This window comes from Camelus ferus, chromosome 3 (assembly GCF_009834535.1).
Source record: "Camelus ferus isolate YT-003-E chromosome 3, BCGSAC_Cfer_1.0, whole genome shotgun sequence".
In the NCBI taxonomy this organism is placed as follows: domain Eukaryota; kingdom Metazoa; phylum Chordata; class Mammalia; order Artiodactyla; family Camelidae; genus Camelus; species Camelus ferus.
This window is the reverse complement of record NC_045698.1, coordinates 113,998,191-114,284,079: the sequence shown is the minus strand read 5'-3', so window position 1 is coordinate 114,284,079 and position 285,889 is coordinate 113,998,191. Positions and strand designations below refer to the sequence as shown.

Here is a 285,889-nt window from a genome sequence, read left to right as displayed (position 1 = left end):
AATCGAAAAAATCACATGAACCCCAGTGTACATACCAGCACTATTTAGAATAGCCAAGACATGGAAACAACCCAAGTGCTCAACAACAGACAGATGGATAAAATTGTTGTATATAAATACAATGGAATATTACTCAGACATAAAAAGGAGTGAAATTCTACCACATTAATATTCACTAATATTATGCTTAGTGAAATAAGTCAGACAGAGAAGGACAAATACTGCATGGGACCACTTACATGTGGAATCTAAAAATAATACAAATGAATGTACATGTAAAACAGGAACAAACTCACAGATATAGAAAAGAAAGTAGTAGTTACCAAAAGAAAGAGGGAAGGAGGGAGGGGCAAGATAAGGATACAGGATTAAGAGAGACAAACTACTATATATAAAATAGATATGAAACAAGAATATGTTATATAGCATTGATAACCATTATCTTGTAATAACTTACAATAGAGTGTAATCTGAAAAAATTCAGAATCACTGTGCTGTACACCTGAAACTAATATAATATTGTAAATCAACTGTACTTCAATAAAAATAAATAAAATAAGTAAAAATATAAGTCAAATGCGTAGAAACAAAAATTAGCATGGTGATTACCAGAGGCTGGGGTCATGGTGGGGATTGGAGAATGGGGAAATGTTGGTAAGAAAGTGCAAACTTCCAGCTAGAAGATGAGTAAGTTTTGGGGATCTGATGCATAGCACCATGATTATACTTTAAAATAACTGTATTATATATTTGAATGTTGCTAAGAGAGAGCAGATGTTAAAAGTTCTCACCACAAAAGGAAAAGCTAATTAAAATATAAATAAATAAAATCTAGGACTTGGAGAATGAAGAAATTAATATAGAAAAATATGTAGGCACTATTAATAGCTTTAATGTCCTTCACTGATATTGCAGATTCAACCTTGGGCAGAAGATTCTTATTTAAATACTGAGCCTACAACTGCAATTAAAAGAAGATTAATTCAGGCTGTAACTAAGACAATCACCCTGACTTTAGACTTCTAGAAAAGGAATCTATCCACCTTTCTCAGGGTCTCTTCCCCTCCCCAGTCAATTTTTTATTTATTCTATTTCCAAAAAATTCTGTATCTTTCCCCACCCCCCAAAAAATTAGTCTAATCAATATCTGTGGTTGGAAATTGTTACATGGCAACTCTGTATCACGGCCCATCCTAGTAAGATTTTGCAATATAAAATAAAAATGAGATAGTATTAGAAAAACAGATTAGGGAGAGAAACATATCCAAGCAATGTGTACACGGAGCTTTTAAACTACACCACACTGTAACTGCCTCTTGGCCAATTTGGAGGATAACTTCATATTGTTGGAGGGTGGAGCAATGGTGATTGCATTGCGCATGATAAAAAAATTGAAGGGAAATCTCATCTCACAATTGAGTGATGGTGAACTGAGTTTGGGAAGTACTAAGTTTGAGATACTGGTGGGGCACTCCAGAAGAAATCTTCTATAAGAAGGAGGGATTTGAGATGAGAATGAAATTATACATTTTGAAAATTCATAATTAAGTAAGCCAGAAAGAGAAAGAAAATACCTTATGAGATTGCTCATATGTGGAATCTGAAAAAAAAAAAGAAAGGAAAAAGACAAATGAACACAAATACAAAACAGAAACAGACTCACAGACATAGAATACAAACTTGTAGTTGCAGGGCGGGTGGGGAGACAGACTAGGAGTTTGAAATTTGTAGATACTGACAGGTATATATAGAACAGATGAAAAAGATTATACTGTACAGCACAGGGTAATATATACAAGATCTTGTGGTAGCTCACAGTGACAAAGAATGAGACAATGAATATATATATGTTCATGTATAACTGAAAAATTGTGGTCTACACTGGAAATTAACATGACATTGTAAACTGACTATAACTCAATAAAATAAAATTAAAAAAGAAAAAGAAAATTCATAGTCTACATATAAATGGCACTATTTTGGAAAGAATGTGGGGAAACACAGAGGAAAATAGGAAAGATGAGATGAAAAGGAAGGAAAGGTGAAAAAAAGGAGAAAGACGTAAAAGAATAAGAAGAAAATGAAATCAGTGAAAACCACAAAGACAAGCGTTAGATGGAAAAGAAAGAGAAAGGGGATTGTGTAAAATAAACCACCAGTTGATAGCCTCTTCCCCAAAGAGAGAGTCTGTACTGTTACATAACTATAATCGCACCCGCAACCTCTATCCTGGCTGAGCACGCAAGTATTCTTCACCTAACTGAACTGAAAGGAAACATTGGATAGTGCCTCCTTTGAAAACTTTAATGAAAAAGTCGAAGGATTGCATGCCCCTTCCTTTATGACATGAAAGCAGTACGCCGTTAAAAGTTGGGTTGATTGGGCTCCATGTAGACTTTCTCATCATATCTAGGATATTCTAGTTCTAGCCCTACTTCAGGAGCAACCATCAGGGCCACATTTATACAGGAGGAGCCCCATCTTTTAAGAGCGTCTCATAACAATTATGGAGATTACCCCATCAACATAGTTTGTGGTTTCATGATGTTGCCGTGGACTGACTGGAGCATAAAAGCTGCTTATCCTCTAGACCTTGTCTGTCTCCTTCCAGCCAAGCATGAGGTACTTGTCCTGGAAGGAGAAAATGTGAGTTTCCCCAGCACAAATTTGTTGTTGGACTTCTCAGATCATCTGCGGCTGGAAATGTCCCTCTTTGGAGTGATCCTGGTCTCCTACATCCTCACTCAGTAAAAAGAGTGAGTTCACACATTTGTAGGAGGGTAAACAACACCATCTTTTCAAATTATTTTCTATAACAGCTTCCCTTTGCCGGATAGCCTCCAAGAAACTTTGCTGAAAAACTTTCATACGGACCCTAACAAGATTTTTAAATAAGACTTCATTGGGTTCATCACACCTCCTCCCCAAACTCTTTTAACCTCTCCTGTCTCTGAGCATCCCAGGAGCTCTCTCTTTCTCAAACATTTTATCACCCTATAATTGATCATATTCTTATTTCATTAATGCCCTTACCATCTGTCTTAGATTTTTTTATCAAGATAATAATTGAAATCTCTGCATAACAAATTTCCTTCACTTCTCTCAACTAATTTATGACAGGCATGATTCAATATACCTTTATATTTCTTACAAATGTATGACCCAACATCTAAATTTATCAATTTTCACAATTTTCTAAATGACTTTAAAGGTTAGTGGCAGCCCTTTTCCATTGTAGAGTGACCAATAACTATTAGGCTCTAAATGCCTAAGACATACGTAACATAGAGCAGTCATTGAATTTAGATTTGAACTGAGTTCATTAAGTAAAAAGTGGTCTCCATTTATTAAGGATCAAGAAGCACATAACGTCCCCTTTGAGTTTATCTTAGCCACCTGCCAAAGCCACAGACAACTCCCTTTGCTGGGTGACGCTTACTTTTAATCTCTTGTAACAAAGAAGGAGGTGAAGATTTTGGTTCACTGAGAGACTTGAAACAGTTTTATACTGCCACTCTGTTCTCTTCCCAGGATATTATTTGAAAGCAGATACAACCTAAACTAGATTCAAGCCTCTCCTTTCTGAGCTGCCTTCTCTGTCCTGTGCATCTGGGCAGACATTGACTCCCCAGCCCAACATTTTGGTGATGGAGACAAACACTTTGCTCACAATGAGGCTTCTGTTTCAAGGTGGTGATGGCTTTGAAACTCTGACCCTCTCTGACCTTCCCTAAGGAGAGAAGACAGTCCTGTATGGTATCCAATCAAAGTCCATTAGCTCATCTGAAGCAGGTTTGATGGACAGTTTGTCTCTTATCTATATAACTTCGAAGGGCAGCAGGCATACTTTTTTTTTTTTGCAGAAATTCTGAAAATGTGGCATGTTCCATTTGTTGTAACTTTTGAAATGCATCTTTCTGAGGGAAAAATACACAGAAAAACCTTGCTGCAAATTACTTCATGTCACATCTTGAGCATAAACCAAAAACTTATCTCATACTCAGGGTCTCGGCAACACTTTTTGTAAAACCCACAAGAAACTAGCCTATATAGAAAAGAAGTGATTGGGCAAGGTAATCCTTACATCCACAATACATTCTCTGCCCTAACAAAGTCTCCCTGGAATGTCAAACATCCTTGGCCCACAAGGAATCAAAAGCCAAAACAGCAGAACCTCAATGGGTACTGTCGCCATCTCTAAGAGTTTTATTCATTCATCTGCATCCATCTCTGCTGTAGGAGTATTTCTGTTGTGTGATGAGCGTTCAGAGCTCTGCGCTTTGACTCCTTGGATGCATTCCTTTGGCTGTTACTCTGCTGTTAAAAGCCTGTGACTCTTTTCTTAGCTTTCCTTGGTTATAGTCTAGGTACAAAGATTTCCACAGGCTACTTTGCTTGGTCTTGCTAACAGAAACATGTTTATAGTTAAAGTCAATCACATCTGCTCATGACTCATCGCAACTGTTGGGTTGACTTTTCTAGAATGATTCTCAGAGGATAGGTTTGTCTTCACTTTATCTGCAAAGTCTCTGGGTGGCTTACCATGACTCCCTGCTACAGACTGAATGTGTCCTCTAAAAATTTATATGTTAAAATGCTAAACTCCCCATGTGATGGTATTTGGAGGTGTGGCCTTTAGGACGTAATTAGGTCATGAAGGTGGAGCCCTCACGATAGGATTAGAATTCTTGTAAGAAGTCACACAAGAGAGATGATTCTCTCTCTCTCTCTCTCTCTCTCTCTCTCTCTCTCTCTCTCTCTTCGTACACAGTGAGAAAGTGGCCATCTGTAACTCAGGCTATCCTGGCCAGAACCTTGATCTTGGACTTGGCCAGTCTCCAGACCATGAGAAATAAATCATTGTTGTTCAGACTACCAGGTCTGTGGTGTTTGTTATCATAGCCTGAGCAGACTGAGACACTCTCTACACGTGTGCTATAAATGTCCCTCTCCCTTATGGTTGAAACACAAAGCCTGGGATATTCTGAGATTCAGGGCACATTTGAAAGGGCTTCCTGCCCACAGCAGCAGTCTAACGCCAGAGGAAGAGTTGCACTGCTTCCATCGTGGGATAAAAGAAAGTTTCAAGAGGTAATGCACGAAGTCTTATAATAAACATCGGGAAGTGAACAGTACATCAGAGGATACTGAGACATGAGACATGAGAAATAAATGAGAGGACAGGCGTCTGTACCTGAGTGATAGATCAGTGTCCCAATGACCAACGGACACTAAGGTGATCTACTATGATCTAAATTTTGATGTTCCCTTTGATAGCTCAGCTGGTAGAGCGGAGGATTTTAAATTTTGATATGCTCATAAGCTTGTATGTTTTAATTACCTTATTTGAGTATGAAAAATCTTTTCATAGTTTGCCCGCTATCTGAAAAACTACCACCTCATACTCCACACACTCTTAGTCCTTACATAACCCACAAAATAATACTAATGAAGTCAGACCCCACAGCAATCCCACAATATTAATAATGCATTAATTTTGGTCATTTCTATTACCAGTGACCTGCAGTCTTGACCAACTACCACAAAAGCAAAGGTTTAACAGAGGTCAGTTGAGAGAATTACTGTAGAATTTCCCATTCCAAACACTATGGCCACTAAACCAATTATGCACAAAAGTCATTTGGACTCCAGCAGAATCAGTGGGAATGAAGACAGGCCAACCTACTAAGAAGAGGTTCAGAATCAGAAAGTTCAGGAAGCCTCTCAGCTTCTTCTAGACCCTAATGTCTAATGGTACTTAGGATGGGGTAGACAAAATGGGACTTGGTAAAGCAGATCCTTCCACACACACGTATTTAGATGCTTATAATGGTGTGAAAAGATAATGCTGAGCTGAGTTGAATTTTCAAGATGAGGAAGGAGGTGGGAAGGATGTTCCAAGAGAATAAAGAGCACCTAAAAGTGCATGGAATTGAAAGGGGAAAAAAAAACTGGCTTGTCCCAAGAATTATGAGAATTTTATTCCATCAGCATGTCAAGTATTTTAGGAATAATGGGAGGAAATAAGACTTATAACACTGGAGCCACCAATGTTAATAGTAGCATTATTTACAATTGCCAAGGTATGGAAGTAGCCTACGTGTCCATCAACAGGCTTAAGAAAATGCTATATACAATGGAATACTACTCAGCCATACAAAAGAGTAAAATTTTGCCATTTGCAGCAACATGGATGGACTTGGAGGGCATTATGCTAAGTGAGATGAGTCAGACAGGGAAAGGCAAATACCATATGACATCACTTATATGTGGGATCTAAAAAATATAACAAACTAGTGAATATAACAAAAAAGAAGCAGATACAGAGAATAAACAAGTGGTTACCAGCAGGGGCTGAGACGCAATATGGGAGGGGGTTAATGGGAAATACAAACTGTTGGGTGTAAGATAGGCTCGCGGATGTATTGTACAACATGGGGGATGTAGTCAGTTATTACAATTATTTTGTAATAATTGTAAATGGAAAGTAACTTTTAAAATTGTATTTAAATTTTTTAAAAATTTAAGTCACAGATAACACAACAGATTTTTGAAATAAACAATAATATTTTAAATATCAATTTTAAAAAAGAACACTGGGGCCATAGGGTGATAGTGAAAAGTTTTTTGGATTTGTGTGTGTGTGTGTGTGTGTGTGTGTGTGTGTGTGAATGTAACAGGTAAATGGAGATTCAGCTTATTTTTAGTAGGCTTAACTATGTCCCTGGCACAGAAGCCATTGCAGGAGCCAAAAACCAGCAATTTTCTTCCCCAAATCATGATTCTCTAGGAGTAAATAAGAGGCAAGTAAAGTAAGACAATGATCTTTGAACAGTTTTGCTCATATGTTCCCTAGAGTTAACATCTGGGAAAGCAGATGCTTGTGCATTTTTAAGTTGGCTTAAGCCAACCTTTTTTCCAACATTTTAGACTGTTGCAAAAGAGTATGTTAATGGTGTATATTATTTACCACATATTTGCCTTAAATATGTTCATCAAAGTTTGGATTTGTAGGTTTAGTTTATTCAATTTTTTGAAAGCATCTCCTGTCTAACTCCATGACTTAGTCCTCAATTTCAAACAAGCCAGGCTGTTAGATTTACATTTCATCTGAAAAATCTGCCTTACTTATTTTTTTTAATTAAGTAAGTGGGTTAAAAATGCATCCCTGTGGCACTGTTGCCAAGTCTGGATTCTAATCTTGAAATAGATAGTGTCAGAAAGATGAGAAATAGAGAAAACGTAAACTGATGTAGATTGATAGGTGTGGTTGGATGAGAGGGAGGAAGCATGGGGATTCAGCTTGTTTCGTCACTGTAAGAAAATCAGGCCACGCTGCCTTCAGTATTTCCCATCTGAGCTCTCTTGGGACTCTCTGCCGTAAATAATACTTTTTAAAAATTATCCCTTTTTTTTTAATTAGCCCTTTGTTTGCAATAAAAAGCAATTTTTCTTAGAACTATTCAGGATGGGTGTGAACTCTAACTTCTGTCTCCTCGGCTCAGCAGGACCACGAGGGTGCAGTCGGCAGGGACAGAGGATGACTTGACATGTGTCTTGAGATCACAGTCCTGCACATCCATGTTGTCTGGCTGTAGTTGCTTCATAGCTTTTCACTTGGACTGTTCATGTCTTTGAGGAGGAAGTTAATACTGAGCGCTCAGATTACTGACCACCCCTCCACCTTCGTGTAGTCCCCAGAGTCCTGGTGTGATGGGACCTGGAAGACTCTTTCTGGGATGTGGAAGACAAGCTCTGGCTCTGTCTGTGTTTTCTTGTCTGGAGTTTGACTTCTTTTTTCAAGAATGGCTTTAAAAACTATGTAAGAAATAAAGAATTCATTGTGAAAAAAATGAAAAGAATAAAAGGAAATTAAGTCCCCTGTCCAAAAAAAAAAAAAAAATCAAGATGGGTGAAAGGAAAACCTGTTCAGCTGGTAAATGGAAAAAGATTGATTGTGAAAAGGGAGGTGGGGAAGGAGAACTGACAACTTCCGAGCTTTCAGACAAATGCATTTTAGGAAAAAGAGCACATGATATTTGAAGCACCCCTCTCATAGTATCTACCAAACATGATCTTTCCATTTCTTCATAATACCTCTCATGCAGCCTTTGGGAATTTCGGACATTACTTAACTTCAGAATGAAAGGTGATGCAGGACAGAAGTTGTCAGACTCTTGATCCTAGAACTTGTGAAAACAATGTTATCAGGAAGATAAACCGGTACTCGGGGAGAAAATCTTCCCAGCGCTATGCCCTGACTGTCTGAAATATTCCCCAGACGGATGAGAAGCTGCAGAGGCTACAATACACAGGGGACCCCAACGGACAGACTCAGAGTTGAAATTGTAACCAGAGAGCCTTAACTAAAACCGGAAATAGCATCATAAAAGTGTACTAGTAGCTCATTTTGCACTGGGATCACGGCTATGGAAAGGATGCTCACCAGGACTTCAGTGTCCACAGACAGCTTGGAGGGGAGCAAGCGTCCTGCCGTAAAGAATGAGTGAGCTCTGGTCATTATGTGAGGTGATGGAGGCGATCAAGCTTACTGTGTGGTTGACCATTTCCCAATATGTACATGTATCAAATCATCACACGGTACACCTTAAACATGCACTGTGTTATATGTCAACTATATCTCAACAAAGATAAAATTAAAAAAAAAAAAAGAAGAATTGAGATTTTTGATCAGCTCATGTGAAGGAATTTTCATGAGTTTAGCAATAAAACAAAGTGCATAGAAACTGTGTAACATTGCCCACCCTGGCTGTCTACCAAAAGATTTTTTTTTTTTTGTCTATCTTTTCCATGTGACAAATAAAACAGGCAGTGGATACCATGTGTAGTAGTCAGAAAAAAAATTTCAAAAGTTACTACTCTGTGCCAATCACTGTTCTGAGTGCTTTACAAAAACCAACTCATTTTGCACTTGTAATAGACTGTAGAGGTAATCCTGTGTTTCCGGTACTTTTTGGATCACAAGTGAGACACGTAGAGGTTGGTTAGGTAACCTGCTCAAATACACACAGAAAATGTGTAGCTGAGCTTGGTGCTTAAGCCTGTTCAGTACGCTCACTCTAACTGAATTATGTGCTGCACAAGTTACTCTTCCTTTCTGATTTTACAACAGCCCTCACCTACCCTAAAGAGTTGAAAATAGAGAGACCTGATTTCCTGTTGTTGGACCATTTCCTCTAGTCTCCTGGTCTTTCAGGATTTATGGTTAATTGCAAGCATCCCAAGCTCACGCTCTACATCAATTACCAGCTAACCCTTCAGATGCTAATTAAACATCAGGGATAACTTCCCAGCCAGAGGAGAGCAAGGCTGTCCTCCCAGTGTCTGGGGAGAAGGCACAGAGCCCACATAGAAACAGATGGAGATAAGGTCGTCAAATTTCGTCTGCAGGATGATTTTGAAATGAATATGCTCCCATGTCGGGAGCATGACATGGGATGATTTGTCACCTAAGAGCCTTATTCTCAGAAGTAGCCTTCACTACATAAGCACATAAGCTTGCTGCACCGAATCAGAATGTCTGCAGCTACCTTAGGGATCAAGGATAGCACATCTGGAAACCACAGGGGTCTCCCCAGCGAGTGTGTTGTGATGGAAGGCAGACAGACCTTTCTTCTAGACTGAGAATAATCTCTCCACACCTACTCAGAGGGCACAGCTCAGGAAGGGGTAAAGTCCCAGCAACTTCATCAGAGCAAGCAGGTTGCTTCTTCCTAGACATGGAGAACATTTCTAATGACTCCATCCCTAAATGTCTCTACCCAACAAAAAAAAACACCACATGCTGCTAATAAAGCTTCCATTCCTAACCAAGCCCTCTGTAGAAGCCAGGGAAACATGGAGGTAAGTGGTTGGTCCTCAACTCTTCAAATTGTGTACTTCAAGCTAGAAAAGACAGCCAGCAACAGAGAATAGGTTGCCCCTGCCTCTAGGTAGACCAGTGTTCGATACTCACTGGCAGTGTGGATGTTGCCCAGAGTAAATGAGACCCTGAGTCCCATTTCTGCTGCCTCTCAATATTTTGGACAATGCTGGGGTCAACAGTTACAAGAGCAATATTAAGCCCTGCATGGCCATGGAAAGAGGAATTGAGCAAATAAAGCCAAATAGTACCCATTCCCAGAGAAAGCAAGCTGCTAGTGGCATTTTAGCAGCAAATTGAAATATTCAGAGAACATAAAGAAGCAGTGGGGTATGGGTGAGGGACCAGGTTTATGCAAGAGGCCATCCCTGTCTCAGGGACATGTGTCTGCTTGCAGAAGCTGGTGCCCTCCCTGTGTGGGCTTGTGTCCTCTGTAGTCCCAGAGCCCCATCACTGCTGCGTTCCAGCTCCTTCTCCTGCCCTTTTCCGGTCCCCGATACCACTGAAAGGGTAACTGATGGGGTTCAGGACTCTAAGTACCATCTGGAATAAGGAGCTCTTTGAAGGAAGAGGCCTTTATATTTGTTGACATAATCAGTAATGATTTCATGAATTAAGTGCATGAATCTTGCTGTCCAAATGCTGTGAATGACACAATGTGCGAGATTCTTGTTTTTAGAGAAAGCACAATCTTGGCAAAAAGTAAAAGTTACCATATTGGGAATGAACAGCAAACAGTATAGCACATTATTAAGTTTTCCATTAGGCTAGGTCTTTGGTATTTTTCAGCATGTTTAACGAAGAGTTGTCCTGGGTCAGGGGTTATGACATCTGGGGGCCTGTGAGGAGGTGTCCTCCCTTCTGGATAAACCAGTATCAGGGCGCTTAAATATCTCATCCCGTGGAGTCATGTTGCAGCTCTGAGCTGAGTGAGGAAGATGATAACCTTTATGAACTGTTCCGTTTTCCCAGAGTTACCGAAATAGGACACAAGACAGCGAACATATAGTGCCTGGTACCCGGACTGAGAGGTAGCGTGCTCATTCAGTGCTGGTGTGTTTCCTTCCCCCCTCACTGTTTGCTAGGGGAAAAAATCTCTAAAAATAAAATATCTTGACAAATTATACTTCAGGCCCCTTGTGGGAATATGGTTATTAATTCTCCTCAAACCTTTGTGTTTAGGAGCTTATAAGGGATGACGCACAGTGAGGCATCAGTGAGAATGGCTTATGAAAAAAGCAGAAACTGAGCTCTGATGAAATAGCACTTCCTGGCTGGTGGATACATGATGGCAAAGGTCTGGCGCAGGGTGAGTGAGGCCTGTGGGTGCACCTGGGTGTTAACTATGCTGAAGGGGCTGATGGCTTAAGAGTTAGCAGAACAAAGCCAAAGGGGGCAGAATGAGAGGGGAAGAGGCTAAAAGTATTCTTCCTTATTGTGCCAGGTTAACGCCTTCATTTTACTCTAATCAGAACGTCCACCCAAGAAGCAGCAGGTCACCAGAACAGAACTGGAAATACAAATAAATCATAAGAAAAGTCCTTTTTTTTTTTTCTTTTTTGAGGAAAACATACCTATTAATATCAGTGAAGGAAGATAGTGTCATTCTTAAGCTTCGTCCCCGAGACTCAATCTGCAGTATAATTTTAGTTACAATCTTGGCAGTGAAACAGGGCTCTCAGCTGGTTAACTCAGTGGTGGGAATTTTAGACTGGATTTTAGATTGAAGAAGGAGATCTTCGGAGCTAATAGGCAATAAGACCCTGTGGCCTAGTCCTTGTTTGCCTACCTCGTAAGTTTGTTTTCAAATTTTTCTGTCTTGTTCGTTGGAGGAAGTAAAATGTTTGTCGACCCTCAAGGGGAACTCCAGCAGCCAGTACCTGGCAGATAGATAGATAGACAGATAGACAGGTGATAGATAGATAGAAAGACAGACAGACAGATAGAGAGCAGAGAGAGAGATCAGAAGGTTTATATATCATACAAGGAATGACATGGAGTTATGATTCCTGTAATTATATATCTCACAAGGTATATTAATATGTTCACATCTAGCCTGCCAGTAGGTATGGTGTAAATACTGTCATTAATATTCCCCATGGCAGCTGCTAAGAGTGAGAGAGAGGTGACATGGTCAGAAGAAACTGCAGGGAGTTTGATGTGAGAAGGGTACGACCCCTGCTGTTGCCTGGTAACTAGTTAAGGGGATGGGCTTTTATTTTTTTAGGTAACTAATTGGAAGATTTAAAGACATCTTTGCTCTTAACGCCTGACTCTTAGAAAGATGACTCTAATGTGAATGTGAGTGGTGAGTTGGACAAGGAAGGGCCTGCCTGCACAGAGATAGTTGACAGGCTCTGAGAGGGGTCCAGACGACAGATCTGGCCCAGGATGGCAGTGGCGAGAATACAGACCACCCCCCATGACCACACCATTGTGCTGGAAGAATGAATAGAACAAAGCCACTAACGAAATGTAGTCAATGAGAAACAAAATATGATTAGAAATAACCTGAATTCTTTGAGTCAGGATGACTAATGCAGAGACAGCAAAAATTAGCAAGGAGGTGCTGGTTGGAGGTTGGAGGAATGGCTGGCAGGTTAAATTGGGGCTGCTTCAGTGAGTAATGTCAAAAGGGAAGATGGACGTCAGTGAATAAGGGACAGCTAGAGACAACAGGTCTGGAAGGATTCTGCCTGAGGGTGATTGTATCTAATGTGGAAATTACTGGGTTTACCCAGGGAGGTGACGCAGCACCTTGGGAAACACATCTCTTGGGGTAGAAGAAAGACAGAAGGATGTCAAGGGAGAGCAGAGGTCAGATCTGAAGCAGAGCTGTAAACGTAAAGGGCTGGAGAGCAAGGTGTCTGATGCAGGGTGAGAAGGGTCAGCCTGGGATGGCGTCCAGCTTCGCAGCCAAGGGGCTGTGTGTGTGTGTGTGCGCGCATGCACATGCATCTGTGCCTGAACACGGAACTGAAAATTACACTGCAGCCTCTTCTCTGTCCCCTTACCACTTTCCTTCCTGTGACATGACTCTTCTCTTTCTGGCCTTCTCTTCTATCTTGGTCATTTGCCCAAATGCTGTAGCTGCTCCCCAAGTCACCAACTGCTTTTTCAAAAACAAAATACTAGAAGCAAAAGCAAGCTAGTGGGATCACATCAAGCTAAAAAGTTTCTGCACAGCAAAGGAAATCATCAACAAAACAAAAAGCTAACTGAATGGGAGAAAATATTTCCTAATAGTGTAATGATTGGTAATACTGTAATAATTGTAATAATTGATTTGTAATATTATAGTTTATGTGTAATAATTTATTGTAATATAATAATGCATAGTTGATATTATAATTGATAACTGATATATATATATATATATATATGTAAAACTCATACAACTCAATAGCAGAGAAACCCAATCAAATTTAAAAATGGGAAGAAGATCTGAACAGATATTTTTCCAAAGAAGTTCTACAGATAGGCAACAGGTACATAAAAAAGGTACTCAGCATCGCTAATGACCAAGGAAAGGCAAATCCAAACCACTATGAGATATCACCTTACACCCATCAGAATGGTTATTATCAAAACACCAAAAATCACTGTTGGTAAGGATGTGGATAAAAAGGCACCCTTCTTCACCATTTGTGGCATGTAAGTTGGTGTAGCCACTATTGTAAACAGTATGGAAGTCCTCAAAAAATTAAAAATAGAATTTGTATATGTAATTAGCAATTCCACTTTTAGGTATTTATCTGGTAAAAACAAAAACACTGGCATACCTCAGAGATATTGTGGGTTCTATTCCAGACCACCACAACAAAGCAAATATTGCAATAAGACAAGTCACATAATTGTTTGGTTTCCCAACGCATATAAAAGTTATGTTTATACTGTACTGTAGTCTGTGAAGTGTGTAGTAGCATTATGTCTAAAAAATGCACATATCAATTGTATATTACAGCATCTAGGCTGAACAGATCTTCATAATTTTATAGTTAATGTATAAAGCAACAAATAAAGAACTAAAAAAGAATTCTTCATAAATTAGCAGCACACAGGACTTCATTTCTTTTCTTGTCTTTTTCTGTTTTTTAATTTTTTTAGTTGAAGTATAGTCAATTTACGATGCTGTGTTAATTTCTGGTGTACAGCATAGTGATTTTATATATATATATATATACACACACACACACACACATATTCCTTTTCATATTTTTTAAAATTACAGCTCATTACAGGGTACCGAATATGTTTCCTGTGCTATACAGTAGGACCTTGTTGTTTTACCTGTTTTATATATAGTAGTTAGTGTCTGCAAATCCCAAATTCCCAATCTATCCCTCCCTATCCACCCCCCCTTGGTAACCATAAGTCTGTTTTCTACGTCTGTAAGTATTTTGTAAAGAAGTTCATTTGTGTCCTGTTATTTAGATTCTACATATAAACGATATCAGATGGCTTTTTTCTTTCTCCTTCTGGCTGACTTCACTTAGTGTGATGATCTCCAGGTCCATCCATGTTGCTGCAAATGGCATTATTTTATACTTTTTTATGGCTGAGTAGTATTCATGTGTGTGTGTGTGTGTGTGTGTGTGTGTGTGTGTGTGTGTGTGTATCACCTTTATCCAGTCGTCTGTCACTGGACACTTAGGTTGGTTCCATGTCTTGCCTATTGTAAGCAGTGTTGCTGTGGACAATGGAGTGCATGTATCCTTTTGTTCATTTCTTTTCTCTCATGGACTGTATCATTCCCATTATGAACTTGAGCGGGTACAGTCCTGTGGGGTGTATAGGAGGCTGAAGGCTAATGGAGTAGGAAGGCCCCATGAATCAGCAGAGGGCAACCCAGCCACTTTCGGACAGCAATGGAATCCAGAAACCAAATCCACTGTGTTTTCTGACTCTGAGAGAAAACAGCTGCTTGGCAAAAAAGTTGTACAGGGAATGTCATTCAAACTGCCTGATAAATGTTATCTCTAAAGGCAATCTGATCCTTCAGTGGAAGGACTGGGGGCTATGTTTCTTAACACTGATTAACACCTTTCTCCCTTTGCTCAAAATTCTACGTTCTGGGGCCTCATTGGGTACCATTAGGCACCAAGTCAAGAGTGGAAGTGACTTAACTCCTCCACTCCAGGGACTGAGAGGACATTGGGCTGTGCTTTTTTTCTAACAGCCGGAGTGAATTAGTGCCGCCCATATGTGAGCAGTCACAGGGCGAGAGACCGGCATGGTACAGGGAGCCGGGGAGGCACATGTAAGCCTTCGGTGGTGAGTAGGATGCGTTTATATCAATAAACCCCTTAGCTGTTCACAAAGCCCTTACTCTTGTTTTATGCCACCTTTCGCTTCCCATCCACCACCACCTCCAAAAGGCAAAACGAGAAAGCCTAAGAAAGTGGTCAATTCCCTGTTGATGAGTTCGTAGAGAGAAGTCAGACGTTCTAATAGCAACAGGAGCTGTGTCAGACTTTGACTAAATTGGAAGAAAGTTGTTCTTAATGATATGCTTTCACAAACCCAATGTCCCCCTATCCTCCCCAGGGCTCTGTATTTGGAGCAGGTGTTTTCTCCCCACATTACAGATGCAGAAATTGAAGTTCAGAGAAATTGAATGGCCAAGGAGTAGGAAGGAAGAGCAAGATATACACGCAACTGTTCTGACTCCTGATTCTGATTTCCCCCACATTTCAGTGTCACTGCGGAACGTAAGGAAGACCATACAGAGTGGAACCTGTACAGGAAAGCACAGGCACAGACATGAGAAAGACGATTAATTTCTCTTCTTAGACTTTATTCATCCCAACTTGCTCGATTGATCACAAGTGCCAGAAAATGCCTCAGCATGAGAAGTGACAACCAGAGCTTTTGGGGGGACCCTCCTGAGGACTTTGTCCTTCTGGGTGTTTCTGACAAGCCATGGCTGCAACTCCCTCTCTTTGTAGTCCTCCTGGTGTCCTATGTTCTGGCCATGTTGGGGAACATTTCCATCGTCCTGGTGTCCCGGCTGGATCCCCAGCTCCACAGCCCCATGTACATCTTCCTCAGCCACCTCTCCTTCCTGGACCTCTGCTACACCACCACCACCGTCCCTCAGATGCTGGTCAACATGGGAAGCTCCATGAAGACCATCAGCTACAATGGCTGCACAGTACAGTACACAGTTTTCCACTGGTTGGGGTGCACTGAGTGCATTGTCTTGGCAGCCATGGCCCTGGACCGCTACGTGGCCATCTGTGAGCCCCTCCGGTATGCCATTATCATGCACCGCCCTCTCTGCCAGCAGCTCGTGGCTGTGGCCTGGCTCAGTGGCTTTGGCAACTCCCTCGTTCAGGTAGTCCTGACAGTGCAGTTGCCTTTCTGTGGGCGGCAGGTGCTGAACAACTTCTTCTGTGAGGTGCCAGCCATGATCAAGCTATCCTGTGCTGACACAGCTGTGAATGACACCACACTGGCCGTGCTGGTGGCCTTCTTTGTGCTGGTCCCCCTGGCTCTCATCCTTCTCTCCTACAGCTTCATTGCCCGTGCAGTGCTCAGGATCAAGTCCTCCAGGGGACGCCGCAAGGCCTTTGGGACCTGTTCCTCCCACCTGGTGGTGGTCTCTCTCTTCTACCTACCTGCCATCTACATGTACCTGCAGCCCCCTTCCAGCTACTCCCAAGAGCAGGGCAAGTTTATCTCTCTCTTCTATTCCATAATCACTCCCACCCTCAATCCTTTCATCTATACCCTGAGGAATAAGGATGTGAAGGGTGCTCTGAGAAGACTCCTGGCGAGGATCTGGAGGCTCTGCACAAGATGAAGACCTGAGATGTGGCAGTATCCATCGGTTAGAGAGCACTGGGCCAGTGTATTGTATGCTCAGATCACCTTTCATTAAGGAGTCAATAACCAAACAGTGTGTTTTTGAGAGATCTGAGAGACCCAAAAATCCCTTATCCAAAACATCTCACTTCCTGCATGCTCACAGTATCTAAAATCCCACTTTTCCCAATAGTCTTTAATTCTAAGAGGCCATATGCTTTTAGAAATTGTTTAAACAGAATTGATACTCAATAAGGATTCGTCAAAGTATTTAATTTCTAATTTTCTGATTCCTTCCCCTTCTCATCTTCCTACTTTTCTTCTATTTCTCCCCCATTTGTCTCTTTCTAAATTTCTTTCTTCCTTTTCACAAATATCCTAAGTATAAATAATGTAAACTGAAACATAATCTTATATTACTTATAATAAATTCATGTTCTTCTCCATATATTTATATATCCATAAATTGTATGACTTTGAAAAAAATTCTAAAACTGAAGTATATTACTTTCTTCTTCCTGTGATCTTAGATTATGCTTCTTTTTTTCTGAAGTTCAGGTTTTTGTCTATAGAAAGTTTTTCCACCATTGACTGAAAACAATACAAGCATATGTACTGTGACTCTATATTGGTTCTATGAGTACGAATAAAAATAGTATAATCTCTTATCTAAAAAAAAGAATACATTCCAGTTAAGAATACAGGATAAATACAATCGTAGTTAATGACAATAAAACTTTATTTTAAATAACAAGTTCAAGGTAATTGTAATAGCTAACATTTATAGAAAAGGTTTCCAAGATGCAGGTACTAGATTAAGTGTATTTATATATACCCTCCTGTTTAATCCTCAGATAAGCTTATAATATAATCACTTTTATGATTCCTTATTGTCATAAAATAATTTGATGATTAGAGAGATTGCAATAACTTGGCCATCTGGTAAGAGTTCAGAGAAATTGAGACCAGCTCAGAAATTAAGGGCCACCTCCCTTAGTAGAACAGAACCATGATGTTAGGACTTTATATTTGCATTTTGTTTTCTCTTGTTCTAGATTTATTTAAACTTAATTTATTCATTTTTATCCCCCTACCATGTACATGCCAAATATTAACATAACCAAGCAGAGAAAATTAAATAATAATAATAATAATAAATGAAAACTAGGACAAAAGGAAAATTAAAGAAGTCTTTATTACATAGTTAAGACAAAAAGGGAATATGAATCACAAAGCTGTAGCATTTGATTTAAGACAAGTGAAAAGACCATGACTTCTGTTACCAAGATCACAAAGGATTTTTCTCCTGGGCCATACAGCAGCCACTGGATAACAGCTCAAAGCCCCTTTAGAACGACCTTAGTGAATATACATAATGATGCACAAGAGCTTTCTCTCCTGATTTTTCCTAATGGCACAGATTCAAGGCACAATTCAATGAAAAGAATGTAATGTGAAAGAAAGTCAGTCCACACGTATTAACTATGTAATGAACTGACCTAATTCTAGGATGCATTTGAGAGTATTGAGTGTCTCAAAATAGACATGCTAGATTAAACATGGTCTCAAGGTCTTTTCCACTCCTTGCAGTGAGAAATGGAGATAAATTTTCTTCTCCTTAAAGACTGACATTAGTGACATTTGACCATTTGAATAAAGTAAAAGTAATAGTCTAGATCTTTTTCAAGGCAAGGTCATATGAAAATTCTGGCAGCTTCCAGCTAGTAACACTCTTTCTGGGTCCCTGAGGGGCCAGGTAAGATGTCCAGCTACCCTAAGACCACCACGCTAGGGAAACTGCAGGCGAATGTTATCCATAGTCTCCCCCAAACCAGGCTTCCATCCAGCTCTCCCACACCTGGGTGGAGCTACCCTAGACCTGCCCACCAGTTGAACATCATCCAGTGACCTCAGTAGACACCACATGGAGCAGATGAATCTCCCAGCTGAGCTCTGCCCAAATTCCCAACCCACAAAATTGTAAGATAACAATAAAATAGTTGCGATTCTAAGCCAGTAAGTTTCACGGGGGGTTGGCAGGCAGCAATAGGTAAGTGGAACACCAGGGACCTCTAAAATATTCAATGTCAGAGTTACATAAAACTACAAGATAAACATGGTGAATTTTCCAGAAGCATCGATATTATGCAACATTTTAGGGAAAAATATTAAAATAATTCAGCTAATAAACAAACTGAAACGTTTACATTTTAATAAACTACATAGATATAAACATATAGATAAAATTTTTATAATGAGACCCAATATTTTGCATGCTCTTGGTGCTTCACTCTGTTTTGCAGTAAGTTTCCTGACATTCACTTTCTTCTGCTTTTAAAGTACTTTGTGGAAAAGTGAGAAACACTCATGAAAAGGAAAGGATAGAATGTGTGTCTGCACTCCACTAGCATTTGTCTCGCTTTTCTTTACACAGATCCTGTGCATCTTCTGCCCTCTTTTACTTTCTGGAGATGCATTTCCTTTTGTCCATCGTGACATCTTTCTCTGTTCTTCCTTTGGCCCGATCTGCTGGGCCTCATCTTTCCAGGATGCTTGGGGGCGCCTTGAGTGAGTCAGTCCCTCTGCAAGGAGCCTCAGCGCTCTCCACGTTCAGGGAGTCTGTTTACTGAGTAGAGTCCCATGCATCTCCAGAAAGTAAAAGAGGGCAGAGGATGCACAGGATCTGTGCAAAGAAAAGTGAGACAAATGCTAGTGGAGTGTAGACTTCAAAATATGTCAAGGTTGGACGTAGAGACAAGTCAGAAGAGTTAACTAAAACCATGTCTTTGTTAATGCACTTTAGATCATTGCCTGACTATCCATGAAGGTAATTCATTGTCATCCGCTTCCATACTCGATGTCAGCTGCCCCGCCAGGGAATGTCATCCACCCATCATGTCTGGGAAAGGCCGTAGCATGAAGTAATCTTTCTACTTGGAAGAATATCACAGTTGATAGCTTTACTCTATAACATCCATTAAAATAAAAGATAAAAATCTAAGTTAAAAAAATCCTCTATAGAAAGAAAAAATGTCAGGGACTAAAAATTGAGGGAAAAAAGATGTGAAATAACTCTCTAATATTTATTTCCTTTATGTTTAAAGCCAACAGTTTTATTGAGATATAATTTTTAGAAAGCAAACTTATGGTTGCCAGGGCTGGGGGTGGCAAGGGGAGGAAGTGAGTGGCAAGGGATAAACTGGGAGTTCGAGATTTGCAGATACTGACTGGTATATGTAAAACAGATAAACAAGTTTATACCATATAGCACAGGGAACTATATTCAATATCTTGTAGTAGCTCATGATGAAAAAGAATGTGAAAACGAATATATGTATGTTCCTGTGTGACTGAAGCACTGTGCTGTACACCAGAAATTGACACAACATTGTAAACTGACTATACTTCAATTTAAAAAAAAAAACCATAGAAAAAGCAACCAGACTTGTGTCTTGGGTACACAACAGGGGGAAGGTGGAGAGAGGGGGAATTGGAGAAAAGTGATCAAAGGTACAAACTTCCACTTAAAAGATAAAGAAGTAATAGGAATATAAGGTACAACGTGAGGGCTACAGCTAACACAGCTGTATGATATATAGTAAAGTTGCTAAGAGTAGATCCTGAGAGTTTTATCCCAAGTGTATTTTTTCCTCTTTCCTTCTTTATTTTTAAAAAATTATATCTATATGAGAAGATGGTTGTTATTAAACCTTTTGTGGTAAACATTTCACAAAATATGTAAATCAAACCATCAGGCTGTATGCCTAAACTTGTACGGTGATGTGTGTCTACTATTTGTCAATAAAACTGGAGAAATGTATAATTCACTGGGTTCTGGTATGCTCACAGGTTTGTAAATTCATCACAATTTTGTAATTTTTTACCTCAAAAAAACCCCATTCTTGTTAGCCATCACCCCAAAACTTTCATTCCACCACACCCCTGGCCCTAGGCAGCCATCTACTTTCTGCCTCTGTAGATTTATCTGTTTAGGATGTTCCTCTAAAATATTTGAGGTGCATTTTTTTCTTCCCAGTGATTTCTAATGCCCGTAGAGCTTCTCTATTGAGGTTGAAGCATCTGCTGCTTCAATGGGGTAAAGAAACCGTTCTTAATCTTGCCGGTTATGTTTAAACACCTAAATGGAGACTATGGTCATGATTATTTGACTGTCAGGGATTTTGGCAGGAAGCTACTGAGTGGTTCTTCACTGACATCTGTGCAGTCCTGTAGAATCAGAATCGGGAGCCCTGACTTGGTGCGGTGTTCCATAAGAGCTCATGGAAAAAGGATCCACGTTCAAACTTTTCAAACCTAAGACAACAGAAGCAGAAAACAAAACTCAACAGGAAATGACCATTTTCCATCAATTTTCCTCCCATGTGTCAGGGGCCCTCATATACAGTCATACACTCCTCCGTTCTCTTTATTACCTTCAAGGTAGTTGTTTTTGTCCGTCTTACCTTCTTAGGCCCTCCAAACAGAGTTTTCCAGCTGAACAACTTCAACCTGGGATGAGAAAGCATCGTAGCCAGGCACCTTAGTGGTTGTGCCTGGAATGTTGGTCTCTGTGCTGGCCAAGGTGAAGCTTGCCCCCCGGCTGCCTCTCTGCTTCCTACTCTCCTGGCCCTATGGCTGGTGTTTATTTAGGTGCCTGACAATTTTGTGCATGGAAATGTTTTTCCTAGTGCCCCACACCTTCATATTTTTACAGAACCAAGTGAAGACAAAGGTGAGTAGGAAGCAGCTGGAAACAACCGTGCAGATGACTTCTGAGTCCTTCCTGCAGAGACTGAAATCCTAGTTACACAGTGGTACCAGCATATGCGTTCTCTATCCTCATGTGTTTTCATCTCAGACCTTAAGCATCTTTGTAATCAAGGCCATTGTTATTAGTAATCCACTTGGTAGTGTAGCCATAATAAAATCTAAGTGGCAAAGGGCAGGTGCAGGTAATCCACTTGTCCAAGGCCACAGTATTAAGGGAGAGGAAGCAGAGTGTCTAAAAAGTAAGGTGATGTTCTCAGGCTTCTAACTGGTAACTGAGTGATTGCTGCCATGAGGTGAAAACTTAGCAAATATTTTTATGCTGTTTAAAAACACTATGTTACCTCTCTAGCCTGATGTGGCTTTTTGCTTTTGTATTTTTTTTTTTTTTGTACTTTGTGCTATTAAGTAGAAGAAAGGGAAAACTTAAGGATAAATCTGTCCCCTCCGTGATGTTTTTCAGCCTATCATTTTATCTCCACCTTTAGAAAAAATATGTATATAGTTGACTTTGTATTTGTCCTTATGCACACACATACTTAAAACCATGTCAGCGACTATTGCAGGGACACAGAATAGAGTCAGAATGAGAAAGTTATATATTATATATATACACACGCACACACATATATATATACATATATATATTATAAATGAATTTTCTTCTATAAGGACACATAAAATTTAGAATTTAAAAAAATACACTTCATTTGGTTCTATAAGGAAAGAAAAAAGAAATCCTTTTCCCTGAATCGCCTCTAAAGTCTTTTCTGAGTATCTTTTGCACTTTATGCATGAGGAAGAAATCACTACATTCTGAATCCAAACACATGACCAGAGGAAAGCATGAGAATGGGAGCCAGACTGAGGAGAAGTCGCCAAAGACCGATAGGGTTTATTGATTCTTAAATTTGTTGAATTGGTTTATGAACGGAAAAGTCTAATTTAAGATGGGATGGAAGACAGAAGGGAAGTCCCTCATGGTTGATACTATCCCGTCTCTAATAGCACAGAGCAGACATGGTTAGGTCCCAAGGGGATGGAGAACTCACCACAGGAGACATTCAGACCCAAGGCTGATTTTCATCTGGGAAGGGGTCCCAGTGGCCTATCAGTCTCAGCAAGCTGAGGCTTCCTGAAATAGGCAGGAAATTTCCAGAGCACCACTGTCATCTCTTCATGGTTCTGTGCCCCAGGATGCTAATAAAAACAGGTCTCTGATTCCAGTCCCTCTTCAGTGACCATGGTGTCCTGGAGGTAAGTTGTTTGTACACTTGCTCAGGCTGTGACCAAACCTGAGCTAAAATAGTATAAAATGTACCTGAGAAGGAAACAGGAACCTGGATATCTTTGGCAATGGCTATGATTGGGTAAGTTGAGGGGGAAAGTAGCCATATTCCAGGCACAGAGGACAATAGACCAAAACTACACTGCTTAATAATAGTAATAATAGTAATAATAATAATAATAGTAATAATCAGAAGTGTTTTATGCAGTTTGAGGACATGAGGATCAAACATGATAGAATATTATTGAGCCATGAGGAAGAAGAAAATCCTGCCATTTGCAACAACACAGGTGGAATTTGAAAGCATTATGTTAAAGGAAATATCAAAATAGAGAAAGGCAATACACGATCTTGTGGCAGCTCATGGTGAAAAAGAATGCAACAATGAATATATGTATGTTCATGTATGACTAAAAAAATTGTGCTCTACACTGGTAATTGACAACACTAAACTGACTATAACTCAATAAAATAAAATTCAAAAAAAAGAAAGGCAAATACTGGATGACGTCACAAATAGTGTATAGTGATGGACAAAATTAACTGTTCATGGAGACATTAAGTGGTACCTGAGTACCTCCTTAGAAGCCAACGTAGGACCACCAGTCAAATCTCATGGCATCTACCATTACAGGCTGCTCCTGTCAGAAGTGCAGAGCACTTATCAATATCATGTTCGGTGGAAACTCAGAAACCGGTAGCCACGTGGGAACACAGATCATTTAGACCAAATCAAATACTGCTAAGGAGTCAAGGAATATGGAAAAGGGAGGGAGGAGCTCACCAGAAAGAAATTTAACCCCTCCTGGAGCATGGCCCAGAAACCACCTCTTCCCTCCTTGCATTTCCATGGTTCCATGTTGTGCTAGCCCTTTCCAGATTCATCTTGTAGCTCCAAGTAGGGGACTCCTGCCAGAATTGTTCACAGACTGAAGGGTGATAAGAAAATGATTAACACAGGAATTTCTCCTCGAAGGATAATAAGATCAATACAGAGATGCATCATAAGGATTGTTTTGGGGATCAATGATAATCAGCTGGAAAGCAAATTGATGCAGTCCCAAATGTTGAGCAATAACTTATATTGGCATTATTACGAGAAGTATGAGAAACAGGTGGTGCTTTGAGACCTGCTTTGCAGAGAGGAAACCGGTGGTTCAGAAACGGCGCTGGTCTGACTGAAGCTGGAAATCAGTGAATATATAGTGAGTACTTTACCCTGCAAGTCGCTTTACAGGAAGCTGAAATGAATCAAGTGTCTCACCTGTCTTCCGAGGAATTAGAAATCTCATGTTCATGTATCAGAACTTTCTTATTCAGAGGGATAGAGATCATTGTGTGTGTTTCCCCTAGTGAAAGTTTCTCTGCAGTTTTAGGGGCAATGTTTATTTTATCAGTGTGGTTTTGGTTTACTTAGAGATATTAGTGTCTGCAGTTAATGAGCAGAGCAAGCTGGTATTTACTTGGAGTTTCCAATGTGAGGGATTTTTCAGGGTGTCAACATTTAGGATAGCCATTTGTAAGAGACTAATATAGAAAATCAACTCATAAGAATGAAAATGAGATCATGTATAAAATTAGATGAATAAAAGTATAAAAAGATAGGATGCATTCATTTTTAAGTTATTGAATATTAATAACAGAACAAGAATAGGAATGCTTGGATGATTCAAACTGAAAATTGTTGGCAATCCAAGTATTTGAGCTGTAGACAGGGGAAAGAAATGTAATAAATATATTAAATTGTTAGGTACCAACTGAGATAACATTTTTCTAAATTCCAAGTAACTGATGTAAAACTAATTTCTGTACAGCCTCAGAGGTGGCAGACACCATGATGACGTTATCATCAGAGTGGCCAAAGGGCATTGGAAGAAGTGGGTGCCTTTGCACACGGACAGGTTCAGAGTGATGTCAGCGAACTGCGTGGCCGGGGGCAGATAGCAGAAGTTGGCGAGTGACCAGGGATTACTGGACAGGGTGAAGTAGGGGCCCTAGTTATGGTTGCTCAACTAATTATTTAAATTTACATTATGGGGAGAGAATCTATAAAAGCAGATCCTGAGCCAGGAGGAGGATGATAGAAGAGATGTTCCCTATAGGAACGTGTGTGAACCGCAGGGCTTTCTGCAGAACCCCAGCATGAAGGAATCTGGTCCGGCAAGATCAGTCGTAAGCAACAGAGAGCAAAAAACCAGAGAGCACTGCCAGTAACACAGGGGAAACTCTGAGCATGTATTTAGCACGTGTGTTTAGCAGGGAATGGAGAGGAGGGTGTTCTCAGCTTCATTATCTCCCTTATGCCATGCCTCATATCATTAAGTCCAGAATATCCAACACAGAAACACTTCTTGATTCCCCAGCATATGCACAAAGTCTAGGTGAGACCTTGCCCTTCTGTCCGTGAACACCCCTTAATGTTGTACCTCTTCTCTTGTTCCCCTGTGCCTGGATTGAACAAGAATACAACTGGACCCTCGAGTCTCCTCCACCACCTATAAGTATGACTCCCTTTGAGCTCTAAATGGGGTTTTCCATGAATTATCAAGACTGGACAAATACAAAGACAGGGAAGGAAAGGCAAGTGTAGGGACCGACTTCTTGCGGAGGAAGCCAGCACCTCAGAGTTTTGGCAGAGTTTAGGTCCAGAATGCAGCCCAGTGCTGGTTACAGAGGAAGAACTTGGCAATGAACAGAGTAGGGTCCTCAGCTTTTTTCTAACCCAGCTCCCACTAACAGGGCCATCAGTAGAACAATTTTACAGTAGTAATAATGCCTCATGATATTCTATCATGTTTAATTCTCATGTCTCAAACTGCATGAAACACTTATGATGATGATGATGATGATGATGATGATGATGATGATGATGATGATGATGATTATTAACCAGTATGATTTTGGTCTGTTGTCCTCGGTGCCTGGAATATGGTTACCTGCAGACATTCTCACACAGGGTCATTGGACATCAAAGGAAGCACCAAAGTCAGCAGGGTCACACAGGCAGTTTGGAAATGTCCCTGTGGCAATTTTTGTATTCATCGCATAAAAAGCATTGAGCCTCATAGACCCGTGTTATTAGGAAAACCACAGCCAACTCCATGGACCAGAGGGCAAAATGGGACAAGCATATCTAGTACATTAAAATGTTCTGGAAGGAAGATCCATTGGCTGAGGCTTTTCCAGATGTGGGAAGAAAGCCGCTAAGTGGCTGCTAGTGGCCAGCCTCTGTCACAACATGAAATAGATGAGCACTGAGCGTGCACTGACGTAAACTACACCATCAGTTCACAAAGCCATGATGGCTTCATTGCTGCTTGATGGAAGTGGCACTCAGCGGCACAACGTTAGATGTCATATTCTGCTCAGTAGAAAAGAGGTTGACATGCTTCAGGATGAGTACAGAAATGGACTGGTCTTTTTGATTTTTGTTTTGGAAGAAAGGGTTCCTATTAGAACACACAAATTTTATTTTTTTTTAAATTTAATTAACATATAGTGAATATACAATGTTGTTTTAGTTTCTGGTGTACAGCATAGCAATTTATTGATACATATATATATTCCTTCTCATATTCTCTTCCATTATAGACCATTACAAAGTTATTGAATATAGTTCCCTGTGTTATACAGTAGGACCTTATTGTTTATCTATTTTATATATAGTGGTGTGTATCTGCAAGTCCCAAACTCCCAATTTATCCCTGCCCACCTCCTCTCCCCTCTGGTAACTGTAAGTTTGTTCTCTATGTCTGTGAGTCTGTCTATGTTTCATAAAGAAGTTCATTTGTGTCATGTTTTTTAGATTCCACGTATAAGTGATATCATATGCTATTTTTCTTTCTCTGTCTGAATTACTTCACTTAGTATGATAAACTCTAGATCCATCCATGTTGCTGCAAATAGCATTATTTCATTCTTTTTTATGGCTGAGTAGTATTCCATTTTATATATGTACCACATCTTCTTTATCCATTCACCTGCTGTAGACATTTAGGTTGTTTCCATGTCTTGGCTATTGTAAATAGTGCTGCTATGAATGTGTATTGGGGTCCTTTTGAATTAGAGTTCCCTCTGCAAATATACCCAGGAGTGGGATTGCTGGATCATATGGTAAATCTGTGTTTAGTTTTTTAAGGAACCTCCATACTGTCCTCCATAGTGGCTGCACTCCCATCAACAGTGTAGGAGGGTTCTCTTTTCTCCACAACCTCACCAACATTTGTCTTTTTTGTGATGGCCATTCTAACATACATGAGGAGATATTGTAGTTTTGATTTGCATTTCCCTAATAATTAGTGACTTTGAACATCCTTTCATGTACCTGTTGTCCTTTCATATATCTTCTTTGAAAATGTTCAGATTATTTGCCCTTTTTGATTGGATTATTTGAAGTTTTTTTGCTTGGTTGTTTGGGTTTTATTTTTTGGCTATTGAGTTGTATGGGTTCTTTATAGACTTTGGGTATTAATTTTTATCAGATACAGGATTTGCAAATATTTTCTCCCATTCCGTGGACTGCCCTTTCATTTTGTCAATCATTTCTTTTGCTATGCAGAAGTTTTTTGGTTTTATGTGGTCCCACTTGTTTATTTTTTATTTTGTTGTTTATGCTTTGGGGGTCATATTCAGAAAATCACTGACAAGACCTATGCCAAAGATTTTTTCCCCTATGTTTTCTTCTAGAGGTTTTATGGTTTCAGGTCTTACACTTAAGTCTTTAATCCATTTTGAGTTAACTTTTGTGAGTTGTGTAAGGAAGGGGCCTGGTGTCATTCTTTTACATGTGAGTATTGAGTTTTCCCAGCACCATTGATTGAGAGACTGCCTTTTCTCCATTGAGTATTCTTGGCTCTCCTGTCAAATATTAGTGGAACGTATATACTAGGTTTATTTCTGAGCTCTCCGTTCTGTTCCATTGATCCATTTGTCTGGTTAGATGCCAGTGCCACACTGTTTGACACATCTAGGTTTATAGTATAGTTTGAAATGGGAGTGTGATGCCTCTGACTTTGTCTTTCTCAGAGTGGCTTTGGCTATTTGGGAATCATTTGTGTCTCCATATAAATGCTTTTTCTACTTCTATAAAAATGCCATTGAACTATTAATAGGAATTGCATCGAATCTATAGATGGCTTCTGGTAGTATTGACATTTTAACAATATTAATTTTTAAAATCCGTTAACACCAAATACCCATTTATTTGTGTAGTCTATGATTTCTTTCATCAAAGTCTTATAGTTTTTAGAGTAGAAATCTTTCACTTCTTGGTTAAGTTTATTCCTAAGTATTTTATTGCTTCGAATGCTATTGTAAATGGTATCCTTTTCTTTATTACTCTTCCAGATAATTCAATCTAATTTCATCTAATAGTTTTATGGTGGAGTTTTTAGGATTTTCTAGACATAAAATTATGTCATCTGCAAATAAAGATAATTTTACTTCTTCCTTTCCAATTCTGATGCCTTTTACATATTTTTCTTGTCTGATTTCTCTGGCTATGACTTTCAGTATTATGAGTAGTAGGAGTGCACCCTTGTCATATGCCTGATCTTACAGGAAAAGCTATCAACCTTTCACCATTGAGTATGATGTTAGCTGTGGGCTTGTCATATATGGCCATCATTATGTTGAGGTACTTCCTTCTATACCTAATTTGTTAAGATTTTTTGGTCATGAATGATGTTGAATTTTGCCAAATGCTTTTCTGTGTCTATTGAGATGGTCATATGATTTTTATTATATCATTTTATTAATGTGATACATCACATCGATTGATTTGCACATGTGGGGCTACCACCCCAGGGATAAATTCCACTTGTTCATGGTGCATGGTCCTTTTAATGTGCTGGGGAATTTGTTTTACTAGCGTTTTATTGAGAATTTTTACACCTATGTATATCAAGAATATCGATCTGCAGCTTTCATTTCTGGAAGTGACCTTATCTGGCTTTGGTATCAGGATATCACTAGCCTCATAAAATTAGTATGAGAGTGTTCCTTCTTTTTAGATTTTTTGGAAGAGTTTGAGAAGGTTTGGCATTATTTCTTACTTAAATGTTTGGTAAAATTCACCAGTGAAGCCATCTGGTCCTGGGCTTCTCTTCACTGGCAGATTTAATTACTGATTCAATATCCTTACCAGTAATTGGTCTATTTTGGTTTTCTGTTTCTTCCTGATTCAGTCTCGATAGCTTGTATATTTCTAAGAATATTTTAATTTCTTATAGGTTGTCCAGCTTGTAGCATGTAGTTGATTATAGTGGCAAGGGCTAGTTTTAAGCATTCACTTTCTATATTCTTGCCTTCTAAGAGTTTACTAGAATTATCCAAGTCTGAAGAAATTAAGATGAAAATGTCCAAAAAGGGATGAGATTAAAGAAAGGCCAGTAAAATGTTAGAAAAATTATTAATACAGGATAAGATAAGCAGTTTTCTAAAATCAAAAATGACTTTTCATGTTAAGAAAAGGAAACTGTCCTACACTGTTGATGGGAATGTAAATTGGTGCAGCCACTATGGAGAACAGTGTGGAGGTTCCTTAAAAAACTAAAATTAGGCTTACCCTGTGATCCAGCAATCCCACTCATGAGCATATATCTGGAAAAAATAAAAATCCTAATTTGAAAAGATACATGCATCCCAATATTCATAGCAGCATTATTTATAATAGCCATGACATGGAAGCAACCTAAAAGCCCATTGACGGATGACTGGATAAAGAAGTGGTGGTATATTCATATAATGGAATACTACTCAGCCGTAAAAAAAAAGGAATGAAGTATTGCCATTTGCAGCAATATGGATGGACCTAGAGATTATCAGTACTAAATGAAGTAAGTCAGACAAAGATAAATATCATATGTATCACTTACATGTGGAATCTAAAAAATGATACAAATAAACTCCTTTACAAAACAGAAATGGACTCAGGCATAGAAAACAAGCTTATGGTTACCAAAGGGAAAGGAGGGGGAGGGATAAATTAGGAATTTGGAATTAGCACATATACACTACTATATATAAAATAAACAGCAAGGACCTATTATATAACACAAGGAACTATATTCAATATCTTGTAATAAGCTATAATGGAAAAGAATCTGAAAAAGAATATCTATATTCTATTTTATATATAAAATATGTGTATTTTATATATAAATATATATAAGTTTTTCAGTTATCTATGTATAATTGAATCACTCTGCTGTGTACCTGAAACTAACGCAACACTGTAAATCAACTATAGTTCAAAAAAAATTTTTTAATAAATTAAAATTAAAATTTTTTTAAAATCACTTTTCTCTGCCTCCTCTAGGTGACATTCTTTTTGATGTGTTGCTCCTTGCATTTCCAGGTGGGTGCTGGATGGACATGACAATGACACTATCCCAGATGGCTTCATTCTTTTGGGCTTTTCAGACAACCCCAGGCTGGAAATGGTCCTTTTTGTGGTTGTGTCTGTCTTTTACATGGTCACCCTAGTGGGCAATACCACCATCATACTCCTGTTCCACCTAGACCCCCACCTCCACACCCCCATGTACTTCTTCCTCACCAACCTCTCCATCTTGGACCTCTGCTTCACCACCAGCAGCATCCCCCAGATGCTGGTCAACCTCTGGGGCCCAGACAAGACCATCAGCTACCTGGGATGTGCGGTCCAGCTCTACATCTTCCTGGGACTGGCTGCTGCTGAGTGCGTGCTGCTCCTGGTCATGGCCTTCGACCGGTATGTGGCGGTGTGCCAACCCCTACACTATGCAGCCATCATGCACCCACACCTGTGTCACAAACTAGCATTCCTGGTCTGGGCAACTGGCATTTTTGGAACCTTGGTGCAGTCACCCACCACCATGAAGCTACCCTTCTGCCATCATCACCAGGTGGATGGCTTTGTCTGTGAGGTCCCTGCACTGATCCGCCTGGCCTGTGGGGACACGCACGTCAATGAGCTCCAGATCTCAGTGATTGGTGCTGTCTTCCTAATGGGGCCAATCCTGCTCATCCTCATCTCCTATGGCCACATTGCCAAGGCAGTGCTGGCCATCCAGTCCCGCGAGGGGAGGAGCAAGGCGTTCCGGACTTGTTCTTCCCACCTGGCCGTCGTCTTCCTCTACTACTGCAGTGCCACTGCTGTCTACATCCAGCCCCGAAGCCATTTTTCCCAGAAGCGAGGGAAGTTTCTGACTCTTTTCTACACTGTGGTGACCCCCACTCTCAATCCCCTCATCTACACCTTGAGGAACAAGGACATGAAGGAGGCTCTCCAGAAGCTATTTGGGAGAGACAGAAACAGAACATCCAGTGTGGAGTAACGGAATCAGCTCAGACTCAAGGAGAGGTCAGGCTTTTGCCCAGTTCAGTTGCTCGCCGCATTAAAAATGTGATATTTCATGCATGGGGAGCTCTCAATTATCAACATTAATGCTAAAGGCCAGTAGCCTGGTTTGCCCAGACAGTACGTAGAGCAATCAAAAGTAAAACTGGATGCACCTTGTGGTGTTATTCTTAAATTTAAATGTAAGCGCAACATTGCTCTCATCAGGTTACCGGCAGGAAACAGACACCATTCCAGTTATTTTCGAAGAAAGGATTTATTACAAAGAATTATTAACTAGCTGTTGAAGGAGAGGAAAGCAAAAGGAAGTAACTGCAACCCCTAGCACAGAGGGAACAGAAGCAAAGGACTGGAATTGTTAAAACTGATGGACTGGAATTGTTTAAACCGATATTCAAAGAAACAGCCCCAAGAGCACAAACTCTTAAACCTCCTACTTCGGAGATGGGGCATTGCTGGACGTGCTGATGTCATCACGGAGACACGGGTTCTGCTCGCTGCCTGTTGCAGAATCTTGATTCAGTTTGCTTCAGCTGCTGCTCACCTAATCAGCTGACCCTGGCAGTGTGCAAAACAAAACAAAACAAAACAAAACAAAACAAAAAACAAAAAACACTGATAGGGTCAAATGAACAAGAACAGAAAACAAACAGGAAGAGCAAAGATTTCCTCTCCCAGCCCTAGCCTGCAGCCTATCTGCCCGTCTCACCCAATATGACTGGAGCCTAATAAGGAACCAGCAAGCAAAGCAGAAATACGGCATGCACGCTCCCAGGCCCAGCCTCACAGCAGAGCTGACTGATACAGCTGTGAGTTTGGAGCTGGAAGACACTGGCCTCATGACTGGCACATCTAACTCTTGACGCTACAAAAGGAATCCAAACTACAAAGCGCTAATTAAGAGAGAGGCACAACAGTGATCAGCTTATGGATTCTGATCAGTATAATCCCCTCATGTCATTTTCTGTTGCGAATGAACTCTGTGTCTGATCAGGACAATGACGAGCAGCAGATACATGAGTTCTGTACATGAAATACCCCCAAAGAAAACAATAATCTCGGACGGTTACAACCTGGTGACCAAAGGCATTATGTGTCTGCTCTACCAGATTTATTTCAGATTAAACATTGTATGTTGAAATAAGTGTAGATACATACGAAACTATAAGAATAAAAAGCTCCATGAGTGCCTGCCCAGTGCCTGCCTTGGACTCCAGCTCAGTGTTCCACTGTTTGCAAAGCCTGAACTGCCCATTCAGGAATTAGGAAGGAGAATTTGAACCAAGGCTGGCCCTGTGGCCACAGCATCCCTGAGTCCGGCAGCCTGGTTTTCCTTGGCCATCTCCTGGGACCACTGTGGGAATGAAGGATAAGCAACAAAACCTGGAGGCCAAAGGGCTTAGGGCCTGCTCTTCTGCAACCTCTAGGTCTTGGGGGTCCGGGGAGGGTGTAAGCTCACAGCCCCCTCACCCAACACATCTAAAAGACTCAGAGGTGCAGGACTGGCAGGAGCTCTCCCGTCTTCCCACAGCTCAGCAGGGCTCCCTCCTAACCCCATGCCTGGTGGAGAAGGAGCAAGACTGGCTTGGAGTGGAAATGCTCCTCACCAAAGCACCCTCCCTGGAGGGTCACTGGAGAGCCCCCTGGGGAGAGACTCTTGAACACATGCCCACCACCACCACCACCACCCAGGAATCTGGGACACAGCCTCGGCTTGCTGCGTAAGCCCATCTCTTTGACCATCATGGTCGGGTAGAGAGACCTTCAGAGTCCTGTGGACATGAGGATGCAGAGGGTGTGGCTGCTGCCTCCTGGGCTGAGCCCGCCTCACAGGCAAGACCCTGGGAAGCACTGTCCTTCCTTGGGTCATGTGTGGCCACAGACTGCCCAGCCCTGACCTGCCAGGGTGAGGGGGACATGCTTGTCTTGGGTGACTGAGGGTCACATGGCAGCAAGGACCTCGGCCCTTGGAGCCTTCAAGCCTGGGACGTCCTCAGCTTTGCCTCAGCCCCTCTGAGCCTCGGCTGAGGGTCCTGTTGCTGCTCTCGACCCGAGCGATTCTCCCCACCCCTCAGAGCACAGGGTGCCCTTGGCCTTGGCCCTGCACAGCTCCCAGACATCCTAGGCTCCTTGATTCCACATGTGCCCCAGAGATGGTCCAGTGACTTGGTGCTGGGCTGAGGGGCAACAGCTTGATAGGGGCACACAGAACGGGACTCCCACTCAGGCTTGGCCACCAAGGGAGTAATGAACTAGCCATGTCCTGATTCTGGACAAGGTCCAGTCCATGGTTGGTTCTACACACAGAGGCCCTGTGGCTGCCAGGAACAAACTGCATAGAGATTACACATATGGGTAGGGGTCTGGGAGCCGGGATGGCTGTCTGGGGCCTGAGCGTCCCAGGCAGGCAGGTGCCACCCTCCACGCCCGCCTGGCAGGGGTCTACCTCTAGTCTGTGCCTGTCCTCCCTGCCCCCCGCAGAAAAAAGAAAAAGATCCCATGAACCCATTACTCAGTGCCCCCAACAGTAACATCTTGCGAAACTGTAGTGTAATATCACAACCAGTGTATTGACATTGACACACACAAGAGTATTTCCATCCCGAAAAGGATCCTAGAGTCAGCCTTTTAAAGCCGCACCTTGTCCCCTCCCAGCACCATCACCCCTCTTAAATCCTGACATCAACCAATCTGTTGTGTTCCTGTAGTTTTATTAATTCAATAATTTTATACAAATGGAATTATATAGTAGATCACCTTTTGGGATTGGCTTTTTTCATTCAGTATAATTCTCTGACCAGTCATCTAGGATGTTGTATGTATCAATCTTTTATTCCTTTTTATTGCCAGTGCCCCGTGGTATTGATGTACCAGTTCATCTAGTTATTCACCCACTGAAGGACATCTAGGTTGTTTCCAGTGTGGGGTTATTGTGAAAAAAAAGCTGCTGTGAACATTCCTGAAAAAGCATCTGGGTGACTATTAGATTTGTGTTTCTCTGGGATAAATGCCCAAGGTGCAATTACTGAGTCCTATAGTAAACACACGTCTAATTTTGTAAGGAATTGCCGTATCCTCTCTAGAGTGGCTGTACCATTTATCATTCACACGAGCAACGGATGAGTGATCCAGTTTCTCTGCATCCTTGCAAACATTTGCTGTTGTTACCATTTTTGTTTTTAATATTACCCTTTCTGACAGATGTGCAATGATACCTCACTGATTTTTTTAATTGAAGTATAGTCAGTTTACAATGTTGTGTTAATTTCTGGTGTACAGCACAATGCTTCAGTCATACATGAATATACATATATTTGTTTTCATACTCTTTTTCACTGTAAGCTACTACATCCCTGTGCTATACAGTATAAACTTGTTTATCTATTTTATCTATACCAGTCAGTATCTGCAAATCTCGAACTCCCAGTTTATCCCTTCCCACCCCCCTCTCACTGTGATTTTAATTTGAATTTCCCTAATGGCTATTGATGATGACACATTTTCATCTTTCACCAGCGTATGTTCTTCAGTGTCGCTTGCCTTCTGCCTATTTTCTGATTGTTTTTGTTGTTGTTATTTTTGTTGCTGCTGTTGAGTTGGAGAATTCCTTATATGTTCTAGATAGAAGTCTTTTGTCAGACACGTGGTTTGGAAATATTTCCTCCCAGTCCGTAGCTTTTGTTTTGCCTCTTAATAGAGGTTTACACCCAGCAAACATTTAAAATTTTTACGAAGTGCAACTTACCACAGTTTTTCCTTTTATGGTTTATGAATTTGGTGTCGTATCTAAAATCTATACATCTAAAATCAAGCTGTAATCCAAGCTGTAGAAAACTTCTCCCATGTTGTTTTTCAAGTTTTATGGCTTTACATTTTAGATTAAAGTCTATGATCCATTTTGAGTTCGTTTTTACACAAAATGTAAGGTTAGGGCAAAGTAAATTTTTCATTTATTTATTTAGCTTATGGCTGTCCAATTGCTCCCACACCATTTGTGGAAAAGAGCTCCAGCTCTAAGAATGGGATTTAGGAGTCAAAACCAAAAACAAAACAAACAAGGAAGAAACCAAACGCCCTCACCACTGTGTTGTTCCTTGAGTCCTGAGGTCCCCCAGCTAATCTGTCTGCTTCTCTCTACTGTCAGAGTCTTCTTATTTTTTTTATATACAGTGTGCAAGGGTTTTCTTTGGAAAATTAGATCCATCCAGAGAGAGGTGGTGTTCCCCAGGAATTTTTTACAGTTATATTGATAAATAACTACTTTTCTCCCCTAAGTGCAAAGCTTACCTTATTTCATGAACAAATGCACGTCTCTCTGGACCATGAAGCTTTGCTGCTCAAGCGGGCGATAAACAGTGTCACTTTTATCTGGAGCATGTTAAAAAATGCAGAATCTCAGGTCCCACCCCAGACACACTGAACCTGAATTTTAAGCCAGATCCCAGGTGATATGTATTTGCGAAGCCGCTTAGTAAGCACTGCTCTACCACACAATAAAATCAGCCTGACAGTGACTACAACTTCATCTCACTGGAGCGTGTCCTTCTGCAAACTCACAGAATCACCTCGGGTCCAATGGAATCATTCTCTCCTTCCGGTCTCTATGACCAGCCTGCTCCAGTCCTATGATCTGTTTATTTTTCTCCAAAGCTTGAGGAGCTGCAAATCACTTTGCTAATATAATGCATAGTGTTGCCGATGACCGATGACCGACAACCATTCATAGGTAGAACTCTTTGGTGCCCTTCCTTTTGTATTCTTCATCTTACTTTTCCCTCAGTTCACGTTCTTTTCTTTTTCTTCTTACATAGCACATCAGTTTCTTTTATAATGTCCTTATTTCTGCTACTTATATTTTTATGTCTTGCTCCTGGAAAGGCAGTCTCTGGAATTCATACAGTGAAGTTGAAAACATACGACTTAGCAAAGATTCTTCCTATTTTTGTTTAGTAACTAACAACTTAGTGACGTCTTGGCATCTTTCAAATGTTAAATTGCAAGTGCTAATGAAGACTGTTAATTGTTTTGATTATTTAACTTTTTATTTGGAAATAATGTCATGTGTCCATAAAAGATGCAAGAATAAGAATAGTATATATAGAACAATTCCATAACTCCCCCACCTCAAGATTTACCCGTTGTCAACACTGACATTGACATTCTTGAAGAATACAGTCCCCTGCCCTTTTTAATACAACTTCCTCATTTGAAGTTTGTTTCCTGATGATTAAATTCCGGGTTCTCAACCAGAAATACTCAATGGTGATATTGGTTCCTTCTCAAGTCAGCTTACCTGAAAGCAGACATCCATTCTGCCCTCACTGATATTTTTCATTGGGGTTCTGTCCAATTTCTTCTCTTTATGTAGTTACTATTTTTCTTTTATAATTGATTAGCAAACTGTGAAGAGATCATTTCAGACTGCACAAGAATCTTGCTCATCATTTAAATTTCCTATTAGGTTTTAGCATCCATTACTGCTCTAAGCCTGACCCAATTTTTACTCTCTATACATAGTCTCAGATATAGTTGGCATTGGAAGGTTAGCCTTTATTTGAATGTGTACTGTAGATTTTTAACAAAACAAGTTCTATATTTACTATGTTTAGTATGATTTGAAATTCCCTCTTTCATGTGTATTTAATAAAGTGAAATTTATGTAAAAAAAAAGATTTCTTTCCAACTACTATGCTGATGTTGGTATATTGATTTTCTATCCAGCAACTTTACCTATTTTTTAGTTCTGCGAGTGTGGAAAACCTTATGGATTTTTTCAAAATTAACAGTTATATTGTGGGATCTTTATCTATTCAGATATTCCCCTTAGCCAGTGAGAAATAAACTCTTAATCCAATTTTAAGATCCTAGTGCCCAGAAGTTTTTCTTTCTGACTTTCTAGTTTAGCTGTGTGTTTTATATTAGTTTCTCCCTGCGTGTCAAGGCATTTGTAGCAGAGATGCAGTCTGCAATAGCTCAAATCACTAAGATGCAAAAGAACAAATAAAAAGTCAGCCTATCTAAAAAGCATGTTTAGTACTGTGACTGATTTGCATTTTTGCATAAACTCCTTATATCAACAGTCCACGGGCCACACTTTGACAAGCAGAGGTCTGGATGGCTCGTTTGACGAAGGAAGTAAATTTCCTTCCTGAACAATTTCAGGTGGTCCAAGAGTTGCTCCATGTGTAGAGAAGCAATTAATCCATATTTATGAATGAGTTAATGCTATGTGAAGTGTGGTAGATGAACCACTCCTGAAATGAGTTAAATCCAAGACAAGCTCTTATAACTGAAGGCAAAATGCATTTTCTACATAATATTTCTACTTATGAATGTAGGTTCCACCTACTCTAAAACTTTCCTTTGCATAATTTTCAACCTCCTGTCCTACCAGAGCAGAAATCTCAACCATCAGAGTTAGGCAGAGGCTTTTTTTTTTTCTTCTATTCATTGCAATTGAATCATTTGGCAAAGAGATTTTTTTTAATGCATAAACATAAAGCAATTTAATTTATCTTTAGTAGTTTAGATAAATAAGTAAAAATATTGCTCGGTACCTTTTTTTAATTAAGGAAAGGAAACAATTTAACTTAATAAATACAAAAAGGTTTTATATTTTGTGAATTTTCAATCAGCTATAATACAATAAACATGAATTAATTTATTAGAAAATACAACTGTTCAAAAATTAAAAATAAATAAGTTGGCTGCCACAAAATTGCAACATAATATACAGTTAACCCATTCTGTTATGGTCAGTTAAGAGAAAGATGGCAGAAGGGATGATATGGTTAAAAGTAAACAGAAAACAAAGAAGAGGTGGAAAGATACAAGGGAAAGGAGAGTTAGAGTAAAAGGAAAGAAAGAAAGAAAAGTGTTTTATTGAATGAGTGCGTTATATGAGGTCACCAGGAGGAACCCGTCCTCTGACTGACGCACTGTGATAAGAACTGTTATCATTTAGATGATTTTCTTCCCCTGGTGTCTTCAACCCAGAGGTACCTCGTGTTCTCTATACAAAGGCACCGTCAGCAAGCTTTCACTCTCCCACCCTGGAGCCAAAGAATTGCAGAGAGGTGGTCTTAACTCTGATAGAGGAGCACTGACTACCACCCGCTCATAGCTCGATGGCGGGGGGTGGGGGGGCGCAAAGAGCACTGGCATCTGGTATCCCTGCTTCCGCCACTACCGAGAAGGCTCAAAGACAATGGTCAACCCGGGCTTTTCTTCTCGAAGTGTTTCTAACGCACATTTTGTATCATAATTGAAATACATTTTACACAGCCTGTAAAAGCAAACAGAGAGCCTAGGGTTATACTCCTGAAATGAACACTCAAGAGTTTTGAGCTTTAAAAATCTTATCTCCTCCCTTCACTTAACATTCTAAGATTTCCAATGGTGCACTTCATGCCGAATGCGATTTCTGGTATATTTGTAAGCTTCAAGTTTGGAAATGTTTAAACATGTAACTGTAAAGAGAATAGTATAATGAATCTCCATATGCCCACTACCGGAGTTTGACAGTTAACAGCTCTTGGTTTCACCGATTGACTCCCTACTGCTTACATCAGTGGATTATCTTAAACACAGCATTTCATGCGTCTATAAATATTTCTAGCTGTGACACTAAATAAAGAAGACTTTTACAAAATAATCACAATGTCATTTTCATACCTTAAAAAGTTAATAGATTTTAGTATCAATATTTGCCTAATCAGTGTTTAAATCCTCAACTTCTGATAACATTTTTATATTTCATTCATTTCATCAGGAGCCATAGAAAGTCCACACAGTGTAATTGCTTGGGATGCCTCTCAAGTCTTCTTTGATATCAGTTCATCCTTTTTTTTTTTTAATTTCCCTCGCAACTGAACTAAGAAATCGTACCATTTATCTTGCATCATTTCTAGCAGTATTGATTTGGTTGTGTTATGGATTGTTTGTGTTCCTTCAAAATTCAAATGTTGAAGCCCTAACCCTCAATGTGAGGGCATTTGGAGATGGAGCCTTTGGGGTGTAATTAAGGTTAGACTAGATCATGGGGGTGGGTCCTCATGATGGGATTAATGTCCTTAAATGAAAAGATACTGGAGCATGCACTCTCTGTCTCTCTGTGCCACATAAGGACACAGCAAGCCCAGAAGAAAGCTCTCACCGGAAACCAAATTAGCCAGCACCATAATCTTGGATGTTCCATCACCAAGATCTGTGAGAAACTAATGTCTGTTGTTTGTTTAAGACACCTAGTCTGTGCTGTTTTGTTATGGCAGCCTGAGCTCACAAGACAGGTTGATTACAGCCATGGATTCCCCAGTCTGTTTTGAGTCTTTCCTTCATCTGCAAAGTGTCCATCAGGTCTGGGTCAATGAGCATACATTCAGCGATGTCCCCAGCTCATCTTGACCAATAATTCCCTTTGTTCCTTTATTTCTCTTAGTTCTGGGGATGGCTTTCCCTTGAACAAACATGCTCCACTATGTCCACACAAGGATACAATGCTGACCTGAACTTCTGTTTATATTAAAACCTGGTTCTTATTATTCTGACTGGTTCTCAGCCTTGAAGTCATGGACAAGGACAGAAATTTCTGGGCTAGTAGAGTTTATAATCTTGGGGTAAAATATAGATAATAAATTAACAGGAAAGTGACATGGCATGTATGATGGTGGTCAACACTACGGGGGGAAGTAAGCAGAGAAGAGGAAAGACATGCTGCTATTTTCAGTAGGATGGATGCAGTCAAACTCAAAAAGAAGGCCTCTAAGCAGAGAATTCAAGGATGCACAGGAGTAAGTCAGGGATACCAAAGGAAGAAAAGTTCCAGGCAGAGGGAACAGCAAGTATAAAGGCTCAGACTTGACAGTGTTTTTTTGAAACAGCAAGGAGACCAGTGTGGGTGAGCAGAAGGAACGCAGGTTAGAAGAATTTGCAGAAATAGCAGGGGCCAGATAATGTGGGGCTGTAGACACTGCCGTGAGTTTTTTGGCTTTTACTTCGAATGTGATAGGAGCATGTTGGTAAGAGTGGTATGATCTGACTCATATTTTAGCTGCGACCTCCATCTGCTATGGTAAGATGAATAGATGCAGAGTAGCCTGGCAGAATGCTGCCAGAACAGCCCAGACAAGAGGTGACAGTGGCTTGAAACCAGGGTGGGAGCCATGAAGCTGCCAAGAAGTAGTCAATGAGTAGGGATGCTGTGAAAGCAGACTTAACAGGACATGCCAGCGGGCTGGATATGTGCATAAGGAAAAAGAGGTGTCAGAGAGGACACCAGGATTCTTTTGACCTTGAACAGTTCAGATTGAGCTACCATTGACCGAGATGGGGAAGACGCAGGTTTCAGGCAGAGGGAAACAGCACAGGTTTGGATTTGGACATGTGAAGTTTGGGAGGCTTATTGGACATCCAAGTAGGAAAGTGAGGCAAACATTTGCACATGGAATCCATGACAATACGAACTGGCGGGGAGGGGCACAGCACATGTATGAGAAAGCCAGTGGACTAGATGATATGAACAAGGGAGAAAGCATGGAGAAGAAGAATTAACCCAGCGATTGAGTCCTGGGGATTCAGCATGTAAAGGTCAGAATGATGAAGAAAGGCCTGAGAAGACTGAGCAGAAGTAACTAATGGAGTAGGAACAAATCCAGAGGCGAGTGTGTTGTCCCTAAAGCCAAGTGAAGGAAATGTCTTCAGTGGAGAGTGTGATCATCAGAACTGACAAGAAGTTATGAAACTGACTCAGAAACTCTAACTAGAGAGGTAATGAATACCTCCGTGGTGTCACTGATGGTGGAAAGAAGCCAGTCATCCCAGCACACTGCAGATAGACCAAAGTTTATAAAATCTTGGTGTTTCTGGAGCACTTTACATTTAGAAATCCCCAGAAACCAGACTAACAACACCCCCGCTATGCAAGGATATTTACAACTACGATGACCCATAGACTGGTCTAGTTCTACAAAGTGCAACACCTTGCATAGAAATATAACTCTACTCGGCTACTTTCAATGCGACTTGTGTTTCTTTCTGGAATCTGGGATGGAAAATCTCTTCCCACCCAACTGAACCTTGGTTATTCTCAATGTCTGGATGAGGTCGAATATGTAGTTCATGACACATACCGTATATCCATATAAAATCTGCAACTGGCCCAGACCCAATCTCACCCGGAACACAAAATGGAGCCACACTGGAATTTGGAAATGGGCCACCTTTTCCTTAGAACTGTGAGCCCTGCCAGACAAATCGCAGGGCACACTTACTTCAGGTTTTTCAGGAGGCAGCCCTGCTGTTTCAGCACTTCACAGAGTAGCATCACCCCCAGGTCACCCAGGTCGTTGCTGCCTAGACTCAGCTCTCGCAGGCTCCGGTTAGAGGTCAGCAGTGTGGAAAGATCCCAGCAGCAGTGTGAGGTGAGGGTGCAGTTATCTAACCTGCAAGAAAGGAGGTGATTTGAAGAAAATATCCCCTTAATTATCTCGCCAGGTCTCCCAGATCTTAGCCTGGAATGTTTCAAATGCAAAAAAAAAAAAAAAAAAAAAAGGGTTATTCTTCCCTCCTTTTCAGATGAGAGTATTTTTTTTTTCCAGGCTACTGGGTTGTGCAGATTAAATTAGCAATAGCGGTTTATGAATTAATTTTTCCCAAACTCTGTGTCTCCCCCCAAGTTTTCCTAAAACACAAGCGCTATTCCCACTCTTTTGTGGGAGAGAGATTTATGGTGGAAGGAACTCCAGTATTTGCCTTTACACCATCTAAAAGTACAACTCCTCGCTGTCCCATGGTCCTGTAATAAGCCACACCCTAGAAGGACGCCATCACTCCTCAGATACAGGTTAGTTTGTCATCATTTCCCCCAAACTACCCCCTTCCCCTCAGCCACCATGCGTTGCCATCACCATAACAAGCTAGGATACTTACTGCAACATCTGAAGCTTGCAGTTGGGGTGCAGGAGTCCCTCACAGAGGAGCTTGACCCCCATGTCTCCAAGAGCGTTGCCCCGGAGGTAAAGGTGCGTGAAATTCTGGTTAGCGCTGAGCACTGAGGACAGAGCCTGACAGCAACCTGATGTGAGGCCAGAATTCACCAACCTGTAGAGTGAGCAGAGAGAAGAATCCTTAGGGTCCCAGCCTTCTTTGGACACTGCACAGCTGTCTCAGCACGGGAATTTCATCTTATCTGAATAGCTTTATCCTTCAACTTAAAGATCAGGAGCCAGCTTCTTGGATATAAGCATGACTCCCTATCTCTGGCCCCATACGAGAAGCCAAAGATGGTCTCAGAAGATGCTTTCCTGGGATCAGTAGACGAGACAGAGCAAAAGCATACTGATCCACATTCCCTCCACATTCCTCCTTCTTTTTATACATATTCCCTCTGGCCATGCATGTTCCTCACTCCCACTTCTTCCGGAAAGACACTCCAGATTGTCTTTGACTAATAATTCCCACAACATTGCAGAGGCTTTCCTTATTTGGTTGTTATCCCAACCAGGCAGGGTGGCAGCGCAGCTACGTAACTCTTACATATTTTTTTACAGACTGGAAATCTGAAGCTCATTAGATCATATGCTTCCCTTAAGGTCAAAGAGAAAGTATATGGTAGAGGGGGACCCAGACTTAAGCCTTCTAACGCCATCCCCCACTCTGTTGCCCCTTGTGTCCACTTCACGCCACCTTCTGCACTGTAAAGGGCCTCTCAGAGCATAAAGCCCTAGGTCTGCATTTTACTCAGTGGAATTAAGATTTTTGATGTCCTACTCTTGGGTCAAGTTGAACATATTCTGTTACCTAACAAGAGCATGAGGGCTCTGAAATAGACAGCTGTGTCATTGCTGCATAGACACTCAGAGGGTCGTATACAGTGTACAGAGAGTCACATATGCTAGGCTTTCAGCAAAGCCTTGATTTAAGAACATCTCAGGCAGTCACAGCCCTTTCTGCCAGGATCCTTAATAGTGACATGCTTTTAAATTCTAAGTGTCTTAGAATCAAGAAAAATAGAAAAACAAAAGGAGTCATTGAGATAAGTATAGCATTGACCAGATGACCAAAAGGAAACAGAAGTACTTGTTTATCTGCTGGTCTCCACCTTCCCAGTCAAGGACGAATCGCAGCAAAAAAGACTGAGCAAGCAAGACAGAGAGGGAAGTGAAGCCCAAGAGGAATGAGCAAAAACAACCGAGCGGTTTGCAGCGCTCTTACCTCCGGCTAAGAAGACTTTTATCAGAGGGTCTTTAGTGAGCCTCAGAAGGGATTTTCAGGATTCCTGGCTGTCACAGACTGAATGTAGCATCCCCCAAACTTCCTACGTTGAAATTTTAACTCCCAAGGCGATGGTATTAAAATGTGAGTATTTTGCAATGTGACTAGCTCTTGGGAGCAAAGTCCTCCCGATAGGATTAATGCCCTCATAGAAGAGTTCCCAGAGAGCTGTCTCCCCAACGTCACCATATGAAAACACAGCTAGGGCGGCTGTACACAAGCCAGGAAAAGAGTCCTCACCAGGAACCAGGTGCTCTACAGGCACCTTGATCTTGGATTTCCAGCCACCAGAACTGTGAGAAATAAATATTTGTTGTATGAGCCACCCAGTTTATGGCATTTTTATTATAGCAGTGTTTTTAAAAAATACAGATTAGTCTTTTCTTAATGTTATTTTATTTATTTGAGATTTGGGGGGGTAATTAGGTTTATTTATTTACTTGTTTTTAGAGGCAGTACTGGGGATCGAACCCAGGACCTCCTGCATGCTAAGCACATACTCTACCACTTGAGCTATACACTGCCCCCTGTTATAGCAGTCTTAATGGATAAAGACACTGGCAAAGACGAAGAACATTCCAGCAGACTAGAGATGGTCATCAAAAAGGAGAAGAAAGAATATTTTCAAAGTTACAGAATTGTAAGCTTTACCACTATTTCCAGAAAAGGGCCAGAAGTTATTATGCAACAGATGTTTGAGGAGAAGTACGCAGAGAAGCGTCAGCAATTACATGCCGATAAAGTCGTTTTCTCAAGAATAAGTCACAGTGGAATTATCAAAATGTTGGTAACCACTGAGACTGAGTGATGGATACACAGAGTGCGTAAAGAAATATTCAGAAAATCAAACCACCAACCAATCCACTAGATTAGAGGACTGTAACCGACATCACGTATCTTGGTTTCCACCAATCTATTCAACTCAGTTCTACATTTACTGAATACAGATATCTTGCCAGGTACTATATTAACTTAAATCATTGCTTTAAAAAAAATGCACTAATGATATGCCTTATGTTACAAATACGTCTCACAAAGAACATTGAGGAAGAAGATTTAACATTTATTGAGTAAGTGATGATGACTTTAAGATTATCTCATTGAGTTATTATGAAACCAAGATATAGGTGTTGTTGTTATCTCTGTTTTTAAATAGAAAAACTGAAGATCAAAGAAATTAATTGAAGAAACAGAAGGAGCTTTCTAGATGGACAGTGGGAGAGTAAGGGTGACCCTCCAGGCAGAAGGAAAGGGATATGCAAGGGTGAGGAGGGGTGAAAGAGTGGGCCTTTTTGAAACTAAGAAGCTAATTCAGCATGACTCAAAATGGATTAAAGGGTATGGTAGATGAGAAGGAAGAAGCAGTGATCTAGGGCTGGTCAGGGAGAGCCTTATGTGCCAAGCTAAGCTGTATCAAATTCACTCTGACTTCAAAAAAAGAACTTCTGAAAGTTTTTTGAACAAAGGCACAATATTATCACACTTGCATTTTAGAAAGTTCCCTCTGGTGTTATGTAGGGGGAAGAAGAAAGGTAAAGGGAATTGAAAGTAAAAAGAAAAAATTAGAATTACTCTTTGTTTACTTGTCACAGGAAAGTCCCAGGGAAGTCCCACTATTCCATGAGACGGAATGTAGAGGGCATTGATAAGTTACAAGGAAAAGGAAAATACATTACAAGAAATAAAGAATTTTGCAAATACTTAGCATGTAGTGTTTGTGTAATACTGTGGAGGGGGCAGAGGCAATATGCAGCCGGAAAGAAAGGCCTAAAGTTCGAGAAAAAGAAAATTCAGCCATACTTAACAAAACATAAAATGCCTAAAAGTTTTGCCTCCTTAATTCCACTTACTGGTATCAGTCTCAAAAGAAATATACATACACAAAGCTGCATGTATAAACATGCTTTTTTCAGAGTTGTTTGTAATAGTAAAAAAAGTAGAAACTCATCCAAAGGCTCATCACTCAATGAGTAGCTAAATAAATTACCATAATGCACAACATGGAGCATTATGCCCAAATCTGTAAATTTGTATATACCATCATGGCAATGTATCCACAATAAATGAAAGAAGCAAATCATAGAAGAGTATTTACACAATGATTCCAGTTTGGACAGAGTGTTATGGATGAATTGTATACCCCAAAATTTCATATGTTGAAGTCTTACCCCCAAGACTTCAGAATGTGGCCTTATTTAGAAACAGAGTCATTGAAATACATGCACATTCATGTATGACTGAACTATTGTGCTGTACACCAAAATTGACACAACATTGTAAACTGACTATAACTCAATTAAAAAAAAATAAATAGTCATTGATATGTAATTAGTTAAGATGAGGCCATTAAGATAAGCTCTAATCCAATAAGACTGATGTCCTTATAAAAAGGGGGAATTTAAGCACAAAGACAGACACACACCAACAAGATGAGAGCACCAGGTACAGATGAAGACTGAGATTGAGGTGACACACCTATAAGCCAAGGAATGTCAAAGATTGCCATCAAACCAACAGAAGCTAGAAGAGAAGTATAGAACACAGTCTTCCTCATAGCTGTCAGAAGGAACCAAACCTACACCTTAATCTTTTAGCCCCCACTGCTAAGACAGTAAATTTTGGTTGGAACATTGTAACAATAGCAGAATACACATTCTTCTCGAGTGCACACGAAGCATTTTCTAGGATAAATCATATGTTAGGCCACAAAACAAGTCTTGGAAAATTCAGAAAGATTGAAACCATGCCAAGTATTTTCTCTGACCACGATGGCATGAAACTAGAAATCATAACAGGAGGAAAACTGAAAAACTCAAGAACATGTGAAAATTAAACAGTGCTCTTCTGAACAACCAGTGGGTCAAAGAAATCATAGAGGAAATAAAAAAGTATCCTGAGTCAAACAAAAACACAAGACACCAGAACTTACAGGATGCAGCAACATCAGTTCTAATGGGAGAGTTTCTAGCTATCCATCTATGAATAAAATTGAGAGGCCTTTTTAAATTTTTTTAAATAAAAAATTTTTTTAATTAAAAAATTAAAAGAATTTTTTTAATTGAGAGGTCTTAAACAGCTAACTTTACAACTCAAGAAACCAGAAGAGGAATAAACTAAGCTCAAAGGTAACAAAAGGAAGGGAACTAAAAAGATTAGAGCAGAAATAGCTAAAATAAAGAACAGAAAAATAACTGAAAAAATAGAAAACCAAGAGTTAGTCCTTTGAAAAGATAACCAAAATTTACAAACCTTCAGCAGGACAAACTAATAAAAAAGAGAACCAAAATCAACAAAATTATAAAGTAAAGAGGAGGCATTAAAACTGTTACTACAGACAAAATAAACGTATTTTCAAATACAAAACCACTGATACCACAGAAAGACAAAAGATCGTAAGAACTGCTGTGAAACCAACAAATTGGGCAATCTAGAAAAATGGAAGAATTCTTAGAAACATACGAACTATCAAGACTGAATCAGGAAGAAACAGAAAATAAAAATCGGCCAATTACTAGTGTAAAGATGGAGTCAGAAGTCAAAAAACTACTAACAAAAAAACGTCCAGGACGAGATGACTTCATTGGTGAATTTTATTAAACATTTAAAGAATTAACACCAATTCTTCTCAAACTCTTCCAAAAATCAAGGAGGAAGGAACACTTCTAAACTCATTTTATGAGGCCAACATTACCCTGATACCAGATAAGACTCTACAAGAAAAAAAAAAAAACCACAGGCCAATTCCTTTGATGAATACAGATGTAAAAATTCTCAACAAAATGTTAGTAACCCAAATTCAGCAGCACATAAGAATCACACACCATGATCAAGTGGAATTTATCCCTGGGATGCAAGAATAGTTCAACATAGAATAAAACAAACAAACAAACAAATTTCTTCTGTATAGCACAGGGAACTATATTCAGTACCTTATAATAACCTTTAATGAAAAAGAATATGAAAATTAATATATGATGTATATGCATGACTGGGACATTGTGCTGTACACCAGAAATTGACATGCTGTAACTGACTATACTTCAGTTAAAAAAATAAACAATAGTTAACAAATGCAAATCAGTGTGATACACCACATTAATAAAATAAAAAAAAATCATGACCATCTCAATAGCTGCAGAAAAAGCATTTGACAAAATTCAACATCTGTCCGTGATAAAAAGTCTTAACAAATTAGGTATAGAAGGAATGTACATCATCATAACATAGGACATATATGACAAGCCCACCGTTAACATCATACTCAGTGGTGAAAGACTGGAAGATTTTCATGTATGATCAGGAACATGAAAAGGGTGTCCACTCTCACTATTCCTATTCAACATAGTACTAGAAGTCCAAACCAGAGCAACCAGGCAAGAAAAAGCATAAAAAGCATCAGAACTGCAAAAGAAGAAGTAAAATTGACTCTATTTACAGATGACAGGACTTAATATAGAAAATCGTAAAGATTCAACTAAAAAACTGCTAGATCCAATCAGTGAATTCAGTAAAGTTGTAAGATACAAAATCAACATATAAATGTCAGTAGCATTTTGTGCAGTATTGGTGGTGTGGTGGGGAGCATAGCTGCCTTCCAAAAGTCAGCAGCATTTCTATACACTAATAACAAATTATCTAAAAAAGAAATTACACAGATTTGTTGTTACTAGAGGGGAGGTGGGTGGGAAGGGATAAACTGGGAGTTTGAGACTTGCAGCTACTGACTGGTATATATAAAACAGATAAACAAGTTTATACTATATAGCACTGGGAAATACATTCAATATCTTGTAGTAGCTTACAGTGAAAAAGAATATGAAAATGAATATGTGTATATTCATATATGACTGAAGCATTGTGCTGTACACCAGAAAAGGACACAACATTGTAAACTGACTATAATTCAATTAAAAAAAAAAAAGCTTCACCAAGAAGAAAAAAAAAGAAATTAAAAAAAAATCCTATCCATTTACAGTAGCATGAAAAACCATCAAATACTTAGGAATAAACTTAACCAGGAGATGAAAGATCTCTACACTGAAAACTAAGATCCTGATGAAATAAATTTAGAAAGACAAAAATAAATGAAAAGACATCCCTTGTCCATGCATTGGAAAAATTAATATTATCAAAATGTCTATAGTACTTAAATGCATCTATAGATTAAATGCTTTCCTTAGCAAGTCTTCAATGGAATGTTTTGCAGAAGCAGAAAAAACACTCCTAAAATTTATATGGAACCACAAATGACTCAGAATAGCCAAAGCAGTCATGAGAGAGGAGAATAAAGCTTCCTGATTTCAAAGTATATTATAAAGGAGAATGGCCAAGATGCAGAGTAGAAAGACACTGAGTTCAGCTCCTCCCATGAGCACACCAAAATCACAACTATCTGCAGAACAACCATTGATGGGAAAAAAAAAAAAAAAAAAAACCTACCAGAAAAGATCTTCTACAACTAGAGACATAAAGAAGGAACCACAGCAGGATGGTACGAAGGCCAGACTCTCAATATAATCAAGTCCCATACTCCCCAGTTGAGCAACCCACAAACTGAAGAATATTATATTGCTGAGTTTCTCCCACAGGAGAGAGAGTTCTGAGCCCCATGTCAGGCTCCCCAGCCCAGGAGTCTGGCATCAGGAAGACAAGACCCCAAAGCATTTGGCTTTGAAGGCCAGTGGGGCTTCATTGCAGGAATCCCAGAGAACTAAGAGAAACAGAGACTTCACTCCTAAAGGGCACACCAAATCTCACGTGCACTGGGACCCAGGGCAAAAGCAGTAATTTGATAGGAGCCTGGGTCAAACCTACCTGCTGGTCTTGGAGAGTCTCCTAGAGAGGCGAGGGGCAGCTGCAGCTCACCCTGGGGATATAAACACTGGTGGCAGACATATTGGGGAACATTCAAATGTGTGAACACTGCTGCTGATGGCAGCTGATATCTTGGCTCATTAGCTCCAAGACCTCGCCCCACCCAATAGCCTGCAGGCAGCAGTGCTGGGACCCCTCAGACCAAACAACTAACTGGGCGGGACACAGCCCCAGCCATCAGCAGAGAGGCTGCCTGAAGACTAAAGAGCACACAGCCACCTCTGGACTAGCCCCTACACATGGCCCAGCCCACTGGAGGGCAGAGAGCTAGCTCCACTCGCCAGTTGACAGGCACTGGGGCCCTCCCTCACCAGGAAGCCTGTACAAGCCTCTAGATCAGCCTCACCCACCAGAGGGCAGACACCAGAAAACTACGATCCTGCAAGACAGGGCAGATCCTATCTTGGGACCAGCTGGGCCCTGGCCCTGACCACTAACAGGCCAACACAACCATTGGCACATCCCAGACCCCATGCCCTACTGTGTCAGGAACCAACCCCTGCCCCCAACCTCAGTGATGGGAAGTGAGCTCTGGGATTCCCGGGCCCTGCAGCTGGCCAGACTCCAGGATCCAGCTCTGTCTGCCAGTGGACCAGCACTAGCCCCAGGATCTGGCTTCACCTGCCAGTGGGTGAGCAACAGCCCCAGAGTCTTTTGGACACTGACTCCGCCCACCATGGGGCCAGCACTAGTCCTGGGGCCCCCAGGATTCTGCAGCCAGCCACTTCATGACCAGGCCCCGCTACACAGCAGCCAGCAACATCCTCACAAGACAGGGCCTGGCAACCAAGCAGACTAGGGGCCAACCAAACCTACCAGACTGTCCACATTGTCAGCTCACCGCAACAGAAGGACCCATGCAGCCCTCTTAGAGGGAACTCCTAGAGCACATATCTTGCGTGATGAGAGGGGAGTGCACTGCTGAGATGCATAGGATGCTTCCTACAGAGGGCCACCTCTCCAAGGTTGAGAAACATAACTAACCTAAATAAAAATACAAATAGCAACTTAGACAAAATGAGGTGACAGAGGAATAAGCTCCAGACAAAAGAACAAGATAAAACCTCAGAAGAGCTAAGTAAAGTGGAGACAGGCAATCTATCCAAGAAAGAGTTCAGAGTCGTGATTGTAAATAAAGGTGATCAAAGACCTCGGGAGGAGAATGGAAGCACAGAGCAAGAAGTTAGACGTTTTTTAACAAAGAGTTAGAAAATATAAAGAACAACTGAACACAGGTGAAGACTACAATAACTGAAATTAAAAATACACTAGAAGGAATCAACAGTAGACTGATTTAGAAGAAGGGGTAAGCGAGCTGGAAGACAAAGTGGAAATCAGTGCCACTGAATACAAAAAAAGAAAAAACAATGAAAAGAAATGATTACAGTTTAAGAGACTTCTGGGATAACATCAAACACACTACTAGTTGCATCACAGAGGTCTCAGAAGAAGAAGAAAGAGAGAAAGGGCCTGAGAAAATATTTGAAGAGATAATAGCTGAAAACCTCCCTAACCTGGGAAAGGAAATATTCACCCAGTTTCAGGAAGCACAGAGAGTCCCATACAGGATTAACCCCAAGAGGAACACATCAAGACACACTGTAATCAAAATGACAAAAATTAAAGATAAAGAGAGAATACTAAAAGCAGCAAGGGAAAAGCAACCCATAACATACAAGAGGACTCCTCTGAGGCTGTCAGCTGATTTTTCAGCAGAAATTGCAGGCCACAAGGGAGCGGCGTGATATATTTAAAGTAATGAAAGAGAAAATCCTATAATCAAGAATTCTCTACCCAGCAAGGCTCTCATTCAGATTTGATGAAGAAATCAAAAGCATTACCCACGAGAAAAAGCTAAAAGAAATGACCACCACCAAACCAGCTTTACAACAACTGTTAAAGGAACTTCTCTAAGTGAAAAAGAAAAGGCCACAAAGTATAACATAAAGCTATAGTAATCAAAACAGTATGACAGTGACATAAAAAGAGACAATACGCCAATGGAACAGGATTGAGAGTCCAGAAATAAACACATGAATATTCCGTCAACAAATATTTGACAAAGGAGCCAAGAATACTCAGTGGAGAAGGCAGTCTCTTTAATAAAGGGAAATTAGATATTCACATAAAAAGGAGTGAAACTAGACCCCTATCATACCCCACTCAAAAAAAATCAACTCAAAATAGATTATAGACTTAAATATAAGTCCTGAAGCCATAAAACTCCTGGAAGAAAATATAGGAAACAAAGCTCCCTGACATAGGTCTTAGGAACAATTTTTTAAATTTCACACCTAAAGCATTAGCACTAAAATTAAAGATCAACAAATGGGACTACATAAAATGAAAAAGCAAAAGAAATAACCAACAAAATGAAAAGGCAACCTACAGAATGGGAGAAAATATTTGCAAATCATGTATCTGATCAGAGGTTAATATCTAAAACGTATAAGCATACGACTCAATAGCCGAAACAAAACAAAACAAAACAAAACAAACAAAAACCAAATAATACTATGTTAAAAAGGGCAAAGGACCTAAATAGATATTTTTCCAAAGAAGAAATTCAAATAGCCAACAGGTACACGAAAAGATGCTCAACTTGACTAATCATCAGGGACATGCAAATTAAAAGCACAATGAGATACTACCTCATGCCTGTTAGAATGGCCATCATGAAAAAAATGAATGCTAACAAATGCTGGGGCAAATGCAGAGAAAGGGAGCCCTGGTGCACTGTTGGTGGGATTGTAAATTGGTGCAGCTACTACAGAAAACAGTATGGAGGATCCTTAAAAACTTAAAAATAAAACGACCATAGGATCCATCCACCCTATTTCTGGGTATATCGCCAAAGGAAATGAAATCACTATCTCAAAGAGATAACTGTGCTTCCATGTTTATTGCAGCATTATTTACAAAACATGGAAACAACCTAAGTGTCCATCAACAAGTGAACAGGTAACACAACATTGTAAAATGGCTATAACTCAATTTAAAAAAGTGTTAAAAAAAAAAAAAAAGATTATACTATGACAGTGACACAGCAAAAAAAAAAAAAAACAAATGAACAGATAACGAAGATGAAGATGTGAGATAGACAGGTAGATAGAGATACAGAGCTTTCATATATATATATGTAATATATATATTTAAAAAATACACACACACACACACACACACACACACAATGGAATACTATTCAGCCATAAAGAAGAAAATCCTGCAATTTGCAACAACATGGAATACTATTCAGCCATAAAGAAGAAAATCCTGCAATTTGCAACAACATGGATGGACCTTCAGGGGGTTATGCTAAGTGAAATAAGTCAGACAGAGAAAGACAAACACTGTACAATCTCACAAATCTAAAGCAGAAGCTAAAGCCAAAACACTCAAACCAAATTCATAGAAAAAGAAATCAGATTTGTGATTGCCAGAGGTCAGGAGGTGGTGGTGGGAACTGAATAAAGGTGGTCAAGGGCACAAACGTCCAGGCATAAGATAAGTAAGTCGTGGGGATGTAATGTACACCATGATGACTATAGTGAACAGTGCTGTATGGTATATTTGAAAGTTGCTAAAAGAGCAAATTCTGAAACATTTCTGTAACTATATGAAGTGATGGATATTAACTGTGGTTCTCATTTTGCAGTACATGTATGTCAAGTCATTCTGCTGTGCACTTTAAATGTGTACAGTGCTGTATGTTGATTATATTTCAAAAACATTCAAAGAATGTGCGTCGAACTGCAATAATTCTACCTAATAAAACTGAAAAAGGAGAAAAAAATTGAAAGAAAAAAATAAAAAGAAAGGTCTGCTGCTTAAGCCACTCCTTTGGTGGTACTTTGTTACAATAGCCCTGCAAAACCAGTACACAGAGTGTGTCAAGATGGATGGGTAGATGGATAGATAAATGGATGGATGCTCAATATAACAAAATGTCTGGATATTTGCTCGTCAGCCTGTTGTAATTGGCTCTCTCAAAAGTGAGCTGAGGAGGAGCTTTCATTTCCTGCTTCATGTATCTATGTTATTTGCTATTTTCACACTAAGCATGTATTACTTTCATAATAAAAAGCTCACACAAGCAGGACTTCCAGTTTCTAGGCCAGCAAGTGAGGAGCTTAGAAGTCACCATTCCGTCCTAACAGCAAGTAGTTAAAAGCTGAACTGACAAATCAACAACTCTTCTTAAGTTCACAAGAGAAGTGTGGTCACAGCGCAGTCTACTCTCCCTAAAATCGAGGAGACACAGAGGCAAACACAAAGCATCACAACTTCCTGGATCAGAATTAAGCCTCCATGGGAACCAGTGCCCGGGAAGGAAAACCTGAATTATAATTTACAAATAGCTAAAGGCTAGTTGTGGACAAGTCTGACAGATAAAAACACCAGGAGGACCCAGTCACAAGGGGAGGCACCATACTTTTGTGAGGTTTACCCCCAGGAGCTCAACCAGGTTATTACCCTAAATATCAGAGAAAAAAATCCCCCTGTGCTTCCAACAGAGGGAGGAGTAAAGGAACCATTTTAAAATACAAGCAAACTTCAGAGATATTGTGAGTTCAGTTCCAGACTACCATAATAAAGCAAATACCACAGCGAAGTGAGTCACACCCATTCTGTAGCTTCCAAGTGCATATAAAAGTTATGTTTACACTATAGTATAGCCAATTAAATGTGCAGTAGTGTTTTGTCTAAAAAAATGTGTACACTTTAAAAATATTGCTAAAAATGCTGACAGTCATTCAAGCCTTCAGTGAGTCATAATCTCGGCTGGTGGAGGGTCTTGACTCAGTGTCGATGGCTGCTGACTGATCAGGGTGGTGGTTTCTGAGGGTTAGAGGTGGCTGTGGCCACAAGACGACAATGACGTTTGGCACATTGACTGACTGTTCCTTTCACTTGAATTGTACGGTTATTAATTGGCCTAACTTCAATCTTGTTGTGTCTCTGGGAATAAAGAAACCCACTGAGAAGGAGAGAGACATGAGAACAGCCTGTCTGTGGAGCAGTCAGAACACACACAGCATTTATCAGTTAAGTTCACCATACTTTTAAGGGTGTGATCTGTGGTGTTCCAAAACAATTACAACAGAAACATCAAAAATTGCTGATCCGGGATCACAACAAATATAATAATATATGTTATAACAAATATAATAATCATTTAAAAGTCTGAAATGTTGTGAGAATTATCCAGATGTGACCCAGGGACTCACTGAAGTGAGCAAATGCTATTGGAAAATGGTGGGAACAGATTGTTCAACACAGGGTTGCCACAAACCTTTAATTTAAAAAAAAGAAATGCAATATCTGTGAAGCACAATAAAGCAAAGATCAGTAAACTGACATATGCCTGTATACCAGAAGTACTTTGTTTGTTTTAATAATATTTGTCTTCAGGAGACGGTAGTTACCCAAAGCCTAACCTGCTGGGATATTATTAGAGCCTAAATGATATTAGGGCAGGCAAATACTCAACTTCAGCCCACACTAGCCATCCTGTTCTACTAATAAGGGAGGAAAAAACTAAGAAGCAGTTGAAAAGTGCTGAGAAGTTACAGTCCAGAGGTATAAACTCACTAAAAGGCAGACCTAATCATAGGATTATAGACTGCTTCCCCTTTCCCTACACTTCATTAACACATTACTGAAGTCTTATTTATAGCAGTTCCCTTTATCCAGTACATCACGTCCAGCTATCAGGAATAAATTACAAGACATTTTGAAAGGCAAAAAATAGTTTGAAGAGACAGAGAAAACACCAGAAACAGATTCAGATATGAGAAGAAAGTGAAATTACCAGACCAGGAATTTAAAACAATTATGATTAATACCCTAAGGGTTCTTTTTTTTTTAATTTCATTTTATTGAGTTCTAGTCAGTTTACAACGTTGTGTCAATTTCCAGTGTAAGCACAATTTTTCAGTTATACATGAACATACATATATTCATTGTCACATTCTTTTTCACCGTGAGCTACCACAACATCTTGTATATATTTCCCTGTGCTGTACAGTATAATCTTGTTTATCTATTCTATAGATAGATACCTGTAGGTATCTACAAATTTCAGTTCTAATGGATTAAATAGATAGAAGAACAGATGGGCAATGTAAGCAGAGAAAGGGAAATTTCAAGAAACAAACAAACAAACAAACAAACAAACAAACAAAACCTCTAAAGATAAAAACAAAACAGAACGAAACACTGTAACAGAAGAGAAGACTGCCTTTGATGGGATTATTGGTAGACTAGACACTGCTGAGTAAAGAATCTCTGAGCTTGACGATATCTCAATAGAAACATCCAAAACCAAAAAGTAAACAAACAAACAAAAAGACTGAAAAAAAAACCCATCAGAATATCCAAGAACTGTGGAATAACTATAAAAGTTGTTGTACACACAACACACACGTAATGGAACACCTGAAGGAGAAGTGAGAAGAGAAGGATTATGGGAAACAAATACCACCAGGAATTTCCCCCAAATTAATTTCACACATGAAACCACAGATCCAGGAGGCTGAGAGAATACCAAGCAAAGTAAATTCTAAAAAAAAAAAAAAAAAGTAGCTCGAGAGCTAAGCATATAATTTTCAGAATGCAGAAAATCAAAGATAAAGGAGAAATCCTGAAAGAAGCCAGAGGAGGGAAAATATTTTGTTAAGGAGCAAAGATAGAAATTACAACTGATTTATCCTCAGAAAATATGCAAAGAAGGAGAGAATGGAGTAAAATATTTAGTGTTGAGAGAAAAAAAAAACAAACCTAGAATTCTGTACCCTGTGAAATTAGTCATCAAAAATGAAAGACAAATAAAGACTTTCTCAAACAAAAACTGAGGGAATTTGTTTCCAATAAACTGCCTTGCAAGAAGTGTTTTTTAAAAACATTCTTTAGAGAGAAGGAAAATAATATACATCAAATGTACATAAAGAAAGGAAGAGCAGAGAAGGAACAAGTGAACATAAAATTCTTATTCTTAAATGATCAAACAGATGACATCCTGTTCAAAATAATAGAAACAATGTATTCAATTATTTATGTTTATATGTGTTATATGCTTATCTATAAATGAATGACAGCAATTATACAAGGGACAGAAAAGAGAAATTAAGGTTACTTTGTTTTAAGGTATTCACACTGTGAAGTGGTTTATTGGAAAGTAGATTTGGATTAGTTGTAAATACATATTGCAAACTCTGGAGCAACCACTAAGAAAAGGTTTTTTTTTTAAAGTATAATGTGTATGCTAAGAAAAGACAAAATGGAATTATATAAAAGGTCCAGTTAAAGTCACAAAAGGCAGCAAAGAGATGAAGACAAAAATAGAATCAAAGAACAAGTATAACAAATGAACACAGGAGCAAATATGAGATATTAATCCAACTATGTCAATAACTAGTTTGAACATCAGTGGTCTAAATGAACCAATTAAAAGGCAGATATTGTAGAATGAACAAAAAATAAGAGCCAACTGTATGTTGTTTATAAGAAACTCACTTCAAATATAAAATACAGATTAAAAGTACAGGGGTAGAAAAAATTAAAAATAAAAAAATAAAAGTAAAGGGATAGAGAAAGATACACCATCCCAACACTAATCAATTGGAAGCAGAGAATATGTGGCATAAAAAAAATACACACACACACACACACACACGCACGCACGCACGCACGCATGCACAATGGAATATTATTCAGCCTTAAAAAAAGAAAACCTTGCCATTTGTGACAACATGAATAAACCCAGAGGATATTATGTTAAGTGATATAAGCCAGACAAAGAAAGACAAATATCATATAATCTCACTTATATGGGGAATTTTTTTAAAAAGCTGAATTCTTAGAAACAGAGTAGAATGTTGGTTACCAGAGGATGGGGTGGTGGGGATGGGGGAAAAGAGGACAGCGTAACTAAATAGGTGAAGGTGCTAAGCCATGTTCCAGTTAAGGATTTAGAGACATCCAGGCAAAAGATGAGAAGACCTGGAGTATGAGTGTTGTCTCTGAAGAAACTGAGATCAGCATCTCTCAGCAGACCCTGGAGCGAGAACGAGGACCAGTGCCCCGAAATCAAAGAAGGTGCCGCATGGAAATAAGAACTGTGGGTGGTGCAGCGATGACCAGCATGCTTAGAAGTTTTCACACGTAAAACAGGTGACTCTCCTTGTGAATGTCATAGAAGCAAGTGTTTTGCTCAATGGTGAACAGGACTGCACAATTCCTAAGGTGTCTTTCCGCTCTGAGAATCTCCAGTCCCGTAGACGTAACTACCTTACTAGCAGTACCTAGTATCTACTGCTCCGAGCTACACATATTGCCTCTTCCATTCTCTTCCCTCGACTCCATCTGATTAACTTTTTCTAGAAGTAACCCCCATTCACCTTTTCCAAATAACGCATCCCTGAAGGTAAGCTGCTTTATTGCTGACACACTTATGAAGACTTACCCCAGTTTCTGCAGGTTACACTGTGGATTCTTTGCTTTTTCACATAATATTCCAACTCCTGAGTCTCCCAGGGCATTTTCTCCCAAGTAGAGTCTGGTCAGGGAGTGTTTGGTGCTCAGGACGGACGCGAGATCCTCACAGCAGGCTGATGTGAGATGGCAACTGACCAACCTTTCGCAGACAGAGATGGCAGAATGTCACAAGACCTCTCTCACCCCACTCTCCACTCTGCTGTGAGTCAAGGAAGCCACTTGTCCTGCCCCTGCTTCTAGCCTAGTCTGCACATGGGAGGAGGACATCCAAGCTCTATATTAATGTTTTGTTTCCTTTTCTGTTTGCTGTAATAGCAAATAAACACCTTCCAAGCATGTGTGATGTTACAGCATCTTCCTAGACCCCTACACTTATTATGATTGTGGTGAAATTTGCGTAACATAACATTTACCGTTGTGAGCATTTGTAAGTGTACAATTCAGTGGTACTTAAGTACATTCACATTATTGTGCAACTGTCACCACCACCCCTCTCCAGAACTCTTATCATCTTCCCAAATTGACTCTGTACCCAGTAAACGATAACTCCCAATTCCCCTCCCCTGAACCCCTGGAAACCATCATTCTATCTCCTATCTCTTTGAATTCGCCCATTCTAAGTACTGCATGTAAGTGGAATCATATACAATATTTGCATTGTTTTTTTTTTTTTTACTGAGTATAAAGTCCTGTCTTGCTTTGCTTTTTTTTAATAATAGGCACCCTAATGGGTGTGAATCAGCCCCACTATTTTCAAGGGCTTTCTTTTCTTCTTCAAAATTCAAATCTCCCAGAAGCATTCAGTAAAGAACTACATAGAATGTGAAGTGTCTGCATTGTCTTAGCACTTTTCCTATTCAGTGTGGACGAAGGCCTTGCCATGAAGTCCCAAAACTCTTCTAAAGCAATGCAATACATTGGTTTCATTTTCTCAGCTAAATACCTTAAAGGCAAGCATGGTTTGTTTATCATCATCATCATCATCATCATCATCATCATTATCATTATTAAAGTTTCTCCAGGGCTCAGAAGTGGCTTTTCCCACAACAAACACTAACTGAATTAATTATTGACAAACACCCAGAGATAAACACAGGGAATCCTCTGAGCAGCCAAGGCCATTCTCACACTAAAATTCTAACCCATCGGGGACTCACTGAAGCCACAGCTCATGCTTCTGAAGGGAAATTAGTTCCGACTCACCAGAGCTTCTTCAAATTGCAGAAGAGATGCCTGAGTCCCACACACAAAAGCCTGATCCCGAAGTCTCCCAGGGCATTGTGGCTCAGATCCAGCTCCACCAGCTTCTGGTTGTTGCTGAGCACTGAGGAGATGTTGAAGCAGCACTGGTGGGAAAGGCAGCACTGCCCCAGCCTTCACGCCAAGCACAGAAACGGAAAACGTCAGAACGTGGGCTCTGCTTTTCTGTCCCTGCCTTCTGGTCCGTGCTCGTTTTCAGCACAGACAGGGGCGCTTGCTTTCCCAGGTTGCAAAGAGAAAGTTATAGCTAAGTCTTCATGAAGCCATCATCTTTCAAGACTACAGTTCAAGACGTATCAGGAAGTTAGTTCTCAGGCTCGCTGGCTCACAGTCTGAGGTCAGTTGGGGAGATCCCTCTGTAAATAAAGGTCAGCTCTCAAATGTCCTCTCTAGGGTTGTTTCTATCTACCTCTTCCCTTGGCCAACCTTGTCCTGCTGTTCTGTTTGATGATTAAAAAAAAAAAAAAAAAAAGCACCGTGGGTTTTTTAAGGGGGAGGGGGAGGTAATTCGGTTTATTTTTTTAATGGAGGTACTGGGGATTGAACCCAGGACCTTGTGCACGCTAAGCATGTGCTCTACCACTGAGCTATACCCTCCCCACTCTGTTTGATGGTTGAACCCCAGCCCTCTATCCAGACTGAAGGAGCAAACAAGGTCTGGTCCTTGATTTGTTTTACACACACACACACACACACACACACACACACACACACACTCGCTGTCACTACCACCAACAATTAGTCCCTATCAGAGGAGCAAGACTAATATTCCAGCTCATTTCCAGGCTAATAGTTCAAATGTCTTAGCACTTGTTGGATCACCTTTTCTGCCCCCATTTCCACACCAACCAGAAGGAAATGGATAACTGGATCTTTATCTGCAAAACACCTCATTCTCATCCGTGTCTCCCTGTTTGTGTCTCACTTTCTGGAATCACACAGGGGCGCACCCACAAGGGAGATGGGTAGAGTGGCATGGGATGAAGGTGGAGAGGCAGATTGGGTGTCAAAACTAGCCAGACCCCTGAAGACAAGAAGAAGATTTTACAGTTTATCAAAAGAGCAAATAGGGGGAGGGTATAGCTCAAGTGGTAGCGCGCATGCTTAGCACGCATGAGGTCGTGGGTTCAATCCCCAGTGCCTCCATTAAAAACAAACCTAATAATAAATAAATAGACGTAATGACCTTCCCCCACAGAATAAGTAAATAAATAAAATGGGGCCATTAAATAAAAAGCACTTAAGTAATGAAATGGCATATTTGAAGTATAATTTTCTAAATAACCCTCTGTCTTCTGTCCAGAGAATGACTGATGGGTGGCAAAGTGGATGCAGGGAGACCAAACAGCCCAGATGCATTCAATATGTATTTCTGAGCACTAACGCATGGTAAGAAGATTGTCCAGACATTATAGTGACAACTGCAAGACAAACAGGAATCCTGTCATGAGAAATTGATAGTCTTGGAGGTCACTGCAGAATCCAGGCAAATAATGGTGGTCAGTTGGACCTGGGCTGGTGGAGTGAGGATGAGGAAAAGTGGGCAATGGCTTGTACAGTAAGTAAAATTTGTAAGATCTGTGATGGGGTGGTTATGACGAGCAAGAGAGGAAGGTATGAAAACATCCTGGAGTGGTGGGCTTCAACGCTGGCTACGGAGCTCATCAAAAGTGCAGGTTCATGATGCAAGAGGGCTGAAGGGATGGCTCATGCAACTATGTGCTCAACTCAAGGCATGTGAGTCTGATCCACAGTGTGGGCTCAGAGCAAGCATTTTATTAGTAAAGCGACAGGAGACTCCCTGTGACAAGTTAACCTACACAAAATATTTTGATGGGTTCCAGCTCAGGTGGCGCTTCTATGATGAAGCGCTTCAATCTCAGCTATGAGCGTGGCTGATGAAGAAATAAAAGCTCCTAAAAGTCATGCCCTTTCATACCACCAGCAAGTGACTTCTTTTCAGTTCCCCTTTATCCTTCCCTATCTGAAACTTCCCAAACTCCTGGCTTCCAATCTATTTTTGCCTTCTCACTTGTTATGGACTGAATTGTATCCCCCAGAAAATTTCATGTTGAAGTCTCAACCCCTAGGACCTCAAATGTGGACTATATTTGGAGATAGGGCGTTAAAGAGGTAATCAAGTTAAAGTCGGGTCATTGAGGCAGACCCTAATCCGATGTAACTGGTATCCTTGAGAGATGAGGGAATCAGACACTCACACAAAGACCATGTGAAGACACAGGGAGAGGACAAGTCACCTACAAGCCAAGCAGAGAGGCCTCAGGAGAAACCAACCCTGCTGGCAACTTCATCTCGGACTTCCAGTCTCCAGGACTATGAGAAGATTAATTTCTGTTGTTTAAGGCTCCCAGTGTCTGGTACTTTGTTATGGCAGCATCAGACAACTAATAAACCACTAATCTGGTTCTGCTCCCTCTCTGTCTCTTTCTCTCTCTCTCACACACACACACACACATACACGTGGTTTCTTACCACAGTCTGCGAATGTTGCAGGTAGGTTGCTGGAGTGTTTCACATAACACCTTCATCCCTGGGTCTCCCAGATTATTGCCACTGAGGTTTAATTCAGTGAGGTTCCAGTTATTGCTTAGAACTGAGAAGATGCCCCTGCAAAAGCTGGAAGTGAGATAGTTCACCAACCTAGAAATCAGAAGGAAGGAAGAAGGAGAGAAGACAAAGTCAATCTCTAAGAATAGCAAACTGAAGCCAGGGGCCAGGAGTGGCTGACACCAGTTCAGAGGCCTCCCAGGATTTAAGAAATGAGTCACAGAATCAAAGATTGTCCGTTGAGGAATGAAAAAGTTCAGAGGAGCCTTGGCAAGACCGTTCTGCGCACCTTGGGAAAGAAAGAGCCTGTGGTGAATAGATTAAGATGCAATAAACGCACACACAATGGAATATTACTCAGCCATACAAAATAATACAATTTTATCATTTGCAACAACATAGATGGACTTGGAGGGTGTTACACTGAGTGAAATAAGTGAAAGAAATACTGTATGATATCACTTATATGCAGAATCTAAAACATACAACTAGTGAATATAACAAAAAAGAAACAGACAGATATAGAGAACTGGCAGTTACCAGTGAGAAGCAAGAAGGTGGGCAGGGCAAGAGAAAGGTAGGGGTTTAAGAGGTACAGACTACTATGTGTAAAATAAATAAGCTACAAGAATATATGGTACACAGAGAAAGACAAATATCATATGATATCACCTATGTATGGAATCTAAAAGATGATACAAATGAACTTACATACAGAACAGAAACAGACTCACAGACATAGGAAACAAACTTATGGTTATCAAAGGGGAAATGGCAGGGGGAGGGATAAATTAGGAGTTTGGGATCAGTATATACAAACTGACTATATACAAAATAGATAAACAACAAGGTCCTACTGTTAGCACAGTGAACTGTAGTCAATATCTTGTAATAAACTATAATGAAAAAGTATATATATATATGTATAACTGAATCACTATGCTGTACACCAGAAACTACCACATTATAAATCAACTGTACATCAATTAAAAAAAAAAAAAAGAAAGCTCACAGAGATAAGCTAGTCAAAATTCTTCTGGTTGCACTGAAGAAAAATTGGGGGGAAAAAAGAATATATGGTACAGCACAGAAAATATAACCAACTATTTTATAATAACTATAAACGGAATATAACCTTTAAAAATTGTGGCTCACTATGTTGTACACCTGAAACTTAAATAATATTGTACATAAACTATACCTCGATAAACAAATAAAATTTAAAATAAAAAAGTTAAGAAAGAGCCAAGGACTTTAGTGAGCACCCTCTGGCCCCTCCCTCTGGCATCCTTCTCCTCCCTCCCTCATCCGTCAGCTGCCCTGCCCATGGCCCTGCACACTCTGCCAAGTGGCCCAGAGGCTAGTGCTCATACTGGCACATAATGTGAGCAGTGCTCTCAAAAATCCCTAGGCCAGGCCACACCATAGGAATAAAGTCAGTATCTCTGAGGTGGGACCAAGTACACTGATATTTTTAAGACTTCCAGGTGGTTCCAACATGCAGCTCTTATTAAAATGCAGATTCTGACTTAATAGATCCTAGGATCAGGCCTGCAATCCTGCACTTCTAACAGGCACAGGGTAGAAGCCCACGCTGCTGGTCCTTAGACGGTTCTAAAACACACAAAGCAAGCTCCTGCCCTCAGAAGAAGGGAGCTGTCATCTAGCAAGACAGGTGTCAGGCTTCCCATCAGGAGTTTGAGTCTGAGTCTCTGCCGGCCTTCCTCACAGCTGTGTGGTCTTGGTTAAGTGTCTTGCTTTCTCAGCCTTAATTTTAGAGCTCTGGTAAGCCGGTCTTCTTCTCTCACTCCGTCTCTCTCTCTCTCTCTTTCTCCCCCTCTCCCATCTTCTTTACAGCTATTTTGAACTATCTGTCATTGTCAATGGCACCTGCTTTCCCAGCTCCCACCCTTTGAACCCACTGTTCCCTCCGTCTGGGCTGCCAACACTTGGCCCTCTGGTGCCCCATCCTTCAAGGATCCGACTGGTCAAAGTCTCCCCCTGCGTCTCAGATGCACCCCACAAGTGTTCTCACCAAAGCCCATCCCCTCTACCACCTGCCCTTGTCTCCTGACTGTCCCCACAACCCAGCTGTTAAGTCACTGTGAGCAGGACCTGGGTCTTAGCTACCAGTGAAGCCCCAGCAGGCCGTCCTTGATGAACCAACAATAAATAGAAAGGCCATCCTGTTAATGGTGCCAAGGCAAAGAGAGAGCTGTGACTTACTGCTGCCAGTAGAAAGGTGAGCCGCCTTTCTCCTTAATTTTGTCCCATGGTGAGTGTCTTCTATAGAGGTTAAACCCAAGCATTCCAAATCAAAACTACAATGAGGTGTCACCTCACATCAGTCAGACTGGTCATCACTAAAAAGGTCTACAAACAATAAATGCTGGAGAGGCTGTGGAGAAAAGGGAGCCCTCCTACACTGCTGGTGGGAATGTAAATTGGTGCAGCCACTTTGGAGGACAGTATGGAGATTACTTTAAAAACCAAAAATAGGTTTGCCATGATCCAGCAATCCCCCTCCTGGGCTTATATCTGGAAGTAACTCTAATTCGAAAAGATACATGCACCCCAATGTTCATAGCAGCACTATTTACAATAGCTAATACGTGGAGGCAACCTAAATGTCCATCAACAGAGGACTGGATAAAGAAGTTGTGGTATATTTATACAACGGAATGCTACTCAGCCATAAAAAAAGAATGAAATAATGTCATTTGCAGCAACATAGATGGACCTGAAGATCGTCATTCTAAATGAAGTAAGCCAGAAAGAGAAAGAACAATACCATATGATATCACTTACATATAGACTCTAAAAAGGAAAAAAAAGACACAAATGATCTTATTTACAAAACAGAAACAGACTCACAGACATAGAAAACAAATTTATAGTTACCAGAGGGAGAAAGGGGGTGGGAAGGGATAAATTGGGAGTTTGAAATTTGCAGATACTAACTACCATATATAAAATAGATAAACAACAAGTTCATACTGGATAGCACAGGGAGCTATATTCAATATCTCATAATAACCTTTAATGAAAAAGAATATGAAAATGAATATATGTATGTATATGTATGACTGAACCTTTTTGCTGTACACCAGAGACTGACACAACATTGTAAACTGACTATACTTCAATTAAAAAAAAAAAAACAAAAAACCCCAAGCATTCACAGGGCCGCCACCTCCCCGTAGCCACTGTAGCTATGACAGTTTCCGTGCAGGGACTTAGAAGTCAGGGAACTCAGCCACTTCACTGTACAGCCACAGCAAATTGGCTTCCAACTCCCTAGCAGGTGGATGAACAGAGCCTGAAGGGGGTGGCTGTTGGTGAATGCCTGGTTGCAAACACAAGGTGGGGGCCTCGGAGCACTCTCTCCTTTCCAGCCCCATGTCCCTCGACTTCCCCTCATTGGTTGTTCCAGTGAAGCCACATTCCCTCCCCATCTTCCCCAACATGAATACTCTTTCTCAGACCACACTGATGACTTCATACCAGATTGCACTGCCAAAATCCCTTTACCTTCTCCTCCACTCACCCACATCCTATCAATTCTTCAAGGCAGGCTCAAATTTCACTCCTCCGAGACCCTCCCCCACCGCCAGCATCCAACGCTAAGAGCCCTCTGTCCTCTGTGTTCCTGGGCAGAGTCACTGGGGCTGTTTTGCCCCTTAGGTACTGAAAGGCAATTATGCACGAAAGCCCCAAGTAAATTGCAAGCGATCTGAGTTGGCATTTTTACGCAGTTCTTTTCCCCACATAATACCTGGTGCTAAATTCACATCCACCAAACATTTGCTCATTGGTTCCTTGAGTTTTTTCTCAAGCCATTTGTCCACCTACCCTTCCCCTACTAGTCCCCTATCTGCCAATGAAGGTGTCTGGTAGAAATGGGAGGGGGTGGCATTATTATGTAGCTGTGGCAACTGCATTTACAAGACAGCTGAGAAGAGGGGAGAGGGAGCAGGTGCCAAGGGAAGGTGGCTAGAAAGAAGACATCTCCTGTCACCTTACCGCTGAGAATACGCAACAGGGGGCTCGGAGGGGACACAGTGGTCCACTTCAGAGTATTGAACCCCTTCCTCCTCCCCTTTCTCCTCCTCCTCTTCCTCCTCCTCCTCCTTGGGTGAGTTATGGAGCAACCTCAGGGAAAGTGATTCCACATGGCGACAGTTCTCAATGCAAAAAGAAGAAACCACGTGGTCCATTCTGGTGGAGAGGTTGATCTCAATTTGGGGGAAATGGACCATGGCCCTTTGCAGAAAGTCCTCCTCCTGCATCTCATACAAACAGTAGAACAGTTCCAGCTGGCTGGGCTCAGCTTGTAGCTTCTTGGCCGTGGCTTTCGCCTCGATCCATTTCAGCAGCTCCAGCCTGATTTTCTGAGAGATCTTGCAACTCAGTTTTTTCTCCAGGTAGGACGTTCTCTCCTGGTTTACAAGACCAAAGAGGAAACGGACAACGAAAATCAGATACCCCTTTTCAAATTTGCCATAGTTTTCAAGAAGGACGGTCACGTCCCGGGTGGGAAGCTTGGAACAGCTCCGCGGTGTGTTCCTCCTCTCCCCCTGAACCTCCTCCTCGAGCAGGTAGTACATGGCAGCAAAGAACTCCTGGAAAGTCATGTGGTTGAAGCTGTAGAATTTCTCACAGTCCACTTCCTTTTGGAATAGGTTCATCCTCAGGAAAGCAGACATATCTGCCTTCTGCAGGCCGTGATTCCTGAGATCGCACTCCTCAAATAGGATTTTCTGGTTCCAGATGCCATCTGCAGCCAACGAGCAGAGACCCCGGAGGTTGGCGGAGACCTGGTGCTCCCGGCTCCCTCCTTGAGATTGCAACAGACTGGAGAGGAAGAATATATAGACGGCAGTGGTGGTCTTGGACGTCCGAGCAAGACTCTTGCCACTGTCCATCTGCTGTTTCAGCCCAGTGCACACAATCCAGCAGACCAGGGGAATAAAGCACATGGTGAAGAGGATCTCATTCTCCTGAATCAGCCGGAAGGCTTCCCTGGCTTGCTGCTCATCTGAGAAATACTTAAAGAAGTATTCTTTCCTCTTGGCCTCTGAGAAACCCAGGATCTCCACATGGCGAGCCCGGCCCAGCAAGTGCTGAAGTTTCTCCAGGGCCACCGGTCTCGTGGTGATGAGCAGGGAGGCTTCGGGGAGCAGTCTTTTTCTAATGAGGCTGCTCAGGAGAATGTCTCCCCGCTCCACCTTCTTCCAGTTTGTGCAGAGGGCCTCCGTGTGCTCGTCAAAGGCACCTTGCAGCTCATCGAAGCCGTCCATGAGGAAGAGGATCCGGGAAGGCTTGCTCACGATCTTGCCTATGGGTGGGTATGGGTCAGGGCAGCAGCTGGCAATCAGGTCCCCCAGGCTCCTCTGGGTCCCGAGGCTCACCTCCCGGCAGTGGATGTAAAACAAGTAGTCAAATCTGTCCTGGTAAAGCTTCCCTGAGGCCCAGTCCAGCATGATCTTCCTGGCCAGGATTGTCTTCCCGATGCCCGCTGCTCCCTGGAATACCACCGTGTGCACAGGATCAGAGTGTTGGTCCTCGGGATCAAACAGCGTCTCCAAGTTCATGGAGCTCACGGGTCCATCCCGCATCTTGGCCGAGGTCCTCCCAATGGCCAGGAGTTCGTGCTCCCTCTCCTGCTGGCTCCGATGCTCCTTGATGAGACGCAGCCGGGTGAAACGCTTGTTGAGGTTCACGCTCTCACCCAGACGGGCGTTCCTGTCTTTGATGCACTGAAATCTGCTTCGCACGTGATTCCTGTACTTCTTACAGTAATCTGCAGCAGAGACAGAAAGTTAGACTTTGGAATAAGCCTGAGCACATCCACCCAGCGATGAGCTATCAGCAGGGACCCGTGGGTCGGTAAGGAGCGGTCACTGGAATTGAGAAACGGGAGATGAGATGCCATTTCTCTCCACTAGCTTGGGTATGGACGGACCCAGAAAATCCAGGATGTCAAAATCCTCCTATGCACGGTTCAGCAGAAGAACAGCAAAGAGCTATATGCACTGCGCCTGGCCAGAAAATCCTTTTCTATTCAGTCTTACTCCGTTAGTCTGCAGCTCATGTCTTTCAAAACCAGAAACGCTCGATTGCCTCTCCTTGGTTCTGGGACTGCCAGGAGCCGTGCAAACATTCATCTATATCCCTTCAGCTAAAGTGGATTTCCTGAGACAGGACTTTGCACCCCAGGGAGCAGGAACATGTTAGGATCACCAAGCTATCCAGCTTTCCAGCTTCGAGTACCTACCGAACCAGGTCTCCAAACCCAATTGGAAGTGCTACCTGCCCCACCCTCACCCCTCCCACCGGCTTACCTTTCTTTTTTTTACAAACAGAGATTCTGGAAAGGAATCCGAGTAAACCCATCCACTCCTCTTCAAGGCTTTCTTCCCGGCATATCACAGAAACATTGGCATTGTCTGAGAATAAAAGGAAGGAAAACACAGTGTCAAAAACCAGGACTCCTGATTAAGGTGATGTAATTGAGAGCTAGTATCTGACACCTGGCACCAGTCAAAGGCACCTGCCCTGAACATCTCCCAAACCAAAGCACAGCTCAGTCGATGTCCCTTTGGGGGCATTCCTGTACTCCTGACGTCAGAGCAATAGCATTGTGTCCGCACTGTACCCAGCCACAGAATCAGCCTCCCAGGCCTGGAAATTAAATGGCAAATATGTGAGGCAGGCAAGTATTCTTTTAGCCTTACTTGACTTTGGCAGACTCCCTCCCTGGTACTCTGGTTTTGAGGCCAGCGCCCCACTCTCCAATATCCCCAGGATGGCCAAAGGCCAGCAGGATCATCCTTCTTTGACCCCAAAGGCCTGGAATTCATCTTCCCCACATTCTGAGTCTTCAAGAGTAAGAATAACCAACCTGGCTTATGTCTAACTCAGTATTCAGAATCCCAGCTGACTTTAGATTCACCTAGAAAGCTTTAAAAATGTGTAGAATAGATACACAAGATTATACTGTACAGCACAGGGAAATACATACAAGATCTTGTGGCAGCTCACGGTGAAAAAGAATGCTACAATGAATATATGTATGTTCACGTATAACTGAAAAATTGTGCTCTACACTGGAATTTGACACAACCTTGTAAAATGACTATAACTCAATAAAATAAAATTAAAAAAAAAACTGATTCCAGGACTCCACCCACGGTGATCCTTTTTCAGTTCTCTGAGGTGGAGCCCAGGCACCATTATATTTTGGGGAGGGGGTGAGGGAGGTAATTAGCTTTATTTTCTTATTTATTTATTATTTATTTTTAATGGAGTTACTGGGGATTGAACCCAGGGCCTCATGCGTCAAAGCAGGCACTCTACCACTGAGCTATACCCTCTCCGTTCAGGCACCATTATATCCTAAAAGCTCCAACGTGCATCCACAGTTGACAATCACAATCTAAACAATCGCTAAATAACACATCCCAAAGAGGTGTCCTACGGGAGAAACTAGACACAGCAGAACAAGAGCCAGGTACCAGGGGAAATAGATGGGACAGACGCCTTTCGGTGGGCAGGAACCCAAGCGCTACATAAAGGATTCCTGATCGGTGTCTTGTCTGCCTATTCTGAGTGCAAATGCTATTAACCCAACACACACAAAACCACAAAACAAAATCTAAACATTAACTCACACCAAGATCAAACCTTAATTCTTACCTAAAACCTAACCTTAGCCACTGACCCCCTACACACACACACAAAACACAAAATACTTCTACCCCTAGTTAGAATTCTTCCCTCCCAAAATGCAGACGTGGAAGCCAAACGGCATAGTGGTTAAGAGCCAGGCTTCCGCCAAAGACACACTTGGCACTGAATCCCAGCCTGGGCTCTGACTAGAACAGAGCCACAGACAACCCAGCACCTCTTCCAGGCTCACTTCACATGGTCGTGCAACCATCTCTGGAATTCTTTTTCATCCTGTAAAACTGAAACTCTATACCCAGTAAACAACAACTCCCTGTTCCCTGCTCCCTAGGGCCCCTGGCAACCCCCACTTTCTGTCTCTATGACTTTGACTCTTCTAGGTGCCTCTTATAAATGGAAGCATAAAGTATTTGTCCTTTTGTGTCGGGCTAATTTCCCTCAGTGTAATGAAATTGATAGTGCATTCGGAAAAGTGCAGGCCTCCTGGGGTTCTGGTGAGGAATAAACAAAACCCACAAAAACTGCTCAGCAAACTACTTCTGCAACTGTGATGATTACAGTTTAATTTGGTTATTTACGTATGTAAGCACTGACACAGTTATAATTGTGTTATTACACACGGCTTGTTGAAAACATCCCACTGGTGTACACACCCCTGCCTCCTGCCCCCATATTATTTTTCTCTCCCTTGTTACACTCATGTTGCATCTCCTGACCTGACTTGCTGATTCTTTTTTTTTTTTTTTTGGCACTATAGATACATTTAAAGTGACTTTAGATATGCCAGTGTAGACAATACAAAGTTGGAAATAAAAACGGTAAACATAACAATTCGTTAGAAAACAGAAGAAGACTTATGTCTATAAAACCGACTTCACGTGGCTTGGGGGCACCGTGTACACACATTGTACATTTCTGTGTGTTTCAGTGTCCATGTAAGTTTTTTAGGGCTTTCACTGGCTTTACGAGTGAAAAGCTTGTGCCTTCCTGGAGGTGCCTTTGTTTTAATTGCAAGCATTTTATAATTTTGTATGGATGTCTATTTTCTCTAAATATTTTGCTTTCAGTAGAATGTTTTCCAACTCTGTCTAGCATGTTACCAGTGGATTGGCAGAATGGCTTTTTATTGATTGGTAAAGTTTGTTGCCTACGCTTTTTACCTTAGGCTTCCACAATTGAATAAAAATTATTGGCAAAAAAAAAAAAAAAAAGGTGGCAACACGGATGAAGCTTAAGGATGTTTATGCTAGGTGAAATAACAGACACAAAAAGACAAATGCTGTATGATTCCACTCATAAAAGGTACCGAAATAATGGGGAGGGTATAGCTCAGTAGTAGAGCACATGCTTAGCATGTACAAGGTCCTGGGTTCAATCCCCAGCACCTCCGTTAAAAAAATAAATAAATAAGTTAAAAATAAATAAATAAACCTAATTACCCCCCCAATATTTTTTTAAAAAATACTGGAATAGTCAAATTCATAGTAACATAAAGTGGTGGTTGCCAGGGGCTGAGGGGAGGGCAGAATGAGTAATTCTTGTTTAATGGGTACAGAGTTTTGCAATATCAAAAAGAGTTCTGGAGATTGCACAACAATGTGAATGTGCTTAATACTACTGAATCATATACTTAAAAACAGTCAATAGCAAATTTTATATTACTTGTATTTTATTACAATTAAAAAAAAAATACTTGTCTTCCTTCCACTCACCCCATTCTGGCTCCTCCCTCTTAGCCTTCTCGTAAAGGTCTCTCCTGTTGATTGCAGCAAAAATCCATGTGGCCATGGCCCACGCCTTTTCTTCCCCGTTGAAGTCGATCATCAGAGTGGCTAGATCCACATGGTCTGCTTTCTCTGTGTGACCCCGAGGAAGTGAGACGTAGCCCTTCTGAGGAGGATAGTCTTCTAAGTACATCTTGAATTTCTTAAAGTCTACATCTTCCAGGTCCTCCAGGTAACGAGCCAGCTTGCAGCGGATGCTTGCCATGCTTGGATGCAGCCCTGGTCAGAGTCCCTGAGCATAGGTCCACGCTGGGAAGTCAGGTGGTGAAAACAGCATATGCGTAAGAAGTCTTTTTAAAAGTGCACCCTGTATGGCACAGGGAATTGTACGCAATATCTTGTAAGAACCTATAATGAAAAAGAATATGAAAACGAATAGATGTATATGTATGTGTGACTGAAACATTAATGCTGTGCACCAGAAACTGACACATTGTAACTGACTATACTTCAATAAAAAGTCAAGAACAAAAAATAAAAACAAAAATGACATCTGAACAGAGATCTGAATAAATTTAAAAGTGAGCAGAAAAAAAAAGTGTGCACACCAAAAAGGAAATTTCTCATACAAGTATATTTTACTATTAATGACCTCTCTACACATATTTTTTTAGAAGTCCACTCTCAGAGAGAACTAAACTATCAAAAACCCAGAAAAGTATCACCAGGCTATATAACAAGTTGCCCTCTTTAGTTTTGAAAAGTGAACCATATACTTACCAGAAGGTTTTCCTATTGGCTCGACCCAAGAGTGCGTCCTGAGCCATGGAAGAAAGCTGTCTCTTTGGAGAGAAATAATAATTAAACCCCCAAAACAATCACGTTAACGCAATGGGCGCCTTCAACCACCTCATGATGCCAGCTTGACCAATTGCCAAGAGAACTTTGGTCCCAGTGATTACTGGCTATGTATACACGACCTTGGACAAGCTCCTCACTATCCCTCAACTTCAGTTTCCTCATCTATAAAATGCCAGAGTGGCAAAGATGTTTTTCGCATTCCTTCCAACTGAAAGACTCTGGTTTCTCGTTTCTGTTTTGACCCGAGGACAGATGAATGAGGGACAAAAGAAGAAATGGGCCAGGAAATGAGTAATTATGGTGATAACAAGAGCAACTAGAGACAGACAAGGAGAGAGAAACATGCCGAGGAGGGGATGGTCTGCAACAGCCCTTTATCAGTCCATGGACTGATGAAAACTGAAATGAGATGGTGTTGAGATGCTTAAGGGAGAATGACAGACACATTTCTTTAATGTCTCTTTGCAAAATTCACAATCAAAATTGATATTAGCACTCACATTTATTGTGGGCTTCTCATGGGCAAGGTGCCACACTGATACCTTTTCTCATCTAGCCCACACCAAGCCGGATGAGGTGCTTTGTATTTTTAGCACCGTTTTGTGGAGGTAGAGACTGAGTCTCAGGCTGAGTGACACAGGAAGGAGCAAAGCCAGGATTTAGACCAGGGTCACTGATTCCTGAGCCATGCCCCTAATATTGCACTTTTCTCCGCCTGAAAATGTGTGAGACCATTTCTTCTGCCATATAAGTAGGTATCTCAGACAGACAGGAGGAGAAATAAAGACAATAAAATAGGTGGTTAAAAAGCAGCCCTTTCCCAGGATCCAACATGGGCAGTCTGCTGTTACAGTGTTCACCCACTCAGGTTTCCTCACTAGACTTCGAGTTCCGCAAAGACTATAAATCTGACGCTATACGTCTTTTGATCATACACATCTCCTAGATTTTGGATGGAGGAATGCGCTGGCTTTGTTTGGGATTGATCCCTTCATATCACTGAATTTGTAAAGCAAGACATCAGCCCAAAGCCGTAAGTGATGCTAAAGGAAGCGGGAAGGCCCCTGAAGCTGCAGGAATCTCCAAGCTGGAATTTATAAAGACCGCAGTTTCATGTTCATGACATCTCAGTCATGCTCTTCTCTCCTTCCATCTCCATTCTTGCCTCTTCACTCCTGGCCTCATGCACCCCGCCCCCCCCCCAAAATCCATCCCCTTTTGTATTTAGCAGGTGATGGGAGGGGAGGGGGAACTCCAGGGACTCCCCAGCTCTGCAGACCCTCCCAGGTCCTACTCCATCAACCTTCCCATCCATACCAGGACTCTGCCTCTCCTCTGTGCTCCCCTATCTCTTACCTCAGCGCACTTCGCTCTGACCTTTACCTCCTCTGTTCCTTGGTTTCTAAAGATGCTCACTTTCTAGTATGCATCCCATTTAAACACTCCCTGGGGGAATGCTTGGCCAATTGTTGAGCCGTGGGCGTAAGCTGCGATTGCGGTTCCCGTCCTCACCCACCCCCCCTACCCCCACATACACACACATGCATTTGCACACATAGCACCCAAATACTGGTAAACATAAAAGAACATTCGAGAAACATTGTTGAAGAACAGACTTGAAGGCTGGCAGAAGAAGTCCCCAGTCAAGTCCTGGCCCTTGGCACACTCTCCCCGTTCTTCCCCTGGCCTTTCAGCCACCCCACTCCACAGAGCTGGACTCACCCAGATGCCAGCCTCAGGAACAGCCAGAAAGGAAACTAGATGCATTTATAGCAGTCACAGCCCAGCAGGGGCAGGAAGGATGTGGCCTCAGTCTGGAGTGAGCACGCTTGCATCACAGGCAAAGGCAGAGACTAACGGTTACTCACATCGCTGGATTTTCCAAACAAGTTCTCAGTGCTGAGCCTGGCTGTAGCCACAGAGATCTGGCCTCTCCTCAGTGGCCACTGGGGTGAAGAATGAGAGGAAATTGCTGCTCGGTGGATGTTCCCTCTGACTCTGACAGCAGCCACGTGAGAGCTGTGACAACAAGGAGAGGTGAGGGATGGAGGAGCCCTTTGGAGGTGGTAGGTAGAGAATCAAGGGCATGGCCTGGCGTCAAACTGCAGATCCTATGCACTTTTAAGCCATCACAGGAAGGCAGTCAGCAGATAGCACAACAATCGCTTGTTATTTTTTTAACCATTTTATTGGGGTAAGTCTATACCTGTGAAGCCATCACCACCATCTAGACCTTAAGCGCACTTATCACCTCACGAAGTGTCTCCCCACCTATTAAGATTATGATTATTATTTTGTGTGTGTGATGAGAACACATAACATAAGATCCACCCTTTTATTAAGTACATGGTACAGTATTATTAACCGTAGGTTCTATGCTGTAAGCAGGTCTCTGGGACTTAGTCATCTCGCATGACAGAAACTGTACCCTCTGACTAGCACCCCCCTTCTGCCTCTCCCTGGCTCCTGACAACTTCCATTCTACTCTCTGTTTCTACAGATCTGATTTTTTGATACTACGTATGAGTGACTCCATTCCGTATGTCTTTCCTGTCTGATTTATTTCACTTTGCATAATGTCATCAAAGTCCAGCCATGCTGTTGCAAATGGCAGGATTTCCATCTTTCTGGTGGCTGAATAACATTCCACTGTGCATATATACCACATCTTCTTTATCCATTCATCTGTGGAGGGACACTTTGGTTGTCTTTTTCCATTCCTCTATTTATGGACACGTCGTTTCCACATCTTGGCTGCTGTGAATAATGCCACAATGAACATGGGAGCAGGTATCTCTTCAAGGTCTTAATTTCAAAAAAAAAAAAAAAAATCCTGATTTTGACTCCTTTAGACAGGCACAAACTCTACTCCCTGACTCACTTGTTCAACTAATACTTTTGGAGTAGCTGGTGTGTGCCAGGCATGAACACAAAGCGGAAAGTTACCTTGCCTTGCCCAGAAGGAGCTGCAGGAAGAAGAAACACTTAGACTTCCTTTCCTAGCTCTCACCATGGCTGCAGGACTGCAATCCAACAAGACCATGAGTTCAATAGAGCACGAAGAGTGAGAGGCACTCAGCACCCTCAGGAGAGTGCAGGAATCCTGCAGCAAGAAGGAAAATCATCCAAGTCTAGCAGAAGGGCGCTGGCAAATGACTTTGTCTCTTTGTGCCTCAGTTTCCTCATCTGTATAATGGGACAACCATGGCACCAAAAGAAGATGGTTGAGCAAATGGGTGAATGTGAGGTCTTTGGAACAGAGCCTGAATCAGAGAAACTGGACTCAGTGGCTAGCTCCTTTATTACTGTTGTTGTGGAATTCCGTGCAGAATGCTCTGAGAGACGAGAGAGGGGCAGCTCCTCCTACTGAAGCCAGGGCGGGAAAGCAGACCCAAGTCTCAAGCCCTGCATGTTGTTAAGGGCCACGGTGCACACAGGAGCAGTGAGGACTCCAGAGGTGGAGGCTAGAGACAGAGAGACAGCAGATCAATTATGCTGAAAAAGGTGGGGGCAGGGTATAGCTCAAGGGCAGGGTTCATGCTTAGCATGCAAGAGGTGCTGGGTTCGAGCCCCAGTACCTCCATTAAAAAAACACCACCACCACGTTTCTACCATATGACACAGGAAACTATATCCATTATCTTGTAGGAACTTATAATGAAAAAGAAATATATGTATGTATATGTATGACTGAAACATTATGCTGTACACCAGAAATTGACACAACATTGTAAACTGACTATATTTCAATAATAAAACAAATCTTCAATGAATAAATAAACCTAATTACCTCCCCCCTCAAACAAACAAACAAACAAACAAAAAATTATCCTCGAAAGGAAAGGAGCTTATTGGCTAAAACAGGAGCCAGAGTTTGTTATGCTTGTTTGAGAATGAGGGAATTTTGCCTTTTCCTTTTATCTTTTTCGGTGCTGTCTGAATTTTTATTTTGTGGCCATGAACATGAATTACCTCATGCACTTTGTGTTTTATTCATTTAAGCCCTTCTAATGGGTTTGGCATGAACTAGGAAACTGAAGAAATATTCCAGAGGAGGATATAGCTCAGTGGTAGAGCACATCGTTAGCATGCACAAGGTCTTAGGTTCGATCCCCAGCACCTCCCGTTAAAATAAATAAATAACCTAATTACCTCCTCCCCAAAAATTAAAATAAATTTTAAAAATGTATACACTTCTCAACATAGAATCATGTGCATGTCTATATTAAGAGACAAACGAGAACTGAGATGCTGGGGTTACAAAGGTAAATAAAACATGGACCCTGCCTCTCCTTGAGGGGGGAAATGTTAAACCAGAAAATATAACACAATGTGACGAAATTTCATAGAGGAAATTGCATAAACGTCCATGGGAAGAAGAAAGGAGATCTGACTTGGACTGATTGTCATTGGCAATAAATTATCCATCCATTATCCATTCATTTACCCCTTCCTCTCTCCCTCCCCCTATCCCTCTCAAAAAAATTTTTTTTTCTTTTTTTCCAAAAAACCCATGCAGTCGAGGGAAGGGTCTTGCTCAAGCGGTACAGCGCATGCTCAGCACCCATGAGGTCCCGGGGATTGAACCCGGAACCTCCTCCGAGCGGAAATCAAAAAACCCATGCAGCTGAACTGGTTGCAATTATTTAAATACATTAGTCACTGGGAAACTCAAGAAGAGCAGACAAGATTTTCCGATTTCACCACCCCAATGCCCAGCTCATGTTGCACCTCTCAGCTGGCTCATCCTCTTTTCTGCAAGGCTCAAATCAAACAATACCTGAGAGGGAAATGCAAAGTAGAAAGCAGTGTTTACATTACTAATAAAAGAGATAAACAACAAGGACCTGCTGTATAGCACAGGGAACCATGTTCAATTTCTTGTAATGGAAAAGAGTCTGAAAAGAAAATGTATGTGTATGTATATGTATAACTGAATCGCTTTGCTGTACACCTGAAACTAACTATAAATCAACTACACTTCAATAAAAAATAAAACTAAAAAAAGCAATGCTCAAATGTCATTCCAGAACTTTGAAAAGATACTCTAATCACGTATAAAACATAACCCCCCCCCAAAATCACCATGTTTTGCCTGTTACTCTGCATTCAGAAAACATGCTGTTTCAGATATAAGAATATCAGAATCAACACAAATAATACACAAGAAAGGTCACAAAAATAGAACACAACGATTCTCCATTTTATCTATTCATGACCGCCTCCTAAAAACGTGGGGAATAACAATTTAATACTGTGCACCCAAGAAAGACAATTACACCCATGAAACTCCTGCAGCTCACTTCTGTAAAGCGGAGTAGACTGGAGCTCAGGGGACGGAGCTCAAATTTGCCACAAATTGCCAAACCCGAATTTGCCACAAATTCTTTCTAACTGAATAAACTATGGGAAACTGAAACCAAACCAAAGGAAAATAAATCTACTGGGAAATCAACAGCTGGTGTAAGCTACAAAGAAACAGCCTGCCAAAGACTAAAGGGAAAGAAAGAAAGCAAGGTCAGACATGCTTCTCCCACCCACCTCCAAGGACACGTGAACCAGCCCTGGTTCTGTGTGTGGGAGCAGAGGAAATGCCATGGGGGTGTTCTGAACCCAAAATCCAGACGCAAGACAGGAAAGTACAGGCATGGTGACAAAGATCCCAAACTTTTAAAGTCAAGAGTCTATTGAAAAGTCCAGAAGGGAGGGTACAGCTCAGTGGTAGAGAGCACACATGCAAGAAGTCCTGGGGTCCATCACCAGTACCTCCACTAAAAAATAAATAAATATAAATAAATAAATCTAATTACTTCCCCCCAAATACAAACAAGATTCCATTGAGAAGTCCAAAGCAAAACTCAGTCCCCACAACTTGTGTATCTTATAACTTAATAAAAGTCTTATCTGTAAACAAAGAAAACAAAGATTTCAAATTTCTTTATCAAAAAGAAGGGCTGTTTGGTAAAGTTCAGTTATATGTATTAAAAAAAAAAGTTATTTTAGTACACCTGTGTCTTATAGCAGTGTTATTTGCAATAGCCAAAATGTGGAAGTAACCCAAGTATCACTGACCAATGAATGGATAGACAGAATGTGTCATATACATACTATGGAATATTATTCAGCCTTGAAAAAGAAGGAAGTTCTGACATATACCACAACATGAACCCTGATGGCATCACGCTAAGTGAAAGAAGGCAGTCACCAAAAAACAAATACTGTTCCATTTATGTAAGATTCTGAGATTAGTTACATTCACAGAAACAAAAAGACTAGGGGTTGGCTGGGACCCAGAGGAGGGGAAAATGGGGAGTTGTTGTTTAATGAGTTTGTTTTGCAAGATGAAGCATTCTGGAGACAGATGGTAATAATGGCTGCGTGATAATGTGAATGTATGTGATGTGGCTGGACTATCTACTTAAAAATTATTAAAATGGTAAATTATATGCTATATTTTTTCATAGTAATAAAAGAGAAGAAAATCAGTTATTTTATATATTTCCACTCCTGATTTTTTCTCATTTAACCCAGAAGAGAGTAAAGAAGAGCTGTAGCATAAATCCTGCCCATAGCACTCAAACAGTTAAACTAAGCAATTATGTTTCACTTTACCAGCTACATCTACATAAATTGCAGGTAGATTGAACACTTAAAATGTTTATCTAAATATAGAGAAAAGTTGGGGGGGTATAGCTCAAAGTGGTGGAGCATGTGCTTAGTGTGTACAAGGTCCTGGGTTCAATTCTCAGCACCTCCTTTAAAAAAAAAATGAATAAATAAATAAACCTAATTATATCCCTCCTGCCACTAAATAAATAAATAAATAGACATATACCATAGTTTTGCCTTGAGATCAGCCCTAAAAGTGGTTACTGTGCAGGACAAAAGAGGAGACTTCTTGTATTGGCTCTGTTCTCAAGAACTTCAGCAACTTTTTAAAAGTTATTAAAAAAAAAAAAAAAGCTAAAAAGATTTCCTATTAAAGAGAGCAGAAGAGAAACCTCTAACTCTTCCTGAAACCAACCCAGAACAACAAACAGAAACAAAGAATTTCCATTTCTGTGAAGCCACCAATCATGAAAGTTCCCCTCGGCTCCTGGAACCTGGCACTGCAGTGAGAAGGGGCACAGTGGGGGGAATCCCACCGCAGGAAAATGAAGAGAATCCAGGATTTTCCCAAGTAGGGAACACACACCAGTGGGGAAACAGCAACCCCAGCCCCACTCTCCTTGGTATTGCAAGATCTGGGTAGGTAGGCGAATATCAAACATCTTGAACCCTGCGGACCACAGCAGCGGCAGGATGTTGGGATGAAACAGGAACATGGGTTTTCCAAGAGTGGGTGGTACTCTATCACCAGTGTGGGGAAAACTGTTGAGTCTCTAGAAGCCCAATCCCCTGCTGACGCTGGTCAGCCAAGAAATCCAAACTAAATCCCCCCAAATCTGTGACATGCAGGGTTTTGACATGAATCAAGGTGACTTCCTGTTTTTCACAAGAGGATCACACCCAGCAGAGAGGAGCAGTGAGGATGGGACAGAAGGGAGGAAGCCTGGACCCAGGCTGCAGCCTGCTGAGATGAATGGTTCTCTGCTCAGAAGAGTATTTTCAAATGTATAGAATAAACCACAGAAGATTACAAAGGGAGACGTATATTGAAATGCAGGTACCAAAATATTTTTAATTAATTTATTATTTTTAATAAGTAATATAAATATTATTTATTTTGTGGTATGCATCAATTAATGAGATCTAGCAGTAGGTCTAATAACTGGTATAATTTGGAAGTAACGCTGAGGATAACTGATATTTCAGTATATCGGTAACAACTGTAAAGTGTTATAAAAATGTATGTAATTTCTACTGGTGACGAAAGTAGATGTTCCGTGAATACTCCTGGGCGGTGTTGCCTGCATTCATTAGAGGAAATCAAGATGAAAAATTTTCCCATCCAAGTTCACAGACATCTCCCCCACAGAACTATATCCACCGAAGCCTTGGGGATACAATGCTAGCTCTTCCCCACCACTACTTTCAAAAAGAGCTGTCCGAGAGAAACTCCATTATTTCAAAGAAAAGTAATAGTTTTCTAACGGAACCATCATGGAAACTATGTAAAGATAATGCAGAAGGGAAACAAAAGAAGAGGCATCTGGCAAACAAAAGAAAATGAAGAACTCTTAAATACAGTAGCATGATGTAAAGCAGGTGGCAACTAGTGACAGGGACAGTGATGCCTCCTCGAGCACGTCTGCTTGCTAATTCCCATACAGTCACCTTGCATGGCAAAGGGGTTTAAGGCAGCAAATGCATCAAGTTTGCTAATAAGTTGCCCTTAAATTGGGGAGTGTATCCTGTGCACTTTTCTCATGTTAATCTGTCTTTAGTTACAAGGTTTCCAATCAAGTATTCAAAAGGGTAAAGGAAAAAGAATTTGACCTCCCCTACGTCTCCAACCCAGATCCACCAACAGCACAAACAAAAAATGCTGCAAGAAAAGAAGACTACTCTAGGCAAAGAGGGGCTTTACATAATGATAAAAGGCTCAGTCCATGGAGACATAGCAATCTGAAATGTGCACACATCAAATAAGAAAATGCCAAAACAGACAGGACTGAAAGAAGAGATAGATGAACCTACAGTTGCAGCTGGGGATGTCAGCTCTCAGTAATCACTTGAACCAACAGAAAATCAGCAAGATGATAAAAGAACTGAACACCAAAATCAACCAATTGAATTGAATAGACGTATATAGAACACTCTACCCCAAAAAGCAGGAAACACGTTTTTTTCCAAAGGCTCACGGAACATTGGAACATTTATCAAAGTATACCATGGCCCTGGACCATTAAAAAAATTAATAAATTTAAAAGAATTTAAATCATACAGAACATGTTCTCTTACAGTAATGGTTAAAACCAGAAATGAACAGTAAGGTGACTGGAAAATCTCCAAGCCCCTTTCACTATCATGGGCCCAAATGTAGACAAGTGTCCCTAGGTGAGAAAAAACAGGGCCTTGTGCAGGCCACCTCCCACAGGACCACACAAGTCCATGAAAGTAGGCAAAGCAGGGGTATTGTAAATATCCATTTGAAAAGAACAAAATCCAAGGAGGAGGGTCGAATAGGATGTAGTGAGGCACACATTAAGCACTGGAATTGCATTTCTTATTAGTACCTGAGAGTAAAGCCTGTTGGGTATTATATAGGCTTGAAATCTTGGAAATAATAAATTGCAGACAAATAGGAAAGTCCATCTAAGACACAAAATCACAGAGGAGGCTGAAGTTATCCTAAAATATGTGAAAGTTAAGTCTCAACTGTACAATTTGGGGGCAAATGTGATTGACCATTGGGCAAACGAGTGTAAGGTGACTTTTAGGCAACTGGCCTGCTTCCAAAAGCGTGGGCATTAGGGAGAGACCCCAAGCTTCTCAGATCAAGTCCAGAATCGGCTTTTCAGAGAACAAACCTTTTCATGCCTTGTGAAAAATGCCGAGGCTCAAATTCACATAACTTAGGTGGTCCACCAGCACCACCTCTGGGGATGGATGTTGGTGAAACGAAGGGCGGAGTTTTGTATTTGGAAGAAGAATCATGGTGGATGGAGAGAGAGCCTAGAAAGAAATGTGAACTAAGAGGACCTCCTCAGCGCCTGTCGTCACGTTGCCCGTGGTTGTTAGCCTTGATGGGAGGTGGAGAGAGGTCTCAGGGCTGGAGGAGGGTGTGTGGGGAATAAACATGGAAAAGAGAGGGAGGGAAAGGATGATGCTTGTCTATTCCCTGGACTGAACGCAAGCATCCTCCCCTCCATGACGCAGAGAATAAGAAACCTCAGACTAAATCAAAGCCCACTCACTCTCCCTTAACAGACACTTAGGTGGTTTCCGTATCTTGGCTACTGTGAATAATGCTGCAGCAGATTCATGGGACTGCAGACATCTCTTCAAACTCCTGCTTTTATTTGCATATATACCCAGAAGTGGGATAGCTGCATGATACGGATGTTCTATTTTTAATTTTTTGAGGAACCTCCATACTGCTTCCCATAGTAGCTAAACCAGTTTACACTCCTACCCAAAGTGCGCAAGAGTGATAGTCAACAGTACTGCATTACATACTTGAAAGTTCTAAGAGAGTAGATTTTAAATAGTCTCACCACAAAGAAAAAAAAAGATAATTATGTGACATGATGGAGGTGTTAACACTACGGTGGTAATCATTTAGCAATATATAAATGTATCAAATCAGTCTGCTGTATAGCTTAAACATGCACAATGTTGTATGTCAGTTACATCTCAATAAAGCTGGGAAAATAAATAAAAATTTTAAATGTTCAATGTTTTATATGTATTATAATATTAAATACATATATTATGTATTTTATATTATAATATATTAACACATATGTTAATATACTGTGTATATTAAATATATAAATATAATATGTAATATAAATGTAATTATGTAATTACATATTATATAATAGATAATATGATATATTATACATAATAAATAATGTAATGTACTATGTATTATATTATTACTATATTAATATATTCAGTTTTATATATAAATATGTTATATATTTTATATAGCATGTATTATATATAAATATAATATATATCTCTCACTCATTCTCAAAAGAACTCTCATCTCCTCCTATACCCTCAGAAGGCCTTCACATTCAGACAGTTCTTTCTATTACATAACAGCAAGCATGTGTCCATTTTCAGCCCACACTGCCTGCAGAGCAGTAAATCTAATATTCTTTCCCATATTTCTGTAACTGTTCTGTTCAAAGCACATATTATTACAAGCTACTTCTAAATGTGACAGGATGCATTAAAAAAAAAATCCAGCCTTTCAGGTAATGGTGAACAGTGACCAAAACCCCTCTTCTTGCCAAAATTTACTCAAGCTCCTTTGAGCCATCTTCTCCTCCACTAGGCCCTGAAATTGGCCGTCATCCCACCTTCTGTCTGCTAAGACATCCCCCTGATCCTTGATATCTGATCACCCTGGATATCAGATCAAGTTACTCATCCCCTACCCTTGATGTCCAGGCCCTTTGGCAGGCCTTTGGCAAGAATCTTGTTAGGTCGGTTCAGTGAGAATCCCTTTGCCCTTGATGCCTCCTCCTAGGAATTGTCCATCTACTGACCCCCTCACTCTTCACAGCTATAAATCCCCAGCTATCTTTACTGTATATGGAGTTAAGATCAATCTCTCTCCCTTATTGCAATACCTCTATTTTGTCCTTTATAAAATCTCCCTTACCATTTTAACAAGTGTCAGAATAATTACTTTCTTTAACAACAGCTGTCGCTCAAGTTCCTAATGATATAATATAATTCAGTTCATCTAGAGTCCCAGAGTGAGACCATTGTGCTGAAAAAAAAAATAAACTTCAACATTTTGCAACAGGGCAGAAATTTCCATCACTCTTTTTGTGCACAAAATACACCTATCATAAGGTATTTGCAAACAATATATCCAATAAGGGGTTGATATCCAAAACATAAAAAGAATTCACACAACTCAGTATCAAAAATAACAAAAAAAATTTAAAAATGGGTAGAGGACCTGAACAGACATTTTTCCAAAGAAGACATACAGATGGCCAGCAGGAACATGAACAACGCTCAACATCACTAATCATCAGGGAAATGCAAATTGAAACCAGAACGAAATACCACCTCATATCTGTCAGAATGGCTATTATCAAAAAGACAGAAACAGCAATTGTTGGTGAGGGTGTGGAGAAAAGGGAACCCTCATGCACTGTCGGTGGGAATGTAAACTGGTGCAGCCACTGTGGAGGACAGTATGGAGAGTCCTCAAAAAACTAAAAGTAGAGACACCATGCAATCCAGCAATTTCTCTTCTGGGTACCCACTCAAAGAAAACTGAAGACACTAATTTGAAAAGATATATGCACTCCTATGTTCATAGCAGCACTATTTACAACAGCCAAGATACAGAAGCCACCTAAACATCCATCAGCAGATGACTGGATAAAGAAGTTGTGGTATATGTCTAGACCATGGAATACTACTCAGCCATAAAAAAGAATGAAATCTTGCCATTTGTGACAACATGGATGGACCTGGAGGGATTATGCTAAGTGAAATAAGTCAAACAGAGCAAGACAAATGCCATATTTCACTTCTGTGTGGAATCTGAAAAACAAAACAAGAATAGATTCATAGACACAGAGAAAAAAAATGGTGGTTACAGGGCTAGTAAAATAGGTGAGAGTGACTGAGGCACAAACTTCCAGTTATAAAATAAATAAATCATGGAATGTAATATTCAGAATAGAGAATGTAGTCGATAACAGTGTAATAACTAAATGGTGACAGATGGTCACTGAATTTACTGTGGTGATTATTTCATAATGTATAAAAATATTAAATCACTATGTTGTACACCTGAAACTAGCATGATACTGTATGTCAAGCATAAGTTAATTTTAAAAATAAAAATTTTTTAAAGTTTAAAAAAGAAAAGTAAATAAACTATCATTGCACTGAACCTTGAGTTTTCTGTAAATAAGAGGGTTATTCAAGGTAAATGTTTAAAACACACCACAGTTTCATAATCCTGCTTTGTCACTTCTTCTTTTTATAAATGTACTGGAATTCTCAAACCGAAAAAAAAAAAAAAAAAAAAGAAAGTAAGAAAGAAAAAAAAAATGGAAGTGGCCTGGAACTGTTGTCACAACACTTTTCCTGCCCACATTCTGGGCACTTCTCCTTTCCAGAACCTACTTCCAGCTGCATCTTATGCTGGGTGGGAGGGGTGGGGTCTCAACACTTCTTAGGCCTGACCCCTCCTCTCCGCTTCAGGACTCTAAGGAAAAGTGGCTGCCCGGCCTGGCCTGGCCTGGCCTGGTCTGCATCCCCCGAGAGCTGGCCTCATTGCTTAACTAGGGTAGGACCAAGCGCCCCCTAAACTTTGCTTCTGCTACTCTCTGCTGCCCTCTGCTGGTGGTGAGTGTTAGCAGCAATCAACCTTCCACCCTCGTCCCCAGATTAAGGCAAGACTGAAAAAGAAAAGCAAGGACCAGTGGAAAGTGCCAGTAAAGGACCAGAGAAAGGAGGAAGTTAGTCCCTGAAGGAGAGAGCGTGTGAGGTGCTGAAATTTCCAGGGGAGAGACGAATGATGGGGATGTTGGGGAAAGATGTTGTTTTTCTAGATAAACAATATAGTTACTCGCAGGGTGTGAGGGAGGAATGGTTGGCTGAGACCCATGCAAGACCAGGAAGCAGGAACCTCCCATCTTTGTAATCCAGAGCCCTACACTGTGGAGCACTTCCCTTCATGGGGCTCCTCCTCTCCCTCCTCCCCATCCTCACTTAGGGTGACCCCAATGCCCTTCTGTTCACCTCTCCTCAAAACCCTTTCCCAAGAAGGGCTCTTGTAAACCTGCAAGTCAAGTCTCTTTTAATTGTTTAGAGATAAAAAGATAGTAGAAAGTATCCAGTGTATTACCCTTCCTTTATAAAAGGACACACAGAGAGTTAGAAAGATCACCTTGCTCAAGGTTTAACACACTCTCAAGTCTACAGCAACAGTTCTCAGAAGAGACCACTCAAGGCCATTTTACACTCTCAAAATAAGAACCCCAGAGAGCTTTTATGGGAGGGTCGTATCTATCGATATTTACTGTATCAGAAATCAAAACAGAACATATGTTAAATAATCATGAATTTATTGAAAATAGCAATAATAAACATGTGAACCTACAGAACACATTTTTTATAAAATCATTAGAGCAGGCAGATAGCTAGGTGTGAGCAAAGAAAGGGGGACACAGGCCAAACGGCAGGAACTGGGCAGAAAGGAGGGGCACAGGCCAAATGCAGGAAACCCTACATCATGTAAGCACCAGGGGCCCTGGGCAGAGAAGGAAAAGCAGGAACTTTGGGGCTGATAAGCGATCACACCTTTTGGAGTGATGAGTGGCCTGCAGACCAACAAAGAAAGGTGGAAAGAGGCAGGAATCTCCAGTGTCTGAATGTAACCTTTTGCTCATTATGACTTCATTTCAATAAAACTAGCCTTGCAGATTAGAAGTAGCCATCATGCACCGACGTCATGACACTTCTGATCCAGACTAAATAAGGACAAAAATCCCTCCTCCCTTCGGGAAGGTGGAATTGGGATTGTAAATCAGGGAATACGACCCCAAACCCTTCCCTCCCCAATGAATATTCCGCCCATTCGTTTTTACTCTCTATGTAACCAACTTGCCAAAGAAACAGGGCAGCTGCTCCCCTAAGCCTGCCCGCTCTCCCCTGAGAGTGTGCTATCCATCCCTTAATAAACCTTTTTACTTTCTTAACCTCTGTATCTCCTCTCTCAATTCTTTCTGGGACGGGACAAGAACCTGGATACCTGGTTACATCTACCGGCAACACAATGACTGTTTCTCAAAACAACAAAAAAAGAAATTCTAGTGAGAGAAGTAACATTGTTTTGCACTTTGCACGTCTCATTAATGTCTAATTTAGCAGAAATATGGATTCTCATACCTACATCTGCTTTCATTTGGTTACAATATCATACATCGTGTAGCCTGCTGAAAATTCCACTGTGCCCTTGTGAGAGTGAAAAAAAATGGTGTCTCGATATTATTATGAACATAGTTGTGACCTGACAGATCCTCTTGAAAGGATGCCAGGGTTCCACCAGGTTTTCCTGACCACGTTTTGAGAGCTGTAGGGGTCCATCTGGAGTCCAGATCTTCCAAATCTCCATCTGCTGCCTGGACATCCTATGACACTATTATACACTGTTATCTCTTATCTACTAGAAAACCAAAATTTCTGTTAGAGCTCTGTAGAAAAATCTGGAGACTACATTAGGGATGTTGGAACTGTAAAAAGAGGTTGCGTGGGTCACTTCGAAAGGACGGTCAGTTTTCTCTTCACAGAAACTGAACCAAAATATTGAAAGATACATACAGATGTTGCTGTGGGTCGTGAAAACAAATAGTGGTTTCCAGCATATTCACGTTGCTTGGCACTCCAGATGGGAGCTGTTCTTAGGCATCGAATTGTTTTTCATATGGAAATTATATATGATACATTCTAGGGTGAAACACAGTCCTGCTGCCTTTAATTGAATGGTAGTCAGAGTGGTTTAGGTCATGCAGTTTAGACCAACCAGTGAGTTAAGGACTTTTTATTTCTTTTCTTTTCTTATTTTTAATGGAGGTAATAGGGATTGAACCCAGGACCTCATGCATGCTAAGCACCTGCTCACCACTGAGCTGTACCCTCCACCTATTTTCTTTCTTTCTTTCTTTCTTTCTTTTTGAGTTAAGGATTTTTTAAGTCTTTATCCCATTATTAGGAATCTGACAAAGGTTACTACAGGGAGGAACTCTTCAGTCCTGGGACCTACAGAAGGAAGAGAGGGCTCTGTAAAGTCAGGTATCCACCTGTTTCCCTCTGCCTCTCCATAGCTCTCAGCTCTGCTCAGTTCTGCTTGGCTCCACATTCTTCAACCTATACCCTCTGCTCCGTGATCCCAAAGAAGATCCCCCTTTCTCCACGTTTAATCCAGACGTGCTGATTATGGTTGCAAAACTGCTAAACACACACAAACGCCTAGATCCTGTAGCACAACAAAAGATGAAGGGGCGGGGTGATGTGTGGTGGACGAGGTGCCCAGCTAATTCCGGGACTCTGGACATGTTCCAATATTAAGAAATTGTGCACTGTTTATTTGCTACACTGAAGTGATTGTATAGAGATTTTGAATTTAACTACATGTAGTTTTTTAAATAAAATTGTTATTAATTAAAAAAAATAAATTTTGTGCCGTTGGTGGTAAATTTGTGCAGCCACTGTAGAAAACAATGTGAAGGTTCCTCCAAAAATTACAAGTAGAACTGCCATATGATCCAGCAAATTGCACCTCTGGGTATATATCTGAAGGAAATGAAATCACCATGTCAAAGAGACATCTGTCCCCCTCCCCTAGTTCTTTGCAGCATTATTTACAATAGCCAAGACATGGAAGCAACCTAAGTGTCTATCAACAGATGACTGGATAAAGAAGTTGTGAGATTTATATATATAGACACACACACACACACACACACACACACACACACACACACACACACACGTGTATATTTCAGCCATAAAATATAAGATATCCTGCCATTTGTGACACATGGTTGAATATCACTCAGTGAATAAGCCAGAAAGAAAAAGACAAAATTGTATGATATCACTTGTATGTGGAATTAAAAAAAAACCAAAAAAACACACAAGGTCCTGGATTCAAGCCCCAGTACCTCCATTAAAAATAAATAAACCTAATTAACTGACCCAAAAGTCAAAACAAAAAAAAATAAAGTAAAAAAAAAAGTTTTTTATTTAAAGGCAAAGTCATAGAAAAAGAGATCAGATTTGTGGTTACCAGAGGTGGAGTCTGGGAGAACTGAAGGAAGGTGGTCAAAGGTGCAGATTTCCAGTTATAAGATAGGTAAGTGTGTAATATACAACATGATGACTGTAGTTAACCCTGCCGTATGGCATGTTTGAAAGTTGCTAAGAGGGTAAATCCTAATTTTTTTTCTTTTTTGTAACCGTATGAGATGAATATTAAATAAACTTATTGTAATAATTTCCCAGTATATCTAAGTCAAGTCTTTATGCCGTATGCCTTAAACATACACAGTGCTGTGTGTCAGTTTTATCTCAATAAAACAGAAAGAAAAGAAGTAAGTTGGTTAATATCATTCACCATATTAAAAAGACAAAAAAAATCACGTGATCATTTCCATAAAGGCTGATGATATATTTAATAAAATTCAACATCTTTATTAATTTTTAAAACATTTATCTATTATTGATTTTAAATACTCTTTAAAATAATAAAATAAATGTGTACTTGAGCTCAGATTTGAACATACGCACGCCTTTATTAATTGTTCTGTTCTATCTCATTATTTTGGGCCCTTGTTGAATAAGCCGTTAATGATTAGCGATCCCTTGACCTTCCAGTAACATGAACATTTTAACAGGCACTCACCAATTTTCTCTAATTTCCTTTATTTCTAAATAGCAAGAGCACATTTAAAGTCCATCTTAATGCATGGTTGCTTCCTCATCTGCCTCTTCCACGGGTCAGAACCAAGCTTTGCAAATAGTAAACACACAATCAATGTTGATTGGATTATACGCATTAATTAAAAAGCACTAAGTTTCTTTTTTTCTCAGTGATTTCAAGGTGATCATCAGGAAATCTTGTGCCAGGACCATGCAAAACATTTTGCTAACATCACCCTATTTAACCCTCAGAACCATTTTTGTTTTGGATCGTGTATCTGATATCAAATGTAGGGGGTTTCCTCCACCCAACAACTGATTCTCCAATTCTCTGGACACTAACTGGGTGTCCTACAATTCAGTTTTGACACCATCTACCTGGAATTATTGTCAGACTCACAAGTTAAAGGCTCAGTCTCACAAGACTGACCCCACTGTAAATGCCAATCGCTAGTCCAGGTTGTCCCAGGAACTTCGGGCCAACTGGCTACAAATTCAGGCATTACCATTGCCCATTCCCCAACTCAGTTTCAATAATTTGCTGGTATTTACTAGTTTATTACAAAGGATACAACACGGTAACAGCTGAAGAGAGAGCTAGGACAAGATATGGGGGAGGCAGGGACAGCTTCCATGCCCGCTCCAAGCACATCACCCTCCTAATACCCCACCACGTTCACCAACCTGTAAGCCTTCTGAATCCTGCCACTTCGGGGTTTTTACTTAGGATCCATCATATAGGCATGGATGATTATGATATTGGCTGTTGATGATTAGATTCAATCTCCAGTCCCTCTCCGTTCCTGGGAGATAGGGAGGTGGAGCTGAAATTTCCCACCCTCATGGTTGGTTCCTGTGCCAACCAGTCCCCAGCCTCAAGCTACTTCTTGAGTCACCTCATTAGCATAAACTCAGGTATGGGTTCTGACTAAACAGAGATACTCAGCTGTATCACTCAGGAAATACTAAGGGTTTCAGAAGGTCTGTGTCAGGAATGGGGGACAAAGATCAAATATATATTCTTATAGGGAATATATATATATATATATAAAACTGAATCACTGTGGTATACACCAGAAATTAACACATCGTAAACCGACTCTAAGAAATAATAAAAATATATATATTTCTTATTGTCAATATCCTCATTCTATTGATGAGACAATTAAAATTCAGATAATAATCAGAGCTTGCTTTATAGTGTCTGTTATGTGTAAGCAAGGGTCCTGTGTATATTGTAGATGGTATTCTAAATTACACTTTAGTACACATCTAATCACACATACTCTGTGTATAAGGTGCTATTCTATAATCTAGAAGTATTATATATTAGTACATGTTATTACATTATGTAGCACATCTATTAAATGTTTTATTCCTACAAAATCCCTACGTGGTGAGAACTAACTATTATTACTATTATTTGGCAAGTGAGGAGGTACAGTGAAAGGAAGACAGGAGGGAAGGAGGCAGGGCACAACCATTAAAAGAATGACACAGAAATTAGCACCAAAATGGCAGAAGTTTCAACTCCCAGTAGACCTCAAGCCTCATTATACGCTCATTATAATATAACTGCATGCTCAATGGCCCTCCTGCAGGCACCATGACAGTTTCAAGGTCGACTATAAAAGGTTAAAAAGTGGGTGGTGGCGCAGTTCCTGGGAGTCCCAGCCCCTTCCCCAAAGTAGTTGGAATAATCCTCCCATTTGTTAGCATATGAAGCTACTGAGCCCATAAAAACTACCACCCCATACCTGGTAGCAGATCCCATTTCGTTAGCCAACCCTTTGCTCTGAGTCCGCTGCTCTCCCTTCTAAGTAAGATGGTCCTCATTCTGCCCGTGGAATGTTTATCTCCTACACCCCTCAGTCGCTCTCTTTGGCCTTCTGAGATGGCCCACACTCTGTCTTTGGAGTATGTATCTCTCTGAAAGATAACGTCTACTCTGCTATGGCTGGCTCTTGAATTCTTTCCTGTGTGTAGCTAAGGACCCTCACTTGGCAGGGTGCGTCCCAGGGACACGCCCAAGACCTGGGACACGGCCATTCTCTGACACCCCATTTTTCCTGTATCAAAAGTACGTTAGTGCAGGAGATCCCACCATGGGAAGTGGCAGCTGAGATGCTAAATAAAGCCTTGCAGCCCCAAATCCTTTGCTGTCAACACTCCCTTAAACCGCCCTTCTCTGTGAGTCCCAGGCCTGAGTGTGGATCTGTCTCAAGGCTCTTGGTCACTAAGCTTCCCAGTCCATCAAAGAATCGTCTTCAATTTTATAATAGTCTCTCCATTCTTCAATTTAAAATGTTTATCCCCCAATCACTTATCAAAACATCAGCTTCAATTTCCTAGATTCTGTCTTGCATTTGACAAAAGATGCTATACATCACGTTAAAAGACAAATGATGAAGGATATATTTGTGAAAAGATTTTCATTTTGTATAATAAATTCTTAACATCCAAAGTGTGTAAAGGGCTCTTAAAAATAAAGATGCAAATAAGACATTTTTTAGTTATCTGTTGCCATATATATAAGAATTTGCTTAAAGCAATAAATGAATTTTGTGTGTGTCTGTGGCTCAGGGTTGTAGGAGTGGCTTAGTGAGTGCTTCTGGCTCAGGGTCTCTCAGGAAGCTGCATTTGAGACTCAGACAGGAGCTTCAGAAGCTGAGGCTTGCCTGGGGTTAGAGGATCCACTTCCAAGGTGGCACTCAGCCGCTGGCAAGAGTCTTCAGTTCTTGGCCACAAGGCCCTCCCCAAAGAAGTGCTCACGATATAGATGTGGCTTCCCCAGAGCAAGTGCTGGGATAGAGGACAAGCACAAGCGGGTATCAACCGAAATAAAATGCACAGCCGAAAAGTTAAGACTTGTGTTTTATTTGGCAGACATTTCTGAAGACTGAAGCCCAGGGTGACAGCCTTTCAGACGGCTCAGAGGGGCTGCTCCAGAGTGGCAAGGTAGAAGCCAGGATATATGAGTTTTCGCAGTAAAAAACCAGGTAGTCAGAACATCAAAAGATTACTGTTAATTAAAGAAAACCAGATATCTCAAGTTAAGGAATTTAGCACTTTTCTATGCTTGGGAAGGTGCAAAGATCTGGGCTCATTTGAAATAATTCCTTTGATATGTACCTAGCTCTCTAGGGCCAGAATCCTGTTCCCATCTTGAGTTCCTTCAGGGGCCACCATTGGGGGTGGCAGCAGAGGCCAGGCTGCCTGCTGGTCTGCATCCTGAGTTCCCTCTACTCACTGAGGGGGGTGAGGATGGAGGGTGGCCGTGGCGGTAGCAGCTGATGACTTGATGGACACAGCGATCTTTGTTTACTAATATGGCTGGCAGTATTTTTCATTCACATGAGCAAGGGAGCTACCAGAATGAAAGCCACAGCCTTCAGGAGATTAATCCTGGAAGGGATATACCATCCCTTCTGCCTTATACCGTTGCTGTCACAAACCACCTCTGGTACCATGTGGGAAGAGGCCACACAGGATATGAGGAGCAGAGAATGAAATAGGGGTCATCTTGGATGCTGGCTTTCATGAACAGAGAAATGGTTATCCATACAGAAAGATGTTTGTCTCCCCAGTGATTGGGTAATGCAAATTATAACAATAAGAACCCATTTCTCAGCCATTAGAGTAGCAGAAACTTTAAAAGCTTGATATTATGGATCATTGACCATAATGTAGGCAAGTGGGTGTGCTTACATCTGGTCCTGGAAGTGTGCATTGAAAGGGCAATTTGCAATAACCTCTACTTCTAGGTACCCCTCTTAAAGCATACTGACTAATGTTCATACAATTTATGTTCAAGGATGCTCAGGGAAGAATTATTTGCTGTACAAAGAGAATAAAAGCATAATGGTCATGAATAAAGAATCATTATTTCATATTGTATCCACAGAGTACATAATAACGTGGTACTAAATGAAGAATGCTCCATGACAAATATATGTATCTTATGACCCAATTTAAGAAAAATAATTTTTAAAAAAATCTTCTGTGCAGGTAATACACACACACGTATACAAGTCAGTTGCAAAAGTACAGGAAACCCGCATGCCTTTATCACAGCTCAACCCTCAGGACTGTGAACAGAAACAGTCTGGATAAAAAGTATGCCCGAAAAACCCCTGAATATAGATAAGGGCAAATCTAGAAAGTTCCATACTCAATTATACAGAAGAATGATATGATGAGGGTACATTCACATTTGGGTGTGTATTATATATAAAACAGCAAATACGTACTACAGTTTTGTGGTTTATTTCTTTCTAACAACATTGCCACAACCAACTGTAGACAAAAACCATGAAACTGGCCAAAGTCAGAAAGACTGAGACCATCCTGGCCTTCAGAACCTCCTTTCTCTCCGCAGGCTTTTCAATCCCAAATTTAATGCGAAGTTCGGAGAGGAGGAGGATGAGGAGGCAGGGGAGGAGGAGAAAAAGTAGGAGGAGGAAGAAAGAGGAACGGGAGCAGGGGGAGGAGCATGGGAGAGGAGAAGGGAGAAAGAAGAAAAAGAAAAGAGGGGAAAGGTCCTTTTCAATCCTTGGCTCCTGCAAAGCAAAGGCTCACGTGAGGACAGTCAGGGTGAATCCCTTTGACATGGATGTGCAGAGGAGCCAACATGTTTCCAAGAGGAGGTAGGAAAGATGCCCTGGATTTGCTCAGCTGAAGTCAATCCTGTAGCTCTAAGTCAAAGACCAGAGGGAAAAAAGAGGCCCCTTCTAGGCGCTGCAATGAGCCTGGTCTAGGGGTCTGTGTGTGAGCGCGCCGCATCCAAGTGGACCCGTGCGGGCGTAGCAGGGAGTTCACGGTCCTGGCCGGTGCACAGGGACAAGGATGCCCCGGCGCCAGCCACGCACCTCCCTGTGAGTTGCTTCCCCATTTCCAGCAATACATATTTAAGGAGCCGGGTCAGCTCTGCGAAGGGAGTTTTGTGGTGATAACACTCCCCCAGTAATTTTCTAGCCCAGGGTCTGGACTCAGATGATTTTGAACGCGGTTGCCTCCAAGCGCCCGAAGCATCTTCTCTGCCCTCTAGTGGTTACAGCAAAGTGAAATTGATAGAAAAATTCACCTTCTAAACTGGGAGTTGCAAGGAATAGATTTACGACTCCTGTGGGAGGAAAATGCATGACCTTCCAGTTTGTATTTTAAAACGTCCAGAGCTTGTGGCTCTCCATGAATCACCATTTCACTGCATGTGCATGTTCCAGCTGATCCGGTGTGGATGTGATGTCCCCGTACCACCGCGCAGCGCGAGACCTCGGTGGCCTGGAACCCTCACGGCACAGTGGATCGCGCCTTTGTCATTCTGTATTTCCTGCCCACTCCTAGGACCTCTGGGTGCGCGTTCCCGGCAGGCTCTGGGCCACATGCCCTGCACCCTTCAGGACAACCTTTGACCATGACTGCAAGGACGTAACTCCTCCGCCCAGGGGGGCGGCTCTCCGATATCTCTCCCCCCAGAGAGGCGGCGCGCGGCAGTACACTTAAGAAAAATGTTTTTCTGCCTTTGAGCCAGCAGTCAACTTTAATTTTGTAACAGTGCACGGCTGCTAATAAGCAATAGGAGCTGACTGTGCAGGAAGTTCATAACTTCAAACGCCCCGCTCCACTACGGGGGATGCCCAGCTGCATCGTTTGCCTTCCCATTTTTGGAGAGGGTGGAGAGGCGCGCCACCTCGCCAGTTTGAGCCGGTAGTGATGCTTCAGGCTTTATAGCCCCTCCTCGCCCGGGGAACTTGCCTTTTGTTCCAAATTAAAATACAATGGTTGCGGGTGAGGGGAGCGAAATGGATGAAGGCGGCCATAAGGTTCAGACTTCCAGTTTACTTCCAGGGATGTAAAGTACATCATGGTGACTGTAGTTAACAATACTCTATTGTATATCTGAAAGGTGCTTAGAAAGAAGATCTTAAAAGTTCACACCCAACTTTAACTTTGTGTGGTGATGGATGTAACTAAGATTAATTAAACTTACTTCACGATGTATACATACATCAAATCATTATGTTTTACACCTAAAACTAATGCAATGTTATATGTCAATTATATCTCAATTGAAAAAAAAAAGAGTCCATGGGGTAATAACCAAAAAACTTTTAGTATGTATTCACATCAGCTAAAGCAGTGGTCCTCAAACTTTTGCTGTGTTTCAGAAACTCAGCTGGGGAACTTAGGGAAAAAGAAGACTTCTTGGCTCTGCTTCCAGCAATTTTAGGACTAAGGAAGCCTTGGCTTTAAAGGAAAACCCAGATGGTTTTGCTGTAGGCTGGTTTCCACCTGCTCTCAGAAATACTGACTGACCGGCGGTACTAAAATGCAGATTGGAAAGGCTCCTGCCTAGTACTTCCCATCTGGAATTTTTGGAGGCAGCCAGGAATCAGGATTTTCATTATACTGTGAGAACTCACAATCTACAATTATAGTTACTGTTTTTCAGGCTTTTAAAAATTGAAAGCCAAAGGATTACATTTGACTTTGTATCTAGTCCATGGGTACTTATGTGTATGTAAATATGCATGCATGTATAAAATGAGAACAAAATTCAGGGAACGATGCCTATTACCCCGACACAGCCTAATAAGAAAAAGCAGCCCCCTCTAGAATCAGACGTTTGTCACGTGTCCTAAAAGATAATGTAGCAAAATATTCCTTTCATTTTCCTCCCTCAAGGTCCCGCTTATCTTTGTTGTTCCCAACAAAGCCGGACTCCCGGTCTCCTCTTTTAAATGCATATTTGGATCTCTTTTAAAATGCAAATCCCACCTTATCTATGGTTCTTTAGGGTGGATTTCAAAACGTGTGCTTGAATAGCTTTTCAAACATAGCTTGTGTGTTTACTTTTGAGGACTTCCCCAACAGATTGTAGATCCCCAAACCAAAAGTACTTGGGGGGGGGTCTCCTTTTGCTTTCTCAAAGAACCCATAAAATTATGGAGATGGTAACTGTAGTGAAGTAACCAGTGGTTTCTTGTGGTGGATGCTCCCCTCCTTGCAGACCTTGAGAAAACAAAAGCCCTATTTCATAAATACCAGTCTATGGGCTTATTTCCAAAAATTGGAGCAACATGCTCTGACATCTAGTCTCCACGAGTCTCTTTAAAAAAATACTAGCACTGGTGTTGGCCACATTGATTAAGCCACGCACAACTCACAGGGTGAAACACACCAGCCTAAGTCCTGTTAGAAAAGGAGGATGTGTTGCGAGGTTCCAGGTTTAAAGGGTTCCCTGTTTTTGTTCTGCGTGGCATTCATTCAGCGGGACCCCAGGAACTGGACAAGCAGCAGTCCAGAGAAACTGAACTCGCAGATCTTAAAAAAAAAAGAAAGAAAGAAAAGAAAGAAAGGAAGGAAGGAAGGAAGAGAGAAAGAAAGAAGAAAGGGAAAGAAAGAGAGAGAGGAAGGAAGGAAGGAAGGAGGGAGGGAGGGAAGGAAGGCAGGCCCCCAGTAGGAAAGATGAGCGCAAAACGCACTGTGTATCAGCGGTGTCTCTGGAAGGGGAAGGCGAGGGAAGGCTGCACTGCCCCGCAGTTCACAAAACTCGGTGAGGAACAGTAGTTAAAAGGAGTAGAAGGAAGCTCAAGAGTCAGAGGCGATTCGCCCTCCGGCAGTGGTTCTCAGCTCTGGGAGACCAGCTTTTCTTTAACGAACGACAGGAATCCACGCAGGCGCGCGCCAGCAGCGGCGCACGGAGCCGGCGCGCTTCCACGCCTTTTGTTCCTGCTTTTTCCTTCAATTTCTGTCATCGGCAAAGCATCTGAACAATAGAGAGGGGTAAACATGCCAGCTTCCTTTTTAAAGAAGACGCTCCAGGAAAACAATTTGTCTTTTAAATTTCTTTAAACAGCTTTTCTCTCTAGAAATGGGAAGACTGAAATTCTGGTTAATTCGGATTTTAAATTTCTGCATGGCAATTTGGAAATAAACATTCATCCCCTAAGGCCTCTCCCATTCACCTATGGGGGGGGGGGGCACCGAGACCCCGCAATTTTATCCCCCCGAGGGTGCGAGGTTCTGCGTGAGCCCTTCTGGCCACGGAATCCCAGAAAGAAGGTTGGTGACCGGTGGTTACCTCCAGTGGCAGGCGGCTCAGGGGGTCTGGCCGTCTGCCCAAGTGGGATGCCCTGGGTAGCCTGTTTGAGATTCAGTGCCCACCCTCAGAAATTCCCGCGTGGGCGCCCACATCCTTGGCCTGACATACCCACCACCAAGACACTTGCCTTCCCACCCAATGAGCGACGGCAGAGCGAGGACATAGATCCTCTTTCTGCTTCAAGGGCTTTGTAAGATCTGTGGGCCAGCGCTGGAGGAACTGACCCTCAGAAACTCCTGGAGCCCGGGCTGAGGCCATAGGCGGAGATCGGGTGGGAGTAGGAGGTGGGAGGGTCCAGCTGAGACAGCAGGAGACAATGCCAAGGGCATGGCGTGTCCGGCCCCCGGCAAGAAGGCTCAATAAGAACTGAATGACGAGGCAGCGGTCCCTGTAGAGGCCCAGAAACCAAGGGTCAGATGCACTTGTGTCCCCAAACATTTCTCAGACGCCCTGTGGGTTCTTAACTTTTCCAAACTTTGTTTTCAACTCAGTAAAGGAGATTGATACTGGCTAACTTCTGAGGATTTTTCGGGATGTTAAGTCTGGGCTAGTAGAATAAGTACATTAAAAAACAACAACAACAACAAAACAAAACAGAGGGGGTGGGGGGAATAGCCCAGTGGTGGAGAGCATACATGAGGACCTGGGCTCAATCCCCAGGACCTCCATTAAAAAAAATAATAAATTTAAAGAAAACCAGAAAACAAACAAGCAAACAAAAACAACTTTTTAAAGAAATGATACCAAATAGTTGTTGGGGGGGGGGTAAAGGCAGATTTTTTTTTTTTTAAGTGAGGCTTAAGGATACAAGTAGATGCTAACCTTCCACACCAGAATAAATAAGGTAAAGAAAGAAATGGGAATACAAAGAAGCATTTAGATGGTCTATTCCTAGGGTGGGGAACCTGGATCATCCAAGCCACCGGAGGGCAGCTGTGTTCACATCAAGTTAGTTATAGTTGGTGCATCTGTCTCATTTTTTCAGTCCCCTTAGCCTCACGCCTGGCACAGCTGGGGTGTCCCCAGGAAGGTCATTAGCATGAGTCAGTCCCCGGGGCCCACCTTACAGTTCAGGACTCTAGTTCTTACCATTCAGATTAGGAGCCAGACCTTTCTTATTTCCCAAGCCCACGACACAGGCTTTAGGACGCGCTTTCTTGGCAAGCTACCACAAGCCAAGAGTTTTTGGTTCCCGGACATTCCACAGGTCTGGGAGAAAACGTTTTCGTGACCGTGTCTTTTCACAGCATTAACGGTGGCTGAGACATTAAAGGGACACCCCTTCAGTGACTGGACTCAGTAGCAGTTATGGGGCAGCTGACTTTCCAGCCTTCAACTCCTGTACCCACCAACAATTGTCTATTTTCTTGTTGAGTCAGTGAGCCCGCAGCCCACGCCTCTCTCTCCTGGACTTCCAAAAATACTACCTGAATTTGGTACCTGTCAGGATCCCCTTGGCTTGATGAGAACCCTTTCATCAACAGTCCATTGTATTAAAGGACCCATAACAGCTTGTGATAGTGTTAAAGAAAGAAAGCATCCATGACACTCAATAAAGCACAATAAGGCAATCTTTGTTCAGGGGAGATAGGTGTATGGACCACTGCAGTGGGCTTTTGCAATGGGGGAAAGATTGGGCTCAACTCTGAATATAAGAAGGAAAAGTGGGAGTTAATAGCCAAGGAGCAGGGTGGGAGTCAGTAGACAGAATATTACAAAGAGGAAATATTAGGAGTTAAGAGGCATTCTGGCTCAACTGACCTGACCTAAGGGGATTCTTGCTGAAGGCGGGCCATGGTGATCAGATACCAGCTAAGGGATGGTGGGGGATGAGTGACCTGATTAGAGATCTCAAGGGTGATCAGAAATCTTGAGGGTGGGGTGTTCTGGTTAAACTGACTTAGCAGGATTCTTGCTAAAATTGGACGATGCAGAGCAAGAATGAAAGTCCAAAAGTCAAGTCTAGATGAAAAAATGCTCAGAGAGTGTTTAGGCATATGGTGAGCTAACCATACTTGGGACAAACTGCGTATTTGTCCATTTGACAAAGCTGGTTAGAATGATGGGGAAAATATTTTAAAATTTAGTTGTATATTATGAGAAGTATGAGTTTGAGGGTTCCCCCCCAATTTCTGGTTTTGACTTTTTCTTTCACATATGCGTGTTCCAGCAATAATTACAGAAGAGACTATTCTTTCTCTATTCAGATAACTTAGAAGTTTTGTTGCAAACCGATTAACATATATATTTATATTTATATTTCTGGACTTTTCCATTGACCTATGTGCCTATGCTTGTTCCGATACCACGTTGTCTTGATTACTGTGGCTTTTTATTAAATCATGAAATCAAATAATGTTACTCCATTTTTTTCTTCTTTTGAAAATTGAATTAGACATTCTTAGGTCCTTTGCTTTTCAATGTTAATTTTCAAATAAACTTATCAATATCTGCAAAAAAAAAAAAAAAAGAAGAAGAAGAAAAGAAAAGAAAGAAAGAAAGAAAGCTCAGAGAAACCTGAGTAGAGTTTGGCTGAGGAGAGAATCTGCCAACAACAGGCCAGTCTTTATCTAGCAGAATAGAATAGAGCAGAAATGATCAGGGTGAATCACGATTTCTCTGGGTTCCAGGCAAAAAAGCATGAGAAACACTAGTTTACAGAGTGAAATCCAAATTCTTTAGCCTGGTATATGAGGACCTCTTACCTCACCTTCAGATTTGTCACAGAGTTCCCCCCAAATAGCAAATGTTTTGCATAATGGTCACTCATTTCATCTTTGTGTTGTACCAATGAGGATTTCACATCTTCCGGAACAAGCCCCACTGGCTTACCCCTTGAGCCGGGCTGCTCTGAGTTGACACCCTGTAAAAGCTAAACTGAATTAACTCAAAGAGGAGAGAGATTAGGGACAGCACATCTGCTGGCAATTATTTCAATATTTTCAAGGAGATGACTTCAACAAAGACAACCAGAACGCAGAGGAGAAGATGGATGGGGGACTATGAATTTTAACCAGTTAGGTCTGGGAGATAAAAAGCAAGGGATAGCTGAAGGTGATAACATCCAAGTTTCATGGAAGGGTCTCAAATTTATTTACAAGGGCCTAGAAATAATCATAAAACAAGCAGAAAAGTAAGGCTACAACAAGTTTGCTAATATCACAGGCCAAGTTAGCAGGTGGGAATGGGTGTCCCGGCCTGTGTGAGTTTCTTAGGGCTGCCATAAGAGATTGCACAAACCTGAAACAACAGCACTTTATTCTCTCACGGTTCTGGAGGCCAAGTGTGAAATCAGGGCATAGGTAGGACCATGGTTTGGGTTTGACAGCTCTAGGGAGGAATCCTCCCTTGCTTTCTCCTAATTTCTGGTGATTACCAGCAATCCATGGGATCCCTGGCCTCGTAGACACATCACTCCCCTCTCTGGCCTCCCTGTCACATGGCCTTCACCCTGTCCTCACATGCCTGTGTATAAGCACACCCATCACTGGGTTTCGGGCTCACTCTAATGCAGTGTGATCATAACCTGTTCACAACTACAGAGACCCTGTTTCCAAATGTAGTCACTTTCACAGGAATAAGAGATTAGGACTGAAGTACATTGTGTTGTGGGACATATTTCTATCCATTACAGGACCCTCACTGCCATCCCCATCTGCACATGGAGTCAACTGAGCTTGAGGGGATGGGGGTGAAGGGAGACTGGCAAATCAAGGACCAGTAATTACAGAGTGTCAGGAAACTTCTGGAATAGGTCATGCTATGTTTAACAGATTAAGTGAATGTACTTGGAGCATTTGAGGAATGGGGAGTAATTCAGAATTCTTTGTGTCTGGAGCAAAAATAGGTGGTGCCATCTGGGGGCTCAAATACAGAAAAGTAAATGGAGATACACTAAAATAACAGATATGGGGTGGGGGGGCAGTGATAGCTCAGTGGTAGAGCACATGCTTAGCATGCACAAGGTCCTGGGTTCAATCCCTAGGACCTCGGCTAAAAAAATTAAAATAAGAGGTATGGAACACTGAAAAGTTTAAAAGTTCACATACAGTTAATTGAGGAAAAGGTATTTATGATGAATAAATACCTGTTAAGTATCTCTGGCTCTCTGCTGGGGTGTACTTAGGTAAGAAATTTTGTTCGATCCATGTGAACCAGGTATTCTATTATCATATCATGAACAGAGAAACTTTTCCACTGCCTCCCAGCATCTAAGTAACTTACACAGCAAGGGAACAGAAATAAGAGTTCCCCTTTCCTGGGACAGACTGAGAGAAAACACCCAAGGTAGCGACACCATGGTTATGTGACTTAAACTGCACCTGAGTGGGCAGGAGGCAAGATGGAGATGAAGGGGCCAGGATAGGGTCTGTACGCTGAGAAGGGACCAGGACACGCATCAGAGTGTGGGATCCAGCAAGCAATGAGCACCTCTTCCTACAGGACAGACTCCAAACTCTTCATGTGGTCCTTAAGGCTCCAGCTTCCTGGGGTTCTGGGGTGCATCACGTGATATAGCACGGGTGGTAAGCCTAGCGAATACTGAACATGTTGTGCATGGTGTCTCCCGTCCCCACCCCCACACATCTGTAGCACTGGGCCCTTGACCACTTCTCCCTCCCAGAGCCTTAGTTGCCGTTCTGAGATTCCAGGATCCTGGGATTCACCTCACTTGAGGAACAGACAGAAAAGAAGGTCAGAAAAGATGAAACTTACATGAGTGGAAACATCCAAAGAACCGCAGTGACCAGAGTTGGTTTCCTCCTAAAAGAGTCACAGCCTGTCGAGGAGCCAAAGCTTGGAAATCAGTGAAGACAGAGAAGAGGGGAGGCAGGAAGGACAGAAACGGTGAAGCAGCTGTGTGTTCACAGGAAACAGGGTTTCCCTCAGGTCTTGCAGCAGCTGTGAAATGCCACAGTGCACTCATCTTGGACTGACTCTTACGTTCTTTACCAGGGACACCTCAGATCTGCTTGCTACACTCACCCATGACTCCGCAGTTAAGTTATCGTCACCTCTTGACAACCCATGACCCTCAGTTAACCCCACCTCCGAACGGCGCCCAAAGCAGAAGTGACCCCCACTTCCCTGATACCCTCTTCCTCCTCCTCCATCCTTCAGCTGCAACCAAACCTTACAAAAGACGCTTATCTTCTCGCTTTATCATACCTCACTCCAGCCTCCTCTGGGCTCCCTCCCTCATGGCACCAGCACAATAAATCTGGTTGCTTCAGTTAACTGAACTCGCCAAAATACAGACTGGTCCCTGGTAGTTCGGCTGAGTCAGCATTAACACCCCAATGCTCATGAACAGTTCCCCTCAAACTGATGTCTGGGGTCTTGGTTTGGTTTCCTTGACAACAGCACCCAACATGTGACTTCAAGGAAAAGGAATGACACTTTTTTCCAGTGACCAACTGGGACATTTTAGAGGTACTTTCACTGGAACCTTTTTTGAGTTGTTGGTTATGTTGGTCTTTGTGTAGTTCTGCAAGTCTTTTTGACTTCAGCAAAAGGGAAAAAAAAAAAAAACATAAAAATAAATGAGCAGCCTTCATATGGCAGCTGGGAGGCCTGTATTGTGAGAAAACGGATCAAGCCAAGTTCCTTCACTCAGTGGATTCTCACTGAACTCTTTTCATGGGCCAGAGCCTCTGCTGGATGTTGGGTACCAGGTCAACGCCCTGCTGTCCTTGTTTGCTGGAAGCCTGCGAATAAGTCGCAGTAATATCCAGCACTATTATTCCTAGGACTGCTCGTCAAGCTACAGTTTCTCAAGCATCTACTGTGCCCAGAACCATGCTGACCCCTTTATAACAGAGCTTCTCAAACCGCAAAGAGCTAGAGAGGCCCCTGGCATCTGGTTAACCTTGCAGGCTGTGCTTGGGGCCTGAGAGTTCTATTTCTAGTGAGCTCCCAGGAAGGCAGATGTGGCTGGTCTGGGAACCACAGTGACATGATGCATCTTTACACACCTGCCTCTGTGGTCGGTCCACAAGCATATTCTGTGGAGTGATGACCTGGTCCCAAGCAGGAGTTGTAATTGCTGCCCTTCTGTATCTAAATACTGGGTTTGGGGAAAGCCTCACATGGTACTTCACAGTGCACAGTTTACTTTCCATGTTTGACATAATTTATGGTTTCCTTTGCTACAGCCCATTCACCTTCTGACTCTGCAAGATAAGCCTTCTCCTCCCTCCTCTCTCGCCTCTGTTCTCTCCTGCTCATCCCTCTCAGCCAAGGGCTAAGATTGATTGATTGATTGATTTTAAGGGCTGGATTCATGCAATTGTGGGGGCTGGAAAGCCCAAAATCTGCAGGGCAGGCCAGCAATCAAGGGACAAGACCAAGGGAACAGGTAATGTTGCAGCTCAAGACAGAAAGCAGTTTGCCAGCAGAATTCCTTCTTGGGGCTGGGGTTGGGAGGAGGAAGCATGTGTGTGTGTGTGTGTGTGAGAAACATCAGTCTTTACTCTTAAGGCCTTCGACTGATTAGATGAGGCCCACCCACCTTATGGAGCATAATCTGCTTTTACTCAAAGTCTACTAATTTAAATGTTAATCTCGTCTGAAAAATACCTTCACAGCAAATCTAGACTAGTGTCTGATCAAAAATCTGGGCACCCTGACCTTGCCAAGTTGACACTGTCGACTGAAAAAATATGCACCACCTAAAAGTTGAGAGGTTTTAATTTGGCGGATTTTCTGAGGACTTGAGCCTGGGAGGCAGCCTTTCAGATCACTCTAAGAGACTGCTCTGAAGAGGCATGGGAGCAGTCAGGATATATATGAGTTTTTTGCAACAAAGACCAGGTAGCCAGAATATCAAAAGATTACCATTAATTAAAGAAAACCAGATATCCCAAGTTAAGGAATTTAGTGCTCTTCTGTATATGAGAAGGTGCAAAAGTCTGGGTTCATTGAAATCATTCCTTTGACAAGCGCCTAGCTATCAAGGGCCAGTGTCCTGTCCTTTTATATCCTGAGGGGTCAGGGGGCACTGTTGGGGGTGGCAGCAGAGGCTGGGCAGCCTGCTTGTCTGCATCCTGAGTTCCCTCTGCTCACTGTCAGGGGTGGTAGTAGTGGCTGATGACTTGATGGCTGTAGCATCCTCTGTTTACTGATATGGCTGACAATACTTGTCATTCATTAACGCATAAAATGAACCACCCATCCTGCTATTTATTTTGCAGGAGTGTCTGAGCATTTGAACTTTCACACCCCTGCTCCCTGTCAGCCTCAGGGCCCAGAGACCACCTTGCCTGCTCTTCCCCTCGGCTCCAGCCTGACCCCTCCCTCCTTTAAGGCACACACTGTAATTCTCCCATCTTTAAGGTGGGACCCAGGTTCCCTCAGCCACTGCCACTTTTTCCTGCATTTACCCCACACTGAAGGGGAGGTAATTAGGTTTCTTCATTGATTTCTGCTTGGAGGAGGTACCAGGAATTGAACCCGGGACCTCTTGGGTGCTGGGTGTGCACTTTACCACTTGAGCTATACCCTGCCCCCAACTGTCTCTCTTTCTTGAAACACATTTGCCTGTCTGGGTTTCCAAGGCTCAGCACTGCCCAGATTTCTCTCCACCTCACAGTGGCTGCTCCTTCTCTTCCTGCCTCCTCTCCTTCCTGCCTCCTGCCTCTCTCCTCCATCCCCACTTTCTCCTTCCCCTTCTCCTCCAGATTTCCCTCCTCTCTTCCCAGTCTCCAAAGTTGGCATGGCAGGGCCACCCTCTCCAAGGCAGCTTCTCCACCTGCACTTATCCACCCCACGGTTTCAACTTCTGCTCTGTGCTGTGACAACAGATTTCCTCCACTAGCCTTGGCTTTCTCCCAGGAGGGTCATAATTATTTGTCTTTTGGGCATTTCAGACCCAGCAAGTCCAAAACCCATCTTTGTCTCCCAAACCCTTCCCAGAAACCTGCTTTGCAGTCTCCCAGGCAGACCCTCCCATCACTCAGTTGGAACCAAAACAACAGCTGTTCCTCACTTCTTTAACACCCAGCAGCACACCCTGGGGGTAATCACCATTGCTCACCAGCCTTAGACCTCCAGACTCTGGAATGGACCATGTCCTGCCTCTATTTCTGTGGCTGCTTCCAACATGGCCTCTACCTCTGCCATCCAGCTCTAGTCTGTTCTGCACAGTGATCATGGTGAAAGTGTCATCTGGACATGTCCTCATTTGAAACCCTCCAAGTGTAAAATCCAGTCTCTCCATTCCAGAGTCCCTCTTTCTCTAGGGGGTCAAGCTCCTGCTTCATGGCCTTTGCATGAGCTGTTCCCTCTGCTGGAATGTTCTTCATGCCCACTTCTGTTCAGTTCACCCTCCACCTGCTCTCTGCTCAAATGTTACCTTCTCATAAAGGACCTACCTGACCACCCTACCAGGCTCCTTCTTACCCTGTTTTATTTTTTATGCCATCTATCACCAATAGCATCATACTGCAAAGCCATTTATTTATTATCTGATTCCCCTTCCAACTTCTAGAAGCCAGGATCTTCTGTCCACTACTGGTCTCCCCAAAGTTGAAGTGATTGGTGGCACAGCAAACATTTCATATCCGCAATATACTATAAACCAAATGAAATGTACACATCAGTGTGAGATGGCTTGATGGTACTTGAGCAGGGTTTACCTTCAGGGTTCTCTTTCTGTTGCTTCACTTGTGGGATTTGTCACAATCCCATCTGGAGTCAAGGAAAGCACCTTCCCATGGCCTCCAGTTGTCCCCCACCCCAAGCTCCATCCTAAACTAACACCCCACTGCCCTCACTCACTGGCTGCCTCGCTGAACTTCCGTAACTTTGTTGCCTTTGTTGTCACTGTGTCCTCCACCTGGGACCCTGTTCTCACCTAGGCTTCAGCTTGATCAACTCCCTCATCTCAGATGTCACCATCACAATGGAACCTGCCCTGACCTCTTCTTTAATACTGTGACCATCACTAGCGCGTCCCCAGCACCGCTGATACCTGATGCCGCTCCACCTCCTTTTCCCTCTGCAGCGTGGATCAAACATAGCAGGTCATGTAGATTTTGCTGTTTGCCCCACCCCTCCTCCTATCCCCCCAGCCAACTGTGTTCACAGATGTACTCTGAGGACCTGGGGTGGCACCTAGCACCATGAGTGCCTAGCGGGTACTCAGAACCCATTCGTTGAGTGACTGCATGGTCCTGCACATTCAGCGAGGTAGACAGCATCATCCATTTCCTGGATGAGGAAACTGAGGCACGGATGGGTTAAGCAGACCTGAGATCACCCAGTTAGGAATTAATGAGGCAGGTTTTAACCGAGGCACTCTGACACTAACTCCTGTGCTGAGCAAAATGCACAATAAACACAAAGCTTCAAAGAGACAACAGTGCGCAGGGAGGTGTCAGCTCAGGGGAAAGAACTGGTTAGGGCAGTGAGGACTGAACTGATGCTGTGTGCTGGAGGTTTCTGGGCCCTGCATTTTATCTGTTTTAGAACTGCAGGGGACAGAACTATAAGCACAAATCACTAACACTTCACAGGTTGTTCCCTGCCTGGTCACAGGGCTGGGAACTCAGGCAGAGGATCTGGACTTCTAGAGCTGTCTGGGCTGTTTGCTAAAGCACCTTAGCCTGACCTGCTTTGGCTGATTCTTGGTTCCTCCCCAGGTCTCTTCTCCAGGCCATGATGCCTGGCTGCTGCTCCTGAGAAGGGAGTGCACATGAACCCTGTTAACACTGAATCCAGTTAAGTCTGAAGGGGGTGGTTCTCACTGGTATCTGCAGCTTCTAAGTAAGATCTCTGGGTGGCCCTGACTGCATCTGGCTGTCATCTGGAAGAAACAATCACTGTTTCACAAAATTAAGCTTCACTCCTTTGCTTTGGTCCGTTTCCTGCAAAAGTCACAGAATCCAAGCATATGACAAATGGTGATTCCCAGTAATTCCGCTAGTCAGGAGTAATTATGCATAATTTATAGGAAGAAACAAAAGGCGCTCAAGTCCATGGAATGAGGAAGCAACAGCGCTAAGAAATGTGTTTCCTTAGTTCTTCCACCTCCTTTTCACCTGCTCAGCCAGGTCACTTCCTCTAGGGGAACTGGTATAGTCTGCTTGCCCTTGAAATGATCTGAGGGAAATCAGTTATCTTTGGTAGTATGTTCCCTCAGGTAATGGAGGGGTTTTTTGTTTTTGTTTTTTTGTTGTTTTTTGGCTTCTTCCCTGGGAGAGTCCAACTTCAGTGCCAGGCAGATGAAAAAAAAAGAAGGGTTGGTGGGAATCAGGCTTGCTCAGGACGCTTTCTCGTAAGCTCCAGAACCTGAAAGATTAAGGATGACCCCAGGAAGACCCCTCTGAGCCTCTGGACTATGTTCAGCATAGATGGTGGCAAATAGCCCTATCTGAGGGTCCGGAGGCCCCAGTTCTTCTTGCCCCTCACTGCCACTTGACTTCAGGTCAAACGTCCCTTAACCTGTCCCTCTGCCTCAACGTGAACAGTTAGGTACACCCTACACTTAAGTGGGCAATGAGCACCCCGACCACGCTCTGGGGGCCGGGGCTGACCGAAGCCCCTCTGCACACTCCTCAGGGTTGTCCGGATGCTCAGAAGGGAAGTGTAACGGGCAGCTGTGAAACTCCGCAAATACGCTTCACCCTAAAAAAGCGAAAGCTGACACCTTTGATGTCCCATAGAGGACGAAGCGGGGAATGGAGTCTTCCTTTCTCCAGCCCTCCTCGCCTCTCCGGCGGCCGCGGGACCGGCGCAGAGGAGGGGTTTGGCTGGAAGGAGGGTGGGCCTGCCGGGGCGTGGGATGCGGGCGGTCACACGGGGATCCGGCAACGGAGCGGCTCACGGTGCGCGGCAGTCTTCTTCCTCCACTCCCTCCTCCCAATTCCAGCCTTCAGCCTCGGCTCCAGGATCGGCCCTTCCAGGCGTCCAGATGCCCTTGCGGGAATCTGCAGGGGAGAGCGGCGAAGACAGGAGCCCCCAGACCGACCTTCCCACGGCAGGGCGCACCAGCGCGAGCCCTCCCGCCGGACGCGGTCCTCGGCCCCCGCCGCTCGGCCCCCCGCCCGCGGGCGCGGTCTCCGCCGTGCCTCCGACGCCCCTGCCTCCGTCCCCGCCTCGGCGCGCGTCCCCCGCGCAAGCCCGTGGGGAGGCCGGGCGGCCGTGGCGCGGCGGCCCCACGAAGCCCCCCGGCCGGGCGCCGAGGCCCGAGCGCGCGCGGAGCGGGGCGTGGCAGGGCGGGGCGCGCGGGCCCGGCCGGGCCGGGGGTGTCGGATGTCACCCCCTGCGCACACCTCGGCTGGGGGGCGGGGGAGCGAACCACTGAGATGCGGAGACCTCCTCGGTCCTAGAGCGGAGCAGGAAGTGTCCCAGGGGAGGGAGCCGGAGGGCTTCGGCCTTTCCTTTCCTCCGCGTCCGGCGGGCTCCCGAGGCGGCCAGGCCTGCGCGGCCCGCCAACTGGGACGCGGCGCGGCGGTGAGTGCGGCCCGAGCGGCCCGGGCTTCTGCGGCCCGCGTGCCCGCTCGGCGCCTTCCCGCGCGCCCGGCTCCGCGCTCCCCCGGCCCCGGGCTCCCGGCCCCGCGCGCTCCGGCCTCCCTCCCAGGAGCCTAGCGCTGAATCTTCGCGCAGAGGGAATAAGACAACGCAAATGCTGTTTTTCAGGTGCCTCCATTTGCTCTCACTTCTTCCCTCCCGAGCGGAGCCGAGGTTTTCTGCAGAAGCAGGAGACGGGGACTCGGCTAGCCAGGGAGCCTGGCCGCTGCAGAGAACCCGCCTCGGGAAGGACCCCCGGGAGACCGGGCTGGAAGGATGAGGAGCTGCTGCCGTAGACTTCCGCCACAGCAGGAGGGATTTGAGTTAGACGCCGGGAAGGAGTTCCAGACTGTGAGGTGAGGAGCCGGAAGCTGCTTAAACTGGAGGCGTGTGTGGGTGTGGATGTGTGTTAGGGAGGGAAGAGGGAGAGAGGACTGGAGCAAGGAAAAGCTTGCCCCTTTTCCCTAGCATGAAATGCCCATCCCCTTTCCTTTCTGCGGATCCAGCTCTGGTCCTCCTCCTAGAGCTGCTTTAAGCACGCCCCGCCCCCTGTGGGATACTCCTGGGACTAACGTTAGTTCATTCATCACAAATCAGTCTTGAGCCTCTTATGTGCCAGTTACCAGGATGACAAAGAGGAACACGGCTGTGGCAGTCTGGTTAGGGATAAGCGGCAGAGCCCAGAGCGAGATACCTTACAGCGACCACTGAGTACTGAGGGTGGGGCACTGGTTCCCCCTAGCTTGGGGGCAGACCTGAGGAACTTAGAAGTCCAGCAGATGTATGATGGCTGCGTTAAGGGAACGTGGTGTGGGTAGGGCTGAGATTGGGTTTCAGATGCAGTGGTAGACACTGGAGGAAATCTGGTGGGGTGGGGCAAGCTGTAATGTGTCCAGCCAGATACCCTCAGAGTCCCTTTATGCCAGTCTGTATTTGTTTTTGTGTTGGAAAGCAAAGAGTTCCAGAGATTTGGGCTTTTCTGACTGCTATTCAGTGGCTTTGTTGCTCTTCTGGCCTCATTTGTCTTCCTGTGAAATGGGAATGAGGCCTGCGCTTTGCATGGAACGCAAGGCGAATGGAGGGGGCACTGAGCAGGTTAAGATGCTGGCGTGCTGGGAAGCCTCTTCAGCTTGGGTGTGGAGAGTGAATGACCTTGTCCAAGGATCTCCGAGGCCTGATGCTGGGAGAGGGGACTGTGTTCAACCCCATTTGCCTTTTATTTTCTTTGGGTCCTGTAGTCTGGAGTAGTGGTAGCTACTCTGATGTCACCCTGTACCGAGTTCACTGGGGAGGTGGAGTGGCCCCTGAGCCCCACCCTGCAGATAAGGAGGCTGTCTCTCATCTCTGTACCTGAGGAAGGGCTGTGAGGTGTGTGTGGTTTTATTCATTATGATTTTGAAGATGGCAAGAAGAGAAGGCAAGACAGATGGGGGCAAGGTGGAAGGTCCAGACATCTTTAAATATATGCTAGAATTGACTGTTCAGACTTTAGTGAGTTGGATGGAGGCTCATCTGAAATCACCGATGTTTTTAAATACCTAGCATTATTTTTCTTTAGTAAACTCAGGATATGGCTGCCTCTCCCCGTTGACTCTCCCCATTCCTTGGCTGGGTATCTTCTGGACTATCCACTTCATTCCCTGCGTCCCAGTATGTATTCCACTGAGCAAGGCTGATTCTTGCTCTGTATTGGTCTAGCACCAGTAGTCAGCCCTAGCCACCAGCAGGGGTGGATTTCTCACCTTGGATCAGCTTTGAAGGCTTTTCCTGTGCATGTCTGTCTTTGTCTTCGCAGCTCTTTTTGTAAAGGTCTCAAGGGCAGGGACAGTGACTTCTGCTGCAAAGCCTCAAGATAGCGGCCTTCTCAGCTCATCCATTTCAAGCCCTTTCCAGGAGGACCTGGCCACCGAAGGTACCACACAGTGTTAATTACATCTCACTCCTGCATGCGGCCCCATTGGTCTCCTGGGATGCTTGGAACGCCAATGCCACGTTGAAATGCCACTGCTTTCTCCTGGACTCCATGCCTTGTTTGTCCAGTCACCCAGTTAAAGGAATCATATAATGATGTTTTGGGGAATGGGGTCGTTCCTTCTCTCCGTTTGTGTAAGGATCATTCACACTGACACTTTTCACCTGTCCCAGGGCTTCTAATAAGGGCTGGTCTCTGTGGGCTTTGTCACTTTCCCCATCACCACCCCCAAAAAAACTACCGCAGGAGACCAGAACATTGAAGCCAGTGATTTCTGTTTGGAAATAGGGTCGTCTTTTGCTGCTGACCCCCATCAAATCCCATCATGCCCACAGCCCTGTGCCCCCGAGTCTTGGCTCCAAAGGAAAGTGAGGAGCCCAGGAAAATGAGGAGCCCACCGGGAGAGAACCCTAGCCCCCAGGGTGAGCCTCCCAGCCCTGAGTCTTCCCGCCGCCTCTTCCGACGTTTCTGCTACCAGGAGGCGGCGGGCCCCCGGGAGGCCCTGCACCGCCTCTGGGACTTGTGCCGGGGCTGGCTGCGGCCTGAGAGGCACACCAAGGAACAGATCCTGGAGCTGCTGGTGCTGGAGCAGTTCCTGGCCATCCTGCCCCGGGAGATCCAGGGCTGGGTGAGGGCCCAGGAGCCCGAGAGTGGCGATCAGGCTGTGGCCGCTGTGGAGGCACTGGAACGAGAGCCGGGGAGACCCTGGCAGTGGGTGAGCAGAGGGGGCTGGGCTGGGCTGGGCTGGGCTGGCTGGGCTGGCCGGGAGGATGGGAGGGGAGAGGGAGAGAGTGGGGCCGGGCGCCAGGTATGGAGAGAGGGCGGCCACCCTGTGCTTTGATGCTTTGGTGGGGTCACACATCCCCTGGCCAGGGATGAGGAATCCGTCTGAGCTGCGTGCATCACTTGAGGCCCACAGTGAAGTTTGGTTTCCCAGGAAAGCAGATTCCGTTCCCTAAAGGCCCTAATTTGTGGCCATTACCCTTTATAACGCTGTCCAAGGCTGGGGCTGAGCTACTGGTGGCCGAGTCAGTGGTTAGCAGGCCCAGGGAGGGAGGGGTTTGCTTAGTCCCTGGTGTAGCCGCTGGGCCTCACCTGGCCGGGGACCCTCTCCACCGAGCTCTGAAAAGCCCTTTCTGGGATTGCAGCTCAAGCACTGTGAAGACCCTGTGGTGATTGACGATGGGGACAGCCCTCCAGACCAGGAGCAGGAGCGGCTGCCAGCAGAGCCCCAGAGTGACCTTGCAAAGAGCCAGGACGCCCAGCCCTTGGCCCTGGCTCAGGGTCCCGGGCTTCCAAGCAGACTATCGGGCCAGCTCAGCGGGGACCCAGGTAGGGTGTCCAAGGAAGTGGGGGAGGGGCATTTATATGTCACCCTGTGCACTTGGCTAGCTCTTGACATTTTTAGTTCTTTCCTGCCCCCTGAGTAGCCTTGAACCATTTTTAGGGTCTGGTCCTTCCCTAGAGCAATTCAATCGGAATCTCACCTGAGCATCCTCTTCATGGTGCCAGGTCTGCCCAGAGGGACCTCTCCTATAGGTGGGACCTTTTGAGGCTGTATCATCTCACCTCTTTGAGGGCACATCTCTAGGCTTTGTTTGGGTGCGGCCAGGCGCTGTCACTGTCCCAGTAGGGCCTGTGTGGGGAGATGAGTATGACATGTCCTCTTGTCTCTCTGAACCTCTCTTTCTCCATCTAAACAGCTCCTCTCAGTATTGTTATAATGTTACAAGGAAATATAAAACTGCTTCCGGAAGCACAGAGTGATATTTTCATAGCTTGGGGCATGAGTGTTGCCTAGAATATCTAAGTATCTGTGCCAAGTACACTGATGGCTACAGGCAAGTGGTTTTGGCAGCAGATACGCTTGACTTTGACTCTTCTAGCCATGACCTGGGACATGCTTCTAAACTCTGCAAGCCTCAGTTTCCTGATCTGTCCTATGAAGATAATCATCACCTTTATTGGGTTTTGTGTTTCTTTTGACGATTAAAGGATTATAAGCGTATGTTGGAGATACTGTAGGTTCAGTTACAGACCACCACAATAAAGCAAATATTGTAATAAAGTGAGTCACATGAGTTTTTTATTTCCCTAGTATGTAGAAAATTTATGTTTACACCGTAGTCAGTTATTAAGTGTGCAATGGTATTAGGTCTGAAAAAAAAAAACCAATATACCTACTTTAATTAAAAAATACTTTATTGCTGAAAAAATACTTTATTGCTAACTATCATGTGAGCCTTCAGTGAGTCGAAATCTTTTTGCTGGTTAGAGGTCTTGCCTCCGTGTTGATGGCTGCAGACTGATCAGGATGGTGGTTGCTGAAGGTTGGGGAGACTGGTAATTTCTTCAGATGAGACAACAATGAAGTTTTGCCTCATTAATTGACTCTTCCGTTGAGGAATGATTTCTCTGTAACATGTGATGCTGTTTTATAACATTTTACCCATAGGACTTCTTGCCTTTCAAAATTGGAGTCTCTCAAACCCTGCCATTGCTTTATCAGCTAAGTTCACGGAATATCTAAATCCTTTGTTGTTATTGCAACAGTCTTCACAGCATCTTCCCAGGAGTGGATTCCATCTCAAGAAACTGCTCTCTTTGCTCATCCATGAGAAGCAACTCCTCATCCGTTCAAGTTTTATCAGGAGGTTGTAGCAATTCAGTCACATCTTCAGGCTTGGCTTCTAATTCTAGTTCTCTTTGCTGTTTCCACCACATCTGCATTTACTTCCAGCACTGAGGTCTTGATCCCCTCAAAGCCATCCATGAGGGCTGGAATCAACCTCTACTTCCAAATTCCTGTTAATGTTGATATCTTGATCTCTTCCAGTGAATCACGGTTGCCCTTAATGGTATCTAGAATGGTGAATCCTTTCTAGGAGGTTTAAAATGTGTTTTGTCCAGATCCATCAGAGGAATCACTGTCTAGGGCCGCTATATCCTTATCAAATGTATTTATTAAATAATAAGACTTGAAAGTTGAAACTACTCTTTGATCTGTGGGCTGTAGAATGGATATTATGTTAGCAGGCATGAAAACATTAATTCCCTTGTCCATCTCCATCAGAGCTCTTGGGTGACCATAGTCAATAAGCAGTAATATTTTGAAAGGATTCTTTTTTCTGAGTGGTAGGTCTCAACAGTGGGCTTAAAATATTCAGTAAACCATGTTGCAACCAGATGTGTTGTCATCTAGGCTTTGTTGTCACATTTATAGAGCTCAGGCAGAGTAGATACAGCATCATTTTTAAGGGTTCTAGGATTCTGGGAATGGTAAATGAGCACTGGCTTCAAGGTAAAGTCACCAGCTGCTTTAGCTGCTGACGAGAGTCAGCCTGCCTTTGAAGCTCTGAAGCGAGGCATTGACTTCTCTCTAGCTATGAAAGCCCTAGGCAGCATCTTCTAATATAAGGCTATCTTGTCTACACTGAAAATCTGTTGTGTGGTGTAGACACCTTCATGAGTGATCTGAGCTGGATCTTCCGGATACCTTGCTGCAGCTTCCCCATCAGCACTAGCTGCCTCACCTTGCACTTACTTGCTAAGGGGACATCTTTCCTTAAACCTTGTGAACCAACCTCTGCTAACTTCAGACTTTTCTTTTGCAGCTTCCTCACCTCTCTGAGCCTTCATAGGATTGAAGAGAGTTAGGGCCTTGTTCTGGGTTAAACTTTAGCTTCAGAGAATGTCGTGGCTGCTTGATCTGTTCGGAGCACTAAAACTTAACACCATACCAGCAGTACAGCTGTTTTGCTTTCTTTGTGTCATTTGTGTGTTCGTTGGAGTAGCACTTTTAGTTTCCTTCAAGAACTTTTCATTTGCCTTCACAACTTGGCTGACTGGTGCAAAAGGCCTAGCTTTCAGCCTGTCTCATCTTTTGACATGCCTTTCTCGCTGAGCTTTATCATTTCCATCTTTTGATTTAAAGTGAGAGATGTGTGGTTCTTCCTTTCACTTGAACACTTACAGGCCGTTGAAGGGTTATTAATTGGCCTAATTTCAGTATTGTTGTGTCTCAGAGTAGAGAGGCCCGAGGAGAGGAAGAGAAATGGGGGAACAGCTGGTCTGTGGAGCAGTCAGAACACACAACATTTATCAATTAGGTTCTCCATCTTATATGGACACGGTTCATGGTGCCCTGAAATAATTACCACAGTAACCTTAAAGATCACTGTTCACAGATCACCGTAACAGATAGAATCATAATGAAAATGTTTGAAATATCGCGAGAGTTACCAAAATGCGGCACGGAGACACGAAATAAGCAAATGCTGCTGGGAAAATGGCACCAATTCACTAGCCTGATGCAGCGTTGCCACAAACCTTGTTTTTAAAAAATGTTACCATCTACGAAGTTCAGTGAAACAAGGTATGCCTGAGCAGGGGGCCTGAGCCGCCCTTGATGTTCCAGTTGATCGTTATGGGAAAAAATGGTGCTCTCTGGTTGAAGGAGGTGGCCTCTAGGGTGTGAGGGTTGGTTCAGGAGGACTGGTCATGTTGTGCTGTAGTTCTAGATGGAAAAAGAAAGCGTCCTTGGCATTATACTGAGCTTTTCAGTTTAGAGAAAGTTGCATATTAAATTTCTTTATCTGTGAAACTATCCTGGTTTCTGTACAAATCAAAGTACCTCTCTGACCTCTCTTTGGTTACAAGTCAAGACAGACGTGCTAGTTTGCTTGGGCCGCCATCACAAGATCGCACAGATCTTGTGGGCAGCTTAGACAACAGAAATGTATTGTCTCGTAGTTCTGAAGGCTGGAAGTCCTAGATCACGGTCTCTGCAGAGATGGTTTCTCCTGAGGCCTTTCTCCTTGGCTTCTAGACAGCTGCCCTCTCTCTGTGTCCTCCCATGGTCTTCCTTCTGTGTATCTTGTGTCCTAATCTCCTGTGATTAGAGGAGCATCAGTCATGTGGGGTTAGGCTCCGCCCCCTTTACCTCATTTGAACTTAATTAACCTCTTGAAAGACCCTATGCCCAAATATAGTCCCATTCTGAGGTGCTAGGGGTTGGGACTTCAGAGTATGAATTTGGCAGAGATGCAGTTCAGCTCATAGCCACAGCCGTGAGAAACCACTATTTGCCGAAGTAAACAATGCTCGTGCGAGCAGCCTGGGTTCTGTAGGTGGTTGGTGGCCATGAGTGGGCCCTCGGGATGAGGGGTAAGAGCTTCAAGAATGGTAACAGCCTTCTCGGGTCCTGGTGAAGTTCTGAGACAAGCCAGCTACCATGGATGGGCTTTGGGTCAAAAGGCACAGCTCTTCCATTTCCCTGAGGGATAATAAATGGACAAAGTAGGCATGATGAGAGTTAGCTGTTAGGAAGACCTTAAACATTCAGGTGATTTATCATTGCGAAACACTTCCAATAAAAGCCATATAGTTCGTAATCTTGAAGATTTTCCCCCAAATACAGATTTTGTATAGTCTAAAAGCTTTCCAAAGTAATCTTCAAAATGTTGATGTATTTTATCTCCCGAAAGATGGCAGATGTGAGAGGAGAATTAAACTCTGTTTATCCCTTCCCACCCTTTTTCCCTGCTGGTAACCGTAAGTTTATTTTCAGTGTCTGTGAGTCAGTTTCTGTTTCGAGATTTGCAGATTCTAACTGCTACATATAAAATAGATAACAGGAAACTATATTCAATATCTTGTAGTAATCTCTAATGAAAAGGAATTTGAAAAGGAATATATGTAATGTGTGTGTATGACTGAAACATGCTGTACACCAGAAATCGACAAACATTGTAAACTGACTTTACTTCAATTTTTAAAAAGTGGGAAAAAAGAAACATCTCTTACTAAAATCCACGCCCACCTAGCCTGTGCTTCCAGCAGCAGAGTGATGAGGGGAACCCCCCTACCTCATCCCACGCCCACAAATGTCGCTGCTGGCTGGGCTGGCTCCTGTCTCAGACTCTTGTTACAAGTAGCCGCACCTGCCCCTGCTGCTGACCGAAAGCTCTGTGCCCCCGGTGTGAAAGCTGAGGAATGCTGGCTTCTAGTGTTAGCTTTGACACTGGTTTTGCACGATGGCCTGGGGTTAACTTCCTAGATTTTCTCTAAGCTGAGAGATGACAGTGCAGCTTTCCAAGTCTTACTCAGCGGGAGGAGCACCTTTTGAAACAAAGCTCACTTTGACACGGCTGCACCATGGGCTGGGTATATGGCTCACTTCTTGCACAAGCCTGAGCAAGTGCTAGTCAGGGGAGAGATCATATCAGAATATAGCTGAGACCCGGCTCGCCCAGGATAAGGGAGCGTGAGATGACCCCAGTACCACGCTCTGCGCTTCTGTGTGATGGTGGTTAGGGCACTGCGCCAGGTGCTTTTGCAGGAGAATCTAACAGTGATAACGGTCTTTCTTACGGAGCTTTGCAATTTATAAACCTATAAATGTATAAATTTATATGACAGTAATCTTCACTGCCAACAGGTCTTACTGACCTCTCCACTCTGGAGCTTTAACCTTTTTGTGGGTGTGTGGGGAGTGGTAATTAGGTTTATTTATGGGGCTTTCACCTTTTTTTTTTTTTTTTTTTTTGTAGGGTCGGGGAGATAATTAAGTTGGTTGGTTTGTTGGTTTTAATGGAGGTACTGGGGATCGAACCCAAGACCTTGTGCATGCTAAGCATGAGTTCTACCACTGGGTTATACCCCTCCTCCCCAACATTTATTTCATATTGTGGGTGGTAAAGCTGAGGTCCCTGGACCTACTAGGAGGCACGTAGCTAATTGGTGACAGCCACCTTGAACCCAAGCTTTCCGCGTTGAAGTCCCCGTTGACATGTCTGAAAGCAGAGTGACAGAAATGCTTACGGTTTGCAAGTACTTTTTGTATGCATGATCTGGTAATCTTCTTGCTACAGGTGAGGAAAGAGACCCAGGATTTTATGAGATACCCTTTTCTGATCTCTTTCAGTTCCGCAAGACACTTCCCTTCTTCAGGAAGTGAGTTTGAGGGACGCACAGCAGGTGACTGCCCTCCAGCTGCCCCCGGTGAGTGATTTCTGCAAGAGTCTTTAAGAACCTCTCCATGTTTGCCTCTCTGTAAGCTGCAGGGCAACTTTTCCAGGACCCCAGGCCAGCTTGCTGTCTGCCACACAGGCTGTTCAGCCCTGGCCCAGACAGACTAGTACAGGAAGGACATGGGTTTATAAGGTGCCCTCCTGCATCCCTCCCGCCCACATGGTCCTGGCTCTCCCTTGTGCTGGCTGTTTGTCATCTCCTGGAGCCTTTGTGCAGACAGTGATGGTGGAAGACAGATGCCCTTGAGTCCTCATCTGTCGTCTTCCTGGCATCTCAGAGTTTCTTTCCTGTGAAAAAAGAGACTCCACTCATTTCCTAGTGTATTTTTTATTTAGTAATAATCACAGTGGTAACTATTTCAGCAATGTTAGGAAACAGAGGGGAAAAACACAGATCATTTCAACACCCTCCCACAACCGATGCAGTGGGTTTTCAGGGAGTTTCCTCTGCGTTTTCCCCTTCCACGTTTCCACACAAGGCTGACTTTCTCAGGGTGTCCTCGCAGGATAGGGGCTGGTCTTAGTCTGGCAGGTCCTCTCAGTCTCCTCTTTCCTGCCCAGTTTCTGCCTTCAGCCGTGGTTTCCAACCATACCCCTTCATTTTTCCTTTAACACTTTGCGTTGGCTGGTATGAAATTTAGTTTTTACAGCATCTCCTTCTGCAAAAGTAGATTATATGAAGGTGTGGACCTCATTTCATTACTTGGTCCCTGGCAGATGGAGGACTGTCTGATGGACATCTGTACAGTAAACAGCTCACGCTAGCTCTCAGGACGGTGCATTCGATAAGACCTTAAACTTGGGGAGTGCAGAGGGCTCAGGAGGGGAAGGAATTAGCCAGGGTACACGGGATGGGGCGTCTCCACTCCCTCAGCACTGTTCCCAGGGGCCCAGGTGCTCTGCACGTGTGTTTCAGCGTCTGCTATGTACTGTGATGTCTGATGACATATGACCCAAAGGAGGTGAAATGCACATGACCAGTATGACACACAAAGACATACTGAGAATTTAATATCTAATGAGCTTCGGTACTCGTCTTTGAGTTTCCCCAGGTTCCTGTAAATGCCATAGTGAACAGAAGATGTGGATTTTGATAAGTCATTGCTATTTCATCACTCTATTGAAGATAGTTTCTGCATAGTGCGCTAGGAGTCCCGTAACCATCATGAAATTCTTTTTGTTTTGTTTTGTTTTGTTTTGTTTTTTGGTCCAAAGTAGACTTTAATGGTTTTGAGCTATTACAAACCAAGATTCAGTATAATCATATGTCCATGTATGGGAGGTGCATTGTATAACGGGGTTTTTTTGAATTAAATCCTTTGGAGAATACAAGCAATGTTTATTAAAGGATAAACTTAAGATTAAAATACATTCTAATTTGAATATATGTATATTCAAAAATGTATTTAATACACACAATTGAAGTCCAAAGGTAACTGCCACAATTACGTAGAACTAGACCCACAAAAGATTTTTTTTCGGGAAGGGGTATTTTAATACTGACATTGTTTAGAATTGCCAACAGATACTGTTAGTAAAAAGAACACCTTTAATGATGTTAATGTTGGTTTTAGATTTTAATATTTATTTTAAATTTTAGAAAATACAACACTTAACTGTTAACACTCAGAGCAGACCATTTCCATCTTATCAACCTTGATATCCCACACCCCCTGACCAAACTATCCATTAGCAGGAACTTTTAATGTTTCGTAACTTCTTTTTTCACCCAGCATTAATTTATTAGCTAACCACCTAATACTTATCTTTTGAGAGAATTAAGTGATTTTTAATTTAGTTTTAATAATATAAGACAAATCTAGTGAAATAACACTAAGTGTAAAATACACATTTCATTCAAAGAATAGTAAGAATGTAGTATTGTTTTGCAGTTAAGTTTTAAGGTTGACATTAGTCGATTTCTCTGCAAAGGAACTTTATGTAAGGGATTCTTTATGTCAATGAAAGAAAAAAATTAAATTAGTTAAAAGTATATAATAAGTTATTGAAAGGAATGTATATGGTTGAAATAACACGAACTAGAACTTCAGACTGTTTGGGGTGAAGGTCTGTTTACTGTTGTCATTTCAAGAAAGTTATATAAACTGCTTTGTATAGCATGTAACGTTTGGGAACTGACTGTCAGGCAGTATGATTCTGTGGAGCTTCAGCTAGGGTTTTGCATGTATCAGTGGTCCAGTGTCACTGCTGAGTAGAATTCCTTAATATGGCTCTACCGCAGTTTGCTTAACCATTCACCTGTTGAAGGACATCTAGGTTTGTTTCCAGTTTGGGGCCATTTTGTGTAAGGCTGCTATAAACAGTTACATCATTACAGGTTTCATTTCTTCGGGGTAAATGCCCAGGCGTGCAATTGTCGGGTTGAGTGGCAACTACATATTTAGTCCTGCAGGACCACTAGTCTCCTTTTCCAGAGCAGTGATACCATTTACATTCTTACGAGCAGTGTATGACCAACCGACATTCTCTACATCCTCCACTGTTTGTTGTTGTCACTTTTTTTATTTTGGCCATTCTGATAAGCGGTATCTCATGATGGTTTAAATTTGCATTTTCCCTAGTGGCTAATGATACTGGACATCTTTTCATGTGCTTATCTGCCATCCCAATATCCTCTTCTGTGAAATGTTTTTTCATGACTTTCATGTTCTTATTGAACCATTTACTTTTTTTTTTTTTTTAACTGTTGTTTCAAGAGCTCCCTATATATTCTAGATAATTGTCCTTCGTTGGATATGTGTTTTGCAAATATTTCCTCTTGCTCTGGAACTTGGCTTCCCATCCTTTTAACGGTTTTTTTTTTTTTTTAGCAGAGCAAAAGTGTTACATTGTCATTCAGTCCAGATTGTCAGTTTTTCCTTTTAAGAATCATGTTTTTGGTGTAAAGTCTAAGAACTCTTTGCTTAGCCTTAGACCCCAAAGAGTTTTCTCCTGTTTTTTAGTTATATAATTACACATTTTACATTTAAGTTAATGATCTATTTAATCCATAATCTGTGATCCGTTTGCATATAGGTCCATGATCTGTAATTTTTGTGTAAGGTGTGAGACTTAGGTCGAGCTTTGTATTTTTTTGCCAGTGGATATCCAGTTGCTCCAGCACCATTTGTTGAAGAGGTTATCTTTCCTCCATTGAATTGCTTTTGTTCCTTTGTCAAAAAATCAGTTATGCATATTTGTACAGGGCGATTCCTGGGTTCTCTGTTCTGTTTCATTGGTCTATTTGTCTCTTTCTACTTAGTACTGCAGGATTTTGATTACTGTAACTACACACTATGTATTGAAATTGGGTAGATTGATTCCTCCCATTTTACTCTTTTTTTAAAAAATTATTTTAGCTATTTCACTTGGTTTGCCTTTCTCTGAATTTTAGAATAATCTTGTCCGTATCTACAAAAGGTCTTACTGAGACTTTGATAGGAGTTTTGTTAAACCTGTATATCAATTTGGGGAGCATTGACATTTCTGGCATCTGAGTCTTTCAGTCTGTGAATGCAGTCTGCCTCTCCGTTTATCCATTTCTTTGATCTCTTTTGTCTCTGTAATTCTCAGCATATAAATTCTTCATGTGTTTTGTTCGATTTATACCTAGATTGTTCATTTTTTGAGCAATTGTAAGTGATAACATATTTTTTATTTTGATGACAACATACCTGTTTAGAGTATAAGAAATTGATTTTTATATGTTTACGTTATATTCTGTGATCTTGCTGGTTTGATGCACCCAGTTTAGGGAGGGTTTTGTTTGTTTGTTTAGAGTCCTGAATTTTCTATGTAGACAATCATGTCTTCTGCAAATAAGGGCAGTTTTACTTCTTTTTTTCCAGTTTGTATGCCTTTATTTCCTTTTCTTGCCTCATTGCATTGGCTAGAACTTCTAGCACAGTGTCAGACAGCAGTGATGAGAGCAGACATCCATCCTGGCCTTTTTCCTGCTTAGGGTGAAAGCATTCAGTCTTTCACAATTAAGTATAATGTTCGCTGTGAATTTTCTGTAAATTCTCTTTAACAGGTTGAGGAAGTTTCTCACTTTCTGTTTTCCTGGAATTTTTTTATATGTGATTATTGAATTTTATCAAAGCCTTTTCTACTTCAGTTGATATGACCATGTGAATTTTCTTTGGGCTGTTAATATTGTGGGTTATAGTGGTTGCTTTTTGAATATTGAACCAATCTTGCATCCCTGGAATAAACCCTTTCTTGTCATGGTACAAAGTTCTATTTATATATTGCTGAACTTTATTTGCTATTATTTTGTTAAGGATTTGTATATCTATATTCATGAGAAATATTGGTCAGTGGTTTTGTTTGTTTGTTTTCTTTGCTGTTTTTGTCTAGTTTTGGTCAAGGTAATACTAGCTTCAGAAGATGAATTGGAAAGTGTCTCCTCTTCTTATTTCCTAAAAGAGAGTGTGTAGAATTGTTGTTAATTCTTTGAACATTTGATAGGATTCTCCAGTAAAACCAGATGAACCTGGGGGGGTGGGGGGGGTGGGGGGTGGTATTTTAATTATAGATTCAACTTCCTGAATGGTTATAGGGCTATTTATACTGTTTCGTGGTGGATGAGTTGTGATAGTGTGTCTTTTTTAAAGAATTGTTTCATTTAATCAAAGTAGTCAAATTTATGCATGAAGAGTTATTTGTAGTTTTTCTTTATCATCTTTTTGTTAGGTCTGCAATATCCTTCATTCATTCGTGATATTGAAAATTTATACTTTTTTTTTTTTGTCAGTCTTGTTTTCAATTTTATTGATGTTTTCAAAGAACTAGCTCATTGTCCCATTGATTTTTCTCTGTTGCTTCTCTATTTTCAATTTCATCGATTTCTGTTCTCATCTTCATTACTTGCTCCATGCAGCGTGTTTCGGTTGGCTTTACTATTCCCTTTCTAGGTTCTTGAGGTGGGAGCTTACATTATTGGTTTGAGACTTTACCTCAAATGTAAGCATTTCTGATACAAGCATTTTAGTGCTATAGGCTTCCCTGCTTTAGCTACATACTGCTGTAGTAACAGCCCACAAATTGTAATACAATGTATTTTTGTCTACATTCACTTCAGTGTATTTTTAAATTTCCCTTGAGCCTTCTTCTTTGAACCAAGGATTCTTTAGAAGTGTGGTGTTCTGTTTCCCAGGACTTGGGAATTTTTCTATTATTGATTTCTAGTTTGATTCCATTGCTTTCAGAGAACACACTCTATGATTTCGACTCTTTCAAATTTGTTTGGAGTTTCTCCTCTCCTTCCAGGATTTTGATGATCCAGCGTATGGTCCGTCTGGGTATCTATTATGTGAGCATTTCAATAAGAAGACATACTGTGCTGTTGATAAGTGACGTGTTCTCTGAGTATTGATTGGATCCTGTTGGTTGATGGCGCTATTGAGCTCTCCTGTATCCTTGCTTATTCTCTAATTGATTGTTTTATCCGTTTTTGAGAAGAGGGATGTTAAAATCTCCAACTATAGTAGTTGGTTTGTCTATGTCTCCCTTTAGTTCTGTCAGTTTTTGCTTCCTGCATTCTGCAGCTCGCTTGTTTGGGGCATATGCATTTAGGATTGCTGTGCCTTCTTGTTGGGTTGACCCTTTTATTATTATGTAATGTTCCTCTCTCTCATGATTTTCTTCACTCTGATGTCTACTTATCTGGTAAATAGAGCTACTCTTTCTTTTGATTAATAGTTGCATAAGTATTTTCCATTCTTTCACTTCCACTTAGCCTGTATCATTAGCTTTGAAGTTTCTTTTAAACAGCATATAGTTGGGTCATATTTTTTAATCCATTCTGTCAATCACTGCATTTTAACTGATGTACATAGACCATTTGTATTTAATGTAATTATTGACATGTTAGGACTTAAGTCTTTTTTTTTCTGTTTGTTCTGTTTTTTGTTTCTTTTCTTTTCCTTGCCTTCCTGTGAGTTACTCAAACATTTTGAAGAATTCAGTTTTGATTTACCTAGTGTGTTGTCAAGTGTATATCTTTATATTGTTAAAAAAAAATGCTCAGTGATGCTTGTTAAAGATGGTAAGGCAGACTTCATTCAGGACCACTGCCGTAGATGTAGGGACCACTGCAGTGGGATTTTACAGTAGAGGAGAGAGATGGGGCTTAACTCCAAACACAGCATGAGCAAGTGGGAATTTATAGCTTATAGCCAAGGAGCAGGTTGGGGGGAGGTAGGTGGATGGAAAATTACTAAGAGGAAGTATAAAGATAAAAGGGATTCGTGCTAGACCAACCTACCAGGATTCTTGCTGAAGACAGGCCAAGGTGATGAACCATCACCTAGGGGGTGATGAGTGATGAGGAACCCAATCAGACATGGAAAACAGGAGGTTCTACTAAAACTGACTCATGCTAAAATTGGGTTTTACACGGAAGTGCACAGATGGGCCCAGGGGAAGGTTCAGGAACCTGACTAAGGTTTGGTCAAGCAAAGAATCTTTGTCAATATACCTTTTCAGTGACTGCTCTAAGTATTATATATACATAACTTAACACAATGCTTTACATCCCTTCCCCCTCCCCCTTTTATACTTCAGTTGAGTTAAATAGTTTCTCTACATTTAGAACCACGTCAGACAGTGTTACAACCTTTGCTTCAACTATCATACCTGACTTAGGAAACTTAAAAGGGGGATGGAAAGCCTGTATTTACTCATATTTCGGCTTAACATTTTCTTTCTTCCTTTCTTATGTTCCACGGTTCCTTCTTTTGTTGTTTCCTTTATGTTTAGAGAATTTTCTTTAGCCACTCTTTTAGGATAAGTCTGCTGGCGATAAATAAGCTGTACTTATTTTTGACTCATCTGAGGGTGTCTCAATTCCTACTTCATCCCTGAAGGGTATTGTCATCAGATGTAGGATCCACAGTTGACAGTTGTCTCTCAGCAGTTGAAGAACACGGTGTCCCTTCCTTCTGGCCTCCATGACTTCTGACCAGAAACCTGCCATCATTCAAATTTCCTTTTCTCTTGTAGGGAAGGTTTCATTTTTCTCTGGCTACTTTTAAGATTTTTGTTTTTCTGATTTTGTCTTTAGGTTTCAGAACTTTATCATGATATGTCTTGGCATGGATTTCTTTGCATTTATCTGTTTGGAGTTTACTTCACTTTTTGATTCTGTGGGCTTATGTCTCTTTTCAAATCTGGGAAGTCTTGCGTCATTTTTCTCTTCGAGTACTTTTTCAGTCCCACTGACTTGAGAGTTCTGGGACTCTGATGACACAGATGTCATCTTTTGTTGCCATTCCAGAGTTAACCTGAGACTCTGTTCATGTTTTCTTGGTCTGTTTTCTCTGTTTTTCAGATTGGGACAATTTCTCTTTTTTTTCCTTCAAGTTGGCTGACTTTTTTCTGCCCCTCTGTTCTGCTATTGAGCCCATCTACTGAGCTCTTTATTTCAGTATTGTGGTTTTCAGTTCTAATGTTTCCATATATTGTTGATGTATCCAGTTATTGTTTAAATCTTCTGTGTTTTGTTTTTGTTTTGCCAAGACCTTCTATTTCTTTGCTCTTTATTTTTTCAGTTGTTTTAAGCATTCTTGTAATTGCTCATTACAGCATTTTTATCACAGCTTCTTCCTTTGTCATTAGTTCTCACATCTCTGCCATCTCATTATTGGCACCTAGACGACAGTCCTTTTTTAAATTCAGTTTGACATTTTCCTGGTTCTTGATATAGTGAGTGATCTTCTATTGAAACCTAGATGTCTTTATGTTGCATTATGAGTCTCTGGATCTTATTTAAATCTTTTACTTAAATTTTTTTCTTTTTTGTCTTAATCTTTATGGAAGTATAGTTGATTTACAGTGTTGTGTTCAGTGTTCAGGTGTACAGCAAAGTAATTCAGTTATATGTATACATTTTTTTTTTCATTTCAGATTCTTTTCCATTATATATTACAAGAAGTTGAATATAGTACTCTGTGCTATACAGCAGGTCTTTGTTGTTTATTTATTTTATGTATAATAATGTGTGTCTGTTAATCCTCAACTCCTAATTTATCCCTCCCCCCTATTCCCCTTTGGTAACCATAGTTTGTTTTCTATGTCCGTGAGTCTGTTTTTGGTTTGGTTTGTAAATAGAATTTGTATCTTTTTTTTTAAGATTCCACATGTAAGTGATATCATATGATATTTGTCTTTCTCTATCTGACTTACTTAACTCAGTATGATCTCTAGGTCCATCCATGTTGTGGCAAATGGCATTATGTTATTTTTATGGCTGAGTAATATTCCATTGTACCACATCTTCTTTATCTAGTCATCTGTTGATGGACATTTAGTTTGTTTCCATGCCTTGGCTATTGTAAATAATGCTGCTGTGGACATTGGAGTTCATGTATCTTTTCAAATTATAGTTTTCTCCAGATATATGCCCAGAAGTGGGATTGCTGGATCATATGGTAACTCTGTTTTTAGTTTTTTTAAGGAAACTCCATACTGTCCTCCACAGTGGCTGTACCAGTTTACACTCCCACCAACATTCCCACCAACAGTACAGGAGGGTTCCTTGTCTCTACATCCTCTCTAGCATTTAGGTTCTGTTTTTTCTTATAGGTTAAATTTTTTTGTGTACCACATTCTGTTTCTGAACTTTTCCTCCTCTTCTGTGTTGGCCTTTTTTTTGTTCCAAACCACATTTCTGATTTTGTACTCTTTTATAAAATAGTCACCTTACCAATTTGTTAAACATTTTCTTGCAGTTCTTTCTATATTGCTAATATTACTGATTATTTATACCACCATAAGGTGATTGAAACATGTTTCAATTTTTTTAGTTGAAATAGTGTCATCTTTTCTTTTATGATAGTAAAGAATTTCAGTTTATAAGAAATTGGTTAAAAAAACAGGAAGAGCAACTGATTAGAAAATAGAAACATAGGCAAAGAAAATAAATGAGCATCTCAAAGAAGACAAAATTCAATTGGCCAGTAAACCCCAAAGAGAGTTATTCTTCAAGGAAAGAGGAGTTACACTTTTATGAGTGCTTCATACCCACAGTGTTGCTAGAAGCTTAGACATTTGACAGTACCCAGTGTTGTTGGCAAATGTGTATAGAAACAGACATGCCAGTGCATTGCCAGTGGGAGTGTACCTTACGTCCCCCACTTGAAGAACGATGTGGAAATCCTTAATATCCATCAAGATGTGTATTCCCAATGCTCCCTCTGCATCTCTGCTCTGGAGAGATGCCCATGGATGGGGTGACAGATAAGAGAGTTCATCGAGCTGTTGGCTTGTAATAGCAAAGTACTGGGGAAAACATGAACATTGTCAACAGTAGAATAATTCTATGAAACTAAATACATGAAAGTCAGTGAACTACACCTACATGTATCAACATGAATAAATCTTAAACAGAATGGTGAGTGTAAGGTAAGTTAACATTAAAAACATACAAAACAGGGCTGTTACTTCAAACTATATTCAGATGTAGTGGGAGTCTAAAAAGCACACATAGAATATTAAACACCAAATCCAGGCTGCAGCCGACCTCTAGGAAGGTCTAGAGATGAGACTGGGACCAGGAGCTCAGAGGAAACCATAATGCCACCTGTGATGCACCACACCCTTTCAAAGAAAACCTGAAGCAAAGACTATTACCTGTTAATAATTTTTACACCTTAGTGGGGGTACTTGGGTATTTTGTTTCAATTTTTAATAATAAAATATAAATGATACATGCTTAGAGTGAGCCTTCAGATACTAGAGAAAAGCGTAAAGAAGAAAAGAAACCTCACGTACGATTCTGCCAAGCAGTGTGTTCTCCGTCCTTTACACACATCTCTGCACACATCCCTAATGATTTCCTTAGGAAAAGTCTCCTACAAATAGAATTACTGGATCGCAGGGTATGCACTGGGTATGCTTCTGCTGTGTTCTCCCAGATATTGCCCAGAAATGTGCATCTTCCCAATCGAGTTTGAAGGCCTATTTTCCTACGTCCTGAAGTGCCCAGGGGAGCACCACACTTTGAATCTTCTCTAATCAAATGGACTTGGGCGAAAAAAAAAAAAATCCTCATAAATAATTGTAAACGTATGCCCGCGGTAATGTAAATATAAGACTGTTGAATTTCACTTGTATTCTGATGGTTGACATTTTAAGACACAATGTGTGGTTGGCAAGATTTCTAGGGGCCCACGAGACAGCTTTAACCCTAACAGCTCCCAATCTTGACTTCTTGTCAGTCACTTGTGGAACTCTTCATAATTTTTTTTTTCCTTGAAAGGGTAATGCTGTTTCATAATTCAGGAGACACTAGATGATATTACTGAACTGATATTAAATTTGGGGAGTATTAGAGTGGCACTAGTGACATTTTGGCCAGATGGTTCTTGGTCGCGTTGGGCTGTCTTAGGTGCAGCCCCAGGGGTGTGGAGCAGCATCCTTGGCCACCACCCACTCAGTGTCAGTAATGCCCACCCCTTAGTGGTGAAAAACATATCTCTAAACATTGCCAGATATCCTCTGGGTGTAGAATCAATCCCCCTTGGTTGAGAACCACTGTGCTACAAGAATTGTGCTGATGTAGGGGAGTAACTTTTTTCTCAGGAGATTCATGCTGAGGCACATGGGGGTACCATGTCGTGGTGCCTGCATGTCCCCAGGGATCCAGGAGAATGAGTAAACATACCCACCGTACCACTTACCACGTATGTGAGAGGGGGAAAATGACCGAAGGGCACGATGTTAATTTACTGAATCTAGTCGAAGAGTTGTATGCTCCTCCTATTCCTTGTATTGCTCTGTTTTCTCTAGGTTTAATTTTAAAAATTAAAGGGTGTATGTGAAGAAGGAAGAGTCCAAAGGTATCAGAGCAGAGTCATTGAAAACTCTCCTTTCCCATGCCTGCACCACACCCCCCACACCCGGCCCCTAGGGCAACTAACCGGATGGCAGGGACTGGTAATTCCAGAGATTTAGATACAAGGATATGTGTCTATTATGAATTCTTAAAAAAAAAAAAAAAGATGTTAGTATATTATACAGAAGTACTATGGGTTGCATTTTTTCCCTTCAAAATTTTATTTTGAAGTCCTTTCCAATTAACTTTATAAAGGACTTGTTTTGTTTTGTTTTCTTTTAACCCAAAATGGAATTTTATTTTAAATGCTTTGTGACTGAAACACTCTACAGAAACTGTGTGGCTGTGAAGCCAGTAAATAGTGACATGCTTAGTAGAAACAATACATTTATGTATTTCTGTTCTTCTGGGATTAGAAGGTACAAACAAGTGTCAACTAGACCAATAGTTGTTCATCTTTCACATTTTACTTCTCCCAGATGTTCTATTAAATGACCAAGGCTCCAGATTATTACAAACAAAATGAAGAATTTTTCAATGACATTTACATTACTGTCAATCTGTTGTCTCATTAGTATTTGCAGGAAACTTGAGAACCTAGCTTCCTGCTCTAACTGGCAAGAATGTATATCTCTATTTTGTAAATGATGTTTTTATTTTTATGGTCTCCTGGTATTATGTGGCTATGCCATTATTTCAAAAATTAAAGTTAATTTTTGACACATTCCCACGGTTCGTAACACGAAGTGCAAGAAAAGCCTCCCTGCTGCACCTGACCCTGGGGGTCCCAGCTACCCCCACAGAAGCAGCCAGCAGTCAGGATATCTAGGCATGGTGCACACGGGGGCCATCTAGACAGCCTTCTGCACAGCTGCTTTTTCATGTAACAGAACACCTTGGAGAGCTTCCTACTCAGTGCAGAGAGTCCCTTATTACTTCTGGTAGGGCTGTGATCATGCTTTGTGGGATGTCCTGTTGCTCACTTACACAGTTCTCTGTTGACGAGCACAGATGTTTTCCATCTTTATTGCATCAATGTTGCAGTGAAAGTGCTCATATAGACCTCACACTGCCCATGTGCAAAAAATAAACTCTACAAGTGGAATCTGCATTGAAGGATGAGCACATTGTTAATTTGGTGGGTGTTCCCCATTTGGCCGCCTGGGAGTTGTGGCTGTGCGGCCTCCCCAGCACTGCGTAGGAGGGCCGTTCTCTGTATACATCCTTGGCCACCCTGGGAGACATCCACTGTTTGGATCCAGCCAAACTAGATACATACGAGGTAGATCTCAGGCTAGAACTGGGGAAGCAGTGTGAGCTCCGGAGCAGCCTGCCTGCTTTCTCTTTCTCCTGTTTGCACACGTTGCTGGGAGCTCTGCCTCAGCCCCATCTTGCTTCCCACTTGTTTGTAGCATCCCTCCGCTAGCTTGTCCCTGGATTGAGGTGTACCTGTTCTCCTGTGGTTTCAGAACCGGGTTTCTCCTTTCAAGGACATGATCTTCTGCTTCTCGGAAGAGGACTGGTCCCTTCTAGACCCTGCCCAGACTGGCTTCTACGGAGAGTTCATCATTGGGGAGGACTGCGGGGTCTCACTGCCTCCAAGTAAGACTTAACTCCCCTCTCTTCCTGAGACCAAGGAACAGGGCGAGGGGGCCCATTTCAGACCTCATTGTACCCCTCCCCCCAGCCCCATGGGCGGTCACTATCATAGTGGCCCCAAGGCCACTTTGCAGAGTGAGCATCCCTGCTGCAGTCCCATGTAAATTGGGCTTATTGCCTGGCTGTTTTACTGCTTTTCTTCTGTCATTCCTATCCGAAGGCTCTCTTTATAGCTGGTTTTTAAACTAATAAGCCTAAAAGATGCCTCAGGCCACACCTGGCCCTTCAGCGTCCTCCCTCCCCTGCCCTCTTCCTGCTCGCTCTGTCTGGACTTTCCACTTCTCTGTGGCTCTGCCTGGCCCCTGTTGATGTCATGGCCTATTGTGCGCCCCTCTGGCTTCTCCCTCTGGACCTGTCCCAGAGTCACCACCCTCCTCCTACCCTGGCTTCCCGGGGGAGCAGAGCACGGATGAATGTGTGTCCTCCCCTTTCCTGTGAACAGATGACGCGGCTGCCCAGCTGGGTCTCTCCCAGGGAGAGGAGAATGAGCCACGTGTTCCAGAGCTGCAGGACCTCCAGGGGAAGGACATGTCCCAGGTGTCCTACTCGGGTGAGTAATGACATCAGAACTGGGCGGCTAGAGCAGGGTGGAGGGCTGCCGCCGGCCAGAGGCAGGCCTGCTCCCTGTGCCATCTCTCTGCAGCCCTCTGTCACCTCTGGACCACGTCTTGGTAGAATGTGTCTTGCCTCCTCCCTGATCCCTCACAGAAAGAACGTGGGGTTTTAATTTTGCCAGGTGTGCGGATTGCACTCCACCAACCACAGACTAGGATGTGATGGGAAAATCTCCTCTGTTATAAGTGGTACCTGGCTTGTGCCGACAGCCCAGTGGCCCCCTCCACGAGTGAGGTCAGGGACTCTCCAAAGTCAGGAAGGAGAGGTGGAGGGCATGCCACCTCTTAGCTGGACACTGGGCACAGTGCCTCTGGACGCCTCACCTGTCTACTCCTTCCAGCCACGTACTGCAAGTCGTGTGGGGAAAGCGGACAGGTGCTGGGGCTAAGTTGAAATACACAGATGCACATGTAGGCACCCTCCACACCCCCAGCTTTCTGTGTCACCAGAGCTTGTGTTCAGAACTACCATGCTGAATGCCTCAAGACGCCTGCGCCTTCAGGGGAAAAGCCTTTGTATGGTAGAGGCAGCAGCCCCACTCCCCTCCTCCTTTGGGACCTAAAGCTGGCACAGAGCAGATCAGGACTTCGCTCACCATCCCCACCTGGAACAAGCATCCAGGGCCTCTGGTGTGGCCAGCCTCCCATCCCATCTCTGCCCCAGCAAGCTGTGTCCAGGCTGCACTTAGGCAGCGTCTGCACAGAGAAAGTGGAAATGACAACAGGGTTGGCAGTCACTTGTCCACCGTCAAGTAGACGGGGCTGAACCTGGATCTAGCTTCAAAACCCACATTCGTAGCGTTGGCCCATTTTGCCTGCAGAATTCACATGCTCAACAAACATTTACTGAGTGGCCTCCCTCCCTCTCGGGAGCCCAGGCCTGCTCTCGGATCACAGCCTGGCGTCTGTTCAGGTGCCTTCCCCAGTAGTGCTGCGGCTGCAGGAAAAATCAATTCTTTCATTTTCTTCTCGGGAAAGACTTCCCAGGCCTCCAGCCATTCCAGGTAGAAGAAAGAAGAAAACGGGATGAGCTGCAGGTTCCCGACTTCCAGACCTGCCAGCAGACAGCGCTTGCTCAGAGCACCTGCTCAGGTAAAGGAGGGCCGGGCGGGTGTGGGTGTGTGTGTGATGTGTGTGATGTGTGGCTTGCGCGTGTGTATGTACATGGTGTGTATGTGAGCTCATATTTGCATGTAGTTTGGGGAGTGATGTGGTGCCTAAGTGTGCATCTGTGTATGTGTGTGCATGCATGTGGTAACAGCATGTGTGGTGTGGTGTGTATGTGCATAGTGTGTCTGGTGTGTTGTGTGTGTACATGTGTGTGTCTGTGAAAGTGTGCGTGCCTGGTGTGTGTGTGCACAAGTACGTGTTGTGTTGATGCATACATGTGTGTGGTGTGTGTATATCCATTTGTGCTACTGGGGGGCGGTGGTGGTAGGTTCGGGAATTGAACTCTAAAATCCCTGCTGGCAGCGCCTGGAGGGTTACCAGCTGCCTGCCCTGGTTCTGTTTGCTAGGAATCTCCCCGCTAACCCCCAGTCTGAGCCCTCCCCTCCTTGCCGTACCTGGTGGGTTGTGGCAGGGTGTGGGGTTTGCGTATTTCCTCCCTGAGCGTGGAAGAGCCGAGTCCCTGGACAAAGTGGAACTAAGGAGCAAGCTGCAGGGTGCCGAAAGGGGCAGGGCGCCTCTGCAGAGTGCGCTCCAGCTGCTCTCAGGTGTAGCCGCCATTCAGAGTCTGAGTCATGTTGTTAAAAATCACCACCTCCGGAGGCAAAGACAAAAATCCCGCCATATTTAATGTCCTCTGGGTTCAGGAGTTCTTCCAAACCTCATGCGCAAGTCTCTGATCGTCACTTAAACCCACTGTATCATAGAGGTTTTTGCAACTATGAAGACTGACTCATGCACAGTCCGTTTTACCTGTGATGCCCTTTTGAGGCAAGATTTACACAATATTCTGGAATTTCCACCTACATCCATGCAGGGTCACAGCCATTTGCGTCCCCCGCCCCGTACTATGTAGACAAGAGGGGTTGTACGTTTATGTAAGTGACCGCAGGTCTGGATGGACAGTAAGTGCTTCCTCCCTAAAAGCTTAGGTGCTCGCCCCTGGTTTTCTCGGGAGCCTGCTTCTGCACGCTCGGGGTGATCGCTCACGTGTGGCCCACTCTCAGTTAGGCTTGATGAGTGCTCCATTCTCAAGACGCGTTTTGAATCCTCTCTGGCTTCTGCCCCGCCCACAGCATGTCTCTCCGCCATGGCAGCATACTTTTAGAATGTGGATGTTCATTACCCCAGAGGAATTTTCAGCTCCAGTCTCCCTTTGCTGGGCTCTGACACCGAATCTCCTTTGAAATGGCAAGAAGCTAAAGGTTGCTATCTGAGAACAGGGAGAGACGATGGGTTGCCAAGAATAGGCACCAGTTTTATTTGGTAGCCCTTCCCACACCTTCTGACAGCAGGTGACGGGTCCACACCCCACACCCACACTCAGGAAGGATGCTTCCAGCCAGTTCCATTTGTGTCTGTCCAGACGGCCAGCACACTGTAATGCTGCCACTAAGATAGAATATCTTTTCGTGTTTTCTCTGTGAATTGCGTAGTTAGTAGTCTTTTGCCCCTTTTTTCTTGTTTGCCTTTCTTCCCTTCACATTTGGTTAACTCTAAAATGTCGAAGCACTGCACTGGTGTAAGGTCTTCACGTGGTTTTACACATCGCATCCTCTCGGCACCTTCTGAGACAGACGCTGTCTTAGCCAGCACGGGCTACCATAGCAGAATACCATGGAGGTATTTTCTATTCAACAACAGATTCAGTTCCTACAGTTCTGGAGGTTGGGAAGCCTAAGATCAAGTCAGCTGCAGACCCGGTGTGTGGTGAGGCCTCTCTTCCTGGCTTGTAGATGGCTGCCTTTCCCCATGTGTTCACCTGATCTTTCCTTGGATGCTTCCTCAGGGAGACAGAGAGCTCTTGTCTGTTCCTCTTGTTATGAGGGTACTGATCCCATCACAAGGGTCTCACCTTCAAGACCTCATAGAAACCTGATTACCTCCTAAAAGGCTCACCTCCTCATACCATCACACTGGGAGTTAGGGCTTCAACATACAAATTTTGGGGAGACACAGACAGCCCATAATGGGTACGATGATGTCTCCATTCTGCAGCCTGGGCACCCGAGCTGAAGTCACCAGCCCAGGGTATCAGACTGAGGAGCTGAACCCATGTGGTTGGGCTCCAGACTGTTCTTTACTCCCCATTAGCTTGCCTTTTCTATGAATTCGTAGAAACTCAAAATTACAGGTTTGAATCTGTTGTCCCTTGTGTATTTGCACATAATTCCTCCTGTTTTTTAAACTTTGTTTATATGCCTTTTTGGCACATAGTTTTTAGAGTAATTTTAATCTGTAAATATAATTCATCTCTTTTTTGATTTTATGTCTTGCTTAGGAAAGTCTCCCCATCCTAATATTTAAGAATATATTTTTAATAACCTATCTATCTATCTATCTATCTATCTATCTATCTATCTATCTATCTATCTATCTCCACGTCTAGCTTCCTATTCTCCCTGCTTCTCTCCTTAGCCCCTCCAGCTGACAGGGGACCTTTTATTCCCAGGTCACAGTGCCCTTCTTGAGGAGTTGGCCATCACCTGGGCATGGGCCTTTGCCTGCCCCGCAAACCTCTTTGAACACACCCAGCAGACTGGTCCTTCCTTGGCCATGGTCCAGCATGGCCACAGGCTTTCGCACTCATCACCACCCCCTTCCAGTTGAGCTCAATTCTCCTGAAACCTTGGGCAACTCTCTCTCTCTCTCTTAAATTTTCCCCTGTAAGTCAGAGATGGGAGCCATAGCCACCTTGTGGAGTTATTGTTGGGGATTAAATGATTTAATACATATAAAAGCACTTAGACCAGTAACTCTTCCCTGTTCTCCCTTCTGTTAGCCTAACAGCCAGTTCTGCTCCCTCCCCCCAATCTCCCTCCTCACACCCTTTTGTACTTATCAGTGCTGAGCTGAGAGGCATCCCTGATGTTACTCCATTCTGTATATGGTAGTTTGTGTCTGTGAATCCCAAACTCCTAATTTCTCTCTCCCTCTTTGGTAACCATAAGTATGTTTTCTAGGTCTATGAGTTTGTTTCTGTTTTGTAAAAAACTTAATTGGTATCATTTTTTTTTTAGATTTCCACATATAAGTGATATCCTTGATATCTGTCTTTCTCTGACTTACTTCACTTAGTATGATAATCTCTAGGTCCATCCATCCTGCTGCAAATGGCATTATTTCATTCTTTTTAATGGCTGTATAGTATTCCATTGTGTAAATATATCACAACTTCTTTATCCAGTCCTCTGTTGATGAACATTTAGGTTACTTCCATGTCTTAGCTATTGTAAATAGTGCGGCTATGAACTTTGGGGTGCATGTATCTTTTCAAATCCCAGGAGTGGGATTGCTGGGTCATATGGTAACTCTATTCTAAGTTTTTTAAGGCACTGTTTTCCATAGTGACTGCACCAAATTACATTCCCACCATGTAGGAGGTTCCCTCTTCTCCATACCCTCTCCAGCATTTATCATTTGTGGACTTTTTAATGATGGCTGTTCTGACCAGTGTGAGGTGATACCTCATTGTAGTTTTGATTTGCATTTCTCTGATAATTAGCGATATTGAGCATCTTTTTACTTACCTGTTGGCCATCTGTATGTCTTCCTTGAATAAGTATGTGTTTAGGTCTTCTGCCCATTTTTGATTGGGTTGCTTGTTTTCTTTTATTGAGCTGTATGAACTGTTTGTATATTCTGGAAATTAAACCCTTGTCAATAGCATTGTTTGCAAATATTTTCTCCCAACCTGTAGGTTGTCTTTTTGTTTTGTTTATGGTTTTGTTTGCTGTGCAAAAACCTATGTAAGTTTGACTAGGTCCCATTTGTTTATTTTTGTTTTTATTTCTATTGCCCTGGGAGATGGACCTGGGAAAACATTGCTACGATTTATGTCAGAGGATGTACTGCCTATGTTCTCTTCTAGGAGATTTATGGTGTCCTGTCTTATGTTTAAGTCTTTAAGCCATTTTGAGTTTATTTTTGTGTATGGTGTGAGGGAATGTTTTAATTTCATTGATTTATATGTAGCTGACCAGCTTTCCCAGCACCACTTATTGAAGAGACTGTCTTTTCTCCATTGTATATTTTTGCCTCCTTTGTCAAAGATTGATTGACTGTAGTTGTGTGGGTTTATTTCTGGGCTCTCCGTTCTATTCCATTGATCCATATAACATGACTTTTTAAGGGGATACAGTTCAGTATGTAACAGTTCACCCTCTGTTCCCCCATAATTCATGCTTCTCAAGTGCAAAATACATTCACCCTATCCCAACATCCCCTAATCTATTCCAGCATCAACTCTGAGTCCATAATTTAATCTAAATATCATCTAAATCAGATTTGGGTGAGATTCAAGGTACATTCACTTACATCTGTGAACCTGTGAAACCAGACATCAAGTTATGTGCTTCCAAAATGCAACAGTGAGGCAGTCACAGAGCAGACATTTTCATTCTAAAAGGGAGAAATGGGAAAGAAGGCTGACGGCTCCCAAGCGAGTCTGAACCCTAGCAGGGCAGATTCCGTTAGATTTTAGGGCTTGGGAGTCATCTTTGCTCAGTGCTCTGCCCGCCCTCTGGGCCTGTGGATGCAGCAACAGCTCTGTCAACCTCTTAACTGCCCGTGGGGCTCATCTTCCTTTTTCTTCAAGAATAATGCATGTTTGCAGCCAATTAGCTCTACTAGTTCTTTCTAGAAGTCCGATAGCCTTCCTTCAGGTCATCCTGTCTCTGTCCTTTGAAGTCCAGGATGTCAGTGTGTCTGTTCATATGACGTTCTCAGAAACATTGTTGGCCCCTCACGCAGTTTATAGGGGTCCAGGCTGTCAGGCAAGAGGGTCCCAAGAGGGTCCTCTACAGATCTTTCCTGAATTTTCTCATCTCCATTCCTAGCTTCTGAGATGGTTGAATCCATGGTTGTCCAGCCACCCTTGGTGTTCTCTCCAGAACATACTTTCTCATTTTTCGCAATATAAATAGACCGAAATTTTTCTAAATCTTCAAGTCTTGCTTTCCCACTCCGCAGTCTCACGTTCTACCCAGCGCCCCTCACACTCGTCTTCTGATGTATGGACAAATCGCCCACAGCCTAGTGTCTTTCCTGCGTTCTGTGGCTTTGGGTCTTCCTGCCGTGCTCTGTCCAGTTCCACTTGCCCTTAGTTTCCCTAACTTGCCAGAACTCTCCTCCCTCCAGCAATGAAGCCCAGAATAACCATATTCCTGCTGGTCTCTTGAAGAACCTGGTAGCATTGCCCCCTGCCCCTTAGACGTGAGCCCCACATTTCACAAAAGGAAGGAAACAGTCCTGAGGAGAGCTGTGCAGTGGGCTTCTGGGTCGTAGGCCAGGCCCTCATACCTGGTTCCCCAGTGCTCACCCACCTTCTCCCCACGGACTGCTCTCCATCATCACAGACTCAGGATCCATTGAGCCAGCTTCAGTGTAATTTATAAAGTGCCAAATACCTCTACCCATCACCACTGGTGGCTGCTGGTGGGCCTCAGATGCGACACTGAGAGGGAGAGATGACCTTGGGTGGTCCTGGACCGTTGAACAGCCCTGACGTCACAGCAGGGCTCAGCCCTGCTTCAACCCTGAGCCCTTGGGCACATCACCTGAGTTTGCCTATGTTTATAATGTGGCAAATAATGTATTAGGTTGTGTGCAGGAGCAAATGGGGCTGTGCATGTTGTCAGTTTCGCACAGCCCCTGGGACATTTCAGTTCCCAAAGTATGGTAGCTGGCAGCTTCCTGGTACTCTTTTTATAGAATGTAGGGTCGTCTTCTATCTCAGAGCCCTTAACATGCCCTGACAGAATTTTTTCCCATGCCTAGTTAAGCCAGGCAGTTGCGAAGTGATGTGTCGATGGCCAAGACTTAATTTAACACAAATAGAAATTCTTAGAGCTTGGAGGAGTTTCAGTGGCTAGGAAAGAAAAGAAAAAAAAAAAAGGACTGGGTCTGGGAGCTTAGGATAAAAGGGAGGGAAGAGGCAGAGACAAGAAAGTGGTACCCAGAATGGGCTAGCACAGTGTGGCCCGTGCTGAGGGTTCCCTTCCCACAGGCTATACCAGAGGTAATACGCAGGGGGAGGATCGCTTGCAAAAATGTGGGTTTCTGGACCCAAGCTGGACCTCCCTGGGCGGGGTTCCCAGGGGCTAGGACGTGGCCGGGGCAGCACTACTGACCTCCACTTTGCTTTCTGGTAGCCGGAGGTGGTGCGCCGTTCCCCGAGAACAGCCTGGATGAGGAGGTGACCATCGAGATTGTCCTGTCTAGCTCTGGGGAGGAGGACTCCCAGCTTGGCTCGTACTGCGCAGACGAGCCCCGGAGCCCCATGGAGAAGCAGCGCAGCCTCCCCTCCTCCCCCCGGAGCGGCCTCGAGGCAGCAGGCGAGGTGCAGGCCTCCTCCAAAAAGTCCTACGTGTGCCCGAACTGCGGCAAAATCTTCCGCTGGAGGGTCAACTTCATCCGGCACCTGCGGAGTCGCAGGAAGCTGGAGAAGCCGCACGAGTGCTCGGTGTGCGGGGAGCTGTTCAGCGACAGCGAGGACCTAGACGGGCACCTGGAGTCCCATGAGGCCCAGAAACCTTTCAGGTGCGGCGCCTGCGGGAAGAGCTTCCGCCTCAACTCCCACCTGCTCTCCCACCGGCGGATCCACCTGCAGCCGGACAAACTGGAGGTGGTGAAGAAGAAAGAGCAGGAGGCACCAGGGGCCCTGGGCGGGGAGCCCGACGCCCTGCTGGCCAAGGGCAAGGCCAAGCTGCATTTCCAGTGCTGTGACTGCGGGAAGGTGTTCCAGCGACACGACCACCTGGCCCGGCACCGCAGCAACATTCACATGGACAAGCCCCGGCGTTTTCAGTGCCGGTACTGCGTCAAAAGCTTCTTCCAGAACTCTGACCTCCTCCGCCACCAGCGCCTGCACATGAAACGCCGGTCCAAGCAGGCGCTGAACTCCTATTGAGTCAGCTGCGGCCCCAGCCTGGGCAGAGCGCGCCCTGCGCACGCCTGGGACGGACTGGCTCCAGCCTCCTCCCCAGGACAGAGACCACAGCCTCCTGCTCTTTCCTCTCAGGTAGAAGTGAGATAGTGGCCAACTGAGCATTTGTTCTGTCTCTGCTGTGCCCAAAGCCGGGAGGGCGTGTCACCAGCAGCTTGGACTTGCCTGGGGTTTGGGGGCTTGGAGAACCCAGTCCAGTGGTCCCCAAGCGGGCGGAGGGACCAGGGCGCCTCCTGCCGCGGTGGCCCCTGTGCAGGTCCGTCGCTCGCCAACTCACTTTCAGTACACTCCCGCCCCACCCTGTCCGAAGGCCCGCCAGCGTCCCGAGGCCTGGGGGTGACCGCACTTTCTCTCTGACAGCAGGAGGCTGCGGGTGGGCTGATGGGCGTGGAGGAAGGTAGTGAGGCAGGGTGCTTCCCGTGGGCACAAGGGCAGCAGGGCCAAGCACAACAAGCCATGTCATCAAGTCCCTGTCACCATCTGGTCCACTGGAACGCGTCGCAATTTTCAGATAGCCCTTTCCCGCTCAGAAGCTTTGGTGCGGGCTTGACAGTTTCTTCTTGCCGAAGGGCAACTGTGTCGTACCTTTCATTTGTGATGGCGGGTAGTTTAATTAGGGATTGTGAGCTCATCCAAGGCAAAGCCCACACTTCCAATTTTATGTTTCAACACGCTCTCTACACTGTCCTCTGTAACCCGAAGGTCACTGGTGTATGGCTGTGGGGTAGAAGCGAAGTCACCGCCATTTGGAAGGCACTTAAGCTCCCCCTTCCGCTTCTGTCCTGTCTAGGAAAGGGGAGCCCAGGCCCCAGTGAACGAGGGGCTCCTTGGGTGAGCTGAGCGGGTGAAGTCAGGTTCTATGTATGCATTATTAGTGTGCCTGTTGTTGGTTCATTAGGGCTGCTGTGACAAAGGACCAAAACCTGGGGGGCTTAGAACCACAGAAATTCATCGTCTCTGTTCTGGAAGCCAGAAGTCTAAGATCAAGGTGTCAGCCAGGTTGGTTCCCTGTGAAGGAAGGATCTGTTCCATGCCTCTCCTTTAGCTTCTGGTGGTTGCCAGCAATCATCGATCCTCTTTGGCGTCTTGAAGCATCACCCCGTCTCTGCCTTCCTGTGTATGTTCCTGTGTACGTGTCTGTCTCCAGATTTGCCCTTTTTATGAAAACAGCAGTCACACTGGATTAGGGTCTTCGCTCTGGTATCTTCCTGTTTTAACTAGTTGTATCCGCAATGATCCCATTTCCAAATAAGGTCACATTCTGAGATCCTGGGGTTAGGACTTCAGTGTGACTTTGGGGAAGGGGGAGACACAATCCAGCCCACACCACCAGATAATTCTGAGGTGCTGCTATATCATTCCTGATTCACAGATGAGTCAATACAAACTCGAGTTAGCTTGTTCCCAATTCATTGGAAGCAGGATTCAGACCCAAGCTTCTCCCAGGGTGGGTGTCCTCTGCATGACAGCCTGTAAAGTTCATAGCCTGGGATTCTGAACTGGGAGTGACCATTGGTAGTGAAACCTCAAGCAATGAAAACCATGGTCTTGTTCCCAGAAGACTGGCAACGTTGGCTCGGCTCAGTGGAGAGAAACCAGGGGGGCTGTGGAATCAACAGTGGCTGAATCAGAAAGCCAGTCACCAGGCATGTGTTTTCTGTTGGTCTGTCAGGTCCCATCAGCAGGCAGGAAGACTGGGTGCATGAATGCAAGGCCCTTTGCTCTTTGTCACCCACTTCATTGTCACTGTAAGAGGCACTGCTACCACAAACCCAATGAAAGAGTTGCAGGGTCTTACGATTGCTCTGCAGGGGTAGATGCGTCTGTATACCCAGGAACAGGAAATGCAATAAAATCATTTAATCATACCTTACACGAGAAAAAACTGTTGGGACTCTTTGTTTCTAAACAGTTTGCCTTTTGGATTGATCTGCCAAAAGAAAAGAGAAAAATACGAATCCTGAAGGCCAAGGAAGTGGAAAATTCCAAATAAGCCAGATTCTTTGTACATTTACCCCCACCCACCTGTGCACTCTTGCCCAAGGATTCCACTAAGGGGAAGGCTGTGAACCCACTCACTTCAAACATTTGTCTAAAAGAGAAACACTGCTCTACTTGGTATATTTTATATATAAAATCGTATCATAAATAAGACAAAGGGAAGTAATGGAATTGAGACCTATGGGGAGGCTGTACGTCTGTTCAGTACTCACCAAATATTTTGAGGGAGCCCCCCACTCATTGACCCACACCTGACCAAGGCACCTCACTAATCAGAAGGTCACCTTGCCCCTGGGTTCAGAAACCTTCCTGGGTGATGTAGCTCAGATCCCAGGCTCTTCCCACGCAGAAGCGGCCAGTGAGGTTACCGGCGCTGGAGAGGGCTCCTCCAGAAGACAGGAGAGCCGACCCGCTTGGTCCTTTCTCACCCTCCCTGGCTGGCTGGGCAGACAGGTGGGCTACGTCTCTACCTCGTCACGGATGTTCAGAGACCCCACATCTGAAAATCATCTGTCCCCCCTGTTCCTCTGATCCCTTGTCATTGTTCCCATAAACTCACAGGTGCATAATAAAAACTTGACTCGATGAATCAATATTCGTGTCAGACTCTTCATTTTAGTTAAAAAATGTGCAGCACAGCTGAGAGAGAGAGTTAACTTGACAAGGAGAACCTGAGGTGGGAGGGTGCTGAAAACGGCCCCTCTGGATGTCAGGCATCATCTGGTGAAATTTTTAGGCCTCAGATAGCTCTGGCCACCTGAAATGATTTCTCACCAGAGGAGAGAGGAAGCAGCTGCTTCTTTACACCAGGGGTTGGACGCATTCCTGGTCGCACCGCAGCCACCAACCTCTGCCGTTTTAATGAATCCTCTGTCTCCCAACCTCTTGCCCCAGCTAGGAAGAACAAAGATGAGGCCAGTAGTGAGAAGGTACCTTGTCATTCCTAAGTGACATCATTGCACAAGTGGAAGACAAGGCACGAGGTCTGCCTTGGACTTGGAGGTTGGTCCTGGTTGCTTTTCTTCCATGAGATGGTTTCCCTCTGTCGAAAGTGGAGTTTTGATCAGGCACAAACGCTTCTGCTTGCAGCAAAATGTAGAGAATTAGATGACATTTACGTCACCTCCTCAGTTCCCTCAAACAAGCTCAGGTGCATTTCTTATTAGCAACAAAATTTGATAACTGTCTTGTCCTAAAAGTAACGGTCAGTGCCCTTCTGTGCTCCAACACAAACAAGTCTACAGGTTAGGTAACATGCATGAGAAGGCAGTGTAGCCAGGAAGGGAGCACTGGGGGGAAGACTGGATGACCAGGCTCTCCTGCAGTCCTGTCCCACGGCTAAGGCATCCCGCGTCTGCAGGCTGGTTATTAGGGATCGTAAGTTCAAGGGCAAAGCCTGGGGTTCCATTTATACCTACTTTGACCATCCCATACCGACTGGGAAATTCATCTTCTCTCTCAGCCATAGCCTATAACCAAGGTACCGGGATTAACGTGCATATAATCACCAAGGTCCACTGCAGGGTTATCAATTCTCCATAAGAAGATGCAGAACTCTTTTAAGAAGAAATGGAAGAGCAGATTCCTCAGAAATACAGAGAAGTGGGAAAGGCCAGGCTTACCTTGCATAACTTGGCTATGGCCAAGGCTGTCACAGGCAGGCTGGTAACCCCCGCAAGACAAAGCAGTGTCTCCTCACACACAACTACATGGCAGGGGATTACCCTTTTCCCTTTATCTGCTAAAAAAAAACAATTTGGTACAGTTGTGTCTATGCTAGCCTACTGTATACAGGTCTTTTTACATCTCGTCAGAAGAGGATCTGAGGTAGGAAAGAGTATAAATTCAGGTGGCAATCATACCAACACTTTGTATCTTCAGCAAACATTAACTTGTTGAGTTACAGGCAAGGGGAGTTGGGGACGGAGTTGCGGATGGAGTTGCTAAGAGGAGCTGGACCAATTTTATCTTGGTCTCCTCTTTGGCCACTCATATTTTCCTAAAATGTCTCGACTGATGTTAAGATGATATTCTATGGTCATGATCTGAAAACCTAACTAGCAACTTCCTCTAACCATCTGCTCAGGAAGCAGAGTCTGACCAGATGTGCACTCACCAAATTTATAGAAGCCGAACCGGGTGCTCCAGCAAAGATGGCCACTGAGGTGGGAGAGCCCAGGGACCCCACAACCTTAAGGTAGTCTCTGGTCCCTGTGGAGGTTTTCATGTGGCTGCTTTTGGTGACAGCAGAGAACTTCGGCTTGGGCACACTCTGTCCTATGAGAAAGTGTTAAGCAGGTGGGCAGTCTTGGGGTTCAGAGAGGCTGAGCATGAACACAGGTCGTAGTCGGAAGGAAGAGGGTGGGCACATACCTGGTTCATTCTCTCAGTGCTTTCTCCATGGCTTACCACCACAGGCAAAGACCTCCTTGCGTTAACCTGTTTACATCATCAGCTCAGGACTGGGTACAAAATGAGATCTTGTAAAAGGTGCACTTCATCACTTCTGCCCTCCCAAGAGAGACTGGACTCCTAGTGGAACAGGGGCTTGGAAACCAGCTTGTTCAGGTGCTGAGAAGAGCCTGCTGCCATCCTGACACCGATTCTCTGACACCAACCGGGTGTCCGCTGTGGACCAGGAGTGTTGCCCACCATTCCAGTAAACAAAGCATCTTGCCCGTTATTCTGCAAAACAAGGGTCAAGCCGCCAGCTACTGCAGCTCCACCCTCCTACTGTGCACCCTGAAGGGAATTCAGGATAGAGAAAAACAGGAAGAACTATGTGCTTTGGACACTGGCCCTGTATGTTAAGATGCATATCTAAGGCATAATTTCACTGAGCCCAGATTCTTGCATCTTCCCATACTTAGAAAAGTGCTAAAATCATTAGCTTGAGATGCCTGTGTTCACTGCCCCATTAGGAGGGATAATCTGAGATCATGGAACACATGAGTTTTATTTTTTGTCACTCTTTTGGGTGGAGGTGAGGTTTTTTTTTTTTAGAGTTGGGTTTTAAGAGGCAGAGGAAAACAAGTTACTTTTTTTTGCTGGCCACTTGGGAAGAAGCCGAAGACAAAAGCTTGTCTGAAGCCAGACAGCCTCCTCGTCCCTGAACCAGAGCTCATCTCCTTTGGGGAAGGCCCTTCCCTCCTGAGGAGGTCAGTGCAACAGCCCAGGTGCTTCCTCCCGGCTCCGTTGTAGAGAGCTCTCTTAGCAACAGTGACCCCATTTCCCCCCCACATTTCTCCCTTTTCACTGAGACCTTTCTTTGGAAAGCATTGGCGATAAACCATTTAGTTATTTTGTATTGGCGTCCACTTCCTTGATGCTGGGAAGGCTCATTATCAGAGAGTCATGTCCCACGGAGGAAGAAAGAGGTATGCTTTTAGAGAGCTTTTGGCCACATTTGGGCAGCAAGGAGCCATCTAGGAAGTGAGTCTTAGGTGGTGTTCGAAATAGGAGGAATTAATGATCTTCATAAGGAGGAAGCTTACAGGAGTGGTCAGTTCTCTCTAGACACCAACCCATCATTATTCCTGTGGAGGATGTCACAGCACAGCAGTGAGAGACACAAAGAATAAACAGTTTAAAGACAGCAAAGAGGGAACAAATTCAAACAATAATCAATGTAGCTAGTTGCAATCTGGATCACAATAGGGTACCAAGTCCAGAGGGAAGCCAACTGAAGAAGCTTTCTAGGGTCAAAGCATCTCTTGCCATTTGAAATGTCTCCGATAATGTCACTGGGTGTTTAGGAAAAATTTCTGAGTGACTCATACAGCATGAAGACTGTCTCTATATATGAGCTGTTTGTTACAGTGATTTCTCTGATTTTTATGTCATGTCCTATTTTTGGCATGAATGGCTTTGGGAAAAGGGCAGTTTTACTTCTTAATAATTCCAAGTCAAAAGGATGGGAGAAAAAATTGGAAATATTAGTTTGGATTGTCCTAGACAGGTATTGGAGGAAACTAGAATTCAGGACCTATTCCAGTTTTCAGGTAAATACCAAAACCTCAGAGATAATTATGAGCACAGAATCTCATATCCACAAAGTTATATTACTGAAAAATATTTTTTCTCTCTAAAATCACCATCATTTGTACCAAATATACCCAAATTAAGACTAATATGATTCAAAAATTAGTCTAGTTTCAATAAACTTGGCCTGATAATTTACATAAGTGTAACAAGAATAGGAATTAATCATATAGGCTCTTTTAAATTTACTTCATTAGAACTTTTCCCAAGGAATCTCAGATTGAACTTTTAAAGGCCTCTCGAGGCCAGGAAAGCCAAGCCAACAATTGCCATCAGACTTTACCTGCAATAACTATAGATTTGGGAGAATTCCTGTCTTCTTTAGGTTCCCACAATATCTTGGGAGTTCCTGCACCTGCCATAAAGTGACTTTCCTTACTCACCTGGTTTAGCTGCTGGGAACCCTGTAAGCAAGATACCAGGATGACTTTTCAAGGGTCTTTATTGACTCCATAAAGTCAATCTTTGTTCCTTAAAGCTGACTGATCGTATGTGAGTTAATGCATGTCTCAGTGAAATATGACGCACCAGCCAAAGCCTTGGTATTATAACCATTGTTTCCAACTGTGTCCTGTTATAAAGAGAACAGATTCTTAAAGAGCTTATGCAAATAACTCTATTGCCATGAAAATAAGAACACTTATTAAGAGTTTCCAAATTCTAGAGGAATAGGCAGGAAGAAAAAGATAGATGTTTTATCTTTGTTTACAAAGGTCTGCTTTATCAAATTACTGCATGTCATAGATAGCTTGAGAGAAAAGGTTTCCTTAAATCTGGAAGAGCAAAACACAAAAGAACCAGCAATGCTTAAAACAAAACGTCATACAAATTATTCTGTCCTCATCAGTTTATTCAGTTCCATGCAATTTGTTCTTGATCTTGATCTTCTGTTAGCAGTTTTATGAAGCCATCAGTTTCTCTGTTAGAGTTCTATAAATTCTTAACCAGTTCAATGGTATGATCCAAAAGTTTATCAGAAACCTGTACTCTAGAGTAAGTGTCCTTTTCATGAATCTTACTGAATTTAAAACATATTTGTAAAAGCATCGGAGCAAAACAATGACTCTCTGTAAATGACAGAAGACAAAATTTTTCATTATTGAAGATCCGAGAGTTCATTGTAACGGAATTGACAAGGCAGTTTGGTTATTTCTGGGACAAACTACTTTAAAATAATAAGTAGAATTATAAATAATAACATTATACCAGGACATACCGGATTCCTGATCGCACACACTTTCTGAAATACTGTAACATATACCTGTATACAGACACAACATGAAGAAGGCTTGTTTGCTTTTATTTGACAATGCTTCCCATGTAACTTAACAGATCAAGTCTAGTTACTTTAACATCTTTCTTTCTGTAAGGAGAGAGAACAGATCTTGAGATATATCAGGGGCCCTGTGAAATAGCTCATATCTCAAAGTTACTTGTAAGTCAAAAATTCTTCATTTAGCATTAAGATTCTTGGAAATTTGTTAAAATACCTAAAAGTTTTAAAAACACTTAGATAGAATCACAGGTCACTGTGAAACAACCAAAATGGCAAAGACTTCACAAACATAGAAGGTTATATGGTTCTAAGAAAAACTTAACTCTTTTAATATCAAGAGGACTAGGTTTACTTAAGTAATCAAAGACCTGATAAAACAATACAGAACACAAGTATTCTGACAAGACAGAAGATTTTTTTTCTACCTAGGCATATTACCTAAAGGTAAAGAAAACCTTTGATTACAGTTTCTCATTAAGACCAGAACAATAATCTAAGAAAACTTCTTCCTTTGAACAGAGAGAAAAAGCTAATTTTAATTTTACACCAGGTTACTTTTGATGTTAAAACTCATTTACTTAATTTAATGTATTCCAGGTTTAGCTAGTCCTGACAACACATAAAATTCCTTTATAAAGATTCTCTTTTTCACAAACCTTGTACAACTTTATATATCCATTTTATTTGTACTTTGTTTTCCTTCCCATTTAGAAATAACCAGCTTTAGGAAGAAAATTCTTTTCCCTTAACAAATGCATTTCCTTTCCTTATACTTTTAAAAAATTCCTTACACACAAAGATATTATCCTTATTAATATTAGCAGCTTTAATTACATATATTAATTAGGATTTTTAACTCTTAGAAACCTTAATTTATAGTAAAAACTAAGAAGCAAGCAATTGTGAACTGTTCGTTATATATATTTTTTTGGATTGGCAAACTTATGAATACATTTTATTATTTCTAGACATAGACATTTCCTCAAAGCATAATTTTTTCTTACAATGTGGTACAAGATAGGTTTCTAATAGACCCAAATATCTTTAGTTTTTCTGTAATAAGACAAAAGTAGGTCAATTTAGACCTGCTTAGCAATTATTATTTCAGTATTTTATCTTATTTGGAAATGATCTAGCCACTCAATGAATTCCCAATATTTAACTTAGCAAAATATTAAAGTTTCAAGTCACCAAAAGACTATGGAAGTTATTTTTAAGTAGTCATAGCATAAAACATAATTATTCTTAAAGAGTTCACCTAAAAACTTGTATACCAATTACATTTAATTTACTTATAAAATCTCATTATACAGTTATTTTTCTTGGAGGCAAATTTTATTAACACATAACATAAACTTACTTGACTTTTAGTAAACCTAGGTATAATCAAAGTATTATACTTTGTGTTGATAACTCTAATGTCCATATTAATTAAAACAACAATCTCAAACTCTCTTTAGTACCAAATATTTTCTCAGATCACGTGAACCTGACATTTATTTGAGTTAATTTCTATTATATTTCTGAGAGTATACTCAATTTATATGGCACTTGTTTGCTTTAAAACAATTAAATAGAAATCATTTTCAAATTAACTTTGATAATACTTGATAATTTCCCAGAGGTGGGAAAATGCCGTATCTAAAATGTGCATGTTCCTCGGTTCAATCCCCAGTACTTCCATTTAAAAAAAAAAAAAAAGCTGACAATTTTATGAAACACAACTATTTGTAATACACATGGAGAAAAATAAAATTATTAAAAACATCAACAAAATTATAAAAAATAATAATAAAATGTGCATGCATACCCATACAGACAGACAGACAGACACAGACAGAGATCTAAGTTTTCATTTTAAAACTTTGCTTATGAATCTGGTGTGATACAGAACTCTCTAGTTTATAAATAACAGTAGAATAAATCATCTACTTGCTCAGGCATTTGTGAAGACTTTTAACATATGTATATAACCTTGACAAGCAATTTTAAGAAGGCTGCTTGGGAAAGAGGGTTCTTTTAGTAGTTTGTGTTTTAAAAGGCCTCTTTTCTTTTTCTTCCCCCCTTGTAAGTATTAGGTCTTGGAGATGGTCTAGGTAAGGGTTCCTATAGAGGTGACAAGACTTTTGAGATAAACAGAGGATGTTTTGGGTGAAAGTTGAATTTCCTCTACAGCTGCATTTCCAGTCTTGCAAAAATTTGTGATTTGTAACTTAAATTACATCATTGGTAGATCCACCCATCCAACTGCGTTATGCCTGGTTTTAAAAGGAGTTGTTACAGGAGGGGTAGTACGGCTAACCTTCCGTGGAGGATCGACCTCAGCATTATAAAAAGGAAGTTCAGAGAGAGATGAGTAGCAAAGAGAAGAGCATCGTGGTGGACATTCAGAGGAAGAGGAAGGACCAGAGGAAGCTAGAGAGAGATTCTGCTCAGAAGCCTCAGAGGATTTTTCCAATTTAGAAATCCTTTGAGAAAATTGTGAATTATTGCTTTCTCTGAGGGAAGCAATAGTGGATTCATTATTACATTTGGAGGCCTCAGAACACCAACTGAAATGTGTTTCTCATGGTAATCATTGTGTTATGTATAGAAATATCAAGTCAATATGATGTGCACCTGGAACTAACATAGTGTTGTAGACCAATTATACTTCAATTAAAAAAGTGTTCCCCATTCTTGTTGTTTTGTTCCAGAGCTTTTCTCTGAGTGCACAAATAAACTAATTTAGGATTCCCAAATGAGCCTCAAGTTGGCCAATTTAATTGTAAGTCATCTCAGGTAGTTATAGTCTGGTGAGATTAATACTTGCAGAATGAGGGCCCAAAGTCTTGTATATAAAGCAAGTTCCAGAAGAAGCTGCTTTGCAGACTTCCCCTTATACAGTGAACTTCCCATCGTTCCAAAAATAATTACTCACAAAGACAAAACAGGAAATATAGTCCTGAGAACAGAAGCCACCATAGAGGACATCTAAACAAGCTAGAACCTCTACCAAGGCAGGGCATTCAGGTGTAGGAGGAGTTACCACTACAATCCAGGATCACTGAGGAGGCTCTCTATGCTATCTTATCAATGAATTCTTGTAGGTCCCTTACTCAAATCAGTGGTGGTGCTGGAGGAGGGGACAGGTTGCTCTGTATCTCACTTCTGACACCATAATGTTGACCACAAAAAAAAAAAAAAAAAAAAAAAAAACCACACACACACACACAGAAGGGTACAAATTATTTTATTTGGGAATCTTAGAAATTGCAATTTAGGAGACATATTGGGTAAAACGAAGTATTCTGGGGAAGAGAAAGAGTAAGGGGTTTATAAAGGCAAAAGTCTCAAGGCTGTTAGAGGGTCGTCTTGAAATACAGCATCAGCTTTTCTATTTCTGCAAAAAAGACCATTGAAATTTTAATAACAATTGCACTGAATGCATTTATAAATTTATGTATTACTGCCATTCTAACAATAATAACTCTTCTAATTCATGAACATGGGTTGTCTTTTGATTTATTTACATCTTTTCAAATTTCTTTCAGCAATGTTTTGTAGACTGCAGCGTACAACTCTTTCATTTCTTTGGTGAATCTTATTTTTAGGTATTTTTTTTAATACACTTAAAATGGAATGGTTTTATTAATTTCCTTTTTGGATTGCTGACTGCTAGTCTACAGGCATGCAACTGATTTCTGTATGGTAAAAAGAAACTTGTCTGCAACTTTACTGAATTTCTTCATTAGGTCTAACGGTTTTTGTGGATTCTTTAGGATTTTCTATGTATAAGATTATGCCAACTTTGAATTGGGTTAAGTTACTTCTTCTTTTCCTTTTGAATGATTGTTATTTCCTTTTCCTGCCTACTTGCTCTGGTTATGGCTTCAGTATATGTTAAATAGAAATGGTGAAACTAGCATCCTCTTGCTGATCTCAGAGGGAAGATTTCAGTTTCCAATACTGAGTAGGATGTTAGCTGCGGGCTTTTTACAAATGCCCACATCATGTTGGGGAATTTCCTTTCTATTCTTAGTTTAACTTTTTAAATTATGAAAATGTTTTGGATTTTGTAAAATACTTTTACTACATTAATTGAGACAATCATGTGGGTTTTTTCCTCCTTTATTCTGTTAATCTGGTGTATTACATTGATTGATTTTTGTATGTTCATCCAGATTTGAATTCCTGGGATAAGTCCCATTGGTCATGTTTCATAATCTTTTAAAAATGTTGCCAGATTCAGTCTGCTAGTATTTCGTTAAGGCATCTGCATTTATATTTATAAGGGATTTGGTCTACAGATTTCTTTTCTTTTAATGTCTTTGTCTGGCTTCCATATTAGGCCGGATACTTCTGGCTTTACAGAATGAATTAGGAAGTCTTTTCTCCTCTTCTATTTTTGGGAAGAGTTTTAGAAAACTGATGTTAATTTTTCTTTACATGATGGACAGAATTCACCAGTGACACTATCTGGTACGGGGCTTTTCTTTCTTGGGAGGTTTTGACAACTGATTCAGTCTCCTAACTTGTTGTAAGTGTATTCAGGTTGCCTATTTCTTCGTGAGACTATTTGGATAATTTGCATCATTCTTGGGTTTTGTTCATTTCATCTAAGTTATCTAGTCTGTTGTTGTATAATTCATCATTACTATTCTCTTATCATTATTTTTACTTATTTTAGGTGGATAGTAATGTCCCCTCTTAAATTTATGATTTAGTAATTTGAGTCATCTCTTTTCTTAATCAGTCTAGTTAAAGTTCTGTCCATTTTGTTGATCTTTTAAAGAAACAACATGAGATTCTGTTGATTTTCTCTCTTCAAGATTTATCTCTGCTCTAATCTCTATTATTTTCTTCCTTATTCTATCTTTGTTTAGTTTGATCTTCTTTTTCTAGTTCCTTAAAGTGAAATATTATGCTATTGATTTTAGGTCTGTTTTTCTTTCTAATACAGAGTTTTACAATGACAAAATTTTCTCCAAGCATGGCTTGTGCTGCATTTATAAGTATCGTTCTATTTCATTTTCATTCCTATGAAATTATTTTCCTGATTTTTCTTGTTCTTCCTTTTTTGACACACGGTTAAGAGCATGTTGTTTAATTCCACATATTTGTGCATTTTCTAGGTTTTATACATAAATGGTTTTTCATTTTATTTTATTGTGGTGGGACAAGATACTTTAGATAATTGGCCCGTTTCTAAAGAAAGTACACAGTTTTCCTGGGGGAGTGCCATTCAAACAGAAATCAGCCTATCCAGAGCTCATTGAATGCCTTTTACTTTACCCCATCTCCCTCCTTTTTGGGCTCTTGCGTTCTGATACACAATCCACCTGCTTGAATCATCCTAGGGCCAGATACCAGACAAGTAGAATAGCTCCTACATCCCACAACCTGTGAAATTATCCCAGCTTGCCAAATCTAAGCTCGCTCATCCTGGTTTATCCTTTTCTTCTCACAGAAACCACAATAAACGTCTTGCCTACATTTTCCCCTTGCTCATTGTACCTCCTGACTGACACCAGTGCTTTCCTGCTTTCCTGAGTGGTCCCCCTGTGACATGGCTTGGCCACTTCTCATGGTATCTCTGTGTATGACATACTGTTTTTTCAATGACAACTGTCTCCTAATCTGTTGATCTTCCTATAGCTAAATAATAATAATAAAAGCTATACTTTAAAGCACGCTTCAGTTTTGACAATATTAAATTATTCTGCTCTTTTATAGCTCTAGTCTTCCCCCTTTATTTGTTGTTTTCACAGATTATACTGTTGTATGCATTTACGTCTTAAATCTGGTAGGAAAGCATTTCTTGACAAGTGGGGTTTTTTGTTTCTATTAATGTACCTAATTTGTTGATTTTAATGTGAAGCAAAAGGGAGAGCGTCCTGGGTGGCTTGTTATTGTTAGGAACATCCTTCAAAGAGGAAAACGGCAGCACCAGAGGTCCTTCTGCTAGCCCTCAGACAGCTAGCTACCATGTTATGCAGGAACCAAATGCTAAGGAACCAAGAGCAAATCCTTAGAACTGAGAGCAAGAAGACAAAATAATGCCTCCAAATATATCAGGGATCCTGAGTACCTAGCTAGACAACACCGTGATTTCAGATTTTGTAGGACCCAACTAAAACGTTCTTGACTCCTGACCACAAACTATTAATCAATTGGAGTAATTTTAAACTGCTAAGTTCATGCTAATTTGCTAAACGGCAATGTAAAAGTAACACAGCTGACTGTTCCCGTATCTTGGCCATTGTGAATAACGTTACAATAAACGTGGAGTGGAGATGTCTCTTCAATAGAATGACTTCATCTTCTTTGGATATATAACCAGAAGTAGGACTGCTGGATCATATGGTAATTCTAATTTTATGCTTTCGGGAGTCACCATACTGTTTTCCATAGTGCTGTACCAGTTTACATTCCACCAACAGTCTACTTTTCTTCACACCCTTGACAGCATTTGTTCTCTCTTGTCCTTTTGATAATAGCCATCTTGGCAGGTGTAAGATAAGACCTCATTGTGGTTTTGATTTGCATTTTCCTAATGATTAGTGATACAGATCACCTTTTTGTATGTTTGTGGACAACATGCATGTCTTCTTTTGGAAAAACATCTAATCAGTTCCTCTGCCCATTTTTTAATCAGACTGTTTGTTTTCTTGCTATCGAGTTGTTAAAGTTCCTTATACATGAGTAGAGTAATGGTTTTTTCCATAAAAGTGAAAATCCTTTTTGTATTTCTTTCAGTTAGTGAAAACGTATACTAACGCTGGTCTTTTGTACAAGAAACGTGGCATAACACAAACTTTCAGAAAGTGAGGGCTACTTTTCCCTTTATGCCATTTTGGCTTGCCAAAGGTTTCACAGGAATGCTCTATTTTCACACATCAAAGGAAACTTGTATATTTGGGGTATTAAACCCTTTGCAAGTATTTTTCTCCTCATCTGTAGCTTGTCTTTGAATTTTGTTGATTGTTTCTTTTGCTGTGTACAGCTTTTTAAGTTTGATGGAGTCACTTTAAATTTTGCTTTTGTTGCTTGTGCTTTTGGTGTCACATCCAAAAATTGTTGCCAAGACTGATGGCAAGTATCAATCCTGTCCCTTTTTCTATGCTTTTCTCTAGGAATTTCAGGGTTTCAGGTTTAACTTTAGGTTTAAGTTCTGAAACCATTTTGAGTTAAGTTTTGTGAGTGGTATAAAATTGGAATCAGTTCTTTTTTAGCTTTATTGACATATAATATTATGTAAGTTAAGGTGTACAATGTGTTAATTTGATACACATATATATTTGTGAAATTATTACCACCATTAGCTAACACTTCCATCAAGTCATATAATTACCTTTATTTTTTTTATGGTAAGAACATTTAAGATCTACTTTTTTAACAACTTTCAAGTGTGTAATACATTATGGTAAACTAAATAGGGTCTTATTTTATTTTATTTTTGCATGTAGAGATCTAGTTTTTCCAACATGATTTGTTAAAGATACTATTCTTCCCCCACTGAATATTTCTGGCTCCTTTGTCAAATGTTAGTTGACAAGATATGCATGGATTTATTCTTGGGATCTTGATTCTGTTTCTTTGGTCTATGTGTCTGATTTTATGCCAGACATATGCCATACTGTTTTGATTACTATAGTATTGTAATATAGTTTGAAACCAGAAAGTACAATGTCTCCATATTGTTCTGTATTTCTATATCAAGACTTTTTTGTCTACTCGGGGTCTTTTGAGATTTCCTACAAATTTTAGGATTGTGTTCTCTATTTCTTTGAAGAATGCCATTAGAATTTTGATAGGGATTTCTTTGAATATATAGATGGCTTGAGTAGTATGCTATTTTAACAGTATCAACTCAATGTTAAATCTATGAATAAAGGATGTAGTTCCATTTATTTTTGTCCTCTTCAATTTCTTTTGTCAATGTCTTATACTTTTTAATGCATAGAGCTTTCAAATCCTTGGTTAAATTTACTCCTAAGTATCTTACTGTTTTTGATGCTATTATGAATGAGAATGTTTCTTTAATTCTTTTTCAGATAGTTCATTGCTAGTGTATAGAAATGCAAATGAGTTTTGCATGTTAATTTTGTATCCTGAAGCTTTACTGAATTTATTTAGTAGTCAAAGTCTTTTTAATTTGGAGTCTTTAGAATTCCCTTTACACAAGATTATGTCATCATCAAACAGAGACAATGTTTTCCTTTGTGATTTGAATGCCTTTTACTTCTTTTTCTTGTCTGATTGTCTTGGCTAGGACTTCCAGTATATATTGAATAGGAATGGTGAACGTGGGCACCCTTGTCTTGTTCCTGATCCTAGAGGAAAAACTTTCACCCTTTACCACTGAGTATGCTATTAGCTGTGGGTTTGTCACATATGGCCTGTATTATGTTGAGTCATGTTTGTTCTATATCTAATTTGCTGAGAGATTTTATTATGAAAGCAAAACCCAACGCAACAGAGGAAAACAAATCTTTTAATGGATGTCTAGGGACTCACTTCCTCTGTGGTTTCCTATTTGCCTCAAGGATTCTCCTGGGGTCACCTGCTGTTGTCATGTGTGCTTTTAATTGTCTGTATGACCTCAAAAATACTGCCTGCAGGTGGAAACCAAAATGCTCACATCTCCTGACACCAAGCCTTCCTCAAAAAGTAACCAGGAGCACCACTACGTGGGGCAAGCGTGATGTGTTGAAAATCCAGTGTGTGTAGGTTTTAAGTGAGCACAGGTAAAATGAAGAACAGACTGGCTGGGCTTCCAATAATCATATCTACTGGTTTGCCTTGCTTCAGGATAATATTTCCCCTTTAATAGAGTTCTTTGTAGCAACTTGAGAAGCCAGGGGTGAATATTTAGTATTGAACAAACATTAAGAATGATGTTACTAAATTAAATCACCTCTTGGATCTGGTTCTTTCTTCAATTTCTGCCCCCCTTGTCCGTAGGAGCTTTCCATAATCTCTACCTGGAAATTTAGTAGCCAGCAGGTGGGAAAACATAAGCATTGGGTCTCAGAGGTAAGTAAACCTAGTAAACATCAAAGCAGCAGCATTAACAGTAAATCCTCAGTGTTATCTTCATCTTCAGTAGGAATTTACACATCACCACTGGTGCCACCAGGAGGTACCACTTGGTAGGGAGGAAAAGTGGGAAATTTTAATGGGCTTTTCTTGTTCCAATCAGAGTTTTCCTTTCAAAAATTGACCCTCACCCCATCCCTTAACTGCACTTTCCTACCCTATAGATTTGCTGTGGATTGATTTTTGGTTTTTGATGCCTAAATACAATCTGAGTAACTAGTGATTAGGGTAGAAAATTCTCCTTTTCGATTTCCATAAACTTGTAGGGAGGAGTATATTCTTCCTCTTGAATGCAGGCACAGTCTTATTTCTGACTTAGAGCTTCTGGAATCTGATTTGATTATTATTTCTGAATTTATCCTGATGTGGTTCATATAAGTGTCTGTGAATAAATCTAAAAGAAAATGCAACAGTGTATATTGCTTCGTTTCTCGGTTGATGTGTACTATTTTAGAAAATGACCTCCCAAATTCTATTCAAGCAGAAGGACAGATTCATTTCACGGCACTCTATTTTGCACCCATCTATAGTTTCCAGATCCACAGGCAGAGCACTGCAAAGAAATAAAGTTTATGTGTTTACCTGTTGCATGTCTTGGCGTGGATATCGAAATGGCTACATACTGACCTCAAGGCATTTGCCATAGTGAAAATAGTTTATGATTATAGGAAACCCATATTTATTTTGGGGGCTTAACAGAAGACTAAGAATTAAATTATGAAATATCTGAAAACCCAGCATCAAGACCATGAAATTGAGGATGGTGGTGGAAGGAACTCTGGGAAACATAATAGACCATATTAATTGGTTCCAGTTCCTTCTTCATTCATCCTTTCATGGTTCACTGTGAGTGGAGTTAACTTCTTGGCCACATTGATATTGGACTTCTCAGTGTGACTTGCTCTAGTCAGTGGAATGTGATTGAAAGTAATAGATTTCAGTTCTAAGTTTAGGCCTTAGGGGCAAATCTTGTGATTTTTGCTTGCCCATTTTGGCTTCTGCTGTCTTCCTTGAGAAGAGCAAGCCCCAGAACAAGAGACATATATATATGGTGGAGTATATATATACGTACTTTGCTGGCAGCCTCAAGCAAAATGCCCCACCTGCCTCAAAGATAGGGGAGCAAGAAAATACATGTTTGTTGTCAAAAGCCACAGAAATTTGTGGAGTTATTTTTCACCTCACATCACTAGAGCAATAACTGACCAATAAAAATATTTTTAAAGGCTTTAAAGCATTTCATTTGACTTGTATTTTCCTTTTCTTCCTCTTTTGGTTCAACCAGAACAGTCATAGCCATGGAGGAAGAAAACAAGACATTGACAACAGATTTTACTCTCTTAGGACTGTTCCCCAATATGAAGTATGTCAGTATCCTTATCTACATCATCATCTTGATTTACCTTGTCGCAGTAATTGGGAACTTCATCTTGCTTCTTCTGATATGGATGGACTTGAGGCTCCACACTCCAATGTACTTTCTGCTCAGCCAGCTTTCTCTCATAGACCTGGCCCTCATCAGCAGCACTGTCCCAAAGATGATGGTAAACTTTTTCTCTGGAAGGAAGGATATCACAATTGTTGCCTGTGGAACCCAGATGTTTTTCTTTTTCACTCTTGGGGGTGCTGAATGTATCCTCTTGACCCTCATGGCCTATGACCGATATGTAGCTGTCTGTAACCCCTTGAGATATGCAGTCATCATAAACCACGAGATCTGTCTGCAAATGGTCATAGTGTCTTGGACTGGGGGCATTTTAGTTTCCACAGTCCACACATCCTATACCATGAATCTGCCTATCTGCGGCTCCAGAGAAATCCACCATTTCTTTTGTGAGATGCCAGCAATCATGAAGATCTCATGCAAAGACACTTCCACTTATGAGGTGGTGGTCTTTGTGATGGGCATTGCATTTATCATCATCCCTTTTGGATTCATTATGTCTTCCTATACTTTCATCTTTCTCACTGTCCTTCATATGAAATCTCCCCAAGGCAGGAACAAAGCCTTGGCCACCTGCTCCTCCCATCTTACAGTGGTAAGTTTTTATCTAGGACCATGTGTTTATATGTACATGACACCTGGTTCCTCCCATTCCCCTGATCAGGAGCAGGCTGTGTCTGTATTTTGCACTGTCCTCACACCCATGCTCAATCCACTCATCTACAGCCTGAGAAATAAAGATGTGGTTGGAGCTTTTCAGAAAGTCCTGAGGAAACATCCAGTCTCTAAATGGAAAACATAAATGTCAAGGTGGAGAATAATAATCTAGAAGATCAAGAACAAAGATTCCAGGAGCATCCACAGTTGCATTTTCCAGTGTGAGGAACTTTGCTGTAGCTCTGTAGGCACCCCATATTGTGGAATTCAACTGATAATATTAATTCGATCATAAATACTTTGTGAGGAGCATTTTTGCAATCAGTTTCTAATCATTTGTTTCCAAAATGGATCAATTTAACTGCTGTTCTTGAAACCAGTTCATAAGCATAGAAAAAGTTCCAATCTTCTTTTTATACCTGAAATATTTAGACATCTTTCAGTGTCCTTGAGGCTCAGCCTTATTTGGTATTATTAGTGCTTTAGATCTTGTTCATTCCCATTGTTAGAAACACCAACATCCTAGGAAAGACACATGTGACTGATATGTGAAAAAGAATTGGTTTTTATCAGGGGCAATGATAACATCACATTTTTTTTTCCTTTCAAATGCCCTAGAAAACTCAATATGTTGACCCCATTCTCCCTGCTTGACTTGGGTAGAAGTTTTTTGGCAAGAGTCCTAAGTTCATGGGTAGTGCAGTAAGAGTCTCAGTAATAAGGCCTAAGGTTTGATGCAGAGTTTTTTCTTTCGTTTTCTGTAAATATGTAAATAGTCCTGATATCAGCCCATATGAGTCATAATAAAACTTTATGGGTGAAATATATTGCAAAAGTTGTGCCCCACAGGAAAAAATTTAAATTATAGTATATGTAGTTTACCACCCCTCAGCTCATCAAAAAGCACACTAAAATCTATTGGTCGATAAGATGTGTGGAAAATGGCATTTATGAGCGTTGCTGGTAATAATGTTCCTATTATGGCTTTTTTGGAATCCAATTTATTAAAATTAAATTGTGTTTTACATTCTTTTCAGGAATTCTCCTTCTGGGAATTTTCCAAAATAAATGAAATAAAAGTATCAATAGTTAACATATGTACTTGCATGTATTTTTGTGGAATTTTTTTCTCAAAGACTGGCAACAACCAATGTGACAATGGCTGAATAAATTGTGGTTCATCCATATGACGGAAAGAGCTATTACAAAGCTATTGTAAAGAATGAGTTAAAAATACACAATATAATTAGAAAGATATCCAGAAGGAGTTTTGCGGGGAAGAAGACAAGGTTTGTGGGGGAAACATTATAATGAATGTCTGTATTTTGGTAAAATAAACAATGACCCTAAAGTTGCTATATATGTGTACATTTGTGTGTCAGTCTATTCAATTATCTTTTTTTCTAGTATTATTGAGATATAATTGACATATAACATTGTGTAAATTTAAGGTGTACGATATGATAATTTGATACACATATATATTGCAAAATGTTTATCATAATAAGGTAAGTCAACACATTATTCACTTAAAGTAATTAGAATTTGTTGTGTTTTGATGAGAACATTAAACTTCTACTCTTTGTGTGTGTGTGTGTGTGCTAGACTTTCTTTTTATTGAAGTATAGTTGATTTACAATATTATGTTAGTTTCAGGTGTACAGCCAAGTGATTCAGTTACATATACATATAAAATATATATATATTTAGATTATTTTCCATTAGAGATTATTACAAGATATTGAATATAGATTCCTGTGCTATACAATAAGTTCTTGTTGTTTGTATGGTTGTGGTTAGTGTATAGAAATACACACCTGCTTTGCCATCCAAGGACCAGGGTCCAGCCAGTACCAGGGCAGTGTCTGGCCTGTGTTTATGGATTCCTTCCTCAGGCTTTGGGATTGTTTGTTTTCTTATTTTTGGTATCTGCCCCCTGGTGGATGAGGCTGGACAAGAGACTTATGCAGATTTTCTGGCTGAAGGAAAAAATGTCTGCCCACTGCTGGGTGAAGCTTGGTGCTGGTCCTCTGGTGGGTAGGGCCCAGCCTAGAGGCATTTGTGGCTCAGGAAGTCGGCTGATGGGTGAGGCTGTGTTCCCACCCAGTATGTTGTCCGGCCTGAGGCGTCCCAGTCTTTAAGCCTACAGGCTGTTGGGTGGGGCTGAGTCTTGGTATTAATCCAGTCAAGATGTCAGCCTCCAGGAAAGCTGATGTAGATGAACACTCCCAGAAGGTCTGCCACCAGCTTTTATGTCCCCAGGGTGAGCCGCAGCCACCCCTACCTCCCCAGGAGACCTTCCAAACCCAGCAGGCAGGTCTGGTCCAGGTTCCTATGAAATCACTGCCTCTGCCCTTGGACCTGGTGCACATGAGATTCTGTGTGCACTTCTCAAGAGAAGAAAGTCTGTTTCCCCCAGCCCCATGGGGCTCCTGGAGTAAAGCCACACTGGCCTTCAAAATCAGATGTCCTGGGGTCTCGTCCTCCCAAAGCCAGAACCCCAGGCTGGGGAGACTGATGTGGGGCCCAGAACTCTCACTCCTGTGGGAGGGGCTCTGCGACTTAATTATTCTTCAGCTTGTAGGTTGCCCACCCAGGAGGTACAGGGTCTGATTTTATTGCGAGCACACCCCTCCTACCGTCCTCCTGTGGTTCCCTCTTTTTTTTTTAGGGTTGAAGAAAATCTTTTTGCTAGGTTCCAGTCTTTTTATCTTTGATGGTTGTCAACGGTCAGTTGTGGTTTTGCTGTAGTTGCAAGGAGAGGCGAGCTCGTGGTCCTACTTCTCTGCTATCTTGACCAGAACTCCCTATTATTTGCGAACTTTCTGATGACATCAATTCTGACCAGTGTTAAGTGATACTTCAGTGTGGTTTTGATTTGCACTTCTCTAATAATTAGCAATGTTGAACATCTTTTCATGTGCCTGTTCAGCATCCATATGTCTTCACTGGAGAGATGTCTTTGTGTTTTCTGCCCATATTTTAATTGGGTTGTTTCCTGATATTGACTTGTATGACCTGTTCGTATATTTTGGATATTGAACCCCTGGTCAATTGCATCATTTACAACTATTTTCTCCCATTTTTTAGGTTGTCCTTTTGTTAATTTGATGGTTTCCCTTGCTGTAAACAAGCTTTTAGGTTTAATTGGATACCATTTGTTTACTTTTGCTTTTATTTATTTCACCTTGGGAGGCTTACCTAAGAAAATACTGCTACAATTTTTGTCCAAGAATGTTTTGCCTATGTTCTCTTCTAGGATTTTATAGTGCCATGTGTTATACGTAGGTGCCTGCACCATTCTGAGTTTATGTTTGTGTATGGTGTGAAAGAGTGTTCTAACTTCACTGATTTACATATGGCTGTCCAACTTTCCCAACACCATTTGTCAAAGAGACTGTCTTAAAAAAACAAACAAACAATAAAAAGGAGACTGTCTTTTCTCCATTGTATATTCTTGCCTCCTTTGTCAAAGATTAATTGACCAAAAGTTTGTGGGTTTATTTCTGGGCTCTCTATTCTGTCCCATTGATCTGTATTTCTGTTTTGTGCCAATATGATGCTGTTTTGATTCCTGTACTTTTGTAGTATTGTCTGAAGTCTGTGAGGGTTATGCCTTCAGATTCGTTCTTTTTCTTCAGGATTGCTTTGGCAATTCTGGCTATTTTGTGATTCCATATAAATTTTAGGATCATTTTTTTCTAGTCCTGTGAACAACATCATGTATGTTTTGATTGGGATTGCATTAAATCTGCAGATTGCTTTGTGCAGTATGGCCATTTTAACAATATCAATTCTTTTAATTCAAGAGTAGGGGATATATTTCCATTTCTTTATATCATGTTCAAATTCCTTCATCACACAAAGTCAGGTAGGAAGGGAAAGATCCACATAAATCAGGTAGGAAGCAAAAAGTAATAAATTTAGAGACCTGTGCCCCAAGAAGGGGACCCAGAAAATGAAGGATGTCAATGGCTCAAAGATTCTCCCTGGGGAGTGAGAGGATCAAATCACATATCTGGCACCCCAACCCTGAGGTCTAACACCTGGAAGATAAATTTCCTTAACTGGTTTGAAAACCAGTGGGACTTTCAGGAGGGCTGTAAAAAACTGAAGCACCACGCATGAGGAATGCACACACATGATTGCATACTCCTAGAAACAAGACGGAGGAAGCAGATTGAAAATACCTGGGGCTTGGCCTGTGTCCCACGACTGCCCCAGCATATGTCCTGGCTTCTGACAAATGCCCACTCCGGTCCCTCCAGCTCTGGTGCAGCGCTCACTAGGGTGACGCTGTGATTACCGGGGAGAGTGCACACCAGGGGGAACAGAGCTGGCTCAGACATGACACTGCATCTGAACAAGGGTAGCCATAGCTTTTGCAGGTGGAGACAGTAAATTGGGAACTATCTGGAGCTCTGACTGGTGTGCCAGGACCATCCCATTGTGCACCTCAACCTATACTGGATACCAGCTCTGGGCACTGTTGCTCTAGTGCTGCTCACCTCTGGCAAATGTGCTGTTTCCAGGAGGATGGCATACTAGAGGGAGCAGAACCAAATCAGATACAATCCTCAGGGATTCTTCTCCAACACCTTGGCACCTGACCCCACCCCTGATAAGACAGTGACAGCCACTGAGCAGAGGAGACACTCCTAGTCACACTTGGCCTGGATCTAGCCACTCCTTCTCCAACCTCACCAACCCCAAGGTGACAGTTGCCAGAAAACCCAGGGGGAAGACTCAACTCATACTCACTTCAGATCCAGCTCTCCCACCACAGTCACTGGCCACAAGCACACTGCACAGGAACACTCCCACACAAAGACACTCCTTCAAGACCAGGATAGGTAGCTGTTTACAAAGAGAGAAAGAAAATTAAACAAAATGAGAAGACAGAGGAAATTGTTTTAAATGAAAGAACAAGAAAAAACCCTGAAAGAACAATTAATAAAAGAGAGATAATTTACCAGATAGAGTTCAAAGCATTAGTAATAAGAATGTTAGTTGAACTTGGGAAAAGAAAAGAAGAACACAGTAAGAATCTTAACCAGGAGCTAAAATATATTTTAAAAGAGCTACTCAGAGCTGATGAATACAAAAACTGAAATGAAAAACACATTAGAAGGAATTAACAACAAACTGGGCGATATAGAAGAATGCAAAAGTGGTTTGTAAGATTGAGTAATGAAAATCACCCAAACAAAACAGGAAAGAGAAAAACAAATTTTTAATAAACGAGGACAATTTAAGGGACTTCTGGCACAAAATCAGGCATACTATCATTTGTATTAAAAGGATCTCAGAAGGAGAAGAAAGAGATAAAGCAGTAGAAATTGTATTTGATAAAATTATGGCTGAAAAATTCCCAAACCTGAAGAAAGAAACAGATATCCAGGTACGGGATTCACAGAAGAGTTCCAAACAAGATGAACTCAAACAGACTCACACCAAGACATATCATAATTAAAATGGCAAAAGTTTAAGATAGAATTCTAAAGGCAGCAAGAGAAAAACAAAGAGTCACATATTGTACCCCAGTGTTCATAGCAGCATTATTTTCTATAGCTAAGATATGGAAACATCTTAAGTGTCCATCAACAGATGACTGGAGAAAGAAGATGTGATGATAGATAGATCATATATAGAGAGATATATTTATATCTACATACATTAGAATATCACTTAGCTCTAAAAAATAAAAAATTTTGCCATTTGCAACAACATAAATGAAGCTGAGGGTATTAAACTTAGTGAAATAAGCCAGACAAAGAAAGACATGGACTATTTGTTATCACTTATATGTGGAATCTAGAAAATAAAATAAATGAATAAATATAACAAAACAGAAACAGATTCACAGATATGGTTACCAGTGGGGAGGGGGAGAAGGGGGAGCAAACAGAGGTACGGAATCAAGTAGTTCAAACTACTCTGTATAAAATAAGTAAACTACAAGGATATATTTTATAGCATAGGGAGCATGGTTAACAATTTATAATACCTTTACGTGGAATATTATAAAAATATTGAATCACTATAGTATACATCTGACATTAACAATATTGTAAATTAACTGTACATCAATTTTAAAAAGATGAGGAAGAGACACCAGAAATAAAGAGAAAAAGCCATCTGCAAGGCAAGCAGAGAGGGCTCAGAAGAAACCAGATCTTCCAAAACCTTAATCTTAGGCGTCCCGCTTCCAGAAATAAGAGAAAGTTAATTTCTGGTTTTTTTTTAAGCCTCCCAATATGTGGTATTTTGTTACAGTAGTCCAATCAAATTAACACGTTTGAGTGCTGAGAAGTGGAGTGTTGCTGTAATGAATACATAAACATGTGGAAGTAGTTTTGGATATAGGCAATGAGCAGAATCTGGAAAAGTTCTGAGATGCATGTTAGAAAAAATCAAGTTTGCCTTGAACAGACTGTGTTTTGGAATTTGGATATTAAAGGCAATTCTGGTGAGGCCTTATTGAAATAAGGTACAAGTCACTGGATTAAAGAAGTCCTTACTATAAAAAGGCAAACAATTTAGCTGAGTTTTGTTTTAGTTGTTTTGTGGTGTTAGAAAAGAGACAACGGGACCAAAATGGAGTCACTTGTGCTGAACCCATGGTACCAAACCAAGACTTAATACCTAATCTAACTGCAGATTCAATGTCTCCTAGGAATGTAATCTTTAATCAGTCAATCTAGAATTACCTGGTGAGCACTAGTGAGGTAATCCTTGATAGGTAACCAGTGACCTAAACCTTAAACAATTCTTTTCCTTCCTGCTTCTGCCTATAAATTCTTTACATTTTGTGCAGCTCCTTAGAGCTGTTTTCCACTGGCTATGAGACGTTGCTCAATTCATGAATTGTTCAAGAAAGCCAATAAGATTTTAAACTTTTACTCAGTTGAATTTTGTTTTCTAACAGATTTGGCGGCAGTATAGAGATCCAAAGTGAACTTCTGATGGCTTCAGGGGCAATGAAAAACAGGCACAGAGAAAACTATGAGTTCTCTTTCTCGCTGTTTCTGAGGGCCATCAGTAAGTTCCTCTTGGTTCTGAGCTCTGCTCTCTTTGAGTCAAACTCCTGGCCTAACTGACCTTCCACAGGTCCCCATCTGACTGCAATTTCTCCCAAAATTCTCTCCCCACTCTCCTCAGATTCCACACTGGGAATTGCTGTTGCTTAAGGGCTGGAGTTGGACTGGGTCTAACTTAAAACCAGACTGGGCCCAGAATGGGACTGACTTAAGCTGGACTGGATGTAGTAACGGCTATTGCTAATTAGAATGTTGGCACATTGTAAGCCAACAGCTGAAAAATTGGCAGGCACACAGATTGAGCATTTAAAAATTGTTAGGGCGCTTGCCACCCAACTCAAAGACTCCCATGTTAGGATAAGCTGGTCATGGACTGGGTTAGATTGATACTAGGTCACCAACTCCAGGCCCTTCTCTCCTGTGAGAGAAAAATTATGTAGATTCTAGTCCTGTACATTGTCTCTGAGGTTTTGTTATACACCTGTAAGCTAGACTGGATCCTGAATTCTTCTAGTTTCCTCAAAAGTATGGCTACCGATCTCCAAAATAACATTTTCAGAAATTTGTGCAAAACATAAAATAAATTTTCACTGTTAGAATTATTATAAAAAAATCTGCCAATTATTATTATATTGGGGATAGATGTTCTAAATGAAGAAAGTTGGGACTTCTCTTGAGATAACGTTGTTTGCCACAAAATGTCTGTATGAAATATTTTGCTCATACATACACTGGATATGTGTGCTTTTACAAAAAGTACTATATATTCTTTTTTTTTATAAAGAAATCAGTTGGTTTTACTTTTTTTAATTATAAAAATAAAAAAGAATGTGAACACATACTAAAGTAGAGAGAATAGAATAAAGAATTCCCATTTACCTGAACCAACTTCAACAATTAGGAACTCATGGACAACCTGTGGTCTCTAGACCCCTATCCTTTCCCCACATCCTGTCATCAGTACACAGCTATCAAAGACAAGGGCTCTTGTACAAAATACTAGTCACAATACCTTTATCATGCCTAAATAGCAATAGTTTTCAATGTCATCAAATAATCAGTACCCTTACATTTATAAGTACCCCTCATCACCGCAAGCAACACTCAGATGGAAGCCACGAATCACATGTGGGGGTAGGACATGCTATAAAGCAAGCTGAGTTCTGGAGGCCACTGCCCTGGAATTGCCCGCATGCCAGCCCTGCCCCCTGCAAACAAGAGAAAAATACTATATTGTCTAAAAATTCCTCAAGAACTTACAAGTTTTCTTATAATGCCAAATAGAGTTGAAAGGAAGAGTTCTCAGATACAGGTGTAAATCAAGAAAATGATCTCAAGGAGTAATCAATATAGGACAAAATACTTCCTTCAGATACTGGCTGATTGCAAGGGCATCAAACGCCTATGGATTGTTCAACTTGCTCCCAGAGGAATTGTAATAAACGAAGAAATAAACAGACTGGAGACAGCTCAAATGAGATATCTTTTCCAAATATGAGAACCAAATTATACATTATGTGTTACACAAGGAAATAAGCTACCAGGATGAAGGGTCAGAAGAAATTTAATGTCACATAAACTTCAGGTATTGGAATTATGATTAAAATGATAAAATTGGAATTATGATTAAAATGATAAAATAAATGGGAAAAATAAGAAATCAAACTATTATGGAAAGAGAAAGACATTATAGTCTTGCCAAGGTGTATCTGGAAGATATACAAATAGAAAGTAGGCAGTTAAAATATAATAAATTGACTCAGCATACCACATATGGGCTAAATATTAAATAAGGCTGAGCTGAAGAAATGATTAGTGAGCTAAAATATTTAGCAGAAAGAATATAGGTAAATACAGTAAAAGAGGTAAAATGATAGAAAACACTAATATATGTATATATATTTTAATACTAGGATATAAAGACATATAGAACACCTAATTGTTTCAAAAGAATATATTAAAAGAATAAAGGAAAATTATCAAAGTAAATGGAGTTTCAATATTTATAGAAAATACTCAGACTGGAATCCTTGCATTCATAATTGAACTGTGTCAAAAAAGAGACAAAGAAAAACACTAAAAATAAATAATCGTCAAACCACATAATATCAAAAAAAGGAGAAAACATAAAGGCAATGAGAGAGAAAGAGACAACCCACAAAGTTGAGAGAAAAATGCCCACAGCCTATATACAGCCAGATCACAGGGAAAAAGATACTGAGTGCTAGGATAAATTATTATTTAAGCTAGAAATGAATGCTTAGATAAAGCACTTTTAATAAATAAGAGTAAAATGAAATACTTCCTAAAGTAAAAACAGTGAGATATTTATTTACATATAAGACATCTTCAGAATTTAATTCAAGAAGGAAGAAAATTTTTCTTTAGTGAAGTTCTGAAAATCAAAATGGGGGGAGGTATAGTTCAAGGGTAGAGTGTGTTCCTCGCATGCACAAGGTCCCAGGTTCAATCCCCAGTACCTCCATTAAAAAAGAAAAAAAAAAAAAAGAAATGAAAATGGAAGGTAAGTTACTTTTATTTGGGGATATCAAATAATGGTGAATATTGAACCAAAGGAACAAAATAATCTTTGTCAACACTGGTTTCAAAACTATTTAAATATATGAAAAGTGTAATTCCACACATTTTACATAATTAAATAGCAAATTGTGTGTTGATTTATTTAAACCAGTGGGCAAAACAATTTATTTTGCAGAAAATTTTTCTATAAATCGGTGGCACTTCCTTGCATGTTTAGTAGAATATTGGTTACCCTTTTATCAGAACTGGGTAGCACCAAAGGACTGACCACAGCATAAGCATTGATCACAAGTCTCAGGATACCCAGAAATACTGGGTCATATGCCCACAACAGGACTGAGGAGAATGAGGTGATAAAGGTCACGCAGTACATGACCACAAAGAAAATTACCAGCAGTAGAATGGTCCGGGTGGCCTTCTTCTCTGGGGAGGCTCTTGGGGAAAGGTGGGTGCTGTGAAGATGCTGGGATCTCCTGTGATGTCTGAACAACAGAATCACCATGTATACACTTGCAAGCAGCATGATTCCTACAAAGGAGGCATCTCTGAATATTGTCAGAATGAAGAACAGTCTCCTGATGATGGAGTCTTTGGCAGAAAGTGAGCAGTATTTACTGACATTCAGTAGATTGGCCTGGGTCAGATTGTAAGATGCAACAGTGGAGAAGATCAAGTTACTACTGAGAGACAAATTAAGGGGCCATAGGAAGAAGAAAACGTGGATGATGCAACTTGTGGATTTCTGTTTAAATCTCACAAACCAGGAAGTGTTGGGGCTGATGGTGATGGCCTGGAACACACTCAGGAGGCAGGTGGTACCAATGGAAAGGCCCCTCGTAACTCTGTTCACAAAGAAAAATACCTTACATTTCAAGTCATTCTGAAAATGCAGTGACTCAAACAGGCGTGGAGACAACCAAACAGTACAGTGAGGAGCATCACTATATGGATGAAGGCCAAATGACAGGTGATCAGGTCACAGGGCTTGGGCCTGCAATCCAGGCTGAGGCTGAACACGTGAAAGAAAAGGAGAAAAGCATTGGCGTCTCAGCCAATTTGCCAGATTGGAAAAAAGAGATATTTTTAATAATAACGTACGTGGAAGCTGATGTTAATGGCATGGAGGAAATGTATTTTGTATGCCTGCCAAAAAAAGAAAAATAGACCTCATACCATCAATGTTCTTTCTTCAATTGTCTAAATTACTGCCTCCATCGTATTTTTATTTTTCCTAATTATTCATGGTTAATCCTATCTCATATAATTTTGTAAAAGCCTCAGCCTAATTCTTTACACCACAACACACATACACACACACACACACACACACACATGTAAAACCCAACTTATCCACAATTATGTCTTTAGTGTGTGTCATTGGCTATTCTCCTCTTATACCAGAACTTTACTTTTTACAAAACATTTTTTGTCCCACATTTCCTAGTTTAATAATTAACATTCCAAACTATGATGAAATATAAAATTACTCAGTTGTGTTTTGTAAAGCTAAACTGAGCAAAATTTTATAAATTTGGGAAGAATTATCAAAATTAAAAATTGGAAAAAATACCCTACTAAGTCTGTCTCATATCATATCACCTTCCCTGGATGTAAACATTATTATTATTTTTATCAAATTACTTTAATCCAGTAATCAGCTGTATGACACTGACAAAATGGAAAACCACCATATTCACTCAGTTTCTTTTGATATGTAATAGGGCTCAGTTATATATTCAAGGTCACATAACTTGGTGACCAATATATATAAATATGTAAGACAAATTGAAAATCTTGACAGATGGGGTTTTTGGCTCATGCCCAAAAATTCATTGCTTTAAAATGACCTAAATGCATAAATTAATAAAGGAAAAATGGTACAGTTGATTATGACTGTTACTCTATCTCCAAAAGCTTAATCTAGTGAAGGGATCCATATATCTTAAACACCAAGATCAAATATCTGATAATTTCCAGCAATATACATCTGAAAGCTCCCAACTATTTAATTCTGCTCATACGCTGGACTTGGGAGAAGCACCAGAGTAATATTGACTTAAAGGCTTAACATTCTTAATACTTTCAGGATCATAGTTCACCAGTAGTAAGGGAATATTAAGGCATGAAATAAGTACTAATATATACATGATAACTACATATCTGAATAACTTTATTAATATACAAAATAAACTAAATAGAGAAATAAACTAAAAAGTGAAAATAAAAATAATTAGAAAAATAACATACAGAAGAATTTTAGAACTTTCTATTCTTGCCCCGTGAGATTTCCAGGTCACCTCCTCTAACTGATGTCCCTTACTCAATAAATGACTACCACCTCCTGAAAAGGAGTTGATTTTCTTGATCATCAAATGGTATCCTTCTTCAATGAGGCCCTTGAGGAGAAAGGTGGTCAGCCTGAACAGAAAAATGACATGGTTCCCATGGATTTCAGTTGACCACTAAAAACATAATTAATTTTAATTCATATTTTGGAAGTTTATCTCACCTGCAAGAACCAAACAACTAATAGCACAAACTTCTGTACCTAAAAAATATATATATATTTGATATTTGTCTGAATTTTAAATTTAATCATGTGTTTTTGTCTATTTATTTGATGAACCTGGAAACCCAAACATGCAAGAATTGGAGAATTTGCAAAAATGTCACTAAATGGACAAGAAAAAAAAGACTGACCATAAATTTGGTCTTAGATCAAATGCCTGTATCAAAAAGAAAGAGTATAATGAAAAGAAAAAGACTTTTATAAGAACCCAAATGCTGTTTTCCACAAGATGACTATGTTCTTTTGAAGAAAGTGAAGTTTAATAAAACATTTTCTTTAGCTTAACAAAAACATGGAATTGCCAGAGTGTGTTAGTTAATAACTATTATATAGAGATTTTTGTACTCAGGCTGGTGTGTATTTATTTAGGTATGTATTCTAAGTGATAAAATAATATTCTGCATATTGTTTTACTATTAATGAAAATGTCATTTTTCTCATTAGATTTGCCATATTCTATGAGTATCTTTAGAAGATCTATGATTGGACGTTGACAGCATAAAGTGATTATGAGAACTGCAGGAGACAAGAGGAGAGAGGTTTTGTTCAGTGACAATCGTCAGTAACAGGAAAAACAAAGCTGGCAATGTCATTAAAAGAAAATACCTTTCCATTATGATTAGTTTATAAAAAGGCCTTGATGAAATGCAAAAATGCCAAGTAATAAATAGGATAAATGTCAGAAACCACTGAATAAGTAAACTACATCTGTTGTTGCATGGCAGTTGAATTTAACATATGGTGTGGCTGGAAGCACAATGCTTGCCAACAAGGATATTTACAACTTCAAGATATGAATTCTCAGCCACTCCCACCAAGGGAAAAAATCATAGGAAGAGAAGGTGTCGCTGCATAAGAAAAAGACAGAAGAACACTGGCAGGTCTTGATCACAAATCTTGTGCTACAAATTTGATAAACCCTAAAAGTCCTGTCAGACAGTGTTTTCTCCTCACCGCCATGTCTCGTGCTTTATAACATTATAATTCCAAATAGTCTTCAACATTATAAACATACTAAGATATCTATAAACTTAAAAGGAAAAAGACATATGATGAAATCATTTTGGATTAGTTCAGATAACTTGTAAAGATAAAACCACCTAAGTACATACAGTAAGTAAAACTGAGAAAAGTAAGAAAAAAATTAAGTGCAATTCCAATTCAAACACCTCACAAAGTTCTAAAGATGCTTTCAAAAATCTATAAATGCATGGCCTCATAAGATTCATGAAATTGAGTTTTTTTTCATTTGGAAATATCTACTGCATTTAGTTCTGATTCACTAACTATTAGACTGAAATTATGAGAAAGAATTCTCCTAACACTTTAATGAGAAGTATCTGCCTCATCTCACCAATCTCACAGACTCCTGAGCATTCACAGTTTATGAAGCTGAGGAATAGACACTCACCCAGCAGTGTCTTTGGAGTAAGTCCATGTATGTGAGTTAAGAGCCTCAACACATGGTTATAAGGCAGGGATGTCATGAGCTCATCTTCCTCCAGGCCCATAATTGTCATGCCACCTGCAGAAGCAGGACAGCCCTGCTCTTGGGACCATTAGACATGGGAGCCTCCAAGGAAAAACTAAACTTACCTCATTCTTGGGAAACATTCGACCAGGAACAGCTGGGTTCCAATCTTCCCCATGCGTGAGCTCATTTTTCTGGATGACCTTGCCCGGGTGGGTTGTATCATCTCAGTTCCTGTCCACAAAAAAAAACCAATTTGAACAATCACCCTAATTTCAAAATGAGTAGAACACCATGAACCCTCCCCAAAGTATCCCCACTGGTTTGAGGGCTCTGAGTCCTTCACATGCGTTATCCATTGGTTTCTATTTTTAAGGCCAAAACTAAACTAGAAGCCCCTCTGTGGGAATTAGGAAAATATACTCTCAGCCTGAAATACATAGGCAAGGAGCTTGTCCTACAGAGACACAGCTTTGTGCAAGGGCACCTGGCATGGGGAGCAGGATGCTGGCTGCTTTTTACTCCTCCATCTGATTTTCCAGGTGCATTCATAGAGTGTGGGAAGAACACATCCATTCCAAAACGTGCTGAGGTCTGAGATATGAAAGGTCTGTCCTAAATGTTTTATTCTGAAATGAAGCGTCAGATTCCTTTGTATTCTCTGTCTCTCACATCGCCCGACCTCCTCTTTTGCTAATATTCATAGGGTTATTTTATTTCACACACAATATTAAAGCACTCACTCTTTAACCATTGCAATAATTTTCTGTGACATCCATAACTGTATCTTTGTTATAACTACCCTAAACTTAACCCTCACCTGAAGTATGACTGCCACATTTTTTGTCCTCTTTCTTAATAAAATATCATTTTATAACAAATTGGTAACTTGTATTCCTCTAGAGTTTTGACTAGTAGCACAGGGCCCAGCCCTTAGCCTGTGTGAATTCACCCTGTTGTACAACTCACAAGTTATTTTTGCTTCTCTGACAAATAAGAAATCTGTTTGGCCTTAGTCAGGACCACCTACCACACAGACTTCTAAAGTCTGAAATTAAACTAATCCTGCCATCACCAACTGAGCCCAGTTTATCATCAGCCACCTTTACTATGACATTGTTGCTTAATCCAGGTGGATTTCTTAGGTCTGGGGTTGTCTGCCATCTTGGAAGATTTTTAACTCCTTTTAAAATTTTTGTATAGTACTCCAGGAAAAGACTTTTAACCAAGAGTTATGTACCGAGAAATTATCTATGAAAAATAAAGGCAAAAGGAAGATACTCCAGGTGAACAAAAATTGAGCCAATTTATCGCTAGCCATCTTACGTACTAAGGAACTTCAGTCTGAGAGTGATCCTAACAGAATGCACAAAAAAGACAAAGTATTAGTAAAAGTAATTTTGTAATTATAAAAGACGGCATGAAAGACTATTCCTTGTTTATTGATTTTAAAAAGCCATTGCATAAAATATGTATATAATTGTACTGTTGGCCATATAAATATAGAAACGTAATATATTTTTCAATAAATGCACAAAAAGGAAAATGGAAACGAAGCTGTTTGAGGCTCAGGAAATAGCTCCAGATAATAACTTGAATTCATAGGATCAAATAAAGAGAACAGGAAATGGTAAAGTTAATATTAAAAATATAAATATATAATTGCTCCCATTTCTTCTCTCACCTTCTTTAATAGGAATGATATTACATACAGTGATAATTACAACAGTGTAATTTTGATAAACAGATGTAGTAACCATAGCATTACCATCACAAAAAGGAGAGAAAAGAAACTAGAGCCATATAAAAGTAATGCTTCTGTAGCTCACCAGAGTTTTGTTAGTATAACATGAAGGAGATTCTGATGAATTAAAATGTATACAGTAAGCACTAGAGCAACTAGCAAGGCCATTCTAAAATCAGATAAAATACTTTAAAACAAGAACAACAATAGAAAGCCAGTTACTGGAGAAATAAAAGGGACATCTTATAATAAAAAGGGTCAATTCATCAGGAAGATATAAAAAAAAAATTATATGTACCTAACAAAAATCACAAAAATAGAGTAAATTTTTTTAAGTAAGGTGAAAAATGTAAAAAACAATATTGGGAGACTAATAAATCACTTTCAGTAATAGATAAAACAACAAAAAATCAACAAGTAAATGGATTTGAACAACATGAGAAACTAACAAGAATTAACAGACATACAGCGAATATATCACCCAATAACAGTGGAATATATATTCCTCTCAAGTGCTTGGAGAACATTCTCCTGGATAGACCATAAGTAAGGCCATAAAAAAACTCAATAAAATCAAAATGATTGAAATAATGCAAAGTATATTCTCTGACCATTTGGAAGGAAATTAGAACCAGTGACCAAATTCAAGATATCACCAAATTCAAGAAATTTGATGAAACTTAGGAATAGGTTGAAATTAAACAATATACTCCTAAATGAGAAATAGATCAAAGAACAAACCATAAAAAAAAAACTGGAAAATGTTTGAGACTGGGAAAAGGATATCAGTTGGGGCAATCAATAAACATGTTTAAAAACCTTGGCGGAAGGAACAGAGAATGGGATGCCTTGGAGATTAGGGCTTTGAAAAATAACCATAAATTCCAGGGATCAAGAATACCATGTGAATGGTTAGAGTGGAACATATCATCAGAAACAGCCTAGAAGGTCCTAACCACTCACCTATATTTGAACATCAAACTAAGCAAGGATGAAGAAATGGTAAAGGCAAAAAGGCGTATGTGAAACACAGAGAGCTCAGCTGGAAGATGTGGGATTTATTTTGAGAGGCCTGGCATTAAAGGATATCTGTCAAATCACTTACGGATCACTAAGCTAATGGAACATAAATTTTAAAGACAATACATGACAAAGAATGCAGTCTTCACAAAAAAAATTTTAGAATTCTCCCCTCGCCCCCATACACAGCTAAAATACAGTACAAGCAGCATCAAAATTTCAGGTAAAGAGACAGAATCTGATTTCCAGAGTTACCACATTATAATGTTAAAATTATAAGCTATACAAAAAATAAATTATGGCCCGTTCACAATTTGAACAAACGAATGGAAACCGTTCCTGAGAAGGTCCAATATTAAACATACTAGTAAAAGACTTTAAATCAAGTGTCTTAAATATGCTCAGGAACCTAAAGAAAAATTAAACAAAGAACTAAAGGAAACCAGGAAAACAATCTCTCATCAAATAAACAATATCCATAGAGACAGTGTTTATAGACAGAAACCAAAGGGGGCAGGGTATAGCTCAAGGGGTAGAGCACATGCTTAGCGTGTACAGCATGCAGAAGGTCCTGCGTTCAACCCCCCAGTCCCTCCTCTAAAAATAAATAAATGAATAAACCCAATTACCTCCCACTGCCCCCCCATAAAATAAAATAGACAGAAACCAAAAATAAATTCTGAAGCCGAAAAGTACAACCAATAAAAAAAATTATGAGAGGGGATCCACAGCAGACTTCAACAGTCATTTAAAAATCACCAAATTTGAACATATGTCAATTGAAATCTTCAATTGAAATCTTCCATTCTGAATATCAAAGAGTAAAACAGTAACCAAAAATGTACAATAATCTCACTAGCATCTTAAGAGAATTCTGGGACACCATCAAGCACATCAGCACAAGCATTATTTAAGTTCCAGGAGGAGAGAAGAAAAAGAAGGGAAAGAAAGAATACTTGAAGAAAAATGAGGTCAGGAAAAGAAAGTTCATTGAAGGAGTAAGTTTATATATATACACACATACTAATATTAAATATATATTATATATTATACAAAACACTAATATTATATATATATAAAAAACCTTAAATTAATGACAGCAATGATCCCAGGAGGGATGGGAGAAAGAAAGGAAGAACTCAGGATTATTTTGTTATTATACAGTATTCACATTATCCACGAAGTGGTATAGTGTTATTTAAAAGTGAACTTGGATTAGTCATGAATATATGTTGTAAACTATAGAGCAACTACCAAAAAAGTTTTAAAAAGAAGTACAATTGATATTCTAAAAATGGAGATAAAGAGGAATTGTATAAAATGCTGAATTAAAACCAAAAAAGTCAGAAAAAGAGTGGAAGACAAAATAGGAAAAAAGAACAAGGGCAACAAAAAGAAAACAGTAACAAATATGGCAGATGTTATATCAATAATCTCTTTCCATGTGTGTGGTCTAAATGCACCAATTAAAAGAAACAGACTGCATCAAAATATGACCCAACACTATACTTATTCGAAATTTGTAGATACTAACAGGTATATATAGAATAGATAAACCAGATTATACTGTATAGCATAGGGAAATGTATACAAGATCTTGTGGTAGGTCACGGTCAAAAAGTATGCCACAATGAATATATGTATGTTCGTGTATAACTGAAAAATTGTGCTCTACACTGGAATCTGACACAACATTGTAAACTGACTACAACTCATTAAAATAAAATTTAAAAAAAAGAACCCTACTTAAACTATAAAGACACATATGGATTGAAAGTAAAAGGAGGAGGAAAAACACTTCAAAATAAAGCAAGAATATCTATGTTAATGGCAGGCAGAGCAGACTCAAAGTAAGAAAAGTTTTCAGGAATACAGAAGAACATTATGTAATGATAAAGAGTTAGTTCCCCAAGAGGACATAATAATTCTTAATGTGTGTGCACTTAACAACAGATAATCAAACTAAGTGAGGCAAAAATTGAAGACGCCAATAGCCATCTCTCATAAATGGACTGATTTATCACGCAAAAAAATAAGTAAAAATAGTTGAACTCAAGAAGTCCATTAATCAACTGGATATTATTTAAATCTATAGATTACTTTATTTAACATCAGCAGAGTACCCATTTTTCTCAAGCTCATATGAAACATTAGCCAAGATACACCACACTATAAGCAATGGACATTTTAATATATGTCTTAACAAATTTAGAAGTACAGAAATCATATGCTGCCCACAAGCACAACCAACATTAAACCAGAAATCCCAATAATAGAAAGATAACTGAAAAATACCAAGACATGGAGATTAAACAACACACTTCTAAATAACTCACGGGTCAAAAAATAAATTTCAAGATAAATTTTTAAAATATATTTTGTTCTCAGTGAAAATAAAACACACCGTATCAAATTGGGGACGAATCAGCAAGAGTGGTACTTAGAGGGGATTTTATAGCATTAAAAGCATATATTAGAAAATGAGATAGATCTAAAGTCTATCCTCTAAGTTTCCACCTTAGGACACTAGAAAAAGAACGGCAAATTGAAATCAATAGGTAAACAACAAGATCCCACTGTATAGCCTAGGGAACTATATTTAACACCTTGTAATGGCCTATAATGAAAAAGAATATGAAAAGGAATATATATATCTATGGATGAATCACTATGCTGCACACTATAAATTAGCACAACATTGTAAACCCACTATACTTCAATTAAAAAAGAAAGCAAAATAAGCAAAATAAAAGAAATTATAAGAATTTTAACATAAATTAGTGAAATTGAAAACAGATTATTAATACAAAAAAAAAAAAACCCAAAAGCAGGCTTATTGAAAAGATCAATAAAATTGAAAGTATTCTAGCCATATTTACAAAATGTTGGGGGAGAGGATACTAATTACTAGTATCAGAAATGAAATAGGGGCCATCACTACAGATTTGATGGAAATTAAAAGGAAAATAATGAAATACTAAGAATATCTCTGTGCTCCCAAATTAATAACCCAGATGAAATGAAGCAGTCCCTTGAAATACACAATCCAATAATTTAATTCATAATTAAAACTCTCAGTAAACTAGGAATAGGGGAGACCTTTCTCAATTTTATAAAGACTATCTATAAAAAATCTACAGTTGTGGAGTGTGGGGTGTAGCTCAGTGGTAGAGCATGTGCTTAGCATGCATGAGGTCCTGGGTTCAATCCTCAGTACCTTCATTAGAAGAAAACTCTACAGTTAACATTAGACTTACTGATGAGACACTTAAAACTTTCCACTAAGATCGAGAATAAGGCAAGGAGGTCCCCTCTGAACATTGCTTTTAAACACTGTGCTGAAAGTCCTTGTTCTTCATTCAGTAAGTCAATAAGAAAAGCTAAAATATTTTTCCTACAGTATTTGTTAACTGTTTATTTATCAAGAGAAATTATTCCTTAGCCCAGATGTTCATAGTTCATAGTTTCATAGTTCAGGAATACAGATAAGTGATAAACTTGAAAGAATCAACAAGAACCAAGAACCCTCTGAAATAATGTGAGTATAACGAGGTTTCAAAATATATGGTTAATACACACACACACACACACACAAAAATTGATTTTCAATATTCTAACAAATGAACAAGTGGAATTTCAAATTAAAAACACAATACCATTTACATTAGCACACCAAAATTAAATACTTTAACATAAATCTAATAAAACATGTATAAGATCTATATGAGAAAAACTACAAAATCTTAATGAGTAAAATCAAAGAACTAAACAAATGGAAAGATGTCTATGATGGGTACAAACTCTTAATATTTTCAGGATATCAGTTCCTCTCAAATTGATCTATAGATTTAATGCAACCCCAATCAAAATTCCAGCAAATTATTTTATGAACATTGACATAAAGATTCTAAAGTACATAGGGAGCAGGAAAAGACTTAGTTTAGTCCACACCCAGTTGAGACCAGAGCCTTAATTTTTTAAATTGATGGGCAAGAACAATATTGGAAGACTGATGCTACCTCACTTCAAGATTTGCTATAAAGCTGCAGTAATCAAGATGGTGTGGTTTTGTCCAAAGAACAAATAGATTAATGAAAACAGAATAGAAAACCCATAAAGAAACTCACATAAATATTATTAACCGATCTATAACAAAGGAGCAAAGGTGATACAAGGGAGCAAGGATAGTCTCTTAAACAAATGGTGTTGGAAGAGCTGGACATCCACATGCCCCCCCTCCCAAATGAAACTAGGCACTGACATTACACACACACACATACACACACACAATCCTAAATGTATCAAAGACCTAAATGTAAAATGCAGAACTGTAAAACTCATTGAAGATAACAGGAGAAACCCTAGATTGACCATGGGTATAGTGCTGTTTTATTAAAGTACCAAAAACACAATCCATGAAATAAATAATTTATAATATGGACTTCATATCATCAAAGAGACAAGAGATACAAGTCTTGCTGAAAGATGTGGAGAATAGAGGATTCTTGTGCACTGTTGTTGGTGGGATGGTAAACTAGTTCATCCACTATGGAGAACAGAACGGAAATTCCACAAAAACTAAAAACAGATCTTCCAAATAATCGAGCAATCACACTTCTGGGTATATATCCAAAGGAAATGAAGACAGGTTATTGAAGAAATATATACACTCCCATGTTTATTGCAGCACTATTTACAATAGCCAAGACATGTAAATAGTCAGAGAATTTGTCCATTAACAGATGAATGGATAAAGATGTTGCATATACATATAATGGAATATTCCTCAGTTATGAGAAAAAGGGAAATTTGGCCCTTGGCAACAACATGGATGAAACCTGAGGATATTATGCTAAGTGAAAAAGAGAAGACAAAGAGAAATAATGTACGGTATCTCATGTATATTAACTCTAAAAACACCAAACTCAAAAAAAAAAAAAAAAAAAAAGAGAGAGACTGGAATAGTGGTGACCAGAGGCTGGAGGAAGGGGAGAGAAGTTGTTTAAGGGTACACATTTGCAACTAGTAGATAAATAAGTTGGAGGCATAATGCGCGGTAAAGTTGATTATAGACACAGAGCTGTACTGTAAACATTAAACTCTAAGACATAGATCTTAACTCTTCTCACCAAAAGAAGAAATGACAATTATATCAAGTGTGTTAATTAATGTTATAATGTCAATCATATTGTGAAATAAATGTATCAAATCAATATGTTGTACCCTTAAAAATATGAGTAAGAAAGAGTAAATTTTTTTTAAATAAACTTGCTTCTTAATTTTTTAAATAGTCTTGTTCTGCTGTCTTCTCCAGGGCTCTTTTATAACACAAGTTAAAAATCAACTCCTAGGTTTCTCCAGGGCCCCCAGCCGACCTCTCCCAGCTTGCTTTTAACAAGAGAAGGGAACACGGGTTCAAGAGCTGGAGGGAGAGCCCAGGAAAGCCTGCAGGGGGAAGGAAGGTCTTAGTGGGGGGCTAATGCCTGGAGATGGGGGCAAGGGGGTGGCTGGGCTCCTTATGGGAAGGGGCTGGGATGGCCCCGCTGTGGAGCAGGGAGTGGCTGAGGACTTACGCGTCTTGCTGCTCAAGTCTCCTGGAAGTCCTGGCTCTTCATAAGCCATGACGGCGGGTGGGCTGAGGCCCCAAGTAGGAGATAATCGCCTGTTCTTCGGGAGGGGCTGAGGCAGCCCTCAGCACCCAGTTGAGACCAGAGCCTGGTGAGCAGGCTGAGTGGGCAGGCTGGAGGGGCTGGCTCTCCCATCACCCCCCCACTCCAGAGGAGGAGAGGGCTTCTGCCACAGGATGAGGACTGGCACCTGCAGAACCACAGGTGGGTCAGCCACGCCCTCAGCAGCACTGGATACAGATGTGGACAAAGCGTGGCTGATGACAGTGAGGCCCCGTCCTTGGCAAGGCAGGCGGATGTGGCGGAACCCTGGCTTCAGGCTGTTGAGAGGCAGCGTAAACTGGCCCACAAAGCCACTGGGGGAGGTGGAGTCATAATCTTCTACCACGAACAGCACCAGCACCAGCTCCGGAGCCGGCAACTGGAAGTGCAGGGTCTGCCCCCAGCGGGGTGAAGCCATTGTTGAGTACACAGTTGGTATCTCTGAGAGCACAGTATGCCGGCACCCCATTGATCTCAATGCACACCAGCAGGTCCCCGATGGAGTTTGGCTTCTTGGCGTTCAGCTTAGGCAGCTGCTGCAAAGTCAGCATCTGGCTGGTGAGAGTGGTTCTGCGCGGTCCAGGACACTCAGGGTCAAAGGTTGTGTCGGGCTGCTGCAAACAGGCGGGTTTCAGGACTTAGCCACACTGCACGTTGATGAGGAAGCGCCCGGCATTGAGGTCCATCACATAACCTGGAAGTTCAGGGCCACAAGCTGACAGCCCAAGTCCTACGTCTCCTGGGGGCTGTACTTGGCCGAGTTCATCCGCAGCTCCAGCGGGTAGACTCGGGTCAGTTGGGGGGCACTGTGCCTGGCGAAGCTGTTCCTGCCTCTCGGATGAGCTTCTTGACCTTGCAGCTTCCCTGAGGAAGCTGATCTAGCAGGGCTGGGGCGGCGGAGGGGCCAGGCACAGGGTCCACAAGCGGGGGGCCAGAGCCGACAGCTCTGGGGAGATCTGCTTGGCCCTCCGCCTCTGCTCTGTGGCCCCCCACCTCCTCTTTTTCCTCCTCCTCCTCCAGGTCTGATGGAATTCGACCGTCCTCACTCCGAGCAGCTGGCAGCTTCTTCCCCTTCACTGGCACCCAGCCTTTCAGCTGCTCTGGGGATGGCAGCTCTTCAGGGTTCTGGGAGTCCACCATCTGTGTCACCAGCATGTCCCCCAGGATGGTGTAGAGGTGGCAGGCCATGGCAGCCTGCTGCTCCAGCCCACAGTGGTTCTCGAGGGACAGGATGACCAGGTATGGGGACAGCGTGAAGGCGTGGTCACGCACTGCCTGGATCGCATCTCGGAAGAGGATCTTGGGGTTGAGGGTGTGGCCATGGTGGATGACCGGCTTCCCTCCTGGCCACTCTCAGCAGCCCAGCTCCACACAGCGACATCCGTGGGCAAAGGCCCTAACGGAGGCCTCGGTGCTGCTGGGCCCCCGATCTGAGAGTCAATCAGATAGGTATTGTGGGAGGAGGAGATGAAGGAAAGGCGAGGGGCTGGTCCATGTCCTTGAACACGCACGTGTGGGCCAGGTCCACGGCAGCCCCCTCAGGTGACAACAGATACAGCATGAAGCCCCCCAGTGTCATCCACTCGTGCTACTTGGCTGTCTCGTTGAACTCACAGGTATGGATGAGCTGCTGGGCGCGGGCCAGCGTAGTGCTGTCCTTGCCCTGGTCCTCCAGGAACTCCAGCAGCTCAAGGGCGCTCAGCGCACGGTCCCCGCTCAAGTACCGATGGAAGATCTCCCTCAACTCCGGGCCTTTCAGCAGCCGCCACAGAAATTCCTCAATCTCAGTCCCCTCGAGCTGCTCACTGCCGGAGCGGTCACACTCCTTGAAGAGGCAGTAGGCGTACATATTCGTGCCCCACGTTGAGCACTGGGAGCAGGCTCTTGACCTCGTTGGAATCACCTTACTGTCCTGGTTGGAGTCCGCCAGGTGCAGATAGGACCGCTCGCCGGTAGGTCGAGGCGCTCGCGCTGGTTTATGGCGTCAAGGCGCACGCGCAGCTTGGCCAGCCCGCGCACCCAGCGCTGAGCCTCCTCCGCCACGCGCGTCGCCAGGTTCAAGTTCATGTGGCGCCCTTAGAAGGCGGGGGTGAGGCAGCGCGCCGGCTCGAAGGCGGCTCCGAAGCGCCGCAGGCCCTCGGGCTGGTGGCCCTCGCGGACGGCCTCGATGTGCTGCTCGAAGATGTGCTGCGACGGCGCGCGCGGGATGCGCCCCTGGAACCACACGCTCAGGCCGTCTTCCTGCAGCAGGTACAGCGGCTCCTTGTGCCACATCCGCGAGCGGGTCTTGCAGAGCCGGGAGCCGCGCAGCATGGCCTGCACGTCCGCATCCTCCATCAGGCCCGTCTTCTTCAGCGCCTGTAGCCCGGGCCTCTCGGTGCTGCCGTCCTGGGGTGCGGGCGGCGACGGGAGCGCGACGAGCCTGCGCCGGGGGCTCCTCGGGCGGCCGCACAATATGGTCAAGGGGCCGGGTTCGGGCCCGGAGCTGCGGCCAGAGCCGAGCCAAGAAACTTCAGAGTAAGTTTAAATGAAACCAAGAAGAGGAAGGAAATAAGATTACAGCAGAAATCAAAGGAATTAAAAAACAGAGGAAAACAACGGAACAAAAAGTCAGTTGTTTAAAAAGATAAATAAAATTGATAAACTTCTAGTCAGACCGACCAAAAACAAATATAAAAGACAAAAATTACCAAAAATGAATGAAACAAGGGCCATCAATACTGATCCTATGGACATTAAAAGGACAATAAGAGAATACTAAGAACTGTACACTCGTAAGTTAGACAACGTAGGTGAAATGGACTTACTCCTTGAAAGACACAGACGACCAAAGCTCACAAGAAAATTAGAGTATGTGAGAATCCTGTGTCTATTAAAAAAAATTAAATTTGTCATTAAAATTCATCAAAAAATAGAAAGAAAACGCCAGGTCCAAATAGTTCCACTGGTGAATCCTACCAAACTTGTAAGGAAGATGTACTTCTAATTCTACAAAGCTCTTCCAGAAGAGGAAGACACACTTTCCAACTCATTTCCTGAGGCCACTACACTCTAATACCAAAATCTGACAAAGAAATGAAAATACAATGACAACAATAGAAAACCATAAAGAAGTAGCCCCTATGTACATAAGCATAAAAATACTCAACTAAAGGTTATCTATGCAATTACAGCACTATATGAAAAAGATGCTACATCATGACCTCGTGAGACTCACTCCACGAAAGCAAAGCCATTCAAACACTGGAAAAATCAATCGTAATTCACTAGATTAGCAGACTAAATAAGAAAAGCCATATGATCATATTAATAGATGCAGAAAAAAACTTTCAATAATATTTACCATTCATTCACAATACAAACTTACAGCAAACTAAGAAAACAACTTCCTTAGCTTAATAAAAACCAATTTATATTAAAAAAAAAAAACAAACCCTAGCTAACATCATTCTTATCAATGAAAGATTGAATGCTTTCCCATAAGATAAGGGACAAGGATATTCTCTCTCACCACTCTATATAATACATAGTATTGAAATTCTAGCTAGTGTAATAAGACAAGAAAAATAAAGATATACTTGTTGGAAAGGGAAAAAAAAGAAAAGTCTCTGTTCAGAGGACTTAATATCTGCATTAAAAAATCTGAACAAATCCACAAAAAGCTCCTAGAACTAATAAGTAAGTGGAAATGTCACGAAATACAAGTCCAGTATACAAAAGTATTCATATAATCCAGCAAAGAAAAAATGAAATTAAAAAAAATTGTTTATAATAGCACTAAGTAAATAACATACTTAGGTATAAACAGAAAAATATGAAGCGAGGCTATACACTAAAAACTACACAGCACTGATAAGAGAAAAAAAAGATTCAAATACAGGTAGAGACATATCGTGTTCATGAATTGAAGACCTCAATAAGGTGATGGTATCATTTTCCCCAGTTTGTTCTATAGAGTCAAATAAATCCCAGTCAATCACAGCACTCAGAATGCCCTGCAGCCCCTTATGGGCTCAAAAGTGGAGGTTAAGAGCATGATATCAGGAGCCAGACTGCCTGGGCTCAAGTCCTAGCTCAGCTTCTTACCAGCTGCCTGAATAATCTCAATCTGCCTCACTTTCCCCATCTGTAAAATGGACATAATGATGGTCCTGCTTCAGAGGCGTATTGAGTAGATTTACTGGCAGCTGTAAGTAAAGGGTTTAGACCAAGGCCTGCCTGGCCCATCCTCGGTTATTTAAGTGTTGGTGTTGGCTGTTTACTAGGATAAGTAATGTAACTCTACTTCCTTGCAGACTGTAGGCTTTCTACTGGCAGTGACCCTACCTGGTTTCTGCCTGTGCCAAGTGTCTGATGGGGTGCCTAGTGCAGAGCAGACATCCCCACCCAGTTAAATGTATGGGTGGACCTGACTGCTTACAACTTTCAGTGACCCTACAGTGCTTTGAGGTTAGTATCCAGATTCCTTAGCTCGACACTCAAGACCCTCTGTGGTTAGGACACAGTAAACTGCCCAGCTACGTGGATTTCCCTTCCCCCATCAGCTTCCTCTGTTTCCCCACATGCCTCTCTACCTGCCTTAAGGTATACTTGCATTTCCCTGCCCAGAACTGCTTTTCATCCTGTACCTTCACCTTCCTTGCCCTCTTTGTCAAGACTCAGGTCAACCTTTGTGAATATAACAATCATATCATAATGCAGACTTTGTAGGGTTTTTTCCCTTTACTTTTTATTTGACCAGACTTTCTGATGCTTACATCTTCCTCCGTTCTTTCCACCTGATGTGTTCTTTTGACAAAAGTAAAACTCAACAAACGTTGTCTTCTAGACCCAGATCATTACAATCAGGCTTCTCCCCTCTGTGTTGGCCTGGCAGGACACCATGTGCATGGTGGCCAGGAGACAGCGGAGGGCTGCACCTCTGGCCCTCCGGGCCCCGCCTTCTGATGTGTAAATTCCTCCTCCTACCCACCCCAATCAGGATCACTTCATTATGAATTTTTTTTTGTTATGAATTTTTGAATATCAGAAAATGCCCAACTGAGAACTGTTATCCTGAACATGGGGGTCGTCGGTCAGAATTCAGGGGTTTGTGAACTTCTAGTTGAAATCTAGCCATTCTCCCTGTGATGAAGGGAAGTTGCAAAACTCAGTTAACAGGACCTGTGCCTCGGTCCCCAACGGGAACCACAGGTGTTTCCGAATCATGACAGCTGTTGCAGACATTAGCTCCACCTCCTGGCTTCACAAGGTAGTTCTTTATTTTGTAGCGTAAACGGTGTATTTCACAATCATCAACGTGATTGGCTTTCCCCGCCCCCGACCCCCCATATTTTTCTTCCGAGGCCCAGCAGAGGGGGCCACTGAGGAGCGGCGTGAGAGCCCCGGGGGCGCCGCAGAGCCGCGGCCAGAGCCGGGCCAGAGCCTGAGCCTCAAGCCAGCGCTGGGTCGCAGCTGCGGCGCCTCTGGGGGCGCTGAGCGCTCGCTCGACAGGGCCAGGAAAGGGACGCGTCCTGCAGTCGGCCGGCGGTCGGCGTTGGCATCAGGCCACTGGCCCCACAGCTGAAGAAGGACTGCATGGGGACGGACGCCCCGGGGCAGCGCGAGAGGCTGGGGACCCGGGGCCCGCGGAGCCCTGGGAGCGCATCACCACTGCTGCGGCGGCGGCTGCTGCTGCTGCTGCTGCTGCTGGGGCTGGTGCCGGAGGGCGCAGCAGGTAACAGGGCGGAGAGGCAGGGCGCCCGAAGTGGGCCCCCAATCGTCCCTTAATCGTCCCCCAGCCGAGCCGAGCGCGGGTGGGGATGCGAGGGAGAGATCGGCCAAGAATGCGGAGGCCACTTCCGGATTTGGGGGAGGATGGTGAATTGGGGTCGCTGACCCAGGATTGAGGGGGTCGCTGAACCCCGGCCTAGGCAGGGGCCAAGTTTGTCCCCTCCCGTTGCACCCCCGTGATCAGAGTGAGCGGCCCTGCCGGTGGGAATCCCGGGGACTCAAGGGGCTGTGACCCTCCCCCCCACCCTCCTCCGCCCGGGCGCCAGCTTACGCCACAGTCCCCTGGGCCCCTCTGGAGGACGCCGCTCGCGCTCGGCTCCCAGGGCTGGGCGGGGTCCTCCAGGAAGGCCCTGGGGAAGCTCCGTGGGCGCAGGAATCTGCGCGCGGCCTGCACGGCCCCTGCCTGGGACACCTGCGCACCGCTACAGGTCTCCCTGGCCCCTTGGCGGGGTTCTCTCGGGTTGCCCGGGCGGTCCCTTGTTGGGTTAGAGGGTGAGGAGGGGCAACGGGGATTTCTTTGACCTGGCCCGGAATTTCCATTCTTTCTCAGTTTCTGTTCCGTGCACCTGATTTCCGGTCCGCTCCCTCAGGGCACCGCCCATCCTGACCGCAAAGATGCCTGAATATTTATTAGCACAAGCGGGGAGGTGCCCACCATCATGGCAGTAATAATAGCTGATGTCCTTTATTCCAGGCTCTTTTCTAAGGGCCTCACGTACCAGAACCATCTCGGCTCTCAGAACATCCACAATTTACAATTTACAGATTTAAAATAGGGCGCAGAGAGGACGCTAGGTGGCAGCACTGGGACCTAGAGTCGGAATTCTTTACCTATTTGGACTTAGCCTTGGACTCGGTCTCAATATTTTTAATATATAAAATGATATATGTAGGTTTCCAAAGGAACCCAATTATGTTTCTATAAATCTATTAAAAATTTAACTAGAAATATAAATTTGTGATATGTAGTATTGTGCTTCTAAGTTAACACATTAAATAATGCATCAAATAACAATTCCCAGAATTTGAAAGCAGTGAGGGTAAAGCATATTTCCAGGTGTCTGCAGCAACTATCGTGTGATTCGAAAACACCTATGGCTTCCAGCAGGGACCAAAACACAAGTTCTGCTAATCCTGCTGAGTTTTGTTGCCTCCATTCATCATGGGAGAACGGCCAAACTTCAGCTAGACGTCAGTGAAAATAAAAAGGTTATTTTTTCCCTCCAAGTTGAGGCTCCTGAACTCAACAGGATGCATCTACGGGAGGATTCAGCCCTCAGCTCCCCATGGGAAATACTTAAAGGAGAATCACCCAGGATGTCTGGGCAGGAGGTTGGGGAGAGAGTGAAACAGGGATGGGGAAGAATTTGGCCAACGTCCCTGGAACAGAGACCCCAGGGGAGTGGGCCACTGTGTCTCTGGGCCAAGACTGTTCCCACAGTCCCTGGGGAGGCTTCTTACAGCTCCTCCCTCAGGTGATACAGGGGCACACAGGTCATTCCAGTTCTGCATGGCAGGTGTGGTCGTGGGTATGTGTGCAAAGCCCCTGTCTCCTTATAAGGGGAATGGTCAGGGCTGGCCCAGGGGGACAGGTCCCCAAACCAAGGAGGAGGGAAGGAGTGGAGATAGTCCTGGATGTGTACCAAACTGGTGACTAGGTTCTTGTCTCGCTGCAGAAAGAATTCAGAGGTGAGACAGGGAGGTCAAGAAAGTAAAGTGAGGATTTATTAAGGGATGGATAGTACACGCACAACGGGAGAGCGGGCAGGCTCAGGTGAGAAGCTGCCCTGAGATTTTTTGGCAAGTTGGTTACATAGAGTGTAAAAATAAATGTGCAGAATATTCATTGGGGAGGGAAGGGTTTGGGGTCATATTCCCTGATTTTCATCCAAACTTCAGTTTCCTGAAGGGAGGAGGGATTTTTGTCCTTATTTTGTCTGGATCGGAAGTGTCATGATGTCAGTGCATGATGGGTTCTTCAAATCTGCAAGGCTAATTTTATTGTAATGAAGGCATAATGTGCAAAAGGTTACATTCAGATGCTGGAGATTCCTGCCTTTTCCCACCTTTCTCTGGTGGCCTCCAGCCACTTGTCACCCCCAAAATGTGTGACCACTTAGCCCAGAGGTTCCTGTTTTTCTTTCTCTGCCCAGGGACCCCTGGTGCTTAGATGATGTATGTTTCCCTGCATTTAGCCTGTGCCCCTCCTTTCTGCCCAATTCCTGCTGTTTGGCCTCTGTCCCCTCTTGCTCTGCTCATTTCTATCTATCTGCCTGCTCTAACAAGAGGAGAAGGCAGAACTAATTAGTGGCCTTTGGGATCTGTTAGAGACAGAGTAAGTAGAGACAGATGATTACAAAGCCAGTTACTACAGCAAAACTGGAATTAGGGGCTGGGAGGGTGAGAGTGGGGTGAGGGTTCTGGCCTGGGCACCTGGCTGGATGTACCTCTGGCCCTGAGACAGGAGCTCCATCAAGGGCAGGCTAGGAGAGGGACTGCAGAGGCCAGTCCTATGGAATATCAAGGGCCGTGACCCCTGAGACTGATTCTGGTCTTCCTCGACCCCTTCCCACCTGTCCTCCTCCGGTGACTCTGCAGGAGGTACTCTGCCTCCCTCTTCCTGCTTTCCAGCACAGGCTCATCTAAGCCGTGGATTCAGGGTCCCCTCCACGCCTATCATAGCCACGCCCTTTCTCTGGCCCAGACCTTGCCCCTGACCTCCAGCCCTTAGGACCTGCCCCAACTTGGCCTCTCCCCACTTTCAGAAGGGGAAACAGAGGCACCGGGAGGCAACCTATCCCTTTCTTTCCTCCTCAGACTCATCTCTTATATTTGCAGCTGTCCCTCGACCTTGGTTTGCCTGAACACACCACACTCTTTTTCACTCCAGTCTCGTGTTTTCACTCCATTTGCTAATGTTTTTGCCAAGAGCAATTCTCAAACTTTAAAATCACCTCATTGATCAGTGGACATTTAGGTTGTTTCCATGTCTCAGCTACTGTATATAGTGCTACTATGAACATTGGGGTGCATGTATCTTTTTGAATTAGAGTTCCCTCTAGATATATGCCCAGGAGTGGGGTTACTGGATCATAGAGTAAGTCTATTTTTGGTTTTTTGAGGAATCTCCATACTGTTTGCTATAATGGCTGCACCAAACTGCATTCCCACCAGCTGTGTAGGAGGGTTCCCTTTTCTCCACAACCTCTCCAGCATTTATCATTCATGGACTTTCGAATGATGGCCATTCTGACTGGTGTGAGGTGATACCTCATTGTAGTTTTGATTTGCATTTCTCTGATAATTAGGGGGAAAAAATTTCTTCTGTATAGCACAGGGAACTATGTTCAATATCTTGTAATAACATTTAATGAAAAAGAATATGAGGAGGGGAGGGTATAGCTCAAGTAGTAGAGCGCATGCTTAGCATACACAAGGTCATGGGTTCAATCCCCAGTACCTCCCCAAATAAATAAACCTAATTATCTCCCCCCACCCCCGCCAAAAAAAAAACATTTAATAGAATATGAAACAAACGTATGTATATGTGTGGGACATTGTGCTGTACACCAGAAATTGACACATTGTAACTGACTGTACTTCAATAAAAATAAATAAAATCATGTCAGAATCACCCAGAGGGCTTGTTGAACTACAGTAAGCTGGGCTTGACCCCCGAAGCTTCTGATTCTGGAGGTCTGGGCTGGGACTCAAGATTTTGCATTTCTGACAAGTTCCGTGAAGCTAATGCAGTGAGTCTTGGAACCACACTAGACTCACTAGCCTAGAATGTTCTTCCCTCCTCACCCACCCCACTCACCCACCCCACTGGTAGCTTACAGCTGGTGAGGTCTCCAGCTTTCAGCAAGACGGCTAACCTCAGCACCTTCCCAGGTGCTCCAGGGTGCTCCCCGTGCCTTGTACCTCCTGTACCCCAACACTTGTCAGCCCCCACTTGCCTTACTGGATCTGCTTGTTTAACTGCTCCGTTGTCTCCTGCCCTGCCCAGGCCTGAGCTCCCTGGGGACTATGTCTGGTCTGTCTGTCTGTCTGTCTGCCCCTACCCACAGCCCCACCTGGCTCACTTACAGTAGGTGCTCAATAGATGTTTGTCAGATGAGTAATATTGCAAGGGGAGAGGTGAGGGCTGGCACAGCCGAGCAGGTGGGCAGGGCAGGGCTGGGCAGGAGCCAGGACTGCATGGGCTCTCCTCCTGGCAGCTCATGAGCATCACATGGGAAGTGGTTTCACCGCCTGCCGGTGTCCAGTACTCCCTTACCCCCAACTAAATCCATGTCAATGGCAGGATTGTCAAAACTGCCAGGCAGTGTTGGGGCAGCCGGTGGAGAACGTCTGACAGAGGTGGAGGCGGCCCAGCCCTGGCTTCCCTTCCCTCTTAGTGGGAACAGTCAAGACCTACCTCACCTGAAACTGGTCTAAAAGAATAAAGTCTATTAAAAAAAAAAAAAAAAAAAAAGACCTGCTTCACGCAAATGCAGTGAAAACACCATGAATCTGTTCTTGGAAAGCTCAGAAACCACGCCTGGCGCTGAGGCCCAGAACTCAGCCCCGCTGGCTTTGTGCCTACAGGCTGGAGAAGTTTCCAGTCACTCCAGAGGCAGGCCTCCACATCCCTCTTCCCTTCCAACATGCCTCTCGCCATCATTCCATACTGTCTCTCCCAGTAGACACAAGAGGGTGTAAGATGTTTATGCCTTGGGATTCATACTTCTCTTTCCTATCTCCCCCCTTACAGAGACTCCCTGGGGGCTGCCCTTGGTGGCTGATGGCCCGGCTTCCAGGGCAAAGGTGGTGATGGCAGAGCTGGCCCACCTGGAGTTGGAAAACAAGCCATGGCCTAAAGGTAAGACCCTGCCTGCCTTGCTGAAGGAAGGGTAGGATGAAGGAGTCCAGGAGCCCCTAGGTTCAGGAGGCTGCGTCCAGAGTCTGGGAATCTGGTGGACTGTTCTGGGGTAGGGGAACTCTGCTAGGGTGGGGGACACAGAGGCCAGAGCCTCTGGAGGGTGTCCTGGGGACTGGGACCTGGCCTCCAGAGAGCTGGCCTCTCACTCAGGCATCTTTCCCCACCCCGCCCCTGACTCCGGCTCTCCCCTTCCCACGGCCACCCCTCCCTTCAGAATAGGAAAGGACTAAGACTGAAAAGATGACGTCTCCATGCACTTCCTCCTTATGTTCATTATCTCATAAATGCTCCAGCTCCGTGGAGCATGTCAGTTAATTGCCTCCACTTACAGGTGAGGAAACCAAGGCCTGGAGCTGTGAAATAACTTCCTGAAGGCCACACAGCTAGGGACTGGCAGCGCTACATGGATTGTGGGGGAGGTGGGGCAGATGCAAAAAAAGTCTCAGGTAGGGGCGGTGAGGGGTGAGAAAGGGGCTGGCTCCTCCCTCCATGACCACAGGTCAGAGGAAGAGGGCGGCTGTGCTTACGAGGGGGCAAGACTGCTTCCTTGTTGAGAGCTGGCCACGTCCCTAGGAAGTGGTGGGGTTGGGGGGTGTGATGACACAGGCCCTGAAGCAGCAATGGGCATGTGACAACTTCCTCAGGCCACGTCATAGCAGGAGCAGATCCCCTGCCGCCCACCATGTGCTCCCCGCTTCCCCCTGCCATGGTCCAACAGTGCCCGGCACTGACCCCATCCTGGCAGGGATGGCCTCCCTCGGCTTCTTTTGTTAACTCAGGGCTGGAGCCTGAGGCATAATTACCCCTCCTGGGTCCAGTGAGCAAGTGTAAGTCTAGGCCCAGCTGAGGCCGTCCTCCTGAGGCAGCAGAAGGGCAGGGCAGTGTGTGAGCCCCTGCACAGAGCAGGCTGGGTCTCAGGGCCGCCTGGTGGGCAGAGCAGAGAGCACTGGGATTTTCAGGGAGGGAGAGATGGCAGGCCCCTCACTGCGTACATGGGAGGTAGTGTTGCCAGAGAGTAGGTTCTTGTCTCATCACAGAAAGAATCCACAGACGAGTCATGGAGGTCAAGAAAGCAAAGCCAGGATTTGTTCAGCGATAGTACACTCTTAAGGGGAGACAGGCAGACTCAGGTGAGTAGCTGCCCTGAGTTTCTTTGGCAAGCTGGTTATATGGGGTGTAAAAATGAGTGAGCAGAAAATTCACTGGGTAGGAAGGGTTTTGGGGTTGTATTTCCTGATTTTGTCCTTATTTACTTTTGACCAGAAGTGTTATGGCATTGGTGCATGATGGGTACTTTCCTTTTTTCTTCTTTCTTTTCGTTTCTTTTTCAAAACCATTTTTATTTATTTATGTATGTATTTTATAATATCATATTTTAAAATTGAAGTATAGTTGATATATAATATTATGTTACAGGTATACAATATAGTGATTAACAAGTTTTTAAAGGTTATACTCCATTTATAGTTACTATAAAATATTGCCTATATACCCCATGTTGTACAATACAGCCTTGTAGCTTATTTTATGCCTGATAATTTGTACCTCTTAATCCTCCACCTCCATCCTGCCCCTTCCCCTTCCCTCTCCCCACTGGTAACCACCCGTTCCTTCTCCACATCTTCTTTTCTGTTATAGTCACTAGTTTGTTTTAGATTCCACACTTAAGTTATATCTTACAGTATTTGTCTTTCTCTGTCTGACTTACCTCATTTAGCATGATGCCCTCCAAGTCCATCCATGCTGTATACCAGAAACTAATACAACATTTTAAATCAACTGTACTTCACTTTAAAAGCAAACAACCAACCAACTCATTTAAAATATGGGCAGAAGAACTGAACAGACATTTTTCCAAAAGAGGAAATGCAGACGGTCCACAGGAGCATGAGAAGTTGCTCCCTCCTGCCATCCTTCTCTCTCCCTCCTCTCTCTCTCCCCTGTCTCTGTCTCAGGGCAGCAGCAGCCATGACCTTCAGGGCTCACAGGTTTGAACTGACCACCAAACTCACCAGACCTAGTGGGCTGTATTTGTTTCCTGTAGCTGCTGTAACAGGTGACCACAACTTGGTGGCTTGAAACAGCACGCCTTTATTCTCTTACAGTCCTGGTGGTCAGAAGTCCAAAATGCGTTCTGTTGGTGGATACGGTGGGCTGGTACCAGGGCAGTGAAAGAATTTACCAAATACAAAGAGAAGTTTAAGAACAAAGGAAAGTTTCAGATATTGTGCTACAAACAGCAACGGGCCACATAGATGAGCAGGGCCTGGGTGAGCCCTGAGGGTGAATGTGCAGGGTCTTTTATTAGGGGCTGGGGGCTGTGAACACAAGGCATAGGGGCTATATGATCAGTTCACGCACAGGAGCCTGATTGGTTGTTAGTGAGGTTAGCCTTGTCAGGAGCTCCTCTGAATAATGGGATTTACGACTCTGATAAGGGCAGGATGCCTACGGCATAGTGAGACTAGCTACTTCCTGGGGCAGTTAGGTTTTTTAGGGTAGACACACATCAGTGGAAGATGTTTTTTATCTCAAAGAAATGCAGGTATTCAAAGGGTCCTACAGTGAGGAGTGAGGGTTAAGGGTGCCAGTTCTCCAGGCACATGGAGAGCCCAGAAGTGGGGGTTTTATTTTATTTTATTTTTTAATTTAAGTATAGTCAGTTTACAATGTTGTGTCAATTTCCGGTGTACAGCACAATGCTTCAGTCATACATACACATACACGTATTCATTTTCATATTCTTTTTCATTATAGGTTACGACAAGATATTGAATATAGTTCCCTGTGCTGTACAGTAGAAACTTGTTGTTTATCAATTTTGTATGTAGTAGTTAGTATCTGCACATGTTGAACTCCCAGTTTATCCCTTCCCGCCCTCTTCCCCCTCTGGTAATCGTAAGTTTGTTTTCTATGTCTGTGAGTCTGTTTCTGTTTTGTAAATAACTTCATTTGTCTTTTTTTTAGATTCCACATAAAAGTGATCTCATATGGTATTTTTCTTCCCTTTCTGGCTTACTTCACTTAGAATGACGATCTCCAGGTCCTTCCTTCTATGGATTTCAGAGCGGCTTCCGAGAGCGCCATTCTGAGAGCGACAGCTGGCTCCACAGGTTTCACTGGGCTGAAACCAAGGTGCCAGCAGGGCTAGCTCCCTAAAGAGGCCCTAAGGGAGAATCTGTTTGCCTGCTTTTTCCAGCTTCTAGAGCTGCGTTTCTTGGCTGATGCTGCCTTCCTGCATCTTTCTCTGCTCCATCTCCACATCACCTTCTCTGACGGTCATAGACTCGCTCTCTGCCTCCCTTTTCTAAGGATACATTTAGCACCTGCCTAGACAATCCAGGATAATCTCCCCAGCTCAAGAGCCTTAATTTAATCTGCAAAACTCTTGTGACCATATAAGGTAACATTCAGAGGTTCCGGGGTGGGGGGCGGGGGGGCTTTTTCTTCAGCCTATCACACTGTGCTTCCTTAGCTGTGGTGAGGGAGGCAGGACAGGAAGCCCAGCTTGCATGCCTTCCCCACCACCCAGGAGGCCCCGCAGCCACCCAAGGACACAGGCTCTCTGCCCTACCTCACATCCAGGGCAGGTGGAGCTGCAGCAGATCAGAGCCAAGGAGCGGGTGGGTCACCTTGACACAGAGAAACCAAACCATAGCCTCTGTTCCCCCCAACGCCTGCATGCCCATTCACAGCTGCCAGCACCCCACAATGACCTTAACCTCAATGGTTTACAAGGAAACAGCACCGTGAGAGAGATCCCACTCATTTCCTAGGAGACCTACGCCAGCCCAGGCCTGATGTCAGCCCTTCACTCTGACACTCTTAGGGTTGACTCCTCTGGCCTCCCATGAGGGGGTCTCTCCAGCCATCAGAAGAGAGCACCTCTTTCCTCAGCTTAGAAAAAGGCAGCAAGCCCTGAGGAGAGAATCTGGGCTGCCCTCTTTCTAGTGATGCCTTTGAATGCTGTACTTGGCCTTCCCTGTTGCGACCCCTCTGAGGGACATCAGGCTAAAATCAAGAGGGCTTTCTGGAGGAAGGGACACCTGACTGCAACCCGAGGTATTAGGAGACTGGCTGAGAGAAGACAGGGGAGTGCTTAGGGCAGAAGAAACAGCAGGTGCAGAGGCCTGGGCAGAGTTTGGTGTGGTCACAAGTAACAAGGAAGCAGTAAACAGAGAGCTGTGAGTGTAGAGATATGTTCGACTCCTTCTTGAACATTTGAATATTCAACTATTGAGCACCTACTATGTGCCAGAAGCTGTGCTGGGGAAAGAGAACAATCCTATAGGAGTCCCTGCCCTTAGGGAGCTGACCTTGCAGAGGAGAGACAGCCCATTAATAAGACAAACAAGCAAAGTGCATACTCTCTAGGAAGTGTAGTCAGTGCCCTCGAGAAAAATAACACAGAGACAGGAGTGCTGGAGGGTAAAAACTTCTGAGCAAAAACTGTTTTAAAAACTAGATAAGGGAGTAAGCCAGGGATATCACTGAGAAATGTGGGCTGAGCTTTCTAAGATATAGCATTTGTTTTTTGAGTTTTTTTAGTTTTATGTTTTATTAAAGTGTAGTTGATTTACAATGTTAGTTTCAGGTGTACAGCAAAGTGATTCAGTTATACATATATATATACACACACACACATATATTTTCAGATTCTTTTCTATTATAGCTTATTATACGAAATTGAACATAGTTCCCTGTGCTATGCAGTAGGTCCTTGTTGTTTATCTATTTTATATATAGTAGTGTGTATCTGTTAATCCCAAACTCCTAATTTATCCCTCCCCTCCTTTCTCTTTTGGTAACCACAGTTTGTTTTCTATGTCTGTGAGTCTGTTTCTGGTTTGTAAATAAAGTCTGTATCTTTTTGGCTTCCACATATAAGTGATATCAAATGATATCTGTCTTTTCCCTGTCTGACCTAATATGATGATCTCTAGGTCCATCCACATCACTGCAAATGGCATTATTTCATTCTTTTTTATGGCTTGGTAGTATTCCATTGTATATCCATTCATTTATTGGTGGACATTTAGGTTGTTTCCATGTCTTGGCTATTTTAAATAGCAGCATTTGTTTTAGTAGCTTGAGTCAGGACTGGCTGCTAAATAGATTCATCTCCGGCACCAAATTGAATCGATGAGTTGGCACTTTTGGAGACATGGTAGAGTGGCAGCATTTGGACTTAAAGAGAAAAGAGATCGACTAGCAATGTCTGCTGTGGGAGCAGGAGGGAGTAGGGAATGGAGTCAAGATGCCACCAGCTGGCAGCAATGGTTCAAGCTAAGAATGGTGGCCAACCTTTTTCAGGCATCTCTGGGAAATGAATAATCCCACATTAAATTAAGCCTCCAAATAACCAACTTTTAAAAAATCACATCCTTTTTAATTGTGGAATGGGAAACCAGACAAATCACACTTATTAGAGAGGAGTATAAAGTGTGGGTAAGTAGGCCCTGAGAGAGGGGCTGAGAAACTTTCTAGGAGTAACGTCCATAAACCTTAATGCCTAAACTTTGGCGTCAATGTGTGACTGATTCTGTCTATATTTAAACTCTTCGGATGCACTTATTTTTTTTTAACTGAAATTCCCAGTTCTTGCTCTTGGTGATATTGAGTTCTTTGGATGAGTTTCCACTGCTGACCCCACCCAGCACGCTGACCGCCCCCAGGGCAGACCCTGGCCGGGCACGTGAGCCTGAGACCGGTTTGTGTTTCCACAGGGACGCATTCCCTCATCTACCACTATCTGGCCCTGTCAGAGCCAGGCCCCGGCCTCCCGCAGTTTCTGGCTGTAGGCTACGTGGACGACCAGCCCTTCATCCAGTATGACAGTCGTGTGGGCCAGGCCGAGCCCCAGGCCCCTTGGGCGGCATCCATGGATGCCCAGTACTGGGAGACGGAGACCAAGAAGCAGAGGATCTGGGCGGAGGTGCAGCAGGTGGAGATGTGGACGGTGGTGGGCTACCACAATCAGAGCAGCGGTGCGTTGCGTGGGCTCCTTCCTCCTGCCCCCCATTCTTCCTTCACACTCTGCACGCTCATCCTCCAGGCAGCTGTGCCTGTCTGCTTGGGGACAGAGGCGACTCTGCGGAGCCCTTCAGAGGGTGTGGCACGCTTTGGATACGTGGCTTTTCTCAGTCTCCCTCCCCCACTGCCAAGCGGGGGCCACGGGGCCTTCAGAATCAGCTGTGGCTTTAGCGGCCAGTGCAGCAGGCATCCACAGGAGCTGGGGGCCCATGATGCCTCCCCCTCCCCCGTGCCTCCCCGTTGGCTACACAGAGTTCAGGACCTCAGACTGGGAGGGGCTTTTCCCTACCTCTCTCCCCACCCTCCAGTCACACCCGCTTCCACCCCTAGGCCCTCAGATGCCATCTCAGGCTCCCCATTTCAGCAAGAGAGAGCTCACACCCACTGCCAGAGCTACTGCTAATTCTAAATGAAATGCTTGTGGAACACAGCACCCTCCCGCTCTGTGCCTGGACACCCAAATGACCAGACTACAAGCCTCAGGTCCCCAGAGGCTTCAGAAAGAGTAGGTATGGAGGACCAAGACTGGGATGGGCTGTGCATCAGCCCAGCGCTCCCAGCATAAGCATCGCATGACTTAGGCTGACCACTGAGGATATTTTACACCCCTAAGTAGTGTGGCATATAAAATCAGGATGTGTGTAATCATGAACTACAGTGTTCACCTCCCATGAGAGCCCCAGCAGGTGTCTCAGCCCAGGCTGCTTACAAAAATTACCTGGGAGAATTTTTTAAAAATGCTGACACTCTGTTCTCCCCAGTCTTTGGAGGCCCCTGTGGGTGGTGGGCTTCTCCTGGGCTCTCAGGGACTCAGCCCCCCGGCCCCCCACTCACCTCAGCCTTCTTACCTGTATGCACAGGTATGCACAGCACTCAGCGCATGTTCGGCTGTGAGATCCAGGAAGACGGCCGCTTCAGCAGCTTCTGGCAGTTTGGCTATGATGGGCAGGACCACCTGTCACTGGACCTGGAATCTCTGAGCTGGGTGTCTGCCGTGCCTGTGGCCGTGCGGACCAAGCGCTGGTGGGAGACGGAGCGCTGCTATGCCGAGTACGACAAGGCCTATCTGGAAGGCGTCTGCCTCCCCTACCTGCTCAGATACCTGGAACTGGGGGGCCAGAGATTCAGCAGGAGAGGTAAGGCCCAGGCTGTGGCCATGCCATGCAGGTTGGCCCCATGCTCCCATTCTCGAGAGCCATCCTATTTGACAGAGAAGCCTTTGGGGAGTGAGGAGGCAGGCTGTGTCCCCCCCGGGTTCAGATAAACCCACTGGGGCCCAGAAAGATGTCCAACTAGCCACGGCTCCTTCCTACAGAGCAGGAAGAAAACCCAGGCCTCAGGCCCTTACTCCGGGTGAGATGGAGTTGGGGGCTCTGGAGTCTCTCCTGTCCCAGTTTGTCTCAAGGAAAAAACTGGAAGATGCTGCAGGAGACCAAGACTGAGCATGAAGGATGGGCAGAGAGCAGCCACTGACCAGCCTTCGTCCCTCCCCTTCTTCCTGCAGAGCCACCGACAGTGCGGGTGACACAGCACTCGGCCCAGGACGGGGGCACCACACTGAGGTGCTGGGCCCTGGGCTTCTATCCACAAGACATCTCGCTGACCTGGTGGCTGGATGAGAAGCAGCTCATCTCAAAGACTGAATACGTGGACATACGCCCCAGTGGGGACGGCACCTATCAGACATGGGTGGCCGTGCAGGTGCCAGCCGGAGAGGAGAGCCGGTACACCTGCCATGTACAGCATTCCAGCCTGAACCACACACTCACTGGGTCCTGGGGTGAGGAGCTAGGCTTGGCCGGGAGTGGGTGAGGAGAGGCAGGAGAGGGTCCCGGGGCACCCAGGGGCAGACCCATGGTCTGAGGGGGTGCCCCCTTTTCTCTGTCTTTCTTAGAATGGCCCTCCCATCATACGCATTTTGCCATAATCATCTCCCTCATCCTGGTCGTGCTGGTGGCTGGCGTGATCTTGACCAAGTGCCTTCATGGTAAGGGGGGAAGAAACAAAGGAGTGGGAGGGGCTCTGGCTGGTCCAGCCTTCTAGGGAGGAATGCTGTGCTCCCATCCCTGCTCCTCCTGGGGAGCAGCAACTACTGCTGAGGTCCTGCCCCCACCTTGGAAAAGCCCGAATATCCCCACCCCACAGCTGCACACCACCCTGAGGACCCTGCCGATGTCACAGTCAGGGGACACCACTGGACCTGACCTTGGAAAGGGCCCAGAGGTGGAGAGGGAAGGGGGACCCCAGAACCCCACCTCTACCCACCACCCACCTCGTCTCTTGTGTTCTTTTTCTCCACAGCCAGGAACAGGAAACAAGCCACAGGTGATTGTGGGATTGGCTGACTGGGGAGAGGGAGCCCCAGGTGTTCCCAAGCATGACTGAGATGCCTTAGAATTAAGGATGGCCATGGGGTCGGTGCTCTCCCTGGCCTCGGCTCCCTGCCCCATCCTTCCATCCTGGAGCAAGGCAGATGGGGTAGGGAGCATCCTGGGGTGCCACCACCTGGGTTTGGGGGAGGGCAGGGGAGCCGGCTGGGGTCACCTCTCTCCTTTCTCCCTGCAGGTGGAGAGGACCCCCATAATTCCTAAAGCCCAGCAAAAGAGGGGCCACTTACCTCATCTGCTGACAGAAGTTCACCGTCAGAGATCAAGGAGACGTTTTGTAGGGTGTTTGGGGGCCTGAAGGCCCCCTGCACCAGTGATCTGACTGTGAAGGGCCCACCCCGCCCCCAAAACTGAGCCCTCCTCACCCCCATCAGCCCTGTTACAAGCAACCTGTGCCACAAAGATGGTTTTGCCATCTTCCTGAAGTCCTTTTAAAATTCTAATTATTTCCTGTTGGAGGGGGTGGGGAAGAGGGCAGTAATGATTCCTCAGATGGGTTTACACTTGACAATTTGCGAAATGATTTCTTGTTGCTTGTAAATCCCACTTGAGCCTTTCAGGCACCCTGTGAGTCTGGCAATGTTACCCTCATCCCCACTTCCCCAATGTGAAAACCAAGGGTCTGAGCCTTCAAGGAAGAACCACAACAATTGTCAGAGTTACGGGGGCAGGCAGCATCCATCTGCTTGCATCAGGAAGAATTGCCAAATGCCCGCCTCTTTTATAAGTGTGTTCTTGTATGTACGTATGTATGTATGTGAGATCTCCTTTTGTAAAGACTAGAGTGTTGGGGGTATGGGGGGGTGGGTGAGGGTGAGAGTGGGTGGGTATATATGTACGTGAGGGTGAGCGGGTGTGTTAGGGTGGAGATGTGTGTGTGTGTTTGAGGGTGAGGGGATATGTGGTGTGTGGATGTCCTTGTGACTGAGGAGAAGCTCAGAGGGTCAGGTGCCCAGAAGCCGGTTAGTTAGTCCCAGGCAGCTGGAGGATGGGAAGCAACACAAGCCTTATTTTCCATTATTTCCTGTCCTTTTGAATGGTCTGAATTTTTACAATAAGCATACATTACGTTTACAGTGAGGGAAAGACCCATTTTCACTGTGTCCTGGGGGAATGCTTGTGGAGGGTGAGTCTGGAGAAGGCCCTGCCTCCCCTTCACATTTTCAGGGCAGCAGAAACCTCTTGTCTCTTCTGTGAACAGGGATCTCCCTGGGACCACACACGTTTGTTGATTCCACCAGCAGTTCGAGTCTCATAGCCACGTGATGTGCTCGGGACTGGGACGCCAGAGCCCTGGCAGGGAGAGGGAACACTCCACGGTCATAAAGGACCCAAGGCCAGTCCCCTTCCAGGGCACCCTCTGCCTCCTCTTCAGCTGACCCAAAGATGTGACATGTCGCCTCCTATGGGGACTTGGAAACCTCCATGTCTGCAGCCCTGGGAGGCCCTGAGCTCGAGGATGTGGACGGCTGTGATACTAGAAAAAGATTTAGCCTGTCCTGACGGCCTGCAGGACCTCAGCAGTGAGCTCAGAATTATCCGAGTGTACTGAAGATCTGTCTTAAATGTCTGAATTTCTCAGTGATGTCAACATGTTCCACATATGCTGTCCTAACCCCTAGCAGGATTCTAAGCACTTTTCTATATACTAAGCAGTTCAACCCTCACAGCACGCCTGTGTGGGGGAATGAATAATTCTGTGCTACAGGTGAGGAAACTGAGGCCCAGGGTCCCACAGCTGGTTCACACCGGAGCTGGGGCGTGAGGCCAGGCAGTCTGGCTGCCGTCTGGGCACCTCACCACTGTACCAAAAGCCTCAGTGACAACCATGCTGCTGTGTAAATGGCCAAGTAAGTACAGGTCTGCAATCCCTTATCTGCAATTCTGAAATCAAAAAAAAAAAAAAAGAAAAGAAAAAAGCCTCCAGAAGCCAGAAGCTTCTTCCTAACTTTTTTTTTTAACAAAACCTGACCTGGGGGAGGGGACAGAAAAAAAACCCCAAAGTGAAGTGAGGTTATTCATACACTTTTTTTTTTAACTTTTTTTTTATTGATTTATAATCATTTTACAATGTGTCAAATTCCAGTGTAGAGCACAATTTTTCAGTTATACATGAACACATATATATTCATTGTCACATTTTTTTCTCTGTGAGCTACCACATGATCTTGTGTATATTTCCCTGTGCTGTACAGTATAATCTTGTTTATCTGTTCTACAATTTTGAAATACCTGTCCATCCCTTCCTCTAGTGTGCCTTTTTAAAATTTTCCATAGAAATACTGGTTTGGGGGATTACGGGGTGCCACCCCAGACTCCTCTGGTAGTGTTATGTAATATTCAGCATCCACACCTTGGTACCTTTCTAAAGTCCAAAGAATTTGAAATTCTGAAATACACCTGTCCCTAAGGGTTTCGGGTAAGGGACTGTGGACCTGTATTAATAAGGTTTTGGGGTAATAAATGTGTTTTGTTTTTACAGTTGTGTGTCTGTATGGTGAGACAAGTTAGGGCACAGGGTGGGTCTGGCCCCCACTGTTGGGAGGTGCAGGAGCCCAGGTGGACCCTCAGCCCGGGATGCACTTAGGGCCTCCTGAGCAGAAGTGAAACGCCCTTCCTGGAAGTGGCAGAGGGGTGGAGGCACAGTGTGTTTGGGGAGAAGCAGATTGAAGGAGGCTCCTGGCCTGCCATCACTTTGAATTGGTACAGCTGTATCACACTTCTGTACCCCACACACACCCTCAAGATTTCAGGCTCCTCCACAGGCCCCTCCAGACTCAACCTCCCCCCTCCACCCACTGCCAGCTTTGGTCCCATCCAGGCAAGCATAGACCTTAGACTGGCAACCTGCATGGCTTCTTTGATGGAGGGAGTGTTGTATGTTCAGGGAGCCTTAGCTAGAGGGTCTGGCTTCTATAAATGCGAGCCCTGGGCAGAATGGGCTGGAAGTTCCTGTCCAGTTCTGTGCTCCTCCCTGTCAAGGACCCTGAATGCCTCTGGGACTGTGGGATTGGTGGACCATCTCTCCAGATGAGGAAAAGGGGCAGAGAGGCCAGGGACTGGTATAGTTTGACGGCCCCTACAGGACAGCAGCCAGGCCCCCGCCACCTGCCACCCAAAGGCTACAGTCATTTCCCTTTTCTGTTTTCCTCATCGGCTACTTGGTTTAGAAATTGCCTGAAGGCAAGAGCCGAGCTGTCTACCCCTGTCCTGAATATCCGTCAGCAAACCCTTGTTTCTGCAGCACACTGCCTTTTCCTGCTGGCTTTTCTCACCCCCTGTCCACCCAGCCTCCTGCCTTCTTACCAGAACATGACATCTGCAGGGAAACCTGGGGCTCTGGGACCAGGAGGCTGGTAGACAGAAATGACCAAGGAGCGGAGACAGCCGCTACACTGCCTACCCTGGCCTGGAGGTAGCGGGGGCTTCCTCCTCTTTCCTGAGCCCTACTAACCCCTGCTGGAACAGCCCCCACCCCGGCTTCACACACCAGGCAGAATCTACCAGCCTTGACACTGCCAACGGCACCACCGTCCTGACCTTCAGGAAGTGTCTGCTCCATAACTGGACTGTGAGATCCTTGGCAATGGGGCAACTTCAACTTTATTTTGTGTATATCATAGTTCCCTTAGAGGCGAAGTTCAGTGCTTTGCCCATAGAACCATGAAATGCATTTTAGACCAAAAGGGCTCCTCAAGCATCTCTACCAGCCCCTGAAAATTTGACCCTCTCACTAACCACCCCCGCCCCCATCGTGCTGCTTCCCTCTGCTGAGGTCTTTCAGCCTCTCATGTTACAGTCCTTCCTGTCCAGGCCATGAGCTCTCTCTCTCTTACCTCCCACCCGCACCCCAACACATATTGGTCTGAGTCCAGTGTACCTGCAAAAACTGAAGCAAAGAACATGATTCAGCTAGCACCCCACAGCCAGGTAGGAGGTGAGCCCAGGGAGAGCCTGAGTCTAATTCCACAGAGGGGACGAACAGGCCCGGAAAGTGTGGCAGGCCCCCCTCACCCAGGCCTTGTTCCCACTCCTGTGTTTGTTTCCTTGCTTAGAAGCAGCTGGTCAGTACTCTCAGCCAAAGTTTGGGGCTCTGGGACAGGCAGGACTAGCCTGGAAGCCTGCCCCTCTCCTGGGTTCCTTCCTCAGCCACGCCTGCCAGAAGAGAAACTTGTGAAGGGACAGAGAGCAATGCAGAGGGAAGTTTATCTTACCCCTGAGCGTTCCCCTTGGTGCCCCCAATGGCAACCAGAGTCTCAGGAGTGGACAGAGGCAGGAAGGCAAGCAAGGAGGGCTCGGAGCGCCCTTGGAAGCAGAGAAGGGGCGTGCGAATCTGGCAGGGAAAGGACAGCAGCTTCTCTCAAATCACCGACCTGAGGGCACAGCCTTTCTACCCAGCAGGGCTCTGAATCTGTGTCTTGAGGGCAGTGGCCACAGGCCTCTTCTGGGAACTGCTTCCCTCTGTCAGCCAGACCAGGCTGGCTGTGGCTCAGAACTGTGGGATCTCCACCCGCAGACCCACCCACCTACCCTTCTCTCGCTCTGTGGGTGGAATGCTAAATCAGACAGACTTCTAGTCCTCAGGTCACCTGGATACCACTCCCACCCTCATCTGCACAAATCTCACCTACTAACCACTCACCTGGGAGTCTTGTCCCATACCATAACTTTTTTTCGGGCTTGCTTCAGCAGCAATTATACCAAACCACAACTTTTGAGGGGGCTGCCACATTCAGAGCAGAATTCTCTTCTCAGTGTGGCCTGGCTCGAGTTGGATGCTTTGTGATTATGTGTCAAATGAATGAAAGAATTCATTAATGAATAATAATGAATCGTGGGTATCCAACCAGTAACATTAGAATCCATATTCTCCAAACGGCAAGGCTTTCTTACAAGCCATCTTCAACACAGCCTCACTCCCTGAGTCACCCTCACTGTTACAGCCACACCTGCCCTCCCTGAAGCCTCCTAGAACTCTCTGAGACCTGGACATTCCAGCCCTGGATACCATGATGAGGAATGCAGGACACATCTGAAAGCCAGATAGGCACACATTACAAAGGCCAACACGAAGACCCTGTCCTTGGCTGGTCTTTTTTTTTAACCTCTAACTTCCTGGAGAAGTTCACAGACCAGGGTGGAAGCAGAATAACCAAGGGCACAGGCATGTTCTGAAATCAGACTGGTGTCTTTTTAACCTCTCCTTGCTGCTACATAGCTGAATAGTAAGAGCCAAGATGGAGGGACCACAGAGCGTCACCTCAAAGCAGACAGCCAGGGAAGAGGGAATCAGCCTGCCGGCTGTCTCTGCTAAAGGTCTGACCCTCAGCCTGGCCCCTCCATGCTGCCAGAGCCACGTGCCGAAGCTGAGTCCAGGACAGGGAAGAGACCTAGGAAGCCAGAGCCATCTGCGCCGCAGAGGGGGCGGAGGAGAAGCTGGGCCTGACCCACTGGTCACACTCACTCTGTCCAGCCAGGATCTCTGGAATCTGACTGCAGGGGAGAGCACCAGGGTGTGGGGGACAAGCCTGAGTCTTGTACCCAGAGCGGAGACACAAGTCAGAATTGTAACATCAGAAGACCTTCTGGAGGTCGTCCATTCCAGCCTCCTAGCCCAGAAATCAGTAAACTTTTCCTGTAAAGTGTCAGGTAGTAAATATATTTTACACTTTTCTGGCCACAGTCTCTGTCTGAATATTCACCTTTGTTTTTCTTCTTTTTTTTACAACCCTTTTGAAACTTTAAAATTGTTCTTAGCTTTTGGGCCTTACAAAAAGAAATCGAGGGCCAGATCTGCCAACCCCTGTGGGACCTAGCCCATGCTAGACTGCTTCTCTGGTACCTCTGATAAGTGGTCCCTCGTGTGACAAATTCTTGCCTCCTCACCATAAACTGGAATTTAATCATCTGCTGTTGAACTCTTGTAAGGGATTCTCTAGCCTAAAAAGGCTGATATGAGTTTCCATGGATAGATGTTCTGAAATCAGACAGTCCTGAGAAAAATGCACTGCCAACTACCACCAGTGCCCCTGGGACAGTGGCACCTGAGGCCCTGTGAGTGCCAAATGGCCTTCTCCAATAACCCACAGTTCCCAGCTGAGTTCAGGAGAAGGCTAGCAGTCCTCCTGTGAATAGGAGAGTGTGCCTGGTCCTGGGGCTGTGGCGGTTGCAAGAGGGCTTAAAACCAAGCCTTCCATGTACCCTGGAAAATATCAGCTAAGCTTCACAACAGTGTGAGGGAATCTTAACAAAGTCCCTCTCCTAGCTGCCACTTGGATTTGAGGAGAGGTAATTTAGAAGAAAAGGAAGATAAAAGAAAATAGGCATTGAACGTTAGAGGTCTTCATTTACCTAGGTATTCTTGAGGATGGGTGTCCACTCTGTGTTCCTTTTAAGTCTCACCGTTTCCTTCAGGAGGCTCTCTCCAGTCTTTTCTCACCATCTTCTTCCACTCACTCTCCCCTTGCTCTTTCTCCAGCTGTCCTTCCCAGTTGGGCTCAGCTCCCGGGGGCAAGCAGGAACTTGCTTTTATAAGCAGCCCCCTCTTCTCTTGGTCTGCTTCCCAGCTTGTATGCCCACCCTCTTCCATGTACAGGGCAGAACCTGCATTCAGAGATGGGGGAGTATTCCAGCCTTGAAGCTCAGCTCCTGTTCTTGTTGCTCAGATTGACCTCTGTGTCTTCTCCAGGTCAGGCAAGACCTTCAGGAAGGCTCCCAGATTGTATATGGGAGTTTACTTGTTAGTTTTCTAACAAATGAACATCACCAATAGGTGATCCACCTTAGGCGGGTCAGGCCTGGGTTGCAACTCTCTCCCTCTCCAGACATAAGACTCTCAGAACCACTAGGGTGACACACGGTGGATTATTTCTCGTCACAGGGTTCCAATCACTTGACCCTCAAAGTGGGAGAGAATAGGAGATGAGGGAGCTTCTTCTAAGCCTTATCTACTACAGGAGAGAATATAGTGGCAAAGATAACCCCAGGGGACACTGTACCAACCACTTTACAGATGTCAATCTGACTTCACAACAATCCATGTGTGTGCTACTATCATCTTTATGTCGCCGGTGAGAAAACAGCAGCACAGGGATGGTTAAGAAACTAATCCAAGTTCACACAGAGAGTGAGTGGCAGAGTTGGGGTCTGAACACAGCCTGGGTGCCATCCTGAGAGTCTCCTTCAGGAGATGGTGCCTGGGCAGAGATCTGAAGGATCATTAGGAATTACATCCAGGTGAAGCAGTGAGGAGAGAGTCTTCTAGGTGGGAGAACAAAGACAGTGAGGCAACAGCTTGTGTCACACTTTCATTTCAGGTGGATGGTACTGGTGGCTGAAAGACGGACTGAAATGAGAGCAAGTGACCCTTCAGGAAACTTTTTGTTCATTTGGAAGGTGACAGGTCAGATAAAGGCTGGCAGGGACAGAGCTAGAAAAGGAGTATATTTGAGGAGATAAAAAAAATCAGCAGGACTTGATGGTAGCAATTTGTTGGGTTTCATTTATTTACTCAGCAGATATGTAAGGAGTACTCACTGTATGCTCAGCAGTATGATAGAGGAACTGTGTGTACAATGTTTAACAGCATATTTACGATTCTGACTCTGTGGGACTTACAGTTCAAGCTGGGGCCCAAAGGAAGGGCTTCAGGGTTTGCTGAAGTTTCCATTAGGGGAGGTGGATTTCCTCAAACCAAAGTGACCAATTAGTTGTGGGTGCAATCACTCCAGTGGGGCTTGAACAGCATCTTACGGAAGTAAAATAGAATCTATCAGGGTGATTTGAATGGGAAAAGTGTGACTTGAAGGGAAAGAACAATTTTCCCAAGTTTTGTTTGTCACATATGTGCAAGATGTTCTGAATCAATACGTGCAATGTACTTCTCATTGAGGGTCAAGTATAACAAGAAAAAAAGAAAAAAAAAAAACTTGTAAAATTTCGGGTGAAGGATGACCACACATCTGTAACTCTGTAGTCCTTGAAGGAACTCATCATGTCTTACTTTTTGTTGTTGTTGTTGTTGTTCCTGTAACGTGGATGGATAAATGAATGGATGGGTTATGCATGCATATGATAGTTGGACGGGTAGGTGGATGGGTGAAAAATGAATATATAGTTGGGTGGGTGGAGGGATGCATGCATGCATACATAAATAGGTGAGTAAATGGAAAGATTATGGATGGAGGCGAAAGGATGTACAGAAGTCGGTGTAGGTCATGCTGAGTCTGAGGCATCTGGGGCGTCTGAATGTAGGTAACAGGGAAAAAGAGAATTGGTTTGAAGTGGCAAGCTGGAAACACCCAAGTCTCCACGCGATATTCTTAAACCTCACCACCGCTCTGCAGCACTGGGAGCTCGACCCCGCCGGGTTCCTACAGACCACGGCCCCGAGCGCCGCCGCGGGAAAGGAGTCCTCCCTACCACACAGGCCTCTGGGTAGAAGGGCCGGAAGTACACGAACGCACAAGAGAGTGGCCGCACGGCTCCCCACTCTTCTGCCTCCCTTCGGGATACCGGCTCTCCTGAGTAGCTGCTGGGCCCTCTGGGTGTGGCTGATTAGAGCGCTCAGTGGCTGAAATTGATTCTCTCCCCACCTGCGCCCATTCTCACCAGGCTGTCTTTCCTCTCTGGGGTGGCTAAATGGGAAGCAGGGGCTCCGGCGGGCCCTGCGCCTGGGGCACCATAGAGACTTAATCCTCCGTCAGCCCAGTCCGCCCCCTCCCGAGTGTGGGTTAGCGCGCCTACGTCATTTTCCGTCGCCTCGGGCTGTGTGAGGAGCGCCGGCTTTTGAGGAGGGCGCCGCCAGGTCAGGCAAACCTGGAGGGAGGCGAGAAAGTAGTGGGACCTGAGTTTGCAAGCTGAGTAGCTAAGGGAAGTGGGGACTGCAGCTTGGTTCTGCCCCTCACTGTCCTCAGAGTCCAGGCCTGGGGCCTTCGCTCCTAAAGCTGGGAAGAGGCTGAGAGGAGCAAGGCTTCTCTGAGGGCCCGAGGAGGGAGAGCAGGGTTGGGGACAGCTCTGGGGCGCGTCCCCCGCTCCTCAGCTCTGATCCACACTGGTCGGCAGCTCGTTAAAATGACTGGCTATGCCTCTACCCCCAACCCCACGCAGACCCTTCAGCAGGAAGCGGTGTGCGCCATCTGCCTGGATTACTTGAAGGATCCCGTGTCCATTGGCTGCGGGCACAACTTGTGCAGAGGGTGTGTGACCCAGCTGTGGGGCAAGGAAGATGACGAGGAAGACAGGGACGTAGAGGAAGATGAATGGGAGAACGAGGAGGACCACGAGGCGGTGGGGGCTGTCGGTGTATGGGACGATCCCATTCGAGAAGTTTTATACCGGGGGAATGCTGACAAGTTGTTGTTCGAGGACCAAGAGGATGATGAACTCTGGGTCGGTGACGGTGGCATAAGGAATTGGGACATGGATTATGTGTGGGGCCAGGAGGAAGAAGAGGAGGAATATAGACTGTTACCTGGGAGGCTTGAGACATGACCTGAGAATTGACGTCTACCCCGAAGAAGAGGAGACATTGGAAGAATGCGATGAGGACGATAAAGAGCTGTATCGACACCCACCTGCCTCCTCCCCCGGCCCCTCCATGGCTGTTCACCTGCCCCCGGTGCCTCAAGAGCTTTACCCGTCGCAGCTTTCGTCCCAACTTGTAGCTGGCCAACGTGGTCCAGATAATTCGCCAGATGTGCCCCACTCCTAATAAAGGGAGCCAGGGAAATGATCAGGGCATCTGCTCCAAACACCAAGAAGCCTTCAAGCACTTCTGTGAGGTGGACAAAGAGGCTATCCGTGTGGTGTGTCGAGAATCCAGGAGCCACAGACAGCACAGTGTGGTGCCACTGGAGGAAGTGGTGCAGGAGTACAAGGTGAGCAGCATGAGGGAATACGGGGATTTGAAGGGAGTGGAGAAGAAACAAGGGGAGCTGGGAGAGATGGGCACTGGGTAGTTGAACCTCTTATTTTTAAGGGATGGGGGGCATGGTGGAGAGAGATGGGCATATATGGACAAAGGAGACATTGGCTGAGGCAACTGGCTTCCCCAGAGGAAGCTGAGCAAAGATACTACGACAGCAACCTGGAGCTGCCACTGTTGTTACTCCCTTTCAGTCTGCCCAAGTATAAGGGGGTGTAAGTGACAGACCCCCTAGTACTTAAATTTCCTTCTGGTGTGCGTCCTGAATCCATACCTGGCTAGGACACTAGGAACCTTAATACACAGGAATGGAAAACCACAGTACTTGTAGATGATAGACATTTAGGAGTTCAGCACAAGCAATGGCAAAACAGAGAACTAGTATTAGACCAAAATGCCAGGTGTGAGTCTTGGACTAATAAGAGCAACTGGACACACCTCCCTCCTAAAGTCGGGGGTTGCTTCCTCACTTTCAGTAGGGTCCATTTCCCCTGTAGAGAAAGGCAGAAGACATAAACATCCTTGATGGATCAGAATAAACCTCCTGTCCTGATCACTTTCCTTTCCTGGTATTTTAACGTAGTGGAAGGAGTAAAGGATTTAGGATCAGATGACCTGGCTCTGCCATTTACTGTCTAATCCTGGGCAAGTCTTACCCTCTTAGCTTTACTTTTTCCCTAGGCTTGTTAAGATTGAAAGAGATCATATACATGAAAGTATTTTATAAACCATACGGCACTAAAGAGATGTTTGTTTCTTTGACTTTCTCCTAATTTCCTTTAATTTCTTTGGGTTCTGATTTGGTTAATGCCTTGCTTTCTAGCCTTGATCTGACTATTAGAGAAATGTCTCAATGTGAAAAAGCCTAGGTGGATGTGACTCCTAGCAGGACCCAAGGAAGGAGAGGTTGTCTTCAGGCCTGTAAAATTCTTAATTGTATATTTAGTAGCAGCTGCTCATGACTCAGTAGGGCTTTACAGTTTATAAAATGTATTTTCTCATATTCTCCTACAGCAGTTTTCAAACTGTGGGTTTTGACCAATTAGTTGGCCAAAAAATAAATGGGTTATGCCCCCAGCATTATTTCTAAATGAAACAGAAAATAGCAGAATGCATGGGATCATAGTAAGGGTAAGTATTGTTTTATGAAACTTTTAAATTATATGTACACAGGTGTATACTTGGTCTCAAAGTAAAGTGTACTGCTTACTCTGAGTTGCAGTCAAAACACAAACAGAACACTGCTCTGCAGGCATTATATACTAGATATTATCACCCCCATTTCGCAGTCACTATTGGTAAGTGCACAGTTAAGACACATATCTTAACTACAAACCACTGCGAAGTCCATCATATTAATATGACTATAAGGATAAACTTTAGTACCCCAGGGTCATAATTAAGTTTGCCTTATGTTAGAAAATATGCCCTATTCTTCTGGGTTTTAGGACTTTGAAGCTGAGGGGAGGAGGTGTCCTTCCATTCCTCCGCTAGGATTTTCTAGAAAGGATTTTGAAACCAAGATTTTAATTGAACGTCAATTTAGACAAGAGAAAAGAGGTAGTTTCTTCATGAGGAGAGGCCAGAAACACCCACTTGGAACCGGAGAAGTTACACATTAGTAAGTATAAACAGCAAAACCAAGTTAAATAGAGGATAATCCTTTCCAAAATACATAATATTTAAAAGAAAATAAAACTTTTATTTTCAAACATATACCAGAACTTAGGTATATGGTGCTGCCCAATACAGGAATTACACTGAAGATGTAAATATTGTTATTTTGTCAAAGTTATCTATAAACCGATAGTAACTGACATATTCTTTCATTCTTTATACATAGTTCATGGTTTTGTCACTTCCTTTCATTGGTAAACAGACATGCACTGTTATAGTACCATAATTTAGAATCTTACTAAACAAAACTCTCACCAGAATAGTTAACACTATATGGAACTATTTTTGTATAAAGGTTTATTTAATATGCTATACATTATCCACTGCACAGTTCTCGTTACATTAAATTCTCTCTTGTCAGCTACTAATTCAACAAAATTTTAATCTGCTTTGGAGGTGACCAAGGTTTTTTGGTTTTAGGGACTATGCTGTTTTAGGGAGTTGTTACTCACGGGCTCAAGGAATAGGTCAGTGATTCTCAGGAACAGGAAAGAACGGCATTCTCCCCCCCACCCCACATTATATCAGCATTGCAGGGTATGGGGAGAGTTACAGTTTATAAAATCAGATTTAGTATTATAATGTTAAAAAGAAAAAATATTTAATTTTTCTTAATATAGGAAATAAATTGGAAAGAATTCCTTGGCTGGTAGGAACACAGAGAAAGTAGAGTAAGAAGCATTCAGAGTAAAGCCTATAATCAATGAGGTGTATGACAGGTTGGGTACCCAGAGATGTTTGTGGTGGATATGGTGCCATTTATACTGCTATTTCTGTTGCATATCCAGGACAGTTACATTGTTTTGAGGTCAATGTTTTTAAAGTTTAGTTTTGTATAAGAAGAGGCTTTTTAGCTCCGAAAACTTTTACTTATTTACATCTTCCATTTTATCCATCCCATGAGTTAGAGTTCTCCTTGGCTCTTCAAGCTAGAATCAGAGGATTATGAAAGTAAGATCATTTAGACTGAGTGAGGGCACCATTAAATGGTGTCAGGTTTTAGGCGGCAGACAGGTGTATAAAAAGAAAATGAAAAAACATTTCACTTATTGAGGCTCAGGCATAACTGGATGCCTGTATTGCCTGGCCACCCACTGCCGCCAATATAGGGCAATAAAATCTTCGTCGCTCTGCAAAAGGGACCAGATGCTTCCAGCATCATTACTCCTTGTTTTTCTGTTTTCTCCTTTGAGGTAGCTAAAGATGGCAGCCAAAAAAATGTTTGAGGCTTATATTAAGTATATAGTCATGTATGATGCAGAAGATAGGGTCAGCTTTTTCACTTATCTGAAAGTGATGGGCAGTGACACATGCCAAACACTGTTAAATGTGTGCCACTAACAACAGTGGAGTGTTCTGCAAAGCACAATTCTCTGCAGTTTTAAGATTGGACAGTATGGGAGTATTAACAGGAATCTTCGAAGGCCATGAAAGCTTATTATTAAATAGCCCTTTTAATTGCAAAGGAGAAAAAAATGGAGAAACTTACGAAGTCTTGCATTCCGGGTACTGCCACAACTTTGAGAGGAAACTGAACTCCAGAATTTCTTCATCTACTTCTGTGTCTGAACTGATTGACTGAGCACATCAAATGTCAGGTTTTAAAAAACATCAGCTCATCCTTCTTTGCTATTAGTTGAGATGAATCTGCTGATGAAGAAAATTGTGCTTTGCTTATGTTCAGATTAAGGCTTTAAAAACTGTGGATGTGCTATTTTCACTAAGCCGAGTACTTGACCACTAAAGAAAGTATTTTTTGAAGTTGTATCAAGTGAACTGAGTTGTAGGAAAAGTTACAGGAGTCTATGGTGGTGCTACAGTAATGGCATGTTTTAGATCTGGGTTTTTGTCAAAAATTGAAGAAAACTGGCATTCAAGATGTGCTGCAGCAGTCACCCCCAAGCATTGACTTCCATCAGTCTGCCCGTAATGTACTGGAAATCTTCAGCCTTGCTGTCAGCATAACTGTTGTGAAAAACAGTACATTTGATCCCAGTTTGCGTTGGTTTTTGAAGATCTCAATGCTGTTCAGTGTTTTCTGTCACATACTGAAGTTCCTTGGTTGTCAGCTTAATTCAGCTGAATTTATGGACAGAACAGCTGATCTTGGAGCACCAATGAAAAAGAATCTCTACTTTAAAATTTCAAAAACTAAAACTTTCAGTAGAATTTAACACTTTGAAGCTTAAAATACCCTGACCCTGAAATGTCAAGAAGCAAATACCAACATCATTGCTCGTTATGAAATATGCTAAGCACTTGCCAAAAAGACAGCTACAGATAGCAAACTCATACTAAAAATGTCTTAATATTCCTGGCCGACCTTTCGAGAACCAGATTGATGAATATTATTTCCAGGAGAAAAAAAAAAATCCAAAACTATTTTGGGTGATATGTTCTTGACCTTGTTCTTAAAACCTACCTGTGGCAGCTTTTGGGAAGAATGTGTTTCACAATGATGTTAAATCCTCACTGGGAGAACTTCACGTGGAGCTGGTGGAATTCAAAGTCTTGACTGTTTTGACCAGAGACTTCAAGATAAATACTCTAGAGAAATTGGGATGTACAATGTCTATAAACAGATAAGAAGATTTTAATCCATTTCGTTATTCTACTTTCTCCTTACAGCTTAAAGCTTTTCTCTCTCTCTTTTTTGTTTTTTTGGTATAACTATCTACGGAGAAAAAACTGCAAGAGGATTGTCAAAGCAGCTTGTATTTTGCTGCATCTTCTGCACCACCCAAGAAAGAAAAGTTAAGGCTTAACAATGACATGGTTATTACATCATCTGAATAAATTTCTTGCCTTCTAAAACTCCCATTGCTTTGATTAATTTTAGTCATGAAACTTAATTTTGAAATGTTAAATAACACTGAAGGAGGGAGAATATGAGATATTAAGGTATATGGAAAGTAAAGGTGTGGGTTACAAAAACATGGAGGAAAACATATATATATATATGTATATATCCATATCCACCAGATGCTCATCTGTTTACTGAATGTCTTCCCCACTGGGTGCAGCTGTTGACCGCTGTATCCCAAGTCAGATAAACTGTTTAAACTTGCTCCTCTCCTCTTCAGTGGCTGTACCCTGGACCTCATCTTCACACAGACTTGCTACACATCTGAAATACTCAGCTCCAATTGCACCGTAACCTTAGCTCTTAGCATTCTAGTGCAGTTAAACACACTCTAGTTATACCTGCCCTTCATCTCCTTATGGAGGCCACTGTTCCACTGACTCCTAGTTTTTTTCTTTCCCAATTTATCAGACACTTGCTAGCCTTACTTACTACCCTACTGAGCCTGGACCTCATGATTAGTCTTGGCATAAAAACTGATCCATGTTGTGGTCTAGACCAGAGTTTCTCAACCTCAGTGCTATTGACATTTTGAGTGAGGTAATTCTTTGCTTGAGGTGTGTTTTGGGGTGGAGGGGCAGGGGGATGTCCTACGCTTTTAGAGATGCTTAGCAGCATCCCTTGACTCTCTTCGCTAGACGTCTGTAGCATTCCTCCACCAGCTGTGACAATCACAGATGTCTCTAGACACTGCCAAATGTCTTGGGGAGTGGGGTGCAAAAACATCCCCGGTTGAGAACCACTGGTCTAGACTCAGTGAAAGTGGTCACATCCAGAGATGTGCCATTACTAGCTTCACTTGGGCCTGATAGACAGTGCCTGGCACGGATGTTTAGAAAAGCTCAGTGGAAGAATAGCTTCACCTAGCTGGAATTTTATTGAATGTAGTCTTAGCAGCAGTGAATTAACTGATACGATCCCACTTCTCCCAGCTCTTGGCACACAGATGGCAGGATCAGCAAACCTTTTTTTTAAACATTGGAGCTGCCTATATCACTGCCATCAAGGACTGTGACAGACAAAGCAGTACATGAAATTAAGACCTAGAAACTGAGTAATAAAAGGCAATCGCTTCAGCTATTTCTCAGTTTCAACAGGGCCATAAGGCAATTGTTTGTTTCAGTTTTTTAAGTATTATTTGGATCCCTGGAGGTCACACCCTCTTTCTGCCTGCCATTTCCTGGCATATAAAATCCCTTCTCTCCCCTATAGCGAAGGACGGAATTTCTCAGCAGGCTCTGGTTATTTAACCCAAGTGTGAACAGGGAAGATTACCTCCTCCTCAGCCCTGGATATCCTGGAGTGAGCTCGCTAGCCTCAAAGTTCCATTTCAACATAATCTCCCAGCCCTGGTTCATATGAAATCCTCTTCCTGGTAAAAAGCTGAGAACAGGCACCCTGAGTCACCTTTTGTCTCTCCCTACCACCCAATGCTGCTTTACATCCTTTAACAAGAAGCCAGAAGCTTGCCTTCTGCTGGCATTTCTTAAAGTCCTGCCTCGGGTACCTGCCCAGATCATGCCCACTTCCACAGCCTCTGATTCTGCACATTTGCTAAAGCACGAAGGGTGTGGGGAACCCCACTGTCCCATCTCCCAGGTTAGACCCAATAGAATGCCTTAGTGGTTTTCTGGAGGACATACCTCAGATTTCTGCTTAAGATAGACAAGGAATCGTTTTCAAGAGACATTAAGAAAAATGGCATGTGATTCCTTTGTAAGATCTGTTGATTTAATGCCACATCCCCACCTCTCACTAGGAATAGACAGAACCTGTAATTACACTCTCATGTTTACTTGTCTCCAACCTTTTTGAACTTAATTCTTTAGGCCTCGGTCATTAAATAGCTTCTATATACAGGGCCTGATTCTAGACCCTGGAGTGAAGGAGGCAGGGTAGAGATGTATTGGAAGAGGTGTTCAAGCCCTCACTCCTAAGGCCTTTGTAAGCCAGTCCTCTGTCCCTTCCTTCATAAGACTCCCATGATCCTCTTACAGACCCTACTGTCCAGCTTCTGACCTAGGCTTGTTTCTAGTCTTACTCCTCCAACCTAGTCTTCACTCTGACAACAAATGCCTTTCAGTAAAATCAAGTCTGGGCAGCAGAGAGATGAGATCATCCTAAAGAGACCACCCTGGGCTTCAGAACAAAATCCAGATTCCCGACTAGGGCTTCCTGCCAACCCTCTTAAAACCATCCCCCCTAAACTTGCACATGCAAACCCTTTGCACACCTCCTCCTCAAGCTGATCCCTCTGTCTGGAACACCCTCCCTTTAACTACCTGCCCTTAACTGCTCAGCCTGTGGGGCTGGCCACCAAGATTAGAATCTTCCACATGCCAAACCCTCTACGAGGTGCTGGGAGTGCAACATGTGAGCAGAAACAGCCCACTCTCTGTCCTTAGTGCACTGACAGGAAAGCTCTGAAGGATGCAAATGAGACCCAGACACACTGCACCACCAATATGACAGCAAGAAGTAAAGGAGCCTGACCTACATCTGAGGGCCACAGAAGGCTTCCCAGATTGGCCACCTGAGCAGAGCCTGAGGGAAGCTTAGATTTAACTAAGAAAAGGGGCTAGGGGGTGAGATATGGTGGGCCTTCCAGGCAGAACAATGTGTGTTCTATGGGGGAGAGAACTGATGAGCTGGAGGAACAAAGGAGGGCCAATGTAGCCACAAAACAGTATGGGGCATGCCAGCGCCAACCACACTGAATCTGCAGAGGGACAATAAAGCAGGCAAAGCCACCTGCCCAGGGCTGACAGCAGGCCCTCTGGTCCTGGGCGCACAACTTTCCCTCAGCCCTTCACCCACTACAGACAGAAGCCCTCACCTCAGCATTCAAGGGAAGAACAGTCTTACCTCTTAAATGATGGCAGGAGGGGACGGGGGCCTTTGCTCCTTGAGGTCTTGGGCCTCTGGCAGGAAGTCTAAGGGGCTCTTTCTAGTGTAAGTCCTGGGGGCTCCCAGAAAACAAATGGTGAGATACACTTCTTAGAAGAGCCTCTCCAATTTCTTCCTTGGGATTCTTACCTTGTGTGGAAAGGAGGTGGTGCCTGTGGGGACAGGGGGAAGATGGGGCAGCCCAGGGGCTCCTATGATGAATGGATGAGACCTCATTAAATTCTGGGCCAGGAGCGGTGGGCCCAGCCAGGACTGGTTCTGCCTACAGGGCATGGATGGCAGGGAGAAGTGGGAAGACAGCTTTCAGGAGAGCTTGAGTCTTCCCCAAAGGCCAGATGGGCGCCTTCAGCAGGTTGGCAAAAAGATGCCCTAGGTGAGAAGGGAAGGGGCCTGAGTTATGAAAGGCACACAGCCGATTCTCAAACTATCCTGCATTGGAGGGACATCGCCCTGCTGGAAGGGGCTGAGCTTCCTTTACTAACAGGGAATGAATCCACAGATTCCTCCAGGAGAGGAGTAAGGAATCCAGGCGGACCCCAAACCTGTACGCCTAGCAGGGAGCTGAAGGGGATGCCTGAGGAAAGCAGGCATGGATGGGGCTCAACTGCAGCAGGAGCGGGGCCAGAAAAGGCCGCTCCACTTCCCTCACCCTGTACCCATCCCCAGGGTTGAAGCAACACCTCCTTTAGCTCAGGATTTTCCTTCAGTGGCATTGTGGCCTATCTGAGTCCTCTCCAAGAGTGGAGAGGCCAGGTGGTGGTTGGAGGAAAACTTTGAAGTGGAAAGCCTGAATCCTGCAGGAGTCTAGTAGACCAGAAAGTCCACTACATTCCATTTTTCCCTGTCCTCACAGGACTCAGCTGGCTTACTCCTGGTGGGCTCCAGGGCAAAACCTGAATTCCTCCTTGGCCCCATAGGAGGGGGCGCCGCCAGAATGGTCTCAAGAGTAGATACCAGTGTGAGGAGAGGCCCATGGGACATGAAAGTCATTTTCCCAAATCTGGGTCCATAGGCAGGGCAGGGAGGTCTCTGGCAGAGGTGGGCTGAGGGACCCAGGAGGGTGGAGCACAGAAAGGTCCCATCTTTGAGCTGGGGTGAGGGACCTGGCAGGTTTGTGTAAAACCTGGTCTCCTGGCACCCTACCTCAGGGATGCTGATTCCACAGGGGTTCCCTGGACAAAGTTCAAGAAACAGAGCCGAATGACGTTTCTTGAGGGGGAAAAATGTAATAGTGTGATTGAGTGATGATATCTTTGGGGAGTGGAGGTAGAAAGTGGAGGAGTGAGTGTTCTTGAGGGCAGGGAGATTTTGCGCAGCACATCTCACATTCCACACTGAGATGCTCGTAAAACTGCTCATCTCCCCAGTGGGCCCGGCACCCAGGGGGGTGCAGGTATGGTCAGAGTAGTGGTTAGCAAGCTGGATGCTGGGGTAGGTAAAGGCAAGGGTCTCTCAAGACCACAGGAGGAACAAAACATGTGGGTAGGAGTAAGGTTCAGTGTTGGGAAAGTAACAGGACAGCCAGCTGGGAGTGCCAAGAAGGCGGGTTATGTCCAAGCCCTTGGAGGAAGGTCATCAGGTTGTGGAGAAGCATAGCCAACACAGCACCCTGAGGAGCCCAAACATGGCTGCGGAGGCAGGCACGGGTCTGCAAGGTGACCAGGAGAGCAGGTGCTCTCGAGGGAGGGATTCTGGCCGCCTTCGCACACCTGAGCAGCTATAACCCACGGCAGCTTTACTATTACCCCGTGCCTTCCTTCCCAAAAGCAGGCATTCTAGCCCGCCTTGCCAAGGTCCTTCCTGCTGCCTGTAAGGCCCTCTGTCAACTGCCCCCCACCCCCATCTCACTGTTTGATCCTCAGCGCCTCCAAGGCTCCAGCTCAGGGCTTTTGTACTGACTCTTCCCTCCAACTGAAACATTTTTCCCCAAGTACGTTCCCTCCTACTGAACATTAACCACCCCCCTAGAGTCCCCCCATATATCCACAGGGCTCTCTCCCACATCTCGTTCCTGTCTTTGTCAAAATCTCCCCTTCAATCTCTGTTCTCCCCACCCCATCGAATGTAAACTAAAAAAACAAAAAGTCTCTTCTCTCCTATTCACAGCTATGTATCTCCACCAAGACATAAAATAGGGTCTGGTATCCACGACTTGCTCACTAAATTGCGTGCATTTACTCTGCCAGGCATTTTTCTGAGCGTTTTACCTGTCTTAACTCATTTACTCTGCACAACACCACGTGAGGTAGGTACCGTTGTTCCCAATCTCATTTGACAGATGAGAAACTTAATACCTGTTACAAGCAGAACAGAAATGCTGGGGCACAAGGGGACCCCCAGACCCACGGGCCTTCCTATGAGGTGGTTAAGCCGGGAGCCGACTTTCGACTGGGCCCCCAAAAATCAGCCCGGAGGTCCTTCCTTACCGAGCCTCTCCGTTTCTGCGAGAGCTCTCCGCGCTCCTGACTAGGCGCGAGCGGGGTGGCTGTTCAGCAGTCCACAGACCTATTTTTCCTTCACCCCCGGTTTTCCGCTCCAAAACCCATTCCTGCCTTAGTCCTCGGTGGACTAAGTCCGAACATGGAGTGCCTCGGCCAAAACCATCAGAGCGTAAACCTCCCGAGGGAAGAGTCGCCCCCGCGCATGGAAATCTGTTAGCGTTTAATGGTTCATCTGAGCATAGTTTATTTTTAAAATTTAATATCGTATTTTTCACATTGCCCACCATTACTCACAGTTGCCTTGAAATTAAGCTCCCTCTGCGTTGTCCTCTGAGACACCACGAGGAAACGGCAGAGTTCGCGCTGTGCCACGTAGGGGCAGGGAAGACGCCAGGCGATCCTCATGGGACTGTGGCGTGCACTTCCCCTCTTCCACTTCTTAAAATCAAGCCCCAATCAACGTTTGAGGAGCCCTTTTTAAACACTCATGTTGGTTTCGGAATGTATTCGTACAGCGTTGCCAAATTATGTTGTGCGGCGAAGGGAACTATGCGATCATATTTTACCTCGCCCTGTACTCTACATGACACCGCCATCATGGGCAGCAGGGAATGATGGGAGTGCGCCATTTTGCTCGAGAGGGCGGGTATTTCCGGTTCCGGCGTGGGGTTTCTCTCTCTTTTTCTCGGCTGGGCCGTGGCGGGAGCGGCTGTGGTGCTCGTCTCTCTGAGCTATCCAGCACCATCCTCGTCGCTGCGGCGACACCCGCACCCGCCGCCGCCATGACCGAACAGATGACCCTTCGTGGCACCCTCAAGGGCCACAACGGCTGGGTGACCCAGATCGCCACCACTCCCCAGTTCCCGGACATGATACTGTCCGCCTCTCGAGGTATGGGCTGAGGTGCAGAGTTGGGGGGGGGGTGTTGCGCGCGTAGCATGGCTGGGCCATGGGGCGCGATAATTCGGTTTGGGTGTGAATTGACCCATGCTTCACCCAGTGGCTGCCAGGAGGGTTGCAAGGTTGGGGGCCTTTTAATCTCTGGCCCAGCTCCCCGCATTAGCGGCTGTGTGCCCAGGAGCCTACGAGTCGGGCGGGGCGGTGATGATCCCAACATGCCATCTGAGTGTCCATGCTGAAATCCAGAGGCTGTTTCTGAGCTGCCGCCCGACCCTCTGCTGGGTTGGAACTTGAGGGACTCTGAGGGAGCCCTGTGACTCCAGTATCACGGCCATCACGGGCCTGCTCGTTCTGCCCTCGGTTTTCTTGTTTTCTTTGCACCTGACTGCGTTTGGAGGCTTCTTGTGCCTTGCATTTGCGCCCATGGTATTAAAAATCATCAGGAGCTAGGATCGTGTCTGGCATTTAATTGGAAATCTTGTTGAGTGAAACACAGTAGTGAAAGCATCCAATGCTGTAGCACCTAAAGTGGCTTTTCTAATTCCAGCACTTGCAGCCCTCAGCAGTAGTCTCTGGAGGCCCGCAGCTAGTCTTCCCCGACCCAGGCAGCTGTGTTCGTGCATTAGACCTCAGAAAAGATTTGAAATGGGTGCTTGAATTGGTCTGAATCTCTGAAAGGGCTGTCCATAATCTGGTAAAATTCTGTGCACCTGAGTTAAATTCTCATGGTACCACTTAGCTCTACTTCACTCTTGAATAGTGAGGCTCTTGGCTTTGGGCTATTAATTGCTTTCATAGCTTGCAGTCCCCCTACCCTCTAAATGGCCTTGATTCGTCTTGTGAGCCCACCAATCACCTTGAGGCATCCTGGATTATCCAGTAGATCAGCAAATGGGCCACGGGGTTTATTACTGGACTTTTCTTTTTCTGTTTTACCTCCCTTAGACAAGACCATCATTATGTGGAAACTGACCAGAGATGAGACCAACTACGGCATCCCACAGCGTGCTCTTCGGGGTCACTCCCACTTTGTGAGTGACGTGGTCATCTCCTCAGATGGCCAGTTTGCCCTCTCAGGCTCCTGGGACGGAACCCTTCGCCTCTGGGATCTCACAACGCAAGTAGCTACTCTGGGGCATTGGGGGAGAGCTGGGTAGAAATGAGGTAGATAATATTGGGAGGTGGTTTCCCAGGGGCAGTCGGGTCCATTGTGGGAACTGTAAGGCAGGCAATACCTGGAGAAGATAATTGCCTCCCTCCTTGTTGCTTTGAATTTGTTATGCAGAATTGCTGAGGAGTGGTGTGGTTGAGCAGTTTTATCAGATACTGCACTTAGGAGTAGGCAACAGTTTGAACATGTATATGGAGAGCTCAGTCCTTGGATGGTCAGGCATAGCAGAGGATCCTGGTGATGACAGATGACATTGTCAGCCAATCCCCATGTGGGAGTGAGGACATGTCCTGCAATTCTGAAGGGATTCTCTGGCATATTTTCAGCCAAGGGCCTACTGTTACAGCCATGTCCAGGGTTGTGTGAGTAAAGCAGGTCCAGTGGGACAGGAAGCAGACCAGGGAGACAGTCTGGCTGGAAGAATGTTTGCGAAGTCTGTCTAGAAAGTAACCAAGTCCTCCCTCTCAGGGGCACCACCACGCGCCGATTTGTAGGCCATACCAAGGATGTGCTGAGTGTGGCCTTCTCTTCTGACAACCGGCAGATTGTCTCTGGCTCCCGAGATAAAACCATCAAGCTATGGAATACTCTGGGTGTGTGCAAATACACTGTCCAGGTAAAGTGAAGGCACGTGCAGGGAACACATGTTGAACATTTTCTCACACCCAGCAGTGCCCTTATGGTGATTTCAAGCCTCATCTGGAATCTAAGGGGATTCTATCAGTTCAAAAGGTTTGGGTTCTAGGGGTGTGGATACAGGCTTTGAACATACGTCCCATGTAACTGAAGAGAGGGGTGGGGTCCAGCATTTCATAGGCCAAGATGATTTCTTATTTCCTTTCCATCCTCTGCAGGATGAGAGCCACTCAGAGTGGGTGTCTTGCGTCCGCTTCTCACCCAACAGCAGCAATCCTATTATTGTTTCCTGTGGCTGGGACAAGCTGGTCAAGGTGAGCCTGGAGCCAGGGTGTGTGGCCCTTACCAACCAGAATGTGTGCCCAGTGCCTCCCAGTTGGTCATAGGTCCAGCTTTGAAAGCTCTGCCTCTCATTTGATCTTTCCCCTCGCTATTTTCTCAGTACAGGCCATTAATTTTTGATACTTAGTCTAAAGTAGCCCAGAGTCCCTTGTAAGGTGACAGCATGGAAAGCATTTATCTCTGGTTTTAATTCTCATTGCCCTTAAATGTCCAAGACAAACTCTTTGACCTGTTTTTGTTACTGGTGGAATAGGAATTGGCTGCCCTCTACATGGTGCCATGCCTTTTTTATTTGGCCTGAGCCCTCTTAACCCTGGTGGGTGGATCCATAGCTCTTCACCCGTGACCTGCAATCTTAGGTGTGGAACTTGGCAAACTGCAAGCTGAAGACCAATCACATCGGCCACACGGGCTACCTGAACACCGTGACTGTCTCTCCAGATGGATCCCTGTGTGCTTCTGGAGGCAAGGTAATCAGAGGTCCATGGTCTCCTACTCAATGGGGGACAGTATCTTAGAGTACTGAAGGTAACAGAATAGCAACCCAAGAATAAATGTTTCCGGAGATGACATAGATGAGGCATGCTCTTTAAAAGAGAAAGGTTTGGGAGGAGGGTGTAGCTCAGTGGCAGAGCGCGTGCTTAGCATGCACAAGGTCCTGGGTTCAATCCCAGAACTGCCATTAAAAAAATAATAATAAACCTAATCCCCCCTCAATAAAAAACCATTAAGAAACAGAATAGTAACTTTAAAAAGCAATTAAAAACAAATGTAATAAATAAAAATTAAAAAAATAGAAAGGTTGTCTTCTGTGAAGCTGATTTCTGGAAGCTGTTGTTGAGGTTAGGATCCTGTGTTTTCGGAGCTTAACGTAGTGATGCATTTTCAAGTTGTTAGAGATGCTTGATAGGGTTGGTGTGGTGTCATGTATTAAAGGGAAGGCATACAGAGATAAATATTGATGCTTGAGAAATTGGCTTTGGGGAAGTCAGGGTACTGTGGTGGGGAGTTAAGGGTTAAGAAAGAATCCTGAAATGGAATTAACGCATGGAAGAAGTTGTATTGCCCTGACTCTTCATTTCCTGTCTGCCCAGGATGGCCAGGCCATGTTGTGGGACCTCAATGAAGGCAAGCATCTTTACACACTAGATGGTGGGGACATCATCAACGCGCTGTGCTTCAGTCCCAACCGCTACTGGCTCTGTGCTGCCACGGGCCCTAGCATCAAGATCTGGGTGAGTGCGGGCTGCAGCCGGGGCCGGGTGCCTGGCTGTCCTCTGCAAGCCCAGGCACTGTGGTGATTTCCCGATACATCATTTGACTCATGGCTGGGATTTGAACTTCTGAACAACTCTTGAACCATGAGGCTGTCTGCAGATACCCAAGAAGAATGAGTTAAAACTTCTTGGGATTGGGATTTGCACTTGTGGGAGAGCTCTGTCTACTGACCAGTTGTAGCACAACTGACATTTGGTCTGGGTAATGTTGTTGGATGCGGCCATCTTGTGGAATTTAGGATGTTTAACAGCATCCCTGGCCTCTACTCCCTGCAAGGTACCTGTAGCAAACTCTTAGTGACCAAAAATGGCTCTAGGCATTGCCATGTGTCCCCAAGGGAGCGAAAAATCATCCTTTCTTGAGAATCACTGTTAGAGATTAAAGGGGCTTTTTTGAGTTCTTCTTTTGTTTGTTTTTAATGTCAGTGGCATAAAGAGCTGAGTGTACTTAATCCTAGTTTTACCTCTTCATCAGGACTTGGAGGGCAAGATCATTGTAGATGAACTAAAGCAAGAAGTTATCAGCACCAGCAGCAAGGCAGAGCCACCCCAGTGCACCTCTCTGGCCTGGTCTGCTGACGGCCAGGTAAGTGGGTCTGTCCTCAGGTGATTGAGCTACCCTTTCTGCTCTCGTCAGCCAGTTACAAAACCAGTGTCCTGGACATAAAAATGATTGCCAGGACATGGTTTGCTGTGTCAGTGAACACAGATCACATGTTTATGCATCAGTAGGAAGATTGTGATCTGAGGGGCAGTGGTTAACCTGTCTTAATTGAAGACTTTGATTAACTTGACCTGTTCCCAAATGCATGAATCCTTACTACCAGCTGTTGCTTTCTCTAGCAATACATAACCACCACCCATGACTGGTAGTAATAAGAGTGGAGCTCTTAAAAGGGCCATCTTTGTTGCTCTAGTGGGTCTGCAGAATTCATGGCTCTGACCTATGGCTGTTATCTTTCCCCTGCAGACTCTGTTTGCTGGCTACACGGACAACCTGGTGCGAGTGTGGCAGGTGACCATCGGCACCCGCTAGAAACATGGCAGAGCTTTAAAAATAAACTGGTTTCCTGACTTTTATAAAGTGTCTTTCCTCTGATAAGCAAAAAAAAAGCCTATTCAGAAAACTTCCTGGAACTCATCAGGTTAGTGCAGTGTACATCAAACTGGGACTCTGGCTAAAATGGAGTTCATGATTTTATTGGCTTTAATTCTTGAAGGTAGGGCAACTCTCACCAGAATAGCTGTTGCTTAGTAAATCCTTTGTACTCCTTCTGTAATTGAAGATTTTAAATTCTTGCACTAGTATAGTTTGGAGGTGTTCATAAACACAGTCAGATGGCTTTAAGTAGCAGATAAATGACACGTGCAGCATAGAGGGCTGCCTATACATACTCTCTAACTCATAATGAGTGGCATGAGACCTCTGACTTCAGCTTCTGTGGCTTCAACTAGATTCACTGACACAAAGACTGGAAATACAGGGTGCCTAAAACTCCTGGGCTTGAGGGCCATGGCTGTGGAGGTAGAAAAGTGACAAATGATCTTCAAGTAGATCCTCAGAAGGGCCTGCCCATAAGAAACTGGGTAGGGTATTCAAATTGGGGGGTAGCAGTTTATACCCCAATCTGCGGAAACAGAATCATGCCTGATAGGGAAGGCAATCAGCCCCCCATTCTGTGGCATCTCATTTAAACAGGAGGGACAGACTTGCTATGGAAAAAGTTACATGGCTTCTAAATTAATCTTTACTCATCTAAAGGAATGGAGTCCACAAAAGCAGCAAATAGACTTTTTATTTCCACAACACAACCCTTCCCTTTCCCCCAGGAGCATAAATTGACCTCAGCCATCAAAGCAGAGGACAAAAGCTGATAAGTGACAAGGCAAAGGGTTACTAGAAAAATAGATTCTGCCCAAGGCTCTCCTCCCAGGGTTTCAAATCCCTGTCCCCAGGCTCCCCTCCAAGGCTCACCAAATGGAGGGAACTAAAGAGATGAAGAGAGGCTGGAAACTTGACGAAAGGAACTCCATTCAACTAAAGGGAAAGGAGCCTGGCAGTGAAAAGACCTGAGGGGTAGGGATGGGGTGAGCTTCAGCTCCTAGATTAAGTGCTGAAAAAAAAGGGAGAAAATAATTTATCGGGTGATGTGTAGTTTCAATTGTGTTGACCATCTGAGATCTCTCACTGAAGCTAAATTCTGGCCAGTCTATGGAGGTAGAAATTGGGAATGGAAGGAAAATGTAGAACCCTTCCTACTTCCCCTGGAGAGTAGACTGTTTACTACCCAGCTCTACCCTTTTCCCAGCCTGCCTCCCTATGAAAGCTTCCAAATCCCTTAGCTAAGATGTGCATCAGAAAATGGAACTGGAAAGAGGACTGTTCTGAGTCTTGCCCAAATCGTCCATCCTCAGAATTGACATAATAGTTGAACAGGGGTGGGTGGGGAAAGGGAAATTAAGTAAATGAGATTACAATCTCCCCTCATCCCCTACTCAAAAACTCAGACCCCTGGGCGGACAGAGGGAGGGACGACCAGGCAGCTGTTCTCATCAGGGAGCCATGCAGACCTGCTGGACAGAGTAGGTGAGAGAAGGCTGAGCTGGAGGCCAGGAGAGTTCTTTATGCTCCTGGAGGGAGAAGCAGGGGCCTGGGGTCAAGGAGGAGCAGGAAGCAATGCGGTGACAAATAGTGGGAGGGGCCTTTGAGCCCCCAAACTTAACGGGCCACCCTCCACCACCACCCGCCCCCCTAGTGTTGACCAGAGGGGCCCCTGCGGGTGGCAGGCTGATCAAGGGCAGAGCTTGATGCGGGTGCCCTTGGAGAGCACCCGGAAGAAGGGGAAGACACGCTCGCCCAGGAAGGCAGCCGAAAAGGTGTGCACGTGAGCCAGAGTCTCTGCATTGTAGAAGCCCAGGCGCCCGGCCTCATAGTCCAGGTACACGCCGAATCGCCGTGGTTTCTCACTCGGGCTCAGCAGTGTCTGCTCCGTTGAGCTCTGTGCCTGGTAGCGTTTGCCGTTGGTGCCCACACACCACACTTCCCGCTGGAGCAGGGGCTGCTGAGGCAGGTGGAGCCGGCGGCGGCGATGGTGATGGCGCGAGGAGGAGCTGGCATCCCCACTGCCCACAGAAGACCCCCCAGAGCCCACCTTCTCCTTATGATGGGTCGATTCACGGGCAGCGCCCACCGCCCAGCCCCGCCGCCCACCCACCTCTACCTCCCAGTAGTGCCGGCCAGAGCGGAAGCCCTGGGCCCCCAGTACACAGCAGTCGGCCGAGAAGCGCTTGGAATGGTCAGCAACCTCCTGCCGCCGCTCTGCCAGGCGGACCCCGCGGCGGTCGGGTGACAGCATCAGGGCCGGGTGAGCCGTGTCGGGGTCCAGCGTCAGGTCCACTTGGGAGGAGGGAGGACAAATATACCAGGGATGGAACGACTGCTCCCCATCAGCAGCTAACTCCGAGGTCTGGCCTTTCCTGCCGCCCTCCCCTTCGCCTCTCTCCCTCCCCACCGTCCATCTGTCCTCAGCTCCCCACCTCAACCTAGAGTCGGGCTCAAGTTCCCATGAGCTCCACCTCCTTCCCCACTCTTGTTCCTAGGACACCAGACAGATCTTCCCTCTGGTCCTGGCCCTTCTTGCCACCCCCCAACCCCTACACCTACCTGGGCTAGGACAAGAGCTACTCTTGAAGCCCCAGGTGGCCTGCCTGTATCGTGCTCCACTTCGGCACCCACTCTCTCCCAGGGCCCAGCTTCCCTCAGAACCCAATCTCGGGCCTGTGAAGGGAAAGGCAAAGGAAGGCCGAACAGGTGACCTCCCTACCTCGGGCAGCCTGACAGAACATCCGGCTCATTTTCCTCACGATGGCGTCTGTCAGGAAGTCATGGCTATGGGGTTGACATGGGTCAGGTGACCAGACCTCTGGGGGCTGCAGCTGTACTTCTTCACACCTGGAGGAAGGGGACCGGGCAGGGGGTGGGACCATGATATTCCCAGAGGGAAGAGCAGAAACTGAGGGGAAGGGGAGGAGGGTCCAGGAGGCAGAAACTCGGGTCCTGGGGAAGGAAGGAGAGGAGTGGGATATCCAAGAGAGGCAGGGATGGGGAACCAGATGCCACTGGGTCACAAAGGATAAAGGGTGGGAACACACCTATTGAAAGTCTCCTTGATGTCCTGGGAATAACAGAAACAAAAAGAGGGAGAGGGAGAAAGAGACAAAGAGAGAGTCAGCTGCACAGGGACGGCTCCCTTCTCCCCATCTGATTCCAGCCAGAGAAAGGACTGTAACTTGAACAGGGAGTGAGAAAAAGCACACTCAAGGCCCTCCATAAACATGCATCCATCTCAATCACCCCTATGCCTCAGCACGCCTAGTTCAACTCATCCTGCTGTGAGTCCAATGAATTTTCAACCCCAGTAGAAGAATTTTCACAATATGACTTGGTCGCCTTTTTCAGGATGTCACTGTTGAAAATTCTTCCCTCAACTCACTTAAAACCCTCCTTCTGCAACCGCATCTCCTTTCTCTTCAGTGGGCATCATCATCACACACACCACACTCTGCATTAACTCTGTCTCCAGCCTCAAAAAACCTTTTGGTCTTCAGGTTACGCCAATGTGGGTTCCTCCCAATGAGACGAGAGGCAGCTCTGGACAGGTGTCTGGGAAGCACCGCGCGACAGAGCGGACACAGGGCTCTGACGGGTGGACAGGGAAGGGGCCATTGCTCACCTGGAGCAGCCGCAGGCCCCCCTGCTGGCTCCGCTCCTGGGCCTCAGCCAGCAGGCGGCTCAGCTGGGCGGCCTGCTCCGAGAGGCGGCCGGCCACGGCTCCCGCGCGGCCGAGCTGGGCTTCGTGCATCTCCCGGAGGCGCCGCTCTAGCCCTGCCTGCTCTTCGGCCAGAAACCGTGTCAGCCGCCCAAATTCTGAGGCCACAGCTGCCAGCTCTGACTTCATCTGGCTCTGGGATGATGCAAAGGGGATGGTGGATACCACCTCAACACACAGAAACATAAACCTCCAAGTTTACAACTGCGGCCCCTCAGTCCAAGGGAAAGGAGCCCTACATTCTGTACGGAAAAGGTCCCAACCCCTTCCCCATCTCCTGGTGTTAGCAGGCACCACTCCCTCGCTCCCAGCACACTGGTCCCAAACTCACCCACCTCTGCCTACAACATTTATCTCCACCTTGGCTACCTAACTTGACTCAATCTTCAGGTCTAAGCTTAAACGTTCCCTTGAGAAAAGCCTTCTCTCTCCTCCAGATCGAAATCAGGACCACCCCCCATAAATATCACTGTATCTCCTCATGGCACTTTTCTTAACTTGAAATGTTATGTTTACATTGGAGTATCTTTTAATACCTGTGTCCCCCACTGCTCTGTAAGCTCTGCTGCCACAGGGTCTTCAGACCCTGGCACAGTGCCGACCACAGAGTAGGTACTTGGTAAGAATTTTTTGAAATGGATAAAAAAATTCAGGAATCAAGATCTGAAGTTAGGGCCTGGCTATACCACTAATGACCTTGGGAAAAGTCACTCAATCCTTCTAGATCAGGAGACAGCAAAGTTTTGCTGTAAACGGCCAGATAATATTTTATACTTTAAGGACCAAGAAGCAAAATCAAGGATATTGATAAGTAAGTAACATCGATGTATGAGAGAAAACTTCTGCCCATTCCCACCCCATTTGCCTGCGCTGGGCAATCTTGGATGGTGGGTGCGCTGGAGACATTCTTAGGAAAAAGAGTGACAGGCCAGAGTTGGGAGGAAGTCCTGGCTGGCCAAGTGGGTGAAAGAAACAGTCAATTTCACTCTCTGTACCAAAGGTACTCAGATCCTGATGCCTTCTCTGCACTCCAGGAGCCCAAAAATCTCAACTTAGGCAGCTGGCTAGAAGCAAGGTAACTCCCTGACTCCCAGACTCAAATTCCACCATTCAGTGCCTAGCAGTTGCCAGCCACAGAGTCCCTAATGTGTAGGTGGCGATGAATGAGTATGGGCTCTGGGAAGTGGCAAGGTTCAGCCACCCTGCCAGGGGTTGGGGTGATGGGGGAAAAGGTCAGACAGGAGGGGTGTCCTGGCTTGGTCCCTGAAATTCAGTGCCAGGCCATTCCAGTGCCTGCTGGCCTTACAAAAAGAGACAGGGGTAAGGGGTGGGAAGGGGAAAATACCTAAAAATACTCCTTGGGGAGGGGTGAGCAATAATGAAAAAAGGCTGAGAAACACTGGACTAGAAGACGTCAGGTCTCTGCAATGCTAACACTCACTAATTCCTCCCCTCCATTAAACACCCTGGCCCCCTCTCATGCTCAGGGCTGCTCTGCCCACCACCCACCATCTATCCTGGGGCCTCGGGCTTCTCTGATGGCTGCTGTGTGCATTTTGCCTTGCCCTCTGTGCTGTCTGGCGTGGTGGGCACAGCGGTATGGGGCAGTGGCTCTGGGGTTAGGTGTCTGGGGTGGTAAGCCTGCTCTGCAGCCTTGGGGGCCAGGCACTCAACCTCTGTAAACTAGGCCTATTTTCACTCCATTTTGGAACCTAGGAATACACGTTTCTTGGTCCTCAAAGGCCCCTCTCTCCTCACAACCCTGGGAAGGTATCTACCTTTCTCCACTGCCCCTCTTCAGAGGGTCCAGTCGCCATTTGTGAGAGTGGGAAGCCCACCTTCCCTGCTCTGACCACAGAGCCAGTCAGCCCTGTCAAGGACATTTACTCACCTTCAGCTCTGTCACCCGCCTCTCCTCCTTGGCCTTCATCTTCTGCACAGCCTCCAGGTGCTTCCTCAGCGGTTCCACATGCCCCTGCAGTTTGGCCTGGGGGGATGGAGAAAGGAAGATCAGAGACCTGGGATGGGGGAGGCACCTGCACACATCCGCCATTTCTCCCTGCAGTGGGTTGGGGCTCAAAGCCTGAGCCCCACCAGAGAAATCAAATGAGCATCACACTCCCTTCCTCCCCTTCCTTCTCTTCAGATGACAAAAGCCTCCAACTCTCCGCCTGCACGCATATAGATCCACGCTCTAAAGGTAGGATCCTGACAACTACATAACCGCACACTCAGAGCTAGAATGAACCTGGCTTGAGCCACTCACCACACAGTCTTCCCATATGGTGTCCCCCCTCCTAATTAGCAATCTTCCTCATAATTTTCATCTCTAAATAGTTTTCCAATGACTTTATACCTGTGCTAAAAATCCTTCAATGGTTCTCCACCACCTGCAAAATATGAGGCTCTCACTGCTCTCTCATTTCTAGCCTCCTCTCCTGCACCTACCCCTTCAACACAGACTTAGTTTTAGTCATATAAAACTCCGTGTCTTTTCCTGAGCATAATTCCGTAACTTTATCCGTGCTGTTCCCTCTGCCTGGGACTGCCCTTCTCCACTTGGCCCAAGGCATTTTCCTTTAAAACCCATCTACCTGACCATGGCCCCAGTGAACCCCATCTCCAACCTCTTCTGTGGTTCCAAGGAACAAGAATACACCTCTGCAATCCTTCCCAGGTGCTATCGTCATTGACAAGTGTGCTGTCCCCAGCACAGGGCCTCATGGGAGCAGGGACCTCCCTTTACTTATATTAACGTCAATGCTTTTCTCTGCCCATCGGCTTTCCCTCCCATGCAATTAGTTGCTAAATGGAAAACAAATACGCTCTCCTCCTAAGGTTTTCACTCTCACAGCAAACATGCACTTGAGCTCTGTATTCCAATCATTCGTAGGAGAGTCTTTTTCTTTGAAGGGTTGTGAGACCAGATAAGCCTGACTTTGGGGCTCTTTCCTTTTTTTATGTCTTCTACGTTTTCTGCCTCTCTCCCTCCTTTTCCTTGAGGGGTAAGAAAGGGTAGAAGAGCTGAAGCCTAGATGCCAATCTGAACCTGAGTGCAGCCAGGTGACCTGCTGCAAGCTGTGCTTCCAGTTTCCTCATCTGAAAAAGGGAACTGGGAATAACAGAACCTACTTCATGGATGCTACGCTTGGCACAGTGTCTGGCATGTAGCAAAAGATCAGTATTAAATGTTATCTAGAACTCCTCACCTGGGTCTAAGCTGCCAGCGACAGCCTGATAATGACCCTTCATCTAAAGAGGTTACTGACCTGGAGTACAAAAGGCAGCTGTTTGCACAAGGTAATGGGTGAAGAAAAAATTGCAATATTACAATCAACCCATGACATAAAAATAGCACAAACCACACAAAACTTTGCCTTTCGCTATTACTTTCTCCTTTTCTCCAGGAGTGTCAATAATTTCAACTCTATTAATTCAGAATTTATGATGCTTAAATTTCCCATTTAGTATTTTTCTGAAATTGTTGACAAAAAATTCATACGCACAAATCCAAATAGGCTATTTAAGTGAAATTTTCAAGGATCTCCAACTTTTTTGGAGCTTTCTTCGTATACCATTTGTGCATTATTACTTATTCAATAAAGACATATTTCTACAGAACAACACTGCCACGCTAGTGCTGGTTAGTGTACATAGGAAAGGAAACTACCTGCCTGTAAAATACCCTAAGTAAGTGAGAAAGGGAATCACTCAAATTAGTTCCATATAATAAAACTTATGTATTTACATTTGCTAATCAGTTAATGTCAGATTATTTGTGTCTATGTGGCCTCTCCAAATTGCAAAGCTCTGCAGGGCTAGCATTCAACAGACATGGCTATCACAAATTAAATCCAGTTTCAGAAAGCTCTCCAGAAGAGTCTGCAAGGGGAGAGTGGAGAAGGGGGATGCCCATGGATATTCCACCCTGGGATCCAGTTAACAAAGTGACTACACATCGTTTGATGAGTACAGTTAACTAGAAACTGAGGGGATAAAAAGGGAAGGACAAAAGGAGCTCACAACCTCGCCTGATAATGTAGGGCCTGAAAGGAAGATGGTATTACAGTGCAGTGATTCCTACAGTAGGCTGGGCTTTCTAAAGATATTCTCCCTGTCACTGGTTCAGAATCTCCAATGGTAGGGCCCACTGTACCTCTGAGACTCTCCACTAATAATTCAACCAGCCAGGTTTGACAATCACTCTGTGGAAGGAATAGTTACTTGTCATAAGAAGGGTAGGTTTGTCTTAGCTATATGTACCATTCGTAGCTAACAAACTCTAGACGCCTTACTCTAAAATTGGGTTAATGACAACAGTACCAAAATGAGGTTACTGGAGGAATCAGGAGAAGATGTGAAAACACAAGTCATAAAACAATAAAGCTCTGTACAGACTACATAGAAGAAGCTACCCTCTCTTCCTTGTCCCACTGCTTCAAACCCAACTGGGCCTTCACTAAATAATGTTCTCTCTGCTGGCTGTCTCACACACAAATCTCCTTCACCCAAGTCCAAAAAGAGTCAGGATCAGAAGTAGGAGGCAAGATATTAACTAAACTAGAATCAGACTCCAAGGAGAAAAGTCACACGTCCGAAAAGTCAAACAAACAGGAGGCATCTAAATGGTGGTGACGCTGTTAACAGTATAGGCCAGGGGAAGCAGCCCTGAGCCGGGGGAGGGGGCATAGCCAAGTCTATCACTTACTAGTAGCTGTCTGGCCCTGTATGTATTACTTAAATCTGTCTGATTCTATTTCCCAATCTGTACAATGGCAACAGAAACCACATCAAACTCACAGGGCTGTTCTGAGTTTTACATGAGATAGTCCACAAAAGGTGCTTAATATGGTGCCTGAGGTACATGCTAAGCGTTCAGTAAATATTAACTTTTAATCCTGGGTAAATTAAAGTTCAAAGACATTCACAGACCAAGAGGCAGGTCTTCTGACTTAAAAGCCTCTCTCTTTTTTCTAAATTCTCAGGAAAGGTAAGAAGTCCTGGCCACTTCACCAGAATGATGCAGATCCAACAAAATTCCTCAAGAGGAGAACCAAGCCATATCACGGGGTGGGTGGGGAACCTATTAGGAAATAAGTGCAGAGCATTTGGGTCTGATACTATTTGAGTCAATACTACACTCCTGTTCTTCCTTTCTTATTTGAGGCCCAAGTTCTTTTCCATTTCTAGGGACAGATTTAAGAATCATTCAGAGCTAAATGAGACTGGTGGTAAAGCCCTAGGGGCTTGTCACTTGCACTCCTATACTTAAGACAGTGGAAGTGTAAAACAGCGGTAGCTTTTCCCCAGGAGACAAAGCCCAGTGATATGGCATCACCAGTTCTGCCGATTTCCTATGAGGAAGCCACTCTTCCCTATTCTTCATTGTGTCTACTTTGTCTCACTCTAACCCATCTTAGTGCCAGTAAGTGCTTAGGTCAGGAGAATCAGCTCAGCAGTGTATGAGATACTTTAAGGGGGTAAGACATGTTTCCTTTTCCCAGATTCTCTTACTTCCTCTCCACCCCCACTAAACTCCCATCTTTCTACTTCTCTCACCTTGTACTCCTGTACCACCTCCTCCAATGGCACAACGCTGTGCTGTTTGTGGCTCCTGGATTCTCGGCACACCACACAGATGGCCTCTTCATCCACCTCGCAGAAGAGCTTCAGGGCTTCTTGGTGTTTGGGACAAATGCCCTGCTCGTTTCCACGGCTGCTTCGACCAGGAGTTGGGTGCATCTGCCGAATCACCTGGACCATGTTGGCCAGCTGCAGGTTGGGGCGAAAGCTCCGCCTGGGAAAGCTCTTGCGGCACTGGGGGCAGGTGAAGCACCTCCGAGGGGCTGGAGGCGGCGGCAGTGGGGTGACGGGATCTAGCTCCTCTTCCTCGTCCTCCTCCAGCACTTCCTCCTCGTCCTCCTCATCCTCCCCTCTCAGATCCTCCTCCATGTCCTCCAAGTAGTAGTCCAGGTCTTCCTCCTCGTCCTCCTCCTCCCATACGTAGTCCATGTTGTCCCAGTTGGACCCGCCCATGCCACTGGTCCAGAACACACCCTCCTCTTCCTCCTCGACCTCCTCCTCCATGTCGCCCTCATAGTCTTCATCCCGTATGGGGGTGTCCCACCCCCCACCAGCCCCCACAGCCTCCACTTCCTCCTCCTCTCCGTCCTCCTCCTCTTCCTCCCGATCTAACTCGTCCCTGTCCTCTTCATCCTCCCCTCCCCACAACTGGGTTACACACACTCGGCAGAAGTTGTGCCCGCAGCCGATGGACACGGGGTCCGTGAAGTAATCGAGGCAGATGGCGCACACCGCCTCCTCCTGAAGGGTCTGCACAGGGTTGGGTGCCATGGCAACGGCAGCCATCTTAGTGTCCAGCCAGCCAGTGTAGATGGGCGGTGGGGGGCGGGGGCGGGGGTCTTCCCTCTTAGACGCCCTGACGACCCAGCCCCACCCCCAGCCCTGCCTCTCCACACCTTGCCTCAAGCGCAGCCAGAGAAATGTCCTCCCGACAACCCACCCCTCCACAGAGTTCCCTACTCCCGCACGATAACCGTGTCCCTGCGAGGGGTGGGGACAGAGGTAAGCGCTACCGCCAAGTCCCTCAGGTGGCCCTGAGTGCAAATCTGCCCCAGCGCTCCCTCGGCCTCCTCATAAACCCCCGCCCCTCCTCACTTCCTGGCTCCTCCCCTTAATTTCCGGCCTTCCTCCCAACACTTCCGGCGCCTACGAGCTACCCAAGCTCGCGAGTTCCCTCCGCGGTCGCGCTACGCCTTTTTCTGCCCCCCAACCCCGCCCTGGCCCCCTTGACGACAGGAAACAGAGAGGGGACGCTCTAGCAGACACTCGGGAAAAGGGCGAGAGGCTAGAAGGATAGAGGCCCAAGTCTCTGTGATGTGAGGGATCTGGGAATGCAGACGAAACAGAAGGCCAGGCCTCCCCCATCGCCCGCCACTGGGGGTAAATTTCGGGGGACAGTGGTAGGGCTTGGCGCCCGTCCGCCTTCGGTACTATGACCGCATCGGCCCAGAGCCATCCTACCGAACGGACACGGAGAACTGCAGCAGGGACTCCCCACCGCCAGTTCCGGAAGCGGAGAGGCGGGTGTCGGTGAGCGCCCTGAAGTACTTCCGGCCCTTCTAGGCGGAGGACTTTGTTGTTTGAGGACTCCGAGCGTCGCTCCCGGACAGCCTAGGGGGCGGGGCCTGTAGAAGTGCGGTGGTGGTGGGACTGAAGACACCCCCTGCTCCTTCCCATAGTAGATGGCATTTCCACATCCGTATTAGAAACTGCTGTCAGTGACTATAGCATCCTTTAGGTGAGCTTCACTAACTGTCCAGTAAAGGAATGGTAGCAAATCATTTCGTGCGTAGTGGAACACTTTAGATGTAAAAAGGGAATCCTCTTCAAAATGTATTCTAAAGTGAAAATTCGAAATGTATTCTGAAGTGAAAAAAGCAAAGTGCTGAACACCGTAGAGAATATCTGTAAAAAAGAGGGTGGGGATAGGATGTTAAAAGTATTTGATAGCTTTATAGTTCCGTGTTTAAAATGAGGGCAATAGTTCCTGTATCAGAGGGTTTAGTGACATTAGGGTTAATGTCATGCAAAACGATTAGAATGTTACTTAACACATAGTGAGATATAAGGTTTAGCTACCCACTGTTATCGTCGTCTATCTATGGAAGTGTACTAATAGCAGAGTCTCTGGGAAGTAAGGGATACGAAGGACACTTTTCCGTGTATGTCATTATGTGTCTTGAATTTGAACCAAGTCAATATATTGCCTTAAAGAAAAAAAAAAAGAAAAAGAAAAAAGGAAAAAAACGGGTGTTATCAATTCATTCAGCACTTTGTTCGCTGTGCACCACGCGTGCTCCACGTCCAAAATACCTCGAAGTCTGTCTTCATGGAGTCGCAATCTAAGAGCAAGGACTCAATTAGTTTGAAGAATTGATCTTATTTGAGAGAATCCTATCCGGGATATAGATTGATACTAGTATTAGTAAAGATGCTGCTGTAGTACCCAGAGCGTCCCTGCCAAATGGATTATTTGTGCAATAGAAATAATGCTTGATGCTTAAGCAAAAATTCTCGCTTAATTAAAAAAAAAAAAAACTGCGGGGGAAGTTACAGGACCGTTACTCATGTACAGACTCCCCAGTGAGTGTTAGACTCTGTACGCAGAATTTACCTTGCTCTCGAAGCGCCTCCCGTCCCCTGGGGAAACTTCAGATGTACGCGTGCTTCTTAAGGGGTGGTCTGAACGGTCCAAAACTACGGATCCTCGTGGGTGAATTATACTAGGCCGTGCCAGGAGCTGCGAGCCCTGCTGTGGCAAGAAGTACAATCATAAGACCTAAATGCAGCTCAGCCGGCCGCAGTAAATTCCTTGTCCGCTGCAATTCTCGGCAGTGCCTAGATTCAGGGAGTTATCAGCTTCTGCCAAAGACAGGTTGTTTCCGTAGTGTAGTGGTTATCACGTTCGCCTCACACGCGAAAGGTCCCCGGTTCGAAACCGGGCGGAAACAAGTTTTGTTTTAGTTTTTAATTCTATAGTCACGGCTTGTCCCGCTTTCGGGGTAGTGGAAGCTGTCAGAAGCAGTGAAAGAAATGGTATATGTCCATCTCTGTGTCAGGTAACGAGGGAGCACCGCAGTAGACCACACTCTCCATTAAGTCTTGTGATGTAAATTGAAGTCTAGCACCTCAGCTAGTCTTTTTGCTCTTCCCCTCGGAAGCCCGCACGGCCACCTCTCTCCTATGTCAGATCCCTCGAGTCTAATCACTGGGACAGAGCCAGGCGCACAGTAGGCCCTCCAAAATGCTTGTGCAGTTGCTTCTCAAAGTGTGTGTGTGTGTGTATATATATATATACACATATATATACACACACACATATATATATATATATACACACACACACACACACACACACACACACACATATATATATATATATATATATATATATATATATATATATATATATATATATATATATATATATCCTTGCTTGTGGGTCTTGGTCCCCTGAGACGGAGACCAGTTTCCCGGCAACTGCCCGGCTAGCTCAGTCGGTAGAGCATGAGACTCTTAATCTCAGGGTCGTGGGTTCGAGCCCCACGTTGGGCGTTGTCTTCCTTTTGGAAATGAAGATCAAGAACTCGTTGTAAAGGCACCTCAGGCCACCATTTCGCTTGCTGAAATTTGCCTACCAATGTCCAATGTCTATTAGTCACCCTCTACTTGCGAGACGTCCCGCCCAGGTGTCCCTGGTAAGCTACCCTGGGGGGGAGGGCATGGAGTGGCCTCCGGAACCTGCGGTGGGACTCCAGGGCCACCTGATTGGCGACCACCTTATGAGGTAATTTGAGGTTACTATTCTGCGCTCTCACCGCTGACTCTCGGTTTCGATATCTGGTAAAGAAAGAAGTACTCTGTAATTGGAGACCCTCATGTTAAGTATATTCTCTTTAAGCTCGGTATTAAGAGTCGATCTTTTGTGGAATGTTACCCCACACATCCCAGCCTCCACATCCCGCCCACACATAAATGAATGTAAAAATGTCCTTTTGGGGGAAAACACCCTCACATGAATATCCTCCGTTTACCGGTCTTGTCACGAAATTCTCCCTTAACTTCATTTGAATTCATTTCTTTGTATTTACTGTTTCTCAGTCCTGCAAATTCAGCCCATTTTCCATTTTCCGTCCTTAGAAGTCTCCCCACATGACATACCAGATCACAAGAGAAGTCTGTTGATCACACAAAGCCGGTTTATTAAACTTGCTTAGCGAAGGATAGCATCGCCTTCAGTTTCGGAAGTGTATGGAAGGGCGAAGTTAGGGAGGGTTTAGCACTACACCCTCTGAGGGCAGTCTGGACAGGAATTGGGCAGAGTTTGTAAAACGCGTCCCTGGGGAGTCACTGTTACTGTGGTCTTTGCTTGGAACGTAGGAGTCTAAACAGGCTGGTGTTCGAAGAGTTTGAACTTTGGCGTTTTGTCTTACACAAAAGCTTGTGGATTCGTTTGCAAAGTGGTTTCAAGGTCGTTTTTACCACCTTCACTGGGACTGGAAAACATTCTTAAGAGATCCAGGCTTTTTCACTGAGACAGCCAAAGTGGACAGCTTTCTCTTTTCTGTCTCCCAACAAACCAAGGACACGCCCGTCTGACCTTTTGCTGCAATTCCCGCTTGTCTCTCCTCTCCACCCTTTCCACCCCCGCCCCTCTGGCCAGGTCTGATTTGGAATCCCCTCCTAGTAAGCAGCGTGACCTACGTTGCTCTTGGCTTTCACCAGTTCAAACCTTAAGCAAACGCGTAGTAAGATCTTTGGTCTTTTTTCGAGCGGTGATAAAGGCCGCAGAGGCAGAAGGACTCGCTCTGATTTATGTTCTAGAGGGATTCTTTCAGGAATGATGAGCAGGAGTTGTGAGGGGAGTGAGGCTGCATCAGGGAGAGGGGCTGGAAGGACACAGCCAAGGTCCAAACAGGAAGCGGCCGGCGCGGGGGGCTGGAGAAGGCTGGATGCGTGGCTTGTGTCCTGGACAGGAGAGGGCTCTCCGGATTTTTGCTTTACGTGGTTTAATAGCCAAGATCAGAGACTGAAGTTTGGGAGTGGAGGGGGGGAGAGAGGAGAGAGGAGTAGTGATTTCAGTCTTGAATAGGTTGTGGGACATCTAAAAGGACATATCCAAGATACGCGGATTTGATACTTGTGGAGAACAGTCATAGCTGGAGTCAGATGCGAGGGTAGAGGGTGGCTCAAGCTGAGAGCTGGAATCTGACCGTCGGAGAGATGGACCTGGGTACATGGAGGAGGAGTCGGTATAGGAGAAAAGCCAGCAGTGAGGCTTCCATTGAATCCAAGGGAGTCAAGATGCGCAACAAAGAGGGGACAGATGAGTAAAATCAAATTGTAGTAGAATAAGGGAAAATGGTAAAGCGTGCATGGACTGGGCCACCTACAGGCCCCCGGTGACCTTGAACTAGACTCGGACAGCAGGGCCTCCGGCCCTGTGCTCCGGTGGAGCGGGGTTTTTAGAGTCACAGGCATATTAAGGATCCCTATTCAGTAGGACTCAGCCTCCGCTCCAATTCCTGGCTGCCTAAGTCTTTGGGAACCAACGTCGGCGATGGAAAAGCGCTTTGCAATATTAAATCATGGGTACTATTAATTTGCATACATGTTGGTCTACATACAACGTTAAACCTCAACCCAATTCTGGACATTGAATGCTAGGATTAATGAGTTTTATTTTTATAAAATACTTAAAAGATTCCATTACGTTTTCAAAATTTAACAAAAAATTTCAGCTTTATTTAAATAACATCGACTTAAAATTTGATATTCAAATCAATTAATGTCAATCTCTCATTTATTGTTAATAATTTTGTATAATTTATAAGAAATACATAATTATTTTGAAAGCATATGTAAAATTAATTTTACTTTTGCTTGTTCATATTTGCTTTAATTTATATTTTGACGCAAATATATTCGAATCTCCTGTAGTTTGAATGCACTTTGCGTTTTTGAATCCTTTAGGTCAATCCTGTCAATGGAGCACAAATTATGTGAAAATTTAAACCCTTCAGCTGTCTCCCTAGAAGAGAGTTAATGAAGGTCATCCAATGTCAAGCCACATCTTACCTTCTCTTCTGCAAGGCCTGCTGCTTTTATTCACTCCTTTTTTAACATTTTTATTTTTATTGCTCGACTTGTTTTCGCAACCCACTAACAGGTTGCTTTCCGCAGTGAGACATACATTGTTATCCTGGAGCCGACCGACCGATATTCTGGGGCGAAAATGGTTCCAAGGGCTCTGATCTAACAGGTGAGGCCGGGGTAGCTGGGCCATGACCAGGACTACAAGGCGTATAAGACTTAAGGAAAAACCCATCGCCGCCTGTTTCCGTAGTGTAGTGGTTATCACGTTCGCCTAACACGCGAAAGGTCCCCGGTTCGAAACCGGGCGGAAACAGCGGGGTTTCCTTGGTTTTTCATTCCTCCCAGAACATTGTTCTGATTAGTTGATGTACCTGTTACTGTCTTTGATTGCCAGAAGGTTTGCTCATAAAAGCACGCAGGTTTTACTGCAGTTTTATCTGTGCTCCTGTCTTTTCTGATCTATTACCAGTTCCCTTCAACTAGTATATTCCAGATCTCTAGGCCTACAGTGCGAAAAAGTGGTCTATGTCATTAGACCCTACCTCCACAGAAGTTACAATCCCAGCCGATTAAAAGGCGACAAACGGCGAGAATGAGACAGAACAAGCACTGCTTGGAGTCTTCAATCCAGAGTTCCTGGCCGAAGAGGTGTCAGCAGAGACGCACACGGTGTGGACCTCTGCCGTGCAGCACTCTTCTACACCTGGAGGACAGGGTTCACGCTTTCATACACCTGACAGGCAGCCAACTTACACACTCGAGAAGCAGCTTCTTTCCCAGCACCTCTGTCAAGCTGGAAAGGCAAGTAAATAAAATATTAACGTGGTAAGTGAAATTCTCTTGACAGTTTCACACGTTTTAAATGCAGACAAAGCATAACCAAAAATAGTCCAGTGATGGCAAAAGTTGTTAGGCCACGTGCATTGGCATAACTTACACACAAAATAATCAATATCATGCTCATCTCTTTATCATCGGTCTTTTATACTTGTTTGTATACCTTATCAGAATTTACAGATATAAATCCAACCAAGAAGGCCAGGGCCCAGCCATGGAACTTAGAGCCCTAGAGGACTGAGCCATGAAGGATTTTGGACCCCGCTTGAAAGAATTTACCCAGAGTTTCCCCTGCTGACCCAATTTCTTTTTTGTCCTCATGTTTTACTGACTGATGTGAGATGATCAGTACATTCCCCCCATCCTGGGCTCTGGACTGCCCTCTCCGAGCTGACCTCCTTGGTTGGCCCCAGGACTCTGGGAGGCCAGGACCATCACTCAGTCCTATCACTCTTCTCCAGGTGGATTTTGGTCTGTGCCTCGGCTAACATGAGAGTTATCTGTCCTCCTTGGAGAGACAGTAAACAAATCCAGAACAACACAATCAACCCCAAAGAACTAGCTGGGCTGGGCAAGAAGCTCTACAGGAAACTGTCTCATGTGAGTCATATTTCTTCTGAGTTACATTTAATGCTAACTCGTCAATAGGGCATTACAGCTTTCCTAGATTCATCTTGTTTCAATTAATGCTAAAACTATTCCTTTTTTAATGCTTAAATTATACCTTCTTGTCAGTGGGAGCCCCTTTAAATTGGTCTCTTTGTCCTTTCAGCATTGCCTCGACAATCTGAAAGCACCAGGGAGCTTGTTCTTTTGTTTGTTTATTTGTTTATTTGTTTAGTGAAGAGTAAAACAAAAGAGCCAAACTTGGGTGCTAGGGCAGTGCATGGGGCCAAAGGTCCCTGGGCTCCCCCAGTTCTGAGTTACCCTAGGGAAAAAGTTTACAGGGTATGAGCTTACACTAGGGGTTCTGTTTAATTGTAGCTTTGCCAGATCTTTACTTTAAAAAAAAAAAAAAACCTCAACATCATTACTATTCCAAATGATTTACCTGTATCTCTCGCTCAAAAGTAATTGTATTACTTTTTGCTTTATTTTTAAAACTTTTATTAGAAAATTTAAAGTAGATAGAACGGTATTACAAAATCCCAAATACTAATCACTCAACTTCAACACTTGTCTCTCCTCCACCATTCCTGTTCTATCTCTGCCTCTACTACTTCCCACTCCACTCACTCTTTTCTTAATAGTCCTCATAGATCTCATGGCCTGTCCTTCTGTGGTCACTCTGTTGGTCATTTCCCCTTCCCTCTGGTTGTTCTGTTACTCCGTAAACCTTCAGAGTTAGGAAATAATACAAAGAGCTACAAATCCCATGAATTGGGTCCTTACCACGGACTAGAAACTGTTCCAGGTGCTGGACATACATTGACCCTTTTGTATCTTTGCAACAAACCTATAGTGAGTCACTATTCAAAGGAAACTTCATTCATTCATCCATTTACATTGCAGTGAAAAAGCAGGTCAGGTCCCCGGAGTCTTCAATGTTTACCTTCTGATAGGTAATTAAATAACAAACAAATAAACAGAAAAATAATCTCAGAGAGTGACAAGCACTATGAGAAAGTTAATGAAGGTGAGCTGATAGAGTGGCAGGCAGAGGAAAGGTGCATCAGAAGATGTGGCAAAGAGCTGAGTCAGGAAGATGAGAAAGACCAGCATTCCAAAGATCTTGGGGGGAGAGGCCTTGGGGAGAGGAAGCAGAGTCCAAAGGCTCTGAAGTCAGAGTAAACTTGGTGGATTCAAGGACAGAGGGCAGACGAGGGGCTTGGAGGCTAAGGAGCTCTACCTCCTTAGCTCTGAAACCTGATGACTGCATCCACACCACTTCATGGTTTTGTTTGCAAGTGGATAGAAAAATTAATGGAGGACACTGGATCTTATGTCTTAGAGGACTCCCAGACAAAGAGGAACACAGTAGGAGTTTTTTGTTTTTTCTTTTAACACAAGGTGGATATTTTAAGGACAAATAAATGAACACATAGGTTCACTCAGAAAATTGCAAATAAACAACAAACCTGGAGTTTCTAAGTGCTATGGGTCAGTGATTAAAGCAGGGAGCCTACAGCAGCAATAGAGAACATTCAGGCACCAGCTCAAGATTCCAGATATGAGAACCAGTCTGTGCCTTGTCCTTCACCTCACCATGAAATGAGAGGTTCAGATAAAGTCTGTAATTGTCGTTGGAAGTGTCTGAGAATCTGTCACCAGTGGCTTAGAGATTTAGGATGATGTCTTTTGGTAACCTTAATTCACAAAAGAACCAGTGAAAGGAGTTGTTCCTGTTGTTTCAAAAATTTCTAGCTTTGTAAGGAAAACAATATTTGTAAGTTGAATTAAAACTCTTGAGAAGACCTCGACTTTAACATCTGCAACTATAAATACATTGAATATTAGTCACAAAAGAAGTATGTATTCTTTTCCATATTTAAAAGGCTGCTCCTTGCCCTTATACACTAAACATCTCAAATGACAGCAGAGAGGGTTTCCCAAAATATCCAGTGATTTTAATCCAGTTGGTCCTAACACAGAATGGTGGAGCAGGTCATTCTGGGTCAATCTCTTTTGGCCACTCTTCCTCTGGCAGGCAGTCCTCCAGAATTAGCTTGCTCTGGTTGACATTTTATCTTCCTCCTTACCCAAAATTCACATTCCCCATGACACCAGCATGTGATTGAGACCTGCCTTTTTTTCTGAGGGGAGTTGCATCTTTAAACTTGATGTGACATTAAATGAACAGCAATGAAATAACGGGGTGAGCATTTGATGATGACTGAGCCATCTGTCCTCATGCTACATGGACAGTGGGAGAATGATTTTGTAAAGTCTGGGTAAGGGAAACAAGTGACTGCTAAAGAAAGAGATGCTCCTGGAATATTTCTAGACTAGTTATAATATAGCCATGAATGTATTAAACCTGGAGATAATTTTGTGTTTCAGTGAGGTTTTTAAATTAAAATATTCAAGTGGCTGGTTGATTAATAGTTTTCATATAAATTATATAGTTATCATTACTATAGAACACTTCACAAACTACATGCATGATCTAATAATTTACATATGTCCTACATGACACCAAGGCCAAGTGGAAAATCAGATATAAATTTAATTTCTTATTTCTGATTGGAGTCTTTCTGTACAAGGGAGGAAATTTGCAGAGTGAAAAATAAATAAACAGGCATTTCCAATTACATCATGGCTTTGCAAGTGAAGAAAACATGATGACCAGCGCAGAAACGGGTCTGAAAACAGAGAAAATAATGTTGTCCTTTAGAATTGCATGAGAAATCATAAATGAGAGTTGATAATGTGATCTTTAAAACCTTTTGTTCAAGTATGCTCCTGTGAGGGGCAAAATGAAAATGCTTCTCCCGGCTAGGTTGGTACCCTGTGGACCCTGCAATGGTTATTATCTTATAGGACAGTGAGGGACCCCTGCAATTTTAAAGGGGTAGGGACAGTCACATGTTAGGTTTGTTGCTAAAGTAGCCCATTGCCACCAAAGCAATGGAAAAACAGTCAGTTTCATTCACTGGTGGGAGGTAATATCAGCCTGTAGGACCCACAGCCTGGTGATTTGTCTTTTTCAATAAAACTATAACTGCGTATAAACTTTGATCCAGCAAACTCATGTCTGGGAATTTTGCTGCACAGATATAAGACAAAAGTGTAAAATGACAGTGCTACATGCTTATTAACTGCAGTATTGATTATAATAAAAGAGAGTGTAAACTATAAATATCCATCAGTATGATCTGTTAAACAAACTAGGATTCATCTACAGTGGAATATTATGCAGCTGCAAAAAACAGGGAAATTTCTATGTCTTGAGATGGCTAAACCTTCAAAATGCAACAGAGCTGTAATTATCTTTTTGTGTAAAATAGGGGCAAATAAAAATATATTTGCATCAAAAGAAACTCGAAGAATATGTACACAGATACAAAAGTTGTTATCTAAGGAGGAAGGAGGGAAGTTAGATTCTTTTCGCTGAATATTTTTATAGGTGATTCCATTTTTGAGCAGTACTGTATATTACCTACTCAAAAGATGTTTAAAATACTCATGTTGTGGTGCAAACTCTGGAAGTAGTATGGCGATTCCACAAAAAATTAAGCATAAAAAAATACCACATGATCAGCAATTCTACTTCTAGATATAGACCGAAAAGAAGTGAAAGCAGGAATTCGAACAAGTGTGCTATTAGTACACGCATGTTCATTACGCTAAGTGAAATAAGCCAATCAACAAAGGACAAATACTATATGATTCTTCTTATATGATCTCCCTAGAGTAGTCAAAGTCATAGGGACAGAAAGTGGAACGGCGGTTGCCAGGGGTTGGGAGAAAGATAGAACGGGGAGTTCATGTTTACTGGGTAGAGTTTCGGTTGGGGAATAGGAAAAAGTTTGGCGATGGATGGTGGTGATGGTTGCCCAACAATGTGAATGTGTTTAAAGCCACAGAACTGTGCACTTAAAAATGATTAAAATGGTAAATTTTATTACGTACGTTTTAAACAGTTTCAAAAACTCATTTGTTAATAGATGAAGGATATAACCAACCGCAAAAGAACCAAGTCAGTATTGCATATTATAAATTTACATTATCAGAGTTTTTGGTATTTTCTGAAAGAGCAAAGAATTGTTTCAATCCAGGTAGATGATTAAAAGGACCTTGCGCCCAACGTGGGGCTCGAACCCACGACCCTGAGATTAAGAGTCTCATGCTCTACCGACTGAGCTAGCCGGGCGGGGTGAAAGTCAGAGTTTCCAATTTTTATCTTAATCTTACTCCACTTTTGAAGTTGGCGTTTACCTGAGACAGGATCGTACCACTAAAGGGTGCTTGGCAACCTGGGAGACTGATCTGCCCATTGTGCTTGACTGATCGTGCTCGACTAACCGTCCCTTTGACTTACGTCCGTTTTCTGCTTGCCCTATTCTGCCAGCGTCCTAGCTCTTTTGGTCCCTGGGAAAACGCATGGGGCAAAGAGGAATGAAAACATGCCATCCACACGCTCACTCTGATTGTTCAGTCCTAAGTTTAAAGGTACCGTCAGGAGCTTGGCTTGGAGTGAGTGGGAGCTGCCGCCGACCCCTCCCAACCCGTACAAACTCCAGGCTTTGCGGATTTTCCCTAGGGCTCTGGAAACACCGCGCATTTCTTAACTTGTGACAGAAAAAAGAAAAATACGAACGCGTAACCCACGCTGGAGATGCCGGGGATCGAACCCGGGGCCTCATACATGCAAAGCATGCGCTCTACCACTGAGCTACATCCCCACTTGTTTTGCTTTTCTTCCCATGCTGCCTTAGTCGGTTATTGGCCTAGGGCGCGGGGTGGACGGTCTGCATCCGCTCGCCGTGACACCCCAGAGACTGCAAGTCTGGCGGATAGCGCTGCAAGCTGTTCCAGCGTCCTCTACTGACACCAGGCGAGCGGACCTCCACCGACGGACGCCCTGGAGGAGCACAGGGCCGGGAAAAATACTTGGAGGCAGCGGTGGAAAAAGAAGGGAAAGTCATCCAGCACGATGCCCAAATATGAACTGTGAACCGAAAAAAGAAAGACTGGGTGCAGGATGCTACGTTTAATAAAAAAAAAAGGAGAATGTGGTAAAATATTTAATATTTGTATAAAATAATTCAGAATTTCAAAGTTCATTGCTGGAGATTGGAAGGGGACTGGGGCGTAGGCGAAGGGCAGACCTTTCACTGTGAATTGCCCTATATATCTGAATTTTGAGCCACGTTTAAGTCAATTCAATCGAAGAAAAGTTCACCCCGCGCTATTACACGTACTAAGAACTGCTCTTAGAAAACTTGAGGTCTAACCGTGAACTTAACTGACATAGTCCATTCCCTCGAACAGCTTACATTCCAGTGGAAGAATAGTGCTCGAGAGAAATAGAGCCGGTGTTCAGGGGGAGAATGTAGTAATCTGGAGGATTTGAGAAGAGGGCCCTGATCTAACTTAACATTTTAACAGAATTGTTCTCAAAGCTGGATGGAGAAGGTAGGGCAGGGGATCGGGATAGAAGGAGAGAGAACTGTTGCGATCACCAGATTGTAGGAGATGATGCAGTGGAAGGGGTAAGAGAATGAGATGTTGAGGACTAGGGGTGGGGCCTGCAAATTATTTCCCTGTTTTTTTTCACTCTTACGTTTTTAATGCTGAGGTTAATAACATGAAGACAATGAAAGAGACGGCTTTAAGGAATATTAATATCCCACGAAGTTATTTAATGTTTTTATTCCATCAGGCAAGTTGGTTTTGACTAATTAAATCTGTCGTTTTTGGTCAGCTAAGTAACTTTTTCTGGCCTGGGTTTGCTTGTCCTGAAAGGCGCTGAGAAAGGGTGTCAGGAAGGAGGAAGCATCAGAGGAGAGGGAAGGTGAAGCCTGAGAAGGGGCCTTCACCTTTGGGTTACGATCGCTATGGTCACTAGTGACCTTGACAAGAGCGGTTTCTGAGGAGGTTGGGGAAGAAAACCTGCCCGAGTGTCCTTCAGAGGGAATGAGGAGAGAGGGCACGGAAGCAAATAATACTGGCAGCTCTGGACGGCGGCTGGTAGAGATGAGCTGGAGAGACAATAGAGGACTGGGTTTGGGGCGGGGGTGGGTAACACCGAATAAAGTGGGGAAATTGATTGCAAATGCTTGCTTGCTTGCTTAAAAAACAAAAATAAAGAATAAACAAGGGGGAGTGAGAAGAGGACAGGTGGATACAATGCCACGATTTGGGGTGGCGCTTGGGAGGCAATAGCCAGTTTCCAGACTCCAAATTTAGCTGAGCAGCCGGCAAACCTGCGCTCTGGGAACCTGACACTGTGGTCCGGATGCCAGGCCCTCGGGCCGGCTGTGCCTGGTCCGCGGCGGGCGGCAACTGAGAGTGGCCCCCAGGTGGGCGTGTGCATCCACCTGTCCCGGCCCGTTTCCCACGGCTGACCGTGTCAGACTGGGGCGGCCTAGGCAAGGCTTGCGTCAAGGCCGAGCGAAGGGAGAGACGGAGAGAAGGCGCCGCGGGACCGAGGAGGCCGCGGGCCGAGGCGGGGGACTGAGGGGTCCAGAGCGGGAACGCAGGGCACTGGCCAGCACTTAGATTCCCTCGTCCTGTGCCGCCCGGCCTGCCATCAACACGCAGCCTCCCCTCCCGTTTTCCAGCCCGGCCCACCCTCAGCTCAAGTCTCAGCCAGCCGGCGTCGGCCCCGCCCTTCCTCTCCGAGTGGGCGCTCGGAGAACCGCCCCGGCCGCTGCGTTCCGTGCCGTGTGCTGTGGGATCAGGTGGCCTCCCTGGCGCCGCCAGACCTGGGTGCCGCGAGGGCGCGCATGGCGGCGGTGGGTCCGCGGACCGGCCCAGGCGCTGGGGCCGAGGCGCTGGCGCTGGCGGCAGAGCTGCAGGGCGAGGCGACCTGCTCCATCTGCCTGGAGCTCTTCCGCGAGCCGGTGTCCGTCGAGTGCGGTCACAGCTTCTGCCGCGCCTGCATCGCGCGATGCTGGGAGCGCCCCGGCGTGGGGGTCACCTCCGCGTCCCGCACGCTGCCCTTCTCGCTGCCCTGCCCGCAGTGTCGCGAGCCCGCGCGCCCGGGCCAGCTGCGGCCCAACCGGCAGCTGGCCGCGGTGGCCACACTGCTGCGGCGCTTCAGCCTGCCAGCGGCCGCGCCCGGGGAGCGCGGGGCTCCGGAGGCGGTGGCGGCCGGGTGCGCGCAGCACGGCGAACCGCTCAAGCTCTACTGCCAGGACGACGGCCGTGCCATTTGCGTGGTGTGCGACCGCGCCCGCGAGCACCGCGCGCACGCCGTGTTGCCGCTCGACGAGGCCGTGCAGGAGGCCAAGGTAAGGGCCGAGCCCACCCCTGCAGGTCCCCGGGACCCCCCAGTTCTGCATTCCCGTGCACACACTGTAGACGACCGGCGGGCGAGCAGGAAGGCCCAGGCGAACCCCTGCTTCTTTTCTCCGATCCCGTGCTGCTCGGCATTGGCTCCGGGACTGAGCCGCAGCTCTCCCTGTCAACCCCAAACCACCAATACCACACTCCCACCCTTCTCGCGTTTGGGCCCCTTCTGCACGGTCTGCGCGATGCCCCCACGGATTTGGAGATTTTTTGTTGTTGTTGGTCTCTGGCTTCTAGCGGCGTCTCCGTCACACCCACGCATTCGCCACCCCCACTCTTAGCCCCTTCCCTGGGCGTGGCTCTGTTCGACGTTCTCACCCCCTGGGACCGAGTGGGACGACCTTCCCAAGAGGTCGGGGTAACGGGGTGGGTGGCTCCTGGGTGAGCAGAGCGCCGAGAGCCATCTGGGTTGTGTCAACGCTGTCGATTCTGGGCGCTTCCCTTTCCTGCCAACTTGCTGGGTGTGCGAGGAGGCCTGGGGTACACAGCTTCTAGTCTTTCTTTGCTCTTACGTTGCTCCAGCCCTCCCACCCAGAGGGCTTTCTGATGGTAGTGAGGAGAGCAAAGAGAGGACCAGGCAGGTTAGGCTGCTAGGGGGCTTGCATTTCAGCGTGGATTGTGCACAGATGGTCTTGAGGACGTGAGACCCTGGGCCCTTTCGAGTCACCCTGCAGTTGCCCTGTTCCCCTATATACAGCAATGGCTATATCCATTGCCACATCCAGAGAGAGCTTCAGCCCTGCCTCCTCCTCCCCAGTGAACAGGGCCTTCCCTTTCTCCTGGGTGTCTCCAGGAAGGCACATATCGGGGTTTCCAGAATCCTCTTCCCAAAACGCTTCCCTTCTCACCCTCCCGCAGGAACTCCTGGAGTCCAGGCTGAAGGTCTTGAAGAAGGATCTGGATGACTATGAGGTGTTTCGTTCCACCGAAGAGAAGGAGAGCAAGGAGCTCCTGGTGAGCAGGGCAATCCCCAGGTTGGCCCCTCCTGGGCGACAGCAAAGGGTCACTCATCACCCTGGCTCTATATGTGTGCTTTTGGAGTGTGTGCCTGTGGAACAGCAGAAGTGGATTTTAGAAATATAATGGAATGCATATTATATAGGATGACTATGTAATATTATATAATCAGGGCTTTGGGGAGTGCTGAAATAATTGTTTTAGAACAGCTGGCTTAAACTGGAACTGTCCCAGTGAATCAGGATGTATAGTCCTCCCAGTAATACATAACACCCCAGTTAGGGTCTGTGGAGCATCTTGCAACTGAACACATTAATGTTTCAGAGGAGAAATATAAATATATCCGTATTAAGTGGGAACAAAAAATAAACAGCCTCGTGTCAGTCTAGGGCATATTTAACCATCAAAGGAGTTACGAAAAACTTTTTTCATTTTTAGAATTTTTGAAATTTTGCAACTGAGGCTAGGGAAGAGGGGGAATGGAGGTGAAGAAGAGGATGGCAGAGCTGCTCCCCATTCAGCAGAGGGCAGGAGGTTTGGAGACCGGTTTTCAGGAGCCGATTGTGCCCAGCACCCCCTGGTGGCTTGGGGTGGTATTTTGTCTTCCTTGAAGTGGAAGGGGAAAGTGAAATTGGGTTCATTTTGGTTAAGGCGGGCAAACGTGGGTCACTGTCATTTCCTACCTCAAAAATTCAGTTCCCAGCTCAATAAATAGATGTAAGAGAATGAAAGAATCCACTAGGGCCTGTTAGGGCAGGGCTATTCAGTTCTGGAATTAGAAAATGGAGGGAGAGAAACCTGAGGACCACGCCCCACCACCACCACTGTTAAGAAGAGGAGTGGGGAGAAGGGGAGGACTCTGAGTTCAGATGTCCCAGAGTCCTTTCCTGACCCTGAGCTTCACCTGGTACTCCTGCATCCCATGCACATCTCAGGCCTTCCTGCCTGGTCATTCACTTCCCTCCACAAGCTCACCTCTCACCCCTCCAGACGTCCATCTGCTGGAAAAAGGAGTAAGTGTATGACATGGTGTACACCCATGACCCAGAGGGCCTTCCACAGCTTAAGTAGCTTCATGGTCTCTGACCCCACGCCCCATGACATTGCTAGCACTTTCTACTCTTTCCTCTGCCAACACATCACCCACCCAGCCACCTCCCCACACCCCATTCTTTATAATTATAAAATACCTGCTTAATGAAACAACTATTGCTGCTGTGGTAACAAGGAGAATGAATCTTTTTTAAACTTCTATTTGGCAGGGGTGGAAGGAGGTCATCAAGGTCTACTTACTTATTATTAGTTTGGGTCTTTTTTTTTTTAAATGGAGGTACTGGGAATTGAACCCAGGACCTTGTGCATGCTAAGCATGTGCGCTACCATTTGAGCTACACTCTCTCATTTGAGAATGTGCTTTCCATTTAGAGGGGGTCGTTCTCAACTGGTGGCATTTTTGGCCCCCAGGGGACATTTGGCAATGTCTGGAGATATTTCTCGTTGTCAACACTGGGGCAGGGGTGCTACTGGTGTTTACTGGCAGAGGTGAGGGTGCTGCTTAAACATCCTGCAATGCACAGGATGGTCGCATACAACAAAGAATTATCTGGCCCAAATATCAATAGCGCCGAGGTTGGAAACCCTGATTTAGAGTATTTTGGCAAATACTGTTCCACTTGTGTTACTTCCTTGAGAGGCCATATGCTGTAGTTGTTAGAAGTTCAGACTCTGGGGTCAGACTCCTTGGATTAGAATCCTGGCTTCCCAGGGGCTTAAGGGGGTGGGAAGGGATAAATTGGGAATTTGAAATTTGCATGTCTTGGGGAGTGATGGACAAGTTAGCTATTTGATTGTGGTGGAGGTTTCATGGGTGTACACATCTAGCAAAATTCATCAAATTGTACATCTGAAATATGTGTAGTTTACCGTACAGGAATCATACCACAATAAAGGTGTTAAAAAAAAAATGCTGGCTTCCCGCTTCCTGGTGGTACACCTCTCTGTCTTTGTCTCCTCATCTGTAAAATAGGATGAGAGCGGTACCCACATCATTGGGTTGTTGTCAGCATTGAGGGAGTTAACACCTGTAAAGTGCCCTGTGCCGCTGCTGCCTGCTTGCCCAGCTTCCTGAAGAATGGAGAGCAGTGGCCTGAACCCAGGTCTCTTGACTTGTAATAGGCAAAAAAGCGATTGATTATTGCAAGTTTGCTGCAGGGATGACAGGGGCTCGTCAGGCAGATTACTGAACAAACACTAATTGGAGGCGATTCATTTTTGGCTGGTTTAAGATGACACTTATAGGAGAACTGAAACTCTAATTAAGTCTTAGTTTGGTGACATGGGGCTTGGCATAAGCAACTCCACTTTGGGCCTGTTGCCTTGTTTTGTTTTTAACACAACGTAAATGTGTTTGGGGAAGTAAAAGTGACCGTAGTTTAATTCTTACAGTGACTGCAGGAGCTACTAATGCATCCCTCCCACTTTTCAAATGAGGAAACTGCAGCCTTGGGTGGGTCCAGGGTGAGTTTGAAGTTGCCCTAAGTTGGTGGGAGAGCCCAGATCTGAAGAGACACATGGGTGCATCTGTGACAGGGGAAGGGAAAAAAGCACACATTGAGGCTGCTGTGTGCTCAGAATTGGGATCTGAAACTTAGAGTGTGGGCATGGTGGACATGTGTGGGTGAGTCTCTGAGCCCTGAGCAGTGAGGGGGCTGGAACCTTGCCCTGGGTCCTGTCCACATATGGTGTCTCAATGGCCCCATCCTCTCCCCCCTTTCCCTTCTCCTCCTGGGACAGAAGCAGATGGCAGCCGAGCGAGAGAAGGTGGGGGCGGAGTTCCAGGCTCTGCGGGCCTTCCTGGTGGAGCAGGAGGGCCGGCTCCTGGGCCGCCTGGAGGAGCTGTCCCGGGAGGTGACGCAGAAGCAGAATGAGAACCTGGCCCAGCTCGGGAGCGAGATCGCCCAGCTCTCCAAGCTCAGCAGCCAGATCCAGGAGACAACTTGCAAGCCCGACCTTGACTTTCTCCAGGTGAGTCTGGCTCAGCCAGAGGTATGAGTCATTTATCCTAAGACATCAAGAATGGAACGAGAACAGAGTTATACCCCTATGAGTTTAGTAGAATCCCACAATCTGGAGCCAAAGGGGACTGGAAAGAGGAGCCCAGATTTTCCTGGGGTTAGAGGCCTAAGGAGACGTGATAAAACTTTCTTAACCATGATCCACATAATGTATCTTAATCAATGTATTCTATTTTTGTCACACACCTGTGACAATAAATAAACTTCTCAAGTCACAAATGGGTTAAGAATGGTCATTTAAAAGACACTGGTCTGAGTGACCAGTTGTTGCCTTAAGGGCTGTCACTTGTCTTGGGTGATGCTGAAAGCAGAGGCAACGCTGGGTCCTAGCACTTGGCTCCCGTGACGACGATTCTATGATGACGGGAGCATTTGCAGAGGTGTGGGCAGGGCTGAGGGGGTCTACCTTGTTGATGAGACATTGAGTGGCCAGCCACATCGGGAAGCCATTGCCACCTGGGGCCCCTGCAGGCAGTGGTGGGAGGTGGGGTAGTGATACCCCTGCTTCTTGCTTGTTTCTCTGGAAGCAGGGCAAGGGGCCAATTTTATTTTCTCAAAGGTGAATAGAGGTTACCCAGGGCTGATTTAGTTTTCTCTCATCTTTCTTTCCAGGAATTCAAAACCACACTAAGCAGGTGAGTGGACCTAACAATTCCCTGGGCCTCTGGCTCTTCTTTTCCACTGAGTTCTCTCTCTTCATTCCCCACCTCTGACCTCTCACCTCCTGGTCCCCACCCCCTACTGCTTTACCTGGCTACCTTCTGAGGCAAACGTTTGCTGCCTGGCCGTGGGTATTCCAGCACAAGGTCAAGCTCTCCTTTTCCACATCTCCCCACCCAGACAACCTCACTGTCCTAACTGTCACAGCCCAGTGGGAGCGGGACCTTGTTTGTGAGCCTTCCTCAGGGTCCTTGTCCCGCAGATGCAGCAATGTGCCTGCCCCCAAGCCAACCACAGTCTCTTCGGAGATGAAGAATAAAGTCTGGAATGTTTCCCTCAAGACCTTTGTCTTAAAGGGGCTGCTCAAGAAATTCAAAGGTAGGGGCCTGTGTGGGGGGCTGGGCCATGCAGTGCTGGTGGTGGCGGTGTGTTTCTGGTGGGTTGGGGTCCGGAGGATGTGCCTTTCCAGAAGCTGTGTGATAAAACAGTGACAAGGGTGTGTCAAAGGCCAGATTGACCCGGGCAGGTCTTGGCGACTAATTTATTTAGAAACCCCACCTCTACCCCAGGGCATGAAGCTTCCCCTGGGGACAGATGGATAGAGGGGCATTGGGGGCAGAAAGGGGGATGAGGAAGGAGAACTCAGCTCAGAATGGCTCCAGGCAGAAGAGGGCGAGGTGGGAGAGGAAGAGCAAGAATACTGGCCTCTCCCCATTGCCATGCTTGGCTCAGCGCCTGCCCGTCAACTCAAGGGATCTGGGGAGTGAGTGAGCCAGCGGGGAGCTGGTGCCACTGTCATTGCCAGAGAGAAGTCTCCCATGTCATTCATGCACATGCTGCTTTGTTTCTCCTTCTCAGAAGATCTCCGGGGAGAGCTGGAGAAAGAGGAAAAAGGTAGGATGGTTATTGTAGTGAGTATCTGTCACTTGGCCGCATAGAGATCCGCTCCCCTCCAGTGACTGTCTCCCTGGGTTCTGGGCGTGGTTGGTTCCTTCTGCCCATCCACCTCAGCAGCGCTGCCATCTGCTGCCCTTTCTCCCTCATCCTCCCAATTCGGATCCCCTGAGGCCACAGTGAGGCCTCTAGGCTTAGAAGCTCTGGGTCGGTCGGGAGCAGGAGTGCCCTGCACGTTGGGGTATTTAGATGAGGGGGGAGGGCTTGTCGGTCACCTGGACCAGCCTCTCTTCCCTGTCCCCACTCCCAGACAGATGGAGACCTCTCCTGGGGACAGGGGTTGTGTGCAGGGGTCAGGGGAAGCAGGAGGGGACTGAAGACAGGAAGGGAGGTGGTTCTTAGCGAGCGTGAGATCCAAGTGGAGGAGGAGTCGGGAGGGGAGAGCACATATTCCTGACGCTGATGGCTGAGCTAAATCAGACTTCACCTGGGAAGAATCTAAACCAATTGAGTCAGACTACATCCCTCCTCTGCCCAGAACTGTGCGACAGCCCCCCTCCCCCTTACTCAGTAAAGGCTGGAGTCCTCACTGTGGTCTTCAAGGCCCCACAGGATCTGGCCTCACTGCACACTTTTCCCCTAGTTCACTCTGTGCAGCCACACACCCTCCTTGCTGTTCCTGGAATGCACCAAGCACATACCTACCTCAGGGCCTTTGCACTGCACTGGCTATGCCTGGGGCTGGAACATCCTTCCCCTAGACAGCCACATGTCTGGTTCCCTCGTCTCCTTTATGTCTTTTCTCAAAGGTACCTTTTCAGTGAGGCCTTCCCTGGACCCTCTAGTTGAAACTGCAGTCTGCTCTCCTGATTCCTCTATCATTTTTTGTCTCTCCTCCCTCTCCCCTGAGGAAGGAAGCTACAGGAGGGCAGGGATACTCCACTGTGGGATTCTCAGGGCTTTGAACAGACCTGGAACATAGTAGTACGTACAACAAGTGTGCATATTTTAACTATCTATTATGGAAAAGTTCAAACATACACTAAAGTATGGAGGAGAGCATATCAAGTATTAGGTACCCATCACCTTTAGCAATTGCTGACTCTCACTAGTATTTTTCATAAACACCCCTCCCCACTTCTGCCCACTGGATTATTTTGGAGCAAATCACAGATAACTGTCATTTCCATAAATATCTCAGTATGTTGTCTCCAAAGAGAGAGACTTTTTTCTTTTAAAAAATCGTAAACACAAAACCATCATCATAAGTAAAAACTTAATGATTCCTTCCAGTATCTAGTGTCCAAAATCCAATTGTCTTTTCAGTTGCATTTGTCGATCTGTTTGAATCACGATCCAACTCAGGGCCATTAAATGTATTTGTTTGATTTCAACACGTACTTGTTGAACGGGGGTGGGGAGGGTGGGGAGGGTGGGGGGGGGTTGGGGGGATCAATAACAGGGGGGCGGGAGCTGTGCAAGGAGCTTGCTTGGGACATCTCTCTGTGTCTCTCCACCCCCCCCCCACCCCGCCCCCCTACAGTGGAGCTGACCTTGGACCCGGACACGGCCAACCCCCGGCTCATCCTCTCTCTGGATCTTAAGAGCGTGCGTCTTGGACAGCGGGCCCAGGACCTGCCTAGCCACCCGCGCCGCTTTGACACCAACACTCGGGTCCTGGCGTCGTGTGGCTTCTCGTCCGGGCGGCACCACTGGGAGGTGGAAGTGGGCTCCAAGGATGGCTGGGCCTTCGGGGTGGCCCGGGAGAGCGTGCGCCGCAAGGGCCTCACGCCCTTCACCCCCGAGGAGGGCGTCTGGGCGCTGCAGCTCAACAGCGGGCAGTACTGGGCGGTGACCAGCCCCGAGCGGACGCCCCTCAGCTGTGGGCACCTGTCCCGCGTGCGGGTGGCCCTGGACCTGGAGGTGGGGGCCGTGTCCTTCTACGCCGCAGAGGACATGCGTCACATCTACACCTTCCGCGTCAACTTCCAAGAGCGCGTGTTTCCCCTTTTCTCTGTCTGCTCCACAGGCACCTACTTGCGAATCTGGCCTTGAGGGGGGCGTTGCCTGGCCTGCCAGTGGGTGACCTCCTCCTAGTCCTGGCTGCCTGTGGGTAGGATGTGGTCCTCCGATGGAGCCTCCTGGTCACTTTGGGTCTGCCCTCCAGACTCTTGCCCCAGGCTGCTTTTAGAAGGGCTTCTGCAGACCACAACATCAAAGACCTGAGAGTGGGCGGCTGGGGAAAGGGCTCCGAGGTCAATAGAGCAGGAGAAGAGATGCCTTGGACCCTCCAGGCCTGTCCTCTGCCTGTCCTAGGCCTGTAGATTTGGCCTGAGCAGTGAGGAGGCGGAGGTGAATAAGGACAGGAGCCCAGCTCCTGACACAGGTGCTTCCTATCACTGCCCCAGCTCAGCAAGGCCTCTGGCTCCATGATCTACCTACGCTCACTTTTGGAAATCTCTACTTGGGCAGCTGGGAAGGTCCCCTGGAAACGTGGTGGGTGCCTGGCTTCCATTCTCTGCATGCATGACTCAGCGAGGAAAGCTGACTTCTGCTACAGAATCACTGAGCCAAGAGGATCATTTCAGAAGTTTGTTGAACAACAGCAAGCCCTGGTTCTGTGCTGTCCTCAGTTACAAGGATGCAGGTTCCTGCCGGGCCAGCCAGGTTCATGATCACGTCTGCTTTGCCTTCTTGTCACCTGCCAGCTCTGGCTTCAGAGACCTGGATCTGGCTGGCCTGTTGAAGTCTACTCAGGGAGAAGCACTGTACTCCCAGCTTAGAGGAGAGTCTGGGCCAGAACTGGAAGGAGATCCTTGATCTGTACATGAGGGAAGAGCCCAGGACAGCAGCATAAATGCATTGCTACCGTCCAACACCCCTTAGCTTGGTGACATGTACATCCTTGGCCACAGTGACAGCCTCATGTTCTCACGTTTGCCTAAACCCTTTTCAAGTGCCAAAGTACAGTCTCCCTTGGGTAAGGAGACCAAAGATTCTGGAGTTTTGAAACACAAGACAGCAATTATAATTTTACAGAAGCAACTAACACCAGCATGGAAATGTAGGGGGCACAGGCATGCCCCTGACCGACCCTTCCTGGAGCTTCCCAAATGTATGCCAACAGCAGAGGACCTTGGTGCCAAGGACTGCTCAGCCCTGTGCCTTGGTGGGTGTTATTCCCTTGGCTAATTGTTCCCCAGCTTCTATATGGCTGGGCTTTTGGCAGGGTAGAGATGGGCTGTTCCCTTCTTAGTGGTCCCAGGAGAGGGGGATGGGGAGATGCAAATACAGACTGTGAGCTCATTTCTAGGGTGCCTTGGCTCATTCTTAACTCCCTCAGTCTGAATGGAGGAACACAATTATGAGCAAGGGTTTCTGCCAGATGGTGAGTATGTGTGTTTATGCATGTGAGGACTGTGCAAGTGAGTTTACATCTCTGACCTCAGGGATGGGGGCGGGGGGAACGTGGATTTTGGAGAGGGCAATTAGGATCACACACATAGGTTTAGGTGCAAACAGACCTACATCAGTATGGTCATAACCTATTATTGATTTGTTGTAAAATACTAGCCACCCCATATTTAGGTGAGGGACAAATGTTTCCTTCTCCCACTACCTGGCTACCCAGCTATATGAAAGCCAGTCTCAGACTTAATTCTGTCCCGCACAGATTGTTTAGATGGACATGTTGACATGCAGGGACAGTGATCATCCAACAGTCTGGTCTGCAAGCATCATGGAGTTTCCGTGGTCTGTCCCTGAGATGCTTCAAGCACACTTTGCATACGAGGGTCTTAGGGGCTCGGGACAGGAACATTTAATCATCCAGCCTACAGCAGCATTCCAGAAGGTGAATCCTTTGTTTTGCTCATACATGGAGAGTGGCTCTCGAACATTGTAGCCAATCCACGTATCTGAATATCACTGATTTCCACAAGGAAAATCCATTTCTAACATTCATTTACTAATTAAATTGCCGGATATTATCATCAAGCCCCAATGTTATCTGGGCTTATATGGCTTTTGGATTGAGTATCACAATTCCCATTATATCATCTAACAACCGCGCTGAAATACTGCAACACATCACAGGTCACAGAAGGTAGGGTGACTGGTGAGGTGCCTCGTGGTTCAGGTCTGGGCACTGCAGGGGTGGCTGTCTGTGTGTATATTTTCAGCTTTTGTGTTGTGAATGTGACTGTGTGTCTATCAGAGTTTGTAGAATGACTATGTAGATATCCATATATCTGAAGAGATGTAACAACAGTTACATAACAACTCCATGTGGACTGTGAGAGATTACTCTTCGTCACCAGGGTGGTGCAGTGACTTAGGATGTCACAAGGATGACTTAGGTGTGAGAGTATGCCTGCATGTGTGATTTTTCCTCTCATCCTTTGACCATCATAAGATCTCTGGGCCTCTGAGAGCAACGGCTGGCCTAACTCTAGTCCTCCTGACTCCACCCCTTAACTGGTCTTAGATCCTCCTGAGCTGCTGAGACAGAAGAACCCACATCCCTGACACCAGACTGTCACACCGCTCCTCAGCATCCAGACTGGAGGTCACCAGGGACCTTTCTATGGCCTGGTGACCCAGTGACCTAAGTCATCTGGCTTTGCAAGGACCAAAGGGCAGGTTGGGCCACCGGACCAAGGTCCACCAACTACTGCTGCCACTTTCTCACCTTTGCCAGGCTAGAGCTCCCGTTCCCTCACCTGGATTCTCCATCTCTCTCCCTGCCCTTTACCTCGTGGGTCCTTTTGGGGGCCCTGACGGAGCCAGCTCCCCCAAAGTCCAAGACAGGTCCTAAAGGCTGCCTTTTCCTAATTTGCTTCAAGTTGCAGTAGGGGCCAGGAGCTTCCAGTCCCGATCCAGTCCTTCTGATTTCCTCCCCATCCTCCACCAACCTTTCCCTCCTGATCTCCACCTGCCCATCTTACCAGCTCAGATCTGGATTCCTCTCAGGACAGGCCTATTGACACCCGTCCTCTAACCCCTCCCTCAGTGCCCTGACCTCGGACCCCTACTCTCGTACGCAGTAAGCGGCGGACCCCTCCCTCCGAGTCTTCGCCGGGACCCCGCTCCATCCCCGGGGCCCTCCACCGACTCCGCCTATCGGAGGCCCGGCCCCCGCCCGCGGCGCCCCCGCCGTCACCCGATCGCTCACAGCCTCTGCCCGTCCGCGCGCGCAGCTCCCGCCTTCTCTTCGCCGGGCTCTTTCCCAGGATTTGTAGCTCAGCTTACGGCGCTGACACTTACTGACGCCGCAAGTGAGGCGGCGGCAGCCGGACACAGCTCACAGTTGCCCGGGGACGTCGACCCACCTTTCGCCGCTTAGCTCCTCCTTGTGATGGTCTGCGGCTGCGCGGCAACGTTAGTGGCATTAATTGCTCCTGCGCAGAAAAGATTTTCGCAGCTGGCTCCATAGCTCAGGGGTTAGAGCACTGGTCTTGTAAACCAGGGGTCGCGAGTTCAAATCTCGCTGGGGCCTGCCACCGTTTTCCTGCCTACTTTTTCTACCCTTTTCCGAAGGGTGGAGGAACTGAAGATGCCCGCGACAAGACGAATTTCTGTCATTCTGAAAGGCCAGACACTGGCGGAGCTCCGCACTTTTGCCCCTCAAGTGCCGGCCACCTATTGGCCCCTCCCTCCCGTGGCCTAATCTGTAGAAGGCCAGACCCGCTACGACCTCGGTCTTGTGCGATCACCGGATCCACGCGCCTTCTTCCCCGCGGTCCCTTTCTCGCTTCCTTTTGCGCGCCCTCTCTGCGAGTTCGTGGCAGAACTTTCCGTTCCCTTACCTGTTGCTCCACTTGGACCAGGGCTGATCTCTAATTCTTTCCTCTTTGTTGCGTGGGGACCACCTATGAACGGCCTTCCTCCCCTCGGACCCTGGGAATCTACTATTTTAGTCCGGAGTAGGGCTATGTTTAAGCCCCCGCGTAGCTCGCCATTGGTTCCCGCAATGGCTTCTGTAGTGGGGTGGCCTTCCAATAGGGTAGGCACATAAGAGTTGAAGAATCCCGGGAGTCTGGGATGCGCAAGGGCCGCAAATCCGTTCGGGTCTTGACGCAAAGTTTGGCTTTTTGGATGGGAGCGGGGTTGGGTGAGGGAGGGGAGCGCATCCCTCCCCTGCCACGAACCCCACCCACCTCATTCACCTCTCCTGGACGTCTACCCAGTTTCCCGCGAGTGTTTTTCTCTCCTCTGATGTACCTGGCCCGGGTTCTATTTCGAGCCCTGATCCAAGCTAGACTGCTGCTCGGAGTCAGTCCTGAAGTGGGATGGCCACTCGCTCAGGGCTTTTCTGAAGGTCCTCTGCCTCTGCCTAGGCCGCCTGGATGGGTCGTGCCCTCGAAGGCCACGGAGGGAGGGCGACCTCCTGCAGGCCAGGTTCTGCTTATGCGGCAGCACCCCCATTGTTCGTTAAGGATTTAGGCTCATTTTGTACACTTGATTTCTGTTAACAGCATAAATGAATCAATCGGAAGGGTAGCATATGTTAGTTGGTTTGTTTGTTTAAAAGGAAAACTAAATAGTTGTTTAAAAAAACACAGTGGAAGCGAATGTGACAAAGTTATGGTCTTTAGGTTCAGGTGTCATGGATGTGGACACTTGTTTGCCCTTTTCTTTGTATAATTCCATAGAGAAGAGACGCGAATGCTTACAACACGGAGGCCGTAGTGACCCAAAGGAAGCCAAGGACGCTCAGCTGCCGTGAGCAGAGGGGAGCCCACCTAACGCTGAGGGTGCCCTGGAGGAGGTGGAGACAACACTAGGTGGGGATGGGATTCATTAGCATCGTGGTCTCCAAGGAAGAGGCCGAGAGAAGGAGCAGCGAGTGGAGAGGTCAGCGCAGCGGCCTGAGCAAGACTGCGGAGAGTGCCAATGGAAAAAATAGCACTTTTCCTTGGAGTCGGTTAACCACCGTTCGTCTCCCACGATGTTTTGTAACAGCCACCTGGGTAGGGAATTTCTCTTCCGGTGGCACAAAAATAAACCTTTGGGTCAGCTCTGAGTGGATTTTCGTGAATTCCTAAAGCAGGGAATCAGAATCACTTTTTTTTATTCTTTAAATTACTAAATAACCCAGTGGAACTGCAGGAGGAAAGCGCTCGCCCGGCCCAGGCCTCTGGTTCTCTGGGCGGGGGACTGTTCTGGGGCGATTCCAAGAGAACGCAGCGAGGGCGGGGAGCCAGGACGCGCGGTGTGGGCGCCGCGTGTGCGCGCGCGTGCACTGTGATCTTCGCGGGCGGCGCACGAACTACCGCGGTCGGTCACCATTGGGGGAGCCGGCTTCCTGGTTATCTCATTTCTGCTTCTTATTTCTCACTTCCCTACGTTTTATGAACATTTTGCAAATAAGTATATGTTGTTTCTTTATTTTCGTAAAACGATAAAGAGAAGCCCCCGTCTCGTTACCAGGCGCCCCACAGGAAAGGACTACGAGGGTTTCATTTCGTTTGTTGCGGCTCGGAACCTAGTCCATACCGCGTCCCCTCCAAGCCTAGGGCCCAGTTCTCTCAAGGAGCCCTCCGGCTCTCCCGGCTTCTGCTCCCTGCCCCTGGGCCTCCAGACTTGCGCCTTATTTGGGCTCCCTCGAGAAAGGGGGAGTTCTAAAACGAAGGGATGTCCTGGCCTGCTGCCCGAGTAGCCTTAGCAATGAGGCCCTCGTTCGGATTCCAGATCTCAGAGGGGTCAAGTGATACCGAGCATTAACGCTGAGCGAGCTACTTACGGCTGAGAGTTCACAGAGGGCGCCAATATGTGTCGAACAGGGATAGGTTGGGCGTGGGAAACTCGAAAATCCGGGAGGTGCTTTGAATATGCCAGAAATAAAGATTCACTTTTTCAGCAATTAAGCAATTCTATGTAGATTCATATCTGGAGCTAAAATTACGAGTTCTCCTACGGAGTGGCTCGTTGGTCTAGGGGTATGATTCTCGCTTTGGGTGCGAGAGGTCCCGGGTTCAAATCCCGGACGAGCCCACTTTTTTTTTTTCCTCATCTACCTCCTAATTAAATTTATTGTTCCGTGGGCCGTTTTTGTCCTGGATGGGAAGTTGACCTCACCAAGGGTTCCGGAAGAGCTGTGGATCTGAAAGAAGAGCAGGTAGCAGGGTGAGTAAGCCGCCTCAGAACCGGAGATCGCCGGTGGGAGATTGGGTGCAGAGCCTCCTGCGAGTGTTTCCAGTTGTCTGGGTCATGGGATCATCCTTTAACGTTCATAAAACTGTATCTATTGTACCTACAAGAGGTTTTCCCAACAATCAATAGCATTATGCAGAGCCCACCCCTTGTGGGTTTCCGTAGTGTAGTGGTTATCACGTTCGCCTAACACGCGAAAGGTCCCCGGTTCGAAACCGGGCGGAAACAAGCTTTCTTTTATAGTTCCCTTTTCTTACTATTTGAATATTATAATTTTGAAGTTGGTCCACCAGTGTAGACTGTAACCCACCCCGCTTGCTGTCAACAATATGGGCGCGCACGGAGTTGGGGTATTTCATAGCCGCATGCTGGTAAAGGGAGTCGCACATCCGGAGAAACGTAGTCCACAGGTGGGCCTCCAATTCACATACTACTTTTGTACAAGTCGCATGCTGTGTGGAAAAAAGTGCAAAGTATCACCACACCCTGGCAGCGGTGGGATTCGAACCCACGCCCCCGAAGAGACTGGAGCCTTAATCCAGCGCCTTGGACCGCTCGGCCACGCTACCTTACTTGGAGAATGCCGGCGTGCCTTTGGCTGTCATTTTTCAATTCAGGCAACATCCACTGGGTCCTGAGGAAAACCGAATGTTGGGATGGGCCTACAGGTCAGCACAGAAACCAAACTTCAACCAACAGAATTAGCTTGGCCACAGCCACAGGCGTGGAATCTGTGCTGTACGAACGCTTTGACAAAAGAGAATTCGCCAAGCGCAGACCTCACACAACGGTTTTTGGAAGGATGCTCAAGAAGTCACCCGGACCATTCACCTTTGGGGACTGGGCGTGGATGCAGAGTAAGCTTTCTACACGATTGCTTGTTTGTTTAACTATGAGCGTGTGTTGTTTTTACAAATTAAAGGAAGGGGAAATCCTGCACTGCCTTTCCCAGTTCCTTTTCTTTAAACCCGTTACATTTTTTGGCAGAAACACTGACACATTCAGAAGTGGCTCTTTAGTGACCACGTTGGTCACAATCTCAGAGGCCTCCATCCATGCAGCTCTGTTGCCTGAAGTTTCCACCCTTGAAACAAATGTTTCAGCTGGAAGTTTCAGGTCTTGACAAAACACGCTTGATTGCACACTCTACAGACACCCTCTTACCCCCACCCGCCTAATTATAAAAATCCATTTCTTAAAAAAAATAGCAAAATCCAAGAGAAAAATATATAGAAAAAAATTCCCCCGCAAGCCCCAAACTGAGATAACCATCACTATTTGGTGAACTAATCTCCAGTTGGTTTTCTGTTGATTTTTACCTGCACCAGTGAGTCTATATATTTATTTGTGATCTTGCTATAGAAATAGATTTGAATCTCGCTTAAAAAAATTATCTCGAATGTCGTGTATAACCAATAACAAGCTTAATTAGAGGAGGAGACGGAAACTTCAGATACTAAGGTGGATTTTGGAACACGTTTAAAACCTTTAAGAGTTGACATGAGTGTTCATAAAGTCTTTTTTAGATGTAGGGCTTTCCTTTTAGTTGACAATTTTCACTCACCGATTCTTATTAAGGTCAAAGTCTTTTGCCTGTAAAGTTAAATGAAAAACAGAGAGAGAGAGAGTAAAACAAAATTTCCTTAGTGTATAAGGATGTTAGATGTTTGACTTTTAAAAATTGTCAAGACAATTAATTTTCTTTGAATTATAGATCACAGTAGCTTTCTAAGTGATCAAGATAGAAGTACAAGCAAATTCTCAGATGCTCCTGGAAACACATTTTAAGATACAGCTCACAAGATATGTATTTCTTTTGGGGAATGATTATCCTTTGGGGATACTGAAGAATACTCAATTTATCTTACACTAAAATTTAGCCTTTGATCACTGTGGCTGGGATAGATCATAAAGTGGAATCGCCAAGGTTTTCTGGATGCACTGTTATTCGAAATAACTCAAAGACATCTTGTGTCCTCAATCAGACGAGTTATTTCCTTTTTCTCATATAATTAATATAGTGGGCTCTTGTAATGGTGTTTCAGGACGTTCTTGAAAACAGGTTTCAACAATACTAAGATCCTTTTTCTTTAACAATTTTCTTCCTTTTTCATGAGGAAGTCACTGCCTTACTCTATTCTGCAAGATCAAGTGTTTCACTGACAGAACTGTTCGGAATGAACTCAAGAGACTGGAATCTGGGGTCTCTCCTCAAGTACTTTCCTCCTCTTTTAGCATCATTTAACTACTCTCTATCAATAGTCTAATTGCAACCGAGTTCTTCAGTCAGACGATTGACAACCATAAGTGGGGGAAAAAAAGCTCTTTGATAAAAGCCAACTGCTCAAACGAGGTCTTCTCATGATGCATCTGAAACCCGCCATCCAGAGCTGCTTCTCTAGTGCTGGAGGTTCTCAGAAACACCTTGTTGGATTCTTCAAGGGCTGCTGATGCTCTGTACCTGTACCACTCAGCTGCTCCTCTTCTAGATAGTCGTGGTCATCCTCCCAGTCATTAAATTCCTTGCCATCTTCCCCGACTCCTGAAGTCATGGCCGGCCTCCTCCTCTTCCACTGGCCCTTCCTGGTAGGGCTGTGGCGGGGCTCAGGTGTGGGGGTTCAGGGATGGCTCCCAGTTCCCGCTGCCTGCCTCCAAGAGAGGAGGGCAGTCAGTACCAGAGAAGAATACACTGCATCCCGGTAGATCTATTCCTGGTGCTTATGTTACCGAGTCCAATCTCATTTTGCTCATCACAGGACAGGCCAACAAATCCGGAGACGAGGTGCTGGGGCAAGGAATAGCGACTTTATTCCGAAAGCCGGCAGACAGAGAAGATGGCAGACTAATGTCTTGGAGAACCATCTTCTCCAAGTCAGAATTAAGGAGAGCGGGTATGCTTGGTTGTTGCAAACTTCTTGGTGTAGGCATTCTTTGTTGGCGGAATCCTTTGTTCTTGCAGCTGTCCATGTGCACCAGATCATGATGCCCCTGTAAACCTCCAATATAACAAATGCTATTTTCTATTCTGCAACTTGTTATCTTTATAGGAGTGCAAAAGTGTTCCTATCCGTAAAGGTCAGAGCCTTGAGAATAGGCTGTCTATTTCAGGCTAAAGGCAACATTCTTTTACAAAAGGTGCAGAGCTGGCAAGACTAAGCCTAGACAACAGGCCACAGGGTTAAAGCCAAAGGAACAACAGATCTAATATGGAGTCAGATTTGTTCTTTTCTATTATTACATATAGACAGCGTATAGGCTGTCTCAGAAGGCCAGAGAGGCCACGAGGCATGGGGGAGTGGGTGTGTAAAGTTAAAGTAGATACACATTACATAGACAGAGTGTGGGCCATCTCAAAAGGCAAGGGACAGGCAGAGAGAGAGAGAGACAGAGAGACAGAGACAGAGACAGAGAGCCCTGAGATGCCTGCTTTTTAGTCTCTATGGGCTGGGTAGCTTCATATGCTAACAAGTGGGAAGATTATTCCTCCTGCTTTGGGGAAGGGGCTGGGATTCCCAGGAACTGCGCCATCACCCACTTTTTGACCTTTTATGGTCAGCCTTGAAACTGTCCTGGCACCAGTGGGAGTGCCATTTAGCATGCGATTGTATTACAGTGAGCATAGATTGGAGCTCAAGGGCTACTGGGAGTTGAATCTCCCACTATCTTGGCGATAATTGCTGTGTCATTCTTTTAATGGCTATGTCCTGCCCTCTTTCCTCTTGTCTCAACTTTATTACTTCATCTAGATAGCTGTGGGTCAGCATTGGTCTCTTTCTTTCCTTCCGCCTCTACCTTCTGTCCATCCATCAACAAACCTGTGGAAGTTCCCTACAAAGAATGCCAAGAGTGCCCACCACCAGCCTCTTGTATTGTCTGGGGCTGCTCAGGCCTGCCTCCAATCCTATTTGCTCACCGATTTTAATTTGGGAAAGTTCAGACGTGAAAATATAGTATTACAATGAACCTGACATACCCATCCCCCAGCTTCAGCAGTTTTAAATTTTTGGTCACTTCTGTGTTCTCTCCACCTTTCTTCTCCTGATTATTTCAAGCAAATCCCAGTTATCATATCATTTCATCTATGCCTATTTCAGTCCAAACCTCTAAAAGATAATTTTTAAAAGACATCACAATAACATTACTACACCAAAAAAAACTAGCAATAATTCCTTAATATGACCAACTGTCACATATGAACATTTCCCTGTCTTATAATTTTTTAAAACAAGTTTGTATGAATTAGCGGTGAAAAGAATTCTTTACATTGTATTAGGTTAATCTGTCTCCTGTGTCTTCATCTAGTGTTTTTTTCCCTCCCTCTCTCTGTCTCTCTTTTCTTGCAATTTATCATAGGAACCTGGTCCTTTGTCTCATACATATTTCCTACAATCTGGATTTTACGTCTCTGTGAAGTCATCTTTTTAGAACACATATGGGTCCTGGTGCCTCATGTTGTAAATCCTTTAATGAGTCCATATTTGACTTGGAAAGGAGGCTGAACTGTGGTGTTCGAGGCCCTGCCTGCGCTCTGATACCACCTTTTACGCTTTGCCCCAGCTTTCAACCTGGAGGCCTGTACCTCCTAGAACAAGGCAAAGATCTTTCTGTTTGCTGTTTTCTGTACCTGGAAAACCCTTCCTTTTTGCCTTTTGGATTCCTCTGCCCCAGAGGGTACCTGTAGTAGGTACGGTTCTCCAGAGAAACAGAGCCAATCTGCAGGGTTGGCCAGCAGGCTGGAGGCTCAGGGAGCTCTGTGGATAGGCCTTCAGTCAGGAAGAGGCAATGTTACAGATAAAATCTGGACAGTTTGATAAGAGTATTCTCTCTTACTGGGGGAAAGGTCAGTCTTTTTGTTCTATCCAGGCTCAACTGATTGGATAAGGCCCACCCACACTGTGGAGGGCAATCTACTTTACTCCACCAATCAAAATGCTAATCTCAACCAAAAAGAACTTTGTGGAAACACAGACTAATATTTGACCAGATATCTGGGCACCCCATGGATTGGTCCAGTTGACACATAAAATTAACCATTCCACTACCCCAAACAGGAACTCTTCATTCCCACTCCTGACTGTATTAGCTCTCAGAGAATGCTGCACATTTAAATCACAGCCATCTACATTCCTGGCTCTATGATTCTTTTAAAAATTTTTTTATTAGTTTATTTGGTTTGTCGTTTGTCTTCTCCCTAAGAATGTAAGGTTGTAACAACAGGGACGCAGCCTACCCTGTTCACTGTTGGACCCCTGAGCTGCCCCCAGTGATAGCTACCACAAAAACCAGAGGCTGTGACTGAGTTTCAGACGGGCCAGTTGGTGTAGTTGAGAAAGGTGGTTAGGCAGGCTTATTGACCCTACCTGATTAACAACAGGGGAGAGGATGCATCCAGCTGATGAAAATGCAGGACCTTTCTCTTATCCCACAGCTACCTCCTCAGAATCCAAGGACATACCCTAGTATCTTTTCCTCTGTTCCTGTGGAAGTTTCTTTCTTTCTTTCTTTTTTTAACTGAAGTACAGTCAATTGCAATGTGTCAATTTCTGGTGTACAGCACAATGTCCCAGTCATGCACATACATACATATATTCATTTTCCATATTCTTATATTAAAGACTATTACCAGATATTGAACATAGTCCCCTGTGCTATACAGAATAAACTTTTTAAAAAATCTATTTTTATATGTAGTGGCTAACATTTGTAAATCCCAAAGTCCCAAATTTATCTCCTCCCACCCCCTGTCCCCAGTAACCATAAGATTATTTACTACATCTGTGAGTCTGTTTCTGTTTTGTAGATGAGTTCATAGTGTCTTTTTTTTCTTTCTTCCTTCCTTCCTTCCCTTCCTTTTCTTCCTTTTCTTCCTTCCCTTCCTTTTCTTTCTTTCTTTCTTTCTTTCTTCCCTTCTTTCTTTCTTTCTTTCTTTCTTTCTTTTTCTTTCTTTCTTTCTTTCTTTCTTTCTTTCTTTCTCTCTCTCTCTCTCTCTCTCTCTCTTTCTCTCTTTCTCTCTTTCTTTCTGCTGGACCCTTCCTTTACCAGCCCAAATGTCCCCTGGCAGCCCCTCCTCAGCCCAGACCCCCTTGCCAGCACTCTTTCTTGGACGAGCTATTTAATAGGGGCACCACCTGAGTCATCCCCTCTCAGGGCTGCTTTGAGGATGGGAGGGAGCTTGGTTTTCAAAACTTAACTGAACGTAAATACTGTGTCCCTGATAGGATAGGATGAAGCAGGTGCCAAAAGAGGGACTAGGGAGGAGGGGGTGACATCTTCTACCTGGGGACTCAGGGCAGCTTTCTGGGGAATGTTTCAGACTAGCCACCCCACCCCCATGTACCTGCTTCGTCTGACATGGAGGCCAGCATTGGGCTCAGGGTCCCTTGATGTTTCGTCCCCTGGAAAGGGACCTGAGAGTGCTGAGGTCTCCTGTGAAAATGACTTCCAGTCCCAGCTCAGCATAGAGGCACAGCCCAGACTTGGAGGGGAGCTTTGGAAGTTTCACGAGGGGGCCCGTCCTGAGTCAGGCATCCTGGGGGAAACCAGGTTGGCTGATCTCTGTCCATTTGGAACTCCGTGTGGGTTCAGTTCCAGGCTGCATGGACCTGGGAGACCTGAACACGGAGTGTGGGGACCTGCTCTGTGATATGAGCCAGCCAAACCCCTCTCTGAGCTCGGTTCCCACCTCAGAAAAATGAGAGGGTAGAATGCGGCAATCTCAAAAGGTCCCCTCTGGCTCTGAAATGTCCCTGCTTGTGAGGCATTTAGATTTACCCTATTTCTAATGTCTCTGCTGAATATCCTGCCCATCATCAGGGCGAGTTAAGGCCAAGATCAAGAGCCCATTTTTTGGACTGTCCTAAGTATTGTTGGAGAAGGTGGCCCCTGAGATCTGCCATGAGATGCCCACCCCCAAACACCTCCCAAGCATCCTTTCGCGCCATTGTTCTTCCCACCCAACCTGGGTCTGGGACACAGCAGTTCAGAAAAGAAGCAGTCTGTCACCAGAGCTGTTACAATCACTGGCTCCCCTGCTCTGCTCCAGGTTGGGAGGAAGCCGGCCATTGTCTCAGAAGGACCCACATGGGGAGAGTGTCCCTGTTGACAGGGAGGGTCTGGGGACATCCCCCCCCCCCCCACCATTCCCATTACGACAGAATTAAGGTGGTTACTGGAGAGTAAGTTCTTGTCTTGTCGTAGAAAGAATTCAGAGACAGACGAGACAGGGAGGTCAAGAAAGTAAAGTGAGGATTTATTAAGGGATGGATACTACACTCTCGAATAGAGAGCGGACAGGGCCAGCTGAGCAGCTGCCCTGAGTTTCTTTGGCAAGCTGTTTGCTTAGACTGTAAAAATGAATGGGTGGAATATTCACCGAGGAGGGAAGGGTTTGGGGTCATATACCTTGATGTTCATCCCAGCTCCACCTTTCTGAGGGGAGGAGGGATTTCTGTCTATATTTCGTCTGGATTGAAAGTGTCATGACGTAAGTGCATGATGGGTACTTCTAATCTGCAAGGCTAATTTTATGGTAATGAAGGCGTAGTGAGCAAGAAGTTACATGTGGATGCCGGAGATTCCTGCCTTTTTCTACCTTTCTTTGTTTGCCTCCAGGACACTTGTCACCCCAAAATGTGTGATTTCTTATCAGTCGGGAGGTTCCTGCTTTCCTCTGTCCAAGCACCTCCGTTGTTCACAAGATGTGTGGTTTCCTGCCATTTGGCCTGTGCGTCCATCCTCCTCCTCTGCTCATATCTAGCCATCTGCCTGCTCTAACAGGGTGAGCGTGTCAGAAAAGTCCTTCTCAAAGGCAAGAACTCAAGGAGTAAAAGTGCAGATGACTGTGATGAACAGGAGAGGGCCTTAGAGGTTATATGGCAAACGTCCACAGCATCCCCTGCCTCCATTTTCACAAGTGGAGAAACTGGGAGCAGAAGGCTGGGCTGACGCAGGCTGCCTCTCTCCTCCAGCATCTGGGAGGGCAAGAGCGTGGGGATGTTCCTTATTTGGATCTTATCTGAAGCCTCTTTGCTTCCTGATCTCTTACTTCCAGGCCCTGATTAAGAAGAAACACCCTAAGTTTGGGACTTAAGGTCCAGAGCTGATCACTCTTCAGTTCGTTTTTGTTCAGGAATGGCCTGTGCCCGGCCCTTCTCTAGTCTTTAAAGATATTCATTTAATTCACTTCATTTAAGTCTGTTTTGCTTGTAGCCCACTCACTTTCCTCCCCTGACATTTGACATGTTAGCAGATCTGTATCCTGGTCTGGGATGTCTGGATTTGTAACACGTGTGAATGGTATTGTGTTTAATTTCATGCAATTTCTCCCTTTTCCCTTGTTGGTGTCTTTCAGCTCATCCATGTTGGCTGTTCACCTCCAGTCATGCTGAAAATCCTGGTCCCCACCCTACCCTGGAGGATTTCTTGGGGACACGTACCCAGGAGGAAGCTTGGTGGGTCTGCCCTCTTCTTACTGCCTACTACAAAGCCCCCACCTATGCTCATTTTTCCAGACCACATTTTTTAATCATCTGGTTCCAGCCCACCATCCCAGCTGGCTGTATGTCCCACACATTATTGTGAGAGCAGGCAGATAGCTAGATATGAGTGGAGAAAGGGGGACACAGGCCAAATGGCAGGAATTGGGCAAAAAGGAGGGGCACGGGGCCAAATACAGGAAATCTTCCATCATGTAAACAACAGGGGTCCCTGGGCAGGGAAAGAAAAGCAGGAACCTCTGGGCTGATAAGTGATCACACATTTTGGGGTGACAAGGGGCTTGGAGGCCAACAAAGAAAGAAGAGAAAAGGCAGGAATCTCCAAATGTAATGTTTTGCACATTATGCCTTCATTTCAATAAAATTAGCCTTGCAGATTAGAAGAACCCATCATGCACCAACGCTATGACACTTCCAATCCAGGCTAAATAAGGACAAAAATCCCTCCTGCCTTCAGGAAGCTGGAGTTGGGATGAAAATCAGGGAATATGACCCCAAACCCCTCCCTCCCCAGTGAATATTCTGCTCATTCATTTTTACACTCTATGTAACCAACTTGTCAAAAAAACTCAGGGCAGCTGCTCACCTGAGCCTGCCCGCTCTGCCCTTGAGAATGTGCTGTCCATCCCTTAATAAATCCCCACTTTACCTCCTTAATCTCTGTGTCTTTTCTCTGAATTCCTTCTGTGATGGGACAGGAACCTGGTCACCGGCAACATTCGGATCCTCAGCCAACTGGCCACTCACCTTGTAACCGAGCAGGACCTTATGGGGTCTTCTTGGGACAGACCCGCCCCCACATCCTCTGCTGTAGTTCCTCTCTGAAGTACCCAGATAATAGTAACCAAAAAATGGCTTCCCTCCTGCTAAAGCACATTCTAGCCTGACGGTACATGGCACACATTTCTCTCTTCCTTAGAGCACCCCCCTCCCACTCACACACCCTTTGTTCCAGGCACAGAAGATATGACTGGAGATATGACTCATTAATTCCTGGTGCACAAGACAAATACCAGACCAAGGTCCACTGGAGGAGGAGGACGTGGTCTAATAACCACAGAAACAGAAGCCGTGTCACTAGGTTTTCTGGACGTCAGTGCAGCCGTGTCAGGGAGGAAAGAATGCAGTCCCTGCACATTCAAAGATGTTTATCAGAAGCTCTGTTCCTTGGACTCTCACTATAAAACTCCCTGCCTCCCCTCCCCAAATCGGGCTCACAGTCTTGAGGCATTCGCCTCCTGTGACCCAATTTGCCTGGCAAAGAAATAAAGCTGTTCTTTTTTGCTTCCCCCAAAACTCTGTCTCCAGATTGCAATTCAGTGTCGGAACACAGAGGCTGAGATTTGGCAACAACTTCTTACCTCACCATTCCCCTGACTACTTCCCTTTCCTTCTGGAATGGCCTCCCTGCCCACCCTCTCCTCTTTCAGGTTTGGCTAAAGTTTCTACCCCCTTGTGAGCTCAGGGACTCTCACAGGCCAAAGCTTTTGTGGAGCCCTCACACCATCTCCTCCCTGCAGTTCTGTTTTCCTAGGGGTGGTGAATGTGAGCTCTTGCTGGCAAGAGCATATTGTATTGTAACTTTTAAGCATGTGAAGGTTTTTGTAACCCTCAGGTGTTAGCTCAGGACCACACTCAGAAAGAACCAAATAAATGGGATTTTGATGGATGGCCCTGGAGGCAGACGATGCTAGAAGCGAATTTGTCTACTCTACGGAGAGGCCCAGAATTGTCTTTCCTGGGTGGCCCTTGGTGTAAGTCCCCAAGAAGTCCTCTTTGGGCCTCTGCCAGCTACCACAGTGGGGCCTCAGGAGGCACATAGCCATACTATTGTCCCAGGAAACTCAGGAATGATGGAGGCTGTTGGGTAGAGAGAGAAGGGCCTCAGCCCATTAGGACATCCTCAGTGGCCTTTGGCAGCTCCCCCCAACTAGTCCCTTCCTCGCCAGCTTACCCTTGCCAGGCTCCCACGTCTGGCTTTCGAGGTCCCCACAATTGTGACCCATCCTCTGCCTGCATGTGTTTCCCACTGCTCTTCAAAGCACGCATTCCACTAAGTCCCACCACAGCCATCCTCTCCAGTGTGCCTTGGCTAAGATTCGTAACAGTAAGCAAGAACTAGCACCAGGTCGTGCTGTGTGCCTGGTCTGCGCTTACACTCATAGACTTTGCTGGTTTTACTGTGACAACAACATTCTGAAGGAGGTGCTACTATCGCCATCTCACACATGAGGACCCGAGGCACAGGGAGGCTAGGAAACGCGTCAAGGGCGGCAGCTAGGAAAGATGGGATAGTCCAGACTCTCCTTTTATCCCTGCTCTGCTAAACATGAGCTCTATTTTCCTAGGTCCAACTCAAATCGTTGTGCAAACTTCCCTGGCTAGTTCAGACCAGTGTGAGGGCACAAGGCTGTATTTTAATAATCAGCTTAAAAAAATCTTCAACAGCTCTGTTTCTTGTGTCTAATCGTACCTTCACCTTTTGGAGAAAATGATCCTTCTTGCATTTCTTTAAGAAGAAGCTCCCAAAGCAACACCAACTCACATCTACCCCTTATTTTCTTGGCTCTTGGCTCTCTGCTGCCCTCCTGTGGCTGTTGGTTTTCCTGGGCAGGGCAAGGTAATAATCTCTGATCCCAACTCATTAACAACTGATAAGGGCTTTCAGAGGGTCACAACATACAGGATCCCTGCTCTTTAATAAACTTAAACTACTCAAACACTTACATAGTCTTTACAACTTTTTTGCTTTTATTTTTATTTTTTGGCGGGGGGAGGTAATTAAGTTTACTTATCTATTTTTGGAGGAGGTGCCAGGGATTGAACCCAGGACCTTGTGCATGATAAGCATGCACTCTACCGCTTGAGCTACAGCCTTCCCCCCAATTTTTTGTATACTTAAAAAAATTGACCTACCTATTTGAGATGGAGATTTGCCATGTGCATGCACAGAAATCCCCGAGTTGCTGAACTGGAAACTTGGCGGGAAAGGATTTAGTAAGGTAATTGGCAACATACAGTGGCCTGTGAACATTTTTTAACTGTTTATTATAGAAAATGTCAAGCATACACAAAGGCTGAGGAGTTATCACAAACCCTCACATCTGTCCCTTTAAACCAGATTCTAGTTCCTCTATCCCCCTACTGTCTCACGCATATTCTCTCTCTCATTTCCTTATTTTAGAAAAATTTTAAGTTCGGAGCTGTGTTCATTGAGACTAGTTAGGAGATTATTATAACTCTTGTTTCATTAAGAGCATCAGTTAGTTCATTGTATGATGTGACTGGACAAGAGGGTAAACCTGTGGGATTCTTCTGTGACCCAGAACTTACCATTTTCTGGGTGTTAGTCGGTGGCCAGTATATATTTGTCAATTAAAAACTTGGTCTTTGTCCAGGAAACGGAATCGAAGACAAAGACTATATAAAACACGCACATAAAATGAAATCGGAACTCACCGGGCTGGTGAAAGCAAAGACTGGTAATCTTACGTTTGGGTAATTGTAGTACAAATTCCCGCCTCCCTGGATTTGGCTGAATTAAGTTTCCTCTGGATTTTCTTCCAGTCCAGTCAGTGGTCATAGATAAACAGTTCTGGTTGAAACACTCAATACACTTACGATAGGTTGAGGGGTACAAAATCTGGAAAAATCTGAGTGGGCAAGGATTTAATTAGAGAATGTTTCCTGGGAGTGGAGACTTTAGACCAAATTGAAATTAAGACAAGGCAAAGAGAGGGAGTAAGTTTGAGGAGGATAACCAGAGATTTAATGTTGTAGAGCTTAAGATTAATATGGTGAATGGGGCGTTTACTGATCCGCCACTGGCCATCAGTTGGGGATCAGTAAATTAAATTATGGTCCATCCAAACCATGGAAAACATGGCCTTTCTTGAAAAGAATGAAATAAACTTGTGGCAGTGATTGCTTTGGGAGGTGAACGAGGTGGCAGGAGGTGAAAAGGAGACACTTTTCACTATGTATCTTTTTCTATGTTTTCAATTTATTATCATTAAAAAAGGCACACAATAACTTACATGAACAATTTTGAGAAATGTAGGCAAAGAATGGAGGGTTTCATAGAAAAAAGCAAAGACTCTTGCCTTTTTTTTTTTTTTTTACCATGCCTAAGTGATCGTCAAAGACAAAATGCACCGGACAATTAAAGAGATGATTTTATTCAGGCTGTTGTCACATGGAGAATATTTGGTAATGAGGAAAGTTCTCAAAGAAGAGGAGGAAAACTCGGGGTTTTATAGCACAAGGGAGTCACTGAGGAAGAGTGGTGGCAGCTCTTAGCTTAGACTGTGTGGGAGCAGGGTGGTCTTTCGTGGTTAGTTCCTTAGCCATTTGCAGAAGCACAAAAGGGTGGAGGGATTGCATAATCATTCTGTTTTCAGACAACTCAGGGTTCATGAGCCAGCTCATCCAGTTTCGCAGCCGTAAATATCGTCTGTATTCTGAGTTAAGAAAAGTCATCCAAAATTTGGAAATATGGCTGGAGGATGAATGCATGTCCTTTCAAAGTCATTGATTCACAGGCTCACCTAAGGATTATTTAATGCTCTAGGAGAATATACACATGTTTGCCTTTGCTATTTACTGTGTGATTAGACCCCAGACATTCTACCATTAACTTGTAAATTCTGTTTGATGGAAAAAATAATCCCAAAGATTTAATGTATTATTCTGTAGGACATTGACCAGTTTTGTACCTAACTTAGTATTATACTCTGTCAATTCTTTATTAGATTGATTATAAACTGCCAACTCCTCAAATGCTCTTTTTAATTGAAGTATAGTCAGTTTACAATGTTGTGTCAATTTCTGGTGCACAGCATAATGTTTTAGTTATACAAATACATATATTTATTTTCATAATGGGTTATTACAAGATATTGAATATAGTTCCCTGTGTGATACAGTGGGACCTTGTTGTTTATCTATTTTATATATAGTACTTTGTTTCTGAGAATTCCAAACTCCTAATTTATCCCTCTCCATCCCCATTCCACCCCTGATAACCGCAAGTTTGTTTTCTATGTCTGTGAGTCTGTTTCTGTTTTGTAAATACGTTCATTTGTATCTTTTTAAAAGACTCCACATATAAGTGTATCCTATGGTATTTTTCTTTCTCTTTCTGGCTTACTTCACTTAGAATGACGATCTCCAGGTCCATCCATGTTGCCGCAAATGGCATTATTTTATTCTTTTTTATGGCTGAGTAGTATTCCACCAAATGCTCTTTGAACCAGCTTTACCATCCTGTTGGTTGCTTCATCAATTAATGTAAGTGGAATAAAATACTTGACACATGTTTACTTTATATTTATATGAGAATCAGATGTTTACCTTTCGAAAAATTATATGTGGACAGCTTTGGAGGTGCTTCTTGGTTGTTTGGGTGAACTCGCCTGAGGGGGCAAGTAAACTTTGCTGAAGAAGTATACCTCATGGGCCCCTTGAACCCAAGTGTGGCTCCCAGAATGATTCCTAGGGGCTAAGAACTTTATCTTTGCTGAGTCTCTGTTTTTTATTTTTGGTGGTCTGTGTTTGTGTCTTTGCTTTTGTTTTTAGTTCTTGGGCAAGATTGGCTCTGGTTCTGTGCTGCACATGACTGACAAATTATTCCCCATTGATGGCAGCAATAACTGAAAATCTGGTTTCATGGTCTGACCATTTGGTGATGTATGTTGGATGGATGGATGGTGGGGGGAAAATAATCCTTATTGTATGAGTTTGCATTTGCTGTGAAACTTTGACAAGCTCATACAGAAAAGGAATATAGAATTCAATTATTCCCTTTTCTTAACAGTTTTTAAGATAACGAATCAAAATGAACATTAAAAGACAATGGTGACAGAGATGGAAAGAAACGTATCAAAGAGGAAGAATGTTAGCAGAAACATCCTAATCAATGACACGAAGAAGGGCTGGAGGGTCAGGAGGGCAGCATTCCAACCTGGAGCCCTGCGTGCTTGGTGAACTGACTCCACCACCCAGCGAGGGCCGCCCTGATCAGTCAGTTGCGTCTGCGATGGGGTGTCTCTCAGTGCAGGGAAACCTGCACACCTCCGTCTCCTGGAAGGAAATGGGCCTGAAATGGAAGCAGGAGAGGCCGAGGAAAGCTAGAGAAGGGAAGTTTCCAGGAGAAAGAAAGGCTTGTGCCCTCAGAACTCCTCTAGACTCTCCTCCTATCCTTTGAAAATAGGAGCTGACTGACATTCTTGGGGGTATTTCCCATCCACAGGCGGGAAGTATGCCTGATGCCTGCCACCAGGGCTCTGGAAAGGTTCTGAAGAAATGCATTATGATTGGTCAAAATGGGAAGACAGTAGGTCTGAAAGAAGTCACCCAGAAAAACCTGGAAGAGAGAACTTCATGCTAAAACCCTGGCAGAATCTTTAGGGGTTAAGAAAATCTTTCCAGAAACAAAAATTGTGGCACAGAGAGATCATACACCCCCTCACCCACAAGAGGAGCACAGTGGGAGAGCGCTGGGCCAGGACAGGAGGGGCCGCTCATTCAGAGCCAGCAGGGAGGTCGCACCTGTTGAACAGACCCCTGGCTGGGCCCAGTCCAGCTCTTGGCAGAGAGGTTTTATTCCCTGCCACCCCTCACTGCCACCCATTGGTCCCCTCTGTGCTGTGACTGAGGAAAGTTGCTTCTGTTTTCACAAATCCTTGGAGACCCCTCTTCTGCCACACCTCTGTCCCCAGTCTGCAAATTAAACTCCAAGGGAAGGGGGCCTCCTGGGAAGTCCTCTGTTCATCTCAGCTGCTCCAACAAACAAACTGTCCCAGGGGGAGAAAGGAAAACTGGGGAGTGAGGGCAAGGGACTTAACCAGTCTCAGCCCCAGTTTCCTCGTCTGCAAAAGGGGCACAATGATGTTCGCCACAAAATGTTTGTACTGACATTAAACTGAGCAGACTATCAAGTCGTCCCTCTGGTCGGTTCTAAGAATTGTAGTTACTGTTATTGCTGCTGCCTTCTGTGCTCTCTAAGCTTGGAAACAGAAAACAGAGCAGACACTTGTGGTCCTGTGGTTTAGTCTAACTTCCAGCACCCAGTCCCATCCTCTGTCTTCTCTCTTCATGCAACCAAGAGTATTTTCTTCCAGGAAAAGATGGTTTTTATTGCAAACGTGTGCAAGAACTGTTACAGAGCTTACAACAATACCGACAGTTCCAATAAAAACGTTTGAAAATAAGTTTTCAAGTAACAGATCAAATTCTCCCATTTATATTTCAGCCTTCATCCCCCAAAGGAAAAACAGGAGAGTCAATTTCCTGTTTTAGAAACTGAAATGATGGCAAGTGGCTACTTTTGCTGGAGGACTGTATATACACAGCATTTTCATGTGAATTTTCTATGTGCCAGATGTTGTGGAGACCCAGTAAATAAGTCGTTACCACTTTCCTCAGGAATCTCACTTTGTTCTTGGAAGAATATAACTGCTTTAAGAACTCTTTATAAAGTTCTCGGTGACACAGTGTGAAGGGTGAACACTCTCCAAGAGGATTTTACTAGCTCGGTTTTTGTCATCAGGAAGCACTTCATCTAAGTCACTAAGGTGAGACCGTATATTAATAGGAAAAAAAGTGACATCTCTGTGTACTCACAAGGAGCATAACGGGACACCTGGCCCACAGTGGGTTCTCAGTCAGTGGTAGAGATGAGCAGTAAGAGTTAAGGAGTCGAACTTCGGGCAGTTTCTGATATCAGAAGCAAATCCAGTTTTAAATAATAAATGATAGAAATCTCAGCTCATTACTTCTACACAGTGTTTGATTTTTACCAAGTTCTACATTCCATTTCAATATATTTTACAAAAGAAGAGATTATTTTTGTGGGGGGAAGCTGGTGGTTCATCAGAGGCAGAGAGTACTGCTTTAGAGTTTAAAAAGATCTCTTCTACCTTTCAGGCGTCGTAAGCCTCATTATCATTATTTTTGCATAAGCCTCATTATTAATGAGAAAAACTGAGGCTCACATAGAATAGATTGTTTACTTGACATCTCGAAGTCAAGAGGTTGGCAGAACCAGGCACAGGATACTCTGGCCCTTCAGTGCTGGTTGACAATTCTGCGACGGTCAAGCCCCTTCATCAGGGCTCCCATCACCTCCCGGTTCCTCAAGCTATAAATGAGGGGGTTGAACATAGGAGTAAGGACTGTGTAGAAGACAGAGACCACCTTGTCATGGCTTGGGGCCCGGTAGCGCCTGGGCCTCAGGTAGATGAACATGGCTGCCCCATAGAAGAGGGACACAGCTGTCAGGTGGGAGGAACAGGTGGCCAGAGCCTTTTTATGGGCCTGAGCAGAGCGCATATGGAGCACAGCCCCCAGGATGCGAGCATAGGAGGCCACGATGATGGAAAAGGGCAGGAGCAGCATGAAGACGCAGCAAGCAAATATCACGTTCTCAAAAATGGACGTGTCCATACAGGCCAGCTTCAGCAGGGATAGCATCTCGCAAAAGAAGTGGTCCACCTCCCTCAAGCCGCAGTAGGGGAAGGTCATTACTACCACCATCTGGATCAAACCATCTATTATCCCAAAGGCCCAGGAGCTCCCAACGATCTGGAGACAGACCCTCTGACTCATGAGGTTGGGGTAGTGAAGAGGGTGGCTAATGGCCACATAGCGATCATAAGCCATGAGCCCCAGCAAGAGCCCTTCAGATCCCACAAGGCAGACGAAAAGGCCAATCTGTATGCCACAGCCCACAAAGGAGATGGACTTCCTGCCAGACAGGAAGTTGGCCGCCATCTTGGGCACATTGGTACAGACCAACACGAGGTCCATGAGGGAGAGCTGACTGAGGAAGAAGTACATGGGTGTATGAAGTCGAGGATCAGCGTAGATGAGGAAGATGAGGAGGACATTCCCACAGAGGGCCACCGTGAAGACTACCATGACCGCTGAGAAGAGGACGAGATCAGTCTGGCTATGAGAAAAGATGCCCAAGAGGATGAAGCCATCTGTGGATGATTGGTTCAACCCTATCTCCATGGTTCAGCTGACACTCCTGGTCACCTGAGAACATGGACAAAAAGATACTGGATTGACTGACATATCTTTATTGACAGGACAATCACAAGGCCAATGGGGAAAAGAAATGATTGGTGCCCAGATCTCTTAAGAACAGTGAGGTCTTCAGTTGTGATGAGATTTTGAATATAACCCCAGGATCAGGACCTCAGCAGAAGTTGGCTGATAAACACGTAAGGTAGTGCCTGCTTACTAGGTCTTCCTGAGTAGAAATCAAAGTGCCTTCTTATAAAATCTTTCTGACTAACATATTCCACATGGCTTTCTGAACCATTTACTAACCACCTTATAAAACATCCAATTAAATTACTTGGGGCATGTCAGTGGAATGGGACTTCTCTTGAATCTGGTCAAGAATGTTTTTTCTAAATATGTTACATGGAAGAGAACCAGAGACATGGCCCGGACAAAATTCAAACCAAGAAATAAAAGTCATGCATGTTAAAAAAGACAAAACTCCCTCAATAATAGTGACAATATCTGAACTCAAGGAAAATGAAAGAATAAATAATTATAAGGAACTAGGTAAAAAGTGCTACCATATTCTGACCACAACCCTTGCGCTCATGCCCTCACCAGGTGACCCTTGTCTTCATCCTCAAAGCCATTTCCAGCTTTTCGTTTTTTTCCTTCTTCTCTCTCTCATCAGCTTCCTTCGAATTTCATCTATCCCTTTATCCAAGCAGGGCTGTACAATCCAGGGCAGACATTTTCAAGCTGCTACCAGTAGCATAGCAGTGCAGAATTTCCCCCTTCAATTTATATTAGCTGTCTATTGTTTTGTTGCACATAGCTCCAAATTTACAGCGCGAAGTAAAATAGGAAACATTTATTATTTCCCAGTTTCTGTGCATCAGGAATGGTGGGGCAGCTTAGTTGCCTCTGGCTTCGTAGGTCTCACCTGAGGTTTCCATGAAGCTGTTGGCCAGGTTGCCAAGATCACGCATGTGGCTGTCAGGCTTTGCTCCTGTTCCGCAGTGCAGCAGTTGACTTCCTCCAGGACGAGTGACCCAAGAGACAGTGATTGCACAAGCACCCTAGTAGAAGCTGGAGACTCATAATCTGATATTGGAAGTCACTTCCCATGAGTTGTGCTGAATTCTGTTTGTTGTAAGTGAGTCACTAAATCCAGCCCACATTTAATGGGAGAGGAAGACACAAAGGTAAAAATATCATGAATCAGAGGCCAGTGAGACCATCTTTGAGGCTGTCTAGCATTGCCTTTCCCGTTCCATCTCGAGTCTTGATCACTGATATAAATAGACTGGACTCAGATTAATTTTAACAAATGATCTTGTCATATGAGAAAGATGGTGATTTGCGATTTGCCTAGAAAATAAAAGACTCAAAGAAGTTGTCAGTCTGTCTGTCATCTGTTGAGAAGAGGCAGGGCTCTCTGCCTGGTTCTACTGACAGACAATGCCAAATTAATAAAAATAAACTTGTCTTTTGCATCCCACAGCACTCACATTCCTTTTTCTTTTGACCTCATAGTGATCCTGCGATGAAGGTACAGTGATCTTATTAAAACGGGCCATCTTGTACAGATGAAAAAGTGAGACTCTGAAGGGTTGGCTGGGTTGCCCAAGGTTACACAGTCAGTACCTGTGGAACCAAGACTTGCTAAGGGGCCTTTACAATCTAAGTTCCAGGTACCTTACATTAAATCAGGCTGTTGCTGTGCAAAAATATTCTTAGAAGGGCAAGTTACCTTATTCTCGAGAAATTCTCAGAGGCTTCGAATTCATTTTTCTCTAATTCTTGGCTCATTCTGCAGCCTTCTGATCCCTAATATGGACGCAGATATTGAAGATCTTTTTGCTCGAGAGCAGTTTTGGTTTACTGCTGGATATAGCTCTCAACATTATTCAGTTAATTAGACAAGGAAGCCATTAGACTGAGTGGCCTTTGTAGCCCATGAGGCAACCCCAAATCTAAGACTGTGAATGTCTCAAGGTTAAGACATAAAAAACCAAAGGACACCCAACCGCCAACAGCAACTAGGCTTTTCCAGTGAGTCAAATACTTCAGTACAACCCATCAAATAATTTCTTTGTGTTTCTTCTGCTTATTCTGTGTAAAAGGTTTTCTGCTGGTTCCTGTCAGTAGAGCACTCATGACCGCTTGTGGCTTGGCCCTGCCGGATCGGAACTGACTTTTGCTCAGATAAACTCTTAAAAGTCTTCATAGTTTATCTTTTGGCAAAATAGGTGAATACATGAATGTAGTTAAGTTCCCGTCTTGTGAGTTGGGTAGAATGAATAGGATTCTCTATGCCTAGATGATTTATTTCTGATCCTGTGGAACGCAGGGAAAAACCTCAGAGCGGTGACCCTGAGGCTGAGGTGGAGAAGCCAGAGAATCCATTCGCCCACCTCTCTTTCCAAATGACACCAAGATCTTCACTGGATTCCAGACACCCCTCCTAAGACCCAGCCCCACACTTCCAATTCCCTGCAGAATGTACGCAATTACATTCCTTTCTGACACCTCAAGTGGAAAACAACTAGGCATTAATTCTTATGTACACGCCCCAGAAAAGCAATATCTCCTCTTCTTTCCATATTTCTTTGAAATGATACTTAGGGCCCCAATTATTCAAGCTCAGAATCACCCATGCTGGGTATCAAAGCGCTCCAAATTAACTCTCCCTCCAGGTCCTGCAGATGTGCCCTTAATGGGGACACGTGCTTTTTTACAGCTGACCCTCTATTTCATCCTTCATATTACCACTGTATTCAGAGCATTCACTGCCAGCATTCATGCAGCGAATGACCTATTCACTCGTTCAATGAATGAGTTCACTTCTAGATCCCTTTCTATGAGGGGCAGTGCATGATAACATAATAAATATTTTCAAGTATTTTCAAATGACAAGTATGTTCTCTGCAAATACATGATAGTCATTTCTAGGAGACATTTACGAGGCATGTATCAGTCTACCTTATCTCACTGTAAAGTCAAAACAAGGAGACTCCGTGGAACATGCTCTTTGTGCAAAGACCCAGGGTGATTGCCTAAACTAGGATGGGTCTGCTCAGATCCATGACCCGGGAAGTGGGCCACTAAGTTCTGTCCGTAGACACGCCCAAGGAGATATGCCCAGGTGTCCTTGCCAACAATAATACCCAGGTGTAATCTGGTGGGGGTGGTGTTCTACAGGACCAGATTACTCTTCCTACAGCCTTAAATCCATCTTGGCTATATCAAAACTTAACCAACCAACTGAAAAAAACCAAGTGCCCCCAGACCTCATAGCAGGCATTTCCTTCTCCTGTGCTGAGGACGCTCAGCCTTACCTAGCATGTGCAGAGGCGCTCAGCTGCATGTACCTTCAAGGAGATGCACTACACACCCTTTCTTCCTTCCCCCAACCGCATACCATGCAGTTGGTTGATGACATTGATCTCTCCCTCTCCTGGATGGCTCCCTTGAACTCTGATTCTTGTATCCACTGTGTACTGTACTCAACATCTTTCTTGGATGTCCAGTGGGTTTCTCCTTCCCAAAGTGGTCAAACTGAACCCTTGGTCTCTCCTGGAAAACACACAACTACTCTCCCCTCTACTCAGCTCAGGTAATGAAAGACTGTTCAGTTGCCCAAGGAACAACACGCAGTGTATTCTTGACTCCTTCTCCCGCACACATCCCAACGTTAGAAACTCCTCCTGGCTCTTCCTCCAACATATATTCTCCCCCCGACCACTTCTCACTCCTGCTCGCCCCACCTGGCCACATCATCGCTGCTCCCTTACATGAAGGCAATGACCCCTGACCAGACTTGCCTTCCTCCCCATTCTTTGCTTGCCAGTTTTTTGTCACACAGCACTCTTGAAGAATAAAGCAAGATTTTTAACATCTGGTTGGCCCCCCCACCACTACCTAGATCTTTCTCATTCTGCTCTCCCTGCAACTGTCTCCACTCAAGTCTCACTGGCTTCCCTTCTGTGCCTCCCACAGAGCAGGCAGACATAAGGCTTGTTCTTCCCTCCACATGGAATGGCTCTACCCAGATATGTCCCACCCTCTTCCCTCATCTCCCGCCCACCTTCTCAGCCAGGCCTTTGTCAGCATCTATTTAGAGCTGAAGTTCTTCTGTCCTCCTCATTCCTTCCCTGCCTTATGTGTCTTACTGTATTCAACATCATTGGGCACGCTATACTTAATGCATACAGATTTGTTATACTTCTAATCTTCCAAGTAGAACCTACATTCCTGGATGTTAGTTTTGCTCACGGTGGGATCCTAGGCTCTTAGGACAGTGCTGGGCACATATTTCGTTCTCAGCAAATATTTATTGAATTATTAATTGTGTTATGAAAAACAACTCAAGAAATTATTCTGGCATCTCGCGTCCTCATTTCTTGCTTTGTAACAGCATTCTTTTCTCTGGGTGTTTAGTTAATAGCTTCATTTTTCTTCCTAGAAATGACACCATAAAGGAAGCCATCTTTTGGGGACAAAGTGACTCTATGCTCTACGTCTGCCTTTCTTCCCTGCACCTTTATCGGCACCTCTCCCCACTCACCCTTTGTCTTCCTGCTTTAGAAAACTCTTCAGCCTAGGAACCCATCGCTGTGCCCCCTAATCCAGACAGAGGGAAGGAAGAAAGACATAGGTCAATGGGACAGTAAAATAAGAAAAAGGGAAAAGTGGGTCAAAGGAAGAGGACTAGAAGAATGAGAAGAGACACAACACTGGAAGGTATATACCCACCCCCTCATGCCCCCAAAAGAAAAAAAAGCTAATAGAGGCAGAAAATAGAAGAAAGATAAAATGCTGATAAATACAAATGAGAGATGACTCGCAATCAGTATTAGAAACTTCCAAGAGGAGAGAACGGGGTGACAGGAAAAACACCTCACTCACTTTTAAGTGGGTTCCCTGGAGAAAAACAAATTCAGCAGATACCCCATGGAGGAGATTCCAGAACCAAAATCATTTTATTGTCCTTCCCTGTGTTTGTATTTACTGGGTCAGAGAGGACGAGGAGGAGCCCCCCAGCTCTTACCTCCTTCCTCAGCCCCCACCAACCTCTCAGCCAGGTTGTAATGTCCAAGTCGCCCTCAGCCTCCCTGTGACGCTCTAGCTCAGACAGCGGGGCTCAGACAGACAAAAGCCTTCTCTCAGCAAAAATAGAAAAGGAAAGGGAAAAAAAAAAAGGGGGAGGAAGGAGAAAGTGGACTTAGTCAAGGAGATGGTGGTGGGTAGATGAGGACAGAACCAGGATCCGTGTGTCTGAGCCCACCTCTCATGCCCATCCATCTTCTGTGGGCTGCCTCTCAGCCTGGGCTGCAGAACCATCTCCCACTGGCCATGCAGGTACTTAACACTGAACCCGAGTGAGGAAGTTAAAACTGTGAAGTCCCAGGGGAGCCCACAAACTCCAGCCGTGGAGCAGGAGCTCCCAAGCTTACAATTAAAGAAACCCAAACAGGGAGCCTGGGGACAGGACCAGGAGCCGGGCCAGTGGGACAGCGTGAGGAAACGTGGTCATAAGAGGGGCACAGGGCAGCCAGGGCACAGGAAGGGGGGGCAAGTTTCCCAGTGCTTTACCTCCCACCACGGACACAGTCCAATGGTTCCCCAGCTACCTCCAGGGTCTACATGGCGTCTGTACCCGTGACTGCCCCAGTGGGCCCTCCTGCACTACGCCGTTCACACGTGTGAAGTCAGCCTACATCTAATGGGGCCCTATGACACGCAGGGCACCGGGTGAGATGCTGCACTTGACTCGAAGGTGGGAACTGAGCACAATCCTGGCTCTCCTAGTGGGAGGGAAGGAAGAGCACTTACCTTTGAGAGAGTCAGACGGTGGCATGGGAGCTGCGTGTCGTCCCAAACCCTGTCAGATGTTTATCTAAGCTCAGTGCCCTTCACAGTTTGCTGTGGACAGTTACTTATCATACCTTGGGTATATAATCATGCGTAACACCCCCTTTCACTTTCAAGGGTGTCCCAGGTTAGATGATAAATCTTATGGTTACTCTACTTACTGGCTTTATGTCCTATAGAATCTAGTCAATTTTCTCACTGGTCATGATGGTGGCAATTCTTTAGCCAAATGACTAAGTGGCCAGACTTACTTGTTTCTTCTAGATCTTTATATTTTTAGGTGTCCGTAGTATAAGCTCTGACAATGGTTTTTTTGTTTGTTTTTACTCTAAACTCTTTCTCAGATAGATTGCTTATGTCCTTACCACTTATTTTTTCTTCTGGGATTTTTATCTTGTGCGTTGGCCTGGGAAATATTCCTCTGCCACCTCCTACTGTCTACCTTTCTATTTGTATTTTTAGGTAGGTTAGTTATGTTTCTTGACCTTGGAGGGGTGGCTCTCTGTGGGAGAGGTCCTATGCATCCTGGCGGTGCTCTCCTCTCTTGTCCAGCTGGCCCCAGGGTAGAGCCTGGCCTGTGTTTGTGGATTCCTTCCACAAGCTTTGGGAGTATTGTTTTCTTATTTTTGGTATCTGCCCCTGGGTGGATGAGGCTGGACTAGAGGCTTATGCAGATTTTCTGGCAGGAAGAGTCAGTGCCTGCCCACTGCTGGGTGGAGCTGGATCCTGGCCCTCTGGTGGGTAGGGCCATGCCGAGAGGTGGCTATGGGCTCAGGAAGTCTGCTGATGGGTGGGGCTGTGTTACGTTGTTTGGCCTGAGGCTTCCCAGCACTTAAGCCTACATGCTGCTGAGTGGGGCCAGGTCTTGGTGCTAATGATCCAAGGAGGAGATCAGCCTCCAGGAAAGCTCATGT

At 44.1% G+C, this 285,889-nt stretch overlaps 11 protein-coding genes, 3 long non-coding RNA genes, 11 other non-coding genes and 1 pseudogene across 34 annotated transcripts; 16 read left to right on the top strand and 10 right to left on the bottom strand.

The window, feature by feature from the left end:
• The first annotated feature begins 15,731 nt into the window (after window positions 1-15,731).
• LOC102520656 (olfactory receptor 2B11) lies at window positions 15,732-16,688 on the top strand. Its single transcript, XM_006177989.2, has one exon. The coding sequence runs from the start codon at window positions 15,732-15,734 to the stop codon at window positions 16,686-16,688; it is 957 nt and encodes a 318-aa protein (XP_006178051.2).
• Window positions 16,689-30,082: 13,394 nt separating this feature from the next.
• Window positions 30,083-31,063, top strand: LOC102507937 (olfactory receptor 2H2; the record flags this gene model as incomplete). Its single annotated transcript, XM_032468804.1, has 1 exon — window positions 30,083-31,063. A coding segment is annotated over one exon (981 nt), but the record flags the coding sequence as incomplete, so codon positions are not given.
• Window positions 31,064-37,616: 6,553 nt separating this feature from the next.
• Window positions 37,617-73,777, bottom strand: NLRP3 (NLR family pyrin domain containing 3). Of its 3 annotated transcripts, XM_032477250.1 has the most exons (11): window positions 73,551-73,777; window positions 71,748-71,809; window positions 70,956-71,375; window positions 67,899-68,003; window positions 65,578-67,357; window positions 61,480-61,647; window positions 58,930-59,100; window positions 57,695-57,865; window positions 42,013-42,183; window positions 41,355-41,525; window positions 37,617-38,371 (listed from the first exon to the last, which is right to left on the bottom strand). In XM_032477250.1, exons 3-11 carry the CDS (start codon window positions 71,230-71,232, stop codon window positions 38,272-38,274), a joined length of 3,114 nt encoding a protein of 1,037 aa, XP_032333141.1. In that variant the 5' UTR covers window positions 71,233-71,375; window positions 71,748-71,809; window positions 73,551-73,777; the 3' UTR covers window positions 37,617-38,271. The 3 variants fall into 3 exon arrangements, with proteins under 3 accessions (XP_032333141.1, XP_032333142.1, XP_006178050.2); XM_032477251.1 differs by lacking the exon at window positions 71,748-71,809; XM_006177988.3 differs by lacking the exon at window positions 73,551-73,777 and having other exon boundaries at window positions 71,748-71,981.
• A 34,545-nt stretch (window positions 73,778-108,322) lies between these two features.
• Window positions 108,323-141,336, top strand: ZNF496 (zinc finger protein 496). 2 transcript variants are annotated; one of them, XM_032477242.1, is made up of 10 exons: window positions 108,323-108,459; window positions 108,646-108,872; window positions 110,312-110,428; window positions 110,777-111,203; window positions 111,637-111,820; window positions 117,414-117,490; window positions 129,847-129,958; window positions 130,458-130,565; window positions 131,608-131,721; window positions 137,949-141,336. In XM_032477242.1, exons 4-10 carry the CDS (start codon window positions 110,814-110,816, stop codon window positions 138,704-138,706), a joined length of 1,743 nt encoding a protein of 580 aa, XP_032333133.1. In that variant the 5' UTR covers window positions 108,323-108,459; window positions 108,646-108,872; window positions 110,312-110,428; window positions 110,777-110,813; the 3' UTR covers window positions 138,707-141,336. The 2 variants fall into 2 exon arrangements, with proteins under 2 accessions (XP_032333133.1, XP_032333132.1); XM_032477241.1 differs by having other exon boundaries at window positions 129,826-129,958.
• Window positions 141,337-149,055: 7,719 nt separating this feature from the next.
• On the bottom strand, window positions 149,056-183,437 carry LOC102507669 (annotated as a pseudogene).
• Window positions 167,008-179,249, bottom strand: LOC116660095 (vomeronasal type-1 receptor 90-like). Its single transcript, XM_032468795.1, is given in 3 exon segments — window positions 167,008-167,742; window positions 167,745-167,869; window positions 179,201-179,249. Coding segments are annotated over 3 exon segments (909 nt in total).
• A 1,215-nt stretch (window positions 183,438-184,652) lies between the features above and the next one.
• LOC102507402 (H-2 class I histocompatibility antigen, Q10 alpha chain) lies at window positions 184,653-200,336 on the top strand. The gene is made up of 8 exons (XM_032477248.1): window positions 184,653-185,012; window positions 189,825-189,932; window positions 195,719-195,979; window positions 196,886-197,161; window positions 197,530-197,805; window positions 197,920-198,012; window positions 198,327-198,350; window positions 198,591-200,336. The coding sequence occupies exons 1-8, from the start codon at window positions 184,874-184,876 to the stop codon at window positions 198,614-198,616; spliced, it is 1,203 nt and encodes a 400-aa protein (XP_032333139.1). The 5' UTR covers window positions 184,653-184,873; the 3' UTR covers window positions 198,617-200,336.
• A 6,731-nt stretch (window positions 200,337-207,067) lies between these two features.
• Window positions 207,068-210,506, top strand: TRIM52 (tripartite motif containing 52). Its single transcript, XM_032477249.1, is given in 4 exon segments — window positions 207,068-207,873; window positions 207,875-207,976; window positions 207,978-208,290; window positions 209,352-210,506. Coding segments are annotated over 4 exon segments (828 nt in total). The 5' UTR covers window positions 207,068-207,484; the 3' UTR covers window positions 209,376-210,506.
• Window positions 210,295-213,119, bottom strand: LOC116662811. The gene is made up of 2 exons (XR_004318898.1): window positions 211,504-213,119; window positions 210,295-210,943 (listed from the first exon to the last, which is right to left on the bottom strand). It is a non-coding gene; the product is annotated as an uncharacterized LOC116662811 (long non-coding RNA).
• A 5,254-nt stretch (window positions 213,120-218,373) lies between these two features.
• On the top strand, window positions 218,374-236,471 carry LOC116662816. Its single transcript, XR_004318904.1, has 3 exons — window positions 218,374-218,451; window positions 226,776-226,778; window positions 236,461-236,471. It is a non-coding gene; the product is annotated as an uncharacterized LOC116662816 (long non-coding RNA).
• On the top strand, window positions 218,880-223,631 carry RACK1 (receptor for activated C kinase 1). Its single transcript, XM_006177985.3, has 8 exons — window positions 218,880-219,116; window positions 220,071-220,242; window positions 220,765-220,912; window positions 221,151-221,246; window positions 221,634-221,744; window positions 222,369-222,509; window positions 223,027-223,137; window positions 223,522-223,631. The coding sequence occupies exons 1-8, from the start codon at window positions 219,008-219,010 to the stop codon at window positions 223,585-223,587; spliced, it is 954 nt and encodes a 317-aa protein (XP_006178047.1). The 5' UTR covers window positions 218,880-219,007; the 3' UTR covers window positions 223,588-223,631.
• Window positions 219,321-219,388, top strand: LOC116662849. Its single transcript, XR_004318939.1, has one exon. It is a non-coding gene; the product is annotated as a small nucleolar RNA SNORD95 (small nucleolar RNA).
• LOC116662839 lies at window positions 220,527-220,605 on the top strand. The gene has a single exon (XR_004318929.1). It is a non-coding gene; the product is annotated as a small nucleolar RNA SNORD96 family (small nucleolar RNA).
• On the bottom strand, window positions 224,328-235,638 carry TRIM41 (tripartite motif containing 41). Of its 6 annotated transcripts, XM_032477238.1 has the most exons (8): window positions 235,578-235,634; window positions 232,940-234,868; window positions 229,272-229,367; window positions 227,285-227,548; window positions 226,704-226,726; window positions 226,376-226,503; window positions 225,773-225,948; window positions 225,370-225,674 (listed from the first exon to the last, which is right to left on the bottom strand). In XM_032477238.1, exons 2-8 carry the CDS (start codon window positions 233,747-233,749, stop codon window positions 225,516-225,518), a joined length of 1,656 nt encoding a protein of 551 aa, XP_032333129.1. In that variant the 5' UTR covers window positions 233,750-234,868; window positions 235,578-235,634; the 3' UTR covers window positions 225,370-225,515. The 6 variants fall into 6 exon arrangements, with proteins under 6 accessions (XP_032333128.1, XP_032333126.1, XP_032333127.1 ...); XM_032477237.1 differs by having other exon boundaries at window positions 224,328-225,948; window positions 226,376-226,440; window positions 235,578-235,636; XM_032477235.1 differs by having other exon boundaries at window positions 224,328-225,948; window positions 235,578-235,632.
• TRNAV-CAC lies at window positions 235,842-235,914 on the top strand. The gene has a single exon. It is a non-coding gene; the product is annotated as a tRNA-Val (tRNA).
• Window positions 236,446-236,518, top strand: TRNAK-CUU. The gene has a single exon. It is a non-coding gene; the product is annotated as a tRNA-Lys (tRNA).
• A 2,781-nt stretch (window positions 236,519-239,299) lies between these two features.
• Window positions 239,300-239,372, top strand: TRNAV-AAC. The gene has a single exon. It is a non-coding gene; the product is annotated as a tRNA-Val (tRNA).
• Window positions 239,373-244,636: 5,264 nt separating this feature from the next.
• Window positions 244,637-244,709, bottom strand: TRNAK-CUU. Its single transcript has one exon. It is a non-coding gene; the product is annotated as a tRNA-Lys (tRNA).
• A 460-nt stretch (window positions 244,710-245,169) lies between these two features.
• Window positions 245,170-245,241, bottom strand: TRNAA-UGC. Its single transcript has one exon. It is a non-coding gene; the product is annotated as a tRNA-Ala (tRNA).
• A 1,222-nt stretch (window positions 245,242-246,463) lies between these two features.
• TRIM7 (tripartite motif containing 7) lies at window positions 246,464-256,743 on the top strand. Of its 2 annotated transcripts, none has more exons than XM_032477245.1 (7): window positions 246,464-247,794; window positions 248,711-248,806; window positions 251,603-251,833; window positions 252,496-252,518; window positions 252,806-252,921; window positions 253,402-253,437; window positions 254,981-256,743. In XM_032477245.1, the coding sequence occupies exons 1-7, from the start codon at window positions 247,288-247,290 to the stop codon at window positions 255,490-255,492; spliced, it is 1,521 nt and encodes a 506-aa protein (XP_032333136.1). In that variant the 5' UTR covers window positions 246,464-247,287; the 3' UTR covers window positions 255,493-256,743. The 2 variants fall into 2 exon arrangements, with proteins under 2 accessions (XP_032333136.1, XP_032333137.1); XM_032477246.1 differs by lacking the exon at window positions 246,464-247,794 and adding an exon at window positions 251,255-251,326.
• On the bottom strand, window positions 253,071-259,259 carry LOC116662810. The gene is made up of 3 exons (XR_004318897.1): window positions 259,245-259,259; window positions 258,611-258,836; window positions 253,071-253,418 (listed from the first exon to the last, which is right to left on the bottom strand). It is a non-coding gene; the product is annotated as an uncharacterized LOC116662810 (long non-coding RNA).
• TRNAT-UGU lies at window positions 258,862-258,934 on the top strand. The gene has a single exon. It is a non-coding gene; the product is annotated as a tRNA-Thr (tRNA).
• Window positions 259,260-261,360: 2,101 nt separating the features above from the next.
• On the top strand, window positions 261,361-261,432 carry TRNAP-UGG. The gene has a single exon. It is a non-coding gene; the product is annotated as a tRNA-Pro (tRNA).
• Window positions 261,433-261,746: 314 nt separating this feature from the next.
• TRNAV-AAC lies at window positions 261,747-261,819 on the top strand. The gene has a single exon. It is a non-coding gene; the product is annotated as a tRNA-Val (tRNA).
• Window positions 261,820-262,078: 259 nt separating this feature from the next.
• TRNAL-AAG lies at window positions 262,079-262,160 on the bottom strand. Its single transcript has one exon. It is a non-coding gene; the product is annotated as a tRNA-Leu (tRNA).
• Window positions 262,161-278,153: 15,993 nt separating this feature from the next.
• On the bottom strand, window positions 278,154-279,101 carry LOC102519455 (olfactory receptor 2V2). The gene has a single exon (XM_006177984.1). The coding sequence runs from the start codon at window positions 279,099-279,101 to the stop codon at window positions 278,154-278,156; it is 948 nt and encodes a 315-aa protein (XP_006178046.1).
• Window positions 279,102-285,889: the final 6,788 nt, after the last annotated feature.

What these genes read in the sequence shown, in the direction of transcription:
- TRIM7 (XM_032477245.1), top strand. Translation starts at nt 247,288, where the DNA reads ATGGCGGCGGTGGGTCCGCGGACCGGCCCAGGCGCTGGGGCCGAGGCG. An exon ending in AGGAGAGCAAGGAGCTCCTG is followed by an intron (nt 248,807 to 251,602) that starts GTGAGCAGGGCA and finishes CTCCTGGGACAG; the next exon opens with AAGCAGATGGCAGCCGAGCG. An exon ending in TTCAAAACCACACTAAGCAG is followed by an intron (nt 252,519 to 252,805) that starts GTGAGTGGACCT and finishes CTTGTCCCGCAG; the next exon opens with ATGCAGCAATGTGCCTGCCC.
- LOC102520656 (XM_006177989.2), top strand. Translation starts at nt 15,732, where the DNA reads ATGAGAAGTGACAACCAGAGCTTTTGGGGGGACCCTCCTGAGGACTTT.
- LOC102507402 (XM_032477248.1), top strand. Translation starts at nt 184,874, where the DNA reads ATGGGGACGGACGCCCCGGGGCAGCGCGAGAGGCTGGGGACCCGGGGC. An exon ending in CTACCACAATCAGAGCAGCG is followed by an intron (nt 195,980 to 196,885) that starts GTGCGTTGCGTG and finishes CTGTATGCACAG; the next exon opens with GTATGCACAGCACTCAGCGC. An exon ending in CACACTCACTGGGTCCTGGG is followed by an intron (nt 197,806 to 197,919) that starts GTGAGGAGCTAG and finishes TGTCTTTCTTAG; the next exon opens with AATGGCCCTCCCATCATACG.
- TRIM41 (XM_032477235.1), bottom strand. Translation starts at nt 233,749, where the DNA reads ATGGCTGCCGTTGCCATGGCACCCAACCCTGTGCAGACCCTTCAGGAG. An exon ending in AGGTGGTACAGGAGTACAAG is followed by an intron (nt 229,368 to 232,939) that starts GTGAGAGAAGTA and finishes CCATCCCCCCAG; the next exon opens with GCCAAACTGCAGGGGCATGT. An exon ending in GTTCTGTCAGGCTGCCCGAG is followed by an intron (nt 225,949 to 226,375) that starts GTAGGGAGGTCA and finishes CCTCCTCCCAAG; the next exon opens with TGGACCTGACGCTGGACCCC.
- ZNF496 (XM_032477241.1), top strand. Translation starts at nt 110,814, where the DNA reads ATGCCCACAGCCCTGTGCCCCCGAGTCTTGGCTCCAAAGGAAAGTGAG. An exon ending in CTGCCCTCCAGCTGCCCCCG is followed by an intron (nt 117,491 to 129,825) that starts GTGAGTGATTTC and finishes CTGTGGTTTCAG; the next exon opens with AACCGGGTTTCTCCTTTCAA. An exon ending in TGCTCAGAGCACCTGCTCAG is followed by an intron (nt 131,722 to 137,948) that starts GTAAAGGAGGGC and finishes GCTTTCTGGTAG; the next exon opens with CCGGAGGTGGTGCGCCGTTC.
- RACK1 (XM_006177985.3), top strand. Translation starts at nt 219,008, where the DNA reads ATGACCGAACAGATGACCCTTCGTGGCACCCTCAAGGGCCACAACGGC. An exon ending in CGCCTCTGGGATCTCACAAC is followed by an intron (nt 220,243 to 220,764) that starts GCAAGTAGCTAC and finishes CCTCCCTCTCAG; the next exon opens with GGGCACCACCACGCGCCGAT. An exon ending in TGTGTGCTTCTGGAGGCAAG is followed by an intron (nt 221,745 to 222,368) that starts GTAATCAGAGGT and finishes CTGTCTGCCCAG; the next exon opens with GATGGCCAGGCCATGTTGTG.
- NLRP3 (XM_032477250.1), bottom strand. Translation starts at nt 71,232, where the DNA reads ATGGCAAGCATCCGCTGCAAGCTGGCTCGTTACCTGGAGGACCTGGAA. An exon ending in TGCAATTTGAAGAAGCTCTG is followed by an intron (nt 57,866 to 58,929) that starts GTGAGTCGGAAC and finishes TGTCTGCGAAAG; the next exon opens with GTTGGTCAGTTGCCATCTCA. An exon ending in TGCAAGCTTCAGATGTTGCA is followed by an intron (nt 41,526 to 42,012) that starts GTAAGTATCCTA and finishes CCTTTCTTGCAG; the next exon opens with GTTAGATAACTGCACCCTCA.
- LOC102519455 (XM_006177984.1), bottom strand. Translation starts at nt 279,101, where the DNA reads ATGGAGATAGGGTTGAACCAATCATCCACAGATGGCTTCATCCTCTTG.